The following is a 243,793-nucleotide window of genomic DNA, read 5'->3' as shown; positions in this document are numbered from 1 at the left end:
GATTAGGTAGGTATCTGGCCAAGTGGGTAGGAGAGAGGGCACTGCTAGGCGTGACCCCTTTCCCCTTCTAACCCCGACCAAATTTTGTTCTGATGTCTGTACTCCATGCCATCCTGTGATTCAGAAAAGATGAATTCAACTACCTCAGGAGTTGAATCTAGACCTTTCAGGGATTCCATTGCCTTGCCAGTGCATCCAATTTTAACCAGTAAGATGTGAGGATAAATCTGTTACAAGTAATATGGATACCAAGACACTCAGTTCTAACTTTAGGTGAACAAGAGAAAACAAGGCCTTAAATGTCCTCTGTACCAAAGAGAGCTTCATAATCTCATGTGTTTCATCAGTGCTCTTTACTGTGTGTGTGTGTGTGTGTGTGTGTGTGTGTGTGTGGTATCGGGAGACAGCTGGCCTACTCTCACAAGGGGATATGAATAGGGGTGGGATCAGAATAGGGGTGGGATCCTTAGCACCATTTCCCCCCATTAAGTTCTTTAGTCATAGTACATGGAGTCTTGAGTGTTTCCAGGACACATGCCAATACCTGGGTCTAAAAAACAGTCATCAGCTTAAAAACATCAAAAGAAAACTATAATATTGAGACAGTTATTTAATTAAATATTCATACAACACAACTAATGACAACTCCTTTCATTGCCAATTCTGATGTTTATAAACATGTTAGTGAAAGTGATTTGAAAGGCCTGATTTTCTCACCACACAGGAATTTCTAAACATATACACTGTTTGTAAGGATATCTATGGATAGAGATGTTAGAGTCAATCAAGGAAATGTTTTGCTTGTAGCCACAAAATTTCACTTCCCTGGTGGCTCAGACGGTAAAGAATATGTCTGCAATGCAGGAGACCTGGATTCGATTCCTGGGTCGGGAAGATCCCCTGAAGGGGGAAATGGCAATCCATTCCAGTATTCTTGTCTGGAGAATCCCAAGGACAGAGGAGCCTGGTGGGCTACAGTCCATGGGGTCGCAGAGAGTCAGGCACGACTGAGCGACTTTCACATACATACAAAATTTCAAAGCAAAATCCTTTCCCAAATGATTCCAACATTAAATACCTTCAGCAGAGTGTGAGTGTGTTTTGACATGGAAACTAATGTGGGGTTGGACTTATCAGAAATGTTCGGAGGCAAGGCCAGTTCTGTGGACATGCAGCCAGGGCATTAGCCCAGGGCCCCTATGTTTAGAAGGTGCTTCCCAGGTCGTGCTAGTGGCAAAGAATCCCATCAATGCAGGAGACTCAAGAGACTTGGGTTTGATCCCTGGGTCAGGAAGATCCCTTGGAGTGGGAAATAGCAACCCACTCCAGGATTCTTGCCTGGAAAATCCCATGGACAGAGGAGCCTGGTGGGCTACAATCCATGAGACTGCAAAGAGTCAGACCTGACTGAGCACACCTCTTTAGAAGGGCCCTGAGATTGGTTTAATGATTTGCTGTTGTTATCTTGGAAGTCTTGATAATTTAAAAAAAAGGAACCTAGCATTTTCACTTGTCACTGGGCCCTACAAATTGTATAGCTGGTTCAGTCCAGAACTTAATACGATTTCAAAACAGCCCTGGGTGGAGCTATGCATCATTCTAAAACAATAAGGCTATTGCTTCCTTTGCTTGCTGTTTTTAAGTACTGTGTTTAATTCATTTGAAAAATGTATGAGATTTTATATATTTTAAAAGTTGGGAAAATATTAAACTACATGAAAAGACAAAACTCCCATTAATCAGAGACACAGACCAAGATCAGAAGGCATTACAAACAGTGCCAAGAATTTACAAAAAAAATAACGGGTGCCTCAAAATTAAATTCAGACTAAGCACTTCAAAAGGGATTGGTGGCCAAATTGCATCTAGGCTGCGAACCAAGAGTAAACAAACATTTACCTCCACAGATTAAATTTTAAGTTGGCTGCAGGACATTTTCAGCTAGTTCAGATAAAGTTGTGATATAGTTGTGTTCACAATCCATCAAAGTGCTGTCTAGACAGAGGATGGCATTTTCTGTTTGGGGAAATCAGGGGAGGAAAAACCTCAGGGCCACATCCTGCTGATATTCAAGGGGACTCAATGGCAGGATAAGGCCCTGAGCATTCACTTCACCCTCCCCTTTCCTCCCACGCCCTGGGGAGTCAAGGGCCAGGTGAGGACACTGCCATTGGTAGACATAAAAGGAAACCTCAATCCGGAGACTGTTGAGTGGAGACACACACTCCCTAGGAGTCCCCAGTGCTCTCTGGACAGGATGAGGGGAGGAGAACCAGCGGGAAGGGACTGGTTCATCAGCTTCTTCATCAGTTTTATTCATTACATAAAATTTATATTAATTTGCTGGCCAATTTTTTTTACTCTAAAAATAATATCTTCTCATCATGCAACATTAAAAAACAGAAAAAAATAGAAGAAACCACCTATAATTTTACTTCTTTAAGACAAACTATTACATCATTAATACTTAGATACCTTTCTTTCTGGTCTCCCACAGTAATGTATATTTTTACATTTACTGTTTAAAATATATGTTCATATTGTACATATAAAATTTTGTTTCCTTTTTCCTCTTAAATGGTACAACACAATCAGGATAAATAATGTAAAAACTAAGATGATTCAAATTAAGTCCAAATATATCAGTTTTTATAGTAAGTTAATAATGATTAGTTTTACAAAATAAGAGAAAGAAAATATCATGTTGGAGGAAAACAAAAGCCAGACCTATACTGTTTACCAAAAATGAAACTAAACCAGAAAATCTATCAAGTTGAAAGAAAAAAAAAGAACATTATCAGATACCAGGTAATACTAGCTAAAAGAAAGTGGTAGCCATAGTCATATTATACAAAATATCCTTAATCCATAGCATAAGATCTGAATAAAAATGAAAATATTGCGTATTAAATTTCATAGGATGCAGATAAACTGTACTTATCAAGAGTTACATGTTATCTGTATCCAGGGCACCTGTATTTGGTTATCTGTGTCTATTTTACAACATAGTTGTTCCAAATTCCTTTGTTTTCTTGGCATACAGTTTGTTTTTTTTTTTTACATTTAAAATTTTTAAACATTTTTATTGAAGTATAGTTGATGTACAGTGATATTATATGCTACAGGTATGCAATATACTGATACAGTCTTTAAAGGTTATACTTTATTTACAGTTATCATAAAATATTAATAGGATATAAAATAGGGATAGGATACCCACTCCAGTGTTCTTGGGCTTTCCTGGTGGCTCAGACAGTAAGAATCCACCTGCAGTGTGGGAGACCTGGGTTCGATCCCTGGGTTGGGAAGATCCTCTGAAGGAGGACATGGCAACCCACTCCAGTATTCCTGCCTGGAGAATCCCATGGACAGAGGAGCCTGGGGGGCTACAGTCCACGGGGTTGCAAAGAGTTGGACACAACTGAGCAACTAAGCACAGCATCGCTTATTTTTCACCTGGTAGTTTGTACCTCTTAATTTCTTATTCCTCTGCCCCTGTATTGCCCCCCTTTCCCTCTCACCACTGGTAAACACTAGTTTGTTCTCTGTATCTGTGAATCTGCTTTTTTTGTTGTTGTTATTGTTGTATTCACCAATTTGTTGCATTTTTTTAGGTTCCACATATAGGTGATATCATTCAGTATTTGTCTTTGTCTGACTAATTTCACTTAGCATAATTGGGCATATGTTCTTTTGTAGCGGGGTGTGTGGGGGAGCATATGCTCTTACTGCATCCCATCTCCCCGGCCCCAGATCCCTCCACACACATATTTTTGATACAGATAGGCATGATCAAAATACTTATATTTGGGTAGTTGCTACAAGATGGTTTCAGAAAAACATATTCCCATTTTTTTCTAGATTAAAGAGATTATTCACTTTAGGCCCTTTGTGTGCATCAAGACACTGTTGAAGGAAAGGTAAGTTTCCCAGTCATCCTAGACTCCTTGGTAACCCTCTCCAGAGTGGAAACTATTAAGTATCCACATACATGCAGGGATGATGCATGCTACTGTTTGAGGGTTTCCACAAAGTAAACATATAACAGTATTCTTTTCTGTCCTGTACTTTTCATCTCAGGATATATTTTGGATAATCTTTGATATTAGATAAAGCAGATAGAGCTCTACCTCATTCTTTTTGTTTCCCTGGTATTCCACTGTATTAATATAACCAGTCCTCCACTGATGAGCAGACATATCGTTGTAGCCCTTGCTTTTACAATCAATTTTGTGACAACATCTTTCTTCAGAGATGTCAACACACAGGCTTGATCGTATCTTTAGGATGTGTCCCTGAAATACATGCTGTGTTGAAACACACGTCTGTCAAAATTTTTAGATTTCCTTTTTTCATAAAATGTCACCGAGATGTGTAAAGATGCCTGTTTTGACTCTCTAGCCAACACATTTCTTTATCTTTTGCACTCTGTAAGGTGAAAAATTGCATATTATTGTTTTGAGTTTCCCTAATTCTGAGCAAGATATTGAGCATCTTATCTGTGGTTCATAAGAAATTTGCATTGTTCCCCTATGATCAGCCTTGATCTTTTGTTCAATTTCCAGTTGGGCTGTTAGTATTCTTCTTACTGGTTTATCTGATATCATTGTAAATGAAAGGAAAAATCCCCTTTATCTCCAGCATGCTGCTAAGTCGCTTCAGTCGTGTCCGACTCTGTGCGACCTCGTAGACGGCAGCCCACCAGGCTCCCCTGTCCCTGGGATTCTTCAGGCAAGAACACTGGAGTGGGTTGCCATTTCCTTCTCCAATGCATAAAAGTGAAAAATGAGAGTGAAGTCGCTCAGTCGTGTCCGACTCTTAACGACCCCATGGACTGCAGCCTACCAGGCTCCTCTGTCCATGGGATTTTCCAGGCAAGAGTCCTGGAGTCGGGTGCCATTGCCTTCTCTGTATCTCCAGCATAGTGATTGCAATTATCTTGTTTTCCTAGCTTGTCATTTTCATTTATGTGATTTTCGCCATACAACAACTTCTATTTTTAATAAATCCATTTTAACAGTCTTGTTCTTCATGGTGTCTTGGTGTCTGTGCTTATGACTTTGGTTTCCTAACAAACTATTTTTATTTATTTATTTGGCTGCTCTGGGTCTTAGTTGTGGCATGCAGACTCTTTTAGTTGTAGCTTGTGGGATCTAGTTGCCTGACTAGGGATTGAACCAGGCCCCCTGAGTTGGGAGCATGGATTCTTAACCACTGGACCACCAGGGAAGTCCTTGAGTTTATGACTTTTAAAGAAAGTTTTCTCTGAGTCAAGATTATTAGAAAGAGATCACCTATGTTTATTTCTATAACCTTTATAGATTCTGTTTTTAAAATATCTAAATCTTTGACTCATATATATATGGTGTAAGGTATGACATGTGTACCAAGTTTTATCTTTTCCAAATAACCTATTACTTTAATACCATGTATTATTGCTTCTTTTTTTTCCTTTTTAAAAAATTTGAAAAATATTTTTGGCCTTGCCTTGTGGGATCTTAATTCCCTAACTAGGGATTGAACCCAGATCCTCAGCAGTGAAAGCACTGAGTTCTATCCACTGAACTACCAGGGAATTCCAATTTAATGCTATTTATTCAGTCCAGTCTGTTGTATTTTATTATTGTGCTGGTGCTAAACTTTAATTATTTTGCATGTATTTTCCAAGTTGTCAATTCATGTTTTTTTGTTTGTTTTTTAACATTTATTTATTTATTTGGCTGTGCTGGGTCTTAGGTGTGGCATGTGGGATCTAGTTCCCTGACCAGGGATCGAACCCAGGCCCCCTTCATTGGGAGTGTGGAGTCTTAGCCACTGGACCACCAGGGAAGTCCTTCAACTTGTATTTAGTTCCTTTCTACTACGTTATCCTTCCTTGGTGGCTTCCCTGGTGGCTCAGATGGTAAAGTGTCTGCCTGCGATGCGGGAGACCCGGGTTCAATTCCTGGGTCGGGAAGATCCCCTGGAGAAGGAAATGGCAATCCACTCCAGCACTCTTGCCTGGAAAATCCCATGGACAGAGGAGCCTGATAGGCTACAGTCCATGGGGTCACAAAGAGTCAGACACGACTGAGTGACTTCACGTTATCCTTGTCCTTATGTACATTTATTCCTTATCCTTATCCTTACATACATTTATTCCTTAAGTCCTTAGATTTCTTCTTGGAGCTTTTGTTTCAGACAAGCCATAGTTGCTTTAATGGATTAGTATTTACCCCAAATTTATTTTCGGATTCCTGACATGTGCTGTCAGAGATTTCTGATGGAGACTTGGCTCTGTAGGGCAAGCCTACTGCTTAGGTAAACAGGTAGGCTCCACTGTCCAGGGGGAAAGATTATTTACCTTGGAATTATCTCCACTGTTTGGGGGAGAGTCACAATTATGTCAATGTATGGTGAATAGGCCTCCTATAACATGAGTTGTCTTGCTGTAACCTTAACTGTTCAGTTTGGAGCCATATAAATTGCTATGTAATGTTAGTAGTCCCATGTGAGGGAATAAATTTTAACTGGACCTTCTCTTTTGAGTGGCTGCAGACCTCTATTGTGAAGGAAATGGGGGAAGGTGGGTCTGGTCTGAGAGGCAAGAGATTAGGACATATCAGACATAGCCCTTCAGAAGCTGGACAGTATTATGGAAAGTGATGGGGGACTTTCCTGGTGGTACAGTGGATGGGAATCTGCCTGCCAATGCAGCGGACACTGGTTTGGTCCCTGGCTCAGGAAGATTCCACTTGCTGTGGAGCAACTAAGCCAGTATGCCACAACAACTACTGAGCCCATGAGCTTCAACTACTGAGTCCTCCTGCCTTCAGTCTTTCCCAGAATCAGGGTCCTTTCTAATGAGTCAGTTCTTTGCATCAGGTGGCCAAAGTATTGGAGCTTCAGCAGCAGTCCTTCCGATGAATATTCAGGACTGATTTCCTTTAGAACTGACTAGTTATGATCTCCTTGCAGTCCAAGGGACTCTCAGGAGTCTTCTCCAACACCACAGTTCAAAAACATCAATTCTTCAGTGCTCTGTTTTCCATACATGATAACTGGAAAAACCATAGCTTTGACTAGATGGACCTTTGTCAGCAAAGTAATGTCTCTGCTTTTTAATACACTGTCTAGGTTAGTCATAGCTTTTCTTTCAAGGAGCAAGTGTCTTTTAATTTCATGGCTGCAGTCACCATCTGCAGTGATTTTGGAGCCCAAGAAAGTAAACTCTGTCACTGTTTCCATTGTTTCCCCATCTATTTGCCATGAAGTGATGGGACTGGATGCCATGATCTTTGCTTTTTGAATGTTGAGTTTTAAGCCAGCTTTTTCATTCTCCTCTTTCATTTTCATCAAGAGGCTCTTGAGTTCCTCTTTGCCATAAGTGTGGTGTCATCTGCATATCTGAGGTTATTGATGTTTCTCCCGGCAATGTTGATTCCAGCTTGTGCTTCATCCAGTTCAGCATTTCACATGATGTACTCTTCATATAAGTTACATAAGCAGGGTGACAATATACAGCCTTGTCATAATCCTTTCCCAATTTCGAACCAGTCCATTGTTTCATGTCTAGTTCTAACTGTTGCTTCTTGACCTGCATACAAGTTTCTCAGGAGGCAGGTAAGGTGGTCTGGTAGTCCCATCTCTTAAAGAATTTTCCATAGCTTTGTTGTGATTCGCCACAGTTAAAAGCTTTAGTACAGTCAATGAAGCAGAAATAGATCTTTTTCTGGAACTCTCTTGCTTTTTTTATGATCCAGTGGATGTTGGCAACTCGATCTCTGGTTCCTTTGCCTTTTCTAAATCCAACTCCCAGTAATTTCTCCAATGTATTTAGCTCCCTATAGTTTGCATTTCTGAAAAAAAAAAAAAACCTAATCTCCTTTTCCTTTGTCTTGTAACATCATGAATCTATGTTTCTTTGTTAAGATGCTATACTTACCCTAAGTTCTAAGGACCCATTTGAGTTAACACTGCATTTCTCTCACATGCCTGCATGCTGCACATGTCAATAAAACTGTCTTTCTCTTGTGCATCTGTCTTCTATGAGTTGACCTTCCAGGGCCCCAGTATTTTGGAAGGGTAGAAGAAAAAGCAACTTTCTCCTCCTCTAATTGGTAAAATGTAAATAACATTGAAATTTACCTTACCAGTTTTCAAGTGTGCTGTTCACATTGTTGTACAACTGTCATCAATATCCATCTCCAGAACTTTCTCATCTTCCCAGACTGAAACCCTGTACTGATTAAAACAGCTCCCCACCCATCCCAAACCCCCATCCTCTGGCAAATACCATTCTACTTCCTGTTTCAAATACTGGAATGGGTTGCCATTTCATTTTCCAGGGGATCTTCCCCACCCAGCCATCGAACCCAGGTCTCCCACATTGTAGGCAGATTCTTTACCATCTGAACCACCAGGGAAGTCCATTCATATACATGAAATTATTGCCAAAGGCAAATTCACATGCCCAACGCACAGTGAGGCTAAACAAATGCAAACCAGAGGTTAGAGCAGAGAAAGGTTTACTGCAGGGCCAAGAAACAGGAAGATGGCTTGTGCTGAAAAAACAAAAAGTCCCTGATGCGTGTCAGGGAGTTTTTGTAGGCAAAATCTGAGGTGAGGGCTGCAGGTGGTATGACTTTCTTCTGACTGGTTGGTGGTGAGGTAACAGAAAGGTGCTCCAGGGATCCTGGGTTCAGCCAGAAGCAGCTCCACCTGGATGGGGGCCCTAGTTTCCCTAGAAGAACTCAAAGGTATCGTTAAGTATATTCCTTGAGGAAGAACCGGGCTTCTGCTTTAATCTCTGCACTATAGTTTTTTGATTGTTCCTCCTGTGTCTTTGCATCCCCTTACCCCCTGAATCTTGATTCCAGCTTGTGTTTCTTCCAGTCCAGTGTTTTTCATGATGTACTCTGCATATAAGTTAAATAAGCAGGGTGACAATATACAGCCTTGACGTACTCCCTTTCCTATTTGGAACCAGTCTGTTGTTCCATGTCCAGTTCTAACTGTTGCTTCCTGACCTGCATACAGATTTCTCAAGAGGCAGGTCAGGTGGTCTGATATTCCCATCTCTTTCAGAATTTTCCACAGTTTATTGTGATCCACACAGTCAAAGACAGAGGCAAAGTCAAAGGCAGAAAGTGGAGAGGAACTAAAAAGCCTCTTGATGAAAGTGAAAGTGGAGAGTGAAAAAGTTGGCTTAAAGCTCAACATTCAGAAAACGAAGATCATGGCATCCGGTCTCATCACTTCATGGGAAATAGATGGGGAAACAGTGAAAACAGTGTCAGACTTTATTTTGGGGGGCTCCAAAATCACCACAGATGGTGACTGCAGCCATGAAATTGAAAGACGCTTACTCCTTGGAAGGAAAGTTATGATCAACCTAGATAGCATATTCAAAAGCCCAGACATTACTTTGCCAACAAAGGTCTGTCTAGTCAAGGCTATGGTTTTTCCTGTAGTCATGTATGGATGTGAGAGTTGGACTGTGAAGAAGGCTGAGTGCCTAAGAATTGATGCTTTTGAACTGTGGTGTTGGAGAAGACTCTTGAGAGTCCCTTGGACTGCAAGGAGATCCAACTAGTCCATTCTGAAGGAGATCAGCCCTGGGATTTCTTTGGAAGGAATGATGCTAAAGTTGAAACTCCAGTACTTTGGCCACCTCATGTGAAGAGTTGACTCATTGGAAAAGACTTTGATGCTGGGAGGGATTGGGGACAGGAGGAGAAGGGGACGACAGAGGATGAGATGGCTGGATGGCATCACTGACTCGATGGATATGAGTCTGAGTGAACTCCAGGAGTTGGTGATGGACAGGGAGGCCTGGCGTGCTGTGATTCATGGGGTCGCAGAGAATCGGACACGACTGAGCGACTGAACTGAACTGAACTCCCTGAATAGTAACTGTTGCCACCTTCTCTTTGGTATTGAGGAAAGCCTAGGTGGCTGAAGTCTTTTTCCTGCAAACAAGAAATGAGGGACAGGGAAGGGGCCCCACAGCATCCTGCCCCATTTCAGAATAGTTGTCACTTGGTGACTTTCAATACTTCTGGCCACCAAATGGTACAATTTTTCCCCACACTAACCAGTTCTCCAGAAACCAACATGTTACTTTCTCCACACATCTCACCCTCTCCTCCCTCTCCCCATGTTCGTAAGTCTGTAGTTACTTCTTCTATTTTCTGTTCCTCCTTAGAGCAAAATTTCTCACAGGAGCTGTGTACAACCATTGTGTCCACACTTTTACACACCATTTTCTGCTCAACACATCTTATAGCGTTTCTACCAGTGGTCATGTATGGATGTGAGAGTTGGACTGTGAAGAAAGCTGAGCGCCAAAGAATTGATGCTTCTGAACTGTGGTGTTGGAGAAGACTCCTGAGAGTCCCTTAGACAGCAAGGAGATCCAACCAGTCCATCCTAAAGGAGATCAGTCCTGGGTGTTCTTTGGAGGGACTGATGCTGAAGCTGAAACTCCAATACTTTGGCCACCTCATGTGAAGAGTTGACTCATTGGAAAAGACTCTGATGCTGGCAGGGATTGGGGGCAGGAGAAAGGGACGACAGTTGGATGGCATCACCAACTCGATGGACAAGAGTTTGGGTAAACTCCGGGAGCTGGTGATGGACAGGGAGGCCTGGCGTGCTGAGGTTCATGGGGTCGCAAAGAGTCGGACACGACTGAGTGACTGAACTGACTGAACTGACCACTGTCTTTAAAATACTGCTTTTGCTAAGTCAACAAATACCTCATCTTTGCCAGATGTAATTGTTACTCTTCTGTCTTCAAATTACTAACTTCTCAGAAGCGTCTCTCAAGCCAAAATAAAGATTGCAGAGAGACATATCAACAACCTTAGATATGCAGATAATACACCCAAATGGCAGAAACTGAAGAGGAGCTAAAGAGCCTCTTGATGAGGGTGAAAGAGGAAAGTGAAAAAGCTGGCTCAAAACGCAGTATTAAAAAAATTAAGATCTTGGCATCCAGTTCCATCACTTTATGGAAAAATAGAAGGGGAAAAGTGGAAGCAGTGACAGATTTTATTTTCTTGGGCTCCAAAGTTACTGTGGACGGTGACTGCAGTCATGAAATTAAAAGATGCTTGCTCCTTGGAAGAAAATCTATGACAAACTTAGATAGTGAATTAAAAAGCAGGTATCACTTTGCCAACAACATTTTTTTGTTTTAATACTAGAACACAGTGAACTTTATTTCCATTATTTATATTGTAATGAACGTCTTCACTCAAAGTTTGGACTCTAAGGATGGAAATTGCTCGGTTGTAAGCTCTATGAGAGAGCTGGACTATAAAGAAAGCTAAGCACCAAAGAATTGATGCTTTTCAACTGTGGTGTTGCAGAAGACTCTTGAGAGTCCCTTGGACTGCAAGGAGATCAAGCCAGGCAATCCTAAAGGAGATCAGTCCTGAATATTCATTGGAAGGAATGATGTTGGAAGCTGAAACTTCCACCTGATGCAAAGAGCTGACTCACTGGAAAAGACCCTGATGCTAGGAAAGATTGAAGGCAGGAGGAGAAGGGGGTGACAGAGGATGAGATAGTTGGATGGCATCGCCAACTTGATGGACATGAGTTTGAGCAAGTTCTGAGAGTTGGTGATGGACAAGGAAGACTGCCATGCTGCAATCCATGGGGTAGCAAGACTCAGACACAACTGAACGACTGAACTGACTGACTGAAGCTGTGTGAGGGTATGAGATATACAGTTCTTTTTATTTATTTATTTGGCTGTGGTTGGTCTTAGTTGTGGCACGGGGGATAGTTACCTGACCAGGAATCAACCTTGGTCCCCTGTATTGGGAGCTCAGAGTCCCAGCCACTGGACTACCAGGGAAGCACCAACATACATTTCATTTAGATGCAATTTGCTACTTTTACACCTACAGCTTCCCTGAGAGCTCATATCTAAAAGGAACGAAAGGAAGTCTGTTCAGAAAACAAACAAAAATTGTTAAGTTTATTACGTTTGGGAAGAGTGTTTCTGCTTTTAAATCCCTGAATGTTATATATCTGTGCTGTGCTTAGTCTCTCAGTTGTGTCTGATTCTTTGTGACCCCATGGACTGTAGCTGACCAGGCTCCTCTGTCCATGGGATTCTCCAGGCAAGAATACTGGAGTGGGTTGCCATGCAGTCATCCAAAGGATCTTCCTGACCCAGGGATGGAACCCAGGTCTTCTGCATTGCAGGCAGATTCTTTACTGTCTAAGCCTATCTATGACTATCGAAAACAAAGATTAAACATTAACACTATGCAATACCAGTTAATTTTATAAATATCTTTCTTACCTCAAGTTGTATTTATTTTGGCTTAATATTTAATAAGCCAAATAATTTTTAGTGAAGAAAATATGGAACTGATGATGGTAATTTTAAAGGGATGGAAAGCAGATTATGATGATAACTTTGGTGATGTTATATACTGTATTTTTAAAAGTTGACATGAGAAAAGCTAAGTCTGCCCTTCCAATTTTCTTGATTGGTTTTGGAAAAATATATAATGACATTTTCATCATTATTGAATGATACAAGGTATTTTTGTTGTCCCCAAATCCTCTGTGTGCCACTCTTCATCCCTCATTCCCATCCCCAACCTCTGGCAACCACTGATCTTTTAACTATCTCCGTGGTTTGCTTTTTTGGTCATATAGTTAGCATTACACAGTATGTAGCCTTTTCAGATTGAATTTTCACTTAACAAGTCGCTTCAATCATATCTTACTCTTTTGGCCCTATGGACTGTAGCCCACCAGGTTCCTCTGTTAATGGGATTCTCCAGACAAGAATACTGCAGTGGGTTGCCTTGCTCTCCTCCAGGGGATCTTCCTGATCCAGGGATTGAACCCACATCTCTTATGTCTCCTGCACTGGCAGGTGGGTTATTTGCCACTTGTGCCTCTTTCACTTAGTAGTAAGCATTGTTTCCTCCCTTGCATTCATGGTTTGGTGCATGCGTGTCCTTTTTGTGCCAAATAATATTCCATTGTCTGGCTGGGCCAATTTATTTATCCATTCATTTACTGAAGGGCTTCTTGGTTATTTCCAAATTTGGGGAGTTATGAATAAAGCTGTTATAGACATTTCACAGATTCAAAAAAATTCCTTTTTCGTTTAAAATTAAACATATAATGAACCAGCTCACTTCCAATATGCATCCAAACCAGACTGAAGAGGCATCTCCTTTCTTCTACTTCATGCTCTCTCCATGTTTGTATTAATTGCATTGTTAATGTTAGCATACTATTTTCTCCATTTTCCATTCATTTGTTTTAGACAACGCTGCTGCTGCTAAGTCGCTTCAGTCGTGTCCGACTCTGTGCGACCCCATAGACGGCAGCCTACCAGGCTTTTCCGTCCATGGGATTTTCCAGGCAAGAGTCCTGGAGTGGGGTGCCATTGCCTTCTCCTTAGACAATGCAGGAAAATGCAATAAAACCCCCAAATGGATCAAGAAGTGTCATTAAGGTAGAGATGGTTGTTTTATGAAAATCGAAAAATTGACTTATAGGCAGAGATGGATGGCTCATACTCAAAAACTCCAAACTCCCAGATGGTTTTGGGGTCGACATTTCTATAGGCAAAATTTGGGGTGAGGGCTGAAGGGTGAGTGACTTTCTTCGGATTGGCTGCTGGTGACCTAACAGAGCAGCGCTCCAGGAATCCTGGGCTCAGCCTAAAGTAACCATCTTCCACGTGGGTGGGTGGGGGGCTTAGTTCTTATGCAAGAACTCAAAGATAAGGATTGTTATGTTTATACCTTGAGGAGGAACCAGGATCCTGCTTTAATCACTGCACTTTGGTTTCCTCCTGATTCTATTAGCAACTATTTGAATTTGCTTTTTGGAACAGGGAGGTTAAGAAGTCTGAAGTTTGTATCCAACAAATTAGAAATGGGGGATAAAAAAAGAAAGGCTTTTGTGCTCAGGAGGCCCCTGCAGGGTTTTGCTTGGTTACAAACTTATTCAACCTGAATAACTGAAGCTAAAAGCTGTTTTGTTGTGTTTTTTTTTGTTTTTTTTTTAATTTAAGTATGGGACCCAACTGAAGAGACTTAACACATATGCACACATTGTTGATTTACAAAGTTGTGCTGTCATTATTAATAACAAACATGATTTTAGTCAAGGTACATGGGAAATTATCAAAGTGATCTTGGTATAAGCACCAAGAACTTTGATCTTTCCTCATTTAGGGTGGAAGGGACCAGAAACTGCTGAGCTGGTAAGAAGGCCACACAAATAACTAAACACTTACTGGGAGTCAAAGTTTTTGTTCATTCAGCCCAAGTTACTCATTCAGTGTATTCTAGACACCCGTCCACACACACTGTCCATCCACCAGACCAGGCTGAACTATGCATCCAAATCAGAATTCATCATTTATTGATTTTTAAGACCTTGGACAAGTTCTGTACTTAAGCCTCATCTGTGAAATAGGGACGATTTTAAGTACTTAATTAGGGCATCCTTATAGTTAGAAGTTGGCTTTCCAGGTGACTCAGTGGTAAAGAATGGGCATGCCAATGCAGGAGACCTGGATCCTGACAATCCCCTGAAGGGAACGGCAACTCACTCCAGTAATCTTGCCTGGGTAAAGCCCATTGACAGAGGAGCCTGGAGGGCTGGCTACAGTCTAGGAAGCACAAAGAGTCAGACCCGCCTTTGCGACTAAACCACAACAACATAGTTAAAAGTCAGGTCAGGTCCCCAGAAATGCGAACCAACTTCATGTTTCGTCACATATGTCACTGTTAACCCACTAGGAACTGAGTACATGATGAAAGAAATCATAAGTGAGTCTGTCTCTCTGCAGATTCCCTTTTCCCAATCTAAGTGTATGCTTCAGTCCTGTCCGACCGTGTACCACGTTAAGGACTGTAGCCCCCCCCAGGCTCCTCTGTCCCTGGGGATTCTCCAGGCAAGAATACTGGCGAATTGGAAGCAGCTGGGTTGCTATGCCCTTCTCCAGAGGATCTCCCCCACCCAGGGATCGAACCCCCATCCCCTGCCCGGTCTCTTAGGACTCCTGCTTTGGCAGGCGGGTTCTTTACCAATAGCGCCACCTGGGAATCCCTCCCAATCTAAAAGGGCAGCGAAACGCGCAGAGGTCCCTACACAATGCAGCAACACGAGTGCCAACAGCCTGTCCCCAGTGGCAACATTCACTCATCTTCCAAAATCGTTTTGAGTTCTTCTAATCCTGTTACTTTTCTTTGGCTCTTGACACTCTGCAAACGTAATTTGTGCTAAACCATGCTGTTGTCCGACGTCAAAGGCTTGGCCGCAGGTCGGAGGACTTCTCAGAGGACCATAGTTTGGTACTAAGAGGACAGGGTGCCTGGAGCTCCAACTGTTCACGCCTTCTGTCAGCTTTTTCAGGATATTTGCAAAGTCGCAGCCGAAGGGGCGTTTCCGAGCAGCGGGGGGCGGGCAGATACTGCGCCTCCCCTCTCCACGTTCTGGGCCGGGGGGCGGGTACCCGGCTGGGAGCAATAACTAAGGCCGCGTTCGCAGCCAGGTGCGAGCACGTGGACGCCTAGGCGCTGAGCTCCGTGTTGCCGGGCGGTCCGTTTACCCTCCTCCCTTCGTCTCGTACCATCGCCCGCCTCCGGGCAACCTCAGCCCCGGCCAACGTTAGGCACCTCCGCCGCCCCTGCTCGCGGCCTGTGGCTCTGGGCTCCCGGCGATCCGGCCGCGGAGCTTTGCCGGCGTCCTCCGGGCGGGCCCGGGAGGCGGCGCGGCCTTGGGAGGCGGGGACCCGGCGGGCCGCAGGCGCTTGGCTTCCGGAAGCCAGTGGTTCTCCGGCTCCCGCTGCGCGGACCGGCGCGGCGGCCTGAAGTCCAGCATCCCGGCCAACACCTCCCGGAGCAGCGGGCGGCACCGACGCTTCAGCGGCTGGATCCCAAACCACGCTCGCCCAGGCCGGCAAGATGCAACCGGTGTACCCGGAGGTGAAGCCCAACCCGCTGCGGAACGCGAACCTCTGCTCGCGCATATTCTTCTGGTGAGCGCCCCGCCTGGGCCGTGATACCCCCGCCGCCGTGGGGCGGGTACCTGATGCCGCCTTCGCCTTTCGGGGGCAGAGGCGCTTTCCGTTCTCCCTCAGGCCGCCCGGCTTCTTGCCGCCGGTGGGGCCGCCCCGCGCCGGCCGCGTGGTCCCCGTCGTCTCGCCGGCTTGCGGGGGTGTGGGGAGCAGGCCGAGGAGGGGGACGTGGTCGCGGGGTTGCCGACTATCCCAGTATATTTGCTCGCCGCTCCGGCAGCCTCCGGTTCCCAAAGCAGGGGGAGCAGCTGGAGCCGGAGGCGGAGAACGGAGGCTGCCCATGGGGAGTTACCGCCCCGCCGGAGAATGGACCGGACCCTCCCCCTCACCCCGCTGCCCCCCTCCACCCTACCCTTAGCCGGCTTCTCCAATACTGCTCTGGGAATTTGCTCTTTCGAGCTAGAGCTGCACTTTTTTTTCGTTTTTTACGCCCCCTAAGCAAGCAGCTCATGAGCAGCTTCCTTTATGTAATTAGCGCTCTGGACCAATTGCCGTCTTCCAATAATGTCTCCATCTTTAACCATATTCCTTATGTGACATCTGCCGGCCAGTTGCACCCGGCTGTCTGTCTGTCTGTGACCGTGTCTGTCTCCCTCCCTCTCTGTCTGTGTGCGTCTGGTACCTAATTAAGGCAAATTTGTAATGGGTAAAGAGACAATTTTTATGTAATGAATGGGGACACTGTTCTTGAACATGTTTTGCTTTTGCCTGGGACACAGCGACGACTGGCTTTTGACCAACCGCTTTCCTATTGTGAATATTTATTTACCCTTCCACCTTTGAGGACTACTCTGGGCTTGGGGTCCCTGAAGCCTGTGGGGTCTTGTCCAGATCTCTAGCCTTCAGAGAAGCGATTTGTGGTTGTTCCTATAATTTCAGGCAGGGCAGGCAGGGCAAGGAACTCTCCAAGACAGTTTTTGTGGATTTTAAAAATGTATGTATGGAAATGGAAAGTGAGGACCTCATTGATTGTGGTAGGCACCCATTTCCAGTTTTCCTGTGGGAGCAGATGGAGCTATTATCTTTTACAGCTGAAGGTACTGAAGCATAGAGATTGAGGAAGTTGCCTACATCATATAGTGAGTAAGTAGTGGAGTGGGATCCTGAACTAGGCAGTCTGACTTCTGAGCCTGTGATTCCTGTGTGTAACTCCAGTTCTGTTAACTGTTCTGTTTAACCAACTGTTTCTGTTGGTATGCTTACTTGTTCCTAAATGCACAAAGAAGGTGATTCCAAACACACCTTTGTTCTTGTAGACAATTCAGGTTCTTGCTGTGGGAGATGATGCATGTGAAACACCTATAATCAAGCTTTAGGGCTCAGACCTGCAGCATCCTCCTCACCTGGGAGCCTGTTGTTGTTCAGTCGCTCAGCTGTGTCCGACTCTTTGTGACCCCATGGTGTGGAAGACACCAGGCTTCCCTGTCCATCATCATCTCCCTCAGTTTGCTCAAACTCATGTCCATCGAGTTCCTGATGCCATCCAACCATCTCATCCTCTGTCGTCCCTGTCTCCTCCTGCTTTCCATCTCTCCCAGCATCAGGGTCTTTAATGATGAGTCAGCTCTTCACATCAGGTGGCCAGAGTATTGGAGCTTCAGCTTCACCATCAGTCCTTCCAATGAATATTCAGGATTGATTTCCTTTAGGATGGCCTGGTTTGATCTTCTTGCAGTCCAGGGGACTCTCAAGAGTCAACACCACAGTTCAAAAACATCAGTTCTTCGGTGCTCAACCTTCTTTATGGTCCAGCTCTCATATCCATACATGACTACTGGAAAAACCATAGCTTTGACTATATATGTGGACCTGGGAGCCTGTTAGAAATGCAGTTTTCCTGCACTCATTCTAGATCGGTTCTGTAAAATTAGAAGCTCTTGGGATGAGGTTTAAAGAAGCGTTCCAGGTGATTCTGATGGCAGGTTGATGCTGGCAACTGCTTTTTAAATTTTTTTTTTTCTGGCAGCTGCTTTAAGCCACTCCTTGCACTGGCATTCAATATAATCTTTTAAAAAGGGGTCCAGACTTCCCTGGCAGACCAGTGGTTAAGACTCTGCTCTTGTAGTGCAGGGGGGTGACGATCCAGAGGAGAGGGGTTTCAGAGTTTGCAGACTTAGTTGTTGACCATAATAGCTGTCTTGTATTCAAAGCCTGAAGTACCTTAGTGATTTCCTTCTGTACCCAACTTCACTACCAAGGGAATGATGAACTGAGCCCAGCCAGGAAGTTTTGCCCAGAGAGAAGGCTCACCTTGTAGAGAAAAACCAAGTTTTCATGTTCTCATTGGGTATATACTTTAAATTTCATCTGCAGTTTAGTGTTTCACAGCAGTTTGCAGGTAGGGTATAAGGATATGGATATTGGTGATTTTACCAATATGGGTGTTGGTATTGTTGTGGATTTTATAGAAAAATATACATTTTTTTATATTTTGTAAGAAATTTAAAACTATAAGGCAAGAAAGGAAGAATAAGGATTTGTTTTTATTAGCCAAGTACACTTAATGATATTTTGATTGTTTCTTAGTCTTTCCCCTAGAAATTTTTATGCACACCTGCTCACCCATAAACAGAGTATTCGTCTTTTGTATAAAACAAAATCGTTTTGAGTATTGAAGCTTTCTTAATTTTCTTTGGTTAACATTTAATATAAATCTTCAAAACATGGTATTTAATTGCAATTTGTGCAGTCTTTCACTTTTGTTTAACAGTTTATTGCTGGTTATGATAAAATGACCAGTGAAAGGCCAAATTGTTTTCCATAAGGTTCGGACCAATTTGCCCTCTTCACAGCTGTTTGTGAGCTTATTTAAGTGTCAGCTTTGAATACCAAAATTAATTCTTCTAAGTCTAAGGTTAATATCAAACGGTCTTTGCTTTTTGGCCCCGCCATGAGGCATCCGGGATCTTAGTTCCCTGGCTGGGGATGGAACCTGTGTCCCTTGGCAGTGGAAGAGTAGAGTCTTAACCACTGGACCCCCTGGGAAGTCTGATAATATCAAACATTTTTAATTTCAATTTGTTTGATTTGTAAAAATAGAACCTTTTTTTGGTGCCTACTGACCGCTTATTTATTTTTTTGAATTGTGTATTAATAGATTTTTTTTTCATAGGCATTTATATTTTTGAAATAACTTGTAAAAGCACTTATAATTTTACAGATTTTCATTTCTCTGAATTTAAAGGTTTTAAATGATATGTGATTAAGTATATCAAGCTTTTTGGTTTCTCCTGTTGCTTTTATAATATGTCTTTGTAAAATCCCAGCATCATTTAAATCTCTGTAGGCATTTTATTTTAATCTTATTTCATTTCTAACAATAAAGCCAAGTAGAATTTCATTTTTTCCTGAAACAGCCCATTTTCCTGTCATGGTTTATTGAATAATTCTTGCTCATCCCTGTTATTGAAAATAAAGAGCACAGTTAACGAACTGTCTCCAGCTGGGGAATGGATTCTCCAGTCTGCTAAGACTCTCCCTGGCGATGTCCTTGCTGTCCTGCACTTCAGCCCCCTGGGGTGTGCTCTGCATTTCTCAACCACCTTCGTCCCAGAGGCCAGCAGGTTGAGGGCTAGTACAGGACCTATCCACAGAGATGAGGGTTGAGTAGGGTCTTGGACCAGATGCACTTGTTCCATCAGTCATTCAGTTCAGTCGCTCAGTTGTGTCCAATTCTTTGTGAGCCCATGGACTGCAGCACACCAGGCTTCCCTGTCCATCATCTTCTGCAGTTTGCTCAAACTCATGTCCATTGAGTCTGTGATGCCATCCAACCATCTCATCCTCTGTCATCCCCTTCTCCTCCTGACCTCAATCTGACCTCAATCTTTCCCAGCATCAGGGTCTTTTCTAATGAGTCTGTTCTTCACATCAGGTGGCCAAAGTTTAAGAGCTTCAGCTTCAACATCAGTCCTTTCAATGCATATTTAGGACTGATATCTTTTTGGATTGACTGTTTGATCTCCTTGCACTCCAGGGGACTCTGAAGAGTCTTCAGTAACACCACAGTTCAAAAGCATCAGTTCTTCAGTGCTCAGCTTTCTTTATGGTCCAACTCTCACATCCAAACATGACTACTGAAAAAGCCATAACTTGGACTATGTAGACATTTGTCAGCAAAGTAATGTCTCTGCTTTTTAATATGCTGTGTAGGTTTGTCATAGCTCTTTTTCTAAGGAGTAAGCATCTTTTAATGTCATGGCTACAGTCACTATCTGCAATGATTTTGGAGCCCAAGAAAATAAAGTCTGTCACTGTTTCCATTGTTTCCCCTTCTATTTGCCATGAAGTGATGGGACTGGGTGCCGTGGTCTTTGTTTTTTGAACATAGAGTTTTAAGCCAACTTTTTCACTCTCCTCTTTCACTTTCATCAAGAGGCTCTTGAGTTCCTCTTCCTTTTCTGCTATAAGTGTGGTATCATCTACATATCTGAGGTTGTTGATATTTCTCCCAGCAATCTTGATTCCAGCTTGTGCTTCATCCAGCTTAGCATTTTGCATGATGTACTCTGCACATAAGTTAAATAAGCAAGGTGACAACATACAGGCTTGTTGTAATTCTTTCCCAATTTGGAACCAATTTGGAACCAGTCTGTTATTCCATGTCTGGTTCTAACTATTGCTTCTTGACCTGCATACAGATTTCTCAGGAGGCAGGTAAGGTGGTCTGGTATTCCCATCTCTTGAAGAACTTTCCACAGTTTTTTGTGATCCACACAATCAAAGGCTTTGGCATAGTCAATAAAACAGAAGTAGATGTTCTTCTAGAACTCTCTTGCTTTTTTGATGATCCAACAGATGTTGGCAACTTTATCTCTGGTGCCTCTGTGTTTTCTAAATCCAGCTTGAACACATGGATGTTCTCAGTTCGTGTACTGTTCAAGCCTGGCTTGGAGAATTTTGAGCATTACTTTGCTAGTGGGAGAGATAAGTACAGTTGTGTGGTAGTTTGAACATTCTTTGGCATTGCCTTTCTTTGGGATTGGAATGAAAACTGACTTTTTCCAGTCCTGTGTCCGCTGCTGAGTTTTCCACATTTGTTGGCACATAGAGTGCAGCACTTTCACAGCATCATCTTTTAGGATTTGTAATAGCTTAGCTGGAATTCCATCACATCCACTAGCGTTGTTCATAGTGATGCTTCCTAAGGCCCACTTGACTTCACACTCACGGATGTCTGGCTTTAGGTGAATGATCGCACCATCGTGGTTATCTGGGTCATTAAGATGTTTTTTTGTGTAGTTCTCCTGTGCCACCTCTTTTTAATATCTTCTACTTCTGTAAGGTCCATACTATTTCTGTCCTTTATTGTGCTCATCTTTGCATGAAATGGTCTTTTAGTATCTCTAATTTTCTTGAAGAGATCTCTAGTCTTTCCCAGTCTATTGTTTTTCCTCTTTTTTTTTTTGCATTGATCACTTAGGAAGGTTTTCTTATCTCTGCATGATATTCTGTGGAACTCTGCATTCAGATGGACATATATCTTTCCTTTTCTTCTTTGCCTTTCGCTTCTTTTCTTTTCCCAGCTATTTGTAAGGCATTCTCAGACAACCATTTTGCCTTAAATCGTAATTCCCCTGACACTGACCACATTTCAGTTAGTGAACTGTCCCCTTGCAAAGGGAGTGTGGTTGTGGAAACTGCCATTGATGTCAAGACAGACTCTCTAGAGACTCGTGTCAGAGAATCTGATGACATGAGGGGGATGTGAACTGGCTGAGTGCTGAGATGGTTTAGGGAGGTTGGTTCTGTTAGGTTCTCAGTAACTATCGATGGTGAATACATATAAATGTTTAATTTCAAACTAGGATTCTTGGCACCATTTTCAGAATTCCACTTGTATGAATCTTGTTGTTCTTCATTAACAGTCAGAAATCCACATGTTGTTGATGGAGTCTGGGTGAGCTCTCCGGGGCTCTTTCTCTGGCTTTGTTCTGTTCTGCCTTTTTCGACACATATGTAATTTTTTTAATTAATTAATTTGGCTAAGTTGGATCTTAGTTGGGGCATATAAACTCTTAGTTCGGGTAGGCGGGATCTAATTTCCTGACCAGGGCTCAAACCTGGATCCCCTGCATTGGGAGTGTGGAGTCTTAGCCACTGAACCCCAGGGAAGTCCTCCTAGGCATTTAGTTCGATTATTTTTGGTGATTTTATACAATAACTGCAGCTCCAAGGAAGATGCAGAAGGATCACCCTAAAGGTGTATTAAAGTTTACTACTAAGTCCTTGGGCTTCCTTCATAGCTCAGTCGGTAAAGAATCTGCCTGCCATGCAGGAGACCCAGATTCGATTCCTGGGTTGGAAAGATCCCCTGGAGAAGGAAATGGCAACCCATTCCAGTATTCATGCCTGGAGAATCCCTTGGACAGAGGAGCCTGGCAGGCTACACTCCATGGGGTCGCAAGAGTCGAACATGACTTAGCGACTAAACTACTACTACTGCTACTAAGTCCTTACCGTGAAATAGTGTAACAGATTTAACTCCTGTAGTTTATTCTTGATATTGGGGTTTTATACTCCACATCTGGTCAGCCTGAGAGATGGCAACTAGTGTCCATTCAGATGTGTCAAGTGAGTAATTCGCTTTTCTGAGTCATCCACGGGTCCCCCGGTGTGTTGACTCCCTTCCCTTTGTTGACCTGAAGCAGACTGTCAAGATATTTCTCCCGCAAAGATGGGTTTATGTGGGAACAGCAGAGAATTGCAGTCTGCAGCCATGGGAAGCCATGTGCAAGTCTACAAAGGAGAAGGAAGGAGAACTCTTATAGAGGGAAAGGAGACTTGGCAGAGTTATTGTAGTGAACAGAATCCATGGCTTTTCATTGGCTGAATCCTTGCCAGGAAAGGAAGATTGTTACCTCTTGCCACTGGGCTCTGATATTGTTGCAGTCAGGAGAGCTCCCCTTCCTGGTCTCCCAACTATGTAATTGAGGTTTCTCTGTGTGTTAATTTTTTACACCTGTGTGTCTTTCCCCCCAGACTATGTCTCCTCTGTGATGTGTGGAACATTTTCATCCTAAATCTTGCCTGTAATGTTTCAATGGAGCCAGAGAACACTGTCCTTCTTACCATGAGGCTATTACTATGGGTTTGAGTAAGATAAACCTCTTTGAGTGTTTTCTGTAATGAGTTTGATCTCTGCTCCAGGAAGATCCCCTGGAGAAGAGAATGGCTATCCACTCTAGTAGTCTTGCCTGGAGAATTCCTTGGACAGGGGAGCCTGGCGGGCTATAGTCCATGGGTTACCAAGAATCTGACCCAACTGAGCAACTAACATTATCTGTTAAACTTGCCAGTGCTGTTCTTACTAGTGAGTATACAGCAGTTTCTCAGCCCTCAATATGATTGACTCACCTTGTTGGCCCTAAAGTTTGAATGCCTAATCCCTCCCACTTTATATTATTTATTTTTTAAATCAATAAATTAAGATCTTTTTGTTGGAGTTTTCAATGTCAAACTCAAAAATTAATAGACTGAATAGACAGAAAAATAGAAGGATATAGGAGACCCAAAAAGCACTATGAACCAGTTCAACATGGTTAAGATTTATACAATTTTCACACAACAGCAGGATGCAAATTCTGTTCGCATTCCCATAGATGATAAATCTCTCCAGTGTCGAGGAGACACTGATACATATCCAGGGTCATGAAACAAGGTGCAGAACTTTCATGGTCTAAAGGTGTTGAAATCATACAGAGTCTGTTCCCTTATTACTGTGGAATTATGTTAGAAACCAATATCAAAAGATACTTGAAAATAACCTACATATTTTCAAGATCTGCACCCTGTTTTTAAGTTCCTCTCAAAGCATGAGAACAGCTGGCTTGTTCACTCTTGTGGGGACTCAACAAGGTATTGGGGAGGAAGGGGGCTTCCTGTGTTCGGAGATAAATATACCTGGTCCTTGACTCCTTGGATAGTAAACCCTCGTTGCACCTGGTTTTGTCTTCCTTTTACCAAAGTAGGACATTGAGGAGCTCAGAGTTAAGTCAAGGTGACAAATTCCAGAGTATGGGCTATGACCTCCGTGTTGCTGTGTGTATTTCCTCACCCGGGGCACACAGAATGCCTGGATTGACTGAGCTTATAAGGGTGATTGAGTGGAAATCTCACATTTGTCAACAGAAAGCTCGTGAACATAAAGTTGCTCACCCAATAAATTGCTTTTATTTTTCAGACCCTTGTTGGTGTGTTTTGTTGGTGAGGATGTGACAGATTATGTGATAAACCCATCTGGCTACTACTTTAAACTTCTACTGAAGAGATTTCTCAACTCTGAAGAGATTTCTCAACTCGGCAGTGTACCTTCTTCCCTTTCTGTAAAGAGAGAAAGTTGTCCTGGTTTTTTTTTTTTTTTTTTTCTGTTCAGAGAGGAGGTTTAACAATTCCATTTCTAATTACAGTATTTCCCATCAGTTTTAAAAAGCTATTTACAAGAAGCATTATTACACTGCTGCTACTGCTGCTAAGTCGCTTCAGTCATGTCCGACTCTGTGCGACCCCATAGACGGCAGCCCACCAGGCTCCCTCGTCCCTGGGATTCTCCAGGCAAGAACACTGGAGTGGGTTGCCATTTCCTTCTCCAGTGCATAAGAGTGAAAAGTGAAAGGGAAGTCGCTCAGTCGTGTCCGACTCTTCTCGACCCCATGGACTGTAGCCCACCAGGCTCCTCCATCCATGGGATTTTCCAGGCAAGAGTACTGGAGTGGGGTGCCATTGCCTTCTCTGATTATTACACTACTTCTACTTTTAAATTCATTAAACACTTCTAAATATCTAGAAAGACTAGATATTTCATATATGAACTTACTTATCCACTATGTACACGGTACTGTTAAATAAAATTGCACACACCTAATAATGGTTATAATTTGTGGTATCTTCTAAATATGACCATTTTGGCCTGAACCATTTCCTACCTCACTTCCTTCTCTCTACCACCAATTGTCCTGTTTTTAAACAGAAATTCAGTTCTGTTGCTCAGTCATGTCTGACTCTTTGTGACCCCATGGACTGCAACACGCCAGGCTTCCCTGTCCATTACCAATTCCTAGTTGCTGCTGCTGCTGCTGCTGCTAAGTCACTTCAGTTGTGTCCGACTCTGTGCGACCCCGTAGACGGCAGCCCACCAGGCTCCCCCGTCCCTGGGATTCTCCAGGCAAGAACACTGGAGTGGGTTGCCATTTCCTTTTCCAGTGCATTAAAGTGAAAAGTGAAAGTGAAGTTGCTCAGTCGTCTCTTAGCGACCCCATGGACTGCAGCCTACCAGCTCCTCCATCCATGGGATTTTACAGGCAAGAGTACTGGAGTGGGGTGCCATTGCCTTCTCTGACCAACTCCCAGAGCTTGCTCAAAAACTCTGGGAGCTTGCTTAAATAGAAGGGAGATGGCTTAAACCTTAAGCCTGGGCCTGTAGGGGTTGGTGTATTGGTGCCTCAGATTACACAGGTGGCGTTTATATGAGTTCTGAATGTTCGTTGAGCAACACAGTTTGTTCACTTGTAAAACATAATACATTTTTAATAGCACAGGTAAGTGCCTCCGGCATATCAAGCCCTCAATAAATGGGGACACCGAAGATTATTGCAAGACCCTCCCTCCCTCCCTCTCTCGAGTGGATTTGGTCTTCTCTGCTAGGAGCCACTCAGAAAGTAAGTTGAAGTATTTTGAAGGGAAATTCCGCAGGGCCGCCTTCTCATCAGCCCCGTTCCTCAGGAGGGATTCCTTTCCTGTAAAGGGGGGAGACCTTCTTAGAAATCCTTACAGGAAGGATGAAGTGCCACTGGAAGGAATCCTGCAGAGCCAGCCGCCAGCTCATAGACACAAAGAGGGAATCAGTTGCCTTTGATTTCTGGGAACTGGCCTCTTTAGTGAGGGCAGAGCAAAGTTAGGGAGTAGTACCTAGTGCTGAACATGTGTGGAAAGGTTGGGCTGGGGTTGGGTGAGGTTCCTGTGGGTGAGATTAAACTCCACTTGCAAACTGCGGGTGAACCCGAGGCCAGCCTCGCCATTCTGTGACTCCCAGTCATCTCCGGCTGATTCTTCTGGAAAGTCTTACTCTGAGAGGTTGGTGGCAGGCGAACGGCGGGTGGGGTGTCCACACACAGGTTGAATCCAGCTGGCCCAGAGCCACACAGACAGCCTGTCTGTGGTTTAAAGCCGCACTGTGGTTTCCTCCTGCTCACGTGTTTAGGCTAAATTCTGGCAAGAATGTCAAGGCAGGCAGAGGTGAACATGAGCGCCGCTGCAGCCCTCTGTATGTGGAAGAAGCCACCGGCCCAAGCGTGGTGAAGCGTGTGGGCCTGAGTGAGGTCAGGAGCCCCTCCAGGCTGGCGGCGGCCTCCAGGCAGGAAGGGGTCATCCTCCACACTTCCTGCCTCCTTCGTGCTCACTTCCTCCGGCCTCTTTCTGCTTCCTGCCCCTGCCTTCTGTGTTCTCTGCTTTATTTTGTAGCTCATTTTTAAACTTTTAAATTTATTTTTAAATGTTTTTATCTTTTGGCTGCGCTGTGGGGAATGTGGAATTTTTAGTTCCCCGGCCAGGGATTGAACCCCTGCCCCCTGCACTGGAAGTGTGGCATTTCAACCTCTGGACTTCCAGGGAAAGTCCCTCTGTTTTGTTTTTTATCTCTGCCGTCCCTCCCTCCCTCCTTAGAAAATTAGCCCCACTTGGTAGTCCCACAGAAGTCCGCAGTGAGGTTTGGTGATCTTTGAAGATGTGGGTTGAGGATTATCAGTGGAGGGCCTGGCCTCCCTCCATTTCCTCTCTCAGCTCCCCTCCTGCTGAAGTAAGAGGCAGGGTCTCCTCTCATTGTGGGCACAGCCACGCTGAGCACTCCTGGACTCGCTGAGATATTCAAGAATACCTTGCTACCTTAAGCACATTTCTATACTACCAGGTAGAAGGCTGTCACAACCATGATTAACGTTTGTATCGATAAAAGATTGGCCAAGCACAGCCACTTTCTTTGCCTCCAGCTGAAGAAACTGAGGTGCAGAGAGGTTAAAAAAATTTCATGTCCAAAGCAACACAAATTTGTAAATGGGGAGGAGGCTGTTATTTCAGCTTCAGATGTTGAAAGTCAAGTGCCAGAGACCCTTGGAAGGCAGAGAATGAGTTACATACAGCTCTAAGAGTGGTGTGAGCCAAGAAGACAACAGGTGGTGCTTGTAAAAAAAGCTATATTGTATCTTCGTTTGTGCAGAAATTCTCAAGTCCATTTCCAAAAGCATATTGCACTACAAATGATGCCTTTATTCCTAAACATTTAACAATCTGGTGTTGGTTCAGTCTTAAATTTCTGACGTGTCCCCTGGTTCCTAATGGATGTTAGCATTTGACTTGATTGTAGAGCAAAGCAAAACCTTTGTGTTCCTTATATCCTGGTCTTTTGACAGGCCAGGATCCTAGTATTCTTGCGCTTGCATCTTTTTGTTTTATTTATTTTAAGATTTTTGTTTATTTTGTTTATTTTTGTTTTTTTTGGCTGGGCCATGCAGCTTGTAGGATCTTCGTTCCCTCACCAGAGATCAAACCCCAGCTCTCAGCGGTGAGAGCATGAAGTTGTAACCGTTGGGTAGCTAGGGAATTCCTGCATCTTTTTATTTTGGAAGGAAATTATATGGTATGGCAGCCTCCCTTCTGCTCCTCTCCCCAACAAAAGGGGGGGGGGGAAGAACCTTGATTTGATAGGAAATCAGATTAATAGTAAAATTTTTGATTGCCTGAAGTTGTAGAGCTGTTCTCAGTCTGTTTTCAAAAAGTTGCTCCTTTTGGCCTGCCTCAACTCCTGGTTTGCCCAAGACAGTCCTGATTTACACTCCTTAATCACACTGTAATTATTAACAGCACCCTGTTTTACTCCTAGCAGTATCTTAGTGATAGTGAAGTCACTCAGTCATGTCCAACTCTTTTCGACCCCATAGACTGTAGCCTATCAGGCTCCTCTGTCCGTGGGATTTTCCAGGCAAGAGTACTGGAGTGGATTGCCATTTCCTTCTCCAGGGGATCTTCCCGACCCAGGAATCGAACCCGGGTCTCCTGCGTTGCAGGCAGACGTTTTACCATCTGAGCCACCAGGGAAGCCCAGCAGTATCTTAGGTTGGGTGATAAATAATATGGTCGCTCTAACAGAGCTAAATTCATATTCCATAAAATATGTTCCTCCCTCACCAGTGGGTTCAGTCCCTGCGTGGGGAAGATCCCCTGAAGAAGGGAATGGCAACCCAGTCCAGTATTCTTGCCCGGAGATCCCATGGGCAGAGGATCCTGGCAGGCTACAGTCCATGGGGTCGCAAAATGCTGGACATGACTGAGCAACTAACACACACACACACACACACACCTGTGGAGTATGGGCAGGAACTGTGGACAGAGTTCAGCTAAACTTTGATGTATTTGAGTAATGACAAGTGAAATCCTGTTACTGTCACCACTTGAGCAGGTATCCTTCTAAGATAATCCCTGACCTGTGATTTGTACGTGAGAGTGATGGCTGTGAAAGCTGCAAGGAGAGTGTGTGCTCCTGGAGGTGGCACTTGGGCATCTGGGTTGCTTGGTCCTTCCAGCCATGGGCCCCCGGGGAATGCACAGAGTCACTGGGGCTGGAGGCACAGTGCCTAAGGGGTCTCCTGAAGGTGTATGCAAGTCCAGCCATTGAAGGTGCTTATCTCCAGCTGAACAGAAAGCCAAGACGAGGGCACTTTGAGCAGCCAGGCACCAGGGAAGCCCTGGGTCAGGTGGAGAGGCTGGCAGTTCCCCAGATGACCCGCACCCTCACCGTCTTAGGTAGCTAAGACGATAGACTGGTTACACTGCTTTTGCAGTGGGTTGGAGGAAGAATAGGCCAAGGGTTCTGAGGGGTGTGGGGGCTCCCTTGGGCTCGGCCAAGGCTGAGGACCCCTCTGCCCTGTTGGAAGGACCCCATGTCTGAGATGAGGCTCAGTAAGTGACTCTGAACTCTGTGCTGACTGTCCTGGCTGGTAACCAGCTGTGTGATCTCGATCTTGGTCCAGATCCAATCTGAGCCAGTTTCTTTATTCGCCCAATTGAACATGTTAGCATTAGCCTTGTGGGTGGATGGAAAGGAGATATTAGATGTCAGCCACCTTTGCTGCTTTCCTCGGGGACCTCAAGCCCAGCTACTCTCTCCCAGGTTCCCTGGTTCTCTCCCTCCTACAGGACATTCTTTTATGCTCTCTGTTGCTTAAGAGGCAAACACTTAGCGTCTCAGGATTTTTCTTTAAGTGCTTTAGGCCTTTGGGCTTCTGCCCCACTGTTCCTTTGGCTTGGAACAGGATGAACCACTTGTCCTTCGGGTCTTGGTCCTCACCTGGCCTCCTTGGTGAGCTGTGTTCTTCACCCCGTCTAAAGTGGCCGTCCCCACCCTCAGTTGTGTCTTCCTGTTTTATTTTCTGTCTGGTTATTATCATTGTTCTTGACCTGTCTCTATAATTTGATTATCATCCCTCTTTTCAAGTTTGAACTCTGTAAAAAAAAAAAAAAAAAAGACCCTATCTAAGGTCTCAGAGAAGGCAATGGCACCCCCACTCCAGTACTGTTGCCTGGAAAATCCCATGGATGGAGGAGCCTGGTAGGTTGCAGTCCATGGGGTCTCTAAGGGTTGGACACAACTGAGCGACTTCACTTTCACTTTCCACTTTCATGCATTGGAGAAGGAAATGGCAACCCACTCCAGTGTTCTTACCTGGAGATTCCCATGGACGGAGAAGCCTGGTAGGCTGCAGTCCATGGGGTCGCACAGAGTCGGACACGATTGAAGCGACTTAGTAGTAGTAGTAGTAGTAGTAAGGTCTAGAACCTAGAAAAGTGTCTTACTTAATGGGTGATGAAGATTAATTTGAATTAAAGTTATAATTCTGGTTTCCCTATAGTCCTGTGATTGAGATTCCTAGTGAAAAAAAGCTTGTGGGTTGCATCCTTTTTTATTAATAAAGGGGTCATGCATATCTTATGGTTTGAGGGCTACTTCCCAGGGGATTGAGGGAGAAAGGTCTCATCTGGATATGCCTCTCTTGACCATGGCATTCAGCTCACGGGCTGGTTTAGGGCTGGGAGACAGAACGGCCTGGAGCCAAGGTGACACTTCAGTTCAGGCACTCCGTCGTGTCGACTCTTTGCGACCCCATGGACTGCAGCACACCAGGCCTCCCTGTCCATCACCAACTCCCGGAGTTTACTCAAACTCATGTCCATTGAGTCACAGGGCATCCATAAAGAATCTCCTGCAGAGCATTCTCCCTGCTGACAAAACCTGTTTCTGTTGTTTTTGGTTGCTTTTTTCCCACCTCTGCAAGCTTTTGTGCTTATAGGAAACTTTTTTTTTAAGCAAATGGGAGAATGTACCAAAATTATTAAGGAAGCTGTTTTAGCCTGTCCTCAGATTCACTAGGGAGTTTTCTCTCTCTCTACTTAACTTCCAATCAAATAAGCTCTTTAATAATAGATCACATACAGAGAGGCTTTTCAAAAGATGTTTTTGTTCTTTCTGGATATACAGTTAGCTATTCAAGCTAAGGGTTGTTATGTTCATAATTGACCTATAATACTTCAAAGAATGAACTGGTTTAGCTGGAATTTTCCTAAAGTCAGTCCTGTTGACTTTGTATTGCCCAGATAGAAAGTGTATGATTTATAATTAGCCTTCCCCCTTTAACTCTGAGTAATAGGCAGAAAGGCTATTAGATTTTAAATTGGTGTTAAATTTTGGACAGCTGTTCTCAATATTGTGTAAAGAATTCCACATTGTCTGTCTGGAGTCTCTGCTGAGAGACGAGTTGCCTAGAAGACAGACGGACAGAATAGTCTTAAAGAAGGACTGACCTGTTGCGGAAGAGTGGTTTTATATTCAAAGCCAGTGTGGGCGCTGGGGGTTTTTCCATCACACCCTCTGCCTTAGGGCTGTTGGGCCTTGTCTGTTTTGTTTATGGAGCTTAAGCATCTTTCAGTAGTTCAGTCGCTCAGTCATATCCGATTCTTTGCGACCCCACGAATCGCAGCATGCCAGGCCTCCCTGTCCATCACCAACTCCCAGAGTTTACTCAAATTCATATCCATCGAGTCGGCGATGCCATCTAGCCATCTCATCCTCTGTCGTCCCCTTCTCCTCCTGTCCCCCCAATCCCTCCCAGCATCAGTCTTTTCCAATGAGTCAACTCTTCGCATGAGGTGGCCAAAGTACTGGAGTTTCAGCTTCAGCATCAGTCCTTCCAAAAAACACCCAGGACTGATCTCCTTTAGAATGGACTGGTTGGATCTCTGTGCACTCTCAAGAGGTATCTCCAACACCACAGTTCAAAAACATCAATTCAAAAGCATTAATTCATGACCACTGGAAAAACCATAGCTTTGACTAGATGGACCTTTGTCGGCAAAATAATGTCTCTGCTTTTTAGTATGCTATCTAGGTTGGTCATGACTTTCCTTCCAAGGAGTAAACATCTTTTAATTTCATGTCTGCAGTCACCATCTGCAGTGATTTTGGAGCCCCAAAAAATAAAGTCAGCCACTGTTTCCCTATTTGCCATGAAGTGATGGGACCAGATGCCATGATCTTAGTTTTCTGATTGTTGAGCTTTAAGCCAACTTTTTCACTCTCCAAATATGAACTCAAATCACTGCTTTTTGGAGAAGGAAATGGCAACCCACACCAGTGTTCTTGCCTGGAGAATCCCAGGGACGGGGGAGCCTGGTGGGCTGTGGTCTATGGGGTCGCACAGAGTCGGACACAACTGAAGTGACTTAGCAGCAAGCAAAGAACTATCCTGTATAAATGACTTAACTGCCTCTTTACTGCCCTTCTCAGGGGGATGCCCACACCCTTTCTCTCCAAGTGTGTGTGCATCTCTGCCTTGCTCCTCTCTTAACTGAACAAACTGTTTCTTTGTGTGCTTTCCCTCTTGTTGTAACGCTGTGTCTAATAATAAACTTTGTACCTACATTTACAAAAAAAAAAAATCACTGCCTTTTTTTTTTTTTATAACTGCATTTTCTCCTAATCATGTAGGTTGGTGACATAGAAATTCAGTGAAAAGGTAGGCTCAACTACTTTATTAGTTATTCTGTTTACTTGGAGGAAAATCATAGCTGTGTTATCAGCTGCACTTCTTTTCAAACCTCATACCATTTGCCACAAAATATTTTGGATTGTAGGGCAACATCGGCCAGGGGCTGAAGTCTCTGTCAGTGTTCCTGCCTTAAATATTAAAAATCAGTTGCAAAAAATATAAATAAATAAAAATTAGTTGCTATGCTGTATGGTTCAGTGGTAAAGGATCTGCCTGCCAATGTAAGAGATGCAAGTTCGATCCCTGGGTCTGGAAGATCCCCTGGAGGAGGAAATGGCAAACCACTCTAGTATTCTTGCCTAGGAAATCCCATGAACAGAGGAGCCTGGTGGACTAGTCCACGGGGTGTCAGAGAGTCAGCCATGACTGAGTGAATCACCAGGTCAGGTCATCTTATAGAAGCATCTGATGATCATGCCTGAGGAGAAAGAAGCTTGGGCAAAAACTTGAAGAGCTGAAGTAGGTTGTTAAGAAAACCCTGGAGCCAGTTAGAAGAGGCATTGGACAGAACAAGAAGGTCCATGGCATTGGACAGAACAAGAAGGTCATGGTGCTGCACCAAGAGTCCTCTACCCTCCCAGTGGAACAGAAGGAAATGCATCAGATGCTGCCTCGGTGAACAGGGTGCCTTTTTTGTCAACTTACTGTGTTTTCAGTGTCTTCCTCTGGGGAATTGAAGGCACAATGCGAGTCTGATAGGTGGACCTGAAGAGTCATGACCCCAGGGGAAGGGACTAGGAACAAAAAGAAGCAGTAACAGAGGGTGTTATTCCAGACTTCACACCTGAGCCAAGTTGAAAGCTACCGAAGATCTGCACAAGACAGAATTGCACCCTGAGATTCACTCCTGTGTTGAAGGGGGCCCTTGTTTGTCCCTTCTGAATGAATCATCGGAGAATGAGAATGTCTAAAAATTAGAACTATGCTGTGAGGAGACTTTGGGGGATAAAAGTTTGGAAATTTGGGGGAAGCTCCAAATAAGTGTTCTGAATAAATTGTATTTGAAATAGAGATAATTGGAATTGATGCATCTTTTTTTTTTTTTGATGCATCTTCTTGATTTTTTTTTTTTTTTTTTTTGATGGCAGAGTATCTGTTTTTCTTCTCCTTTTTGGGGACATAAGATCAGTGGGGACACATATGACACATAGGTTTGTTTTTGTGTTAAGTATTTTGTGCAAGAATTTAGTTCTGCCTAGAATAGACTTTGCAATATGTATTAGGGGATTTGGGGAAATGAACACAGTAAAGATAGCTTGTGGCCTCATGGGGCTTGAACCCTCCACTGAAAGTAGAGAGGGTTGATTTAGATTTCTTATTTGGCTGAAATTTGTGGCAATTCCAACAGCGGTTGGCTGGAAGGTGCTTTCTTTCCTGGCTATGGAAGGTTTTTCCTAAGTACACGAACAGTGTGAGATATTGTCTCAGGTCCCTGATATTAAGCAGTCTGCACCTCTTTGAGGTCATCCAATAATTTAGATTTCTCATGCATCCCAATTCGGGCTTCCCAGGTAGCTGAGTGAGTGGTAAAGCATCTCTGCCTGCAAATGCAGGAGACACAGGTTCGATTCCTGGGGTCGGGAAGATCCCCTGGAGGAGGACATGGAAACCGACTCCAGTATTCTTGCCTGGAGAATCCCATGGACAGAGGAGTCTGGTGGGCTACATACAGTCCATGGGGTCGCAAAGAGGTGGACCTGACTAAGTGACTGAGCGTGCGTGTACATACACACCCATGAATGCCAACTCAGATGGCTTTTTGTTAGATTTCGTGGGCAGAGGCTTGCGATGAGAGTTCTTGGGGAAAGCTGAGGGGAAGGGTTGGAGCTTCCTGAATATTACCCAGGCTTTGGTTTAATGGTGATTTTAGGTTGAGGGAACGCTGTCCCTTCTCCTGGTTTCATGCAAAGCCATGTCATGTTCTGTGCCCTGTTTCTCTTAGGCCTAATGTCTGTTGCGCTAAATAGCAAAGGAACATGAAGTTAAGTAAGCTTCACCTTAAACCTCAAAGAAGTTCCATTGCAAACTGGAGCTATCGTGGGAGTTATTGCCAAGTTCTCATCTGCTTCTTGCAAAATTTTGGACAAACAGGTTGATATTTATATGTAGGTCTTATAAACCCTGGACTGCTAGGATGTCCAGGGCTGCAAATATTTGCCCAGGTTTTATACAGACAGTCTGTTAACGATATCTGTGGTCTCAGAGAGTAAACAACTTCCACATGGACTTCTGTGCGAGACTGGCATGGCTGGTGGGGCCTGTGTGTGAACCCAAGGCCCGTGTGTGCCCCTCTTGTCCTCTACTGCTTGGCTAGCTGTCGGTGTTCTGTGCTCTGGAGATTTCACTGTTGACAGCCCTGTGCTCTGACTCAGGGTGGCAGATACTGTTTTTAGTAGAACCCAGCCAACTAGTATCACGTTGCACATACTAAAGCAATCTGTCTGCAGCTGTCTCTGAATTCATTTGCTAGCTGCACTTTGAGACCAGAGTTAATCATAGAGCTGAGTTAAATTCTGTCATGGGTCAGGAGAGAAAGGCCAGCCGGCTATTTCTGGTGGGTCTATTTTGGCATGTCTTCTACTGCTCATCATTGGACTGCCATCTCTGAGGCATCAGAAAGGAGAACCTCTTCGGTGGGTGGCTCTGCAGACCAGCAGTATTGCCGTCACCTGGAGCTTGGGCGAAATGTACTCTCAGGTCCTGCCACAGGCTTAGTGAATCAGAATCTGTATTTGACCAAGGTCTCCAGGTGATTGAAATCCATGGGGCTAGGCCAGGCTCCTCTTGTCTTCTGCTTCGCTGAAGCAGGTTCTGAGGGTGGAAGAGGAGAGCGTGGAGAAGGTGCGCTCATCATGGTTTTAAGGTCTGGGTCCTGTGTGTGAGTCACACACAGCCCTTTTATCTCCCACATCACATGGTCTCACCTAGCTGCAGGAGGCTTGGGAAATAGAGTCAGACCATGTAACAGGAGTAAGAAAAGGAAGGATCAGATTCAGAAATGGGCAAAGCAGTGGATTAGCTGAGCTATGCTGTGGATGGAGTTCAGCTGTAAACTTTATGCCCAGCTTTCTTTTTGTTACTCCTTTTATTTTTTTCTCAACTCATTATACCAAAAGATTTAAAAAAAAATATGCTCATTGCTGATGAGAGGAAAAGATTAATTTTATTGCTAAGCTCATACAACACCAATATTATCATTGGGTGACTCACTTTCACAGAGGAAATAACCCAACATCTACGACTGATGTAAGATGTGGATTTCCCCCTAGTCTTCCCTTCCCTGTCATGATGGAAAATGGCAAGCATATATACAAAGCAGAGGGAGCACCCATCTGTGAGTGTCAGCAAGCGGACCGCCTCATGGCAAATCTTGATTCAACTCACTTCTGACTCACTTCCTGTCCTAAACATGAACTGTCCTTTTTTTTTTTTTTTGCAAGTCTGATGAGTGAAGAATGCTGTTATGGGTTGCATTGTGTCCCTGTAAAACTTATGTGTTGAAACCCTAGTGCCCAGGACCTCAGAAAGTGACTGTTGTTTGGACATTGGGCCTTCAAAGAGATGATTAGGTGAAAATTAAGATGTTAGTGTGGGCACTAATCCAATATGACTGGTGTCCTTGTAAGAAGAGAAATATTGGACACTAGTGATGAATATGCATAGAGGAAAAGGGCCTGTGAAGACGCACAGGAAGTGGCCCTCTGTAAACCAAGGGGAGAGACCTCTGAGGACACCAACTCGGCCAGCACCTTCATCTTGGACTTTTAGCCTCCAGAACTGAGCAGCTTCCATAATTTTAAGTCACATAGTCTGTGGCGTTTTGTTGTAGCAGCTCTAGAAAACAAAGAATAAATGGTATATGGAATACAAATGGTACACCTACCGTTGCTGTGTTTCTTTTCCTTTTTAAAGGAAGAGCACTGTAACCTACTTTTCTTAATAAGTCTCTGCACACATTTGTTTTACAAGTCTTTGCAGGAAAGGGTCAATATGATTATATACACTCATACAGACCTGCTAAATTATCACATTGTATATCATCTCGCTTCATATTTTTGTTTTTGCTCTGTGTCATGCAACAGGCACAGAATATTAGAAAAACAAAGCCATAGCTTTAGAGAATTATTATAAACTTAATACCTTGTAAGTTAACCAGGTCATGAAAGAAGGTTCTGCCAGCTCTGCTTGCTACCCTCCAGTATTCTATTCCAGTCACAAGCCCTTCCCTTTCCTCAAAAAGAAAATTCAGCTTCAAACTCTTCAGGGTCTATATTTAACTTTTCATCAGTGTACCTGTAATGTATTTATTTTTTTAGTTTGAGTTTTAGTTAGTCTGCATACTCTGGGTTCACATTCTGCCTCTTTTTGGAATGCAGTATAATTTACTATAGGCAGCACCTTTTGGTAACTAGCACAGATCCTATATTTTTAAAATAGCTCTAAAATATTCTAGCATGTTAGCATATTTTAGCAATATATCTGTTTTGGGGCACTTGCAATTTGGCTACTTTCTAAGGAAGTATTTCAAGTATAATCATCATATCTGGACTGATTCTTTAATTCCGAACCATATAACCCATTCATCCTGAAACTACAGATGAAAATGCGTATCTCCACCCCAGGTGCTGGTCTGTGCACTGGGGAGAGAAAGTGCTGGCCTTCTCCCCAAAGCTTTAGAGCTTAGCTCTGTGGAGTAATTTCTAAAAGTTAAATTTCTGAGGCAAAGGATACACTGGCTTTGTATTAATAGCTTTAATGAAACCTATCTGGATGGTTTTAAAGAAAAATTGGATCGATTTGAAATATGCCAATGCTGTAATTGGGTCTATGTTGACTTTGGAGGGAAAAATAAAATTGGGTCTGGCATGGTACCTTCGAATTATTCTGATTCCCAACAAGGCTGATGTTTCCCCAACACTGATTACTGTTGGGTTTCCTGAACAGGTTGACTGTTTCTCCCTCTGTCGTGGACCCTTGGGCTTCCCTGTTGGCTCAGTGGTCAAGGATCTGCCTGCCATTACAGGAGATGATCCCTGGGGATTTTATCTCTGGTCAGGAAGATCCCCTGGAGAAGGAAATGACAACCCACTCCAGTGTTCTTGCCTGGGAAATCCCATGGACAGAGGAGCCTGGTGGGCTACAGTCCATGGGGTCACAAGGAGTCGGACATGACTGAGCGACTCAATAACGGGCTCCTTAGCAGTGAGGCAGGGCCGTCTTCTCCTCACAGGTGTGCCTGCCTCAAGTCCTTCTGCTTACTAGTGTGGTCCCTGGTGCTTGGAATTCATCAAGAGCTTTTCTCCTACCTCCTGCCAGTTACGGATCTCCATTTCCACCGCTGTGTGGAGGCTTAGACCTCTTCCACTCCTGAGCTAGTGGTCAGTGGTGGCCGGACCGGTAGACGAGGGGTCACCAGTGATGGAGCCCTGTGCATCCCCTTTCAGGAGCTGGTCTGCTAGGCAGTATTTTGAATTCTTTGCCCATCCTTTCCTCAGGCATCCGCCACAGGTAGATTCTAAGGTGAGGGAGAGATCTTTGACTTAACCCATTGTAAGCTTCCTCAGGCCAGGTACCTCAAAGCATGAGTTTTTGCTTCTAGTCAATCATTTAACTGACCTTGGCGTCTTGGGCCTGTTTTCCTCTCTGGGGCTCTTGGACTGCACTTAGGTTTTTCCAAAGAGGGTTCTAGCTCTCACCTCCTATGATCTAACAATCATTTACCACCGCCCATCTTTCCTAGAAAGACAGTTCTCCGTGTGGTTCGTGACCAAATCCACGAGAAATGCTTGCTTAAAACGCAGATTCTTCGTCTCCACCCCAGTTCTGGGGAGTCGGAACCCCAGTGAATGGGGTCTGTGTCTATTTTGAAGAAGCTTCTCAGGTGATTTCATTGTAGATTAAAATGTGGGAAGTCTATCCTAGAGCGTGTGGCCACCAGGCAAGAGGAGAGAGCTCTTAAAACATTCCTAATCTCTTCCTTCAGAGTTGGCAGAAGTGTTCATAGTGACGGAAATAGGTCTAGGACCTCAGTTGTGTGTCAGCTGAGGGAAGGACAGCAAGGTTGTGGGAGAAAGAGGTGGTCAAAGCAGGGGGAGCCAGTTGGTGAGCAGACCTCTCGGCCAGCAGAACGTTTCCTGAGGTGTGAGCTGATAATGTGTGATCATAAGCTCTAGGGAAGAGTCCCCCTTAACGCTGAAGTCTGGCCCCAACTCCCTGGAGCTGACCCAAGCCTCACAGGTGAAGGGCATGTTCCTCCCCAAGACTGCCCTCTTTTCAGAAACCAGCTCTCAGTCCCGAGGTCCCCAGGCCACCCTCACTTTTGACCAACTGGCTACAAATTTAGCGGTTCCCACCACCCCCTCCTGTTCACTAATTAATCGAAATAACTGAACACTGTTTTGTTCTGGCAAACAGATTCAAACTGGAAGGCTGAGGTTTGAGAGGGTCCTAATCTCTAGGCTTCCTTGTCTTACCCCAGTGGAAACAGGTCGTGTCACCTCCCAGCACATCAGTGTGTCATGATACTCAGAGTATGGCCAACCAGGAAATCACCCCCAAGATTTGGAATCCAGAGTTTCTATTGGGGATTCATTATGTATGCATCACGAAATGGACCGCTGGGTATGTGATTGATCTTATCTTCAGACCCCCCTCTATGAAGATCAGACTGAAAGTATGTGACTCACAGGGGCAGCCTTCTAATTCCATGGTTGGTCTTCCTGGTATGGCGAGCCCCCATCTTGAATCATCTGTTAGCATAACCTTTAGGGGGTCAGGCATGAGTCACCTTGTTAGCAAAAATCATCAGAGTTCACACTAATGTTACTTGGAAAATTCCATGGACTTAGAGGAATGAGGACAAGTAGCAGTCACAGTCTTTTTTTTTTTTAGCTTTATTGAAGTAAATTGACAAAATTGTAAGATATTTGCTTTACAGTTTGAGTTGATAAATGTATGCATTGAGGAAAGATTCCATCAAGTTAACTAATACTGGTATATCGTTCACCCCATGGTTACCTTTTTTGGGTGAAAACATGTTAATTCTACTTTCTTAGCAAATTTCAGTTGTACAATATACTGTTAGCAACTGTATTCACCATGCTTTATATTAGACCGTCAGACCTTATTCATCTTAGAACTTGAAAGTATGTGTACTTTTACCAGCTTTCCCTTCTTATTCCCAGCCTCCTTCCAAGCCCCTGGCAACCACTTTTCTTTTGTTTCTTTAAGTTTGACTTAAAAAAGATTCTGCATGCAGTATTTGTCTTTCCCTGACTTACTTCACAAAGAAAACATAATGCCTTCTAGGTACATCCATGTTGTCACAAATAACAGGATTCCTTTTTTAAAGGCTGAATAATATTCCGTTGTTTTTATGTGTGTTGGGGTGAGTGTGTGTGTGTGTGCGCACGTATGCATGCATGCCTACACGTGTATATTAGTATCAGTTTCTTTATCCATTCCTTTGTCACTGGACGTGTAGGTCGTCTCCTTGCCCTGAGTGCTGTGGTTAGTGCTGCAGTGACCATGGGAGTACAGGTATCTCTTTGAGATAAAGATTTCATTCCTTCGGATGTTTACCCCAAAGTAGGATTGCTGGCCTGTATGGTAGTTCCATTTTTAACTTTTTGCGGAACCTGCATACTGTTTTCCATAGTGGCTACACCAGTTTACATTCCCACCAACAGTGTATGAGGGTTCCCTTTTCTTTATATACTCTCTAACACTTATTTCTCGTCTATTTTGGTGACAGCCATTCTGACCAGTGTGAGGTGATATCTCAAAGTGGTTTTGATTTGTATTTTCCTAGTGATTGGTGATACTAAGCATCTTTTCATGGGTCTGTGGGCCATCTTTTTACTTTCTTTGAAAAAATGTCTATTCAGATCCTTCACCTGTATTTTAATCAAGTTTTTTGTTTGTTTGATATAAGTACAGCTACTCTGCTTTTTTTTGTTTCTGTTTGCATAAAATATCTTTTTCCATTCTCACACTTTTAGGTTGTGTAAGCTGAAGTGACTCATATACAGACAACATAAGATGGGTCTTTTTTTTTTATCCATTCAGATACTCTGTGTCTTTTGGAGAATTTAGTCTGTTTACATTTATAGGAATTACTTATAGATGTGGGCTTACTGTTGCTATTTTGTTAACTGCTTTCTGGTTGTTTATATTTTGTACCTCATTCTCTTGCCCTCTGTGATCTGATGCTTTTCTGTAGTGTGCCTCTGACTGCACGCATAGCTGGTTTATCCGTACAGGCTGTTTCAGGCCCAGGTCCCTGTGTTGTATTTAGTTGTCATATCTCTTTAGTATGCTTCAATATGGAATGACTCCAGTCGCTCATGTCCTTGACATTTTTGAAGAATACAGACCATTATGGTGTAGACTGTTCTTCAATTTGGGTTTGTCTGATATTTCTTCATAGTAGGAATACTGAGAGAATACAGTACTCAGTAAATCTTATGCACCTGCCCTCCACTTGCCTCATTTCTGGATGGTAACTTTTGTCACTTGATTAAGATGGTGTTTGCCAGGTTTCTCCATGTATTAAATAATTTACCAGCTGAAGCCACTCCCCTCTGCAGTGTCATTAGAATACAGTAAAGCAGTTGATTTTTTTGGGGGGAGGGGGGTCTATCCTACAAATCTGATATAATGTGTATTTGTTACTTCTCTACCTGTGTTTTTCCCCTCTTTTGTTAGCTGTTTGCATCATGACTAACAGTTCAATGAGCCATCTATTTCTTACATTTTGTTTTAATGAGAATGAACATAATGTAATGTGTCTTGCTCATGAGCAGAGTTGCTCATAGATATAGTTTTTTATACATTATTATATAGAACATATATTACAGAGTTTTTAATATGTCACTGGCATGCTGATCTTAAGGAATTTAATTAAGAATTAATTTGAGGACTTCTGGTGGTCCAGCAGTTAAGAATCTGTGTGCCAGTGTCAGGGACATGGGTTCGATCCCTGGTCTGGGAAGATTCCACCTACATGCCATGGAGCAACGAAGCTCATGTGCCACAACCCTTGAGCCAGTGTGGCAGCTTCTGAAACGCACGTGCCTGGAGCCTATGCTCTGCCACCAGAGAGGCCCAGGTACACAATGAAAAGTAGCCCCCGCCAGCCACAATTAGGGAAAGCCCTTGTGTAGCAACGAAGACCCACTGCAACCAAACTAATGTTTAAAAAAAGAAATTAATTTGATATAGAGTTACTATTTCAGTTTATATTACATAGGATAATAAAATAAGTTGCAGCATTTTTAAATTGATTTGACTTTCTAGGGTTAACCAGTAATAGGATGTTGAATTTTAAACTGATTGTTGATTCACCTGGGTTATCTCTATGGTAGTCTGGTTCAGTTCAGTCCAGTCACTCAGTTGTGTCTGACTCTTTGCGACCCCATGAATTGCAGCATGCCAGGCCTCCCTGTCCATCACCAACTCCCGGAGTTCAGTCAAACTCATGTCCATCGAGTCGGTGATGCCATCCAGCCATCTCATCCTCTGTCGTCCCCTTCTCCTCCTGCCCCCGATCCTTCCCACCATCAGAGTCTTTTCCAATGAGTCAACTCTTCCCATGAGGTAGCCAAAGTACTGGAGTTTCAGCTTTAGCATCATTCCTTTCAAAGAACACTCAGGGCTGATCTCCTTTAGGATGGACTGGTTGGATCTCCTTGCAGTCCAAGGGACTCTCAAGAGTCTTCTCCAACACCACAGTTCTAAAGCATCAATTCTTCGGCAGAGCTCCAGAATTAGGACCAAGCAGAGGACAACCAAGATTAGTGTTACTAGAGGAAAGCTTCAACATCAAGTTGAATCTAATTTATTTCAGTGAAGCTACATGAATTAATGAAGTAAGTGTATTGGTCACACCTACTTAATATTTCAAAGTCAATGCCTAAGTACTCTCGTTGCCTTCCACAGTCCATTGTCTACAAAATGCCTTAGAAGATTCCACAATTTCCTGTTACTTTTCTTTGTGGCTCAGCTGGTAAAGAATCTGCCTGCAGTGCAGGAGACCTGGGTTGGAAGATCCCCTGGAGAAGGGAAAGGCTACCCTCTCCAGTCTTCTGGCCTGGAGAATTTCATGGACTGTATAGTCCATGGGCAGAGAAGGCAACAGCACCCCACTCCAGTACTCTTGTCTGGAAAATCCCATGGATGGAGGAGCCTGGTAGGCTGGGGTCGCTAAGAGTCAGACACGACTGAGCGACTTCCCTTTCACTTTTCACTTTCATGCATTGGAGAATGAAATGGCAACCCACTCCAGTGTTCATGAGCGACTTCCCTTTCACTTTTCACTTTCATGCATTGGAGAATGAAATGGCAACCCACTCCAGTGTTCTTACCTGGAGAATCCCAGTGACGGGGGAGCCTGGTGGGCTGCCGTCTATGGGGTCGCACAGAGCCGGACATGACTGAAGCAACTTAGCAACAGCAGCAGCAGCATAGTCCATGGGATCGGGAAGAGACGGACATGACTGAGTGACTTTCGCTTCACTTCACTTAAGGATAAGTCAACATTTTTTTTCTTATTTAAATAATTCTTTCAGTATTTTAAGTTGTAGCTTGATCAGTAATATAGACACCACTTTAAGTGTTGACAACAGAACACAGATAATTAGTTAGTGAGGAATGCACAAAAGCTCTCAGAAATTATAGGCTATCACACTTAAGATTTCAGCTGCCCCTGCAATCAGGGAGCAATTTGAAGATTGGCTGAAACTGGTAAAGAATCTGTCTGCAGTGCAGGAGACCTGGGTTCTATTCTTGGGTAGGGAAGATTTCCTGGAGAAGGGCATGGCAGCCCAATCCAGTATTCTTGCCTGGGGAATCCCATAGACAGAGGAGTCTGGCAGGCTACAGTGCATAGAGTCACACAGAATCATAAACAACTGAAGCGATTTAGCATGCATGCACAAAGAGGGGACTTGCGTGGCAGTCCAGTGGTTAAGACTCTAAGCTTCAAATGCAGGGGGCATGGGTTTGTTCTCTGGTCAGGGAACTAAGCTATCCCTGATGCCATGCAGTGTGGTTTAAAAAAAAAAAAAAAACCCAAACCCCACAGAACCTCAGATTTGTTATCGGTTGAAGCCAATTGTCAAAAAAGCAGTAATGACTTCACCTCCCTTCATCCTGTTATACTCCATGGAAATACTTTTTGTTGGTTTTGTTTTTCTGGAAGGCTTCTTTCCTTGTCCTCTAGTCTCCTTAGTGAATGCCAAGTGATTCTTCTGAACTCGACTCAAACTTTGTTCTCCTAGAAATACTCCCTAACCTCCCTCTAGCAAATGGTTCCCAGACCTGGCTGATGATTGGAACTGTCTAGTGGGGTCTTTAAGAAGACCACCCCTTGGGTTCCGTCTTGGTTCACTCTGATTCATTCATTTGGGATGGGGCTCTGGGTACCTGTTGGTCTTTATTTAAAAATAACCCAGTCTGAGCTTGTGATTTTGACTTCACTGTGGTTGGGACTGTTGGTATAAATACCAGAAGTGTGTCAAAGCACACTCTATGGCAGGGTGTCGAACTTGAGCCAGCATCAGAATCACCTGGAAGGCTTGGTATAGTATGGATGGCTGAGCCTTACTCAGCGTTGATCATGGTTGGGACTGAGAATTTGTTTTTCTGATGAGGAGTTACAGGATGCTAATCTTTTTACTCTGGGGACCACAGTTTGAGAACCTGTTCTGTACAGAAGATGCGTAAGCTGGGGGTTTGATCCTTTTATCCCTACTGCAAAAGCCAAGAAGCAGATCCTGTGTGCATAGCTCAAAACCTCACTTGCCACTTCATATCTTAATGATATGTTAACGTTGATCCCTTGTTCCCCAGCCTTAACTGCTGGAGGACAATTGAAAGTGTTAGTTGCTCAGTCGTGTCCGACTCTTTGCAACCCTATGGACTATAGCCCACCAGGCTCCTCCTGTCCATGAAATTTTCCAGGCAAGAATCCCAGAGTGGGTTGCCATTTCCTTTTCCAGAGGATCTTCCCTATCCCAGGATTGAACTCTGGTCTTCTTCATTGCAGGCTGATTCTTTATCATCTGAGCCACCACTAATAGTGATGTGTTTATGTCATCATCCTTGATTTGTTGGCTAAGGGCCTCCTGCCAGTATCCTGTGGCTACTCTCTGGGGCCAACCTTTGAAGAAAAGTTCTACCCCTTTTCCAGAAAGATGGTGGGGCAGTTGTTCTGATCCAGGAGATTTTGCCACCCAGGTATTGTCGCTGTAGGTTGTCACAATTTGGGGTGAGGAGATACTACTGGCATCTGGAGGAAATAGTCCTGGGATAGTGCTCACCCTCCTACAAAGCACAGAAGTGCCTCCCACAGGAAAGAACCATGCAGCCTGAGATGTCAGCATTGCTGAGCTGGAGAACTCCTGCCTAAGAGGAAACGGTTCTAGTGAGGTGGTCGGTTTAGCTGCCTAGTTGTGTTCAACTCTTGCAAACCCATGGACTACTGTAGCCCACCAGACTCCTGTGTCCATGGGATTTGCCAAGCAAGAATACTGGAGTGGGCTGCCATTTCCTCCTCTGGGGATCCTCCTGACACAGGGATCGAACCAGGGTCTCCTGCATTGCTGTTGGATTCTTTACCCCCTGAGCCACCAGGGTCTTACTGTGAGATCTTTCTGCGTGCCTCTCACTTGTCCCTCCCTCCAGCCCCTGCTTTTAGACTCGCTGACCCAGGTCTCCCTATTTCTGTAGCCCCCTTGCCTCACCAGCCCTGCCCAGGCTGGGCCACAAAAGCCTCCAGTAATCAGGGCTGGCAGAAGCTGCAGGGAACATTAACCAGTGGTTAATAATTCGCCACAGCTAAAAGTGCTTTAAAATGCATAATTTATTCAACAATAAATGACTTACTTGAGTGGGTTGAGGGCACTTGAATGATTAAACTGGCCTCAGCAGACCTACACATTCCCCTCTCATCAAGAGACGTAGAGAGCGTGTGTGAGTGCTCTTCGCCGCTGTTTCTCCACCAGACGGTCATCCATTCATTTACTCTGCCGAGTTCTGAATGACTCACTTGGTGCCAGGCCCAGTGAATTGCCAGGGATCGACTGGGTCCTGCCCTCATGGAGCTCTTATTCCAGCGAGGAGAGGGACAAAATACATAAGTGCGTTATTTTTTTCTCTCAACAAATAGATTGCAGTAAAAGGGTAAAAAGAAAGCTGGAAGAAGGAAATAGAAAAGCTGGATCTGCTTTTGTAAACAAGGCAGTCCAGGCCTTTCTGTGGAGGCAGCAATTGGCTTGAGACCTGGGAGAGAAAAGGTGTTAAGTAATCATGGGGGAAATGAGAAAAAATGTCTATTCTCAGGAAGGGGCACAGCAGTCAGGAGCCAGGCGGGCTCTTGGAAACACAACAGGTCAGCATGGCTGGAACACTGCATAAAGGGGCTGGACACTGAGCAAAGGGACTGAGTACTGAGCAAAGTGGGGTGGTGAAAACCTGTAAAGGTCATAGCATGTCTTTGCTAATTTTTCCTTTCATTCAGTATTGATTTTCTTTCTTTTTTAAATTATTTTTAAAAATTTATTTATTTTAATTGGAGGCTAATTACAATATTGTGGTGGTTTTGCCATACACTGACATGAATCAGCCATGGGTGTACATGTGTTCCCCATCCTGAACCCCGCTCCCACCTCCCTCCCCACCCCATCCCTCAGGGTCATCCCATTGCACTAGCCCTGAGCACCCTGTCTGCTTTTCTTTTTTTTTAAATGCTCCACAAGTTACTGTAATTTCTGGGAAGATGTGCCAATGTTTCTGGGGCTTTGTGTACTCCTGGGGCATCCGTGAGCCCTCCTGAGAGTGTGGGCCTGCCCAGAGAGGTATTGCCCTTTATAGCTTAAGTACTTGGCTTCTTTTACATGTCACTTCCTTCTCACTCTGTGGGAAACAGCTGACCCAGAGTGGCCACCTAATGTGAGGGGGGGAGGGACGAAAGCCCTCAGAGGAGGTTATTACCATGCGGCTTAGTGTTCACTGAGCTTCACTGTGTCCCAGGGGCCGTGCTGGTCACGGAGTCTGTGAGGCCGTCTGCCCTCAAGGGAGCCCCAGTCTGTTATGGAGATGGTGGCCCTAAGAGCGTTGCTGTCCACACCAGTGTTGTTCAGACATAACAACCCATTAGTGCAGCTGGGAAATTAATTTAATCAATTTCAGCTGGTATTTCTTTCTTTTTAAAAACAATTTAAAAAGTTTGTGGTAAAATATGCAGCATGATATGTACCACTGTAACCATTTTCAAGTGTACACTTGAGTCGCAGCAATGATGTTTCACCCTGTGCAACTGTCATCAACATCCACAGGATTCTTTTCATTAGTAGCGATGGAATGTACCTATTACTCTGACTACCCATTCCCCTCCCGTGATCCCCTGGTGGTCACCATCCTGCTGTCTCTCTCATTTTGATTCTTTTGGATACAGCATATAAGTTGAATCATACGGTGTTCTCAGTGTGATGGCTTATTTCACTTAGCATAATATCCTCCAGTTTCATCTGCGTTGTAACCTGTGTCAGAATTTCCTTTTTTCAAGGCTTAGAAATATTCCAATGTGGGCTTCCCTGGTGGCTCAGTGGTAAAGAATCCACACCTGCCGATGCAGGTGAGCCGAGTTCGATCCCTGGGTCAGAAAGATCCCCTGGAGAAGGAAATGGCAACCCACTCCAGTATTCTTGCATGGGAAATCCCATGGACAGAGGAGCCTGGCAGGCTGCAGTCCAGGAGGTAGCAAAGGAGTCAGATATGACTTGGCTACTAAACAACAAAACAATACTCTAATGTATGTGCGTGTCACGTACCAGAAAACGTGTACCACATTTTGGTACATTTCATCATTGTCCTCTTGGGTCACTTTCACCTTTTGGATACTGTGAGTAATGCTTCTGTCATTATAGGTATACCGCCTGGCATTTATTTTGTAATGAAGTAGGATAGAATAGAAAATATCAGGGGACATGTGCCCATAGCATGGGCAGACCCAGAGCACTGATGAAGCCCGAGGTGCAGCTTCGCGAGCTCTATGAGCCTACATTAAGCTAAATGCACCAACGTTTATTTCCCACAGACTGATACACTTTGAGCAATCTGTGAAAAGCATCAAGATGACCCTCAGTTCTGTAGCCTTGGGTTAGGCGGGTCCTTTTGACTAAGAAAATGTGACTTCATGTTCATATATATTTAATTCAGCTTCTGGAATTGTTCTTTGACCTAAGTAAGGTAGTTTCTTTCCTATGCTTTGTGGTTTCTCAAATCCCAATGAAGAGCCATCAAAGCCTTGCTTGGGTAGGCAGTCATACTCCCTACTGTCAGCGGGGATACCTGGAACTTGGAACCAAAGCTCTGTCTTTCCTCATGGGGGGAGAACTTGAATAGTTTGGAAGGAAGCGCTTGATTGGAACAGGCCCTGAAAGCCTGATATTCAGAGGCGAGTCAGCACCAGGCACTCAGGAGCTCAGGGGGACTTTGGTGATGACGGAGTCCTGTATCTAGTGGTGGCCTTTCATGCTGCACTAAGTAGATAAGGTTGATCACCTGCTGGATGTGAGGTCCCTTACTTGTTAGTTCCAACAAGCACTGTTTTAATCCCTTCAAAAGCTTGGGAGGTGGCCAGCGTGAGTATTATTTTACTCGTGATTCCTTGTTTTATTCTCATTGTTAACTGAATTGTGTCCAAATGTGTCAAAATAATTTTTTTCTTTTTTTTGAGAAGGGGATTAGGGTAGTTACCATGCACGATAGTTGTAGATTCTCAGTGTTGGTTGTAGTGTGGGAAAAAATGTTGGGAAGGTATGTGGTGATAAGACAAAGGACCCTATGAAGATGAGAAAGGCATGGATTAGCCAGTGGCAAGAAAAGGGAGTCAAGAAGGCCAGGGATGAAATAGAAAAGGCCTGGAAGCTGTGAGGCCGGAAGGTTTTGCCGGCCCCACAGGCTGGGAGGACCCTGGTGGGCCCCAGGACAGAGGATGTGCAGGGAGCTGGAGAACCTTGGGGAGGGAGGGGTACACAGCCTGTACTATCACTTAGCTTAGCACAAGGATGAGAAAATGGATTCTGAGCAAGTTTTAGGAAATGAAGAAAGTTAAAGAAGAAGAAAGTTAAAGAACCTCCTGATGAAAGTGAAAGAGGAGAGGGAAAAAGTTGGTTTAAAGCTCAACATTCAGAAAACTAAGATCATGGCATCTGGTCCCATCACTTCATGGCAAATAAATGGGGAAACAGTGGAAACAGTGACAGAGTTTATTTGGAGAAGGGGGCTCCAAAATCCCCACAGATGGTGACTGCAGCCATGCAATTAAAAGACACTTACTCCTTGGAAGAAAAGTTATGACCAACCTAGATAGCATATTGAAAAGCAGAGACATTACTTTGCCAACAAAGGTCTGGCTAGTCAAGGCTATGGTTTTTCCTGTGGTCATGTATGGATGTGAGAGTTGGACTGTGAAGAAGGCTGAATGATGAAGAATTGATGATTTTGAACTGTGATGTTGGAGAAGACCCTTGAGAGTCCCTTGGACTGCAAGGAGATCCAAGCAGTCCATCCTAAAGGAAATCAGTCCTGAATATTCATTGGAAGGACTGATGTTGAAACTGAAACTCCAATACTTGGTCACCTTATGTGAAGAGCTGACACATTTGAAAAGACCCTGATGCTGGTAAGGATTGAAGGCAGGAGGAGAAGGGGATGACAGAGGATGAGATGGTTGGATGGCATCGCTGACTCAATGGACATGAGTTTGAGTAAACTCCGGGGGTTGGTGATGGACAGGGAGGCCTGAAGTGCTGTGGTCCATGGGGTCACAAAGTGAGACACGACTGAGGAACTGAACTGAACTGAAGAAAGGAGAGAAGGTTCTAGCTTGAGCATTGCCAGTCAAGTATGGCTAATTGGATTTGGCCGAGGGCCACTTGGGGAAAGCCAGGGTGATGACATGTTTTGAAGATAGCTCACCAGCAGCGTGGGTATTCTGATGTCATTCTGGATGGATTCCAGTGTTGTCTGTGCCAGGCACCGTGGCACGCGAGGCTCATGGATAGTCCATGCAGTGTGTGAGTAGTCATTGCCACGAAGGAGGTGTGCTCTCTGGGACAGTGAGGAGGAGATGCTGCTGCTGGGTAGAGATACTGGTGGGAGGGGAGGAACGGGTATCCTTGGTGGGGAGGACCACTCTTGGAGGAACTGGATTGGAGGGAGGGCTTACTTGGCAGAGATGGAATTGTTGAGCAAACGCTGTCAGTGACAAATTGGAGTCAGGGTGTGAATTGACTCAAGTCTCCCTGTCTAGCTCTTTTGTTCAGGTGGGGAGACACACTTTAGCCTCCAGTCAGTCAGCCATGTGATGGGAGTGAAAACCTTCACCCCTTGATGGTACCCAGAGGGCTCGGCTTGGCTTTTTGAGATATGATATGGTGAAGGGCTTGGTGAGGGTCCTTAAATCAAGAACCGTGGGGAAATAAATCTGCCTAGTTGAGCACCGTCATCTCTTTTTTGCTGGGGCTTACATGGGAATTAGTCAAGAGCGTTGCCGTGGCGATGGCTGTTCTTTGTCTGACCAGACTTGGTTGTGTTCAGAGCATCACTGACCGTTTCAGTTGATCTCTCAGCAGCCCAGGTGAGTGTTGTTATCTCCAGGTGTTATCCCCATTTGCTGGAGGCCATTGTCGAGAAGTTCTATGGCAAGTTGAAGTTCCTGCAACGAGAACATCATTACATTAAAAAAAATTGTGATAAAGGCATGCAACAAAGAATTTTGCCACCTTGACCATTTTAAAGCATACGGTTCAGTAGTGTGAAATACATTCACATTGTTGTACAGTCAGTTTCCAGTACTCTCTTCATCCTACATTCATGTGTAATTAAACAATAACTACCCACTCCCATCCTGCCCCTGGCAGCCTTCGGGCCACTTGGTTTCTCCCTGAATTTAAGTTCTTCCTGTCAGTGGAATCCCGCCGTATTTGTCCTTTGTGACCACATTACTTTACACTCCCACCAGCAGTGTGCAAGAGTTCCAGTTTCTCCACATCCTTCCCAACACTTATTATTTTCTTCCACTCTCCTCCCTGCCTTCCCTCCTTTCCTTCTTCTAATAGCCATCCTAATATATGTGAGATAGCATCTCATTGTAGTTTTCATTTGCATTTCCCTGATGAAGCGATGTTGAGACTCTTACCCCGAGACTCTTACCCCGGGGCAAGCAGAGTTTTAAAGAGGGCCTTTCAGGGTTACGTCCCAGTGCTAATTCCCTGAGCATTTTCTGTAGGGAATGCTGCTGCTGCTGCTGCTAAGTCGCTTCAGTCGTGTCCGACTCTGTGCGACCCCATAGATGGCAGCCCACCAGGCTCCCCCGTCCCTGGGATTCTCCAGGCAAGAACACTGGAGTGGGTTGCCATTTCCTTCTCCAGTGCACGAAAGTGAAAAGTGAAAGTGAAGTCGCTCAGCCATGTCCAACTCTTTGAGACCCCATGGACTGCAGCCTCCTAGGCTCCTCCATCCATGGGATTTTCCAGGCAAAAGAGTACTGGAGTGGGGTGCTATCACCTTCTCCGTGTAGGCAATGACTGTAGGATGAAGGGCCAAGCATGTTTCAAACTTGTGTAGTGGTTATGCTTACAGATCTATACTTTTGTTTTGGAAGGAAATTGAGACCTAGAGATATTAAGGGTCATGGAGATGCTGAACTGGAGGGGATGAAGTGGAGGGAGGCCATAGTTGAGACCTGGGGTCTTCAGGACCATTCATTGCTGGGACTGGAATCCTGGACTGGGGTTCTTTAGAGATGCCAGGAGGCCAGGGTGAGCAATACCTGAAGCTCAGTCTCTCTTATGGCTTCTTTGATAATTGAAAGACATTTCATTTATTCAACAAAGAATTCTTGAGCATCTCTTTACCTATATTATGCTGCTGCTGCTAAGTCACTTCAGTCGTGTCTGACTCTGTGCGACCCCATAGACAGCAGCCCACCAGGCCTCCCTGTCCCTGGGATTCTCCAGGCAAGAACACTGGAGTGGGTTGCCATTTCCTTCTCCAATGCATGAAAGTGAAAAGTGAAAGTGAAGTTGCTCAGTCGTGTCCTACTCTTAGCAACCCCATGGACTGCAGCCCACCAGGCTCCTCCATCCATGGGATTTTCCAGGCAAGAGTACTGGAGTGGGGTGCCATTGCCTTCTCTGTGTTTTATGCTAGGAATAACGCAATAAATAAGAGAAATGTGGTCTCTGCTTTCATGGGTGATTATCATCTGGCTTTGGAAATTTCCTTACCCTGTCAAAATCAGTAGATGATATTCATCTTTGGGCTGTCTTTGCATATTAATCATCATTTAAATGATACATAATTGGTTTGAATAAGGTCTTTTAGTCTTTTGTACAGTTACTGTTTTTTCCATCAATAATAAGTAATTTGTAGAGGGATAATTTGAGACTATGTAAATATCATGATTCACATTAAACTTTCACACTAGTTTTAACTTCTACTGATCATTTTCTGACTCTATTGTTCCCTCTATATTTGTTTCTGTTGTAGAATGCAGGCTTTCCCTTCTCCTATTTATGAAGCAGTAAAGAGTCATGGATTTTTTCATTATTATTGGGTTATCACTTATTGACACTTACTTAATATCCTAGTATCCCAGATTTGGCTAGCATGAGTACCTCAAGCTGGCTTCTTTGTCCTCTGGACACATGTTTATGATTCCTTGAGCTGTTTATTTTATGAGGCAAGTTGTCCCTGGCTTATCTTACACTTCCCATGCCTGTTGGTCTCAGCCTATCAATAGTGATGCTGTTGCTGGGAATGCCTGGGGCTCTGCTCACCTGGGCCCATTCTTGTTACAGCAGCCCCCACAGACATTTTCCCCATTGGAGCCCATGCTGTGGCTGGACTTGTCCTTGTGGTTCTTGACTATGACCATCAGGGAACTTTGAAATGGCAAAGTTTATTATGCACATGTCCTGGAGGGTACAAGGCATGCCTAGGGCCACACAGCAAGGTCCTAGGCAGAGAGCGAGATGGATCATGAACGAACCTGGACCTGTGCTTCTGTCTTGTTGGGGTCAATGGCTGGGTACCTGGGGTTTCCAGTCAGTATCTGTTGGTAACTAAAGACATGAGTGAGAATTAAAGTATAGGAACGGAGAAATAAGAAGTCTGTTATCAGAAATCAGATGGTCTATTAGCAGGTCAATTAGAGCTTTCTGAAAAAGGGAACTTCAGGAGTGGAGTGGCCTGGCTCCTTATCTAGTTGTGTAGGTGGCCTGTGTTTATTCTAGCTGAAGTCTCCAAAGTGAGTGTCTCCAAAACATAATGTCAGGCGCTTGCATTATGACCAAAAAAAGCTAATTGTCAGCTGCTAATACATATTGTCAGCTGCTTTTAGTACTTTCCTGGTGGCTCAGTGGTAAAGAATCCACCTGCCAATGCAAGAGACTCAGGTTTGATCCCTGGGTTGGGAAGATTCCCTGGAGAACTGAACGGCAACCCACTCCAGTATTCCCCTGGAGAATCCCATGGACAAAGGAGCCTGGTAGACTACAGTCTATGGGGTCACAAAGATTCAGATATGACTGAGTGACTTACAGTACATATGGCAGCAACATTGGAATCAGCCATTGCTTCAGGGAACCCTGGCTCCTCTTAGAAAGAATATTAAAAAGCAAAGGTCTGGGTGAAGGGGGCCAAGAGGCAGAAACTTCAGGTACAAATAAGTCAGGGAGACATTCAGCATGGTGACTATTGTTGCTAATAATGTGTCACATATTTGAAAGTTGCTGAGAGTTGTCCTTAGAAGTTCTTCTCAGAAACGAACAAGTTGTAATAATGTATGTTAAAAAACCGAAACACCAAGGTCTGGGGGCTTGAATGATCTTTGGTACCAGTGTGTCATTGCTTCGAGGGTGTCTCACCATGTAGAGTTAGGGACTACGTGTATATGTGTCTGTGTTTTTCCCATATTTCTATATATTTAAAACTGAAAGTGAAAGTGTTAGTCTCTCAGTTGTGTTCAACTTTTTGTGACCCCGCCGTGGACTGTAGCCCATCAGACTCCCCTGTCCATGGAATTCTCTAGGCAAGAATACTGGAGTGGGTATTCTGTCAGGATTCCCTTCTCCAGGGGATCTTCCCGACCTGGGAATCAAACCTGAGTCTTCCGCATTGCAGGTGGATTCTGAGCCACCTGGGAACCTATTTCTGTAGACCTCTTTTTAAAAACAAACAAACAACAAAGCCTGTCAGAGTCGGAATCTGATTAGACAAAGATGTGTACTTTGGATATATGTCATTCTCCGTTTCTCTTAATTTTTCACAGGTGGCTAAACCCCTTGTTTAAAATTGGTCACAAACGGAGATTAGAAGAAGATGACATGTACTCAGTGCTTCCAGAAGATCGCTCCCAGCACCTTGGAGAAGAGCTGCAAGGGTGAGCACAGACAGCAGGGAGAAGGGGAAGGACAGTGAGAATTTTCACGTGTGGCTGAAGGTGTGGGGTGGAGGTGGGGGTTGCGGTTTGCCTTCCTCTGGGTTCTTCTGAGCCTCCTCTCCTGACCCTGCACACTCACCCCCTCAGGCTGACCCTGGGCTCAGCCCACTTTGGAGGGCTGAGCCCTGTACGTTTGTGGACGTGGAGGGAGCCCGCAGTCATGGCCCTGCAGGCCGATCTCTGTCCCTGGAGGTGGGGTCCCTGGAGGAGGGAGTCTGCCCTCTGAGCTGCTCATGGTGCTGAGAATCCAGCAAAACTTGGCAGGGGCTCTCCCCTCAAGGTGCGTTTTTCTGGTGCTTCAGTCTGCACCGCTCATCTTTCAGGAGCCCTGTGAGCAGCTTGCCCGCACCTGTGGGGCAGCCACAGAGCGCCCTGTGGTAAAGGCTTATCTCCCACCCCGCCCCTCCCCTGCGTTCCCTGTGGTGGACACCTGTTGTTTATTGTGTTTTGTTTCTCATCGCAGGTACTGGGATCAAGAGGTTTTGAGAGCCGAGAAAGATGCACGGGAGCCTTCTTTAACAAAAGCAATCATAAAGTGTTACTGGAAATCCTATGTAGTTTTGGGAATTTTTACATTAATTGAGGTAAAAGCTTTTACATACAGTGCATTGCTTTTCAGTGTATGTGGTTCAGTACTGAGATGGATGAGACCTGTGGGAGAGAGGTCACAGGATACAATGTGTCTGAAAACTTGTCTGTGATGTAGTCAGTGGTTGATGTATCTTTAGAATAGACAGATGCTTAAAGTACTGGACCTCCGGGGATTATTATTTTCCTTTTAACTGATTAAAACAGTGTTATGGAAAGATGACACTGAAAAGGAGAATTTTATGCCATGTTAGAGTGTTCTTGGTGTTCAGTATGAATGCTAAGAGTGGTCCTTGATCAAAAGAAGATCCTACAACCTCAAAGAATGTGTACCCTGTGGTTTTGAGGAAGTAAACTTGGATCCGAGCCCAGAATGCATGCGTGTGCACTCAGTTGCTGAGTCATGTCTGACTCTTTGGGAAACTTTGGCCTAGTAGCCCTCCCGGCTCCTGTGTCCATGGAATTCTCCAGGCAAGAATACTAGAGTGAGTTCCCATTTCCTTCTCCAGGGGATCTTCCTGACCCAGGAGTTGAACCCACATCTCTTGCATTACAGGCAGATTCTTTACCACTGAGCCACTTGGGAAGCCTTGATCCTAGAAGACATTTTACAGGCACTCAGCAAATGATTGTTAACTTGCCCAGGTCACATCTGATAAATGGTTTCCTAAGAAGGGATTGTCGCTTCTCCTCTTCTTGTGGAACAGAACCCAGGGCCCTGCATCTGGGCAGGAGCTGCTAGAACTTCCAAGAGCACACTTTTCCCCAGGAGGGTGCCCCCTCCCCACGGGCCCGGTCACCCAGGTCAGATCCCTGCTGTGGGGAGGAGCTCCAGCTTCACCATGACTTCTGTGCACCCTCCATGCTCTTTTCTTTTCTTTTTTTCCCATGCTGTTTTCTATCCCTGACTGTGGGGCTGGTCTGCTGGTTGAAGGGGGATCCTGGTAGCCTGGCATTGGCAGAGGGTAGAGGAAGGAATGTACAGGGCAAACCAGAGTAGAAAGCCATTAGGTCAGTGACCTCCATGACCCTGAAGATCCTGGGTCAAGATCCCCCAGAGGACAGTCTACCTGGGGACACAGTGCCGTCAGCCCCCTGTTCTGGCTGAGCCTGCTGGGGGTCTGCTGCAGACCCCCCTGGGTGGCTCGTGCTTTCCGTGGTTCCTTAGTGCTGCCTTAGGGACACGGGCGGCCTGTGAGTGTGTGAGGGCTGGAGGGATGGAAGATGCAGTTGCTGTGAAAGGGGTGTTTTAGGTGGAGAAGGTGTGAGTTGTCCTCAGTCCATCATGTTGGGGTGAGGTGATAGGCCAGGTGGCAGGTGGGCGGCGTGGCTCTTGTTTAAAGGCTGAGCTGAACTGAAGGGCACTGCGGGCAGTGGGCAACTGGGCAGGTAAAGTCCACCCCACACAACTGGAGAGACAGAGAATCTGTCAGCTCCCAGGTGACTGAGTGGTCCTGGGAGGTTTAATTCTTGATGACCAAAGGTGGGTTGGCCTTTGCTACAAGTGAATGAGCTTGTGACTATTCTGATGACTTTAAGTTCTAAACATCCATCCACGCTGTTATGAAACCATTCCAGATCAGCTCCTTGAGATGGACCAGGGAAAAGGTGGAGGTCATAGATAGTGGCTGTGTTAGGACGTTGATAATCTGCACAGAGGTGGAATCTTCTTTGTTGTTTTTTTAGTACATGTGCTAAGTTGCTTGCTAAAAGCTGATATCCCAGTGAATCTGGGAATGCATCTGTTCAGTGAGAGTGAGAACCCCAGGTCAGTTACCAGAGTGTGGAGAAGTTTTCCTGTTCTGGTGTCTGAATACACTTTCCCACATGCAGGGTGTGTTCCAGGCCTGAGGTCTTAGGGTGGGAACCAGACAATCTCTGGGAGGGTAGCAGATTAATCAGGTGAAACTGGGCTTCCTCCCAGGAGGGAGATTTCTTGATCTTGCTGTGTTGCGACCTTGGTGGTTTAAAGCATAAAACTAGACAGTGGCCTGTATTCCCTTGGTGACTGTTCCTATATTCCTAGGTGACTGGCATACAGTGCTAACTCGAAATTTGTGTCCTTGGGACACTGGTAGAACTGGTAAACTCTTAGTTCTGATGCATTGGAATTCAGGGAGTTCAGGACCATTGAAGCTTAAGAAATTTGTCGTTGTTGGCAGTCAAAAGAAGTTTGAAATCCAGCACAAACATTCCTCTTTTCCTTGACTTGCCTTTTGACACACTGCTGTTTTGGAGAAATTAGAAATCATTTCTTATGACGAAGCTAGTAAGGATCTGATTTTAGAACTCATTTTCAGGTACTCTTTTGTGTTTTCAGTGATTAAAGCTACTGAGAAAAGTGCAATGAACGTTAGTTAAATAATTGATTTTATGAAGCAGCTTTCCGGTTTTTGATCTTCTATCTATGCTGCTTGCTGATCTATGTTAGATACTGGAAGATCTAAACTCAACCCAGGATTTTATAAAATGCAAACATGTTTTCTGTGTGACCTGCAGCCCTGTTTTGGTTCATCTGGTGCACAGAATGCTGCATGGATCATCCATGATTCCCACGCAGTGTGCTCTGATCAGCCACAACACAGGCAGGGCCTTCCCTTGAACTACTGGCAGCAGCACCAGTGGGAAGAGGCAGGGTGATGCCAGTCCAGGGCGAGGCATTTAGGGTTCGGATTTCAAAACCATGAAAACCTCTCTCCTATGAGTATTAGGAGTGACTTTAAGGGTTCGAGGAGCTCTTGCAGGCTGATGCTAATTAGAACAGAACAGAACAGCCAATGAGTTCCCAGCACGCCTGGCCTCTGTGTGTGCCTTCATGGGGACCGCAGGTGGGGAGGACAGGTCTCTGCCTGCCCAGGGCCCTCAGGGTGGAAAGGAGGGGCCTGAAACCTCTGCCTAGACCAGAGACACAGAGACCACCTCCCCAGGTCATCAGGGCTTCGCACTGACAGGTGAGGTCTCCACTGCTGGTGTGTAAGTGGGGTGACCTCAGAGAGCCAGAGTGGGTTCACGCAGTCCCTTCCCCTGAGAGGGGAGGAGTGGCCAGGGTTTATGTACTCTTTCTGGGAACCTTAGAAATGGCCTGGCCTTGTCCTGTCACTTGGTCTTTGTTCAAGGCCGTTTTTGCTGGTTGTCTCTGTTTTAGGTGGAAGCTGTAGGAACACGCACATATTTGTGTACGTTTTCACTTTGGAGCTCAGCTGATGGGCAGGAAGTAAACAGAATGTTCTGCGTCCCACAGTGGGCTTTGTGCCTCAACTCAGGGCTGGTTTCCCAAGAGCTGAGTGGTCTTTGCATTTATTTCCCAACCCTCCTTCCATGTGTCCCTCACTTCTGCTCCACCCAGGAGGCTGAGGAGTGGCTGCTGGTGGCAAAGAAACTTTGGGGCTGGAGTAACCCCTGAGGACTACACTGCAAGAGAGAGGAGGAGGGAGCATTGAGCAAAGCAAGACAGGAACCTGCAGAGCAGACTTGCTGTGTGCACCCTGCGGGTTCTTAAGAGCATCATGAAAGTCGCACAGTCGTGTCCGACTCTTCAACCCCATGGACTATACAGTCCATGGAATTCTCCAGGCCAGAATACTGGAGTGGATAGCCTTTCCATTCTCCAGGGGATCTTCCCAACCTAGGGATCAAACGCAGGTCTCCCACACTGCAGGTGGATTCTTTACCAGCTTAGCCACAGGGGGAGCCCATTAATACTGGAGTGGGTAGCCTATCCCTTCTCCAGTGGATCTTCCCAACCCAGAAGTTGAACCAGGGTCTCCTGCATTGCATGCAGATTCTTTACCAACTGAGCTATCAGGGAAGCCCCTCTTAAGAGCATAGCACTAGCCATTAGGTGTTATTAATATCCACAGTGATGACCTTGAGGCCTAAATGAGGGGAATGCTTTTCAATCGTTTTTGTTTTTAAAAACATACGTTGATTTTTATTATAACAATTTTTTTTCAATTTCAGAATGGTAGACTTACAATATTAGTTTCACATATATAACATAGTGATTAAACATTTCTGTACGTTACAGAATGCTCACCCTATTAAGTCTAGTTACCCTCTATCACCATACAGAGCTCTTCCAATATTATTGACTATATTTCCTATGCTGTACATTACATTCTCTTGCCTTTTTAATTTTACACCTGTAAGACTGTACCTTTTAATCTCCATCACCTATTCTACGCATCCCTTCAACCTGTTTTCTTTTTGAAGTCAGGAAGTAGGTAACTTATTTTTACAAGACTGCATTTATAATGGATCAGATTCCAAAAATCTGGCTAGAACTGATACTTTTCATTACTGTCCATAAGAGTGAGCTTTTATGAATGACTTTTCTCAAGAGTTCTTGTTCTGCTATGATCGCCTGTGAGCAGTGAAGAGTTGTCCAAGCTGTTTGCGAAACCAGCCTCTGCCAAAACCAGCCTCTGCCATTAAGAATACAATAGGTCTCTTCCTGGAAGTTATGTATAGTAAAGTGATCGGAGTTTACATTTGTTTTGATTCTAGTTTAAGAGCACTCTGAGCTGTTGTAACTCATTTAGTTGTCCCAGGATTTCTCCGAGGGAGGCAAGGCAGGTATTTCCAACGATGAGGACCTGGGGGTGCAGGAGGGCCCAAGAGGGGCCTGGGTCATGTGATTCGCAGGTGGCCAACCTGGTTTCTGAAGCACAGTGTTTTGATTCCTAGACCAGTGTTCTTTGTGTTCTGTCCTGAGATTTCCTCTCCTTCCACAGCCTCCACTGAAGAGTCACAGGTTTAGTTGCTAAGTCGTGTTGTACTCTTGCAACCGCATAGACTGTAGCCCACTAGGCTCCTCTGTCAATTGGATTTCCCAGGCAAGACTGGAGGGATTGCCATTTCCTTCTCCAGAGGATTGAACCCAGGTCTCCTGCATGACAGGTGGATTCTTTACCGATTGAGCCACTGGATCACAGAGCCAAGACTTTTTTCTGACAACAGCTTTGTACTCCTCTTTCTGTTGCTTCCTGCAGTGTGGGGTTTTCTTTTTCCCTGGAGATTTTAAGGAACATTTCAAAAAATAGAAGAATAGAACAAGGTCGCAGAATGCGTTACCCTAGAATCTGCCTTTTTGGAGTAAAGACTATTTTGAGCTGACTTTTTTGAGACGTAGACACAGGAAAGAAATCTCCATTTGTAAGGGCTTCTTCTGCTCTGTACCTGAAAGAGAGTGTTGGCCCTGAAACACAAAAGCATTTTGTCAGTGGAGAATGGATTTGCATAATGAATCCAACTCTATCTTTCTGCTTTGTTTATTCTGGGTTGCCTATTAACTTCTCATGAGCCCCCCCCTCCTGCGCCGTACCCTTTAGCTGGAATGTCAAGACCTGGGTTCATATGGGTTTTTCTTTGAAAGTATGATAGATCTCATGGAATTCTGATTAAAACCCTTTGTGGTTCTTGTAAATCATTCACGATAGGTCTGTTATCCCCCCAGGCTCAGCTGCCTTGACACTGTAGGACAGGAGGATCGCAGATGCTTATGTGGGGTTAGTTTCTGCATCCAGAATCTTCCAGGGAGAGAGGGGACTTCAGTCTCCATTCCTAATTTGTTGTGAGTTTTGGGGGTCTTCCCTGAAAGCTCAATTGGTAAAGAATCAGCCTGCAATTCAGGAGACCCCGGTTCAATTCCTGGGTTGGGAAAATCTGCTGGAGAAGGGATTAGGTACCCACTCCAGTATTCTGGCCTTGTGACTCAGCTGATAAAGAATCTGCCTGCAATGTGGGAGACCTGGGTTTGATCCCTAGGTTGGGAAGATCCCCTGGAGAAGGGAACAGCTATCCCAGTCCAGTGTTCTGGCCTGAAGAATTCCATGGACTCTATAGTCCATGGGGTCGAAAGGAGGTGGACACAACTGAGCAACTTTGACTCACTCACTCAAACCAGTTTCTGGGGGCTGGGCTACAGGCATCGGAGCTCTCAGCTCCTCTTGGGTGATGCACTCAGGATGAAGTCCACTGTGTAACGGAGGAGTGAAAACTGATAGAATGGAAGACTGATGGTTTAATTTCCCCAGATTCACTGCTTTCCCTCTTAGCTCTGGATCTTTCTCAAGTCCAGCATTGTTATCTCCTCAGTTTCTAAAGATTAGCTGCCTGTTCATTTTCCCATAAGCTCACCCACTTACTTCCTTCTGTGTTAGATGGTTTCTAGTTCCTGTGTTTTCTTTTTTTTCTCATGAATCAGAGATAACAGACTTGGGCAAGAAATGTTTAAAGCAGCACATGTGGAATCATAGATGAGGAACTGTACCCACTGGGGAGTTTCTAGCATCAAGCTGTGTAAGAAGTTCCCCTAAAAACAAGAGATAGGGTCACATGGGAGGTGCTCTCCGGAGGCTGAATACCAAGGACTCCACCAAGCAGTGTCTGCCTCAGAGACTCGAACCTCGAACCATGCGGTGTTGTGGTATTATATTGGGATCTTGTAAAAATCCTTTTTGGCTTTGCAGTTGTGAATAATTCTTGTGAAGGAATAAAAACTGTCCTCTCAGTTGGTTTGTGGAGTTGTAGTTTGGGTATCAAATATGAAGGGATTATAGGAGTAATTTTGACCTTGTTCCTGTTTATCTGGAAAGTTTTCATTTGGCTACTTAAAACTTTGATACTGAATGTTTTCTCAGTTTTATTTCTCACTCAGTTGAGGGTTACGGTCAAGAACAGACAGAAGTGTGGACACTTTGGGTCATGGACCAGATATACTCCTTAATGAGACTGTTTGATCAACTGGGTTATTCAAGTTGGCCTCAGTGGAAAAAATCAAGATGCTAAGGCAGTAGTGATCCTTATTTTACAAAAACTAATTTTTCCTGAATTTGTTACTTCTGTTGGTATTCTCTTTGGTGGGTTTTCAATGTTAGGCCCAAGTGGAGAGCTGAGTCACAGACAATAGTGATTCCAGAGATAATCTTAAGTTTTAGGAAAGTTTGGGTTGGCGGCTGTTACCACTGGGCTTCTGGTGCAGAGCCCCAGGTCTGTAGGCTGCAGCTCTGGACTGCTCTGGGTCACACCTGGGCTGGGACTGCCTTTGTGTACAGTTTGACATTCTTGCTTCTCTGTGTAAGACTTCTTCAGACTTCTCTCTCAGTGAAGTCTATAAACAGTGTGTTTTGCAATATACTATGTGAGGGGCTTTTTAAATAAGCTCTTCATGCCCCTTGGGATGAATCATGGGGCTTGCTGGAAATGTAACAACGAGCCTTTGTGTTCTTGGGAAAACTTACTCTCATATGATCATCTTACTCATAAATATTCAGCTAAACAGTGTTCACCTTCTTTTCCCTACTAGATGAAACCTTCCATGACCTTGTGGAAGGCAAGGCCGTCAGTGAATGTGTGGGTTTGTGTGTGCAGAGCAAGACATGAGTGTTGGGCTTCCGTGTTGCATTCCTGTGAAGGACGGAGACAGCATTCTGTGAATAATCTGATCAGGCATTAGTTGACTGAGCAGAAAATATGTGTTAGTTTTGTTTGCTGATTGAAGTTTTTGATTCTCCTTCCCTTTGTCCTGCATGTGGCTTCTTTGGCTTTGGACAGACAGAGCTATCAAAAGCAAACCCATCAATTATATACCTTGTCTGTATTATTAAGGAGGGACTGCTTAAAAGGAAAAACCGAATTCTGGAACAATCTCCAAACTTTCTGGCATTTTGTCCTTTGAGAATTCTGGAGGAAATGATGTCGAGGGCCAAGGTGTTTACTTTTGGTGACTTGGATTTCATGAGTGTTTGGTTTTCCTTGGTGAGAGAGAAAGGGACCTTCAAGGAGCGACAAGTGGGCAGAAGTAGATTGTGGGGTGGAGTGTCCGTTTGGCAGAGTGGGCAAGTGTTGCAGTTTTTTTGACATTAGTTTTGTGAAAGAAAATTGTTTTCCCTATGCCATACTTAAGATATAAGTCCCAATGCTTCCCAACTCATTGGTTTAGAATTGTAATTTTTGCCTTGGGGAAAAGAAGATTGGTAATATGTATTCTAAACCAGTACCTGTAGTGTTTGGCAGATGAAGAAACATGGATGACATCATTTTTTTTAGCTTGGCTTCTGCTGTATTTAATTTTTGGCTCCAAGGAATATCGCAACTTCTGGGCTGGAGAGACAGTGATACAGTGTACCCTGGGCCTGGGATCCTGGGAATCTCCCAAGCCTGATTTCTTCGAGAAACTCCAGCAGAAGCTGGACTCCATTCTCTTGATCCCTGTATGTGTAGAGTTCAGGGTTGGAAAGAGGGTATCTTATGTTTGTGCCAATGTCTCAGTTTATAAAGGCTCCTGATTAGGTTGTTTTTGTTTGTTTGTTTTTTTAATATTTATTTATTTGGCTTCTGCAGCAGGTCTCAGTTGTGGTATATAGGATCTTTAGTTGCTCAAACTCTTAGTTGTTACATGTGGGATCTTTTTCTTTGACCAGGGATTGAACCTGAGCCCCCTGCATTGGGAACATGGGGTCTTAGCCACTGGACCACCAGGGTAGTCCCTCTTAATGAGTTTCTGATGTATTTGTGGGGAGGCTGACGATCTCCCTGTCTTACTCCTGTGCTGTCGTCTTCAGCTTCCCCTCCATAAAGCCTCTTAAAGCTGACAGAGATGGCAAGAGTGGTCCTCTTGTATGTGAATGACCTTGAATTTCTGTTGGGCTGGGACACTGAGAATACAGGGGATCAGGAGCAGGCTGCCAAAAGGGCTTGTTCATATGCAAACAAATTTCTTACCTTTCTTATGCTCATCTGAAGCCAGGAGTCACTTGGTATTTTGCCAAATGGGTTCTAAAGCACTGGTTGTAGTATTTACTGAGCATCCACAATGTACTAACCACAAGCATCCACAATGTACTAACCGCAGTGCACTAAGGCTTTATTGTTTTTACCACATTTTTGCCTAGGTTAAAACTGTTGTCTGCTTGTCTTATAGAAGATAGTGTACCTGTGGATTTTTTCTTTAGATTAACTAGGAATGTTGTATTTTGTCAAGATGCCTTTTTAACAAGTAATAATAAAAGTAAAGCATGTGTTAAGAAAACCTGGTTTGGGGCTTCCCAGGTGGTGCTAGTGGTGAAGAACCCGCCTGCCAATGCAGGAGACCTAAGAGACCTGGGTTCGATACCCGGGTAGGGAAAATCCCCTGGAAAAGGACATTGCAACCCGTAGCCTGGAGAATCCCATGCACAGAGGAGCCTGGCGGGCTACAGTACGTGGGGTCGCAAAGAGTCGGACATGACTGAAGTGACTTAGCACCCACGAATCCAATTAGGTTCAATCGTCCAACTAGATTTTATGATTTAAGGTTTGAGGGCTGAATAAAGTCTTTACTCTGTTGAGTGGGAAAAAAAACAAAACACCAACAAACCAAAGCCTAAAAGAAAACCTGATTCGGCTTGTATGTCTAATGAAGATTTTTTAAAATTTGTTTTTAGGAAAGTACCAGAGTAGTTCAGCCCATAATTCTGGGGAAAATTATTGGTTATTTTGAAAACTACGATCCCTCTGACTCTGCTGCTTTGTACGAAGCCCACGGCTATGCCGGGGTGCTGAGCGCCTGCACGCTTGTCTTGGCCATTCTACACCACTTGTATTTCTACCACGTCCAGTGTGCGGGGATGAGGCTGAGAGTAGCCATGTGCCACATGATTTACCGCAAGGTAAGTGTCACTCGGTACCAAAGTGTGTACCTCTCATGAAGTACCAGAAGCATTTTGGGAAAGTTCTCTGTCAATTAAAATTTTATAACTAGTGAAAATCGTGAGTCACTATTGTACACGTGTAATATATAACATTGCACATCAAGTATACTTCAGTAAAAAAGTAAGACACATTATACCCAAGAAGAACAATTTCCTTTAATGATTATGCTCATTTACACCATGCTATGGAATTTTGCTCTTTGCATCCAGCCCATTTTGTTGTTTAAGAAAATGTTACGAAAACATAATGAAGAGATTTGTATTGAGATCAGGTCAGGACAGCTTTTGATAATGTTTATTCACAGGCTCTTGTATAATATTCAGTAAATTTATAAAGAAGTCTATAAGCATCAGAGATATGAAGTTGATTTTTAATGTTTTCATGCCAAAATCACATAGTGGTATTAATGGAAATTTTGTTGTTCATGAAAACCTTTATTTACACAAAGTTGTATTTACTAGAAAGCTTCTGTAATTGGATCTATAAAATTAAATCTAGGAGAAAGGAATGTATTTGAGAAAAGGAATGCTTATTTTTTTTCAAACATTGCATCTAATCATGTTCATTATAATTATGTTTACTAAAAAAATGTAAATGGAATCCATGCCACATATAGGCTCACTCATCGTGTTATATAGTTGTGATCGTTAATAACAGTAGTAAAGACAGTAGATGTTTGGATAAAACTGGAAATTTTTCATTGTTTTTAGTAATTTTGAAGAGAATTTGTTGGCTGCCATTCATTTAGTTTTTTTCATAATAGATTTCCTTTTTTTCTTTAGTAAGCAATATAGCAGTTTTAGTATGACCTGGTTTGATGATTTTAGTGCTTTTGTGCTGAGAAATACCCATAAAATTATTCCATAGGTTACCCTGGTCTTAACAAGTGTAAAGAGAGTGAGGATTTCTGGGGGATTTACAGAGAAATTGCCACTGTCAGGAGCTGAAGTGCCCTTTATAAACTTGATCCTGGGTATCTCTGCCCTGTTTACTTTTTAAAGAATTTTCATTTGACTGTATTAGATAATTTGAAATTTACTGAGATAGCAGACACACACAAAAAGGACAACAACATTGTCAATGTGTTCAATGGCTTTACTATAGTAATTTTTGCCATTGTATCTAAGCCTCACATTGTACACCTTATATATATACAATTTTTATTACAAAACAATTAAAATTGTCATTGAAGTCTAAAGCCAAACAGTTTAAACTGAAATTATCACTTCTTCATCTAGTTGCTACTTATTTAGACTTCTGCTTCCTGAGGGTACATTTGTTGGCAAAATGTGACTTGTCTCCTCATTTTCTCTTGAGCGGAGTCTTGTTAATCTCAGGGCTGGGTCATCCCCGGGGGCCTGGCATCTCACTGTCTGTGTTTGGCTGCAGCATCTGAGCCAGTTTCCTCCTGGGTGATGTGGAAATGGCCGTGGTGCCCCTACACTCTGGTCAGGGGTCTTCCTTGTCGTTCATCACGTTCTTTGATATTCTATGATACCATCTACTATTTAGGAGATAGACACTCTGACTCCCCAAATTTAGCTAGATGTTTGTCTTTCCAGATCATGCTTAGCTCCCATAAATAAAGAGGAAATTTCACCAGATCCACATTGTAAAAATCTTTTGTTAGGTCTGATGGTTCAGTGAAATAAAGCTTTCTCTTTGCTGCACAGGTGAGCCAGGGTCCACCTGTTTTTCTTCCTCTTCGCACTAACACTTTGGAACATTGCCTTTGGGAAATCCGATCTGGCCCTGGCACTTTTGCTTGGATGAATGTAAACATCTCCCAAAGCCATTAATTTGCTGACTTGATTAGGCTAAGAGAATTGTCCCTTTATGAAGTCAGGTATTATTGGGGTAAATCACAGACGTAACCAGGAATTCCAGAAACATGAGAAAGAACTTTTTCCAGCCTTGCATCTAAGATCCCGCTGGGGTGGAGAAATTCAACACTTCTATGCAGGTTACCGGCAGACTGATTCATTAGGGCAAAAGCTGGTGCTGCTGAACAGCTCTGAAAGGCCCCTCAGAACGATTGTGGTTCATGCTCAGGCCCCACCTCCTGATCTCTGGTCCTGGAAAGAAATCAGCTTGGGTGTTATAAATGGCTGCTAAGGCACAGTTGTAACTTTGAATGATCCTTTGGAATATATCATATATACAGGTGACTTATTTAATTTACCTTTTGACTGCTTTGGTAAAATTACTTTTGGTCATTGCTTTTTATTTATTTATTTATTTATTTTTTTTGTTTTTGTTTTTTCTTTTGGTCATTGCTTTTTTAAAAAAAAAATTGTAGTAAAATATACACAACATCAAGTTTACCACTTTAACTTCTTTTTTAAAAATTAATATATTTGTTTGGCTGCACCAGGTGTTAGTTGCAGCATGTGGGATCTGTTTCCTAACCAGGGCTCAAACCCGGGCCCCCTGCATTGGGAGCGCATAGTTTTAGCTACTGCACCGCCAGGGAAGCCCCCCTTTTAACTCTTTTTAAGTGCAGCGTTTAGTGACATTAGGTTCGTTCACATTGTTGTTGCAGCCATCAGTGCTATTCATCTTCAGAACTTTTTCGCCATCCCAGACTGAAACTCTATACCCATTAAACACTGACTCCCCAGCGCCTCACCACCATTCTACTGCTCTGAATTTAATGACTCTAGATGACTCAGGTGTCAGAATTCAATTCCTTTTAAAGGCTGGATAACATTCCATTGCAGGTCTATGCAACATTCTGTGCATCCTTTCATCTGTTGTTGGACATTTTGGCTGTTCCTACATTTTGGCTGTTGTGAATAATGCTGCTGTGAACATGGGTGCACCAGTATTGGCTCAAGTCTGTGCTTTCAGTTCTTTTGAGTGCATCCCCAGGAAGCTGAATTTCTATACTATATGCTAATTTTATCTTTAGTATTTTAAGGAACTTCCAGACTCTGTTTTATTGTGATAACATTATTTTACATCCACACTTGATCACTGATCTTTCTGTTTGACTTGAGGACTAAATGAAAAGTTTTTATAGACATGACATTTCATTTGGATTAGTGACTCCAATTGGTGGTCTATTGAAGCAGCTCAGGATGTCTATTCAGATTCCTCAGATCTCTAGGGCAATTTTTTTTCGAACTTCTTATCAAATATCGGGATTATGCAACATGGGCTGTGTTTTTCTGTGAAGTCAGCTAACTGGCATTAAGAACACAGATCCGTCAAAGGAATAGTGTTTTAAACCTTGTTGTTGTTCAGTCGCCTAGTCGTGTCTAACTCTTTGCGACCCCTTAGACTGAAGCACACCAGGCCTCCCTGTCCCTCACTATCTTCTGAAGTTTGCCCAAGTTCATGTCCATTGTATCAGTGATGCCATCCAGCCATCTCATCCTGTGATGCCCTCTTCTCCTTCTGCCCTCAGTCTTTTCCAGCATCAGAGACTTTTCCAAGGAGTCAGTTCTTCGCATCAGGTGGCCAAAGTGTTGGAGTTTTCAGCTTCAGCATCAGTCCTTCCAATGAATATTCAGGGTTGATTTCCCTTAAGATTGACTGGTTTGATCTCCTTGCTGTCCAAGGGACTTTTAGGAGTTTTCTCCAGCACCACAGTTCAAAGGCATCAATTCTTCGGCACTGAGCTTTCTTCACAGTCGAACTCTCACATCCATACATGACCACTGGAAAGACCATAGCCTTGACTATACAGACCGTTGTCGGCAGAGTAACGTCTCTGCTTTTCAACACACTGACTAGGTTTGTCATCGCTTTCCTTCCAAGAAGCAATCGTCTTCTGATTTCATGGGTGCAGTCCCATGAAATAAAATCACATCCGTAGTGATTTTAGAGCCCAAGAAGAGGAAATCTGTCACTACTTTGACCTTTTTCCCCTTCTATTTGCCATGAAGTAATGGGGCTGGATGCCATGATCTTAGTTTTTTTTAGTGTTTAGTCTTAAGCTGGCTCTTTCCCTCTCCTCCTTCACCTTCATGAAGAGGCTGTTTACTTTCTCTTCACTTTCTGCCATTAGAGTGGTATCATCTGCATGTCTGAGATTGTTGATGTTTCTCCCTCCTATCTTGATTCCAGCTTGTAACTCATCCAGCTCAGTGTTTCTCATGGTGTGCTCCACATATAGGTTAAATAAACAGGGTTTAAGCCTTATACTGTCTCCTTTTAGAAAATCGCCAGGAGTCCCTGGTGATATTCCCAGCATGAGTCACCTATCACCTTTACAGTGAGACCAGTGTGTTAATTCCTGTCTGTTTATGGTTGGAGCACAGAAGAAGGAGTACTCTGCCAGCTTCAAATCTCAAAGGGTAATAACTCCCCCAGCTTAGAGCATGGGAGGTGGACCTGGAATAGGGAAAGATGAAAACTTAAAGCAAGCTGAGCCTGCATTGAAGATAGTTGTCAATCTCCAGCCCAAGTCAGTAGTGAGAATGTCTCTCCCGTTTGCCAGTCCTGTCCTTGTCTTCATGCCTGAATGCTATGGATGTTCAGATGCAGGACAGGCAGCATGAGAGTATCACTAATCAGGATGGTCTTGTCATATGGCACAGAGATTTTAAGAAGCATGGTCTCCCACGGTGAGTCCTGATAATGGGATGGTGTGCTCCCAATGCCAGGTAAAGCCAGAGCAGATAGTCAGGGAAGTCACTGAGTGTTCTCTGCTGCCTGTTACCCAGGGCAGATTTACCTGCAGAATCTGATCAGTTTGCCAGACTTCTTAATGTGACTGATATCTCATCCTAATTCTCTTTAGTGTTTGTTACCCAAAGGGTGGTTTGCAGGAGAGATTTCGTCATTTGTTGTTTCAGCTTCTAAGATGACTTGATTCCCTGCAAACATCCCAATTTGCCTTTATCTTTTGTTGTAGATCTGTAGGGATTTCCCGGTGGCTCCATGGTAAAGAACCCACTGCCAGTACAGGAGACATGGGTTCAGTTCCTGGGTAGGGAAGATTCCCTGAAGAAGAAATGACAACCCACTCCAGTATTCTTGCCTGGGAAATCCCATGGACAGAGAAGCCTGGCAGGCTACAGTCCTTGGGGTACAGTCCATGGGGGTACTTGATGTAGTGTTTGAAAAACAAGAGTATTCCTGAATACTCATAGGTTCTGTATTTGGAAATTTGCCTACTTGCTAAAATTTATGTGTAATTCTAAAAATCATTCTAAAATTTACTTAAAATTCTAAAAATCATTAAAAAAATTGGGATACTTTCCTGGTCTTCTGCCCATGTTCATACAGTCCCTTAAGTTTCTTGTCATCTGACGTGCATACTCCCAGTGGGGTGGAATGTATTTCTGCTTTCATACTGTGGAACAGATGGCTTTTTTGTGGTCTGCTTGGTGCCTTGCTTTTCGTGTTTTTGTTCTTTTCAGAGGAGTTTGCAGCTTAAGAGTGCTGAAGTGTTGTCTCTTGTTCCTAAGCAGAAGACTGTGATGTGTCTTTCGGGGAAATATGTGTGTAGGTGAGCTTGGTTCTGGTAGTGTTTTAGTGCTGCTGGCTGTGTTTGTGTGAGGCCAGTGTTTGTGAATTACCAATGGCAATTAAATAAGGTTAAATAGAAACATACATAAAAGAAGGTCATTTAAGTGTTGAGGTTGATGAAGATGCTTTTACCAAAGGCTGGCCAGAACCCTAGCCCTGTAGTTCCCTTAGGAACAATTAGTATTCACTTAGGTTCATGTTGTTGCTTAGTTGCTAAGACTCTTTATGACCCCATGGACTGTAGCCCACCAGGCTCCTCTGTCTGTGTGATTTCCCAGGTAAGAATACTGCAGTGGGTTGCCATTTCTTTCTCCAGGGGATCTTCCTGACCCACGGATCGAAATCTCCTGCATTGACAGGTGGATTCTTGACCGCTGATCCACCAACGAAGCCCTAATTCACCTTCGTAGTGACCATAGAGTATGACTACTGATATTCATACAGTACAACTCAGAGAGGTTGTTTCTATACATTAGCATCTTAAAGAAATATTCTTACTTACCTTAGATCTGTTTTCAGTTTTCATCTAAGCAATGTAGTTCTAGTTTCAGAAGTTTGTAATTTGGGGGAACTTACATGCTCCTTGTATCCACACCATTTCTATTTCATGGTTTCAGGTAACCATCATCTGTCTGAGTGAAGGACTCTTTCTCTTTCCTTTAATCCTGTCTCTTAAGACCCCTTCCTTCTCCGGATCATTTCCCATCTCTTTTGCAGACACTTGTTCAGTTAAGTTATGTTTTAAGATCAGTGATCAGGACAGCAGGCATCCTTTCTCCTGGAGCCTGAACTGGAAGTAGGAGCCCTTCCAGGGTGCCAGGAGTGGTCAAACTTGCAAACTCCTCTGGATAAATGGAGCCTGACTTTAAAAACAACCTGTGTACCAAGTGTGCTCCAGAGGAGCCTGGAGGCCTACAGTCCATGGGATCATAAAGAGTTGGACACGACTGAATGACTAATGTTTATTTTACACAGGGAATGACAGATATTCAACTGATTTGGGGTAATGAAACAGTGATTTCTTATGGTCAATCTAATATCTTGCTTACGAGTTTGCAGTTATATTTCTAAGAGACCAGGATGTTGAGTATTGTTCAAGTGAGACAGTGTGGTATTAATGAAAATAAAATGACTCTCTTACAGCATCTGATACCTTGTTTGGACTTTATCTTCTAATGGTATTTTCTAACTTCCAGATAAAATTAGAATGTGTTAGTAATGTTTCTTGCACTGTTTAGCAGTTTAAAAAATATTTTCCGCCTTTGTTGCTGATATAAAATCGCATTTTGTGAAGAGTTAATCTCATCAAGGATCCTCTGGGTGAGGATTTACTTTTCTGTGGGCAGGAGATTGAGCAAAGCAGGTTAAGCAAGGAGAGGCTGTTTGGTTTAAACTGCTTTGTTCAAAGGATATGTTTCTGATGCTTGAGAATAAAAGGTGTCAATTGCATACTACCTGGTAACTTGCTATGTGGGGTGCGCTGCAAACTGGAAGGGAACACTTAGCTCCGTGGTTCCCAAACTGCTGCACTACAGATTCATGAAAATTTAAAAAACACGGATACCTGAGCCCTCTCTGTGGAAATTCATTCTAATGGCTTGGCGGTGGAGTGGGGAGCAGATTTATTTCTCACCACATGAACTGTTGGATCTTAGTTAATCATGGAGGCTTAACCACTGGGATAGCAGTGTTGTTTTTTTTTTGCATGGGGGAGTTTTAAAAGGTGCCAGGTGATAGTGATAGGCCTCAAATGCATTTTTAGCTTAATTTCTTTCTTGTATCTTATAACCAAGATCTTCTAGTACATTGCAGTAGCATGTGGATTAGATGTTTAACATTTCTCAGTGGAGATGCCCTTTTGAAATTGCAGCTATAAACCTGACCAATGGTGGCCATTCTGTAGTTCTCCCGTGGCTCAGATTCTAAGCTGGGAATCTCCTGTGCACTGAGTGATCAGGTTCTTATCAGGTGCACAAGTACTTGCTAGATGACAGTGTGGCAGGTCAGATGGGAGAGAGACTGGGAGCGCAGACTGAGCGCAGTCAGACCCGAGATCCAGGCTTGATTTCGCTGTCTGCTGAACTGTGAGTGAGTGAACCCACTTCTCAGAGCCTCAGTGTCCTGAGTTTAAACACTGAAGGAGACAATATATGCTTCATTGGGGTTTTTGTGAGCACTGATTTTGCAGGGCACCTGTTACAGAATCATGTATTCAGTTTAGGAGGGTGGAGGGTCATACACACAATAGGACTCTGTAGTTTGAGTGCTTTTGTATGAATCACAGTTTTCCCTCTTTGTAGACATTAGCCTTAGGCTAACTGCTCTATGCCTACATTTCCTCATTTGTAATAGTACCCAACTCTTAAGGTTGTAGAGAAGATTAAATGAGCCAGTCTGTGTAAAGCGTTTAACGTAGTGCCTGGCATTTAGCTAGTGTTCACACGTTCCTGTCATCTTCATTACTGGCACTCGGTTACAGAAGGCTAGAATACCTACAATTAGATGAAATAGAAATATGGGTGTTAAGTGGTACTCAAGTGTACAGACTTAATGGTTTAGGAGAGGACCCCTTCGAAGGGTGGGTGATGTGTGCGTGTCTGTTATTCTGTGTCAGTGTGTATGCCTGCAGCGGGCCAGTCCATGCATGGAGCAGTGTTGCAGTAGAAAGCCAAAATGATTTATTCAGGGAATTGTGGAAGCACAGTTGGCATAGCACAAGGCTCCAACATACATCTAGAAAGGAATATTGGGACCAGGGTCTTGATCATGAGCTTAAGGCTGTTGGAGTTACTGAGCTGGTAAAGGGGAACCCTTGGAAATTTTGATTAAGGTAGTAAATGATCAGAGTAGTGATTTAGGAAAATGCAATGAAGGCTATTGTGTGTGGGTACATGTGAAATTGTGAGTCAGCTGAAAAAATGATTGGAAAGGACATCACGTCTGGCTATTCATTCCTTCATTTCATTCTTACTATTTTGCCCATTTAGTGAAGAGTTTAGTGAGAGTGGTGGGTCATTGAAAGAAAAAAATAATGTCTTATTTAATCTCATATGTGAACTGATGTAGTACAGTACATGTTAGACAAAATAGTAAAATAAATTAGGTGTGGACTTTCTAATGCATTATAATATTCATGAGAGATGGAGAAAAGAAAGGATTCAGCTCGCAGGGGTTTATTATAGAAGGGGAGAAAAGTGTTCGTTAGGAAATCCTGGTTCTGTTAGGAATCCGCAAAGGCAGTCTGCCTTGAAACTTCGGCTGTTTCATAAGCATCGCTGGTTTGCTTACCATTATTGCAAAATTTGGGAGGAGAAACCCCAAACACCACCATCCTATAAGGGCAGACATCATTTTTGTAGATTCTTTCCCAGTCTTTATCCAGTCACACATATTAATATAGTTACTGTGTTTATATATACGGCTTGTGTTCAGTTTCTGAGTCACTGTATTGACTGCCCTTTACCTCCTCACTAGCTGTATTCATGGTCGAGTGGACTCACTGTGTTCACTAGTCTTAGGGTGACAGGTGTTTGTGTTCATGGCCTTACAGGGAATGTCTTTTTGATCCATGTTTTTTTCTTGGCTGCATATGCCAAAGTCATCTTCAGACAGGATTTATTTTGTTGCAGTTGTTTGCAAGACCGAGTTTGGTGGCACACTGTTCCACTTGAGCTGTGCCAGTCCCATAGTGACAATATGTGTACCCCTGGAGGTGGGCTGTGCGTAATGGGGAGTAATAGGTTTTTACTAGGTAACCATCTGGAAAGCTAATTGGTAATCCCTGCTTTCTTTGAAAAATTCCTCAGCAACAACCAAACTCCTATACCCTTCCATCAAAAGTCAATGTAAACAAACTCCTAAGTTTTGGGTATGTGCTGTGCTGTGTGTACTCAGCTGTGTTTGACTGTTTGCAACCCCGTGGGCTATAGCTGGCCGGGCTTCTCTATCCATGGGATTCTCCAGACAAGAATACTGGAGTGGCTTGACATTTCCTATTCCAGGTGGGGATCTTCCCTACCCAGGGATCAAACCCAGGTCTCCTGCATCTCCCTTCATTGTAGGCAGATTCTTCACCATATGAACCATCAGGGAAGCCCTCTTAGGCTTTGAAAGTCAAAGTCAAAGTCAAAGTCGCTCAGTCATGTCCGACTCTTTGTGACCCCATGGACTGTACAGTCCATGGACTTCTACAGGCCAGAATACTGGAGTGGGTAGCCTTTCCTTTCTCCAGGGGATCTTCCCAACCCAGGGATCGAACTCAGGTCTCCCACATTGCAGGCAGATTCTTTACCACCCGAGCCTCTAGGGAAGCCCAAGAATACTGGAGTGGCTAGCCTATCCCTTCTCCAGCAGATCTTCCCAACCCAGGAATTGAACTGGGGTCTCCTGCATTGCAGGTGGATTCTTTACCAACTGAGCTATTCGTCTTTTCCAAGACAAGTCTAGAGTATCTCTGTTTTAAGAGGCGGGTTTCTAAATCTCAGGCTTCCCTGGTGGCTCAAATTGTAAAGAGTCTGTCTGTGGTGTGAGTGACCCAGGTTTGATCCCTGGGTTGGGAAGATCCCCTGGAGAAGGAAATGGCAACCCACTCCAGTATCCTTGTCTGGAAAATTCCATGGAAGAAGGAGCCTGGCAGGCTACAGTCAGACACAACTGAAGTGACTTAGCAACGCACCTCCCACTTGAACATATCTCCCACCTCCCTCCCTATCCCACCCCTCTAGGTTTGAATTCCCCAAGTCACAAAAGCATTGGTTACCTTTACATATGGTAATGTAAGTTTCCATGCTACTCTTTCCATATAGCCCGCCTACTCCTTCTCCCTCCAGCCTGCATCTTATGGCGATTGGGATTTTAGTTCCCTGACCAGGGATTGAACCCAGGCCCCCTGCATTGGGAGCATGGAGTCTTAGCCACTGGAGCAGGGAAGTCCCTCCCTTAGCATTTTTTAAGGAGGGGGCCTGGAAATCTGTATTGTTTAATCTGTGCCCCAGGGATTCTTAACCATGGAGAAAGTTTTGGAAACTCTGTACTGGGGAATGGTGAAGGGAACAGCAGGCCAGATCAGGCTGGTGGAGATGTGGTATCTCCCTGGAAAGGGAACGAACAGCATGTATATTCTTCTGCCTTTCCCTGGGGCTTGTGCTGCAATCATGACTCATACCTATTTTTAAACATTCTAATTTTTTTGTCTACCTGTGTTTTCATGTCTCCATTCTTTTAAATATTTCACTGCGTTTACAGTTTTTGTTTGGTGGTTATTTTCATTTTGGTCTTCAAAGGTCATTGTTTTTTAAATTGTTTCAAACAGTCAAAACATAAAATTGACTAGGTTTGCCGTTTTAAAGTCTACAATTGAGTCACTGGTGTTAAATCCATTCACATTGTTATGCAGGCATCACCACCATGCATCATCAGGTCTCTGCCTCGTGAGTGGCAGCTTTCCATTTTAAAAGGAACCTCACATAATGTGGAATCATATAGGAGTCATCCTTGGGTGGCTGGCTTATCACTTTGTCCTCAAAGCTAGGTTAGCTGTACTCAGTATTCATTGGAAACAATTTACTGTTCACCCAGGCCCTCAGCTGTGGTGATGACTTTGAGTTAGTTATGGAGGAAAAGGAAGGCATTTCAGAGAGAACTGCATCCTCTCTGGGTGCTTTTCTGAGCAATCGGCTCTGCCTTGGTTCTGTTTTGAAGCCTTCATCCCCTGCTTCCTCTGGGACTCATTAGCTGAACTAACCGGGCCGTTTTCTTCGCTTGTGACCTCTGGGAATTCACAACTCTGGGTAACGCCTGATATTTTATATGCTCCACTCCAGTGAGTGGGAGAACGTGGGATTTAGGGATATGGAACTGGGTAAAGAGTGTGCAAAGATGGCTTTCTGGGAGGAGCTTGTGCTCTTGGCTCTGTGCATTTTTCTCCTAATTCCTTCATTTGCATCAGTAAGAGAAATTAAGGCATGGCTGGGTATGTTTGGTTGTAAAACTGTATATTGAAAACATTTAGGGAGCATCTCCTACTTTGTCATTCTGTTTTTCTTTTCTGCTGCACAGATTTCATTTTCTGAAAGCTTCCAAGGTGATGTCTAAGGGAAGGGTAATGCAACTAGTTCTGTGACGTTATAAAAGTGAGCACCATTGGTTACTTTAGGTTTGTTGCTTGTCCTCCTCAATCAAATTCAACACTTTGCTACGTAGAAAACATTAGGAAAAAGGAAAAACCCTTAGAAAATATTATCATTTTGATAAATTCTCAGTGAAATGATTTACCCTCAGTGAGTTTAGACTGGGTATGTTGTTTTCCCCTTGTATTCTTTTGATCTGAAGGGAAGCATACTAACAATAAAATAATTGGAAAAATGGTTCTCAGTTTAGTTGCTGTAAAAGACAGCATATGGCCTCATGTATAAGTTCTTACCACTGAGCATTCCATTTGAGAAGATAGATTATTACTTTTTAGATGTAGGAAAACATTCATTAAAGAAAAATGCTGATAGAAGTCTCCCCTTCCTTCTTTTGGGGTCACAGTTGATTTGTATTCTCATTAAGATTCTTCTCTTGCTGAGCCATAAATGTATATTTATGCATGTTCTTGGATCTCCTTTCGCTTCATTGTGGAGTTTTCCACCCTTTCTGTGGTTTTCCTCCTTTCTGTTGTTGATCTGACCAGGGTTCTTGGTCTTTCCCAACTAGAGGGAAATTGCCTAGAGAACCCAAAAAAATTCAGGCAAGGTTGTACTGGGGCTCCTGCACTGGTTGTAGGAGGTAAAACGGGCTCTCCTGTTGTCTCCCCAGGTGAGGAGGCCAAGCTCCTTCCTTACGTGGGTGAGGGTTGTGGTGGGGTAGTTCAGGTGGTCTGCCTTTCCTTTTGTGGTGTTGAGTGTGGGGGAGGGGGCACTCTGTTTTTGCCACACCTTTGGTTTAGGTCCCAGCTCTTCAGAAATGGCACTTGGTTCTTTTTGTCTTTTTTGTATCTTTTGGTCCAGAATTTGCCCCAACTGCACATGAGCACAGTTATTTTTAGTCCCATATAGTTTCTTTGTATTTTGTAGCTCTAGGAGGGGTGTGTCCAGGTGTGAGCTTTGCCCCATTGCGACAAAAGTTCCCTGATCCCAGGCCGGGGGCAGGGCAGTTCCAAGGGTATCATCTCAGTGACTCAAAGCCCTTGGAGAGGATGAGGTCTGAGAATATGCACAAACTCCTCCTGAGGGTTCACGTCCTTAGCCTGACCCCATGGTGGCTATCAGGGGCTTCCACCCACCAGTGGTGCTTAAAGTAAAGTGTTAGTTGCCCAGTTGTGTCCAACTCTTTGCGACCCCATGGACTGTAGCCCACCAGGCTCCTCTGTCCATGGGATTTTCCAGGCAGGAATACTGGAGTGGGTTGCCATTCCCTTCCACCAGGAGATCTTCCCAGCTCTGGAATGGAACCTGCATCTCCTGCATTGCAGGATTACTTTTTGAGCCACCAGGAGAGCCTGGATTGCTTGGAGTCCACATTTTGGTTCTCAAACTCAGAGGGTCACTTGTCAGCTCTGTATACGTGGCGTTCTGGTGCCTCCAGTAGGTGCTGTGGATTTAGACGAAAGCTAATGGTACTTGCAGAAGCTAACTGCTACATCCTTCAAAGCTTGTAGAGAGCTGAGTAGGTTGTGCTGGCTTGGGTGCCAGCCATGGAAAATCAGGCCAGCAACAAGAAAAAGGCAGTGGAGTTGTCAGGTGAGAGAACAGCAGGTGGTTGATCTTGTATTGACTTTGTTTTTTATTTCCTGCAGTGAGTTTTTTTCTCCACAACCATAGAGGCAATGTGATTAGTTTTATGGCAGTTTCATTAGTTTAATAGTCAGCCATTATGTTCATGCTGGGGGAAGATATTAGGCAGTTTCTGCGTCCTCTCCGCAAAAGCAGAGATGAATGGCTTTATATTATGTAATCATGTAAGCAGGTATGACAGCATTACTAAGCAACTCTAGGCAACACTCTGGGAAAAATACAGCAGTATTCTGTTTCAGGTGAGCTAAACATACGCTTACCCTAGTTGCCTGTTGGAATAATTCCCATTATCAATTCTGGGGGGCAGGGCCATGAACCAGGAAATAAGCCAAATGCAAAATAAGTGGTGAGAGCCTGAGTCTGCTTTCTGTTCTGAGTCCTTTAGGTTCTTATTCGGGGTCTGCTACTCTGATTCACTTATGATATTACGATGCCAGAACCTAGTTTAGAAATAGCAGTAGGTAATGGTGAGCTAGTCAGTTGAAGGGATAACCTGATGGCAGGGGAAAAGATAGAATTATAATGTATGAAAAACCCAAAAAGCATGGCCATTTGGAGCATTCCGTGGGACAGAAGCGCTTCTATGCACTGAGGGTCATCGGCACTGGATATAAGTCTTGCTGGTGATGAGGAGAGTGCAGCATTAAGACGGTGAACTGAGTTCTCGTCTTTGGTTTTAAAGGCCGACTGCAGCAGGGTTTGGGGGAAGATGCTGTTCAAATGAACATTGGATTCTTAAAGGATTAATACTTCTCATTAGTCTGGAAAACTCAATTCATGTGCAGAGAACATTTTTTTCTCTGCTCCTTTGATGACATTTGTGTGTCCATATGTGGGTTATGGAGTGTCACATCTGATTCAAAACAGTTGAGAAAGGAGACATTGTTTATTTTTCAAATGGAATGACTAATATTTTTTTACACTATATTTTTTAAAAAGTTGAACAAAATTTATGTTTTGGCCTAGATTATCAGTTCAGTTCAGTCGCTCAGTCGTGTCTGACTCTGCGACCCCATGAACCTCAGCACACCAGGCCTCCCTATCCATCACCAACTCCCAGAGTTCGCCCAAACCCATGTGTATTGAGTTGGTGATGCCAACCATTTCATCCTCTGTTGTCCCCTTCTCCCACCTTCACTCTTTGCAAACATCAGGGTCTTTTCAAATGAGTCAGCTCTTCGCATCAGGTGGCCAAAATAACATCAGTCCTACCAATGAACACCCAAGTCTGATCTCCTTTAGGATGGACCGGTTAGATCTCTTTGCAGTCCAAGGGACTCTCAAGAGTCTTCTCCAGCACCACAGTTCAAAAGCATCAATTCTTCCGCGCTCAGCCTTCTTCACAGTCTGACTCTCACATCCATACATGACCACTGGAAAAACCATAGCCTTGACTAGACGGACCTTTGTTGACAAAGTAATGTCTCTGCTTTTTAATATGGTATCTAGGTTGGTCATAGCTTTCCTTCCAAGGAGTAAGGGTCTTTTAATTTGGCTGCAAATCACCATCTGCAGTGATTTTGGAGCCCAGAAAGATAAAGTCAGCCACTGTTTCCACTGTTTCCCCATCTATTTGCCATGAAGTGATGGGACCGGATGCCATGATTTTAGTTTTCTGAATGTTTTCAGAAAAGCCAACTTTTTCACTCTCCTCTTTCACTTTCATCATGGAGTTCTCTTAATTGTCCCATAGGTAATTTCTCTACTGCCTATCCTCCACCTCCCCATAAATGGATCCCTGCTTTGATGGAATGAATACTCCACAATTCGTAGTATTGTTCTTAATGGCCATGCAGATTCTAGCATAATCAGTAATTAGATATTTAGATTGTTTTCTAATTTTTAGTAATTTGACATGTAGATCGTTTCCAGATTTATATATTAACAAATAGCAGTGCAAATGAACCTGATTAAAGCCAAATCTTTCTAGACATGTTTAATTTCTCAGGGTGTGTGCATTGGAAAACTTTTGATATGCTAGGTTTCCTTCAAGAGTTAACTGCTTATATGCTCTTTGATGATATGAGATGTTCTTACACCGCTGCCAAACTTAGATGTCATATTTTGAGTATATTTGATTATTAGTAAATTTTCATTAACATTCTGTGTTTCTTTTGTAGTGTATTTCCTGTACATGTTCTTTGTCCCTTAAAAAAATTGGTAGGCTTTTATAATTGTTAATCAATATTTAGTTCTTGATTTATTAAAAGTTAATAACTTATTAATTAACTTAACTAATTTAGGGTCTGACTTATAGAGCAGATTTGATCCAGTTTATTTTCCTTTTATTGTTCTCATGGTAGAACTATTTTGCTTTCACAAGGAAAACAAATTTAACCAAATATTGATAATATCCCATTGTAACATGTTAAGTAAATATAGAACTAAAATAATAGCATTAATTTGTATGTTGTTTTCTCTAAACTGGATGTGAACTGTTTTTACTATAACCTGTAGATGCTAGTTCGATCCCTGGGGTCGATCCCTGGGTCGGAAAGACCCCTGGAGAAGGGAATGGCAACCCTCTTCAGTATTCTTGTCTGGAGAATTCCTTGGAAAGAGGAGCCTGACAGGCTACAGTCCATAGGGTTGCAAAGAGTCGGACACGAGTGCAACTGAGCACACACGAACACACTTTATTAGAACTGAAGATTAATTTTCTATAATTAATGGGCAGCAGCGTGTGGACCGAAGAAAAAACAGTACCTAGAAGTTGAGAATTATGTTTTATTTGGTGGGCCTGGAAAATCCCATGGACAGAGGTCGCAAAGAGTTGGGCACAGCAGAGTGACTAAAAAACAGCAAGCCTTGAATTAGATGATAACTGAGTTTTGTTCTGATATGGAATTCCTGTTAGATTGGTTCTGTTAGTCTGTCTGGGGCAGTTATTTCCATTTTGAACTTAGTCCAAGTACATGGTTCTTACTCTAGTTTGTAAGTCATGTCCTTCCTGACAGCTGAACTGGATGTCTGAGCTGTTTATTAGGAAGATCTCTTTCTTGTCGTTGGGTAGAATCTGCAGTCTCCTGGCACTGAGTGACCTCAGCGAGGCCCCGTGGAATCTGCCTCTGTTCACATACAGTGATGTTCAGGCAAAGTCCTTTGGGAAATCCCCACAAGATGTTCTGGGCTTAACCTCTGCTCTTCCTGCCCAAATTGCAGCCATTTCTGCAACTTACAACATCCATTTCTTCCTCTTCAGTTCAGTGACACTTTAACTCTGCTTGGGCACAATATACCCCCAGGTAGAAAACAGGTCAGCCACAGGGCACACTTCTTCTCGGGGGTCACAGTCCTGCACTGCTGGTCTTTTACTGCCTGAAAACAGGTGCTTCGTATATTTTGTCCAACTTTATAGTTTTGCAGTGGAGGGCAAGTCCAGTACCTATTATTATTTCATGGTTGGAAGCATAAATCTGGCAGATTTGCTTGTAAGTCATGTCTTCCTCATTAATAATACTATTGTCGCATCATGTTCTGTTTTTTTTAATCCGGTGTAGCATCTGAGTGATTCGCTTGTGACCAGTTCTTGATTTCTGTGTTGGCTGCAGTGTTATAATTGCTTCATGTTAACTTTTGTTCCAAAACCAGCCTTTTGGTCCGTCAATTCCAATTAGGTGGATTTTTTTTTTTTCCCCTTTGATATTCAGTTTAAAGTCAGAGTTGGTGTGCACTTCTGCCTTCTTTTAGTTGTTAAAATTAGGGATCAAATATCTACTTCTTCAAAATATGTGTTTTCTGCATGAAAAATTACCATTTATTTGTATATAAAATTGCCTTTAAAAAGTAAATAGGAACCTTTTAATATATCTGTTTATATTTTGCCCATGTCCAAATTCATCCAAACAAAAACAAAAACAAGACAGGGTTGGGGACTTTGCTGTTTGCTATCCTTGTGGACATGTCTGTCACCACATTGAGGGGTGAAGGACAAACGTGGGTCCCTAGAGCCCCACTGCCAGGGGTCACGCTCCTCATCCTGACATAGCTCAAGATCCCATCAAAACGGGCTCTGTTGTGTTATATTCCAAGAGTGACTTGGTGTCACCACAGGAATCCAATTCTGTCTCTCTTTCATTTCAGGCCCTCCGCTTGAGTAACTCGGCCATGGGGAAGACCACCACAGGCCAGATAGTCAACCTGCTATCCAACGATGTGAACAAGTTTGATCAGGTGAGCTGCCCAAGGGATCCTCTTCCATTTTCCATCCTTCTCACTGCATTCAGCTTATTGGGATGCCAGGTTCTAGGGTTTGGTGTCAGCCAGGGTTCTGTTGAGGACATAAGACAAGGGTTCTCTTTATCCAACTCATTTCGTCTGTGTGCAACTTAGATGTAATCATGTGTATTGCCCTGTAGATGAGAATTTTGTTTTTCTGACATTGTGTACAACATGCTTCAGTAATAGATAGGCAGCAGAGTTCTTGCCCAGCTTGGTTGGTGTCTCCCTTGGTTAGGGGTCCTTCTGGCATGGCCCTTCTTGGCACATGATGTTAGTTTGCTGCCTGATCTGTTTTCCTCCTTTCGAGGTGATGAAGGCCTGGTGGGCAGGAATTGTTCTTTCCCCTGTGCCCTGTTCAGGGCCTGCTGCATAGGGAGCCTGTGAGGAATAATGCCAACTGGGTGGTCCCTAGCCAGAAGCAACCTACTCTCCACTGTCCCATTACAATCTTTTTTTACACTTTATGAATAGATCACATTACCCAGGGCATTATAGCTTCTAGACAAATCTATATTGCATTAGACACCTCTCTTTCAGTTATTCATTCATCAAACATGAACAGAGGCCCCTATCAGTTTCAGGGATGCATAAGATTTAGTTTTTGCCCTGGAGAAGCCACAACCTGTTAGGGAGGTACATACACAAAGAATTACTGGAGAGTGAGGGGGAATTAGACTTTTCTGGGGTGCCGGGCAGCTGGAGGGGACACAAGTACTGAATTCTGAAGTAGACGGAGTTTGGGGAAACCCCGAGCTCACCTCTAGGGTAGACAAGATTGAAATCTTCCCAGGGCTGCCAGTCAGCTTCTCCCTGGACATTCCTGCAGCTGACCTTGTGCTGCCCTAGAACAGCATCATCTCGGGCAGATGCTTAGATTTCTGCTTTAGCAGGTTTAAAACCCACTGTGATCATTTCTGTTTAGGTTCCCATCTGTTCTTTGACAGGAGATTGTTTTAAATTGTGTCCTTATGGGTTTTGTTTTTGTATAGTCCTAAGAAGGCTTTGTCTTTTTCTTTTAAGGTAACGATATTCTTGCACTTTCTGTGGGCAGGGCCACTGCAGGCTATCGTAGTGACCGCCCTGCTCTGGATGGAAATAGGAATATCATGTCTTGCTGGGATGGCGGTTCTCATTATTCTTCTGCCTTTGCAAAGCTGCATCGGGAAGTTGTTTTCGTCACTCCGGTAAGACAAACACTGGTTTAAAAAATTGCTAACATGTAATTGATTAACATCTACCATCTGCTTGAAGTCATTTGCTGGCTCCTCGAGGCACCATACCTGAATAAGTAGAGTGTCCTTAAGCAGAATGTACCTTAAATGATGTTATTTAAGCTTTATTAAATAGTAATAACCTTAGAGGCCCAGTGTCAGATGCATACATTTTTGTTATGCTTGTATTAGAGCCATTTTCAGGTGTGTATATGTCTGTATCTTGTTTTTAATACGTTATAAGCACCCAAAGAGCAAGATCAGTCTTAAATATGACTTTGTAAAGTAACACAGTCCCAGCAGCGTTTGTGATAGAAAAGAGACAGGTGATGTAGAAAAGAGACAGGTGATGTAGGACCTAATGGTGATAAATTAGAGCTGAAACAGGTCCCAGAGTGTTGGAGGTGGGTCATTGTCCAGGTTGTCAGGTGATGGAGATCTTGTGCTATTTGAAGCCCATTTAAGTTTTTTTGTGTGTATACTTTTTCATGTGGTTTTTTTCTCTCCTTGGAATTTCATTTCCTACCTTTGCTGTGAAAAGCTGTTCCTTATCCTTCGAGACCCTGTTCTATTGCTACCAGTTCTCTGAAGCTTTTCTTGCTCTCCTTTCCCAGTGCCATTAACAACCCCATCTTTTCTGCTCCCCAGCACTTTACTCCTATTTTATTACATCACCGACACTGTCTTCCTGTTAGATTTGGGTGTCTTTCTGACTTCTCTACCCAACCACGACCTCCTTGGGCAGGTGGTTTGTATCTGACTCATTTCAGGTCTTCCTTAGCCAATACTGTAAGTTCTCCAGGTTACTTCTTGAAGTGGGCTGAATGGTTGACTCCCTAATTGAAGTCTTCCTCCGTTTGTACTCTGAGTAGGACCTGCCTGTGCTGTCAGCTCAGGAGAGCTGTAGGGAATCATTTGATCCCTGGTGCTTGGCTGTGCCCCTGCTGCTGTCGGTAAGGAAATTCTTGCTGTGGTCACTAAGGCTCGTCTCTCACGTCTGTCCCCTTAGGAGTAAGACTGCAGCCTTCACAGACACCAGGATCAGGACAATGAATGAAGTTATAACGGGCATCAGAATAATAAAAATGTATGCTTGGGAAAAGTCTTTTGCAGACCTTATCACCAATTTGAGAAGGTAAGTTTTTGTACACACACCTATTTTCTGGTTTATTTCATATTTACTGAGTGGTTTAGAAGTCTTACCAAGTTTTCAGATTAAGGTGAATTTAAAGTTCACCCTTTATACACATGGCAGGAAGGTTAAATAGAATAGGAGAGACGTCATTTGAGTAAAGGAACAGATATATATGCTTCTTACTTATACAGAAATTAAGTAACAAGTGTTTCTTAATACCATGCATCCCAAATGAGCAATGATTTAAGATTTTAGCATTTAAAATGATATTTAAACTGAAACTATAACTTATATAGCACGAATGGGAAGATTATAGAGGTTGAGTGTACATGTATCAGGCCAGACTTTATGAATCAGTATTGTTCCAAACAGAGCCATAAAAATATTTTTTATGCTTTGCTTTATGTTTATAGAATGTTTTCTTCTGTCTTTCATTTAAATATCTGATGAGTGTTTGTACTCCAGCACTGGGTGCCTAGAATTCTCTGGCTGCTCCCGTCACCTCTCACTTTGCACCTTTATGGGTGCCCCTCCCTCTGCTGGGGATGCACTCCCATCTTCCTTCTTCTCTGGCCTCCGCCAGCCCTGACTGACTCCAGCTCATCTTCTCAAGTTCCTCGTCCCTGTGACCTGCCCTGACGCCACTGCTCCGAGTTAACACGACTTTGCTCTTTGTTTCTCTGCTCCCTGCTTCTATCTGTTGTCTTCGTGTCTCTCAGTTTTGGGGTTGCTTATTCTCTTTCCTCTGATTTCATGAGCTCCTGGCAGGGACGGGCTCTGTCTTTTTGTCATCAGCGAAGAACTTAGCCCAGGACTTGTTACAAATGCTGGTTGAATGAAAGTTCAAACCTTGTCTAATTGACCCAAAATAGTGTGATATCAAGACTCCATTTAGTTGGAAGAGTGAAGTGGTGATGAAGTGTGTGGTCCTTATCTCGGCGCAGAGCCCCTGGGCATGCAGTGTCTCCAGGACGTGAGGGATGGATTATCTTAATCTGTGTCCACTCTCTAGAAAGGGACCACTCACACAGGGCACTGAATGCATGTCTTGGATGCGGATGCTTCTTTTAAAACCTATTTCCTATGCTTTTTTCCCCCAGAAAGGAAATTTCCAAGATTCTGAGAAGTTCCTACCTTAGAGGAATGAATTTGGCATCATTTTTTGTTGCGAGCAAAATCATCGTTTTCGTCACCTTCACCACCTATGTGTTCCTTGGCAACGTGATCACAGCCAGCCGTGTGTTTGTGGCGGTGTCGCTGTACGGGGCTGTGCGGTTGACAGTCACCCTCTTCTTCCCTTCGGCCGTCGAGAAGGTGTCAGAGGCATTCGTCAGCATCCGAAGAATCAAGGTTTGCTGACATATAAATTTATTATGTTGTAGGTGGATTTTGTGTCTTTTTTTTTTTTTTGCCTCTTTTTATTTGGTGTCAATGTGTTCCAGTTAGCTGAGGTTTAGTTTTCTTAGTGCCAAGGCTGGCAGTCATTCCAAAATGTCTCAGTACTCCCCTGCCTTCTGATACAGCTGCTGTCGCCACTAAGTCGCTTCAGTCGTGTCCGACTCTGTGCGACCCCATAGACCGCAGCCCATGAGACTCCTCTGTCCCTGGGATTCTCCAGGCAAGAATACTGGAGTGGGTTGCCATTTCCTTCTCGAATGCATGCGTACATGCTAAGTCACTTCAGTCGTGTCTGACTCTGTGCGACCCCATGGACAGTAGCCCACCAGGCTCCTCTGTCCACGGAATTCTCCAGGCAAGAATACTGGAGTGGGTTGCCATTTAGAGTGCATTGTTAATATCATATGATCCCTGCTTACTTAATAGGTGGTAGTAGGAGTCGCAGGGGTACAGGCTCTTGATGACTGCAGGATGATTAAGTTGTTTGAAAGTAGGAAAAGCAAACAGATTGCATCTCCTGTGCTACCTTGAATGACTAGGTAATGACTGTGCTCAGTCCTGGCGTGAATAGGATTCCTCTCTAGGCCAGGAGGGGAGGAACTTACTGAGAGGTCCCTGCTCACTAAGTGGCCTCAGATTCACTAAGTTCTTTGTATCTAAAATAGATTCTTTCCTCCATAGTTGTTTCACTTGATTTCTGAGCTTCCCCTTTTGATTTGCCTCTTTTTGTTTCTGCCCTTTTTCTGTTATTGCTTAATCCTCTCTAGCTGCCGTCTTCCTTTCGAACTTGTGATTCCAACATACCCACAGTCTGTCCTGCTCTCTTTTTAAAAAGTGTCTTTAAATTGCCAGAGATAAATAATTTCCATCACCAAGATAAGACCCTGTAGATATTTAAGGATTTGTGTTTTTATGAATCAGTCAAAAACGAAGATGAATTGGCTCTGTGAGGCGGCCTGGGCATGAAGTGTTTGGGCTTTATAAAACTTCTAACTTGTTTTGTTCCCATGTCTCCACAGTGATGGTTGGCCAATAATAGATTTCTAGTGAAATTAGCTTTGGCTGTGGTTTTGATTTTATTTTTTGGTCTTGCCATAAAATCTGAGGTATTTTATGAAGTTTCTGTAGTATAAAAAAACCATTGCACCTAAAACAAATCAGTCTTATGAGGTCAGTTTGGTCCCCTGAGTTTATCTTTATTTCTGATGGGGCTTCTAACAACACTGTTAAGGAATGGTCCATGTAGTTCAATAAAATTTCTTTGTGCTTTCACATCTTGAAGCAGAACATTTAGGAATGGATTTGGACCATAGTAATGTTCTCAGTGACACGGTGACCTGTCCAGATGGAAGCTTCACATGTGTGTTGTGTTGCTGTGGTTTTGTTATCGCTGCTGCCAGGGCTCCCTGTGTGGTCCAGAATCTCTGAAACCCTGTACACATCATCTAATTTTATCTCCACAGCAATTGAATGAGATAAACATTAGTGTCCCTACTTTACAGATAAGGAAACAAGTTCCTGTGTAACAGGTGAAATAGCTCACCCATCCTCACGCAGCTTTCAAATGACAGAACTAGGATTCTGCCGAAAGCCTGATTTTTTTTTTTTTTTTAAAACCACTGTTAACAGAACCTTGTTCGTACCTTCTGGCATGTGGAATGGTGGAATCTCTTGACTCACTCTTTTGGGCCCCCTGGGTCACCTTCTCCTCTGTCCTTGATTTAAGTAAATGCTGCTGAACCTCCAGCAGCCCTGTGACCCTCTCCCAGCACTTTCGTTCACCTGGATCTAGGGCTACATCTATATGCATGGCCAGCCCTGCACTGCCCAGCATCATGTCCAGTAGAGTGATGCTGACTCCCTGGGAGTGTTCAAAGTTCCCGGGCTGCTTTGAGTTTTAGGGCTGGCAAGTCACGTGGAAGGAGAAGAGCAAGAACTTGGTTCCTTCTCTTCCTTGTCTTTCACCTGGATGTGTTCATGCCCAATTAGAAGGTCAAAAGGACAGCTGGAGTGGAAGAAAAGGTCAGCTGAGTTTACTGACCCAAGTGGTCAGAGCTGGGCAGGGTTTGATCACAGATGGGCTGGAGGCGTGGTGGCCATGTAGAGTTTAGAACAAGGTGTGGTATTGAGTCCTGCTGCCCCAGTGCCTCCTGCAGGCTGGGACTCAGTAGACTGGGTGGTCGTCTCCCAGGATTTCCACTCAGGTCATGTCTGGGAGCCCTAGGAAGGAAACCCACCACCCCTGCGCACCTTAGAGCGGGTGCAGTGGTGCCTTTATTTTTCTCTTAGTAATAAAAGGGGACTGAAGGCCTTGGCATTGTGCTACTGCAATAGGATTATAAATATCTTGTCTTAACTTAAAAGTACCAAAAGTCTTCAGTGTCTTTTACATCCAATGAAATGTGTCTCGGAGGTTAATATTATTCAGAGAGCTGTGTAGGTTTTCCCTTTCCAGCCACTGGGAAGTCAATCTTTTTGGCTGCAGTTCTGACGTTGATACTTTCCTGCATGACCTGTTCTGGGTCTGCACTTCATGGCTCTAATGGCCATTTAATTCCAGCTTTATCATCAGCCTGAGCCCTGGGGAAAAAAATGCAGCCAGCACTTTTGGCTCCTTTACAAGCTGGTCGTGTGTTGGAATCTCATTTAACCTCTGGAAGATTATACTGTCTTTCCCCACTCAGACCTATTATTTGTGGACAAATGCTCAATAAATTTAATTCTTCATTTAAGGCATAATTTTTCCTTTTTTTGAGTCCGTTTTATTTTTGAAAGTGATGAATTTCTAGTTGACTATACACACACTGAATATTGAGTTTTTTGGTAACACTCTTAAGCTAAAATTTTAATTTCTGCCTAGACAAGTTGGATAATATACACGTACAACCTTTTGCTTGTTGCTATGTGAACTCAGACTGTGTAAGGCTGTAGCCATGCAGTCAGTGAACAGTCAAATCCATGCAGCCACTACATGGTACAGTCTCTTCCTTTAGCTAATTCCCATGATGGGCTGACTTTGTGCAGGGCTCAGTCTTAGTTGAAGTTGGACAGTGTAAGTGAATGAATGACATAGTGTCTCCTCTCTATATGATTTGCTATCCCTCTGGGGATTCAAAGGTGGGGAGGATGGTGGCAGCCTCAAGGGTTTTGAGCTGGCTCCCACGAGGGTTAGCGTTTGAGTTGGGCTGGAAGGATGGATGAGATTAGTACTCAGGGTGTCTAGGCAGAGGCCACTTGGGGATTGTGGGCTTAGGTGCTGGTGGGACATTGTGGGTATTTAAATGTGGTGGACACGTTCAGTCGTGCTGTAAAGAGATCAAGAGGGAATGATGTTGAAGTAGGGTCAGTGGTGGTGGGGAGGGCTGGGGAAAGAACCAGCAAAGAAATATTTATGTATATCAGTATTTGAAATAATTAATAGTGAGTGAGATGCTGAAATTATGTTGTTTCAAGAGGAATGGAGAATTGGCAGAGAGATAAGCTGTGTCAGAACAGGCAAGAGCTGGTACATGGCTGACGATGGGACAGGTGGTATGGAGAGAGAACTCAGGCTGCAGTGGTTGAGAGTCTGCAGAGGACTGCTCAGACAACTGTCCGTCCGTCCTTCCTCCTGCTGGACACAGGCTCAGGGCAGGGAGGATTATCCGCGCCCCGTGTCCAGGTTCTCGGTGAACCTGGATGGGAGGAGGAGGGAACAAGTGGATTGTGACTCCCACCAGCTGGTCTCTGGAGAGATGCAGGGATCTCTTCTTCCTTTTCCTGCACAGAAGCAGGTTTTTATGTTGTTTTTACCAGTTATTCTTTTGAAGTTGAAGGTGCAAACACATGTGTCGCTGTGTGGCATGATAGATGAGGATGTCGAAGACTTGAAGGCTGTTCATGATGTTTAGCAGAGAAGGTCCCTGCTCATGTGTTTTTCCGTTTCTCAGACGTCCTCATGTGTTGTGTCAGTCGCCACCTGTGTTGGTGGGGATTCGGTTTGCCTCTTGGACCTAGAATTACCCGCCCTGCTTACAAGTTGCTTACAATTAACGAAGTTGCTTACAAGGATATTTTGTTTTTCTCTCATGCAAGAGTCCCTTTAAGTTGCTGTATGGATTTCCTGGGGCTGCCATAAAAAGTACCCCAAACTTGGTGGCGTAAAGCCACAGAATTATGTTGTTTCACAGCCTTGGAGCCTAAAAGTCTGAAATCAAGGTGTCAGCAGAGTCAGGATCCCCCTGAATCCTTCAAGGGTAACTCATTTCCTCTCCTCTATTGGCTTCGGAGTTTGCAGGCAAACCTTGGAGCTCCTTGACTTGTAACTGCCATCACTCCAGCCTCTGTCTCTATAATCACATGGTTATTTTCTGTCTCTGTGTCTCTCTTCTTATAAGGACACCAGTCTTATTGGGTCCAGTGCCCACCCTATGCACTGTGAGCTCACCTTAATTGATTACATCTGCAACAACTCTATTTCCAAATAAAGTTGTGTTTTGAAGTATTTAGGCTTAGGACCTTATGATATTTTTTGAGTGAGGGGTTACAATCCTCCCCAGAACAACTTCCGTGTGTGTGTGTGTGTGTGTGTGTGTGTGTGTGTGTGTGTGTGTATATATATATATATATATATATATATATATATAATATACTTTATTGTATGTTATTATAATAATGTATATATATAATATACTTTATTATATGTTATAATGTGCATATATGTGTGTGTGTATATATATATACATATACTTCATTGTATGTTATTATAATAGTATATAATATTGTATATATTATCTAGTTTGTTCTAGTGTAAACTACACATTACATACAGTTGGCATAGCAGTATATAGGCTGCATAAAGTTTTTTTTATTGCAAATTCCAAGGAAGCAATTCTTTTTGTTTATTCATTGTTCCTACAGTTTAAATAATCTGATCTGTGTGTTTCCTTTTTTTGTAGAACTTCCTGTTACTTGATGAGATAACACAGCTCCACTCTCAACTGCCATCAGATGGTAAAATGATCGTGAATGTGCAGGATTTCACTGCTTTTTGGGATAAGGTAGCAAACCTTCTGTTATAAGATCTTGACTGCTGAAAGATTTATTGGAGACTATTAAGGTTTTATATATGGCATAAATGTGATTTATTCATTTACTGAAAGTATGTTATAAAAATTCTCAATGAGGAATAAGGTTTGCATGTGATGGAGATTCAGTGTAAAGTCAGCCTAAGACATTTGGCATGTTGCTCTCAAGAGAACTATTAACCCATTTGGAACTTAAAGTACATGTGTTTGTAATGGTAGAATTTGCAGCATTGGAGAGAAAATGCCTCAGTGTGATATGGGTTAACCAACAAATACACAACCAGTTATTAAAGACAGCAGGTTTTTGGGAATCAGTGTATGTTTTTTGCCTTGATGTTGTCAGACCATCACTGCAGCCTAGTAAGACCATGCTTGCGTGCTCTGCCCTGTCTGACTCTTTGCAACCACATGGACTGTAGCCCTCCAGGCTCTTTTGTCCATGGGATTTCCTAGACAAGAATACTGGAGTGGGTTGCCATTTCCTACTCCAGAAGATCTTCCTGACTCAGGGTTTGAACCCTTGTCTCCTGTATTGCAGGCAGATCTCTTTACTGCTGAGTTAGGTTTTTTGCTGTGAGTTAGGGTGGGGACTCCCCCAGCGTAAGCTTCTGCATGGTTCTGGCTACTTTGTTGGCAGCCAGGGACTGGGAGGAGACAGCAGGTGGGCATAGTGAGCACCAGTGATTGCCAGTTGAAGGGTTGCAGTGTGTGGACACTGACAGGGAGAACTGGAAATTTTCCAGCACTTGTTTTATTTATGAAATAAAGGGCTTCCCTTGTGGCTCAGCTGGTAAAGAGTACGCCTGCAGTGAGAGAGACCAGGGTTCAGTCCCTGGGTTGGGAAGATCCCCTGGAGAAGGGAACGGCTACCCACTCCTGTATTGTGGCCTGGAGAATTCCATGGACTGTATAGTCCATGGGGTCGCAAAGAGTCGGACACGACTGAGCGACTTTCACTTTAACTTAAAAAAAAAAACAAAACAAAAAAACAATAGGGACCACTCTCAGACTTGTACATGCAGCGCTTCTCCCTTTACCAGGGACTGAAAGTTTCCCGCCTCCCTGGTTCCATGGTTTTCTGTGCACATCCTCCTGCACTGGTTTGGCAGATTCTTTACCAACTGAGCTATCAGGGAATTAATCAGAGTGCGGAAGAGTAGGGTAAATAGAACCCATGGTCCAGGAGAGGGAGTTCCATGCAGGGAATTACTTGTGCAGACAGTGGAAGAGCCTCTCTGCTGGTGGCATTGGGGACCACAGTGCAAGTGTCTAGACCCTGTAGACTCGTGTGTTTTCCTGCCTGTGACACTACATATCGTGCCACTTGAGTGTGTGACATGACTTACTGTGCCACTACTTCAGATTCAGTACCTGCCTCTGCACCTACAAAAGAGTAGTATATTTCCAAATAAATAATAATATACCCCTACAGCTTTTGCACATGGAAATTCAAACAAGGTGACTTTTCCAACCTGGTAGTTGCTCCTAGCTTAGTATTACAGATTTTCCCTCCTATTTTTGTATTTCTCATCATAATACAGTTGAAACATTTATGGAAAGCAGCATTAAAATTCCGTTATAAGGGCTACTATGTAAATGCTAACATTACCAAATTTATCTTGTTCCAAACTATGCAGCATTTTAAAGTGAACTCTTTTGCTCTTAGTCCAAAGAAGTTAATAGCATGTTCTGATACTTCTGTGCAGTTTGCATTACAGTACATCTCAGCCTTCTGGCCTTGCCTAGGGAAGGAACATGTCCCTTGCTGGGCTCATTAGTAATTAGGAGCTGTCAGATTAGGTCATAGGTGAGAGAGCCCGTGGGTAGGGGGAGGGACATAGACATTGGAGATTTAGAGAGAAGTTGAGTCTGAATGAAACCCCTGCTGGGCTGGGAGGCCGGAGGAAGACATGAGCTTTGTAACCTGCTCCCCTCCATAACCAGCTGGGCAGGTGGGGGAATATGTCAGGATCCAGGTCTCATTCATGAAACCGGAGTGTGGGGCTCAGCTGATGATGCTTATCGACCCAGCATCTCCTGTGCCAGGATAACCAAGAGGGGAGGGGACCCAGCAGCAGTGAGCAGTCCAGTGCTGCCCCCTTCTGGGCGCAACAGAGCAGTGCCCAATCCTGAAGCCTGAGCAGGGAGTGAATTCAGTGTCTGGCCCTGACAAACTGTGAGGGTTGGTGACAGGGAGCTGATGTTTGTAGGTGGCTCACTATTTTTAGTCTTAGCTGAGTGAAAAGTAGTAAAATAGAAGCCCTAAATGTTAGAGACGAATAAAGAATTGGAGGGTGCTTTAAAAATGTTTCTTATGTATTAAAATGTAGCCTCTTATTGATAGCTTTGTAATTGCTATGAAACCTGGGGCTAGTATTTTAGTAATGAAAAGCCTCAAGCCCCAACGGGAAGGGAAGTCCATGATTTTTGCCCTGCCCAACTGAAGGGCTGCAACAGGAAGCTATGCTTGTGTATTTTGTCCACAGAATCACGAACCGTTGTGAGAGGAAAATAATGAAGTATTTCTGAGTGAAAAATAATTATGGAATCCAGGGGTCAATTAAAAAAAAGGAGTGAAAAGATATTTCTCTTAAAATCTAGGGATAGTTATTTTGATGATTATAAATAATTATTTTTGTTTTTAGTAAGTGACTGTATCTATAATCGGTTCAGTTTTTTCCAGAGAAATTTTTCATATAGAACATCTTTTATTAGTCTTTTGGGCATTTTATGTAATGACATTTAACTACTTTAAAAAAAATTAGCAGTTAAGAATACAGTATACGTAATGACGCACATATACACCCTTAAGTTTGTTCATGAACGTGACCTGTATTGGCATGATGAATACTTTGTTCTTCTTTGTGGATGAATACTTTGTTCTTCTTTGTGTTGGATTGTTGACCATCACAGGTAACTCCCTGGTTTGTTTTTGCTTTTACAGTAGAAGTACTTTATTCTCTCTGTTTGGCATGTAAGAGGTATAAAATTGAGGCATTATCACTGACCCACGATGTTATACTTAATCCTCTCCCCTTTTTTTGATTTTGTTTTGTTTTTGGTGTGAAACTATAGCTCTGGTTAAATTGGAGCCTTGACTACCATTTATGCAACTTTATTTACCAAGAGCAACTATATCATATAAAATTCTCTGCTGCTTGCTGAGCATTAGTAAGACTCATTCTTTACCAAGAGAAAATACAGAGGTGAGAGGAGGTATCAAATTATTAGTAGAGGAGCAGGCATGATATGTTTGTATTCTGCCACCTTGTGGACAATACTGAAGTTGACATAACCAAGGGGTATAATGAAAATTCACAGTTGATTTAAAAACCTCCCATACTGGATAGTCAATTAAGTATATTATTATAGTAAGTTAGTGTGCAACGTGTAGGTACATGTTGAACACATGACTTGTTATTTCAGTCCTTAAATCCTGAGAGTGTCTGGAACAGTGTCGTATTGAAATCTGGTAAAAAGTAGGAGCCTCCCTAAAGGCAAATTAAAGCTGTTTCAAAGATATTTCGGGATAAAAGGCCCCCAGGGCTCAGTATCTTAAAACAGGACGGAGGAAAATATGGGTTATATTAGCATATCAATGATATATTATTTTTTACACTTTTCAGAGTTCCTTGTGTTATTTTAATGAGATGAACAAAGTTTTCTAAACGTATATTTGCAGGCATCAGACACCCCAACCCTACAAAGCCTTTCCTTTACTGTCAGACCCGGTGAACTGTTAGCTGTGGTTGGACCTGTGGGAGCAGGAAAGGTAAGTTGTGACGCCTTTTGTCAGCCTGATGCGAAGCCACAGCCCCTGTTAAATTCTCAGAAAGAGCCCAGAGCTGTGTATAATTCACTTTGAATCGAGGGTGTCTAGAACAGTGTTTCTCTAGGTGTGTTCCATGGAACATTAGTTTTTCAAGAAGGTTTCATGGCCAGATGAATCTGGATAAATGCACACTGTGCTTTCCTTCTTGGGGCTTCACGTTGCACGTTTGGAAACTGCTTGTCAGGCTTTTGACCTGTCAGTGAAGGAAATTATTGTTCTGACAGCTGTTCAGGACAGAGTGAGATAGAGGGGTCTTCTTTTTGTGACGGTTGTCCCTCCAGGGAGTCTGGAGGTTGGAAAGGCTCTTCTGGGAATTTTGAGCATTTCCTCACATGACGTGACTTGGTCCCGTCAGTGCCCAGGGTAGTGAGCGTACAGGTGAGAGCAAGACTCCAACGTCTCTGCCCTCCAGAGGCAACCAGGTTCCAGGGCAGACAGATTATTTCAGCCCAGTGTGGTAGAGTTGTGATGTGTGGACACGGACACACCACTTCTGTGTGGTAGACAAGATTTGAACGACATGCACATGAACCTCGTCTGAAAGAACAAAACACAGAGCTCTAAGTGAGGGGTATGTACACGAGAGGGTGATGAGTTCCTATATGATGGACTTTTTTGAAACATGACTCCAGAGGTTTTTTTTAAAAAATAATCATCTTTGGATATGTTTAGTCACAGAAAGCTTGTTAAGAACAAATATTTGATAAGTAAAGGATGCCTGGGATGCAGGGACAGCTGAATTAAACATCAGATACATGAACCATGCACCCTGCTGGGCTGTTTTATTGGTTAAGGATGTTAAACATTCTTAATTAGTCTTTGCTGAGTTTAGCATTTCATTTGGGAGAAACTATTTAGTTTCTCCAGTTTAGGTTGTTATCTGTGCTTAGTCACTCAGTCATGTCCGACTCTTTGTGATCCCATGGACGGTATCCCGCCAGATTCCTCTGTCCATGGGGATTCTCCAGGCAAGAACACTGGAGTGGGTTGCCATGCCCTCCTCCAGGGGATCTTCCCCACCCAGGCATGGAACCCAGGTCTTCTGCATTGCAGGTGGATTCTTTACTGTCTGAGCCACCAGGGAAGCCTGTTTAGGTTGTTTCAGTATTATATTAATAATAATGTGACTTATCAACTGAATATATTCATTCATTAGTTTATATTGACCAATAGTGTTATTTCTTCTTTTTTTTTTTCCCCTGCAACTGCTGTTCTAAATGAAAGGATTCTATCATTTATCAAGCACCAGGGTGGGGTCGGTTGTGCTGCGGGGCGTGTGCTGTCCTGAGTGCTCCCTGTTCACACGTGTGGGTTCCTGTCTGTTTCAGTCGTCACTGTTAAGCGCTGTGCTGGGGGAGCTGCCCCCGAACCAGGGACAGGTCAGCGTGCACGGGAGGATCGCGTATGTTTCTCAGCAGCCCTGGGTGTTCTCAGGAACTGTGAGGAGTAACATTTTATTTGGGAAGAAATATGAAAAGGAACGATATGAAAAAGTAATAAAGGCTTGTGCTTTGAAAAAGGTGAGTAATGACTTTTGAGTTGCATATGCTCAGATTTCAAATGACGATCATGTTGGTTTAAGCTACAAGATCTGTTAGAAGGTCTTTTAATGTTTAATATTTGAAGCTGGTTTTCTCACAAACATTCACACACATTGCTACTGTTTGAATTCTGATGTTGTAACACAGAATGCCTTTTTGGAGGTGGGGATTGTTTCGTCTTTTGCAGTTTCATTCACTTTTACTTCTCTTTTAGTGCACAGTTACAAAACTTTATAAAAATAGCACCATGTAATGAACCCTCATGTACCCACCCCAGGTTCACCCCAGTTCAGATGGTGGCCAGTCTTGCTGCATCTCCACTCCTGCCTTCTGCCTGCCCCACCCCCACCCCAGACTATCCTGGAGCAGATTCTAGACTTCAGATTAGTTTATCAGTAAATATTTCATTACTTTTTCTCTCAGAGACTGAAAAGAGACCACAATATTTCAACTGAAAAATAACTCAAATTCCTGACTATCATTGGCTTTCTCATCAGTGCTTACATGCAGTTGATCATCTCACTGAGAAACCTCCTTCACCGTTTTTGGAATCCACATGAGATCTGCCTCCTGCACTTGGTTGATGCCTCCTTGGTCCCTTTCTATCTCTAGGTTTTCCTCTCCACTTCGCTTTTCCTTAGTAATTAAAGAAAAATGACTCCTTTAACATTTCTTCTGAATTACAGCCTATTTTCACTGGAGGAGAGATTGTTTTCAGAAACGGTATTGGGTTTCACAGAAAATGGAAATGGAAACATTTTACTGTACATGGAGATTTAGTAAATAAAATTAGGGAATCAGTTATGCAAACTGGGCTTACCTAGTAGGAGAATATATTGATAATTTGATGGAAGGAAAGGAAAGAAGGTAAATACTGATTAGATGCTATGTTATTTTCTTTGGTTATAAAAACCAGGGAATAATAGCATTAAAGGGCACCCCCTGGGTCAGTTCAGTGCAGTCTGGACATCTGACTGTTCTTTTATACTGTGAGGAAAAAGGCTGGACAGCCTTTCAAAGGTGTGGGGGTGAAGACCTGTGAGGAAATAGTTATTCGGCTTGGACAGTGGCTTGAACATCATAGAGTAGCATTTGATGATTTTGTGAACATAAGAGAATTTTTTGCTTGTTCTTTTTTTTTCTCTTTCTTTCTCCTGAGTTGTTTTAAATAGACTTTTCATTTGCAGAAATGATGTAGGGTTGGCAGGATTGAGGTAGCTTTTTAAAAAAATATTATAAGGAAAGGGTAAGTGCAAATGTAAAGTAGTAAGAATGCCTCTGTGCGTGCTAACTCTACTCAGTCATGCCTGACTCTAACCCAGTGAACTGTACCCACGAGGCTCCTCTGTCCATGGGGTTCTCTAGGCAAGAGTACTGGAGCAGGTTTTCATTTCCTCCTCCAGGAGATCTTCCTGACCTAGGGGTCAAACCCGCATATCTTGAGTCTCCTGCCTTGGCAGGCGGATTCTTTACCACTGAGACACCTGGAAAGTCCCAGTAAGAACAATAGCTCCCATTTATTCAGAGTTGATGTCCAGATCATCTTTGTCATTCCCATGCAAGCATACATAAAAAGGCGTATGAGTTATTAATGTTTTACCAGTGTTTTCTATGTTGTTGATAAAACTGAAGCTTAGAGAGATGAAATACCCCATCTCTACGTTTGCGGTTCAGGTTCGGATCCACGACGGTCAGTGCTTTGCTGCAGCCTTTTGGGGTGATTGGACCAGTAATGTGGGGGACTGTCCTGGGGCTTCACACACCCTCAGGGCTGCATGTGTAACAGACTCTGGTGGGAAGGAGCCCTGCAGAACTGGGCTGCCCAGTGATGTATGTGGTGTGACGTTTATAAACATCAGCTGCCCTCCTGTTCTCTGCGTGGTCAGAGCATAGAGGCAGGGCCCCTCGTGCCCATTCCCTCCTTGGCAGGAAAGGAGCCGAGTCCCTCCCCCGATTTTGTGACTTGGCTGCTGTCCCTTTGGACACGTCCTGTTACCTGTCTGGGCATCTCACATTTCTGCTGCAAAACGAGGACGTTGGGTCAGAGTGTTTCCAAGAGGTTTTGTTGCTGCTCTGAAATGTCAGCTATGACTCTGATTACCAAGGGGTCAGCCAGGTCTGCACGACACCTGGGAACCACTTAATGCATTTTTGCAGCCTCTGCTTATCTCCTTTTGGAATCCATGTTTCAATGGATGGACATAAGACAGTCACAAACAGTAGAGGTGCCATGGGGGTATTTTTACTCGTAGAGACAGATTGCATGTGTAGTAGGGAAAAAAAAAAAGTGTGTCCTCTGGAGAGCATCATCTTGGATTGTAATTTGAGGAGTCTGTTTCCTTGCTTGTAAAATGAGGAGGGGTACGGGTTTATTGCAGTAAACGTGGCAACTTTTGTAAAATGGAAACCTACCAGGTTTTCAGTAAATACATGCATACAAACTAAATACATACAGACAAAAAAATATTTCTAACAGGTGACCCCCCCCACACCTGGAAGATAAAACAGGAAAAAGGAGCATTTCGTGTATCACATGCATTAATAACAACTAGACACATGATAACTAGATCTAATTGAAGCAAGCGTTTTAAGTTCATTGAGCTGCAAACATTTCTGTAATAAAACATGAAGTAATCACATTTGGCAACATGGAATTAAGCTGATGCCTTATTCAAGGTGACAGTATAGTGAGTTACACAACACAGTTCAGGGAACAAGCCAAAATGTTTGGTCAGCTGGAGGGGTCGAGCTTAAACGACGAGGCTTAGGAGTCATGAGGCTCAGGGATTGAGTTTGTTTCTCTGTGATTTTTGGCTTCTTTTCTGAACCTAACAAGGCCCCAGTTTCATCGTCTTTAAAGGAAATCGTAGTGCTCTGCCATCGGCGAAATGGAGTTACAGGTGTGATAAAAGTCAGGGTCCTCCTGCTTTGACTCAGGAATCCAGCCTTCCTCTGACAGAAACTCAACAGTCTGCTCTGTGCTGTTTCTACACCAAGAAGCCAGCGTCCCTGAAGGGCCCTCCATGTGCTCCTGGCTGATGGCATCAAACCAGCGAGCCATTTCCTAGTTTCCCTGTAGTTTGTGTGTCTGCTCTTCATTGGGAATTGGTTTTAAAAAATAAATAAATAAAAACTTTCTTGTCCATGGGAGGCATTGTATTATATGCTGAACTCAGACTTTTTCCGCTTTTACCTAATCAGAAAATGGTGGCTGGAAAATTAGGCTGACTTGGATTTTTACTTCAAATCCTGTGAAATGCTTTTCCCATTTGTGGCTGGCCCATAAATAGTTTGCAGAGTCAACAGCATACTTGGAGTCCTGGTACCGGACTCAGAGAGAGCCTGTTTCTTGGAGCCCAGCTGTGCTAAATGGAAGAGTGGACTTAAGTGCCTTTTCCAGAGCATAGCTGAGATTGCCATGCTACAGTATGGTGCTGTTTTGTGAAGGAAACCAAAGCAACATAAAATCTAGGCATTAAAAACTGAAAGAGTTTGCAGGGGCTGTCACCAGTAAAACAGAGACCAAGTAAACTGTGTGTGTGTGTGTTTAGGGTTGGGAATATATCTTAAACCGGCTTATTGTATCTCCAGAAAATCAAAAGCAAGAATTAAAGTAAAATAATGATGAATTTTCACAACAGAGCAATTGCTGCCTTTCACTGGATGCACCCCTGTTAAGCTTCCAGCGAGCAGGGAAGCTGTGTGTGTGTGTGTGTTTGTGTGTGCGCGCCTGTGGCTTTCAGGGAGGGTGATGATGGAGACAGTCTCTTTCTTCTCCTTATGGTCATGTGCCTTACATGCTGTGATCCACACGGTGAATGGGGTCCCAGTGTTGGTTTGATGAGATAGTAAGGCTCATTCACCAGTAGCAAGTTATAATCAGTCCGTGTCCTTTTTCCATTTATGGAGGGTGTTTATACACTTTGGGTTCTCATCGCATCCTTGAGTTTAGTGACTCTTGTTTCTGCAGCACATTTTGTAGAAGAAGAAGTTGAGACTTAGAAGGTGAGAAAGCTGCTTATCCTGGGGGCTTCACTGTGCTGTTTCTGTTCTTCCCAAATTTGCTAAAGTACAGAGAAGCTCCAGCTTCATTTGCAGAAAAGTGCTGCTGTGCATCCTAGGATGATGCCTGAGGGTTTAGTGGATAACAAACTCTATGAACTCTGCTCGCCATGGCAGCATCACTTGAGTTACAGGCAGTCTACGGAAGCCCCCCTCCCCGCCTCCCACTGATCTGCTCACACCCAGTCTGTGAGCCGTGCCCTCCTGACCGCAGTGTGGACTCGCTTCCCTTCTTTACTCTCTGTTGCCCTGAGCTGGCTTCCTTTTCTTTCTCATCCTCAGTACTTGCACGCAGGTTCATTTTCCATATCGTCTGTCTCATACCATGGAAAGAAACTCTAGGGACTTTGTTTCCTCATCCCTGAATTCACTGTGCCGAGAATAATGCCTGGAGTATAATCAATCCTCAATAAATACTTCCTTGTTATCATGGTCAAATTCATAAATGCAGTGAAAACCTATGGAATCAGAACAAATGAGGTTTTTTTGATATTCAAGATTACAATTCAGTCATTATGAAATATACTCATTGCTGTTCATAAAATACTTATATGTAGAGCTAAGGCTAAAAGGTTAGGATGGCAGGAGGAGAACACATTTTAAATCTTTTTCTTTTTTCCCTTTTCTGTCTCCATGTAGGATTTACAGCTTCTGGAGGATGGAGATCTAACTATGATAGGAGACCGGGGAACCACACTGAGTGGAGGGCAGAAAGCCCGGGTCAACCTTGCCAGGTAAATGGGGTTTCAGTTGCCATCCTGCCCCTCCTCCTCTGCCACTCCTAGTGGACGTGAGCACACAGACCCCACTCACCAGGTGGGCCTGTGTGAAGCAGGGTCTTGGTCCCTTCCCTGGGCTCCTGGAATGAACATGGAGTTGTTAGATACCATTGTGATTCGGAGATGAGACCCAGGGAGTGTGAAGTGTTTTATCCTAACGTCTCTCTACGTTTTCTAGAGCCGTGTATCAGGATGCAGACATCTACCTCCTAGACGATCCACTCAGCGCAGTGGACGCAGAAGTTAGCAGGCACTTGTTTGAACTGTGAGTTTGCTCCTGTTTCCTATTATTTCTGCTTTCCAAGAACCGATTAAAAGATCAGGGAAAAGAGCTCAGGAAAGCCTTTGTGCTTCAAGAGACTCAGCTGGCTCTGCCCTGGTATCCCTCTCTCCCTTCCCTTCATTCTACAGAAGATCCATTGTAGAGAAATTTTGATCATGATGAGGTCAAGATAGGAAAATACAGAAGGTGCTTCCAGGGTGTGGAGGAGAGTGGAGTCTGTCCTTAGGGAGTGAGGAATAGATGGCTGATTTCCTCCTGCTACTTGCAGTTGATAACCAGACACTGTGGATGGATCCAGACCCCAGAAATAAGCAGGAAGATTTACAGTTTTTAAATCGGAGAGTGGGACTCAGTAATCTGGTACTTGGCTGCCAATCCTTTTCCTTCATCTTTTTTTTTTTTTTTAAGCCATGTTAAAAGTGATGTTTTCAGGACTGACATAGGGCTTCTATGGAAAGACCTTGATGATGCTTATTATTCTGTAGGTTCAGAAATTCTGAATAAGGTATAGAATCTGAGAATGATTTGTTGCACCTCAGAATGTCTTCAGTCATTGCTCATTGCTTCATGGATTCTTACTAGAGTTTTTGCTTAAATCCACAATGTATGTGTAACTTGATTGTGAAACTAGGTATCTAGAATCTGGCTGAACTCCTGACTCTCACGTTGTGTTTCTGAAATTTGTTCTTGTTTGTTGTTGAGTTTGTTGCTCTTGTCTGGCCACTGAACCTCTGAAGAAGAACAACTCTGATGTTTTTCTGTGTATAATGTGTCTAAGTCACGCTAACCGTGGCCTCTGGTGGAGTTTAGACTGACCTCTTTGAAAGCCTCATGAACTCTGTCTTTCTGAAACAGTATCTGCATCTCCCCCACGGTTGGTTAGTTCCCTTGCTGCTGTTCACCTTGTTAAAGCCAATGAGCCTTCCAGCTGCACTTATTAACACCCTGCTGTGTGCACGGAGATCAGTGCCCTTACAGATGTTACTGCACAAAACCTCTTAGTTTACCAGGAGGACAGTGTGCCAGGAGAGGGAAAGGACCCACACTGGGCAGAACAAGGAGACTTGGATGCTCAGCTCTCATTCCTGCCTCTAAGGAACCTGTCTCCTTGGCCTCTGATAGCATCCACCTTCCGGTTTCCTCATGTGGGCTTTCTTCTGTTCACGTGCCCTGCCCTTCTGTGTTAGGCTCCTTTGCTTCTGTAGATACAAGTCAGATTGGATTAGACCTAATGTCGTTAGGGGTAACAATTATGTATTTAAAGGCCTTATCACCAAATTCTCAGGTGTCTGCATTTGAATTGGAGGGGAAATGATTGATTTACAGCAGAGCCGCAACTGCAAAGTAGAGAGGCTTCAGCAGAGTCTGCAGATGTGTGAGAGAGAGAGAGACGTGTGAGGAGCGCTGAGCTCTGGATACGAGGACCTGGGATACCACATCCACTAAGCAGGGTCATGGGGCGGGTTCTACCAAAGTCTGTGTGTAACTTGTGCTTAGTTTGGGGTGATGAAAACACTCTGGAGACAGATGGTGGTGATGGTTACAGAGCAGTGTGAATGGGCTTAATACCACTGAGCTGTATGCTTAAACATAGGCAAAGTGGTAAATTTCATGTTATGTAATGATATGTTTTATTAACCACAATAAAAAGGGACTTCCCTTGTAGTCAGTAGAGAATCCACCTGCAATGCAGGAGGCCCAGGTTCGATCCGTGGCTTGGGAAGATCCCTTGGAGAAGGAAACGTCAACCCACTCCAGTATTCTTGCCTGAAGAATCCCGTGAACAGAGGAGCCTGGCAGTCTACAGTCCATGGGGTCGCAAGAGTCAAACATGACTTAGCGACTAAACCACCACCACCACCACGATAACAAGTGCAAAGAAGCATTAAATTGTTCAGAACAGGAGAGCAGGGCATGTGGCATTGCTTCCAGCTGTGTGGTTTCATCCAGCTTTCCCACCCTCTCCTGATTGTGACCTGATAGAAAAGTGCCTTGTCATGGGTTTGGTAACAGGGTGTGAGCGCTGTAAGCTTCATTTGCCATTCCTCACTCCTGGAATCATTGGCAGTTCAGCCTGTTCGTTTCTCTTGTACTTATCACAGAAGTTCTCAAAAGTTCTCCTTCAAACAGAGAAGTTTTTTTTATAGCTCTTGGGTTTAATGACCTTGGATGTAAACTTGATAGAAGCAAGCTTGTTTGGATTGTTGTTTGCCAATCAGAACCACATTCTCTGGGGAAACTTAGGGCAGGGAGCACGAATGCAATTTAGGAAATCACTCAGCAGCAACTGAGGATGTTCTCAACGAGTTAGAAAATTGGATGGAACAACATGCTATGAGAGATGGTGGTCGTGTCAGAGCTTAGTAATGGGGAGTGTTTTCTATTAAAAGTGAGTGACTCACACTTCTACTTGCCATTAACAGTTTCCTCTAGTCTTGAATCTATATCCAAGGTGATTCAGGTTCATGAGTGTTACAACTTTATGCTGTGAGCATAGTGGGTTCTATAAGCTACAGAAGGTGAGGGGCCTTAGATGAGCTGATTAAGTCCTAGCTGTGTCCGCTGTGGATCCTGATGTGTTTCAACTCCACATTGCCAGACCCCTGCCTCCTGTGTCATCAGATCTTCATGTCTGTCTTGATCGGATTCTCATGCTGCTGTCTACACAGCTCACCCTCCCGCTCCAGCCATTCTCAGACAACCGCACCCCCACCCCAGCCCGTTCAGGAAGCAGCTCCAGGTCCTCAAACAGAGAACAGGCTTCTTTGCCGTCTGCCCACCTCAGCCTTTCCAGCTCTTCCGCACACCCACTCGGTGTCCAGCTGTGCTGGCTCTGTGGGGTCCTTTCTCACCCCTGTCTGTCTGTTCACACTGGTCCCTCTGTCCCAGAGCCAGGAGCAGTGCCCCAGAACAAAGAAGGAAGGTGGGCCCTGCCGTTCCCTCCCGCTCCTCTAGGGGGCGCCTGTGCCCTCTGGCTTCCCACAGCCCTCAGTGGGTGCCCTTGACCATTTATGAGTCCCCCCACCCTCCATACGCTGTGAATGCAGGAAGGTGCCTCAGCCCTGCGTGTTCAGTCCCAGGACCCCTGCACCTGCTGTGTCTTCTTCCAGGATGTTTCCCCAGACAGTCTCAGGGCTCCCTTGTTTCCCTGTCTAAGACAGCAGCCCCTCTTGCTTTCCCTCAGAGCACACATCACAGCCCCATAGGCATGTCCTGTACTCGTTCAGTGTCCCCCTGTGCGCAGTGCAGAGAATTCTTTGCTGTCTTGACCTGTGGGTGTATCCATGGCTTTTGGGACAGTGCCTGGTACCTCACCAAAGTTTGTTGATTGAATGAATGAAGATAGGGACTCTTATTTTGTTCATATTTGATGTATTCTATGGGATTTATCCCTTCTTAACACAGCTCTCGTATAGGAATAATTTTAAAGAATTCATCGCTGAGTCAATTTTTATGGTATGTCTTAGAAATCTTTACTCTTCAAAACTTGGAAGATTATTTTTCTAGAGATTCAGAATAAAAGTCTTACTTAGGAATACATTCCTAGCCATCAAAAGTGATCACTTTATTGTGCTTATTTATATTACCTTATCTGTGGTGGAATGTCAGGAAGGAAACCTTTAAAAAACTTGTGGGTTAGTGCCATCTTGGACCTACCAGCCCATCTGCCTTCAGTGGTTAATAGCAGGTAAATTTTGAATGTAGCAAAAAATTCCATTGAAAACTGAAAAGGTATGCTTGGTCAAGAAATTTAGCACACACACACAAAAAAAGAAATTTAGCACAAAAGCTGAACTAAGACTTGTCAGAAGGTATAAATGAATCTTTTTGAACTTGATGAAGCGATGGCATATGTGTCTACATCCCCGGTCTTCTGACCACAGACACAGTGTCCCCTTAGGACTTTTCTGTCCTGTGTCCGAAGCACATGACAGCTTGTGGTTAGGAGTAGGGAAGGGGGCTGACATTTACTGAGCGGATTGGTGGTTTGATTTTTTAGAACATATGAATGGGTTGTCATTGGCGTTATTTTGAGATGAAGAAAGTGAGGTTTAGTCGTCAGGCTCATGAGAGGGACTGAGCTGCAGTCTGCGGCCTCCAGACTCCCCATCTGACTCACTCACAGGCTGAGCTCTGGCCCAGCTTCCTGAGATTTGCTCTGCAAGGGCCTCAGGCTCCCAGAGTACCTGTCTGGACCTCTGCCCGTGGTCACCGGGGCCCTGTAATTTTTCATATTCACATTGAGAGAGTTTTCAGTGCAAATGAAGTAAGATTTACTTCCTGGATGCGACTGGGAATGTTATAGAGACTAATAAAGGCCACACTTGCATTCATTTTCCATCTAATGTTACTTAGGAAGAAATGTCTATGGAAGGGAGTATGGCTAAGGTTATCGAGAAAATATGACTCTTTTAGGGTGGTTAATATGTACATCATAAAGCAACATTTAAGAAACTAAGGAAAATGTATGTATATTTCTGTGACATCAATCACTGTTCTCATTCTCAACATAACAATAAAATAATTAGTATTTTAATTTAGTCAACTTTTGAAATGTCAGTATTGCTCCATTGTTTTTCATCATGAAATATGTAAATAATTAAGATCAGTTTTAGGAAAAACAGCAGCGGATGCATGTTTCGCTAGACTGGTTTTTAGAATTTTTCCTTTTTTTAGTGGAGCTTGATTCAGACTTGTTGCTAAATAATTTGAGGTCCTAGCTGAATTAATCAATTTGTATGTAATTTGTATTTTTATTCATATTGGTATTTGAACTACACGTCTTTGCTGTCTTGTCTTTGTCTCATTGTGTTTTCAAAATGTATGCTTGCAGTTTGGCTGACTTCCACTAATGTGTGTTTGCATACTGTCCCTTTTCCATCTGTAGGTGTATTTGTCAAGCCTTGCACGAGAAGATCAGAATCTTAGTGACTCATCAGTTGCAGTACCTAAAAGCTGCAAGTCAGATTCTGATATTAAAAGATGTAAGTAATTTCTAGAAGTCTCTGGAATTGCTAACACTGTGGTGTGTTGAAGGCCAGGCTGCCCTGCAGGGCAGTCGGCTTGGATTTGTGACAAAGCCCTCTTTCTTAGCTTTCAGTTTTTTGCCTTCTTCTTCTTACGACCCATATCTCTTTCTGTGTCTGATACGTGTGGGAGCCTGTGCAGAAGGAGAATAAGGCCCTGCCTACGTGGGGCTTGTTTTGAGAAGACAACCTCAGGTTTAGTATTGAGTTGGCCAAAAAGTTTGATCAATTTTAAGCAACAAGAAAAGACTTACTTTTCATTGTCACCAAGAACTTTATTGAAGAATATGCTCACTCACCAAGTGAACTTTCTGGCCAACTCAGTACTGTCAGAATGACCAGTTGTCTCCTGGTGAGCACACCTGGATGAGTTGGGGACCATCCTTGCAGTTGTTCTGGTTCCTCCCTCACAGCAGAGCGGGGACGGCTGCCCCCTGGAATGGTTAATACTTGGTTGTTGAGTAAAATTGCTGTCTTTGTGCCACTAGTGGTTTCTGAGTGCATCTTACTAAGTAGAACGTTGTATGCAACTTTCCTTAAATAAGGTAAATGCACTTGTCTCCCAGGTGAGGACAAGATGTACAGTATATCCTCAATCATTTCCTTGTTCTGCAGTATCAAATGGTCCCCAAAGGCTTCATTGGGTTTCTCCCGGAGAGGGGCGTCCTAGCCAGCATGCGGGGCCACCTGACTTGCCTTAACCAGAGCTGTCTTCTTTGTTTCGTTTGCATCCTGGGATTTTTCCTCATATTTTGTTCACCACTGAGTGAATCAGCTGAGTCTTGTTTCATATGGTGAAAAAGTAGAAATCTTCTGCAGCTTATTTTATGTAACTTTGTAAATGAGGGACGCTGCAATGATGTGTCGCACAGTTTTCGAAGAAGATGAGTCGACTGGCTGTAGCTTAAGCAGTTGCCTAATTTGGGGAAGACCAGCCGCTGGTGATGGGTTGTGCCTATGTTATCCTCGGATTTAAGTGCTTTGCTTCTGGCTTAGGTTTTTGATTGTGGCATACCAAGGCATTAGAGCATCCCGGTCTTATGACCTCCTTGCTGAGGTAGTTTTTCCGGGGGAATACTGAATTTTCAGTCGAGAATTTCCTGAGTTTGTGGGGAGGTGTTAAAGACTATGAAGTCATATCTCTTGAGTTCTCTGTGCAGGGTCAGTTTCTTCAGGCCCTGTCCTAGTCAGACATGTGGTACTGTGGCAGTGGTCAGCAAAGACTTGTCTAATGACCCTTACCTACACAGGTGTGCCAGTCAGTGCCCACCTCTGTGTCAACAAATTTCTTTTACGGAATATCCTCCCTAGTGGACTTTTTAAAAATTTCTGCTTGTCTCATGAGGCTTCTCTAACTTTCCATGTTGTCTTAAGAGATTGTGCTGATCCTCCCACCAAACTGTTATTTCTTGCTTTCCTAAGTGCCCAACGGACTCCATCTTTAACACATGAGCACACATTTCTTTCTCGTCCCCAAACCTTACACAGGGTTTGGCAGAGAGCACAGTGCTCACTTCTGTTCTAGTTGAACTGAACTAGATTTGTCCACCAGAAATTCAGACCTCAAGATCATTTTCTTACAAACATCATGATTTAATATCAGTTTACTTCTCTTGATTAGTGTTTACCATTAGCTTCCTAGGTGGCGCTAGTCGTAAAGAACCTGCCTTCCAATGCAGGAGACATAAGAGATGCAGGTTTGATTCCTGGGTGGGAAAGATCCCCTGGAGGAGGAAACAGTAGCCCACTCCAGTATTCTTGCCTGGAGAATCCCATGGACAGAGGAGCCTGGCAGGCTATACAGTTCATAGGGTAGCAAAGAGTTGGACACGATTAAAGTGCTTTAGCATGTATAACATGCATGTATGCACGATTGGTTAGTATTATCAAATGAAAATCCATTTGGCTCAAATTTTTTTTTAATTATTTGTTTGAAATGAAACAAAGATGAATATTTTTAATGATAGAAGGTACAATTCACAAAGAAGATAGATATCATAAATGATTAGACACCTTAACAAACTCTCAAATTCTTTATTGCTGTTTTAGGGCCAAATGGTGCAAAAGGGGACTTACACTGAGTTCCTGAAATCCGGGATAGATTTTGGTTCCCTTTTAAAGAAGGAGAATGAGGAGGCTGAACCATCTCCGGTTCCAGGAAGTCCTACCCTGAGGAACCGCACCTTTTCCGAGTCTTCGGTTTGGTCTCAACAGTCTTCCAGACCCTCCTTGAAAGAGGCCACTCCAGAGGGCCAAGACGTGAGTTTCTCGTCCTGCAGCATGCGCGGGTCTGTCGTTCTTGGTGGCCTCATGGACCTTCAGTCTGCTCTGTTTATGACATCTCTGTGTTCCAAAGAAGACACCAAATTTCCACGGCCTTGTTCCATGAAATTGGTAGAACTAAAACAGCATGCGGGGAGCCAGCCTGATTCGGCTTCTCCTTTTGGCGTAGGACGGAGACAAGTCCTGGTTGTACTGCTATGACTTGCACGATGTATGTGGTATTGACAGTGGAACTCTTGTTACCATAGTTAATTGTATGTGCTCTGGTGGACCCCGGCTTCCCTTATTCATCCAGATGGTTAATTTGAAGAATCCCTCATTCCTAGCCTGCTATGACTTCCATTAAGTCAGCTGCTTTTGCTTTGTGTTGGAATATTCTGACATTGCAGGTGACTGATGGTATTGTTTTGCTTCAGCATCAGATGGTCTGTGACAGGACACCTCTGTCACCAAGGTGCAAAGCACCCAACACACAGCAGACACTTTGGAATGTGTTCCCATCTTCCTTTCTTATTTTTCAAGATGTGGAACCATATGTTGTCATCTCGCATATACAGTAGGCAGCAAACCTTTGGCCCATGTGACTGTGTAATATATTCTAAATCCTATAGACAAAAATGGACAAATGCACTAGGTTTCCTTTAAAATCATCTAGCAGTTTTCTCAGTGTCCAGACTCTCATTGTCCATACCCGGGATTCTGGGATGATTCTGATGAGTATTCAGATTAGTCCCTCAACTTCCACATTCAGGAACCACTCTGTCGTCACTGAGGGGCACAAATAAATTACATGGATACTTTGGTTATATATCATTTCGTGTATTATTTTGGAGAAAGCATCTACATTTATGCTTTAATCAGGTACTTTGTACGTGTGTGGTTAATCATGCTGTTTATTTAAGCAAAGGCACCTGAAAATGAGTAACATTTTGCAGATGACATTTCCTTATTTCTGATAGATTTCTAGAATTGGCATGGCCGGGTAAATGCATACATGGTTTGGCTCAGAGTTTCCACATTCTTTTCTCTCTGTAGGATCTTGCCCTCCTACCAGCATATGAGTTGTGTCTATTTCACTGCAGCTTTGGAGTGGAGGTTATTGTTGATTTAGGGTTCATTATTTAAATTTTTGTCTCTCTCTGCCTTTCCTTCCAAGACCGAAAATATACAGGTTACCCTAACTGAGGAGTCCCGTTCGGAAGGAAAAGTTGGTTTTAAGGCTTATAAGAATTACTTCACAGCCGGTGCTCACTGGTTTATCATCATTTTCCTCATTCTAGTAAACCTCGCAGCTCAGGTAAGTAAGGATTTTTATTTTTATTTTTTCCATGGAAAAAAACCCTCTTGTTTATTTGATTAAACAAAAATAAAATAAGCTGTAAAGGAACAATTTTTATTTTGATTTGTGCCCTAATGTTGATATTTTTAATACTATTTATACTGTGTTTACCTTACTGTATTATTATTATTTTTTAATATGTGAATTAAGAGATTTCTTTCAAATAACTGGCTCATGAGGTTGTGGGATCTGTCTGAGTGATTCTGAAATCAGAAAGGCAGGCCTGCAAGCTGGAACCTCAGGCAGGAGCTGAACCTGCTGTCTTGAGGCAGAATTTCTTCCTCCTCCAAGAAGCCTCAGGGTTTGCTCTTAAGACCTTCGTCCGACTGGACGAGGCCACCACAGTGTTGAGGGTGATCTCCTGTAAGTTCTGATGATGGATGTGAACCACACCCACAAAATACCTTCACAGTAACATCTGGAGTAGTGTTTTGTTGAATCAGTGAGACTGGTATGGCCAAAATAACACAGAAAACTAGCTATCACAGTACCTATCAAGCTTTTATCCTATGAAAAATCCCGACATGTATATAAACACTGTGTTTTGAAGTCCACTGGAATTTGCATTGTAAAGTATCATATGTGCATAGCAAAATAAGTGAAGCTTCGTGGTGGTGTGTGTACATGACAGAGAGGTTCTAGAAATAAACAGCGTCTTTTAGAGATATTAAAATGTAGCATGCCCTCCTCTGACCTTTGGTCATCTGGGGTGTGGGGCTTGGCACAGACCTGAGCTGGAAGGACTGTCTCCGTGTTCTGGAGCCTTTCCGTCCCCCATCCTAGTGAGCGGGGTGTGAGGCTCAGTGATGTCCGTGTGTGAGTGACTGTTGTTTCCTGCTCCAGGTTTCCTACATCCTGCAGGATTGGTGGCTTTCATACTGGTAAGTGATTTCTGGTCTGACCCAAAGTGCTGTGAAATCTACATGAACCTCACCTTTCCACAGAGTCGGTGGGGGAGGCGGGCTTGTTCAGCCTCCTCTTCTGACTGACCCTCTTGCAGTTTCCCTGAAGAAAAAGTAAAGATCCTGCTGGTGGCGTGTGACCTCCCATGGTCCTTAGCAGCTTCCTCACAGACAGTTCAGAGAGCTGAAAGTCGTGATTCAAATTGAAATTTTTTTTACAGTAGAGAAACAAAGGGCCCTGTGAGCTGGGAAACATTTTGCAGCATAAATCATGTCTCCTAAATCAAGGATTTGCCTGGAATGCGGGAGACCCAGGTTCGATCCCTGGGTCGGAAGATCCCCTGGAGAAGGAAATGGCAACCCACTCCAGTACTCTTGCCTGGAGAATCCCATGGAGGGAGGAGCCTGGTAGGCTACAATCCATGGGGTCGCAGAGTCGGACATGACTGACGCGTGTGACTTCACAAATCAAGGATGATTTCTTTTTTTAATATTTACCTAATTGTATCTATCGTGTAATCTTTTTTTCTTCCCTGTTCCCTAGGGCCAATCAACAGAGTGCCCTAAATGTCACTGTTAATGGACAAGGAAATGTAACCGAGAAGCTCGATCTGAACTGGTACTTAGGAATTTACTCAGGTAAAGTTGAGTCATCTGGTCTATTATCCGAGAGTCTGAGTCGCTTACAATGAGCCCATGTGAGCAACTAGGGCTTCCAGGAGTAATTCAGTAATGTCTTAACAGATTAAGTTTCTGAGCCAGCCGCATTTATTCTGTGAATTAATTAGAATAATTATTTTAAAAATCTGCTAGAAGAAAAGAGGTTGAATGAAGACTCTTAATTTGCTCTGTACTGGATTTTGGAAGTTAAACCAGCATTGCATATTGAGAAAATCAGCCACTGGAAATATGTGACTATTGTCTATTCTAATAGGTTGCTTTAGCTAAATCTTATATTATTTTATGGATGTGTGAGGGGATTAGAAACAGATCCCCACCTTATGGTTCAGATTGTTCCAATTCTTTCTGAATGAAACTTGGCTTTTATTGACCTTGGTTGAAATCCTCTGGCAGCCAGGGTCCCAAATAAAAGCATTACTGCCTCGCAGGTGTGCAAACTCTCCTTCGCCACACTGCTCATCTCTTGGGCTTTACTAATTTCTTAAGGCAGAAGCTAAGCAGGGAGAAATCCAGTGTCTGGGCATTAGGGTTCCTTCTCCTCCTTTCCTGAGATCACAGTGTTATTATGTCCATAACTGTGTGATTAATTTAACATCTGGCTTGCCTACTAATATCAACACAGCTCTTTGTTTTCACACCAGTGCCTAGAATATATGTGGCATTGCATACTTTTGAGAGGAAATCCTCATCTAAAATTTTAAATATTCGCACAGGAAATATACAAGCTTTCTGCAAAGATAGAGTGAGTTATCTTTGTAAGAACCCACTCATTGAAATTTTCTATGTATTTTGTTGATCTCTTGCTAAGAACTCTAAATCCATTAGCTATTTACCTTCTGAATTGGACTATGGGGGCTTGAAGGAGGAAGGGTGGGTTTATGTTACATATTCATATAGGATGGTGGTCTAAGGCAAATGCCTGTTGATGGAACCCAGAAATTTGAATAGCTTTAAGAATTTAAATACTGAAATTTAAATTTCAGAATTTAAGTGTCTCATCAGAAGGGAATAAAGTACTTAATGGAATATTTATTACAGAAGTTATCCCCTCTCTGTTTAGCATTGTGAATTCAAAAAATGTTGGGAGGGTATTCTAATTTTTATATGCACAGTGGTACTCATTTCTGTCATTAACAAAATGTAATTTAAATGCTGATGTTCATTTACATTTATAGTTTGTATTTTCCTACAGTTCAGTTAGATTTTTTGCTTGCAGATTTATGTGGTATTTTTATACTCTTTAAAGATACTTGGGTTTGTCTATAAGGACATGATAGTAAATCATTTCTTGTGTTTCCTATTCATTAACATGCCGATACCAAAGCCTTTCACCGTTTTAGATTATGAGACATTGTAATTATTAAGAATTGAAATGTGAAGGGAAGACCAACAACTTTAAAAAATTTTTCTGGGTTTTATTGAAACTTATAATTGAATTAGAAAATACTGGAATGAAATTTTATTTTACACTTCATTTCCTTCCCCCTCATGAAGTTTATATTTAATGAGAGGAAAACGGTGTATTTTGTCTTCTTCTTTTTAAAATGTCTGTTGTGAATGACTTAAACTCTTCTAGAATCCAGATACTTGATGGGATAAGGATATAATATCTTTATAAGCTGCTTGGCATGGCTTAGCATTCTTGTATCAAAGGCAGAGATCTTGGGCTTATGATGTCTCTTTATTTCAGGGTTAACTGCATCCACTGTCCTGTTTGGCATCGTCAGATCTCTCTTGGTATTCTTTGTCCTTGTTAGTTCTTCACAAACTTTGCACAATCAAATGTTCGAGTCCATTTTGAGAGCTCCGGTATTGTTCTTCGATAGAAATCCAATAGGTAGGTCAGACACCAGACTTTTCAGTAAGTGTGTCCTGTTATTGTACTTAATTAACGCCTGATTCCTTTTTTTAAAATTTAATTCTTTTTAATACCAAAAACATTTTGTATTGGGAAATAGCCAATTAACAATGTTGTGATGATTTCAAGTGAATAGTGAAGGAACTTGTAAATATGTCTTGTTATCGTACTTAATGCCTGATTACTTTTTTTAATTTTATTTTTTTTAACATCAAAAACATTTTGTATTGGGATATAGCCAATTAACAGTGTTGTGATAATTTCAGGTGAACAGTGAAGGAATTCAGCCACACGCATACACGTATCCATTCCCTGCCAATGCCTGATTACTTTTGATATTTGAATTGCTTGGAAGAAAATCTCTGTGCATATCGATCCATTTTGTGCAAAAAACTTTACTGATATTTTTCTTCTACCAGGGTATATCTGAATATAATTTTATTCCAATTTTGTATGAGTGTGGAAATGTATGCTTACTTTGCAGAATGATTCAATAGCTGATTTGTGTGGCAAATGAACCTCTCTACATTTAATGCAAACATTTACATATTTTGTGCTTGTTGCTAAAACATAGGCTGTGTTACATACTTTAGGTAGGTCTCTATTCAAACCTTGTTACACTGAATCTCTACTCAAGACCAGCTATGTGGTTTTTTCTTTCATTGCCCATGCATATCTAGGATCCCTTTGGCTTGTGCCCTGAGTATGAGATCTATCTAAAATGGTAATGAATAATTAATTAACATTCAAGATGAATTTAATGTAGATATCCTCTTCAAATAAAACAACTGTATAGCTTATAGTGGAGTTTTGGTAACACGTAAGAGGCTTTGTGGTACATACGTAGCAGGTGGATGCTCAGTAGTAAGTTTCTCAGTATGAGTGTCCTGGGAGGTTTCCCAGTGTTTGGTTACTCCACCTTGAGGCCTTCAATCTGTCTTACTTCAGAATGTAGCCTCCTGAGCTATGTTTCCATGAAGTTCATCAGTGGATGTGTCCATACTGTCTAGTTGACTACACTTGTGCTGAGGCCCAGGGTAACTTTGTTTTTGCAGGTGATGATTGAGAGGACCTGTTGAGGCAGGGAGGTGGGCTGCAGGGAGGACAGAAGTAGCCTTGGCCTGGCCATCAGCTAGCCATGTGACCAAGGCCAATGCAAGGTAGATCTATTGGGCAGGCAGATCTCAAGGCAGGATGTTGTCTGTCTTGGTTTTGAAGTGTGGTCTGTGGAGCCAACTGCCTGGGTTCAATCATGGTGCTAGTTACTAATGGTCAAATTTTAATTAATACTTATGTGTTGTTACTCTGCATCTCAGTTTTATTTGGAAAGTGGGGTGCTATTCCCACACTTGCCAGAATGTCGATACTGTTAGAATTCAGCAGGTGAGTATATTCACAGCATTTAGATCGAAGTCAGGGCCTTATGACTCTTCGAGTCAATGACCACGTGCTATGTGGGCACTTCATCTCCTGTGAAATGGGAATAACTGCCGCCCTTCCTATATCACTGTGTGAGGATTAAATGAGGCTCTTCGTGCAGCATCTTGTGTACATTTATCCAGCACGTGTTTCATCCAAGCACTGGGTGGACCACAGGATGGTAAGTTGCAGGGGCCCATACAGATCTCATCTTATTAAAAAGCTGTGGACACAAACTAATTGGAGGGGTTCGTGCTGTTATGGTTGTGGTGTTGCTCCACTTTTCAGTTAATGTGAAAAATACAGTCATAACGTTGGAAGCATCAACAACCCCTGTAGGCTTCTCCAGATGCTGGTTAATTAATTATTTCGGGATTTGGGCCCAAGCGTAAATCTTCAAAATCACTCATCTTACTGCAGCCGGCACACTAGGGTGTATCTTGTCTCCCTGTCCTGTGACTATTAATAGGACCTGATTCCTTCAAGAAAATAGAAGCCCAAATAGTACTGCAAAGACAGGCCTGCCTTGCCCAAATTAGGAGCCACAGTTGATTTATTTACTCTTTTGTTAATAGAGTAAAACTTTTTTTTAATGAAAAATTTTAAGTGATGACTTTTAAATTTGTATTCATTTTTTGTACTTTTAGTACTTGTTTTATCTTGTTCTTCTTTGGAAAAGCAAGTAATGTGTAAGAATTATACCTCATAGTTGAGATTATTGATTATGTGTATCCTAATAGTTACAATATTTTTTTAAAAATCCCCTTCTACAGCAGAGAGACTGACTTGCTCAACTTTTTGCTTCTGTGTTGATTTTTTTTCTTGGCATGTGGGATCTTGGCTCCCTAATCTGGGATCAAACCCACAACCCTTGTGTTGGAAGATGAAGTTTCAACCCCTGGACTGCCAGGAAGTCCTTCAACTTCTAAGTTACCTTAAATATCTGGGTTTAATTCAACAAAGTTCCCAGCATAAAATTGTGGGTGATTTGATTTCCAGAGTCTGTTTCCCCTGTAGCATGTAGTGATCATGAAGGGTGTCTCTCTCCAGGATATCATAGGGGGTCAGTACATTTCCTATGATTTCAGGATCCTGACAACCTCGCAGAGTTAGAAAAGTAATGAAAGGAAGGACTTTGGGCTTGGGATGGTGAAGTTGGGAAACACAGGCCCATCGGGTCTGCACCTTCCCCAGTCTGACTGGATTTGCACTCATCTCACCAGAGTTCCCTTGTTTCTACTTGTCTCCAAGCCCACTTGTGCCAGTGGGTTCTCAGTGACCCTGAACTGGATGGTCACAAGGCCTTACACATTCATTCATTGGTGGACCCACTCTAAATGTTCTATTTCCATTCTGATGCTTCATCCCAGATCTTCATGAATTTTGTTAGACACTGGGGGAGTAACTGGTTGTAACTGCACTGGTTGTGCTAAGAACCAGGGTTCCATGGGAAGTTGCTGAAAACACCAGTTGCTCTACCAAATTTGCAAGTTCCCTTACTTTCATTGTATTTATCATATTCTATGAAGGAAGCGTCAGCCTAGAAAGTGCCTGGTTTCTCTGCGTACAGTTTAACATTCCAGCAGTGCTCCTGTGGCTACTCTCTATTTTGAACCTGTGTTTCGATGCACGTGCTTTACTTTGTTGATATAATGTGATGCTTCATTGCCTACTGGTGTTTTATAATCTGTGTGTGGCCTTAGAATGGCAAAACTAGGTTTCATTTTTTCCTTTTCTCTTCCTTTTACCTCCCGTTATCTCCCCCATCTCTCTGTTTCACTTTCTTCCTTTGATGTATTTTCGTAATGGTGTGTGAGGGCTAAGTTGCTTCAGTCCTGTCCAACTCTGTGCAACCCTATGAATTGTAACCCGCCAGGCTCCCATGTTCATGGGATTCTCCAGGCAGGAATACTGGAGTTGGTTGTCATGCTCTTCTCCAGGGGATTCCCCTGACCCAGGGATCAAAACCTACTTCTCCTAAGTCTTCTGGTACCACCTGGGACACCCCTCGGTAATGGTATTATATGTTGAGTTATTTAGTTCTTAATTTTAAAAAAAAACTAATTCTATTTATTTAGTTATTTTTTTTGGCTGTGCTGGGTCTTTGTTACTGCTTGTGGGCTTTCTCTAGTTACGGCTTGTGGGGGCTCCTCTTCCTTGTGTTGCACAGGCTTCTTTTTGCAGTGGCTTCTGTTGTTGTGGAGCATAGACTATTAAGCCTGGGCTCACGAGTCGCAGCCCACGGCTTGGTTGCTCTGAGGCATGTGGGATCTTCCTGGACCAGGGATCAAACCAGTGTCCCCTGCATTGCAAGGCGGACTCTTAACCTCTGGACCACCAAGAAAACCTCATTAAGTTTTTTTTGAGGTCGTATTTTTAATGAATGGATTGTATTTGTTTATTTTTAATGTGTACTTATTTATAAATATTTTTTTGCTGCACCACGTGGCATGTGGGATCTTAGTTCCCTGATCAGGCATCGAAGCCATGCCCCCCTGCATTGGAAGGTGGGTTCTTAACCACTTGGCTCCCAGGGAAGTCCCACTTCCTTTGTGTGTTTAATAAAGAGCTACAAGTTTTCAGGAGCCAGAGCAGGCATCTCTTGCATGTTTTGATTGCAGCTGGGTTTGACTAGTACCTTTTGGGCATGTGGGCCGGGTTCGTGTGCTGTTTGTCATGTCCACATCTTCCTAGCCAACCTTTTGTCTTCTGTCTCTGAAGTCAACTTTCACTTGCATCAGATCTTCATACTCGGGTAACACAAATCGCAAGTCAACAGTAAGTCATTTAGAAATTCAGAGATGATTTCTGTTAAAAACCCAGATTTTGTTTCCCTTGTGAGGACAAAATTTGTTTTATTTTCTACATCGGGCACAAGAGGGCAGCATGATCTGCATTATTTCAGGGATGTACTGTAAGGGGCACCTTGCTGCAAAATCTGGTTGTTCTTATACTAAAGCTTTCTTGGAAATTCTATTTTTATGGCCTGAGGCTCTGTATTCTGTAGTGTTAGTTTTTAAAGCATTGTTGAGGTTCGTTATGTCTGAAACATTAAACTCTTTTGCTGTCCTTAAATAACTAGCAATTCAAAGATGGTATTTGGATTTCTTAATTTATTTGGTTTACCCTAGTAACTGAAATAGGCCACTGCTGACATGTTTACTGGATTTTATTTTCATTCCTAAAGAGTAGAATATGATCAGTTGTAGGACCCGAGTCGAACATGAGCTTTGGAAGATATTATGATCAAGCACTTATCATCCACGCAGTCAGAGTTAGTAGAAACATTTTATCTTTATCAAGTGTCTAAAGTTTCACGCTTTGATTTGGAGAGAAGATGAGAAGATAGTTGTCCTGTTTGTTCCTGCCTAATTATTATGGCAAAACACTTGGCTTAGAGCTTTGCGTGTAATGGATTCCAGATAAGTATTTGTTGATTTCCTTTCAATTGGCTAATTTGGCTTTAAGATACTGAGCCACGGTGTGAGTAGATGTGTATCTTCTCTGAGGAAAATGCAGGCAGCTGGGTTGTGGCTGGTATGTTTGTTTCACACGACTGATTTTTGTGCTCTGTGTGTGTGTGTGTGTTCGTTATTCAGTGTTTAAAAACTACAAATTTATATCTCTTTTTTTAATAGATCAAGTTAAGTTAGAACTAATGCACTGTAAAAAATTTACTAATTTATTTTGTTATTTTTATTCTTCTGGTAGTACTACAGTTTTGGAGAAGGCAATGGCAACCCACTGCAGTACTCTTTCCTGGAAAATCCCATGGACAGAGGAGCCTGGTAGGCTGCAGTCCATGGGGTTGCGAAGAGTCGAGCACGACTGAGCTACTTCACTTTCACTTTTCACTTTCATGCACTGGAGAAGGAAATGGCAACCCACTCCAGTATTCTTGCCTGGAGAATCCCAGGGACAGAGGAGCCTAGTGGGCTGCCATCTGTGGGGTCACACAGAGTCGGACATGACTGAAGCAACTTAGCAGCAGCAGCAGTACTATAGTTTAAGAGAAGACATATTCTTTTATCTTCCATAATGAAAAATCTGGAATTGCCCTAAGTATTAATATTTCCTACTTGACTGCGTGGGAGGTGAGGCTGTGTAAATTTCACGCATGTAAAATACCAAAAACGAGGAATTTAGTTTGGGACAAGGAGGAGGAGGGGTGGTAGAGATTTGAATGATTGCTCTTTCTTAAATCTGGAAAGGGACTCATTAGCCTCCACTTCAAGTTGCTGATGAACTCATGAAGTAGTGGAAAGTAAATTGAAAGCAACGTGCTGAGCTTTTTGTACTACTGAGAGTAACTATCTTGCTATAGTATTTATAAACTCAGTTGTCAACGGACTGCTGCCTTGCTAGGAAAGAGAGTCATTGGTAGAAAAGAAGAATAATTGTAGGGATCCATGTCTGTTTATTCAGTGCAAATGACCACTGAGGTTTGTGCTAAATGCATATTCTTAACAAGGATAATATTTCAGCACTGTCAAAATTACCTTGACGATAATAGGCCTGTTAAATTATAGCTCTATAAGTTAGGCGGTAAGATGGCTCTGCTTAGCGCACATTAATCTATGCCTGTTCGCACAAGTGATTCTGCTGAGCAGGTAGCGTGTTAGAACAAGAAATACTGGTCCTAAAACCTCTGATTTATGGTAGGTGTTGTTTTGACACAACATCATTCAGACGATTTACAAGGCAAGGCTTCGTGTTAAAATATTTCACCAGTGTCATCATTCGTCACGACATAAATATTCAGTAGTGATGCTGGAAAATTGGTAATACACCCATTCATGCCAAATCACTCGCTATGTTTCCTTTCAAGTGAGATCTGTTGTGGGTATGGTTTTAAAGAAACTACGAGTTTTCTTCCTTGAGAGCAGTGAGCTGTAAGAAATTGAGAATAAGAATAACAACTTTCCAGACAGCTTTCATGGACTCAATCTTGCCCACGTTGCTTTGAATTCTGGCTTCAGTCCTTCAGCTCCCCTCTCCCCCTCTTTTTCTTTCCTTTCTTTGCTTAATGCACATAGTAAAGAACATATTTGTATGTACATTAGTTACAGAGGCTTTTTTGTCTTCAAAGGAAGAGGTTAGTCACCATCTGAAAAGCTTTGTTGCAAAACAAAAACACACATTTCCCCTTTCATTTTTCCTTGTTATTTTTTAACAAATGTGAGTGACTATAAAGGGAATAACACAAAAGATCGCATCAATCATAGTGAATCTCAATGGCCACATAAATATTATTTCATCAGGTTTCAATGAAATAGCTAATAGTCTGAAGTAGGTGTGGTAATTAAATCCTGTTGGCTTGTGACATATTGAAAATATGTTTTTCACATAACAATGGCTATATGTACTTAAACTCTTATCAGGGTGATATTAAGTCATATTTTATGGGAGTTGCAGTGTTACTGCTAATAGTATCATAAAAGCCTTTGTTAGGAGTTTAAATAGTTACATAGTTACATATATTTGATTGCTATTGTTATTTTGTCAGTAATCTTTATAAAGGTAATTGTTAGAGTGCTTGTCTACTCCTGGTAAATATTGCACCATTTTGGTGTACATTTTTAATCTGTTAGTGTTCTGGTTACTCATTCATTTTTTTGTCTGTAATAATCATACATGGAAGTATTGATAACTTAGTAACAGAGAAAGCACTGTAGTTCTCCAACAAAATGTTAAAAAAATAAGATTTGAGAAGCTCATACCATGTTCAGAGTGCTGGTCCTAATTATTGTTGTTTATTCACTAAGTGCTGGCTGACTCTTTGCAACCCCATGGACTGTAGCCCTCTGCCCATGGAATTCTCCAGGCAAGAAGACTGGAGTGTGGAGCCATTTCCTTCTCTAGGGGATCTTCCTGACCTAGGGATTGAACCCTCATCTCCTCCACTGCAGGCCAGTTTTTTTAACCACTGCACCACTTCAGGGGATCATAAGGATGACATTTTATTTGATTGCACTAATACTTCCTAGTATTATAGTATACATAGATTGTATGTATACATACATTCTTCATTTTAATATCTGTATTGTCTCAGCCTTCAGCTAAATCAGAGCCAGGCAATGTATGGCCCCAGGACTTCACTTTTATATTCCAGTTTCTGGCATAAGTGTTCTTAGTTATTTGCCATTACAGTTACCCCTTGGCATCTTTGTTGGTTGGTTCCACGACCCCTGTGGATACCAAAGTCTGAAAATGCCCAGTGTTCCTTATATAATCTATGTACATTCTCCCATATACTTCAGATCCCTTCTAGATTGCTCATGCTTTATACAAGCAAATTCAAGTTTTCCTTTCAGGAATTTTTTTTCCAAATATTTTTGACCAATGGTTGGTTGAATTCAAGAACCCATTGGTAGGAAGTGTCATTCAAATAGTGCTATCTATTGCCACCCCCCACATCTCTCTCTCTCACACACACACACGCACACAATTACTTCAACCTTTAGCTGTTTGTAACCAAAAATACCTCAAAGTAGCCTTATGACATAGTTCATCTTTGTAGTTCATCATTTCAAGAGAAATTGGCATAGTTCTTTGAGGTCAGAGTCAACATCAATAAACATTGAGAAGCATATCAATTTGTTGTATTGAAAATTCTGAGTGGTTCTGCTTTATGACCCAAGTCCTTCCCCTCAAAGATTTAATATAAGATTAATATGTGGCTGCAGCTGCTGCTAAGTCGCTTCAGTCATGTCCTACTCTGTGCAATCCCATAGATGGCAGCCCACCAGGCTCCCCCGTCCCTGGGATTCTCCAGACAAGAACACTGGAGTGGGCTCTCATTTCCTTCTCCAATGCATGAAAGTGAAAAATGAAAGGGAAGTCACTCAGTCAACTTAGCGACCCCATGGACCCCATGGACTGCAGCCTACCAGGCTCCTCTATCCATGGGATTTCCCGGCAAGAATACTGGAGTGGGGTGCCATTGCCTTGTCCATGATATGTGGCACCCTAAGGCAAAGTTTGATTTTCATTTTCTGTTTAAAAAAAAAAAAATTATTTACTTATCTTTATTTTTGGCCATGCTCGGTCTTCATTTCTGCACGGGCTTTTCTCCAGTTGAGGTTCACGGGCATCTCATTGTGGTGGCTTCTCTTGTTGCAGAGCATGGACTAAGGTTGTACGGGCTCAATAGTTGTGGCGCCAGGGCTGGAGAGCCCAAGTTCAGTGGTTGGGCCACACCCATCAGGTTGCTTGCTCTGACTTAGTTCCTCTGAGCCATGTGGGATCTTCCCAGATCAGGGGTCGAACCTGTGTTTCCTGCATTGGCAAGTGGCTTCTTTACCATTCAGCCACCAGGGAATCCCTGATTTTCATTTTCTAACTGAAGACTTCATGTTCTGTTACCATTTCTTCCCTGCTCCCCACCAACCTCACCTTTAGTTTAAACGTTATTATTATTATTTGACATCAAGAAAATGGGAAAAAATCCAAATATTAATAATATTGATGCTTATTTCACAGTTGTGTTTTCAGTCTCATTTTTATAATGCTTATCACAAAGTAAAGTATTATTTAGGTGATTTTGTATTGACTGTCTCTTATCGTAGCCTTGTGTGCTATGCCCTCCTAGAGTATATGATGTTTCTGTGAAAGCCTCCACTTCCAGGATTGGGCAACTTTAGCTGCTTAGTAAGTATTTGTTGAGTGGATAGAAGAAAGGGTGTTCAGGAATGTGTTTGAATGTCTCCATGCTGTGATCTCATACAACAGTGGAACTTCAGTTTTTCAAGTGAATTAGAGCTATTTTTTCCTTCATACTTGTTGTTTATATAAATTTAATTTTTATAGTTTATTTTCAAAGGTTGAGTTTGTAATATATTTTTATATGGTGGACTTTGTTTCTGTTATTTGGTGGCGTAAAGAATAAACCGTGTTTCTTTGGAAAGTGCAGTTCATGAAACCAGACTATGCAAGTTTCCAAGTTCTCCTAATGCCAGATAGTCATGGAAATGAAGCTGTCCAACACTTAATATGTTTGGTGGTGCTTTAAAAATGAATCTTGGGACTTATATGGGTTAAATATTTGATGCCTGGTCGTTTTTACCTTATAAATTACAGTCCCTTAAGAAGTAAAGAGGAAGAATTCATCCATTATTAAAAAAAAATCAGTAGGCATTATTAAACTGAAGCTGAGATGTCATGATGTCCCAGTTCTGCTGGAAACATAGCTTTGCAAGAGCTGGGCCAGTCACTTAACTTTTCACTGGGGCTTTTTCACTCATCAAGCATTTATTGCTCATTTACTGGTTATCAGGTGTCGTCCCAAACATTGGAAGAAAAAGTCCTGTCTTCTAGGCCTTTTTCTCATTTAAATAATTGTTGACAGTGAATTGTTGTTGTTTTTTCTTTTAGATCTAGTACCAATATTCTATTATTCCCTATAGAAAAGATTCAGATTCAGAATTTAATACAACTGTAGATTGGAGCTCAATCCATGTATAAACAAAACATGCATATGGTAATCACATAAGAGGTTGCCCTTGATTTCATAAAACTTCCAAAACCTGTTTTCCTGGAACTTTAAACAAGCATTGTTTTCAAAATGAAATCGCACCATTGGGAATGTGAGGAAATTAGGAAATAAAAGTAAGTGATTCTTTATTTAAGGTGACTAACTAACTCATAGCAGACTCATCCTGGCTTCTAAAGAGACTCTTTGACAATATGGAAATGATTCTTTAGGGACTGATTGGGTGGTATGCACATCGCTGAAAGTATTTTAGGGAAAAAAGAGGGAAGCCGGCACTTCAGGTGTTGCCTTTTACAAATATGTACGCACAGCTCTCTTTGGGCTTCTTACAAGTATGTTACAAATGCTTTGACAGTAGGTGGAACATGAGCAATGATATTTTCTCCATAAGTAGTGTTACTTTGAAATCAACTATCATCTGTTGAGTGTTCTTTTCATTCTCAGTAGACAGGATGATTCTGTTAAAAACTTTCCCATCATTTAGATAGAAAGTCTCTCTGACAAGCTTCAAAGTACACATTGAGTGGAAGTTTATTAAAATACTCCAGTTAAATGGAAAGCTATCATAAAATTAAGTTCTCTGTTCTGGAAATATTTTCCTTTCATTTTTGCAAGTGTATTTTAATAGATTGTATCACACAGGGAAATGCTTCAATCTCTTGAACACCTGGAAAGTCTATTTTAGACTTGTTGTGTGTTTAAGAGCCTTTATCCCTGATGTTACTCCAAATACAGTCATGCTTCCGCTGATGGGAAAGTCCTGCCTCCAGGTCTGCTGTTGGGGGAGAACAGGGCTAGAGTGGCGTGTTGATAACATCAGTGAAAACCAGAGTGTCTGCCCTGGGTGCTTTTCAGCCTCAGTTCCTGGTTTGGGGATGTTTAAGTCAATAATTAGTTAAGGATTACTCTCTGAACTTCAAGTGGATATTTCACTGAAGTGTTCTTTTGACTCAGTCCCTGATCTTATTCTTTACTCTGTGTGAGGCATTAAATGAAAATGTATAGAGATTTTTAAGGGTGTGGTAAGAAAAACAGAGCATCCATGTCTTTGGTTCTACACAAAGATACTTAAACAGTGTGTGTGGATTTGTCCTTAAATATATTTTTGTACATGAATAATTCCATCCATCTAGGTCAGCAATGCTGCGTCAAGATCATGGAATAATTTTTTTTTTTCCATTAGCTTCAAATATTTAAAAAGAGAATAAGAAGAAATAGTTGCTTTCCTCTATGTAGTCATTATTTTTAGAATTTTTTTCACTTTTTAGTTCATCAGACTGATCTGGGCTCATAAAATTTATTTCCTATGGTAGAACTATAAATCTATTATTCTTCCTTTTTGGGGAATAAAGTGGCAATAACATCTTAAAATTATATCTCATGCTAATATAAATCTTCACGCTATTTTCCTTTTTACTTAGCATAAAAATGAGAAAGTTGTCAAATATGGCTTAATGAGTTTCACCAATGGGTTATACTGTAGACAGACGTATTTCTTATTGGTGCCAACTTTTAAATGTTAGTCGTGACATAATCCTGTAAACAGAAGGGAAACAAGCACATAATTCAAGATGATGATTAATCAGTATTGCTAGAAAATTGTTCTTCCTTGACTTCAAGATTAAATAAATAGTTGTTGACACAAATGGCTGTGGTAATAAAATGTAGCACCTCTGTAATCCAGACAGTCAGTGGTTTATCAGATAAGCTGCTGTTTTTTGTTTTTTTTTCTTAAATAAATTGTCAAGCCTTTAGACCAGGTGAGTAGATTTCACTCATACATTAGGGAGTTCTAAAATTTGAGTGATGGTGGTTTAATACCCCTTGATATCTAATTTTCTAACCATTCAAATCTCCTTTACTAGTTAATCTCCTATACTAGCCTCCAGGTGTATCTTTTGCTTCTTGTTATAACCAAGTTGCTAACTAACCTAAGGTTAGGGTTTGAAATTTTGGGTGACACAGTGAGTACCTTATAGGTTTTAGATAAATATTGAGTATTTTTTAAAAATATATAGGTCATCTTTCGGAGAAGGCAGTGGCACCCCACTCCAGTACTCTTGCCTGGAAAATCCTGTGGATGGAGGAGCCTGGTAGGGTTAGGGTTAGAGTCGGACATGACTGAAGCGACTTAGCAGCCCCAGCAGCAGCAGGTCATCTTTTTTCTCCCTGTTAATTCTTATGTCCATTTTTCATTTGATGTCAGGTGAGAAAACTGTGTCATCAGTAGAAAATTTAAAGCTATTAATGGACAGGGAGTTGGGATGTAGGTGGAAATGTTAGAGCTTTCAGAGAGCTGTGCTAGTCATTTAGCTGGCACAGTCAAGTTCCTTTGGATTGGACCATAATTGTCTTAAGCAGCATTGATGTGTGTGTGTGTGTGTGTGTGTGAGAGAGAGAGAGAGAGAGTGTGTGAGAGAGAGAGAGAGAGGAGGACTTCTTTGAGTTAGATTGCTATACCAGCATAAGATCCATATTATTAGATTCTATTAAAGAGATGTGAAATTTAAGATTTGAAAATTAATCTAGTGAATAAAGTGATCTTGGACATACCAACACCACACTGAGTTGTTTTCTTTTATTTTCCAATAGTGGTTTTGACCACTATAATTTGGGACCCAAAGTGCCCAGTGGTAAAGAGAACAGACTTTGGAATCAACCGATCTGAATGAATGTGAATACAGCCTGACTGCAGATAGACCTTTGTCCAGTGATTTAATCTTTTTTGTTATATACTGGGGATGATTATATGGGTATAATAATAGTCACAAGGTTTTTTTATATGTGTGAGAATTAAGAGACTTAGTATATGTAGAGCATTCATTTTATAGGGATGAACCATAGGACTAAGTCATGCAAGTTTGTGATTTTTCTTTTTGTCTTTTTCTTCCTCCTACAAAATCCAAGGAAATATGTTAATTGTGATAAAATGGTGGATAAGGATGTATGTATCTTCCCAGATACAAGGAAAAATATATAAATGATCAAACTAACAACCTGGAAAATAGAATCAATAGCATGTTTTTTTTTGTTTGTTTGCTTGTTTTGTTTTTGTTTTCATAGGGCCTAAGTTTCATTTCTCAGTTCATTTTAATTTGGTTTCACAGCAGGAGCTGAGTTTACATATAAATGCCAAACATCTGGATTTTTTTGTGTGTTTGAAAATGATACGGCTGAAGTTTATTACAGAAGTCTATTGTGTAATTAGAAATACAGTTTGAAGTTTTATAAAGTAAGTTCTATTTAAATGGAACATTGTAATTCTTCCAGGGAATAGCTATACTTCTTAGGAGCAGCAGGAACTTACTTTTTATTTTTTTACGAAAATGCAGTAACTGGTCAAAATGTATTCACCTTTTTTAAAAAGCATGAAAAATGACAAATTTCACATGTGAAAGTTAAAGTTGACCTAAGGCAGTTTTAGATTGTCAGGCCTTCAAATTTTATTCATGGGATGTTTTTAGAGACATTTCGTGGTTTGTTTACTCCAGTTAATTCCAGGCAGTCTTCCTGCATTTCTATCAGATGGACATTTTGATACTTCACAACTTCTTCTTGCACAATATAATGATGAAAGTAGCTTGGGATGCAAACGAGAATTGCCTGTTAGATCTTTAAAAATGTAGATTATATTTTTAATGCAGATAAAAGTATAACAAATGCAATAGAACAAACACAACTTTCTTATAAATGGGCTTCCCTTGTGGCACAGCTGGTAAAAAAAAAATCAGCCTGCAATGCGGGAATCCTGGGTTCGATCCCTGGGTTGGGAAGATCCTCTGGAGAAGGAAAAGGCTACCCACTCCAGTATTCTGGCCTGGAGTATTCCCTGGACTGTATAGTCTATGGTGTCACAAAGACTTGGACACAACTGAGCGACTTTCACTTTCAGTTCTTATAAATACTTCCCAATTATTGTTAATAAACTAACCATGTAAATACCACAAATTACTGGCTGGGTATAGTGGCATTGAAGGAGTTGAAGAAATAGCATAGTTTTGAGTGGAGAGACCTTAGTGAAAACAGTTGCACTTACTTGATTAACACCTGGATGCCAGGTAGCTGTGAGCACCTACCTTTCCTGAGTCTTGGCATTCAGCCTCAATCACGTCTGAAAGGCTTTGCAGCTCTGAAATTCAACTGTTCTTTCATTTTGCAGAATTTGCTAGGAAATAATTTGATGAAAAAGAAAACCAAAAATAAGTTGTAAGAAGTTCAGAGTCTTTGTGATACACCGCCTAATGTTTCAGAGATCTGTTGCATGACAGAATTTTCATCTGTTGGCAGGTATAATCTTGTTCCCTATCATATTGAACATCAGCCTGGAGTATGATAAATTTGAACCATCGCTCTTTGTCTTGTCAATTCAGGGCAATGTTGTAAATTTATATGACAATTTAAACTTGTTAAAATACTCTACTTCCATTGTTTCATTTTTAATAGCAACCAAACACAAGAAATCTTTTGCAGTCTCTTCTGCTTCTAGAGCCATGTTTTTTTTTACCTTCTTGCCGAATCCTCTAGTTACTGTTCCCATTGGTTTTTATGTGGAAACCATAGAGCTCTGGTGCCTAGAATTGAAAATGAAGAACCAGTTTGACCCAAATCATTAATCATCATACAGTTACATAACCCAACATTTTAAAAGCATCTTTATATGCCAGCATGCTGGAAATTTCACATGAAGTAACCAGATAATGTATTCCGAAATCTCCATGGGCATTTTCGAAAGATTCAGCACCCATACCTACATATTATATATTACACAATAATGGCCGCTCTCTCATGGAGGTAAAATTACGTTTAGCACAGTATTTCCTATGAAATGAATATGGACATTATCAGAAACTGTTTAAAACATTTGCACGATCTGGACAATCCACACAAACAGGTACTTCAGTGTGTGTGAAAGATCGATATGTGTGTCTGAATGTGTCTGTGTGTCTGTACTTCTTTGACCTTCATCTTCCTCATTTTGTTTATCTAGCTTTTACATGAGCTTCTTGCTTTGGCCAATTTTCAAAAGGATTTAGCATTTGAAGATGAATTAGCCCAGCATGGGGATGGGAGGTGGATGTTTCATCTTCAAGGAAGATCACTATTTCTGAAAACTGGATGATCATTTTTTTGCCTGTTCTCTTGGCCCTAATTTTTAAGACTTCTCCTAGTGCCTTGTCATGACTTTTAAAAAAAGTTATATTTGTGGTACAACGTGGTATAAGTTTGAAGTATTGATTTGATTGATGCATTGATTTGATACATTTATATTGCTGTATGATTGCTCTGATTGTATTAGGTAACTAACACCTATGGCATCACATAATTATTCTCATGTTGGGAATGAGTAAGATCTAATCTTAGCAGATTTCATGTTTATAGTACACTTTTGTCTCTTCTCACCGTACTGTATGCTATGTCTCCAGGGCTTATTTATTGACCAATTGCAAATATAAACCTTTAGACATCTCATTTTACTGTCTGGTTTTAAGAATTATAGATTCCACATGTAAGAGCTATCACACCGTGTTTGTTTTTCCATGTCTGACTTCACTTAGCATGATTTCCTCAAAGTCCATCCATGTTCTTGGAAATGGCACAATTTTCTTTTTTCCTGGCTGAATAATATTCCACTGTGTGTGTGTGTGTGTGTGTGTGTGTGTGTGTTTATCTATACACACATTCATCTGTTGATAGACTCTTCAGTTGTTACTGTATCTTTATTACTGTGAATAATGCTGCAGTAGAAACAGGAGTGCACATATCTCTTCTGTATCTATTCCATTTCTGTCTTATTAAAGTTTTTGTGATTTTATAACTGCTTATAAGTTAAGAAAATGTCAGCTCTGCAATTCATATTATTTGCTATTATAGGAGAATATGTGGGATGTTGGTATCATAGTAAGCTCTTCTTTGACATTTAACCCCCTCCTAGGAGTAAAAACAACTTCATGTGTGGTTTTTGTTTTTTTTAACGTACCTTAAATAGGGAGGAAAAGAGTTCTCTAATCCTATCATATTAGAAATGCTGTTAAACATCCCATGATGTCTTTTATAACTTGCATAAAGATAAAACTACCTTTACGGAGGGTATTTTGGAAATGTAGTATTATTTTTAATTGGGCTCATGTTGATTTTAAATGGGAGAATAATATGGTTAGAGGACTTAGTAAGTGGAGTAGAAAGAATGGAGATCTGAGAAGGTTTCTATAGGGAGAGCCACAGAACATGACTCCCTATGTTTCAGAAGCTCTTCTGTAGATGTAAAGACTTCAGGGCTATTGATGGCTGGGTGACTTCTCACATTGGTTTAATATATTTAGTTAAACCCCGTTACTAACATGCCTCAGTACCAGGAGCTTAGAGTTTATGATAACAGCAACTGGGAGCCATAGATGTATCAATCGAGATGAAATCCCACTAAAAACACCATTTTATTCTTTCTTTTATTCTGGCTTTGGCACCTGGTTCAATCATGCCCCCACCCACCAAATTTATGGTGACTGGAAAGACAGAGATTCTTCTATTGTCTGTTTTACTGTCTGTATCATCATATTTTTGCAGTGATGTTAGTGTTTTGCTTTCTTACTTGTTTGACTGCCTGATACAGAAGTGAAAAAATATTTGGAAAGTTTCAGAAAAATAGTGTCTAGGAATTTCTTTTTGTCTCTATAAGGCTCAGTATTTTACAGTGAGAGTTTTATTTCTGCTAATTCAACTTTTGCTTATTCTCGTTATCTCAAGTAGTAAAACTATAGGACCTAATCCTAATTTTAGTCATCTTTTTGTTTTTTTGCTATAAGCTTAGGTTTATAACCTGTAAGTATCACTGTGTCCTCTGTTCCTAGGAAGCCTGTTTCTAGTATCATTTGTGTTTTGCAAAAATAGGATTTTTGAACTCTTGGGGGCTTGGCAGGCTCCCTGGGTGTTACTTGGACCAGTGTCTTCTTTGTTAAAGGTCTAAAGAGACTCAGTGGCCTGGGCCCAGTCCCTGGTCATTGGTTCCCCCAGTCGCTGCTCAGACACAGAAACATACTAAGATTTATTGATCAAAAAATGTCATTAATTCCACGGCGCCCCCCCCCCCCCCCCCCCCATGATATGCAGTTCAGTGAAAGATTGAGTCGGGGGCTTTCTGTTCTTGTAATAATCTGTGTTCTCTGTCTTCACGTGTTCACGTTGCACTTCAGGGCAGTCTTGCACTTTCAAAACTTTTTCTTTCCTTTAGTGAGGACGCAGACAAGTTAGGGAAAAACAATTGGCTGGTGAACACTGCTTTTAGAAAAAAGACCTGGATAAAAAGTGAATTTTTTTTTTTTTTAATTATCCTAGAAAATACAAGGATAAGGAATGATGTGTTTTGATCTGAGAAAAGTGAAATGTTCTATTGGCCTCTTCTCCATACACGTTCTGATGACTATTTCACAGCATCTGAAGGAGAGATCCATTTGGCCTTGGGCCTCCTGGCAGCTTCCAAGTTGTAACGTCGTGTTGAATTAAATCTCTCTTAGTCCTTTCTGGTGAAAATATTAGCAGTTTCGGAATTGAGACTAGTGGATCTATACAGCACTGAGGAGGCCTGTCAGCAGTGGGCAATGGGACTTTTCATCTGAGGCCTTTGACCCCACGAGATGAGGCTCCCGCAGTGATTTCTCTTCATTATGAACACACGCCAGCATTATTTAATGCAGCCAAGTTTCGAATGCTGGTTAAGGAACACGGTTAAGGTCTTGGTCTCAAAGGACTTTGATGTCCTGTGGAAGCCTGATTTTCCCCTAATATCCATGAACAGCTTGTGCAGTATAGCTCTTGGGAGATGAGTATTCGTTCACGTAGGTTACAATAGCAGACATATCCTGAGAGTTATGGGGATGTCAGGCAGAATATGTATTTTGATGGAAAAGAAGGACTAGTATGGGAAAATTAGCCGTGGAAATCCATAAATACCAAGCCAAGAATATTCCAGCCGATCTGTCAGTTGGGTTTTACTAGAAATGACAGACTGCTACTTTTGCAGGTTTTCCTAATAGAGAATTTTTTTTAAAAGTTCAGCAGAATGATGCCTTTATAGATTTTAAACCTTTTCCCCCTTACACAGAAATTTCTCCTTTCCTTAGTTTCTAGAGTTTTCTGTTGAAAGAATGCATGAGAGACCTTTGTTCTATGGACTGTCCCTTAAGAAATGAAGGGTCTTCCTAGGTGGCTCAGTGGTAATAAAAGGATCTATTTGACCCAAGAGATGCAGCTTCGATCCCTGGGTTGGAAAGATCCCCAGGGAAGAGGGAATGGCAACCCATACCATAATTCGTGCCTGGGAAATCCTATGGGCAGAGGAGCCTGGCAGGCTGCAGTACATGGGGTCATAGAATCAGACACCACTTAGTGACTGACCAGTAGCATGAATAAATGTATACCGACTTTAGTGACCGGTACTCTGTGGCAGTCTTTGGTAGCCTGAATTACTGAGAGGGTTTGCTTTTCATATTGTTCACTTGTGCAGCGAGAAAAGGTTCAGTTTCTGATCAGGTTTTACTACACCTGCAAATTCTTTGGCCATCTGTAGCCTGTCCTTAGACTAGCTTTGTTGCCTCTCCTTTGAGTCTGTAGAAGATCTGTAGCCTGCCCTTTCTTCTGAAGGAGATCAGAGAATGGAGACACCCACTCCCCACAGTTGAGGAAAGGCAGAGCCTAAGGGTGTATCCATCCTGAGGGCTGGGCAGAGCACCCCGAGCTGGTGAGAGGGCACTGGGCTGGTTTTGATGTCTCAGTTTTTTAGTGGCTGACTTCACCATGAGGAGAGTCTTTGAAAGTAGAGCCCGAGGCAGGCTGAGGTAGCAGAATCATTCTGAGTGGCATCAGGAAAGAGGGGGAGTGGGGATAATTGAGGCAACAGAGAATTCAGCTTTGCTGGTGGATTGTAGAACAGATCAGAATGAGTGCTAGGGGCTAGGATGTCAGCATGGAGTTGACAGAGTTTTCCATCTGGGTTGCTGCCAGCTTCACGCCAGGGGATGCTGTGCCAATTGTGGAAGCACATGTTTGTATAGATGTGATTAACCACTCAGAGGGTTGGCACCAAAATCTTTCCCTTTTAGAACAGCTACCGAGATGAGAAGTTGGCTACGATCTAAGTGGGGAATCACAATTGAATGCAACCTTGGAACTTTAAATATCTTGAAGCTGCTAGGAAGGAACTTAGAATGACAGGCATGATGAAGTCCTCTTTTCTTTGTTGAGTTTACACAATTTCCATAGATCCTACTCTCCTTGAGATGGAAGCAGACAGGCACCATATACATGTGACTGTTGTTTCTGGGAGCACATGGCCTCATTTAGCATGAGCAATGGAGGTGCCCAGGCAGTCCTTAGACTAGTTTTGTTGTTCAGGCAGTGTTGGGGGAGGGAGCGGCTAGGGAGGCAGGGGGCGGGATTCCTGGAGCTGGAGGTATCTCTCTCTGCCTAGCCATCATGTTTTTGTCACAGGGACAAGTTGCTGTCTGTGTTGCAGTGCAACGTAAAGAAGGTGCAGCATTCCTCTTCTTTTGAATTTGACCAATGACTGTCCCTGTGTCCCCAAACCCACCTTTCACATCCTTTTTCATCAGTCCTTTGGGTGGTCAGTGTCAACCTGGCTCAACATTGCCCTCAGTTCTCATAACAAGATTCACATAATATCTCTTCTCTAGTGCCAGTCTATAAGCACTATGCATCTTTTTTTTTTAATCCATCTGCTGGGGTAAGGGCTCCATACGTATTTCTCAAATCATGCATGGCGTCATCCAAACTTGTGTGTTTTCTGCTGAATACAGTAGTGATTGTGGAAGAAGCTGTGATTGGCTGTATAGGGCCAAAGATGCTCAGTGTGTGCCAAGAGACCTGAGCAGATTTCAGGAGAGGCTGCTGTTGGATGACAGGATGGTCCAGAGAATGAGTCTGGATTACCCAGGACATGGGACCTGCAAACCAGGGAGGGAAGGCTGCTTGTCTGGAGTGGCATCACTGTGGGCAGGATGGAGGGAGCAGACCCAGGCCAGGATGGGAAGGCTTTCAACTCTGTCCTGAGATCAGTAGCATCTGCTTGGTGAGAGGACTGATCATACACTTTTCTGGCTTTCCAAAGGTCTGTCACGTTGTGGAACCTCGTAGTGGGGTAGATTGGGAATTTGGGGCATTTTCGTTTTTTAAATGGCACTTCCCTGGGGGTTCAGTGGCAAAGAATCCACCTGCCAGCGCAGGAGACCTGGGTTCGATCCCTGGGTTGGAGAGATCTGGAGGAGGAAATGGCAACCCACTGTAGTATTCTTGCCTGAATATTCAACGGACAGAGGAGCCTGGCTACAGTCGGGCTACAGTCCACGGGTCACAAAGAGTCGAACATGACTGAGCACGCATGCTTGTACACACACAGTTCTTTTTTTTAAACTTTCCCAACTCTTACTCTTAATTCACACTTAACCACATGGTTTGTGGTCATTTGATTCTTTGTTTTTAATTTAATTTTATCAGGCATAACCATGGCAAATTCTATATTCTCACTGTTTATTATTGTTCAGAGGACCTCATAAAGAGGAAAAAAAACAATGTATTTTAGCATCCTTTTAACACGGAAAATTGTTGTATAATGAGTAATTTGTAAAATCTGTGCAAACTTCACATCAAACTCAAGTGAGATTACCGTATTGTCTGGATTTATTTTTGTAGTTCTAGGTAATGACTGTTATTTTATACCATTCCACGATGAGTTATTAAAAAAGTGAATTTTGGTCCCATCTTTTTTCTGGGCTAGTACTGAAGTTCCTTCTTTTGTAGCTATAGAACATCAGAAACTCTCCTTTCCCCATGACATACAGACTTCAGCTTTCTGAAACTTTTGTCATGTCAGAGGGGGGTTTATCGTACAGAAAGAATAGGACATTTTTCCATAAAAATAAAAATGCTGTTCAGTGGGGGTTTCTTCTCTGCTACCCACACCCCTCATCCCTGAAAAAAAAAAACTTTGGTGCTTAATCAGGGTTCCAGATGTTTGTATGTATTTATTTATTTCGATATTTATAGTGTTTGCTGTCAAGCCATTTGCCTCCCTGGGTGCATTCCAGAAATTTTAAAAACATACATGGCAAAGCCACAAAGATCAAAGACCTGTGTCTTAGGAACTCTTTGTAGCACTTCAGGCCTGTCCCTAAGACGATTTCTGTGAAAGGAGCCGCAGAAGAGCTCTTACTGTCCAGGTCACATCTTGAGGAATGTTCTGGATGCGGACCAAGCACCTGGTGAAGAATCCATCCAGGGTGGGGTTCTTCCTCTGCTCAGTGAGGGGCCTTTGCTTGAAACCTCCCTGCAGCGCACAGCCTTCCATCGCTCATTAGGACACCTCCTGCCTCTTCTATTTTCACATTTTATCACTGGTCTTTCTGTTATTTCTTCCTTTAAAACATAGGGAATAACTGTTTCTCCACCCTCCTGTGAAAGTATGGTTTTCATTTTCTGTATTACTTTTAAAACACATAATATCTACCATCTCAGTGGGAAACAACAGGAGTTTTGTAGTAACCATACTTCCTTCGTGACTAATACCTCTGAGAGAGAAGGTGCCTTCAGGAGTTGAGAACCTCTGAGAGAGAAGGTGCCTTCAGGAGTTGAGACCGGAGAGAGAAGCAGCCGAGCTTCCCAGGTGGTGCTAGTGGTAAAGAACCCACCTGCCAGTGCGGGAGACGTGAGACATGGATTCATCCCCTGGGTCGGGAAGACCCCCTGGAGGAGGGTGTGGCAACCCCCTCCAGTATCCTTGCCTGGAGAATCCCATGGAAAAAGGAGCCTGGTGGGCTACAGTCCATGGGGTCGCAAAGAGTCAGACATGACTGCAGCGACTGAGCACAGTCATGTGCTCTTGTGTTCTGCGTAACAGAGTCTCAGACATTGAAGGCCTCCTTTGAAGTTCTTTTCTGAATGTTTTAAAAGATCATGGATTTAGCTTATGGAGTTATTGATCAATAGATATTTTCCTGCTTAGGCCTGCTTACTGCTGATGTCTTCCGGGTGGTAGTTGAGGTGGAAAGAGAAGTGGGAGGATGAGGCAGGCCGTCTTGTGACGCGACAGCCTTGAAAAGAAACCTCTCGTACCTTTATACCTACTCTGAGGATGCAGCAAGCGCTACAGAGCAAACCAGCCAAGGTATAAACTTGACCTTAAAATCAAACTCTGGGTTTTACCCATCTAGAAATCTGTGGTGCTTTCCTCACTAACCCGGGAAGCTTCTGCCAATAGCAGCATGTGACTTGCCAAGCAGATAAGGAGCTGGCAGGTTGGGCCTCACGCCTCTTGCTCTTGGGCATTCCGTGTGCCTCCTTACCTTTTCAGGTGTTTGACTCTGCCCGCCCTTTTTCTCTCCAGCATGTCCACCTCCTTTAGGTGAGAGAGTTGAAAGGAATTGCCTTCAAGCGTAGTAAGCTTAGCACAAATTGTGTGGAATTCTATATCTTCTCCAGGTTGCCCTGTTTGGAGAGGAACCTTTTGCCTTTACTTAGGGGCTGGATCTCCTCTTAGAAATCCAGCCTTGTCAACAGTGACTTCAAGAATGTAACTTGGCTTAGGTTCCCCACACTGCCAGTTCATGCTGAGTATGCCCTCAGTAACTGGCTGTCTGCTCAATCCGGTTATCCAGCCCTTTTGGTCAGATTTCAATTTGAGACCTTTCCTGATAATAAAAGCCTTGTTGTTTAGTCACTTCAGTCATGTCCAACTCTTTGAAACCCCAAATACCGTAGCCCACCAGGCTCCTATGGTTCTCCAAGCAAGAATACTGGAGTGGTTTGCCATTTCCTTCTCCAGGGAATCTTCCCGACCCAGGGATTGAACCTGCATCTCTTACATTGGTAGGTGGATTCTTCACCACCAGAGAACCTTAATAATAAAACCCTTAAATATTTGTTAAAATCATTAGTTCACTTTTTCTATTTAATGAGTTTCACATTAAATTTTGTCTGAAAAGTCACAATTTAGCAATGTTTTATAAAATCCTTTGTTTCAGTTTTGCTAAATGTATTTTGAAGCCCAGGTTGAAATTTAGCTACAGATGCTTTCATACTTAGTGTTCTTTCACCCATGGGAACTGGTGGTTTTGTTTTTCAACAGAATTTTTATATTTTATGTATGTGAGACCAGTAATGGCTTCAGATCACTGTTTACTATTAGATCTCCACAATTGCATGCTGTAGGTATGGGTAGTTTTATGCCTAATGACCGAAAAGGCTAAATTAAAAATAACTGTTAAAATATTTTCTCTTTCTAATTGAATGCTGGCAACATCTTGATTTTTCCGACAAGAGTGATGGGTATTATTAGAAGTTTATCTTATCCTGAATGATAAGAGTTCAGGGGAGAAACTTTTGTGTTGAGTTTGTGGAATTCTATTCCCATGCTCCTCATTTAATTTTCTTTGGTTCTGACATCATTGTTCCCTTTTACTTTGTCTAAGGGTCTATATTAAATGTCATGTGAGCAAAATAGAAACTTTTTAAAATGGCATCACGTTTAGAACGATGTCGGCTAAGTCATCATGTCTGCTAAGTTCTACTGAGGCTTATTCAGAGGTTTTCAGTTTTTGCATAAGGGCAAAGATATTGACAGTTCTGTATATGTGTGGTATCCAGAGTTTAGAAACAAGCAGACCTGTATTCTAAAAGAGAGGCCCCACATTCTAGGAGTCTTCCCTGCATGGCATTCTCTTCTGCATTTGTAGCTTTCTTTTTGGTCCCTTCCTTCAACTCCCCCCAAACATTTAAGCTTCAAGGCTCCTTTCCATCATTTAAATGGATCCCCGGTCATCCTTCCTTTAATACAAGTTCTTAGATGCTCACTTCTAGCATATTCTGTGGGATTTTGTCTTCTTTAAACTCCAGGCTCGCCCATCCTTGCCTCCTTTGATCTAATGATACATCTTTTGTTATTCTTGTTGTTATTCAGTTTATAAGTCGCCTCTGACTCTTTGCTACACAGTGGACTGTAGCACGCCAGGCTCCTCTGCCCTCTACCATCTCCCAGAATTTGCTCAAATTCATATTCATTTGGTCAGTGATGCTATTAACCATCTCATCCTCTGCTGCCTTCTTCTCCTTTTGCCTTCAGTCTTTCCCAGCGTCAGAATCTTTTCTCCAGTGAGTTGTCTCTTTACATCAAGTGGCCAGAGTATTGGAGCTTCAGTCGTAGTCCTTCCAGTGAATATTCAGGATTGATTTCCTTTAGGATTGGCTGGTTTGATCTCCTTACAGTCCCAGGATATATCTACCTTTGCTTTTAATTCCAGGAGAAACATGCCCTGGAAGGATAGGGAATGTAAACACTAACTGTCATCTTCTATTCAGATCCACTTTGGATTTATTTTGGTGTTTTCCCCCTTAGCCTTCTGTTCTTTTTATAACCTCCTCTACCTTCTTTCTGAATGTTGAGCTTTAAGCCAACTTTTTCACTCTCCTCTTTCACTTTTATCAAGAGGCTTTTTAGTTCCTCTTCACTTTCTGCCTTAAGGGTGATGGTGTCATCTGCATATCTGCAGATGACACCACCACCCTTAAGGTTATTGATGTTTTTCCCAGCAATCTTGATTCCAGCTTGTGCTTCTTCCAGCCCAGCGTTTCTCATGATGTACTCTGCATATAAGTTAAATAAGCAGGGTGACAATATACAGCCTTGACGTACTCCTTTTCCTATTTGGAACCAGTCTGTTGTTCCATGTCCAGTTCTAACTGTTGCTTCCTGACCTGCATATAGATGGGGAAACAGTGGAAACAGTGTCAGATTTTATTTTTGGGGGCTCCAAAATCACTGCAGATGGTGATTGCAGCCATGAAATTAAAAGACGTTTACTCCTTGGAAGGAAAGTTAGATAGCATATTCAAAAGCAGAGACATTACTTTGCCAACAAAGGTCCGTCTGTCTAGTCAAGGCTATCCAGTGGTCATTATGGATATTAAAGTTGGACTGTGAAGAAAGCTGAGCGCCGTAGAATTGATGCTTTTGAACTGTAGTGTTGGAGAAGACTCTTGAGAATCCCTTGGACTGCAAGGAGATCCAACCAGTCCATTCTAAAGAAGATCAGTCCTGGGTGTTCTTTGGAAGGACTGATGCTGAAGCTGAAACTCCAATACTTTGGCCACCTCATGTGAAGAGTTGACTCATTGAAAAAGACTCTGATGCTGGGAGGGATTGGGGGCAGGAGGAGAAGGGGACGACAGAGGATGAGATGGCTGGAAGGCATCACCGACTTAATGGACATGAGTTTGAGTGAACTCAGAGTTGGTGATGGACAGGGAGGCCTGGCATGCTGTAGTCCATGGGGTTGCAAAGAGTCAGACAAGACTGAGCGACTGAACTGACTGACTGACTTTCCTGAGTAAATCATAGGAGGTGGATTGCGATATCATTCCTCTGTGGCAGCAAGCCTGTGTCCCACCTCGCAAAACAGTTGGACAACAGGTCCCTGAAAAGAGGGTGCCCTGGTCGATCAAGTGCAGGTTTCTTTGGTTTAATCCAACACTTGAAAATTAGATAAAATGAAAACCGTGTTTAGATTTATTTACAGTTTTTTGGGGGCTTCCCTCATGGCTCAGAAGGTAAAGAACCTACCTGCAGTGCAGCGTTCAATCCCTAGGTTGGAAAGATCCTCTGGAGAAGGGAATGGCTGTGCACTCCAGTATTCTTGTCTGGAGAATCCCACGAACAGAAGAGCCTGGTGGGCTGTAGTCCACAGGGTCACAAAAGAGTCAGACATGATCGAGTGACTAACACTTTCACTTTTAACAATTTTGTTAAAAACCCCTCCTGACAGACTTGGTGTAAGAAATCTGTTTAAGTAGTAAATTAATTTAGGTGGCAAGCACCCCACCTGAATGTTGTTATATGCTGACAGTTTAGATGAATGGATATTATAATCTCAGCACATTTCTGCCCTTTGATAGTGTGTCTGTTTGTAAGAGTCTACAAACGTGGTAATATTTCATCAGTTTGCAGCATAGAAGAAGAAGAAGAAAAATGGCATAGTTTCTTATTTGTATTTATAGGATGCCGATATGAAGCTGAAAATGCTGCCTGGCAGGTTACATGGCTAAATACACATGAAGAAAGATAAGAAGCCTGCAGACTTTTGGCACGGGGTAGGGGGAAGACAGGGTCCATACCAGTAACTGTCAGCTGTGTTGGAGGGACATTCTCCATGGCGACCAAATATTTTTTAACCTTCAACTCACCATTTCCTTGAGGAATGTAGCATATTTTAATGACTTTATTGATTTGATGATTGGGTTACAGTGTACTTTATTTAGTGCTGGAACGTTTCTCTCCTGTCAGCACTTTAATACAAAAAAATCTACTTTTTTTGGCACCACTTTGATAGGCTGTAAAATTGGTTATATTTGCAGGAAAATTTGTTTTCCTATGGTATGGTATGTTTATATGCAGACAGTGTGACCTTCCCCCCTCACACCCCTGTTACAAAATCATTATCTGTCGTAGTTTACATGGAAATAAACACATGAAGGGCTGTTACTGCTGTGTCCTGTTAAAGCAACATAAATAAAAATGTGGGTTTTATGTCTGAGGGATCACAAAAATAGATTTAATAATTTAATTATCAGTCAAATTTTTAATGCTTTAATCACTTATTTTTTGCTAATGTGTTACAACTTTGCAGTTGTAGACTCAGTTATGTATTTTTTAAAATAATAAGCATGCAGTATATCCTTCATTCATTGTAATGGTGTACAAGTGAATTTGATATTTTATATGCAATGAGACCCAGTAAAAGTGCATCTTTATTTTGTTTGTATCACTCAATTTATGAGCAGAATTAGAATACATTCTGCTAATAAGTTAAAGTTTCTTATGAAAAACAATGTCACATATATTTGTCTTTGGTCAGTTGTCATAAATTCAATCTGGGGGTTCAGATAATATATATATGTGTGTGTGTGTGTGTGTGTGTATATATATATATATATATATAATCTTTCAAAATAGTTTTTATGAGACTTTACTTCCCCTTCTAAGAATACTATCTAGTACATATTTTGTTATTAAATAAAAATATAATTAATTTTATTCATTCAGTTTCAAAAGATTTTTTAAATTATTTATTATTTATTTTTGTTTGCACTGGGTCTTTGTTGCTGCACATGGGCTTTCTCTAGTTGCGATAAGCAGGCTTGTCATTGAGGTGTCTTCTCTTGTGGAGCACGATCTGAGGGTACACGGCCTCAGTAATTTCGCTGCATGGGCTTTGTTGTTGCATAACATGTGGGTTCTTCCTGGACCTGGGATTGAACCCATATCCCCTGCATTGACAGGCAGATGCTTAACCACCAGGGAAGTCCTGCTTATTTTTAAAGCATGATAAAACATTTAATAAAGCTGCCCTAAGAACCCCTCTCTAAAGAGGCAAGTAGAATTTTACAGCATTATAAAAGCTCTTTTCACCCCACTTTCAAATAATTTTGAAGGGCAGAAATTATGCATTTAATAAATAGCGGCGTTACTGAAACTATGGAATGCTTATAGTGCTAGTGTAGGCAAAACCCCCAGCAAATATGGACCAATGTCCATTTCTTTGATATTTTCTCCATGGGAAGAAAGGAACTTGCAGAAAGGTGATAGAGTCCACTTAAGAAACCCAGGGAAAAGTCAAACTTAAAATGGCTGTCTGAGTTTAATGAGTGGTTGTTTTCTGAAGGGACAAGTAATTTAAAGGAAGCAAATTGATAAGGTAGGTGCAGAAAACGCAAATATTTTTCCTGGACAGTTATGTGTATCCAGGGTTTTTTTTTTTTTTAATGGTGGGCAGTATGATGCCAAGGGAGAAAAAGATCATAGCTTGCTTTTGCTTGCTGGAAGGTAGGGTCTTTTAGTCCTTTCCTTGCTTAGAGTGAACAGACATTTTCAGAATTTGGTCAGCTGTCCAGTTCTTTTCCTTGAAGAAGAAGGGAGTTGCCTCGCCTTGGTACTGAGCACAGAACCCAAGGAAGACTCACAGATGCCTTGCTGCCCAGGAGCAGCCCAACACATCCGGAATCATGCAAATTGAGCTGCCTGCTAAGTGAGGAAGGGAAGAATATCGTGCACAGGCATTTGATGTCTTTTTATGGGAGAACAAAAGAGTTTCGATTCTTTCACTTGGAGTTCAGCCTGGCCATTGTGTGGCAGAGGAGGCTTAATGAATCATTGTTTAACTAAGATCCTGCCAAGTATTTGACCATTAAATAGCCTGCATGTGTATAGAGTTCTTCTCTGACAGACTCTTATTTGACTGTGATTAATTGGCATTGAATTGGTATTTAATTACCTCCCCAGAAATCTAAGAACAGTTTGTGTTCTGATTAAGTTATTTGATGTATAAACCTGCCTGGCGCTGGGAAAGTCGGCTCTGTCCTTGCTGTGTACCTGTTTCAGTGCTGCCGGCCTGACCTCTGGTTGCTCAAAGCCGAGGGGCTGTCTCAAAGTATCAAAACGCGATATGGATTGGGATTTCAGTTTCTCTTTTAATGTGCAAAAGTTTTAGGAGTCAAAATACAGCCTGTAAAGGTTTTCTTTTATGTTGAAGTTCTTTAATATATTCATCGGGCTCTGTTAAACATTTTATGCAAATGTATCAGCTTCCTCACTGCATAATGTATTACTGTGTGCATGCACGTGAGATGTCCAAGGGTAGAGATTCCACCGGCTGGACACAGCAACAATGAAAGGACTCTTTGCGACCCCATGGACTGCAGCCTTCCAGGCTCCTTTGTCCATGGGGGTTCTCCAGGCTAGAATACTGAAATGGGATGCCATGCTGTCCTCCATGGATCGAACCCAGGTCTCCCTTGTTGCAAACAGATTCTTTACCATCTGAGCTACCAGGGAAGCCTGATGAAGAGACACTCGGGGCCAGTTCTGGTTCAGGTGTCACTGTCCTTAGAGAACAGATGATAGCGGAACCAGTGGGAAATGACCATTTTGGGGAATAGAGTTCCAAATATAAGGGGGGCAGGTGGAAGCCAGGTCACGGGAATGAAGAGAGGGATTAAAAAATAGTTATATCCCGGAAACCACCTAGGATGATTTTCTTTTTTAAAAGTCATTACAGGGATTAGCTATCACAGAAGAAGTCAAGATGAATGAGCATGGAGGGAAAGATACTGGTTTTACAAACCAGATGATGTGTGAAGAGGGTGGCAGCTGGACTGGAAGAAGGGTTTGTGAGATATCTGAATAGCCCACAATTTAATGTGAGGAATGTTTGACCAAGAGGGAATGTGTCTCCTATGCTCCCTCCTGCCTCCTTTTCTTTTTTGGCCTCTACACGACTTGCAGGATCTTAGTTCCCTGAGTAAGGATTGAACCTGTGCCCTTGGCTGTGAAAGCCTAGAGTTCTAACCAGTAGACCACCAGAGAATTCCCATCCAAAAGCTTTTTATAACTCATAGTACACAATATAGAATTATAACTCTTTGAGCAGTGTTTCCACTTCTTACAGCTTGTATCTAATTTTTAAAGGAAGGAATACAGTACTGAAAATGATTTTTCCCTTCCCCCTCTTTTTTAAAAAGAAAATTGAAGTGCAATCGATGTACAATGTTGTATTAATTTTAGATGTACAGCAAAGCGATTCAGTTATTCATATATACGTATATCCATAGTTTTCCACATTCTTTCCCATTACAGGTTATTACAGGATATCAAATGTAGCTCCTTCTGCTATACAGTAGTTCTTTATTGTTTATTTTCTATATAGTATGTATCTGTTAACCCCAAACTCCTAGTCTATCCCTTTTCCCCCTTCCCTATGTCTGTGGGGCTACTTCTTTTTTATAAATAAGTTTCTTTGTATAATTTTTATCCCCTTGTTTTTAATGGTGTTCTCCATTTGTGTGTTTCATTTTCCTTCCCAACAAAGGCCCATGCTCTCACACTTAATACAACCCAACCACATTTGTGTAACAACTGTCGGGGGTTCCCAGAAATTAAAATGATGTACTATAGATACACCAAGATCAGATCTGGGTGTTGGTTGATCCCACTCCAGTTCACCTTCTGTCACTTTACATGGGATGGGTTGTGGGAGGAAGCATTGTCTTCAAGTTTAGTCATGTTCTCACACCAAATGTTCTGCTGTCCCATTTCTGAGCACTACAAGCTCTTGTACGCATATTGGAGAGGGAAGGGTTGATTTTGCATTCTGAATGGCAACTTCCTCATACTTGCCTTTGAAGAAGTGGGATGTCCCTGGTCAGATGACTTTATTAACAGATCTTTTAACCTTTGTTTCTGTGGGTGCATGTTTCCCAGGCGAGACTGCTCCGTGTTTTAACTCCCCAGTTCTCATTCTTCGGGAAGTATGAGATGAAAACTGTGCATTTTGTCCTGAAACTTGGTCAAGGTGCAGTGTGCCGGGAAAAAAGACCTTGGAGGCAAAGTGGTGTGTTTCTGTGATTGGAGGAGTCCTGTGATGATGTGTGGTGTCCTGTCCCCTCAGAATTGACATTTCTTAATTGCCTAAGAAGAAATGTGGCCACCCCACTTGCTATGGTTCATAGTTTATGTATGTATGTATGTAAAGGTTGCTCAGTCCTATCCGACTCTGCAACCACATGGACTGTAGCCCGCCAAGCTCCTCTATCCGTTGGTTTTTCCAGGCAAGAATACTAGAGTGGGTTGTCATTTCCTCCCAAGGGGATCTTCCCAACTTAGGGATGAAACCTGGGTCTCCTGCATTGCAGGCAAACTCTTTACCATCTAAGCCACCAGGGAAGCCCGGTTCATGGTTTAAGAATCCCCAGAAATCATGAAAGCTGTAGGCATTTTCCAGTGGGTATGCTCCATTGTTTTTATCAGGCTCACAGTGTTTCAGAGCCATCGTCTTTTTACTGTCTGTTGCTGTGCGCTAGTCTGTCCAGTCCTGACCTTCTATGAGCCGTGAGCCAGACTCCTCACATGACATGTGCACAAGATCCAGGGGTAAAGGAACTAGCCTGATCTAGCTTCCTGACCTCTTTCCCCCCCACCGTGCTTAGGCGATGTAAAAAACTACTCTCTGTAGAAAGACATTTATGGCGACTGCTACAGGTGGTTTCCTGGGGCAATATGCAAGGTGTATCTACTTCTTCAAGGTCAGTGCATGCCATAGTTAACAGTAGGTGATGGGTCTTGCCCTGTGTCACCAGATAGCATGAGGCTTGGAGAGGGTTCTCGAGCCCTGAATTTTCTTAATCAGTTATACTTTTCTTAGACTGTCTGGTTCATTCATTCTTTCACGCGCTTATTCACTTCTTACTCCATTCATTGAATCTTCAGTAACTTGTTCAGTTTAATTTAGAGGTGGAGATATTAACCATTAATTATGGTTAGCCAGGAGAGAATTCCGAGGAACTCGTCTATTTTAATGTTCAAAGCATTCAGCAGCCAGTGGAGCATGTATTAGCCAGTCAGAAGGGGCCGGGCTGACAGAGGCCAGTTTGGCCTTAACACCAGCCCTGCCTGTAATTTTATTGACTCATTCTCTCTCTCTCTTTTTTTTTTTTTTTTAATTTATTTATTTTTAACTGGAGGATAATTGCTTTACAATGTTGTGTTTGTTTCCATTATACATCAACATGAATCAGCCATTCTTATTAGTAGATACCTAATAGAGTTTTTAGATGTGTCTGCTAAAGTAGCTCTATGTCGTAGATGTGATGGCATGAATTTTCTCGGTCTCTGTAACCCTGGATGCAAGTCTTGACCTGTTTTATAGCCGAATGTCAGTGAGTTAATTTCCTCCTGCCTCTAAGCCTAAACTGCCTCTTCTGTAAAATGGGGACAACATTGCTCTCAAGAGTTTTGATGAGATGATTCATCCGTGGTTTCTGGCACTTTTCGGTGCTCATGTGGTGGTGGTGGTGTTCTGTAACCAAGCAGGGGTGACCACAAGGCACGACCTCAAGGAAAAAATGCCGCCCAAGCTGTGGTGTGTACCACAGGCACGGTGATGAGTCTGTGCAGGGTTGGTCTGTGAGAACAGTGGCCGAGACAGAACTGGTCCTCAGCCACCTTCTGGGAGCACTCAGACTGTCACTCCCCTGGGTCACTCGTGTAAGTTGGTCCTCCTTCCTCTCTGCACCCAGCCTTCTCCTCAGGATGTCCTTCTCACAACCATGGCTTTGAAAAGAGAAGTCAGGCTTCTTTCTGACTGAAGGGAATTTTTCAGCTCAGGCCCCCTAAGACTGGACTCGTCCTCCACTCCTGTTCACACTCAGCTCTCTCCTATCTTAGCACTCCTGAGGTCATGCCCTTTCCATCAAAGAGGCAAATATTTGCCCTGCTTTTGCCCTTTCTCACCCCTCAGTCCGCACACATGTCATTCCTCCCACCTGGACAAACTCCTCTCTCCATCAGTCCATCCCCTGCCCTCCTCCCAAGCGCTCAGGCTGTGTTTCCTCCATGAAAAGTTGTTAGCCTAACCCTGCAGTTCACCCGCTCTGGTGTCACCCGCCACACTGTGACTCCATCATCGCTGCTTGTCTTCTGCTTGCTCCCGCTGTCACGCGTCCCTCTAACTGCTGTGTCCCCTCCTGTGTATCCCACGAGCCTGCACAGCATCAGATGACAAAGTGCCTCCACAGACACCAAACAAAAAGCTGGGTCAAGTTTTTAAATCCAAATAGCAAACTCTCTTGTTTCCAGATTCTGCCTACATTAAAAAGCTGTGTTTTTCCAATGAAAAAGTCATAAAATTTAAACTGTATCTTTTAACTTTTTTTTTGATGTGTATATTCCTGAGTTTGGCATTGATACTTTGAGAAGTTTAAAAATAGCTAGGTGGGCCACAAAACAAGTAAGAATGTGTGGGAAAATTGCCCATCTGATGTTAATGGTCCTTAAGCAGAACTGATAGAGAGCCCATCGAAGTGTGGCCTGGGAAACAGCAGGAAGGGCCGCTTGGAGGAAATGCAGACCCTCTAGCTCCCCCAGCACTCCTGAATCAGAGTCTGCATTTTACCAAGTGGGCCCTCCTGCAGCACCTGCTGGGCTTTGCCAGGTCACATGATGTCTCACCTTATTGGTTGGGCACCTGTTAACTCACCCGGCGCTGTGACTTAATTCTTTCAACAGCAGGAGCCCATTTAATCCTGAGACTCACCTTCTATGAAAGCAGGCATTCATAGAGGCTCAGAAAAGTTGTTACTGGGGCATACAAAGGTATCACGAAAAGACAGTTTCTGGGTCTGTGTTTCCTAAGGGTGAGATAGGAAAGTTGAGGCCCAGCCTGTGAAGGTCTGGCCTGGCCAAGTGCAGTAGCCTCCAGCTCCTGGTGTGGGCACACTTGTGCTTCCGGTGAGCCAGGCTCCTTGAGGAGGACAGTGGAGCAGGCTCATCCCGGCAGTGGAACCCCGGCCCCGGCTCATTTATTGTCCAGCTGTGGCTGGTGTGAAGGGCCTCAGGAGAAAGTCACCTGTGACTGAGATCAGGAAGTGTAGGTAGAGGTCCCTCATCTTACCTACAGGCTGGCTTCCTGGAGTCTTTATTACAAAAGAAATTTAGGGGCATAGAGAAACGCACTTCTCGAGCTACTATCCCAGAATAGGGTCTGCGTGTGTGTGTGTGCACGCATGCATACCTCTGTGCATTGTGTGTGAGTGCGCAAGTGCATGTATGTGTGTGCATGCATACCTCTGTGTATTACTTCAATTTCTTTGACTGTAATCATTAAAAAGACCAGAAATCAGTTCTCCTCTTCCAATCCTGCAGCCTTTAGGATATCCTGTTTGGGTGGATTCTGAGAAGGGAAATAGAAGCAATGATAGGAAGTGGTCATTAGGCATCAAGTAATATTTCTGTTTTCTGCCTCTATCCCTCTGATCATCTTGGATGGTGAAACGTGAGCTGTGTGTTTGTCACATCTGGTATACCTCTGAAAGCAACAGCTTATCACCCCAATAGTAAATGCTCAGCTTGAAAGAACCCCAAATTTCCCAAAATGTAAAGTGCTTTTGCACCATCCTGGAGGCTAAAAAGTTGAGGAAAGGTTGTAATTACTTTTTTTAAAAAAACAGTATCACTTAGCAAAATTAATTCTGGTAGCATAGTTAGTGTAACAATTAGGATTATTAGTTTATGTACTTTGTAATTTACCAAGCTAGCATTTGAATCCTTAAATAGTATGAACAGAAAAGGAGGGAATATTCTACAATCCTTCAACTCTTCCTGATATTCTCTTTTGGTAATATCGTATATTTTTTCTTCATCACTGACACTGCCTTATTTCATGTGAATCCCTAATATATTAAATACATATGCATTTAAAATGCTATTTTGATTTGTCCATGAATTGTTTCTGTTAAAGGGCTTGCCTGGGGAAATAAGTAATTTCTTGTGTCCTGTTCTTGCAGGAAGAATTTTAAATCGTTTCTCCAAAGACATTGGGCATATGGATGACTTGCTGCCGCTGACATATCTTGATTTCATCCAGGTAATGTTTAAGAGTCCTGTTAGAGTTCTCCCAGGGAAGAGCAGAGTACCTTTTTCTCAAGGCATTTTCTCAGGGGCTGAGGGTGGGTATTTTAGCCTGATGTGTCCTGTTATCTTAAATAAATGCTATGTTTGTGAGAGAAAGGTGCGGCTGTGACTGGGAGACTAAGTAAGTTAACATGAGTAACACCTGGGACAGGAGTGGCTACACAGTCACGTCAAGGTTGGTCTGCAGCAGCAACATGCAGGGTAAGTGGTTCTCCTTCTGCCTTCCAGGTGTCTGGCGTGGATTCCCTTTACTGTGTGCATTTCATAATATAGAAATAATCATCTCTCACGGAAAGATAGCCTAGATTAACTAAATTATGCATTGTATTACCACAAAGGACAAATATTTACTGCACTTTTTTTTTTAATATAAAGCTAGGTGTGGTTACTTACAAAGAAAAGATTAGTAATAATAAGGTGAAAATAATACTTTAACAAGGACAATAGAGAGCAGTTATGGAAGATACAAAGCCTTTAAAAGCAAGTACCTTTAAGCCAATAATTTGAGTATGGGATCAAAGTCATCTCAGAAAATGTATTTTTTTGTTTGTGTAGGCAGCTTTTCTTTTAACATGTTGATTGCTGTATCTTAAGGTGTCTTTTTTTTTTTTTTTAAATCCTATAATCCCACAGAAATACCTTCTCTCCAGCCTTTGTTTTGTCTGTCAACTTGGAGGTTCTAAAGAATGGTGTTAGGTCATCTCAGTTCTCATCTGCTTATTCAGTACGGTTGCTATTTGGGATTTTTTCCCTGTTGTTTTTTCCCTGTCTGCTTTTCACTTATTCAGGCTATACAGAGACCTTGTCAAGTGTTTATTTTGGATTCATCAAATATATAGCATTTATAAAAAGCTGTATATTTTCTAAAATCCCAGCTGCTACTGCTACTGCTGCTGCTGCTGCTAATAACTCCTGGATTTAAACCCTTCTCACTTTCTCTAAGTGCCAGTTAACATGATCCCATTTAAGGCCAGGAAGGAGAGAATTGTGGTGGTGAGGATGTGCAATTATGGCCTGGTGCTGATGCTCCCAACTCCCCAGTTTTATTTCAGTGTTCAAATGCTCTCTAAATCAAAACTTAGGGTCTCTTCAGGAGCCATTGCTATAAAAGGAGTCCGAAGTACATAATTTAGAAAGCTAGCTATGTCAGGAAAATCAGTACTTGGTCTGAAATTATTCTAGGCATTCCTGTAAGTCACAAACAATGTGTCAGTGAATATCTGGCTGTAAAGGTGTAGCCTATGGGAGAAAGCTGCCACTGTCAACCAATGTGAAATAGGCTGTGATTTAGAGGCAAACTAGTTTTTTCTGCAAAGATGTCTGATTCTGCTCCCCACGCGCCTGCCCCCCGCCCACTGCTTTTGCAGACTTATATGTTTGAGTCCTACCGGGCTACATAAGTTATCCTCAGAAACAATTTTTTACCAAAAGAGTCCTGTGTTGTGAGGGTGATTGTTAATTACTTTGAGAAGATTTTGTGGAAGTTTCTGTGTCTTGGCTACTGCTAGCCGGGCCAAGATTGGGTTTCCAGATCCGATTGGCCCACTCTGTGCTTAGCACATGGTTGATTAGTCCTCATAAAGATAATGCACCACATATATTAGTGTGACCTAGAGAGGAACAGGGATAGATGCCACCTGCTGTCAGCGTCCAACATTCTCAGTGGTGTGAGGAGAAAATTCTAGTCTCACCGTTCTTCTTTTTAACCTGAGAGACAAGGGTCTCAGTTAATCTTGATGGAACACACCATTGTTAAATACCAGTAGTCCCAATTAGCTGATTTCTTGAATCTAACAGCAATGGTAAATCTCTGTATTATTGTCTCTAAGAAAGCAGTGTTTGTATAAAAGATGACTCAGTTATCAATTATGATAAAGATCTGTTGTCACTTGCTTTGTTTGCAGGTGTCTTTAATAAGGCAGCCATAATCCCTTCAGGAAGAAATATTTTCTCCTTTTAAAAATAGTATTAGCTAAATATAAAAGCCCTGATCCCTGCCATTGTTGTTGATTCTTTGAGGGACATTTCCCAACATTCATTGTTTAAATGGTTGTCAGGAGGAATCAAGTGAAACTTAATAAACAATGCAGTAACTGGTTCATCGTACTTTATGTGCCGAAGCCTTTCTGCAGAGGATTTGCATTCGATGAGTGGGCTTTTGACGAGGTATCACTGGGATCATTTTGAAGTATTTGGGCCTGTTGCTGTATTAGCAAGAGAAGATTTTTATTAAAGCCAGAAAAATGAAGTTAACCTGACCTCAATGAAAGGCCAACAACAAAAAAAAATGTAAATTGATTTTTTTTTTTTAAAGTTGGGTAGGACTCTGTAATGATGAAAAGAACTCCGAGGTGTGATCTGGGACTCTTAATGGAATCATGTAAACTTAAAATAAACACTATTATGGTAAGCACATAGAATGAAAACTAATTTTCCAAATCAAATACATTATATTCAATTCATTTTCCCCAATCAACCAAATGTTTAAAACCTGTTAGTTATAACAGCAATCTTCTGGAAATTAATTAGAACCCTATTAGCTCTGCTAGCTGAGCCGAATGAAGAGGGTTACTCGTTACATTTCTAAATAGGCTCCTGAATTAAAGCAAAGGAAGGTCAAAATGACAATCAGCTTGACTCACCTTATGACTTTTCTTAAGTTGATCTACTTTTTTTTTTTTTTTTAAGGAATTGTTTGATTTTTTGAATGGACATTTTATCCACTTTGACTTATCCTCAGTATTGTCTCAGTGACCAGTAACATCCTCTCAAGTGCATGGGAATCTGAAATGGAAGGTCTCTTGTCTGGCCCATCAGCTTGTCTAAAGAGTTTTGTCATCCCCCTTCTTAACTGAGATTGAAAATTTCCTGTCTGCCTTTGATTTTAATGTCCTTAGCAAAACCTGCTGCCGACCTCAGGAGAAGCTGGGTTTTAATACCTCTCATCGGATTCTTAGGGTAAGGATCTTAGTGACTAGCAGCTGCCCCTGTGCTCAGGGAAACTCACACAACGCCAGTCCTCTTAAGCCCATCAGCTGAGTTTAGAAAGGGTTGGGAATTTCCATATCAAGAAGTTAACCTTGGTTTTATCTTGTGCTCCTTCCTGATCTACATGTCATCTCTGAGGCTTGAGCCAGAAAGAACTTGGTAGGATGTATAGCAAGAAATAGAATGCAAATCAAAATTCAAAGCTCAGATATCTTTCCACTTTTGAAATATTCAAACCAACACTGACATGTTTAACATTTGTTTCTTACTGATAAGCATGTGATAATACCTTACAGGAGAATTAAAATCAAATAGATATAGAAATAATGTAATTACACTTATCCATGGGAATTTTTTAATCCAGAGCATGTGTGCTTCATCAGTTTTTCTGTAAGACAATGACAGTTTTGTTGGTCTTGAAAGTAAGAGTTCAGAAAATGGCCCATTGGGTTGTAGTATAATTGAGTCTGCTGCTGGTGAATTGGGGAAAGGAAACAGAGAACAGGATCCTCATCAAGGGTTAGGAAAGGTAATTCTCCAGTGAGGAAGTCAGAAGTCAGATTTTATCATTCATTTCACTATCAAAGGGACTAAGATGAGAAAATGCTATTTAAAGTGTGAACCAGTTTGCTGGGCAGATAGAAACTATTTCCTTAACTTTGTCCCTTGGACTTCAGTTTGAATTTGTGTGAACATTTATGGGTTTTGGTTTATTTTTTGTTTCATTTTTAGTTTTAGTGAGTGATCCATATCCATGCTGATGAGTGACACAGCTCATTTTAAAACGAGTGTGCTTCACAACTGTCTGGCATTCCCATGAGAATTCCAGAGGCCCTGTGGGCTAACGTGTGGGATTTAGGAACCTGAGTTGACACAGGTACAGAACAAGAGTGAATGAACAGAAATTTTTGGCTGCCAAGGCCTTCTGGAAGGGAAGGCCAGAAGTGAGGGAAGTTTTTGGATGTATCATAGGAAATAAATAATTTATACAAAATGACAACAGTCTGTAGGTTACCTCAGGGTTGCCGTGGGCTTATCAGATAAGTTAGCCAGTGGTTGGCAGCACGAATCTGGTTTATCAAGGTGTTGTTGAAACTCATTTGTTTGTTTGCTTTTTCAAAAATCATAACAGCTTTGAGTACTAACAGTATTTTTAAAAAACCAAGTCATTTATGAAGCCACAACTTGGTGTTCTTCCCTCATTAAAACTAAATATCTTACATGTGAGAGATTTCAACATGGAAGGAATTCTTTGAAGAAGGGTTTGACTTTCAGTATATACTGAATTTGAATAAATACAAACAAGCAAAATACTGGTCCATTAAAATTCACATTCTTAGTGTATGACTGATATTTTTAATAGCACAACATAAATACAAGCAACATAAATATAGCCACTCATTTTCTTAACAGTGATTAATTTAATTAATGGTACATACATACATAATATTTACAATGTTTCTTTCGTATTTAATTTTAAATTTTAATTTTATTTAGGATTAAATAATTCTTAGTGATTAATCATTCCAATAATGCTTAATCATTCCAATAATGCTTAATCATTCCAATAATGCTTAATCATTCCAATAATACAGTATATGTATAACATTTGATGGGCAGTTATAGTCTTCAGTTTGCACTGAACAGTATTTGTACTGTTCTGTTTGCAACTAGATATATAATAATGGAAAACATTGAAGTTTTTTTTCATAAAATGAGTTCTTCCTATTTCATATCTCACATCATATCTATATATCTTCCATTTTGGTTTGTTTTCAGCAGTCTTTTATTGGACTTCTATGTCCTAGGGATGTGGGATGGAAAAAGTAAAGCCCTTGTCTTCATTCACTGAATGTGTTCCATGTAGTAGGCACAGGCAGGGCTTGGAATGTGGACGAAGTGAAGTGAAAGTCGCTCAGTCATTTCTGACTGTTTGTAACCCCATGGACTATACAGTCTATGGAATTATCCAGGCCGGAGTACTGGAATGGGTAGCCTCTCCCTTCTCCAGGGGATCTTCCCAACCTTGGGATCAAACCCAGGTCTCCCGCATTGCAGGCGGATTCTTTACCAGCTGAGCCATGGAGGTGAATGAAACTAATTCCCGTCTTCCATGGTGAGACAGTCATCAAGTACATCAAATACAAATACAAACGTATTTGATGTATTACTGTGAGAGTGTACTATTTAGGAGAATGGATAAGGCTTTATTTCCGTGTGAGCCAAATGTGATTTACACACTCAGATCTTCCTTGATGTTTCTGGACCTCCACGTGGAGGTATCCTGTGCTTAACTGGAAGTAACACAGAGAAACCTGGAATGAGCATGGCACCTGCATATCTGTCACTGAGCAGATAGTCACTGAGTCTGTGAAGGAGGACAAGTTTTCCCAGAGAGAGTGAATGATTTTCAGGGCTGAACCTCAGAAGCTTATGGAAGTATTGATGGGGTGGGGATTGGGGTTGTGCTGGGTGATATTTTCCCCTTTCCCTTCAACAAACAAGGGTTAGAGTTGAGTCCTTGAGGTACAAAGCCCTCCCCTCTTGAGTCTTCTCCAGCCCCCCAAGGAGAGGGAGCCCTCCAAGAATTCATCACTTTCAGAAGGAAGTCCTGGAAGGCAAACTAGATGAGGCGGGGGCGGGGAGGGGAGGTGCAGCTGGAGGCAGCTCCTTGTCCTGGGTCAGGAGGTGGGTGGAGCTTCAAGGAGGTACCTTTGATCCCAAATGAGACCCCTGTGGATGGTGGGGTTGGAGGTGTGGCTGGAAGCCAAGTGCCCAATGGGAAGCAGTCTTTTCTTTCAGTCACCAGCTGAGAGTAGGTATGGCAAGGGGTGTTTAGCGGGTTGTTCAGTTTTCTTTTTAAAGGATGTAGTTAGTGCCAAGTGTGTTCAAGCTCATTTTTGATGATTCTGCTCATCCTTGGGTATATTTGGTAAACCTTGAAAGATACTTGATAATTTTCATTTTTATTACTTCTAAAGTGTATATTCTACATACTTTTTCTTGTCCTATTCCTTCTCACTCCCTAAAGAGAATTTATTTACTATTTTGTAGTTATATGAAAGACCTGCTTTGTTTTATTTCTTTGTTTCTTGTGTCTTTGCTTCTTGAACACTGTGTTGAATAGATTACCCTGCCCACAATTCTCTAAGACCAGCAGACACCTTTGTTTTTTTCCTTCAAATGCCCGAATGTTTGCTTATTTAGGAATCAAGTGTACTTTCTTCAGTGAAATACAGACTAATATATCATAGAAAGGTGTTAGAATTTCATAGATGACAGTACTTACTGGAACTGTTAAATTGTGAATTCCAAGTGCAAGAGTTGTTTGTCTGGCAAGTTGGATATTCTGGGTGGTCTTAATAAATAAAGGCTTTGCTTGAATAGAAAATATGTTAATGAGACAGCAGATGTGTGGGAGTGAGGGATGAATTGGAGAAATAAAGGAGAATTCTGTGCTGAGAGTTTCACAATTGTCGTAGATGTTCTCGATGACGCATTACAGATGGGATTTATACAGAGAAACTCTGAACTGATACCTATGCTGCTGCTGCTGCTGCTAAGTCGCTTCAGTCGTGTCCGACTCTGTGCGACCCCATAGATGGAAGCCCACCAGGCTCCCCCGTCCCTGGGAATCTCCAGGAAAGAACACTGGAGTAGGTTTCCATTTCCCTCTCCAATGTGTGAAAGTGAAAAGTGAAAGTGAAGTCACTCAGTCGTGTCCGACTCTTAGCGACCCCATGGACTGCAGCCCACCAGGCTCCTCCGTCCATGGGATTTTCCAGGCAAGAGTACTGGAGTGGCGTGCCATTGCCTTCTCCGAAATTATACCAAAACATTAAGATTCTGAATTACTCTAGCGTTGGCCAGCTATTTAGATTGCAGCAGTTAAGGGAGCATCTTCCGAAACCCTGCCTGGGGAGTTGGGAATGGCTTCCAGAACTTTATTTAGGGATGGATGAGGCACAAAGGGTAGGGAGCCCAGGAGAGTGTAGAATGTTGGTGTGGCTGGCATAGTGTAAATAGTTGGATTGTGAAGTTGGAGATCAGTCATTGGAGGAGACAGAGATGGAGAGGCCCAGTGGGGGTCAGAACATAGGATGACTTGTGTCATCAACACAGGAATTTGGTTTGGAATGTTTGTAGAATGTTGGGGTTTTGACAAGGTAGGGAAGACAGGAAGAGGCACTGGTTTGTCCAAGTTCATCTTTGGAACAGCCAGATCATGATGTCAGGTGTGGCTAATGAAAACCCTCCGTTCTTAATCGGGATTCTACCCTGCAATACAGTCTGTTCCCTCAGGTGATGGCATTGTTATCCTCATATCCTAACAGAGGGGCAGTCACAAGTTTGTACACTGCTAATTTGATTCTTCAGTTGCCTGTCCAGTGAAATTATAGTTACTGACTGTTCATTATAGAGCATGAAAAAATGCAGTTGCCGAAGTCTATTTAGTGTGATTCTGATGATGTGAGAACCCTGAAAATGTTTTTTTTTTTTTTTGCAGAGTTCTTCAGTCTCTAGGACAAACTTGATGTTTTCATGGTCTGAGGGTATATTGAAGCATATACAGATTTTATGTTAACTGGTAATCATTCATGATACCAAGAGCTTTAAGTGCTGGAGTGGGGAACCCTAAGGTCTGCCTTTCCAGTCTTGAATCCTAGGTCTCTCCCTTTGTCCCAAAAAGCTGTACTTTCCTTCTCCATAAAATAGAGATAATATGACCAATATCAGAAAACTTGTTCTGTAGACATAATGGAGTCAATAAAATTCTTGGTGTAACATCTAACTACATGTTAAATGATAAATAATGGCTGCTGCTAAGTTGCTAAATCACTTCAGTCGTGTCCAACTCTGTGCGACCTCAGAGACAGCAGCCCAACCAGGCTTCCTGGTCCCTGGGATTCTCAAGGCAAGAACACTGGAGTGGGTTGCCATTGCCTTCTCCAGTGCGTGAAAGTGAAGTTGCTCAGTCATGTCCAACTCTTAGCGACCCTATGGACTGTAGCCCACCAGGCTCCTCCATCCATGGGATTTTCCAGGTAAGAGTACTGGAGTGGGTTTCCATTGCCTTCTCTGAAATAATGGCTAGTTTTTTTAAATGCCACATATATTTTTTAATTAGGAAAAATAATCCAATAATGCATTATGTTGCACTAAAGTAATTGTCACAGTTTCCAGGCCCATGTGTATCACCACGTGAATGTGTATCACAGTGTTTCTAGGTTTGTAATCCCTGAAGATTTTAATGGATTTTTAAACTTTTTGGCTGCACTCTGAAGCCTATGGGATCTTAATGCCCTGATCAGGAATCAAACCCATACCCCCTGAACTGGAATCGAGGAATCTTAACCACTAGAACACCAAAGTGAAAGGTAGTGTTAATTGCTCAATCGTGTCCAACTCTTTGCGATCCCAAAGATTGTATCATCTCTCAGGTTCCTCTGTCTATGGAATTCTCCAGGCAAGAATACAGGAGTGGATAGCCATTCCCTTCTGCAGGTCGTCTTCTTGACCCAGGGAATGAACCCAGGTCTCTTGCGTGGCAGGCAGATTCTTTACTGTCTGAGCCACTAGGAAAGCCCCACTGGACTACCAGGGAAGGCCCTAATGGACACTTTCTAATGTAGGCTCATTGGGTTGGAGGGCAGTGGAGAATAGAGCTAAGTATTTCCATAGAATTTCTGAATCTTCAGGATCTCAGGTAACATGTAACAAGGAATCTCAATTATTCCTGAACTCTTTCCATTAAAGACCTGGGTTCGATCCCTGGGTTGGGAAGATCCCCTGGAGAAGGGAAAGGCTACCCACTCCAGTATTCTGGCCTGGAGAATTCCATGGACTGTATAGTCTATGGGGTCGCAAAGAGTCGGACACTACTGAGCGACTTTCACACACACTCACTTCCATTAAAAGGATGGAACACACACATACTTTCAAGAAGTCCTCCAATAGCAAAATATGTGGAAATGAGCAGTAAGAACTTATGCATATTAATAAAGTTTGAATTTATCCAGACTAAAAAATTGGGAGACTGCTCTGAGCATGCAAACTTGCATGCTACAAAATGCTGTAATTTATTGAGGAAAGCTGGATTGCCAAACCTGTCCTCCTCACACTCCTTATTCTCTCCCCGCCGCTCCCCGCCCTGCCTAGAAAACACCATAACAACAGCTCGGCTGGGCTCAAATAACTGACTCTTCAGGTCCTTTCATGGACACAAAGGGCTTATCCTGAGGCCTCTTGAGCCACCAATGCTGGCCATGGTGAGACCACCAGGGACCTTGTCATTCCCTCAGCACACACACAAGGCACTGACTGCAGTTTTATGAAGTGAAAATGCCCCCAAAAAGAAAAAGTGAAGGAGGTGTCCTCAGTCATTTCTTTCCAGAGAGGGGAGCGCAGAGGAACAGGCTATTGCATCTGGATATTGAGAACAAAGCCTGAGACTCAGCATAATAGGCTGGGTCACTTGCTTTTATAAAAGCAAAGAGTGGAACTGCCTTTACTTGTCTCGGTACCACTGACCCTTGCATTTCATTGTGTAGAGATGTCAGGGAAAGTGTGTAGAAAGCATTCCAGCCTCTTTCACTGAACAATGACTTTGTCATTTTGAGCTTTTCTGTGGTGTGTTGACCCCTTCCCCCAACCCCTCCCTCAAATCCTGGTTGGACAAAAGAGATTGTTAGTTAGGCAGCCTTGCCCTGTTTGAAAGATCTCTGTTTTACGGACTCTTTAAAAGTAAACTAATTCATTTGAACTGAGTCACAGCATTTTCACGCTTTTAAAATCAACAAAAGCGTTTTAGTTAGGAATTTGCAGGGATCGAATATTCCCTGGAAATGCTAGTCCCAGAGATTTATGCACACTGCAGAGTTAAAGTGGGTTTCCTTGTTAATAGAAGGGAGAATCAATGATATTGGTTACTGGAAATATTTACAAACACTTGACCCTTGGGTTTCTGATATCAAGGTAATATACTTCACATAAGCCCACTCATATGCTCTGTTTACCTTTCTTTTTAACGAAAGATGAGATGGTTGGGTTTTTTCCCAGCATAATAGCACACTAGAAATCAGCCCCGTCAGCGTCAGCCTGGTGACAGTTAATCAGCGGGGACCTTCTCAGGCTGGCAACCAAGTGTTGCTTTTTGTATGTGCCAGCACGTGTGCTCCAGTGATAATGTTTATAGTTTAACAAGAAGCTATTTAAGACCTAAGGAAAAAAATAAGGACCCCATTTTTATCAAACCTCCTGGTGGTGTTTAGAGCATAAAATTTTACATTGTAGCATCATTGGATGACGTCCATTCGAAAACTACAGCTGTCATTCACAATACTTTTCCTTCCTTGCCATCTTTATATTTAGAAATGATCAAACATCAAATAACTTACTCATGTTGAGGGCCATGTGCTGTTTGTTTTTTTTTTTTAATTATTTTTGTTTGAAGTGGTTCTTCATTGCTATGCATGGGCTTTCTTTAGGCGCGTCGAGCAGAGTCTGCTCTTTAGTTGGGGTGCGCAGGTTTATCATGCTGTAGAGCACTCGGGCTTCAGTAGTTGTGGCACTTGGACTTAGTTGCTCCTTAGCATGTGGTATCTTCCCCGACCAGGGATTGAACCTCTGCATTGGCAGGCTGATTCTTATCCACTACACCAGGGAAGTCCTCCATATTCTATTCTTGGGCACATTTCTTCAATTCTGTCTACCAATGAGTTTTCTTAACAAAATGAAGAGCGTGTGTGCTGAAGAACTTCCTTGATTTTTGTTAAAACCCTGTACTTAGCATTTTACGTGTGGATATATTGCTTCAGTCTATTGTGGAACATCATTTATTGTAATGTATTTATCTTGTGGTGGTTCTCCCCTTGTGAGTTTCAGGATGCATTTGTGTCTTGCAACTCTTGCTTTGGGTCTGTTGATTTAGTCTTCCTTTGATTAGCACACAAACCCAGATTCAGAGTATTCTCCTCACCTCAGAAAATCTCTCCTGGCCCTCTGGAGTAAATGTCCACAGACCAATGGTTGTGATAGATTGCTGTCAGCGTGTGTCAGTTTTCCTGCTTTTGTGCTCCTAAAATAAATGGAGTCAACACAGTACAGGTTTTTCTGCGCTGCCTTCTTTTGCTTAACATGTTTTCAAGATTTTCAAGACCTACCCGTGTTGTGGCATGTTTCAGTGGTTCTTTTCTTTCTTACTCCTTTCTGAGTCATTCTATTGTATGAAGATGCCACAATTTATGTATCCATTCTCTAGTTGATGGACATTTGTGTTGTTTGTAGCTTTTAGCAGGGAAACTTCTCTAAGAAGTGTTTATATGGCCATAGGTTATCATTCCTCTCCATCGAATGCGTATGTACGGGTGGAATTGCTCAGTCATAAGGTAAGCATTTGTTAACTTAAAATTACCATAAAAGTTTTCAAGATTGTTGCACCATCTTACACACCCGCCAGCAATATATGGGAGTTCTGGTTGTTCCACACCTTTGCAATTTTTGCAACACATATTATCAGGCTTTGTGTCTAGTCTTTTTGTGGATGACTACTCTCATTGTGGTATCAATTTGCATTTTCCTGATGATTAATGATAGAGTTCTTTTTCATGCATGCTTACTGGTCATTTTTTTCTCCAGTTATGCTAGCCACATTTATTTACAACACCATTATGGATTGAATTGGCACCTGATTCAAAATCATTTGACTCTATGTAGTCAAGTCTGAGTTTGTATACTTTATTTATTTGGCATATTTTATTTTGTTCCACTGATTTGTTTATCCTTCTACTGATACCGCGGTCTTAGTTATCGTATGTATAATGGTTTAATTCCTCTAATTCATTACGTCTTCAAGATTATTTTGATCATTCTAGATCACTTACGTTTCTGTATAAATTTTAGAAACCTTTTAATTTGTTTTCAAAGAAAGCCTTCTGGAATTTTGATTAATATTTCCTTTTATCTATAGATCAGTTTGAGGAGTGTCTGAGGTCAGTTATATATTTGACTTACTGAGGTTATCTTTAATTTTAGAAGTGTTTTTTAGTCTTTATAAAAGTCTTATAATGCTTTGATTGACTTCATTCCTGAATATTTGATGTCTTTCAATTGTATTTATGGAATTGTTTTTAAGATCCACTTAAATTGTCTAAAGATCCACTTTCTTGTTGCTAATATATAGAAATATAATGATTTGTTTGTGAATCTACTTTCCATTTCTTGGACTTGATTTTTCTTTTTTAATTATATAGAATTTTCTATATCCACAATCATGTCAGTTTTCCTTCTTCACTTACAATATTTATTAGTTTTATTTCCTTGTTGTGGCAGAGGTTTGAGTAAAATGTTGAAAAGAGTGATAAATTCTTGTACTATTAAGGCAAAACTGTTTCAATATTTTTCCATCAAGAATGATGTTAACTACAGTTTTTTAGGTAGACTGAATATTTCCGTTAATTTCTAAATTCCAGAGAATTTTACTGTTTTTAAAAATCAAGACTAGGTCTTGAAATTTGGCCAATATTTTTTCTACATTTGTTGAGATAATCATATGATTATTCACCATTAGTCTTTAAGTGTGATGAATTATACCAAGTGATATTTGCAGGTTAAATTAACCTTATATTGCTTAAATAAACTACAGCTGATCATAATGTGTAACGTATTTTTTTCTGTACATATCACTGTATGCAATTTGTTAGTATTTTGTCAAGTATATTTTCATTTCTTCATGAATTATATTGGTTTATACTTTTCTTGGAATGTTTTGCCAGTTTTTGGCATCAAAGGTATGCAGACCTCATAAAAATACATGAGAAATGTATCTTTTTGTTAATGTATTTTCTTTTTTTCATTTTTTGCCTTACCTCAAGCTTGTGGGAATCTCAGTTCCCTGACCCGGGATTGAACCCCAGGCCATGGCAGTGAAAGCTTGGAATCCTAACCACCAAGCTACCAGGGTCAGTTTATGTGTCGGTTTGGCCAGGCAGCATTCCACAGTTACTCAGTAAAAAAGTAGTCAAGCTGTTACTGTGTAGATATTTTGTAAAAATGATTAAAGTGCATAATCAGTTCACTTAAGTAAGGAATCCTATCTTAGATAGTCTTGGTGGGCCTAATTCAGTCTGTTGAAAGGGCTTAAGAGCTAAGGCTTCTGTGAATAGAAAGAAATTCTGCCTATGTGAATAGTATTGGCTCCTGCCCAAAAGTTCCAGCCTATCGCTTGTAACAGCCAGCCCTGTGGGTTTCTGACTTACCTAGCCAAGTTTGATTGTGAAATATTACTTTTTTGTGTTGTTAGATTCAGTTTATTGGTGTGTCCCTTAGTGTTAAGACAGTTTGGATTATGATTTTTGTTTCTTTTAATGTCTTTGGTTTTTATATTATGATAATGTTGGACTCAAATTCCCTGGATGAATTTGGTAAAACTTTCTTCACAAGCTACTCGTGAAGCTCTCTGGGCCTATCGTCTTTTTGTGTGTGGAGCGGGGGAAATACACAGCATCTAAGCACAGCCTTAGTTGCGGCCTTCAAATTTTAATATCTGTAGATTTTTATTTTCTTTTATGTCAGAATACTTTAATTTTATTTCAATTTTGAATTAGATGATACTTCCAATGTGTTACTGAACTTCCAAGTATTTGATGATACAGTAGTTACCTTTTTGTTACTGATTTCTTATTAAATACACTTAGGTCAGAATATATTCTGTACTCTTTCTGTCCATTAAAGTTTGTTGATAACTTGCTTTATAGAATAGGATATATAATTGAAAAGAACATCTAATGACTACCTTATCGTGTATTTCTTGATTAGGTCATGTTTGTTAATGATGTTTTAAAAAGATTTTATATCTCCATTGATTTTTTTTTTTTTAACTTGTTTATCCTATTAGTTTTTGAGGTAGGTAAGTTTAAATCTCCTATGGGTATGGCATTGTGTATTTCTACTAAGCTTTGTCAGATTTTGCCTTACACACTATTTAGCTATGTTATTAGGTGCATATAAATTCGGGTTTAGAAAAAAATCTATTGGATAAAATTGGCCCTTTATAATTTTTTAAAATTTATTTATATTTTAATTGAAGGAGAATTGCTTTACAAAATTTTGTTGTTTTGACCCTTTATTCTTATGAAATGTGTTCCTTTATTTCTAGCAGTCCATCCTAACTTCAAGTTAGATACTCCAGCTTTCTTTTATTTAATTTTTTTATGAGGTACCTTGTTCAACATTTTATTTCCACTTTTATGTGGATTATTTTTAAGGTGTGCCTTTTAATTTTTTAGTTATCTTATTTATTTTAAATAAATTTATTTATTTTTTAATTGAAGGATAATTGCTTTACAGAATTTTGTTTTCTGTCAAACCTCACATGAATCAGCCATAGATATACATGTATCCCTTCCCTTTTGAACCTTCCTCCCCTCTCCTGCCCCATCCCACCCCTCGAGGTTGATACAGAGTCCCTGTTTGAGTTCCCTGAGACACAGCAAATTCCTGTTGTCTGTCTGTTTTACATATGGTAATGTAAGTTTCCATGTTACTTTCTCCATACATCTCACCCTCTCCTTCCCTCTCCCCATGTCCATAAGTCTGTTCTCCATGTCTGTTTCTCCACTGCTACCCTGCAAAAAATTCTTCAGTACCATTTTTCTAGATTCCATATATATATGTTTGTATATGATATTTATCTTTCTCTTTATGACTTACTTCACTCAGTATAATAGGCTCTAGGTTTTTCCACCTCATTAGAACTGACTCAGATTTTTGAATTATTTCATTTTTAGCTGTGCTGAGTCTTCATTGCTGTGCTGTCTTTTGTCTGGTTGCAATGAGCAGGGGCTACTCTGTTAATTGCCGTGCACAGGCTTCCTGTTGTCGTGGTTTTTCTTTTTGTGGAGCTCAGGCTTCAGGGCATATGGGCATGTAGTTGTGTTAAGGTGGCCCTTTTTAAAATAGCAAATAGATGGACTCTGTGTCTTGAATTTCATAATGAGCTCAGACCCTGAGAAAGGTTAGACAGGAAGTATTGATCATTGAGATTTGCTGAACACAAAGGAAGGGAAAAGTGCACTATGTTTTCCTAATGGTTTCTGTTGTGTTGGGTCAGGAACTGTAAACCAAATCTCACCATTTACTCTTTAGTGGAGCAAAGTGTGACTCAGGATTAAGGGCTAACTGAAGAATTACACAGGTTTCGCAGCCAGGGTGGATGCCTCAGAAAAGATCTGAGGCAGTCAAATTAGGGATGAAAGGGATGGGTAATGAATCCTAAGGACAGCACACGTTTAGAAAACTTAATTCATACTAGAATGTGTATGGATCTCATCATACAGATAAGACACACTAACTTCCCATCATTTTCTGATTTAACAGAATTAATTGGGTTAGGTGAGGTGAAGAGAAACAGGTGATAAACGAAGGGTCTGGAACCAAACCAGAGCTGGTCTCTAAACTCCCGTGAGCATTCAAGATACCATCTTTGCTTAACACCTGCAGACTCAATAATATTAACTCTAGGTCAGTATTAGATTTAGGACCTTACACCGAAGAGCTTTCCTTGTTTTTCTCTTTACTAATATTTATCCTGTGTTTGAAGGTTACTGAATATTGATTCATAGAAATTACATTTTATTTCTTAATACTTGGAGAGTTTTGTGTAACCTGTTCAAGATTTTAAAACAAGTACCTTGTATTATCCTAGCAGTACAATTGATGAGATAGTCATTTCATTGAAAGGTAATTTTTTTTATCTCACATGTTTCCAGAATAAATAGAATCACTCCTACACCCACATCAGCAGACACCTTACTGATCAAAACTCGGCAGCATTTGTTTCTTTCCCTAAATCAGAAGAAACTTGTGCCAAGAGATGAATCTTGTTTATGGCATTTAAGTCATATCTTCCATATAAATCAGTAGAAGTTTAAGGCAGTCAGGATGATTTGTACTTATTACAACTTCGAACAAAATTCTTAAAGAGTCTGACAGGAAAATTCAAAGGTTTGAGAGTCTTCTGAGGTGTTAGCAGTCTTAATGTCCCTGATTTTATTTTTTAATACTGTACACAGATAATAAAAGTAATGTCTACTTATTACGTGACTTTATGATTAAATACATATTTCACATTGTGCCTAATATGAGCATGAGCGAGAGAGAGTTCAAATAAGCATGGAGTGAGCCAAAAGTATGGATTGCATATTTATTTGCATAAAATAAGAAGAATACATTTTTACTGCTGTTTATAGAAAACATGTTCTTTGGCACAAGCTTCACAAAGACTAGCAGGAATAGAATCCTGTGGAATTAAGTTGAAAGTAAAATGTGGGTAGATACCTAGGAATTCCTACAGGACTGTAAGCAATTTGGAATTTAAATACTAAACAGGCAAACAGGCCCTCATATTTAAAACTGTGTTTGTGAAAGGAATACGTTAAATCTGCAATATTAGAATATAGTGTTAATTGTAGACTTAGAGAATTCCTGGGGAAACTTTAACCCAAATGTATATATTGAACTTATAAAACTTAGTCTCATTTTGTGTTCTTGGGGTTTATGTATTTATGACAATTAAATTGGGTTGTTTTTTAATTTTTTTTTTACGCTTATGAAACTTTTCTTATTTAAACAGTATTTATTAAAATATGTAAGTGTCTATTAAACAGTGTTTATTAAAATGTGTAGCATTCAATTTTTTAAGACCTTTTCCTGATCTGTCTGCTTTTTGAGGTGAGCAGGCTCTTATGCCCTAATTAAGTAGTAAACACGGAATGGTCCCTGCATGGAAGAGACCCGTGTAACCCTAAGAAAGTCAACAGAAATAGAAAATGCAGATAAATGGGCGAAAATATAATAGGGGATGATATTTAGATCTTAACTTTTTTATTATGAATTTTATGTGTATATGGGATACCATAGCAGGCAGAAATTAAAAGGACAGGCTTGGAGTCAAAATGAATGAATTATCTGACTTTGAGCAAATTACTAAACCTCACTGAGCTTTTAAAAGAGAAATCTCCTATTCAGATTTGATATGAGAATGAAATTATATAATGCCTGTAAAATACTGGAGAGGTGGCACCCATAGGGAGCCTTATGAATTATCTATTATTGGTAATTTGAGGGTGAGGTAGTCACCACCACTTACTTGGTTGTCAACTTAATCTAGGAAATGGTGGAATTTCTTCAGTGATAGAGAATTTGCTGTGTGCAGTAGGAATAAAGCAGTTATTTTAGTTTTCACATTTTTCGAATGGTTTTTACACAAAGCCATTAACATTTTTTCAGAAAGCATTTCTTTTTCCCTTTCTCTGCCATGTTTGTATACTTAGCTTATTTAGATGCCACTGTGTTTTTGTCAGAAACAGCTGCTGTCCCGAGACGGCATCTGTTCAGAGGTGCTCATCAGATTTCCCTTCCACACGTGGTGGTGACAGGGTCCTCAGTCTTAGTCATCTTGATGTCCTAACCAGGCTGCTTGCTCCAAGAAGGCTGACCTGAGGGAGGACACAGTTGAATTTCCGGGGATTCACAAGTTTGCAAATTCTAGCTTTTTTCCTTACTATCAACTACCAATTCATACTGCATGGAATAGAAAATATCATTCACTTGGATTGATAAGCACACCACTTTTTCCCTTGGTCTCCCAAATGCTTAACATTTTTATAACAGTTAAATATTCACACAAAAGCTGAGTTTTTGCTCAGATTAAGAGTATTGGAGTGTCTTACCCTTCCTGGTAGTATTTGAGAAGGTTAGCCCCAAGCTCTGTCTGAGATGGCACGATACCTGGGTAATGGATTTTGCTTTCCGGGTGTAGGTTGTCTTTGGCTGCAAAGAAAATAATCACTCCTCATTGTCCATAATGACCATATTCTCTCAGGTGAAAAACTGGATCGAATAATTGTTTGAAATGCACACTTTGAATCTTTAGCATAATGACAGAAAGTTGGCTGTAGGTTTGGGGGAAGATTAAATTTATCACAGTGACTCACGCCCAGACTACCCCTGGCTCTGTGACTTATGCTTTGCATTCGACATCAAGTTGATTTTGCTCTCCATCTACAAAATGAGATAATTATGCTGTTACTCAGTAGGGTTACTGTGATGAATAATGAGTTAATACATGTGATACTTTGAATGTGCAGACCTATGTACAGTCAGCACTCATAAACAGTCACTACAGACAGAAAACCACGAAAGAAGAATTCCAACTTTCAAAGGTCAATATTTGAGTGTTTCTTCCTTTTCTGAACTCAGAATTTGTAACCAACCACTTCTTTATCCCTCCATGTATAGCTGAGGCTTCTGGTTTCCTCATCTGTGATAGGATGACAGCTGACTATCTCATAGTTTCTGTTTTCTGAGCCTCAGATATTCTCATCTTTTCCAAATGGTACTGCCTGCGCTTTAAGGCTACTTAGTCGATCAAAAGAGCTTATACCTAGAAACTTCGTACTTAGCCCAGTGTTTCACACATGGTAAGTGTACAGTAAACACCACGAGGACCACCTTTTTCCAACATATCCTTTGAGGAAAAGGAGTTTAATCCTAACAAAACAACCCAATAAATTTTATTTTTTAGGAGAATGCTGGATAAACAGGCCCTTGTTTCTATATTTTCTCTTTCAGACATTTCTACAAGTGATTGGTGTGGTGGGCGTGGCAGTGGCAGTGATTCCTTGGATTGCCATACCCCTGGTTCCCCTTGGCATTGTTTTCTTTGTTCTCCGGCGATATTTCTTAGAAACATCACGTGATGTCAAACGCCTAGAATCTACAAGTGAGTACCGGGGCTCTCAGGTTGGGATGTCAGTGCAGACTGACTTCCATTTATGATAATTAACCAGAACCCTGAAATCCTGCAGACTCCGTTTTGGAATTTCTCACCAAGTCTACATTTGGTAATGGCATATTAGGGGCCTTATGAGTCAGTGTGGCCTGTAAGGCACACGGAGCGGGTAGTGTGTTAATGGCAGCTTTGCATTATAGCACAAGGAGAACGAATGTGAGCACCGTGAGGATCGGACCGATTTTGTCTTGCTCATCACATGCTTCCTAACATAGACCAGCCACTCAGGAAAAGGAAATATTGCATCATTTTTCTAAAAAGGAAAATAGTGCATCATGTTAGAAGTAATGATCTTTTTCAGGAGATGCACAGGTAGCAAAGTGATGTCCTGATGATATTAATACAACACAGGTTATCACTCGTCCCTGACAGAGGTCACAGGTTACAGTCTACCTATGGAAAAAACAGCTTACAGCCCTGTTAACAATGGAAATGAGAACCATATGTGGTCCTCACTGCCTGGCAGCCCGCAGCCTGTTCCCTGATGATCAGGATCCTGACCCTGGTGCTTGTGGTCTCTGGGTTCTTTGAAAAGATGGCAGGAAGCAAGTGGCCAGTCATGTGCCACCAGGCCCAAACCCACATGAAATCACTCAAAAGAGAATGACCACTCTGAGGCCATGCCAGATTCTACAAGGGTGATGTGAGTGTCACATGCCACAGTGACCTGCAAATTCCTCAGGTATTCAGCAGGGCAGTTATAAGAACATCCGTCAGTTTGCCAGAGAAGAAGACGCCTTAATTGCCCGGGTCCTGCGGTCACAAGGGCGGTATAGTGCCAGGTTCTCTGTGACCCGCCCAGAGACTCCTGGTGCAGGGGCAGGGATGATGCTGTGAGACGGCAGACTGTCCGCTCACCTCACTTATCGCACCCTGTCCTCTGCCAGCCCTTAAGTTTCTAATCTTTTGGTGGTGACAGCACAAAGTTCATCAAAATTCAGTGCAGTGAGGACTCTTTATGGAGGATTAAGTTTAAAAATGATAATCAAAAATTAGAGAATTATAACTTCTTACCTGGAGGGATGTCAGGGAAGAATAGGGAGGGAGGCAAGATTGAGGAGGACCTTGATGAATGAGTTAGTACAGAAATGTGTTATCTAAATACAGGTCCAAATTGAATTTGATCAAAGATGACTTTGAAGGGAATCTGTTATATGCAGGTCGTGAAAGTGAAGCTTGGGATGAGGAATTATTTGAGGGTCACAGTAGGTACTTTGCCAGGCAGTTGCCAAGAAGCCCTGGGTGTGCCCCTGGGGAAGATGAATGACCAGCCAAGCTCAGGAAACAGTTGACTTCCTTGCGTGCAGCCTCCCTGACGTTCTCTGTCGTGTGTCTGTCTCTGCTTTCCCAGCTCGGAGCCCGGTGTTTTCCCACTTATCATCTTCTCTCCAGGGACTCTGGACCATCCGGGCATACAAAGCCGAACAGAGGTTTCAGGAACTGTTCGACTCACACCAGGACTTGCACTCAGGTCTGTAGAATTCTGGAAATGATTTCAAAGGATGGGATATGCTGCCTTCTGAGGCCTGACCTCCCTCTCAGGTGGCCCTGCTGGCCGCACCTCTATGCCACCCCGTGTTCCCCTCTGTAAACCTGCCTCCCCCAGCCCTTCCTCTCAGAACCCTGTGTGCTCCCCTCTTCCCCGGTCACCCCCTGCTTTTCCTCCTCTTACTACCTTGCATTGTCCAACTGTCACCACATCCTATGGCTTTGGCCCTTTAAGAAGGATGTCCACAAACTTATAAAAAAACACACACAGTCTTTGTTGCAGCTACTCAGCTTTGCTATTATAGCACTAAGGCAGGCAAAAAGAATACATCAACAAATGGCTGTGATTATCTCCGAATAAAACTTTATTTAAAAAAGCAAGCTGTGTCCATTATTGGCCCACAGGCTGTTAGTTTGCCGACTCTTCTGAGCATGCTGTAGTTGGTCATTCGTGTCTGACTCTTTGCGACCCCATGGACTACAGCACGCCAGGCTTCCCTGTCCTCCACTGTCTCCAGGAGTTTGCTCAAACTCATGTCCATTAAGTCAGTGATGCTATCTAAACATCTCATCCTTTCAGAGCATTAAGGAAAATAATTTCTCCATTATCAGATATGGCATCCAGAATTTCCTCTACATTAAAAAACTCCTGGTCCAACTGATGAAATGACATTTGGAAAGCCACATGCAGATACTGTTATCTAATGGTCCTTCAAATACTGGCTCCTAAGAATTAACACAATGTGGGGCCCTGTAGTAAGTGCAGGCAGTGCTGGAAACAGTGCCAGGTATGCTGTGCCAGCATAGACTTGGGAACAGTCAACTTTATGAGAGGATAAGCCTCACGTGGAGCCCAGTACCACGAGACACACAATGATGAGACCATTTTTGTATGTTAATCATTAGGATCATATTTCTCTTTATAACCTGTGGCTTGAAGTTTCCAGTGTCTGCTTCCCACAAGGCTCCTGGAGTGATTCCTATGTTCCCATACACTGTCATGTCAGAACCTAGCTTGTTGCAATCCTCAAGGTGCTTGAGCCTATAACTTTGCTGTCCTAACTTGTGTAAAAATCTTCTGTGGTTCACCTGTGCAGAAGACCCCATCCCAAATCAAAGCAGCCTACGTGATACCTCTGCTTATTCATTCTGCTTATTTCTGTCCTCAAATCCAGAGGCTTGGTTCTTGTTTCTGACGACGTCCCGATGGTTCGCTGTGCGTCTGGATGCCATCTGTGCTGTGTTTGTCATTGTTGTTGCCTTTGGGTCCCTGATTCTGGCAAAAAGTAAGTGCATCACTGTAGTTTGATTACAGTTACAGCTTCATTTGCAGTTATTAATTTACCTTATTGCCCCTTTGTCTAATATACGGTTTCGTTCTAATGAATTGTGTTAAAGTGTTTGCACCATGTGATTCTGCCGTGTGGCCCCTGTAGAGGAGTCATTTGTGTCTTGATGAGGCTTTTGGTGAGACTTCTTGATGTGTTCTTTGGTCCCTTTAATCTGTCTTCAGTGGGATGAATTCAGCCTAGCAACTGACCTTCTGAACATTACTGATAGCATTTTAGGTTGGGAGGAGAGAAACAAGTTTGCTGTTAAGCTTTTTGTCCAGCTTGTGGCTTTAGGACTGCTCGGAGGGTGTACTGCGGTGAGAAACATTGTCTGTAGGAAAGAACACCATCCTCACTGCTGTGTGGGTACCAGATGAGCGGGTGGTGTTGGTGTGCATGGCATGCATTCACCATCCCTATTGTGAATTACTATTCCATAGTAATAACACTGAATCATTGGGTTTAATAATGGAACAACAAGAGCAGTATTCTAGATTTAAAAGCAGTGGCTCTTAGAACCAATTGACTTGTTTTTCGTGGTTTTCAACTGTGGCTGCGTTGCACGTAAAAAGTGGAATTACATGATGATCCTTGAAACCATAGTGACGAAAGTCTGCCTGATGACGTGTTTCTTTCCCTACATCGTAACTGTCAAGAGTATGTCAACCCTGTCAGGATTAATATGCTCTTTTAATAGTTTTCTGTGTTCATAGTGGTTGTTTTATTTCTTCTTCTTCTTTTTTTACTTTCATGGTCTCTATCAGTAGTTAGTAAAAGTAACACTATCTGTGTGCCAGTGATCTAGGCACAGTGACAGATGGAGTCCAGTTCAGGGTTAACAGTGGGACTGAAATGTTTCCTTTCTTCTTCCTCATTTAGCTTTGGACGCTGGTCAGGTTGGTCTGGCGCTATCCTACGCCCTCACGCTCATGGGGATGTTCCAGTGGTGCGTCAGGCAAAGTGCTGAAGTTGAAAATATGGTGATGTTACCTTTTAGCCTTTTCCTTAACCTTAAATGACATAAAGGCAATTATTATGTAAAAAAAACTCTTAAAACTTTTTTACATCATAGCTAACAGGGTTTGTTAGATCCTTCCAGCATCTGTTTAACATTTATTTAAAATAAAATATATACATCTTTTGTCAGTGTTATGTATGCCACGTCAGCTGGTTTTATATTCATCACAAGCTGTCTTCAAATTTAATCCATGTCTCTGTAGGAGGGAGTTTCTGACATCCTGCAGAAGATACAGCTTATTTCTTAGAGGCTTGTTTACATTTGTTATTTAATAGTTTAAGAATTTAGTATTTTTGAGGTTTATTTGTTCAATTAATTTAATTATTCCCCACCATCTCCATTTTAGAATGTCTCCTTGTATGTGTTGAATGCCTGAACTTACCGATGGCCCTTCTTTTGGAAGGTGCTATCAAAGGTGTCAAGTTCGGTTTGTGTAGGAGGCCTTGGAGAAGGAAATGGCAACCCACTCCAGTGTTCTTGCCTGGAGAATCCCAGGGACACAGAGCCTGGTGGGCTACCGTCTCTGGGGTCACACAGAGTCGGACACGACTGAAACGACTTAGCAGCAGCAGCAGTCAATATGTAAATTGCTTCCTTTTTTGAATATTTTCATTTTCTCCTAAAGAGAGAAAAATGATGAAACTGAAATTTGTCTGTTTCACTCTCTAATAGAATAGAAAGTAGCTAATTATTAAAATGAGATGTAGTGACCATCCAGTTCTATTCATCTACAACAGATGATCCTTCTCTAGCAAAATATTAGTAATGATTTCTGTCCATACATACTGTTTTCATTGACAAGTATGTCAATGCAAATAAGTTTTAAAAACATATATGAAAATTGGGTCACATAGAGTATTCAATTTCTCTAGGTCATTTAGTCTTTATATAACGTTGAACATGGTAGCCATGATAAATGTGCTACAAGACAATGAAAAGGTTACACATCATCGTAGTACTTCTGTCTTTTGTAGATGCTAAGACCTGAGGTATTGTTAACTATAGAAATGCAGATATAAAGATACAAAAGCAGAAGTTTCATTTATAACCTGGTATCCGTTACAAAGACCCTCTGTTCCTAACTCGTGTGATGTCCTATGTTTCAGATGATTTCAGTAGAAAGGGTGATCGAGTATACAGATCTGGAAAAGGAAGCGCCCTGGGAATACCAAAAACGCCCGCTGCCGTCCTGGCCCCATGAAGGCGTGATCATCTTTGACAACGTGAACTTCTCATATAGCCTAGATGGGCCTCTGGTATTGAAGCACCTGACAGCACTCATTAAATCAAAAGAAAAGGTTTGCTTCAGCCACTTTGTTCTGTAATAGTTTCCCTGTGAACATTTAGCCCTGCATCTGCTATTGGCTTCCTGAGCGGTGTGTCGGGGGGAAGTCTTTTCATCCTATGTGCGTGAAGATTCGATCAGTCTGTCGGTGGGAACCAGGGCAGGCTCTTGGAAAAGAGACTTAGTGAGAGTCGACAAGGTGGTAGGAACCTCTTCCCTGCCTACCTCGTGCCCCACCTCCCCTCTAGCTTCAGGTTCTGATGTTCACATACTCCCAGCACTCAGGTCGTCTGTAGGCTCTCCCAAAGCTTGCTGTCCTCCCGGCTCCCACTGCACATGCTGCCCTCCTCCTCAGAGACCCTTCCCCTCGGCACCTGCCCGATGAACGGCTCCTCATTTTCTGAGCTGACTCTAGCGCATCTGCTTCTGCAAGACACTCAGTTCTTCCTCAGTGTCTTACGTCTAAAGAAAGTGACAGGCGAATGGATAAACAAATGTGGTGTATCCTCACAGTGAAACATTCAGCCTGAAAAAGGAAGAAAATCCCGATCTCGGGACATCAGGTTAAATGATAATATGGCAGACACAAAAGACACCAGTACTGTGGGATTCCACTTACTTGGGATTTCCTAGAGTACTCAGATCCATACAGAAAGAAAATCGGATGGTGGTTGCCATGACCTGAGCGAGGGGGATTGGTTGTTGTTGTATAATGTATACAGAGTTTCAGTTTTACAAGGAAAATATTCTGGAGGGACAACAAAGTGAACGCGCTTAACACTAAACGTAAAAATGGCTAAGTTGGTAAGTGTTACGTTATCTGTACTTTACCACAGTTAATTGATGGCATCTTTGACACACTTTGTAATTTGGGGTCTGTATCTCACAGATCCCTAATGCTTCTTAAAGATCAGAGAGCATCTTATTTTTATCTCTGTTCCCCCACAAAATTGTATTTTTCAGGGCACACAGAGTGTGCTGAGAGACTCCTCGCTGGGAAAGTGAATGAGTAACACATAGCTGTGAACAACCAAGTAACCAAAACACACACACAGCACAACTGCGTAAATAACCTATTACCTACCGTGTTAAATACTTGGTATTTAACTGCTCTTTAAAACTCTTCCCACCACAGACCCATCTAGTGGACGGGAGCTGTAATTTAATGAATGATACCCTTGTGACGCGAAAGAGTATTCAATTTAACGCCCAAATGATATGCACGGAGAAGCTTCAGTTAGTCACACAGCAAAAGCTGGCTCGTAGGTTGGGAAGGAAGTGAGGTTTGCTTGCTCGCAGACATTGTGTCCACCATATTTCCTGTTGTATACATATTTTCTGTTAATTTACCCATCTTAACTTCCCCCAAATGCCATAAAATATGAATTATCTAAGAAACTGCAATACAGCTACATGCATTCTTCCATCTTAAAATCCCCAAGTCATAGGTCTATCCGAGCTTCTAAAATGTATGTAGGAAAACTGAGTCTGGAGAGTGAATTAAAAACTGCAATAATGTGACTTTTGATCGGTGTCTCAGTCCATTGTCAGTGTCACTGTTAGCGTCATTTCTGTGTTTGGAGATGACACTCGGGCAGTGTGCTCATGAAGTCCTTACACTCTACCTGCGTGCATCCCTGGTTTGCCCACCTGCTCACCTGGCCCAGCCCCCGTCACGCCAGGATGCCCCTTTCGTGCTGGATTTGATTGAGAGCTGGGAATGGGGGGGATGTGGGAATGAGCCAGCCCAGCACAACTGGGGCTTTAATTCTCTTTCTCTCATTTTCTTTGCTGCCCCGATTCCCAGAAGTAAATGGGAAAGATTAATAAAAATTAATTATGCTGCTTTCTAATTCATAGAAGAAATAGTAAGTAAAAATAAAGAACCAAAATGAGGTAAATAGCACCGTAGACTTCCTGAGTAGATTCTGAACACGGGCTGCATTTTTCATTTAGATGATTTTGTGGTTGATTTGATCATTTTAGAAAGTACTGGGCCATTTTAAAGCATTTTCCAGCTCTAGAGGTAGATTGATTTTGGTTTGTTATTTTTTTCTCGCTCGGAGCTATTACTTGGATAATACATTTTTACAGATGCTTACTAGACCTTGCTATAATGTGCAAAAATATTAGTTTCCTACCTTTCTCCTTTTTACATAATATATCCTCAGCAAACCCTCCCCTCACTCCCAGATTGTCCCAGCTTCCTAATTCCTTGCAACTCAGACTGTGTTGCCAGGGCCAGCAGCACCTACAACACCTGGGAGCCTCTCAGAAATGCAGAGTCTCAGGCCCAAAGAGCCCTCTTTTCTCAGCATTGCATTTGAGCAAGACCTCTGTAAAGAGTTTCTCTGAATGTCTTTGGTTTCATGAATGTAAATTTCAGTGACACTGGTGGCACTCTCCATGGGCAATTCGGAAAACCCATTGGTGACCTGGGAAAGACTTTCAGATGATAGTTTTGATAAGTGAACGGTAGAGATAGCCTGGTCTGGGTTTTATTTGAGTTGTTCTTTTCTTACTTCTCCTCACTAGAGTGTTGAAGTTGCATTCCTATAGCCCTGCACAGCCCTCAGTGTCCCCTGCCACATCTTGGCTATTTACCCAAAGTCTACAAATATCCCAGTTTACACAGATGCATCAGTTTCAGTATAGCGGATAGATATTAATAGCATGGGCTTCCCTGGTGACTCAGTAAAGAACCTGCCTGCAACGCAGGAGACCCAGGTTCAATTCCTGATTTGGGAAAATCCCCTGGAGAATGAAATGGCAACCCACTCCAGTATTCTTGCCTGGAGAATCCCATGGTCAGAGGAATCTGGCAGGCTGCAGCCCATGAGGTCACAACAGGCGAACACAGCTTAGCGACTAAACCACCACCAATATGAGTAGCATAGTAGTCAAGTAGTCAAAATCACTCAGTTGTGTCCGACTCTTGCGACCCTAGGACCTGCCTAGATGCAGAAAGTGTCCCATCTATATTATATAACTCGGGATTTATCATATCGTACAAAATAGGTACAAAGAAAAGCCACTTTTCTTTCTGTTAATGTGTCTAAAGTTAAATTTTTGAAATTGAATTATTGTCTTTACAGACTTAAGGTTTGAAACTTTGGAAGTATTTAATGAGAAACTAAGTCAAGTTACCATAGTATAATCAGTGCTCAAAGTGGTTTGGTTCTTCCCTGTTTTTAAAATTTATTTACAAGTGAGTGAAAAGCACGTCCCCCTCTGTGTGAGTGCGAGCTTGGTGGTGAGGGAGATGATGATGAAGACAAAACACAAACGTCAATAAAGCCAACTTCAGAAGCCCGCAGAGGGGGCACTGCTGGTCACAAGTTGCCAGTGCTGGCTATGCCCTCTGGGCTTGGCTAATATCGTGGACTTCCCAGGTGGCGCTAGTTGTAAAGAATCCACCTGTCAGTGATAGAAATGAAGAGATGCTGGTTTGATCCCTGAGTTGGGAAGATCCCCTGGAGGAGGAAATGGCAATCCACTCCAGTATTCTTGCCTGGAGAATCCCACGGACAGAGGAGCCTGGCGAGCTACAGAGTGTCAGATACGACTGCAGTGACTTAGCACACGTGAAAGCATATAATATGCCCCACCAGGGAATATGTAGTCTGCCATCTAATTGGTAAAAAAGATGGATTTCTGCATACATGTTTGAATTCGGACAACTAACCAGTTTTTACAGTGAAGTTTTACTCCCGATCTGCATTTTACATGCATTATATTGAATCTTTGATCTTATTGTTAATGCACTTAATTTCTCTTTGCTTAGATTTTAATAACTTGGCTGATACTTGACACGTATCTTTCCAGGGTTTAATTATAAGTATTAATTGGTTTGTAAAATGTCTTTTGAAGTCCTGAGATGAAAGGTCCCATATAAATAGAAAGTGTTGTTTGTGTTGTTGTTTTTGTTGACCTCATTATGTGTGTTTTGTCTACCTGGCTACTGCCTTTTAAGACACTGAGACTTGGGTTTTAAAATTTTAAGATGTTTCCTTTCAAGACTAGTCATTAGTAAGGTATTTATTATCTGGAAGTGATTTAGTTTGTCTACGAAAGAATACTTCTCTTAACTGAAAGAAATCTGGAAATCTGAATATTTGTTTGTATGTAAGACTTCTGACTTGACTTGTTGACATATCTGCAAAATTGCTCACATAATTCTCAATGTTTAAAATATCTAGACACTAGGAATACAACTAATGTAAAAGTTGAATTCTGATGGAACACTTGGAAAGCTTCTGACTTTTTGCTGATAGTGAGTGGACTGATTCTGTTCTTCGAACCAGGGGTCTTAACCATGGCACATTTGTCATTGTCTGTAATTTTTGGTTTCCACCATCTGGCGCATGCTCCTGTCATCAAGTGGGTAGACTCCATGGCTACTGGTCATCCTACAATTCTCAGGACAGCCTCCCTTCCCCAGCAAAGAATTACCTGACCCCGAATCTCAACAGTGCCACAGTTGAGGAACTAGAGAGACTACACTCAGTAGAACTTTTAAAATTCATCTTCAGCAACTAGGGTTTTTCCTAGGTTTGTTGCATATTGTTAGTTCTTAATCCCTCCTGGATCTCTTTACAGGTTGGCATTGTGGGAAGAACAGGAGCTGGAAAAAGTTCCCTCATCGCTGCCCTTTTTAGATTGTCGGAGCCTGAAGGTAAAATCTGGATTGATAAGATCTTGACAACTGAAATTGGTCTTCATGATTTAAGGAAGAAAATGTCAATTATACCTCAGGTATGCACATCAGAGCATTTTCACATGTTCTTTTTATACACCATCTAAAGTTTAATTTCTTTTGATTTCTTGTTTTGTAGTTGGATGAAAGTGTTGATTCTTTTTCCCCCGGTAGAGCATATTTTTAAGTACAGGTATTTTCACAGATACTTTTTCAGGTATCAGGTTTTTTTGTGTTGTTAGTTTGTTTCTTGTGTGTGTGTATGGTTTAATAACTTTTCCTGATAAGATTTCTGGATTTAAGCTTCTTCAGGTACTACTATTTTGCCCACTGATAAGCACATAATTCTGGGAACACAATTATAAACGGTTTGTTTAACATATGAAAGGTTTCTGTCGGGAAAAACAGGCATCTTAAATGTCTTAATGATGGAATTTTGCTATAGGAAATAAGCTGCGTCTTTAGAGTTGAAGGCTTTCTGTGAAAGTGTAGGACTTTGAGAATTACAGTGTGTATAGATGGACAGGGCAAAGTTTTAGAAATTAGCCGTTAGTAAATGGTTTTAACCAGGTATGCAGTACAGAATAGTGAGGAAAAGCACAGGGCATGGAATTCCATGTCCTGTCCCTTACAAGGCAGCTAACAGTACCACCTCCTCGAGCTGCTGTGAGGACTAAATAGGTAAGTTCGTGTGGATCGATTCACTTAGGCCCAGTACATGGCTTCTGTGTTGGTGGAACATTGAATTAACCATCTCTTCCTGGTTTCTGATTCTTCCTTTTTTTTAACGTCTTAAATATGTATGCTTTTTAAGGAGTGCTTGATTATTTGCATAGTAGACGCTCTTGTCATTCCTTATGTTTCATCCACTTAAAATAATGCAGAGGATGTCTATTGATCAGTTACTGTCCTCCATGTATATAGCCAAGGACAGCATAGACCCTGTGCCTTCATCTTTAATCTGCCCTCTGCTATGATAAACCTGCTGGTTTATTTTTTTATCTTCGGTGTTTTAAAAAAATTCTCTACAATCAGCTGACCATCAAGGAATGCTGAGAAAAATAGCTACCTTTAAGAGAACCATAGAAAAGAGAGATGAAGAGCCAGGCAAATGTGCTTCCTGGAATGCGGGTATAATAAGCTCTGAAATGTTATTAGGAAGCATATAGAACATGGCACCCAAAGGAAGGAGAACATGGACTTGTGTCTTATGACTGTACAACTGTTGCTCCCTGTCCTCTAAAATACCTGGAATTAGTATAAGTCCTTTTGGAATCAAGATATTCTTTTTAGACCACAATGAAATGCCACCTCATACCTCTAAAGATGTCAACAATTTTTAAGAAAAAAAAAAAAAGAACCGAGTGTTCACAAGGATGTGCAGAAATTAGAATCCTTGTGCATTGCTGGTGTGTGTGCGTGCTGAGTCACTTCAGTCATGTCCAATTCTGTGCGATGCTATGGACTGCAGCCTGCCAGGCTTCTCTGTCCATGGGATTCTGGACAGGAATACTGGAGTGGGTTGCCATGTCTACCTCCAAGGGATCTTCCCAACCCAGGGATCCAACCTGCATCTCTTAAGTCTCCTGCATTGGCAGGTGGATTCTTACCTGAAGTACTTAGAGCAGTCAGTTCTTGGTGGCTGACTTGGTGATTAATGTAGAAAATAAATGTTTCTAGATTCCCACTTTTAAGTTTTGATTTTACCCATCTCTGAAATGGGCCAAATGAGATTAGTTCTAAGACATAATGGGTGTGTCTGTTAAGTACTTTTATGTCCTTGGATAAAAGGATTCAGAAACGTGCCATGTATTACTTTTAATGCTTCTTAATAAGAAAAGGTTGTATGCTTGTGTACATAAAAGAACTCTATAAATAAAGAAATAACGTTAGATGATTCTTGACTCTGCCAATCATGTTTTGGAAGCACATCTGAGCAAAGACTAAACATCCCTTGACATCACCACGTTTTGGTTCTGTTCCATCAGTTTCCACCCTACGTTTGAGCATGCTCTGTGTACACACTCCAGGGAGCGTGCTTACAAAACAGTGCTAAGCTTTGTATCCATGTAGATAATGATCACTAACCATTGTAAACACAGAACTTTATTTTTTCACTCTCTATGTCTTTGTTTTTGAGGCGCAATGCTATTTGATAAAAGAGAATGTTTGTGTAAAGTGTCCCAGGAGATTATTCAGGAGGCAGCCATGGATAGAGCATAGACTGAGTGTCAACAGGAGCCACCTTTTAATTCCTGCTCTGTCTCATAGGACTGTAGAGCCTTGAGGAAGTCACTTGTCTGGAGGTCCAGCGTCCTGGTCCTTGAACCAGGTCTAGAAACTAATGTGACACAGATTTGTTGTGAGATATGACTAAGGACTTCCCTGGTGCTTCAGTGGCTAAGACTCTGCTCTCAGTGCAGGGGGCTCAGGTTCAGTCCCCGTTCAGGAAACTAGGTGTCACATGCCATAACAAAGACCAGGTGCAGCCAAACAAATAAATTAAACAAATACTTTTTTAAAATATGTGGGGTTCCCTGGTGGCTCAGATAGTAAAGAATCTTCCAGCAATGTGGGAGACCTGGGTATAATCCCTGGGTTGGAAAGATCCCCTGGAGAAGGAAATGGCTACCCACCCCAGTACCCTTGCCTGGAGAATTGCATGGACAGAGGAGCCTGATGGTCCATGAGGTCACAGAGAGTTGGACATGACTGAGTGACTAACACTAAAAATGTAACTTAGATTAGAAAATGTTTGTGGCCCATGGCTGATTCTTGGCACCAGTCAGTCAATAGTAATTATACGTATTCTTAAGAATGAAGGCACTGACCTTTCAGGTGTTATTTCTAAAAGACTAACACATTTTGGAAAGGCTTTGCTCTTTCTTTTCATGTTTTTGTAGTCCTTGGTGATTTGCATTACTTTTATTGCTTATAATGTAAACCACATTGTTTATAGAAATTTAAAGAGCGAAGCAAAATTAAAAAGCAATGCAGTAGAGTTTTAGTGAAAAGCCTAACTGAAAAATCTATGAAATGTCTTTTCTCCAAGGAGCAAGAGGAAAGAATATCACTTTTTCTCTTAGTTATTGGCTCCCCTCCCACCAGGTTCTTTCCTGACGATCACCCTGTACCCCAGTCATACTTTTCAGTCCCCCACGAAGACTTCTGGCATTTTTCTCAATGCTTTCAACATTCTTGACAGCTGTCTTGCTCTCCTTGAAGACATGACTTCTGTCTCTTATTTCTATTGCTCTAGTTTTTATTGCAGCCCCTGACAAGTTACACAGTATTAATAATAATTCCTAACACTTGTGGAATTCTTAACACACGTTGGCCTCTTTCCTACCCTCTCCTCCTTAATCCTCATAATTCTCTTGTTTTCCTTATCTGAAAGATTTGATAACTGAGGCACTATGAGCTTAACCCACTTAGCAAGTAAGCACCAGAGCCTGAATTTCATATGTATTTTATGGTGATTCCCAACTCCAGAGCCTGAGCAGCTGATCACCCTGTGAGGACTTCAATACCCTGTTGACTGTCATCCACAGTAGAACTGCTTTGTATTATGATTTCATGTCCACACACACACACACACACAAAAATTTAAAAGAACATTATTACCCTTTATGCTGCTTTTCACTCCCCATTCTTCTAATTAGCTTTGCTCTTTTTTTAAATGGATTTTAAAACCATCTAGGATATCCATTCTGTTCCAGCTAATATAAAAGATAAAATGACAGTCACAAGGCACAAAATTGACTTTCTGATCCGTGGACTGAGCTTGCAGTTGGATAGATCCTGCCCCTCCCTGTCCCCTGTTGGGCTGGGCTCCTGGTCAGTGTTAATCACTGTTGTTCCAGCTTCACACATCAGCCTTGCACCAGTAGCCCCTTTTGCCAGTAAGGAAACTTGGGTCTTGGGAAGAATAATAAGTTACCCCGAGTCTAATCGCTAATATGAGCCTCTTTGGATGGTTCTTTGTACCTACAGAAAATGGCACAAGGAAATGTTTTCTGTTGAAGAGGGATTCCATGTCAATTCAGTGTTTATGATTGTAGCCCAGAGGTCAGCACAGATCAGCAGCCATCATCTTAATTATGATTAGATTCATTTCCTATATTTAATAGTTTTTCTCTCTGTCAAAGCAAAAGCTTGGTATTTTCTAAACAGCCCCCTCTGCTCTTTTGGTATTTCTGTTCCTTGCGTTTTCTTCAGTAAAGTTGAAGAAGGTGAACCAGAGCTATCTCTTTGACTTCTCCGTGGTTTTCTGGTTTTCTTTCCCTTTTTATCTTGTTGAGAATTAAACTGAAAGAGAAGAGTAGGATATGCTGTTACTAGTAAAGAAATACAACTGGATTCTAGCCTAAAGTAGTCACCCTTTGTTCCTGACACTGAAGTCTTCTTCTTGGAACTGCTCCCTGGAGCTCCTGAAAGAGGACTTTACATGACTTAAATTCTTCTGTCTTTGTTGGCAAACAATGTCCTTTTCTTCTGAATATGGATGATGATTAATTCATTCAGAGGCTCCAGGATCTAAAAAAAAAAAAAAGATGAGGGTACCAAAATTTAAAGTGACTTCAGGTGCTTCTCTTATTCTTGAAACAGGGAGATGAGTTTCCACTTATGAAAAGTCCTCAGATTCGAAAAGAGAACAGAGCTTTAGGACACCAGTAAACAGCAGCAGTAGATACTTTTTAAAAAAAAATTAAATCATAGTTGATTTATGAAGCTTCCCTGGTGGCTCAGTGGTAAAGAATCCGCCTGCCAATGTAGGAGATGCGGGTTCAATCGCTAGGTTGCAAAGATCCCCGGGAGAGGGAGGTGTCAACCCACTCCAGTATTCTTGCCTAGAGAGTTCCATGGACAGGGCAGCCTGGCAAGTTTACAGTCTGTGAGGTCGTGAAAGAGTCAGACACGATTTAGTGATTAAACCACAACAATTGTTAATTTACAGTGTTGTGTTAATTTCTTAGTAGTAGCCACTCATGATAGTCTTAGTTTGGGACTGAAATGATTGTGCTTTATTTTGTCTTGTTTGTTACCGTTTGTACATTTTTTGTCTTGGTCCTGGGTCATTTTAAGCGTTAGAAGTTTAGTAGGTAGGGTTTCTTTGTAGGATTGTTATCCTACAAAGGTGACAATCCTTTCTTCCAGCAGCCTATACTAAGACTGCCGTTTTTTAGTCTTTCTGTTGTGTCAAGGGTATCACTAAACTAAATGGTGTGATTCAGCGTGGCCATTTTTGGGTCACACACCTAATATGAACTCGTGTCATATTCATAACGAAGGAAAAAGTTACTGTTGAATATGGCACAAAGGATTACATCTGACTTTAAACCTTGATGAAAAACAGATTGGAAACCGATGCTTCATTTAAAATACTACGTTGTACAAGAGTGTTTGTTCTTCAACTGTACTGTGCCAGCTACTTTTTATTAAGTGAGGTTTAATTCTGTGCCTTCAGAAAAGAAGATTCTTAGCCTAATAAATTTAGTGTATATTTTCATGAAGCTTGTAGGTCCTACCATAAATCTCTGCACTGAAGTGTTCTGCCTGCAGAATAGTTTTACAACACTTATTTATATGATTATTAACTCTGTTGGTTATAAGTGGGTACTTTAATAATAATATCTGTCAGAAATGATCATTAATCTGACCATTGTCTGCCCTCGGAGTATGTGTCTACTGTGAGCACTTTTGTTACCTTTTGAAGATAATATAATGGTTTCGTATTTGTCAAGTGGATGAAAGTAGAGTGAGTAGAAACCAAAATGATCACCACACATAAAATACATTGACATATTTAAACAGACACTGTTCACAAATTGCCTGTTGTCTTTATAGCTTCAATCATTCTTTTCATTCCACAAGTTTTGATTGAAATTTTACTGATTTTGAAATATGTTTTTGACATGTCATAGCAAACAGAAATATTCTTAGGTACAAAGCAATTGTTTCTCCTCCATTGCTGCTAAATAAACAATAGATGCTGCCAACTATATCCTCTGAGAGCAACAATATAGACTTAGGTGAGCACCCTTATAGCATTTTGAGATGTTAATTTCTTTTCTTTTTGTGACAGTCAACAGTGAATTGGTGACAATTAGCAGAATCCCCCTGAAGCCTATAGAGTGTCTGAGGGGTCCATTTAACACTTAGCATAAATCAACTACAGGCCTTGGTCAAGGGTTCAGAAGTGAAGGATCCTTCTTTCTGCAAAGAATCTCGTTTTAGTCCCCTAGTATTTGGAGAGACTCATTCACTCCAACAAGATTTCCAAAGAGAAGAAGTTGAAGGAAATGACAATGGAGCGAGGCCCTTATTATGAAATCTGTGATTGAACTTCAAATGGGGTCCCCGTTCCTTTTCTCTGGAACCACCCAAACACCGTTCCCAAACATGTTGATCCTGTGGAACCTTTTATTGCTCAAGGAAGGAAGGAAGGTCTATCTTTTTTTAAAAAATAGTATTTATTTAGTCTATTTGGCTGTGCGCTTGCTTTGTTGCAGCACATAGGATCCTTAGTTGCAGCAGGTGAGACTCTAGTACCCTGACCAGGGACTGAACCCTGGCCCCCTGCATTGGGAGCACTGAGTCTTGGCCACTGGACCACTAGGCACATCCAAAAAGTCTTGCCTTTCAAAACCAATTTATTCCATAGATTAGCTTAAGTTATGACTCTAGAGTATAATATGAAAAGCAGATCACTTCATCAAAACAAACACCTCTTGGGACTGCCCTGGTGGGCCCAGCTTAAGAATCTGCCTTATAATTCAGGGGATGTGGTTTCGATCTGCAATTTAGCACCTAGGATCCCATATGGCGTGGAGCAGCTAAGCCCTCATGCCACGTGACACAGCGAAGGTCCCGTAACCTTGTTATTAATGATTATAATGAATGTTGGGTAATTTTTGAATTTAAGTTATTTTCTGTAAGCATTTGTGTAAGACAAAAGTAGTTTACTGAAATAACATTTCCTATTTTGGGGTATATAGGAACCTGTTTTATTCACTGGAACAATGAGGAAGAATCTGGACCCCTTCAATGAGCATTCAGATGAGGAACTGTGGAATGCCTTAGAAGAGGTAATTTATGTAGTGTAATTAACATGTTAACATCAGTTCCTGTGTGTGTACCTTTGTAGCATTGCAGGTAATTAATGGGAGCCTATCAGTTTAACAGGCTTTGTTTACCTCCTAGAAGAATGTTGATGACATTGGTGCACTTAAAATATGTGTACTGATGATAATGAAAACCAGCAGTATAATGCTTCACATTTTTTGGCTTTTTCCCTAGAACCCAAAGCAACTAGATAACATGGTTTTGTCCTTAGCAGAGCACTGAACTAGAAGTTAACATTAAGGGTTCAAATTCTACTAGTGACCTAGTGAATTAATATCCTAACTACCCTGCAGTATGGTACTGGAGATCAGTGGAGAAATAACTCCAGAAAGAATGAAGAGACTGAGCCGAAGCAAAAATAGCACCCAGTTGTGGATATGACTGGTGATAGAAGCAGGTTCCGATGCTATAAAGAGCAATATTGCGTAGGAACCTGGAATGTTAGGTCCATGAATCAAGGCAAATTGGAAGTGGTCAAACAGGAGATGGCAAGAGTGAACGTCAACGTTTTAGGAATCAGTGAACTAAAATGGATTGGAATGGGTAAATTTAACCCTGATGACCATTATATCTACTACTGTGGGCAAGAATCCCTTAGAAGAAATGGAGTAGCCATCATAGTCAACCAAAGAGTCCAAAATGCAGTACTTGGATGCAATCTTAAAAATGACAGAATGATCTCTCTTCATCTCCAAGGCAAACCATTCAATATCACAGCAATCCAAATCTATGCCCTGACCTGTAACACTGAAGAAGCTGAACGCTTCTATGAAGACCTACATGGCCTTCTAGAACTAATATCCAAAAAAGATGTCCTTTTCATTATAGGGGACTGGAATGCAAATGTAGAAAGTCAAGAAACACCTGGAGTAACAGGCTAATTTAGCCTTGGAGGACAGAATGAAGTAAGGTAAAGGCTAATAGAGTTTTGCCAAGAGAACGCTCTGGTCATAGCAAACACCCTCTTCTGACAACACAAGAGAAGATTCTACACATGGACATCACCAGATGGCCAACACTGAAATCAGATTGATTATATTCTTTGCAGCCGGAGATGGAGAAGCCTATATGATCAGCAGGAGCTGACTGTGGCTCAGATCATGAACTCCTTATTGTCAAATTGAGATTGAAATTGAAGAAAGTAGGGAAAACCACTAGACCATTGAGTTGTGACCTAAATCAACTCCCTTACGATTGTACAGTGGAAGTGAGAAATAGATTTAAGGGACTAGATCTGATAGACTGAGTGCCTGATGAACTATGGACAGAGGTTCGTGACATTGTACAGGAGACAGGGATCAAGACCATTCCCAAGAAAAAGGAATGTAAAAAAGCATAATGGCTGTCTGAGGAGGCCTTACAAATAGCTATAAAAAGAAGAGAAGCAAAAAGCAAAGGAGAAAAAGAAAGATATACACATTTGAATGCAGAGTTCCAAAAAATAGCAAGGAGAGATGAGAAAGCCTTCCTCAGTGATCAGTTCAAAGAAAGACTAGAGATCTCTTCAAGAAAATTAGAGATACCAAGGGAACATTTCATTCAAAGATGGGCTTAATAAAGGACAGAAATGATATGGACCTAACAGAAGCAGAAGATATTAAGAAGAGGGGGCAAGAATACACAGAAGAACTGTACAAAAAAGATCTTCACAACCCAGATAATCACGATGGTGTGATCACTCACCTAGAGCCAGACATCCTGGAATGTGAAGTCAAGTGAGTCTTGGGAAGCATCACTATGAACAAAGCTACTGGAGGTGATGGAATTCCAGTTGAGCTATTTCAAATACTAAAAGATGATGCTGTGAAAGTGCTGCATTCAATATACTAGCAAATTTGGAAAACTCAGCAGTGGCCACAGGACTGGAAAAGGTCAGTTTTCATTCCAATCCCAAAGAAAGGCAATGCCAAAGAATTCTCAAACTACCATGCAGTTGCACTCATCTCACACACTAGTAAAGTAATGCTTAAAATTCTTCAAGCCAGCCTTCAGCAGTACATGAACTGTGAAGTTCCAGATGTTCAAGCTGGATTTAGAAAAGGCAGAGGAATGAGAGATCAAATTGCCAACATCCGCTGGATCATTGAAAAAGCAAGAGTTCTAGAAAACTATCTATTACTGCTTTATTAACTATGCCTATGCCAAAGCCTTTGACTGTGTGGCTCACAACAAACTATGGAAAATTCTGAAGGAGATAGGAATACCAGCCCACCTTACCTGCCTCCTGAGAAATCTATATGCAGATCAAGAAGCAGCAGTTAGAACTGGACATGGAATAACAGACTGGTTCCAAATAGGAAAAGGAGTACATCAAGGCTGTATATTGTCACCCTGCTTATTTAACTTATATACAGAGTACATCATGGGAAACACTGGGCTGGAAGAAGCACAAGCTGGAATCAAGATTGCTGGGAGAAATATCAATAACCTCAGATATGCAGATGACACCACTCTTATGGCAGAAAGTGAAGAACTAAAGAGCCTCTTGATGAAAGTGAAAGAGGAGTGTGAAAAAGTTGGCTTAAAGCTCAACATTCAGAAAACTAAAATCATGGCATCCAGTCCCATCACTTCATGGCAAATGGATGGGGAAACAGTGGAAACAGTGGCTGACTTTATTTTGGGTTCCAGAATCACTGCAGATAGTTATTTTGGGTTCCAGTATCACTGCAGATAGTGACTGCAGCCATGAAATTAAAAGACCCTTACTCCTTGGAAGGATAGTTATGACCAACCTAGACAGCATGTTAAAAAGCAGAGACATTACTTTGCTAACAAAGGTCCATCCAGTCAAGGCTATGGTTTTTCCAGTGATCATGTATGGATGTGAGAGTTGGACTGTGAAGAAAGCTGAGTGGCAAAGAATTGATTCTTTTGAACTGTGGTGTTGGAGAAGACTCTTGAGAGTCCCTTGGACTGCAGGGAGATCCAACCAGTCCATCCTAAAGAGGATCAGTCCTGAGTGTTCATTGGAAGGACTGATGTTGAAGCTGAAACTCCAATACTTTGGCCACCTGATGCGAAGAACTGACTCATTTGAAAAGACCCTGATGATGGGAAAGATTGAAGGCAGGAGGAGAAGGGGACGACAGAGGATGAGATGGCTGCATGGTATCACCAACTAAATGGACGTGAGTTTGAGTAAACTCCGGGAGTTCGTGATGAACAGGGAGGCCCGGCATGCTATAGTCCATGGGGTCGCAAAGGGTTGGACACGACTGAGTGACTGCACTGAATTGAACTGAAACCTGTAGCATCATTGTATTCCTCTGTTCAGGTAATATCTACTCAGTGTGGGCAATAGTAATTTTTCATTATTAACTGAAAGATAAACGAAATTCTGGTAATAAAATGCTGTGAAGTTTCAGAAAACTTTTTTCAGAATGGTAAATCACACATTTGGATTGTGATAATAATTATTTATTAGGAGTCATGTTATTTTAATGCTGTAACATGAATACAGGTAACAGAAGAAGCCTGGTGCTTCTGCTCAGTTTTTATATGGATAGGTTCATTTCTAGAGGATTTTCTATTATTTGTGTTTGAGTTTCTACCACTTCCTTGAATTTCCTTACCCTTGCATGAAATAGATTTTGACTGTTAGCGTGCTAATGGTTTGTATATTTTAATACTAATTATTTTGTATATTTGCCCTAGTTCTAAAATTGATTCTAAGCTACTTATGGCAGAAACTCTTTCTAGGTTCCTAAACCATACAGAGGTTCTTAAATATTCCTCCTGTGACCCAGCCTCAGTTTTTTGCTTTTAAAAAGTCAGCACTTAATAGTTACTGAATAATTGCTTGATCTCTTCATTTCAGAAAAGTGTGGCTTATTTCCTTTAAAACAGTCATATTTTTGTCATTGTTGTACAAATCCCAGTGACCAATTGCTCACATTGTTGTTTTGAATTTGTACCTTTTGTCATTTAGTGTCAGTCTTCCAGGCTCTGAAATCTGCAATTTATATGGAATTCGACTCTGAGCATTTTGATTCTGAGGTGTCACAATTTCCTGACAGTAATTCTAGTTTCTGAAAGCAGATTATCTTTGGCAGTCAAAGTTTTTTTTATTTCTTTTTAATTTTGTAATACTGGTTAATCTTGTAACAATAGATTAAACACTATCCACTCCCATAGGCGGGGGAAATAAAACATTATGTTGTGTCTTGTGTTTCACAAGATTTTCATTCATTATGAAACTTTCATGATGTTGAAGTTAAACAGCCTTGAGTGGCCTAGTAGTATAGTGTTAAACTTGGGAAAGAAGCCCCCTGAATAGGCTTAAGGGTTACAGCTGTACAGTTAGTCATTGTTTTGAGTTTTTTTTTTTTAAACTTTCAGACCTTCCAAAATGAATTCTTTGTAGGATTATGTCTTTAGAGAACCATACTTCCTGTAGGAATTAAAAACATCTTTTTTCTCTATAAAGTACTGACTCCACTGCAGGATGTAGTTTGGGAAACTTGAGTCAGCCATAAAGATCCCGTTTAAATCACACTGAGAGAAAAAGCTTCATTTTTTGAGAGACTTTCTGAACCAGTCCCTAGGTGAGGTCCCCAGTAGGTGTCCTGTGGCAGGATAGGTCACTGAGACCTTTCTGTCCTTCACTGACTCCACTGTCTTCCTTGCTGATATGAAGGAGCTCTCCCTATCACCTGGCTGTACATGTAGGACATGTAAGAAGTCCTGATGACCTCAAAGCACTAAGTCTAAGAGGCTTGTCCCCTTTAGTAGTAGTTCCTTTAGGAAAATGTCCTTCTTTCTTATCCACAGGTGCAACTGAAGGAAGCCATCGAAGATCTTCCTGGTAAAATGGATACTGAATTAGCAGAATCTGGATCAAACTTTAGTGTTGGACAGAGACAACTGGTGTGCCTTGCCAGGGCTATCCTCAGGAAAAATCGGATATTGATTATTGACGAAGCCACGGCCAATGTGGATCCAAGGTACAGAGCTTTGGCCCATGAAATTGAAATGTGAAGTTTAAATGTGGTAAAAGGAAAATAAAGGAATATTGCTGAGAAATGTTCTAAGTGCTCTCTTTTGCCCACATTTATCTCTTGATCACATTAATTTTAGAAAACAGAGAAAGATACCAAAATGTGTTAATGTTGTTATGAGGCATCCTAAGGGAGTTTGATTTCTAGTCCAGCTCCTGATAGTTTCAGGAAATTTCTAAGGAAGACTGTTTTACATTGTTTTATAAAAAGTCTTTTAAAGAGACTTTTTTCTACTCAGTTTTTGACGAGCAAGATTATGTCTTAAAGTATTGATTTTTAAAAGTCTTATGAAAATATTATGTGGTAATTTTTTCTGAAGTCTGCTCTTTCTGTCTTTACCAAACTAATAACTTCAACTTCTTTGTTTCTAGAACTGATGAGTTAATACAAAAAAAAATCCGTGAGAAATTTGCCCACTGCACTGTGCTAACCATAGCACACAGATTGAATACTATTATTGATAGCGACAAGATAATGGTAAGACGCTCTCCTGTGTTATTTCAGTTATTTCCATTTATTTTCCATTTTTCAATGTATCTTTCCATGTAAAACATGATAGTAATGTCCAGTTAGTTAGTTTTTCCTCTTATTCTTGACAGTAACTCCAGTATGGACCCACACTTTTAGAATGTGCTATTAAATAACATATATAGTAATTTTATATTTTCATATTAAAAGTTTGTTTGAATTGTTATTTTTCATTAAGATGAAAAACCAGAAAAATAACTCAGATGCTAGGCAAGGCTTCAAATTTCACTGTTCAAGAACACAGTCATTTTCCCTATGTCACAGATTTTTTTTCTTGGATTTTTGGATTCCCTTAATCATAAAATCAGCCTTTCATTTAGACTGCCTAGAAGTTGTCAGGTTAGGTTGCAGAATTTCTCAGCTTTTGGAATATTGACAAGATTTCCTGAGGGGAATCTTTGAGAAAAGGCCTAGTGAGAAAAACGAAGCATTTCAACAAATAGCATTTAATTTAGGAAATCTTATTACATAGGAATTGGAGGCATGGAAAAATAAAAGATACACTGTGCTAATTGTGTTAGTTAGCAACTATCTAGGTTAGATCTCCAGACATCGCTCTCATAATTTTGCCCTCTGGTGGCTTAGGCTAAGGTGGTAGCAGTGGAAATGGTAAGATGGTTGGATTTGGGATCGAGAAGAACATGGAGCCAAGTGGACTGTGTGATGGATTGAACGTGGGATCTGAGGGAAGAGAGAGAAGTCAATGCTAGTGTCCGGGTGTGGAGACTGAGCATGTGGGTGAATGGGGAAGATGGAGAGAGAAGGGAAACGCAAGGATTCTCTTTGAAGCCTCTCCCCTTTGCAGTGACTGGACTTTTTTCCGTGGTTGACCTTGCCCTTCACTGTGGAGCTCCCCTTCCCACTCCTGTGTTGGCTGACCTTCAGTTTAGGGCTCCCTGGTTGGGTCATCAGTGATGTGACGGGGAGGTCCTATGGGGAAGTATAAACTTGGCCACTTGCTTACATCTTGGTCTGAGCTGATGGCAGTTGCTGACTCCTTTGGTAGGCAGGACAGGATTAGACTTGATGGGACCTAAGAGATGCGCATACTGCAGCTTCAGAGGTGGGGTATTGTCCTCTGTGCTCCACCCACCCCAGATTTAAACCTTGTGTTTTGTTCTAAAACTTCTGATTACCAGTTAACTTTTCAATTCGGCAAAAAAAAAAAAAAAAAATAATGTTCTTTCTCAAAGCTTTCATTTTTGAGACAGTTTTTTTCTTGTGTGATTTAGAAATATAGACATACTTGGTTTAACTGTGCTTTGCAGGTGTTGTAGTTTTTACAAATGGATGGTCTGTGGCAACCCTAAGTCGAGAAAGTCTATCAAGTCCATTTTCCAATTGCATGTGCTTATTGCTCTATGTCTCTGTGTCACCTTTTGGTAACTCTCAGCTCTATTCCACATTCACTGCTTTCACTATCATATTTGTTATGGTGATCTGTGATCTTTGATCTGTGATCACTGATCTTTGATGTTATTAGTCTGCCTTGCTGAAGGCCCTGATGATGGTTAGCAGGTTTTTGGCAATGAAGTATTTTTAAATTAAGGCAGACTTAATGCTGTTGCAGGCTTGCTAGGCTACAATGTAGTGTGAACATAACTTCAATACACCCTGGGAAATCAGAATATTTGAGTGCTTCACTTTATCGTGATATTCACATCTTCATGGTGTTCTAGAAATGAATCCCATAATTCTCTGAGGGATGCCCCCACTTGTATCCTTTGCAGAAAGTATTCCTTTTCAGAAAGTATTCCTACTTTCTGGAAATTTTTCCAGGAAGTGTTCCTAAAGCTTTAATGTGGACATAAAGACAAGTCAATTTGCTACAAAGCCCAATGCTCCAGAAAGCGGGCGGCCAGCCTCAGTTGGGGAGGGGCTGGGGAAGTGACAGATGCTGATGAAGGGCAGGGCCAACAGTGTTGTCACCATAAGGTCGTGTAATTACAAGCGCTTACGGTGTAATAATCACATTTTGTTGCACTGATGAATACTTCTGCACAAAGACGGATGGATATGGTTTTGTTTACTGTAAGTACATCAAGCAGAAGGCTTGTTGGGAAACAACTGTGACCTAATTAATAGCTTTGTTTATGTGTTGACTCTCCAAAGGGATTTACCCAGTTTTGGTTCATTAAGCACCATTAATGTGTTAGGCTAAGAATTCTATTTTACAAAGATGTTCTCTCAATTTTAAGTTTATTAAACATGATGGAGTCATAATGACAGCTAATGTAATCTTCCTTACTTTCTCTCTTGTCAAAAAACAGTGGAGCAAGACAGACAAATGAGAAATCCTCTTTCTTCTACGACTCAGCACTATCTCTACATTAAATGCTCCTTCGTATACCGTTTAGAATTAGCTGGTTGCTTGTGTCCTGTTTTGTCTTCAGCCAGTAGCACAGCTTTTCCCTCCAATCCTTGCATACTCCAGTCTTCAGATCACCCCAGATTCTCCTTGGTAATATGAGCAAAGTTGGCCTATGAAAATCTACTATTGGCCTAACAGTATTGTTGCCCATATTTTCAGTGTCTGCAGTTAGAGAATTTTTTGGAAATCTATGATGTAAAAAACAAGAGGCGAGAAACTCAGATCCCACCTCTTCTGTTTGTAGGCAATCTTATGGTTTTTATATTCTTTGCTTTTCTTATCAATTCAAACCTTGTTTTAGTAAGGTTTTCCTGGTAACCGAAAACCAGGAACTATTGTCGCGTGTCCACCTGGATTTGTCTCCACCCACAAAAAAAAAAAAACTGCCTTTATGCACAATCATTACATTGCTAATACTTTTAAGGGTCAAACAGATCTTTCTGCCTTTTATATTGTTAATCTTATTACTTTTTGAGAGCGTTACTTTTTTCCTGCCTTTCCCTTTATTAGGTATTGAGTAGTGCTGAGAACTACTATGTCCGTGACATCGTGTGTTTTAGACAATATGAAAGAAAATGGAAAGAGTTAGTGTTCATTCAAATTTGAATAAAGTAGAACGTTGGAAAAATATTAATGTTACTGCTTTCTATTGAAAAATATATAGTTTTTATAGTCAGAGAACTCAGAGGTGATTTTTAAAAGTTGTGGCTTTTGAAGAATGTGAAGCTCTTCATTGTATAAAGTAATTTAGTCTCTGGCATGAGAGAGACCTATGTTTTGAAATTGCATTTTTTTTCTTCAACATCAGGAAGAATGGTTATGCTGTATAATGCTATACTTAAGTAAAATTACACATTCAGGGCAAAGAAATTGGCATGTCAAATTATAGGACATTTTAATAATTATGTAGATGTAACAGATTCATTTATTTTTGAACTCTTTTGTGAGGCCTCCTCTTAGCAGGGATTCCCAGTAGTAAACAAAAGTTTAACAGGAAAATGGCCTTTATGAGACTTAATAAAATGTTTGCGATTAAATACCCTGGGACAGAGTTAACTATAATACCTAGATGTGGAAAAACAACCTGTGTCCTGCTTAGCGTCTCAGCGTATTCTCCAAAGATGCATTTACTCTAAATATGACCTAAATGAAGAACTAAGTACCACTTAACATCAGAACTGTTTTCCTAGGTACGTCATTTGGGCCAATGGCTTCAGACTCTTCCTTCCCTCTGAAACCATTAAGCAAAGCCACTAATAAGCAGAAAGGCAGAGTTAAGAGCCCCTTCCTCTACCTTTCAGTTTCTAATTAGTGGACATATTAATGAGCAATGAAATGCCCAAAAGGCCGGCAGCTGAAGAAAGAACAAGAAGCAAGGAAAGATAATTTGCGACAACAAATTCAGATGCTCGGGAATTCAGATTGGGTTGTCCTCGTGTGCTGTGCACGCAGGGATCGCTGGAATTTAGAGCTCAGTTTTTTAATTGCTTCTTTAGTCTCATCCAAAGAGAAAATTGGATTTCTAGAGATTTGTTTCTGTGCTGAGCAGTTCAGCTAAAGCTGTTGACGTAGCAGCTCTTTTTGTCAGCCTTTCACTCAGAGCAATAAGCTACAGCCAAAGTCAGCACCTGAAATATTCCAGGAACCCAAAGAAATTCCAGAAGCGTTTACTTTTTGTCCCCCCAGTGTTGCTCAGATTCTGTGAAACCAACGTGGAGTTAATTAATTTGGTGTCAGGTTACTGCCATCAGTTTATATGACATCAACCTACTTTGTAGCTAGATTGAGTTTGATTTTCTTGAATCAAAAAATTTCCCAACTCTGTGTATCTGTATAAACAGCCTTCAAAGCTCAGAGTCTGAGAGCTAAAAGCACTTACTAATGATAACAACCCCATGGGGCAGAATATAATATGGCGAGTGCAAGTAATCATAGTCTGAAACTTTCATTTTCTTCCTTTAACATTATAATAATAAAAGGTCGGGTTAGGCCTTTGTCTGCCTGGTAAAACAGGGTAATCAAACCCTTTAAACACCAGCCAGTGCTACCACCCAAATAGATTCTCTGTTCTCCCTGTCCTACCCCTTTCCGAAATATTGTCTGCATTATAATACGTTACTGCAAAACATTGTGTGCTAATGCTTTCTTTCTGCTGATCTACAGGTTTTGGATTCAGGGAGACTGAAAGAATATGATGAGCCATATGTTTTGCTGCAAAATAGAGACAGCCTATTTTATAAGATGGTGCAACAACTGGGCAAGGCCGAGGCCGCTGCCCTCACTGAAACAGCAAAACAGGTGAGCCCACTGTGGGGAGTTGTAATTAAAGTTCGTCTCCATGGTTCACTCCTCAAATGCTCTGGCACCAGGGGTCTGGTAACAAGCACTCTGTGCCCTTTTCAATTACAAGCCTTCAGAGACAAAGCTTCATGACTAGGTCTTAAGAATACTTTTGAGGTGGAAGACAGGGCTGCTGAGGATCTACAGCAGAGGTGGGGGAGGGGTCAGGATGTGCTCACACAAGTGAGATTTCGGATTGAACTGGCCACACGTTGGGACTCTGGGTTCAGATTCTCAGGGAACACAGAATAGTCTCATTTTGCAGACCCTTTACATTCATTCTGATTGGTGCTCAGCACATTTGTGATGCAAGTGCTGTTGAGGAATATCCTGGAAATTTGAGTGTTGGAAGAGAAAAAAAATGGAATGTTGTTTATCAGTCTAGAAAGATTTAGCACGGAAATGTGTGGATCACTTCTGTTTTCTAATCTGTAAGGGAATCTCCTCCATGGTATGTCACTTTCCTCCTGATTCTTCAGTGTTTAGAATTAGGTCCATTTGCCCCCCCACCCCCCCACCCCCTACCTCCCCCCACCCCCCCATGCTTCCTTTGCCTTCTAGAAGATGAAACTGTCATCAGGATAAGTCAGGATTCACAATGCCTTCACACTGTGGACTGAATTCTCTGTCATTGTTTTATCTCATTCATCCTCTTTGAAATGAAGACCAGTACCTGGGCAGGGTCACCAAGCTGGCTAAAAGAGTTTGGAGACAACAGAGACTGTGTTCTGAACTTTTCCTAATCACTTATATTGTATGCAAATATAGAGAAGCTGTACTCAGAGCGCTATATTTTCTTATCCCTGAAATTTCACATCACGAAACACTTTCATCCACTAGAGTGTCTCCCGGTTAGAACTTCCTGCTAAGATCCCATCATCCTTCTGGGATTCCCTGTGTAATCTCGTCACAAAACAGCCAGGAATCTCACTTTCTTTCACTTTCTACAGAAAGACATAAATACATATCCTGATTCCCATCCCAGTTGAGTATTTTCTTAACATCATTTCTGCATATATACCTGGTCCTCGTAAGAGAACAGGCTGTCAGATTGTCAACTTTTAATATGTAAAAACATCAGAAATCAATGTACACTTCAGAGCTGTAACACCAAGAGGATTAGCCTGAGTCAACAAGCTTTTCACTCTAACAGAATTCAATCATTTGAAAACAAAACTCAACATCTGCAAAAGGGTTCTTCCAAGTCACGTTTTCTTGACTTCGTTGTTGATATCTGAAAATGTTGGTACAGGCGAGCTGAATCACTGTCTGATTGACCCTTTTAAATGATCCATGAAATAGTAAAGAAAAGTACCTGCTAGCTACATAAAGAGAACCACAGAGTAGGCTACTTAACAGAAACATTTCTCACAGTGCTGGGGGCTGGAAGTCTGAGGTCAAGGTGTCGGCAGGGGAGGCTTCCTCTGGGGTCTCTCCTTGGTTTGGAGGCACCGTCTTCTGTCTCACATGGCCTTCCTTCTGTGTGCGTGTGTCCTGCTCTCCTCTTATAAGGACTGCAGTCTGTTAGATTAGGACCCACCTTTATGACTTCATTATAACTGAATCATCCCTTTAAAGACCCTGTCTCCAAAAAAAATGACATTCTGGGGGACTGGTGGATTTAGGACTTCAATATGTAAAATTGGAGGGGACCCAGTTCATCATGTAACAAAGGATTATTGCCTGTCATTCATTTTCTTCTGTGATGAAGCAGACCTGATTGAGGGTTTTTTTTTCCTTTCTTTTTCTCGTTTTGTTTTTTGAAGTTTCTGTGTTCCCAGTATGTAACAGAAATTTCATTTTATCTATTCATGTTATCACCAGATACAACCCAAAAGTTATGAAATGTCATATCCTAGATCTAGGAGCCTGGACCAGTCTGAACAGATAGAGTTGGCACTTAGCATCCATGTAGCCTTGTGTCCCCCAAGGCCTCTGAACCTCAGGTCCTCACCTGTGTGTAGGGCAGGGATTACAGCCCTGCCGGCTTCTTCCCTTATTACAGGGATCAAATGAGAGAGCAGGTGCTTAAGCGCTTTGAAAATATAGAGTGTTTTGTAATATAAAAGTGGGATCACTTTTTAAAAGGGTGTATATTGAACCCTTAGCTCCCAACAATAAGAAAATGTGCCCACAGTTCTTCTGAGTAGCATCAGAAAATAATTAAATTTTATTTTTAATAATCAGTTTTTAAAGAAATGATATAATGCTACAAAATTCAAAAATCTTACATTTTAAAATCTTAAAGTTTTAAAATTTTATTTATAAAATTACTTAATAAATTAAAAACTCACTTTACCATTCCTGTCATTACAGGGCTCCTCTCCCAGGGTGGAGCCCCAGTACCATTTTTGACTGTTCTGTTGACTTGTTCTGTGTACCAGTAAGAACTTGTGCATATTTGGCCTTCCTGTTTTTAAGCACAATGATAGCTGTTCCTTTTTTCATTATTACTATCTATGTGTATAGTTATCTCATTATTTAATGGCTAAAAAGTATTTATCATTTTTCTTTTTCTTTTGTTTTTTTTGCTTTCTCTTTTCTAAACTTATTTTTAATTAAAGGATAATTGCGTTCCAGTATTGTGTTGGTTTCTCCAAAACATCAACGTGAATAAGCCATAGGCATACGTAGGTCTCCTCCCTCTTGAGCCTCCCTCCTACCTCCCCGCCATCCCACCCCTCTAGGTTGTTTCAGAGCCCCGATTTTCCATTCACTACTTTTATCTTCCCTTTCACTTTGTCATGTTTCATCTTTTGTTACTATTGCATGTTTCAATGTACTCAGATCTCTGTTGTTTACCGGTTGATTATCCTACTACATTTTCTTTCAATACATTATTTTTTTCATAATATTTGTCTGTTCAGTGAGTATTTCTTTCATCCATCATGTGCTTATCCTGTTCCTTTTCCTTTTTTTTTTTTTACAAACTGTATTACCTTTTATTTATTATTATTGCTACTACTCACTTTTTAATTCTGTTATTTTAAGACCATATATTTGCTGGATAGTTGTGGCTAGCGCATCATTTCAGACTTAAGGGAATTCCCTCTGCTTTTAACATAGAAGCGCTCCCCATGACCCAGATTAAGACAGTGAGCATGTGTGTGCTAGAGAGAAACTGAGAATACATACTCATTTAGCCTGAACTTTTCCCTAACCTATAGAGCTGGGCAGCTACAATGCTGATTGTATTTCAGAATCTCTCTTGTCCTAGGACCTCACCTAGGACATGCTTTAGGCAAAGACAGCAATTCTCTATGATTCCTCATTGGCACCTTGGAATTCACCAGGTGGTTGGAGACCTGCTCTCCCATTGTTTCTCAGATCTGTTCTCTTTAGGTACCTTCTGTCTGGCTGGCTGCAGCCCATTGGATCCAGTTGCATAAGGCAGTTCATTCAGATATTTTGTCATTTGTGATTTCAAATCATTCCTGATTTCATCATATATTGGGCTTACTTTTTAATCTCCAGTGTCCTTGCTTCTGAGAGGATAAGAGAGGAAATCCAAAATTCTGTTAAATGAAAAGAAGAAATCCTCTCTAATTCTCCAGATAACTTTGATAATACACCTGCCAGGATGTGTACTAACATTATACCTGACTTAAAGATGAGGAGTTAGAGGGTGGCTGAGGTTAAACTAGGGCCAAGTGGTTCAGTGAGAATGAATGGACAGAGTCTTGACTCCTAACTCTATATTTTTGAACCATCCATTGCTGACCTTTAGCCATGCATGAGAGAGTTTATAGCTTTGTTTCCATGTTGGAGTTGAAACACTGTTTCAACCTACATTGGAGGATGTCTAATGAACCAAACCTGAGTAGGACATGAAAAGTCTCAAGAAACCCAGCACTCACTGGCCTTAAGGTTTTGCTTGCCCTGAATTTGAACTTCTTTGGCATTGTGTCTTTTTAATCTTCATTAAAACCATTTTGATCTGGTAGTATTTTTCCTCAGATCAAGAAATTGAGGCAGAAGGGCCTAGGTAACTTCTCAAAGTCACAGGTTAGAAAGTGTTAAGTCTTTTAATTACCTTTCTGCCTCCTGAAAGTGAAAGTCGTTCAGTCGTGTCCAACTCTTTGCGACCCAATGGACTATACAGTCCATGGAATTCTCCAGGTCAGAATACTGGAGTGGGTAGCCTTTCTCTTTCCCAGGGGATCTTCAAAACCCAGGAATTGAACCAGGATCTCCTGCATTGCAGGAGGATCCTTTATCAACTGAACTATGAGGGAAGCCCTGGATTACTGCCTCTTGGGTTACTATATTTATTGATTCAACTGTGTTTCAACTGCAAGCCTGCCCTACTGTGACGATAAAATCAGAAGATTCACCAAGGGACTCCTAGATGTTTTGTTTTCATTGTTCAAACCAGATGATGCTGCTACTTTCCGTGGGCTAAGGGGCCATGTCTCTGAGCGCCATCGTAATCACACCCAACATTTAGCTTACCCTGTTTTCATCCTGCAGTTTGTAGCCATCAATTAGTTCATATGAGGTAGGTCATTGTCTCATTTCACAAAGTAGGCAGCCGATGTGGAGAGAGCTTAAGTGATTTTTCCAGGGTCAGCAGTGGTCCCAGGAGAGAGAGGTGAGACTGGGCTTTTCCATCCCAGGCTCAGCCCATCCACAAGGACTCTGCTTGACAAGCGTTCAGTCATCTCAACTCCCTTCATAACCCACCCTGAAAAGGATGCCTTCTCTCACTCCTGCTGTCAGAGTGTGGGCTCCACCAGGGTAACAGATGAGACAAAGATCAAATCAAGGAGCTTATGCACACAGGAAGCTTGTTTTCATTTGGTTTCAAGTATTTTAGACCATTTTGGTTAAAAATTGCTAATAAAATTTTTTAATAAAAAGTGACATTGACAAGTGGTTTGGAGAAAGAACCAGTTGATGGGGGTGGTGTGTCAAGCATTAGAAATTGAAACTAATTTCCTTTGAGGGAGTGCTGTTTTTAGTTTCACTAACAGTATTGTACATAAATATATAACAACTCAAGTATGGCAATTTTTGTAAAAATTGCAGAGGAAGATGAAGTGCAGTTAGGCCCCCCCAAGACCCTTACTTTTAGATACTTATATTATAATGGAAATAGGTTCAGATTTTACCCAGTGGGGTCCAAGCATTCTTGGAGAATTTCTTCTTTTTCTCAAGTGATATTTTAATATACAGCATTTCATATGCAGTGTGGTTTTGAGATTAGCAAGTATGCAGGCAATAAGAGAAAAGGTACACCTAATAAGAAAGTAGGTGTCTCAGAGCTTTTCTGTTTCAAATATGAAGCCCACCATCTCTCGTGATAACTTTGTTGACAGCATCCACAAATGGACTTAGAGTGAGGTTTAGTAAGAATCGTGTGTCTAAGCGACCCAGCATGTGACACAAGTCAGCCTCAGCTAGATGGTGCATTTTCTGTTTTAAAGACTTAAACAAAACTTTTCACATTCTTCGTTGGAGGAAAAAAATTACTTTTGAAGCCCTTTTTCACCTAAACACATTTGGAGATAAGAGCTCACAAGTCTTGACATTATTTCATTTTGTTATGTGTATCCGTCAAGGAACCAAGATACGATACAGCTACTAAAAAGTGATGATTGTGGAACAGAGAAACTTGACAGCATTTCATTTCCTTTGTGTTCTGATTATACATTTATCAGAAAACCTGTATCTCTTCCAGTTCAGCCAGAAATTGGTAGAATTCAAGAACTCAAAGGCCTGGCAAAGAACTGTCGTATTATTTGGTATCATCTTGCATTTTAGAGAAGTTGCTTGGTTGAGTCATTGTTAAAGCTTTTGATTCTCTTTTCATTCTTGGGACCCACTATCCACAGATCACATTTCTATAGGCTCTATAACTGCTTTGCCGCACAAATTAAACGCCAGGATATTTCATACATATACGCCAGCGTTTCAATGCTTGTCAATCAGAGTTTATAAAATATAGGGATTACAACCTGATATTAACATCCAAATCGATTGTGCTCATTTTATGTGTGAAAATGAGAAAGCCTCATGCAGACGCTAGATTCCCAGCCTCTTTGTCACGTTTTTAATTTCTCTCCAGGCTTTGAGTCAGTAAGATGATTTTGCTTATCAATTTAATGTACTGATAAAGCATATCTGTGGATCAGAATAATCAGAACTGTAGTGGACCTACAGGTTGTTTGGCATTAAGCCCAGCCCCACTGAGGGTTTTAATGGGGCTACTTCCTCCATAGAATAAATACATCCCTGGTTTTTAATATTGTGTCTCCGCTAGTGATTGCTTCATATGAAAAGTGGACAGAGAAATGCACTGCCCTAGGCAGGAGGACTTGAAAACTTTTAAACATGTTTTTATACCTGTCTTTTTTTTCAGGTGTACTTCAAGAGGAATTATCCAGATATTACTCACAATGGCCATGTGGTTATGAACGCTTCCAGTGGACAGCCCTCAGCCTTTACGATTTTTGAGACAGCACTGTGATTCTACCATGACGTCAAGTCTGTTCCAGAGGCAATTTTCCAATAGTTTTTGCACTGTGTAAACTACATTTTACTTATTTTTATATCAGCAGCAGATATTTACACATAGAATATTGTTAGTCTATTTGGATTTTTTTCCTGCAACTTCACCCAGTGGTTTCAGGCTCCTAACAAAATTATTATTGTTATTTATATGTTAATAGTATTTTTGTCTTATCTAAATCAGAGGTACGGGCCACCAATAAAAACTGTCTACCAGGTTTCGTGCCTTAAAGAGACTCCAGAGCCAAAGCACATTTTCTAAGGTGTAAGACAAAGTTGTCATAGATGTTTTTTACTGTCCCCAAATTACATATTCCTTTCTAGTTATATCAGGGATTCTGTTTACTTGAAGACTCTGTGAAAGTTGCCATTTTGCCTTACCACTTTCTTTAACATAAGTAGGATCCACTATTCCCCACCAAAGACCTCTAATTAAGCTAGTACAAAATAGGGAAAACAAAAAATACACTTTAGTTGAAATTACAATAGGACGCGTTACCTAGGAGAGCCCCTCCTCCCCACCCCCCAAGATAAATGGTTAAAATACATGAAGGTCAGTATTTCATTATATCTTCTAAAAGAGATGGAAGAGAAAGGAATGCTTTCAGAAAATTGCCACTCTATGGGAATTTGATAATGATAGACACATGAGTGATCATTGATCAGCTTCTAGAGTCCATGGCTCTGACTTGATATACCTGTTGCAGTTTTAGATTCAGCTTGGTGATATTTCAAAAAGGCCATGCTGCTAACTGAAATTCCTGAGTATGTGGTGGTGATTTCATCTGGATTTCTCATGACGATTGACCCTCTACTGACATAAGCCTTTTGGTTTAGCCATCATTGAAATCCTGTCTAAATAGAAAGAGAAAAGTAGAAAGTGAGAAAATAGAAAGCCGTTGCCTACATTGACTGCGTTTATGCCCTGTGTTCTCAGGATGCATCAGGAAGGTTCACTTTCATGAGCCTGCCCAGGTTAGTTTACTTCTGACCACTAATTGCACTTTGTCTAGATCTTTCAGATCAGTAGATCAACAAACCACAATACTTCTGGGGCCTACAGTACTTGATTTGAGCTGTAGGTCCTTAGCTTTTCTTCATGGTGGTGGCTATGGTGTATTGATTTCAAGTTACTAAAGTTACTGCCCTGGTTTTAAGTGTACTCTCATGACCTCTCAATAAGGCATAACCACCCTCAAATTGCATATGTTTATATATATATGTGCCTTCTGATAGCTGGTATTTGGACTCTTTACCAGAGAGAAACAGATATTTCATAGAATCAAGCCTTAAAAACCACATACTCAGCAAACTTCCCAAATACATTGAGTGTAGTTTGTATTTAGAAAGAATACGGTTAATGTTTAGTCCAAAAATTATGTAGTAGTCATCGTTCTTATTTCAGGAGACTGAAATGACAACAAGGATAATATTGAGGTTTGTTAAAACAGTGGAAATATTTGAAATGTATATGTATGTGTTTATTTGGCCTTAAGAGGTTTGTTTGGGTGTTTGTTTTTTTTTTATCTTTAAAGGCAGTTAAATGTTTCTATTTTATTTCTTCTTCAATGGCATTATAGACTTTTTAAATGGAACAAAATTTAGTTGAAATAAATTTTTTCATCTCCAACGATCTGTGTTTTCATTTTTAGAGGTCTGACTCATGTCCTTCCTATTGAAAGCTTGTGTGTTTCCTTGAGATCCGTTCCCATCTCTTCTTGGTTAAACGTACACCAGATGCTCTATGCCGAGAGGTGGGTGGCACTGATTTAAACAGTTGCTACTGAAGTAAGCCCAGCTGTATCCCTTCCATTAAGGGAAAATCATAGCTTATGTCCCAGGATTGCTGCTGCTGCTGCTAAGTCACTTCAGTCATGTCTGACTCTATGTGACCCCATAGACCACAGCCCACTAGGCTCCCCCGTCCCTGGGATTCTCCAGGCAAGAATACTGGAGTGGGTTGCCATTTCCTTCTCCAATGCATGAAAGTGAAAAGTGAAAATGAAGTTGCTCAGTCGTGTCCGAGTCTTAGCGACCCCATGGACTACAGCCTACCAGGCTCCTCCGTCCATGGGATTTTCTAGGCAAGAGTACTGGAGTGGGGTGCCATTGCCTTCTCCGGTCCCAAGATTGAATCAAGTATTAAATTGTTGGAGTTTGGGGGTTTTTATTTTTGCACCAAACTAACAAGAAACCTACTGCTGCTACATTTAAATTGCCTACAGGATATATGTTCTCAAAGTGTAGTCATTAGGCCAGCAGCAGCAGCATCACCTGGAAACTTGTTAGAAATGCTGATTCTTGTGTCCCGTATCTACTGAATCAGAAACACTGGTGGTGGGGACCAGTGGTCCCCAGTTGCCTTAACAAGGCCTAAGGGTGATTGTGATGCAGTCCAACGTCTGAGAACCAGTAACACAGGAAATAAAGAACTCCTAAAACTCATTAAGAAAAACACAGAAAGCCCAATTAGAGAAATGGACAAGAGACTCAAATAGGCCCTTCACAGAAGAGAATATCCAAATGGCCAAAAACTGCAAAAGGGCTCAGTCTCATTAGTTACCAAGGAAATGCAAATTAAAACCTCAACAAGATACCACTAAACACCCAGTAGAGTAGCTAAAATTAAAAAGGTTGAGAATAAGAATTGAGTGCCGATGAAGCAGTGGGAACTCTTGTGCACTGCTGCGTGTGCAAAAAAGTATATGTTGACATAAACTTTGGAAAACAACTTGACAGCATTTACTCATACTGTGCGCCCTCAGATCCATTAATTCTGCTCCAAACATATACACTTGTTCAAGGATGTTCTTAGAAACCTAATTCCTAGTAGCCACAAACTAGACATTATCCATATGCTCTTCAACAGCAGAAGGAAAATGGGCTGTGATGTAATAGAATATCACCCAGCAATGATAGCAGTTGAACATCAACCACACAGGTGCAACACAAACTTAAGCCTGACCCCAAAGAAAATGTATGATTCCCTTTACACAAAGTTCAGACATAGTTACAATCGAATCATAGTGTTCAAAGTCAGCTTCTGAGTTACTTAAAATCTCTTGTTGGGGGGAGTGGGGTTAGGTGGATATTGGTTGGGCTCTTCATTTCTTTTCCTCACTTCTTTGTTGCATGTCATAAATCACAATTGAGTTAACTAAAAAGAAAGTTCTCGGCCTCATTTTTCTTGTAGAATCACATTCAAATGCAGCGGTCCGGTCATCTAAAGGTGAATAATCTATACCTGAGGAGTTATTTTTGCTGAGTTGTTAAAATATGAACTCTGCACAACGGTTGTCTTCTAGCCCATAGCAAATGGCTTCATGTGAAGCTCTTGGTATAATAGAGTTCAAGGTCTGCATCTTGTCTGAACAACCAAAGTAAATCCTACTTCGTCTCTCCAATTCTGTCCAAGTGGTTCTAGATTTTATTTTTTTTAACCACTTTATTGAGGTATGATTGACATACCAAAAGTTGTACATAGTTAATGGAAACAACTTTAAAAGTTTGAAGATAGTACACACTCAATGAAATCAACCTCACCATCTATGCCATAAACATATCAATCACCTCCAAAAGTTTCCTCCCACCCTCCTTTTTAATCTCCACTAGTAGGAAAGATACAAGCACGTCAGTCTAATGCTAACTGCTTTCAATAACAGCATAAATGTGTTTTCTGAAGAAACAATTGAAGTCAATTCCACAAGGCAGTGATTTAGACTAAGTATGATGATTTGGTGAGTTAAATATTAATATGTACCTTTACATAAGGTACATATGACCTTATGTAAATTGATGAAAATCTGGGTTTTTCTTTCGGATAGTTTGTCTAGAGATAAATAGAAGCCTCTCTTCTCAAATCTGAGTATTTATTTCATATCGAATTCTGAGAAATTTAAAGATGTTCAGATTCTTAGGGCTTGAGTGTGTTAGATTGAGCACCTGTGTTTGTAAGTCAGGCTTTCACTATGATTCTATTTTGTAGTGTTTTCTCAATAGGTCTTTACCTAGAAATGTGTATGACATTCTGGATACCACATCTCAAGAGAAAATTTCTTTGTAATTTCACTAATGTATTTCAGGGAACGGATGAACTTTTATTAAAAGCAAGGAAATCTTTCACATGGAATGAGGAAAACAGAGACAGTTCAAATTCAAAACAAAACTCCAAAATCCATGTTCGTATAATCAACCCAGTTTAGTCTCCAAATGACCTAATTCTCCGAAGTTCATTTATTGAAACTGAATAAGTACAGTATGTGTCACTAAAGGAAATCGGTTCAGTTCAGTTGCTCAGTTGTGTCTGACTCTGCAACCCCATGGACTGCAGCACACCAGGCTTCTCTGTCCATCACCAACTCCCAGAGTTTACTCAAACTCATGTCCATCAAGTCGGTGATGCCATCCAACCATCTCATCCTCTGTTGTCCCCTTCTCCTTCTGCCTTCAATCTTTCCCAGCATCAGGGTCTTTTCCAATGAGTCAGTTCTTCACATCAGGTGGCCAAAGTATTGGAGTTTCAGCTTCAGCATCAGTCCTTCCGATGAATATTTAGGACTGATTTCCTTGAGGATTGACTGGTTTGATCTCCTAGCAGTCCAAGGGACTCTCAATAGTCTTCACCAAAACCACAGTTCAAAAGCATCAATTCTTCAGTGCTCAGCTTTCTTTATAGTCCAACTCTCACATCCATATGTGACTACTGGAAAAACCAGAGCTTTGACTAGACAGACTGTTGTTGCAAAGTAATGTCTCTGCTTTTTAGTATGCTGTCTAGGTTGGTCATAGCTTTTCTTCCAAGGAGCAAGTGTCTTTTTAATTTCGTGGCTGCAGTCACCATCCGCAGTGATTCTGGAGCACCCCCAAATAAAGTCTCCCACTGTTTCCATTGTTTCCCCTTCTATTTGCCATGAAATGATGGGACCATATCCTCTGATCTTAGTTTTCTGAATGTTGAGTTTTAACCCAACTTTTTCACTCTCCTCTTTCACTTTAGTCAAAGAGGCTCTTTAGTTCTTCACTTTCTGCCATAAGGGTGGTGTCATCTGCATATCTGAGATTATTGATATTTCTCCTGGCAGTCTTGATTCCAGCTTGTGCTTCTTCCAGCCCAGCATTCAGTATGATCTATTCTGCATATAAGTTAAATAAGCAGGGTCACAATATACAGCCTTGACATACTCCTTTCCCGATTTGGAACCAGTCTGTTGTTCCATGTCCAGTTCTAACTGTTGCTTCTTGACCTGCATACAGATTTCTCAGGAGGCAGATCCGCTGGTCTGGTATTCCATCTCTTTAAGAATTTGCCACAATTTGTTGTGATCCACAGAGTCAAAGGCTTTGACGTAGTCAATAAAGCAGAAGTAGATGTTTTTCTGGAACTCTTGCTTTTTTGATGATCCAGTGGATGTTTGTAATTTGATCTCTGGTTCCTCTGCCTTTTCTAAATCCAGCTTGAACATCTGAAAGTTCATGGGTCACGTACTGTTGAAGCCTGGCTTGCAGAAGCCTGGCTAGCATTACTTTGCTAGCGTGTGAGATGAGTGCAATTGTGCGGTAGTTTGAACATTCTTTGGCATTGCCTTTTTTGGGGATCGGAATGAAAACTGACATTTTCCAGTCCTGTGGCCACTGCTGAGTTTTCCAAATTTGCTGGCATATTGAATGCAGCAGTTTTACAGCATCATCTTTTAGGATTTGAAATAGCTCAATTGGAATTCCATCACTTTGTTCATAGTGATGCTTCCTAAGGCCTCAATTGGAATTCCATCACTTTGTCCAGTAGCTTTGTTCATAGTGATGCTTCCTTTTTTTTTTTCATAGTGATGCTTCCTAAGGCCCACTTGACTTCTCATTCCAGGATGTCTGGCTCTAGGTGAGTGACCACACCATTGTGATTATCTGGGTCGTGAAGATCTTTTTTATAGTTCTGTGTATTCTTGCCACCTGTTCTTAATATCTTCTGCTTCTGTTAGGTCCATACCATTTCTGTCTTTTATTGTGCCCATTTTTGCATGAAATGTTCCCTCGGTATCTCTTATTTTCTTGAAGAAATCTCTAGTCTATCCCGTTTATATTCTCCATTAAAAAGTTACAGACTTCATCATCCCTCAAAAACAAATTTTTTTTAAAAAGGTTAGCATGTTGCCTCAAATTTCAGTAAATTCATAGATTAATATTCACGAACTATGTGGCATATGTGCTTTCATCCTTATCAAATTAAGAATTTTGAGCCAAAGAGGGACCACATAACACACAAAGTCCTTGTTTCCACCACTCTGTATTCTATTTTGGGATTTTAAAGTGTTACAAGTATGTAAATATCCAATAATTGTCAAATAAAAATCCTCCCCAAATACTGGGATTTTTTTGGATACTGGTTGCAGATTGGTTCTCTGGGATGTACTAGATAGAGTTTAGTGCTGGAATGTTTATTAGGGGCACCCCTAATATCACCACTGGTGGAATCAGAAGGGACAGAGCAGAGGAAAAAATTGAGCTGGAACACCGGCCAGGTGACCTTAGATGTCCCCATGGGGGCTCTGAAGAGAAGATGGCTCTTCAGGGTTATCCTGACACGTCCATCGGCCAGGCCTTTTTACCTTCACCTGGATGGGTCATTGCACAGAAGCTGCCCCCATAGGGGCTGGTGGTTTAAGGTTGCCCACTGGCAGCACTTCCAGCAGCTGGACAACAAGTCCTTGAAGGGAGGTCAGGGCAGCATGTTTCCATGTCCCCCCACAGCATGTGTCACAGCTCCAGTGGTTGGTGATTAGGATGTACAGTCACAGAAAACTGCTGGTGACTTAACATTTAAGTCAAAATGATGACTTAGTCATTCTCCTCAATACTATATGGTCTAAAAAACAGAGAAGCTCCATCTAGGGGAGATATCCTCATTCTCTAGGGTCAGCCCAGTTGTCACATCTTCTAGGAAGTCAACTTAAGGTCAATCATCATCCTAGGTAACTCAGATTTCTGTAATATCCTGAGCACCTCTCATTAAACTGAACCATGCTTGGCTAGTGTCCTGTTGTCCTGAGAAAACTTATTTTTTGAACAAGGGACTCTGTTCTTTTCATTTTGATCTTGTCCTATAAATTATGTAGCCTTCGCTGACTATGAGTATTCATATGTGGTCTGTTTTCTCACTAAACCACATGAGAAAAAGTCTTGGAACTGTGCCCTATTCATGTTTTTAATTACATCTTTCAGCACCGTGTCTGTCACATAGAGGGTGTGGTGCCTAGTAAATGTTTGGTGGATGAATAGACAACTGAGAATAAATCTTCTCAACTTCATAATTTCGAAATTCTAAGGTAGCCTAGGATAACAGAAAAGCCCTGGCTTTGAAATCAGTCACACTGATCTGTCAGTTCTTTCTCTACTGCTCACTAGCAGCGTGGGTGTCCAGAGAATGTACTGTCCAGAGAATGTACTGTCCAGAGTGGAACACTTGAGAGTTAAAGGAAAGCAGTAACCAGCAAAGGTACCAGGATAATAAACTGGCATCATCCTTGACAAAATGGGCTCTGGTCACCTTATATCCATATAGCCATAGTTACATGCTTGGCTAAGTGTTTCAACCTCTTTGAATCTCACTTCCTTCATCTGGGAAATGAATACAGTTCCTGCCCTTGGACCATTGCTTTGGTTGGGGTGATGGAGGAACCAAGAGCATCCAAAGACATGGTGGACTCACTGACCTTGGTGATTCCTAACCACCAGGAGAGGAGAACAAGATGAGTGTGGATGAAGGAGGTGTGTAGACTGTAGAAGGTGTATTTGAGGAGGTCCTCATCTGATGGCCTAAACCAGACTGTTCCTCCTTCACATGTAATTAAAATGATACAAGCACACGGGGAGGAGCACAAGCTCTGGAGTCAGTCTTCCAGGGGCACATACCAGCTCCTCTGGACCCTAACTGGATTTGGATTCAAGTTCTGTTAACTGATATTCACTGGGTCTTAAGGTTCGGAACCCCACTGTGCCTCAGTTTCTTTGTAACGTTGAGAGGAGAGTAGTATGTTTCTCAGAGGGTTATTGCCAAGATTAAATACGACAGTGACACTCACAGTGTGGCCTGTGGGCTAATGTTAGTCCACAGCCTGTTTGTAACCAGGTTAGAAGTAAGTACAGGAATTTTAAGAAAGTAGTGACAGCCATACTTCGGATGGGTCGGATCTTGAACAGGCCATAGACCAGCGTGTCACACTTGCAGGGGAGGTGCACGTGGCTGAGCCGCACACCAGCCATGCACAGTGGGGTCATTGATTAGTTTGCAATGTAATGAAAATATAAATAAAACTGATTCTTAACCCCAGACAGTTTAGAAACTCTCTATAACACTAGTGTCTTTATTCATTGTTTCATGATATTTACGTTTAAAATTAGACCATATAAACTTTCAAAAGGCCCCACTATACATTAACAATTCTTTTTTTAAGTTTTTGTTTTGTGTTGGCACATAGCCTGTTAACAATGTTGTGATAGTTTCACAATGAAGGGACTCAGCAGTACATATACATGTATCCATTCTCCCCCAAACCCCGCTCCCATCCCTCCTGCCACAAAACATCGAGCAATTCCATAAGCTGTGGTGTTGGAAAAGACTCTTGAGAGTCCCTTGGACTGCAAGGAGATCCAACCAGTCCATTCTGAAGGAGATCAGCCCTGGGATTTCTTTGGAGGGAATGACGCTAAAGTGGAAACTCCAGTACTTTGGCCACCTCATGCGAAGAGTTGACTCACTGGAAAAGACTCTGATGCTGGGAGGGATTGGGGGCAGGAGGAGAAGGGGACAACAGAGGATGAGATGGCTGGATGGCATCACTGACTCGATGGATGTGAGTCTGAGTGAACTCCAGGAGTTGGTGATGGACAGGGAGGCCTGGCGTGCTGCGATTCATGGGGTCGCAAAGAGTCGGACACAACTGAGCGACTGAACTGAACTGAACTGATACAGTAGGTCCTTGTTGGTTATCCATTTTAAATATAGCAGAGTGTACATATCTAGCCCAAACTCCTTAACTATCTCTTCCCTCTATCCTTCCCCCACCCTGGCAATCAGTTTGTTTTCTAAGTCTGTGAGTCTCTGTTTTGTAAGTTCATTTGTATCATTTCTTTTTGGATTCCACATATAAGGGTCATATGATATTTCACCTTCTCTGTCTGACTTACTTCACTCAATGTGACAATCTCTAGGTCATCCATGTTGCACATTAGCAATGTTTTTAATAGCATTAAAAAGTTAAATTCCTGCTCAACATTAGGAGGGCTTTTTTCTTAAGTGTGTTTGTTGGGTGTGTTTGTTGGGTGTGTTTGTACCCACTCTATTCGTGAATGAGTAGCATGCTCCTGATGAAGATAGTACTTGGAAACACAGCAGGCCCCTTTAAAAGCCTTTCGGAGAACACAGGACTTTATGTGTAAGCTGTTGATTTTTCTTTAAAAACAGAATATGGATTAAAAAGCTCCCGCTTTTTAAATCTAATGTTCTAAAGGAAATTCACCTCACTTTTCTTTCAAAAAACTGAAACAGCAGTCTATGTGTTGAAAAATCTGAGAGAAATATATATTTATTTGAATTTAGAACTGAAAATAGAACATTAATAGAAGAAATAACATGCCCCAGCCCTGTAAGACCTCAATCTATACTCCAGGCCCATCTAACTCGCCTCAGGGGTCAACACTGGAATTTGTATAATTTTTCAAGAAGCAAGATCAAGACTTAGATACACCAAGAATGCTTTATGGAAAGCTTACTTTGGACGGTTCTGACTTAATTTACTTTTTCACTCAGCAACTAAATTCTTGCTCCTAAAACTAGCCAACTTACAATTATCCATCCCAATAGGTAGAAGCTTTGAGTATTCCAAAACAGTGTTTGATCCAAAAGCTATTTAATTTTGGAGTACATTATGTGAAAAACATTTTTTTAATTAAATTTTTCAGACTACCTAAACAAAAATTAATATGTCTCTGAGACAAAGTTTATATCATGTTAGAAGTGTTGTAAGTAAGAAAGAAACAGTCAACAGAGGATTGAGAATTTTAAAACTTTACATTTTATGACAATGAATTTTTTTTTTTTTTTTTTTAGCATGAACCCATGCCCCCTATGGTAGAAGTTCAGAGTCTTAACAATTGGACCACCAGGGAATTCCCTAACAATGATTTTTTTTTTTAATCCAAGAGTTTATAATACTTTTACTAAAATATAAGATAGGTAGAGAGATAGAAAAATGTGAATGGAAAGGTCTTTTTTCCAGTAGAATGCCAACTAACAAATGTAGAAAAGTGTTTGACAGATAAAGTACCATATAGCAGTCATTGCTGTCATAAGTAATTCTGATAAAATTCAGCAGTTGGCTGATAAATGAATACAGAGTGATGTTTGAGGGATGGAAGAGATAGGGAATTTTCATGGACTGATTTCCCAGAGTAATTAGTTAATAAAAGAGTTGCTATATCGTTAAAGTGGAAAAATCGGGCAGACAGCACCCTAACCAAGTAATCAGAGTTATTTTCATCAGTAAGGGACCAACAGACACCCTTGACTCTTGATGTGTAAAGTAATGAATCATTACTTTACATAGAATCATTGCTATGGTATTCCTACACCCACCTCCAATATAAAAAACAAAGCTTAAATTAAATAAGGGTTCAGTTCAATTCAGTTCAGTCACTCAGTCATGTCTGACTCTTTGCAACCCCATGAACCGCAGCATCCCAGGCCTCCCTGTCCATCACCTTCTCCCGGAGTTCACCCAAACTCACGGCCATGGAGTCGATGATGCCATCCAACCATCTCATCCTCTGTCATCCCCTTCTCCTGCCCTCAATCTTTCCCAGCATCAGGGTCTTTTCAAATGAGTCAGCTCTTCGCATCAGGTGACCAAAGTATTGGAGTTTCAGCTTCAACATCATTCCTTCCAAAGAACACCCAGGACTGATCTCCTTTAGGATGAACTGGTGGAATCTTCTTGCAGTCCAAGGGACTCTCAAGAGTCTTCTCCAACACCACAGTTCAAACGCATCAATTCCTTGGCGCTCAGCTTTCTTTATAGTCCAGCTCTCACATCCATACATGACTACTGGAAAAACCGTAGCCTTGACTAGATGGACCTTTGTTGACAAGGTAATGTCTCTGCTTTTGAATATGCTATCTAGGTTGGTCATAACTTGCCTTCCAAGGAGTAAGCATCTTTTAATTTCATGGCTGCAATCACCATCTGCAGTGATTTTGGAGCCCCCCAAAATAAAGTCTGACACTGTTTCCACTGTTTCCCCATCTATTTTCCATGAAGTGATGGGACCAGATGCCATGATCTTCGTTTTCTGAATGTTGAGCTTTAAGCCAACTTTTTCACTCTCCTCTTTCACATTCATCAAGAGGCTCTTTAGTTCTTCTTCACTTTCTGCCATAAGGGTGGTGTTATCTGCATATCTGAGGTTATTGATATTTTTCCCAGCAATCTTGACTCCAGCTTGTGCTTCATCCAGCCCAGCGTTTCTCATGATGTACTCTGCATATAAGTTAAATAAGCAGGGTCACAATATATAGCTTTGACATACTCCTTTTCCTATTTGGAACCACTCTATTGTTCCACGTCCAGTTCTAACTGTTGCTTCCTGACCTGCATACAGATGTCTCAAGAGGCAGGTCCGGCAGTCTAGTATTCCCATCTCTTACAGAATTTTCCACAGTTAATTGTGATCCACACAGTCAAAGGCTTTGGCATAGTCAATAAAGCAGAAATAGATGTTTTTCTGGAACTCTCTTGCTTTTTCGATGATCCAGCAGATGTTGGCAATTTGATCTCTGGTTCCTCTGACTTTTCTAAATCAAGCTTGAACATGTGGAAGTTCACAGTTCACATATTGCTTTTTGAGCATTACTTTACTACCACGTGAGATGTGTGCAATTGTGTGGTAGTTTGAACATTCTTTGGCATTACCTTTCTTTGGAATTGGAATGAAAACTGACCTTTTCCGGTCCTGTGGCTACTGCTGAGTTTTCCAAATTTGCTGGCATATTGAGTGCAACACTTTCACAGCATCATCTTTTAGGATTTGAAATAGCTCAACTGGAATTCCATCACCTCCAGTAGCTTTGTTCGTAGTGATGCTTCCTAAGGCCCACTTGACTTCACATTCCAGGATGTCTGGCTCTAGGTGAGAGATCACACTGTTGTGATTATCTGGCTCATGAAGCTCTTTTTTATATAATTCTTCTGTGTTTTATGTATGAACAATATCTTATCCACCTTCACAGAAGCTCCTGGCTTCAATATCCCCACACCATCAGGACACGCTTAGGACAGATAATCATTCATTTCTAAAACTTTGAAAACTTATTTAATAAATACATACATATCACTGTGAAAGTGTTAAGAAAACCCAGTGATACACACAAACTACTTTGTCATTGCAGCTCCGGAACAGCCACATAATGGTCCTATATGATCTAGTTTTCACTGATAATTTTGGCTTCCAAATAACACAATGGGTCTAGATATGCTGACACATGTCTCTTGGGGAGGCACCTAAGATCAGTCATCAGGCAACAAGAAGAGTTAGGCAAATTTCCCTGAAAAAGTTGGTGGTTTTCCATATTGTATGAATGTTCCAGCTTCTGATTTACATGTGTAGGGGTAAAAATGCAGATGACAATTGGGAATCTGAGACAATTACTTCTTTGGGTGGAATTGGACTTTCAGGTGTTTCTACAGCAGCTGGGCGCCAAGGTGAGGACTGGCGGGTAAACTGTATCAACAAGCCAGCCCAGCCCTGATGTCTATGGCTGGACCTCAGTAGCCAATCCACAAAGGAGGACTAGCTACTTGTAGACGGCTGTTTGTCCTCTTTCTTGCTTTCTCATCTTGGTTTCCTCCCCTTCTATTTGGAACTCCTGACTATTAGTCTTTTGGATGGAGGCAGTAGAGTCTTTTTGAGAACAAGTTCTATGTTGGAGTCAGCAGTAGTTAACCCTACCTGATAAAGATATCACTATGTTGATTTCATCAGAGCCAGGAGCTTCTCTTCAAGGCTAGTTTTTGAAGAGATAGACCAGGTAGCTGCCCAAGCATTGTGATTTAAGGAGCTCTGGGGAAGATCTTCTATACAAACTATGTTTTCCACTGATGCTTAAAAGGCTGTCATTGTTGATTCATTCAGGTGGCTATCTTTCCTTGAGGTTCTTTTAGAACTGAGATCCCATAGTCTCATGAAAGTACAAAACATTAAGTCTTTGACACTTTAACTCAAGTGAGTTTGCCATATCACTTTCTCTCTAATAGAAGAAGCAGTGGATACCACCCACAGTTTGTAAGGGTGGGTGTTAGTGATCTACCTGGAAGGGAAGAACTCATCCTCATTAAGTATGACAGGAAACTTGACCAGTAAATATATTTCAACAACCAGGTTGCCCAGTAATATCAAATCACAATAAGGAAATTGTCAATACCCTGGATAACACATAGGCAATTGAATTCAGCTTCATTTTGGGGATCCAGATAGAAAAATTTGAGCACCACCCACTCTTTGTGCACACATGCATGTGTGCTAAGATGCTTCAGTCGTGTAGAACTCTTTGCCACCCTATGGACTGTAGCCTTCCAAGCTCCACTGTCCATGGGATTCTCCAGACAAGAATATTGGAGTGGGTTTCCATGCCCTCCTCCAGGTAATCTTGACGTAGGGATCAAACCTGAGTCTCTTACATCTCCTGCATTGGGAGGTGGGTTCTTTACCATTACTGCCATATAAGAAGCCCTTCAGCCTTGCCTATTTAACCAAATTATCACTCAAATTTGCCCTGGGGCAGAATTGGTTGAAGGATCTTGTAGGCTTTGGCTTTGAGTTCATCATTCTGGGAAGAAGGAAGTTGAAGAACCAGACCTGCTTAGTATGGAGAGGGCTGGCCAGCTTAGGCGGAGAAGGCAATGGCACCCCACTCCAGTACTCTTGCCTGGAAAACCCCATGGATGGAGGAGCCTGGAAGGCTGCAGTCCATGGGGTCGCTGAGGGTTGGACACGACTGAGCAACTTCACTTTCACCTTTCACTTTCATGCATTGGAGAAGGAAATGGCAACCCACTCCAGTGTTCTTGCCTGGAGAATCCCAGGGACGGGGGAGCCTGGTGGGCTGCCGTCTATGGGGTTGCACAGAGTCAGACACGACTGAGGTGACTTAGCAGCAGCAGCAGCAGCAGCCAGCTTAGGTACCAAAGGAGTTACTGAGAGCAGCTGGGTCTCATTCATCAGAGCCTGGCTAAATATGGCATCTGGGCCATAGAAGAATAACCAATGTTGGTGAGGAAAATGAATGGCTTTCATACTGAGCGTTAATTGAACAAGCTGATACTTGTTTCAGGCAAACAAATGTCACCTACATCTCAATAACAAAAAATTCAGATGTAGTTTAAACTTTTAGAAAAACTGAATAGAGACAATGTATTTCTGGGCCAATGTGCTATGTTATACCAACACTTTTTCTGTTTGTTTTTTTCCCTCTACTTTACTATAGGAAATTTCTATTGCTGGCAGGGCTTGCTCCTGATATTTTCTAGCCCAGAACAGGCGCACAAATGGAGGCCCACATATGTCTAAATAGGTAGAATCAACCTAACAGAGTGTTCAATAATGTGTTATCCTCCCACCTTGATAATCCTTCCCAACTACCTGGAAGGCTCGATTCGAATTGGCTCGATTCGAATTAGAATTCTTGGATTCTCAGAGTTCTTGCTGAAACGTGGAGGTGTGGGGCAAGCAGGCCCATGCCCACAGCCCACACCTAAAAGAGCCTCCCTCACAGTAGTAGAGACACCCCAGCTGGTACAGGCAAGTTCTGTCCACCGCTCCCTACCCTGAAAAATGGGCCCTTCCAGGCCCAGGACTACTCACACCTGCGGTGTTGCATGGTGCTATCAACCTTGGGAGGATGGACTTGGGCAACAGGCCCATGCATGTTCTTCATGTGGGCTGGAGCCATTTGAGACAGCCATTCTGGGTCCTGAGTACCCTGAGTGTCTACATTAGTCCTTCTGGATCTTTAAGGTGCCAGTAATCCCCCCAGGGATCTTGTTAGAATGCAGACTCTTATTAACATGGGAGCCTGCATGTCTCACCAGTGTCCAGGTGATGCTGATGCTGCTGGTCTGTGGACCACACTCTTGTCAAGCGAGCATCTGGAGGAGAGGGCTCTGGACACGTGTGTCCTCTTGGTTCTCAGAGGTTTCACCCCATGTATACTGGGGAGGGGTGTTAGAGGAGGGTTAGACTGGGGTCCTCTAAACTGAGTCTCAGGGCAGAGGCCTCTTGCCCTGCTCTAAGGGAGGTCTGGTCCCTTCTTTGCCCACGTCCTGATGCATCCGTGGGCTCTGTTCCCACACTGCAGGCCCTCGTCCTCCCCTACCAGCTCTGCCACCGCAACCCTTTGATCTCCCACCCACTCTTCCCAAGTCATGTTTCTTTTGGCTCCTTTTTCTGCGGTGTTCCCACTCCCTCCCCTGATTTTCTCTTACGCCAAGAAACAAATGTAAAAATAACATTTCAAAAATATTGAAAATTAATGCTGATGAAATCATGGTTTTGTTTTCTTGGGATGTAAGCAGGCAGTAACAACAACCAGAGATACAACCTCTCCAGCGCCTGGCTGTTTTCCTGAACAGAATCCTACTGCTCACCCATTACCTGAAATCAGGATTTCCAAACACAAATGTTTGCTGGATCAGAGCAGACTGGATTTTTCTCCGGTATTTTTATTTTGACAAGGCTAAGAAAGCTGCTTTCTCATCATCTGATGGAATCAAATAGGCTGCTAAAAATAACCCCTGCAAGTTTCTATTACAAACAGGGAAACACCTCTCCCGCTCCTTGCCTGTTAGTTACCCTGCTGATGAAGCTTAATCCTTCGACTTGTATTCAAGTATTTGCACTGGTTTTGGGTTCCTTTATTCTTTCTAAGGCTGTTTTTCACTATTGATCTGAGTTATTTGAACAGGTGGCTTTGCACCACCTACGCTAATGGCAGGCTTTTGTCTGCTTTGAGATTGCACAGGGAGGCGTTTAAGAAACGCAGAAACGTCTCTTTCTTGCTAAACTATTCACACCTGTCCTGATAACCACCTGTGGCGAGCTAAGACACCATTCCAGAGAGGTCTTCCCCGAAGTGGACACACGCTCAGCCAGGCAGAGGCCCAGAGGACGGCGAGCAGGCAGGAGTCCACCTTCTCTCTCCTGCAGCTCATGTGACAAGCAGCTCGGGCTCTGTGTCCTGTGTCCGGATGCGCCCCGACCCCCGCTCTGTCCGGAAGCGAGTGGACATTAAGGACCCCTGCGGGGCAAGTTTGGGGGTCTTCGCTGGATCTGGTCGGTGGCCCGGTGCAGGTGGGCGCACGAAGCCTCTGGGGGCCACAGCAGACCACGGCCGCCGGCCTGAGCCGGGTTTCCCGATTCCTTGGTCCGGGGCGCTTCGGGCGGCAGCCTGGGGCGCGGGCCCGAGCTGCGCTTCTGCGTTTGGCGGGCGATCACAGGTTGGCGCCCGGGACTCTGCGCGCGCTCCCTGGCCGCACATCACAGGCGCCCGCGCTCCGCCGGGCGGCAGGGAGCCCGCCTGCTGCCTGGAACGCGATCAGAGGCCGGGCCTCCGAGCCCCGCGGGCGGGGCGGGGCGCGCACGGGCCGCAGGGGACAGCGATCGCGGGCGGGTTCCCACGGGGATGTCCGGGGCTGAGCGAGGGCTTCTCTCGGCTTCCCGCAGGGTGTCCTCCTGGTGGGAAGGCGGCGTGGGGAAAGGAGGTTAGTCCTCGGCTCTCCGGAGAAAGGGAGGCCGGGGCTCACTGGCCCCAGGAGGGGCCGTGTAGACGCTGCATAGGTAGTCACCGAGTGATAGGCTTTTCTAGAACATTGTTTTTGGCGGGGGAGTTGGGGGAGAGGAGGGGCGTCTACACTATTAGTTACCTGGTCAAAAGAAAAGAAAGAATAAAATGCACATGGAATAGACAAGGCCGGCTTGGATGTAGTTTAAAGGGAGCTGGTCCTGACCACAAAGGTGCCTGTGTTGGTGCCCAGTGGTTCTCACCTGGAGCTACTCCTCATCTGCGCGCTGTAGGTGGGCTCCCGAGCTGCCTCCCCTTCTGTTACCCGCAGGCACTCAGGGCAGCGGTGTGTGTGTGTGTGTGTGTGTGTGGTGCATATGTGCTCTCACACGTGTGCACGTGAGTGTGCCTGGCCTGTGTAGACACACTCACTCTCTCTCACACACACACACAATTACAGGTAATCTTCTGAGTGGCAAGGAAGAGGGAGTGCCTAGTGCTCTTCACCTCTATAGACGGCCCTGTACCTACCACGACAATCCAGTACCTTATCATCTCTAGGGGAGGCGGAGGTCAACTGGCAGCTCCCGTGGGAATACAAGGGTTCCCATCCAGTGGACCACCCATAAGAGGACCCTCATCCTCTGACCATAGTGACTGTTTCAGAGACTAGCATTGGCCTGAGGCCTGAACCAATCAGCATATGATGAGGTGAGTGGCAGGGAGGGCATTTAGGAGACCAGAAAGAATGAAAGCAAAACCATGAGTATGAGATGCACTGTCTGTAAGAAACATGAGACATTCTGAACCCAGAAACACAGGGTACGCTGTTGAAGGTGGTAGTGATGAGGCTGGAAGACAGGTTTAAGAGTGTATTATTAAGAGTCCTAACTGGCACTGCACAAGAATTCCTCTGACAGGGGGAAAATTTGGGGTGTCACTATGGAGAAGGGACTGAAATAGAGAAGAACACCAGAAGCTGATTAAGAGGTGGATGTAGCGGCTAGGGAAGAAACTCTGTAGGTCTGGGGAGTTCCAAGACATTCTAGAAACTGAAAGTCCTTCCATGTCTCTTGGACAAATGTGGTCTTGCGATAGAATTCGTTTTACTTATCTTCTTCACAGTGGCTGAAAATGTATTCCAGAGCGGAGAGACAGGAAGGAAGGAGGTTTCTAAACTTTTCTTAAACCACAGGATAATGAAAAATTATATCATATTGAGGGGTTTGCCTGGTGGCTCAGATGGTAAAGAATCTGCCTGCAATGCAGGAGACCCTGGTTCAATCCCTGGGTGGAGGACATCCCCTGGAGGAGGGCATGGCAACCCACTCCAGTATTCTTGCCAGGAGAATCCCCATGGACAGAGGAGCGTGGCAGACTACAGTCCATGGAGTTGCAAAGAGTTGGACATGACTAAGCGACTAAGCACATACCATATGGAAAGAATATTTTCAGGAGCTCAAAGATGTCTCAGATTAAACACATGAAATTATCAAAATTTGATTGATATGCTAGTTTAAAAGTGGGTTTATTGAGGTATGCAGTGCTGTGCTAAGTCACTTCAGTTGTGTACGACTCTGTGCAACCCTATGGACTGCAGCCTTCCAGGGCTCCTCTCTCTGTGGGACTCTTCAGGCCAGAATACTGGAGTGGGTTGCCACACCCTCCTCCAGGGGAATCTTCCCAAACCAGAGATTGAACTGCACAAGAACTGCAGAGTTCTTGTGCTTCCTGCACTGCAGGCAGATTCTTTACTGCTGAGCCACCAGGGAAGCCCTTATTGAGGTATACTTTATGAAAAAGGGCTTCCCTGGTGGCTCAGCTGATAGAGAATCTGCCTGCAATGAGGGAGACCTGGGTTTGATCCCTGGGTTGGGAAGATCCCTGGTGAAGGGAAAGGCTACCCACTCCAGTATTCTGGCCTGGAGAATTCCACGGACTATATGGTGTTGCAAGGAGTGGAACATGACTGAGTGACTTTCACTTTCACTTTCTTTTATGAAAAAGAAAAATTTTCAATTTTAAGTGTGCGGTTTGATGAGTTTTAAAGTGTATAAAGTCACACGTGCTGTGTCCTGTGAGTTGTGTCCGACTCTTTGTGACCCCATGGACTGTAGCCCGCCAGGCTCCTCTGTCCATGGAGATTCTCCAGGTAAGAATACTGCTGTGGGTTGCCATGTCCTTCTTCAGGGGATCTTCCTAACCCAGGGATTGAACCCAGGTCTCCCACATTACAGGCAGATTCTTTACCATCTGAACCACAAGGGAAGCCCAAGAATACTCGAATGCGTCGTCTATCTCTTCTCCAGGGGATCTTCCTGGAATTGAACCAGGGTCTCCTGCATTGCAGGTAGATTTTTTACCAGCTAAGCTACAAGGGAAGCCCATATAGTCACATAACCAATATATGTAACATTTCCATCACCCTACAATTCCCGTATGTCCCTTTGAAGTCAGTCTCCTTGCACCTCCAGCCCTTGGCCACCACTGGTAAGGTTTCTGTCTCTATGGTGTTTCCTTTCTGGTATATCATACACATGAAATCATACAGTCTGTAGTTTTTTGAATCCTGCTTCTTTCACTTAGCAAAGTGCTGTTGAAGTGCATCTGTGCTGTTCCATTTATCAGTAGCTAGTTCTTTGTTATGCCCATGTGGTATTGCACTGTATGGATATATCACAATTTGTTTTTCCATTCACTCATTGATAGACATTTGGATTGTGTAAGGGGCTAAAAATACATCTGTATTCTAATCCTTTGATACTGTGAAAATTAATGTGGCAAAAGATGTGATTAAGTAAGACTCTCCAGAAGAGTAATTCATCCGGGATTATCCAGGTGGATCCTAAGTACCGTCACATGTATCCTTGTAAGAGAGACTCAGAGACTTTAGAGATAGACAAATGGAGGAGAGGTGACATGATGGTGGAGCAGAGAGAGATGCAGCCAGGAGCCAAGGAAAGCCAACAGCCACTGGAAGATGGAAGAGGAAAGATTCTTTGCTAGAGCCTCCAGAGGGGATGTGATTCTGCCTGCACCCTGAATCTGGACTTCAGGGCTCAAGAACTGTAAGAGAATAAATTTCTTCTGTGCTAAGAAATGAATGAGAAGTCCGTATTCCTCACATCATCACCAACACTTGGTACTGTCAGTCTTTTTAGTTTTCGCCATTCTAGTGGGTGTGTCATGGTATCTCATTTGGTTTTAATTTCATATCCTTAATGACTAGTAATGTTCCACATCTTTTTATCTATTCATTTGCCATACAGATTTTCTTTCAGTGAGATACTTTTTCAAATATTTTGCTCAATTTTTAATGAATTGTCTTTCATTACAGATAACTTAGATACTTTTAACATATACTATGGCTTCCCTGGTGGCTCAGAAGGTAAAGAATCTGCCTGCAATGTGGGAGACCTGGGTTTGATCTCTGGGTTGGGAGGATCCCCTGGAGAAGGGAATGGCTGCCCACTCCAGTACTCTGGCCTGGAGAATTCCATGGACACAGAAGCCTGGTAGGCTACAGTTCATGGGGTCACAAAGAGTTGGACACGACTAAGCGACTTTCTCTTCACTTTACTTCACATATACTATAACTTATACAAATATGACTTTATTTTATTGAGAACAAGATCCCCAGGGATCAAACCCATGTCTCTTACATCTCCTGCACTGGCAGACAGGTTCTTTACCACTAATGCCACCTGGAAAGCCCGTATAAAGAACAAAACATCTTTCAGTTTATACTTTGCATTATAACTCAACATACTGAATACATCTTTAACAAACTCTATTTTATATCTTTCCCTTTATCAGATATTAACATTTGGAACAATAGGGCTGAGTCAGACTTCATATCGGGTGCAACATCAAGTCTCTTCATTTATTCTGTTTTTGTTGGAGCACAGAGGGTGTTGTGGCAAAGAGGTGAAGAACACAAACGGCATGTTTTGCAATATTTGGGCATCTTTGCAATAAGCTGCTCCAAAAATCATTAATGATTTCATCTTAGATAGCTCTCCTTCCAGTTTTTCAGGATCTGAAGGCTGAAATTATTCATCTTCATTCTGAATTATTCAACTTTTTGTTTGTTCAGAGCTACAAGATTGACTTTTTGTTTCAAACTGCCATCTTTCTTGCCAGTCCAGGTTTGATGCATGAGACAGGGTGCTTAGGGCTTGTGCACTGGGATGACCCAGAGGGATGGGATGGGGAGGGAGGTGGGAGGGGGGTTCAGAATGGGAAACACATGTACACCCATGGCTGATTCATGTCAATGTGTGGCAAAAACCACTACAATATTGTAAAGTAATTAGCCTCCAATTAAAATAAATTAATTAATTAAAAAAATAAAACTGCCATCTTTTAGGTTCATCCATGAGAGAAGTAGAATAGAATGTTGTAGAATAGATGTAGAATAGAATTATTCAAGTAGAATAAATGTTGCAATATACAAGGAACATTGATACTCTCAGAAATGTGTGCTGAGGTTATAGGACTAATGACAGGCAGGTGACTGGTGAGTAAACATCATGCTGCTTACCTGTCCACAGGCATTGTACATGATGCTTCAGGTGCCTTTCCTCCTGGTCTCCCTGGTCTTCACTTTCACTTTAACTTTCCCCTTTCTCTAGTAAGTAGCATTTAGCCGCAAATTTGTCAACATCTAGGATAATCTGGTTTGGCTATTCAGTTGTACACTGTGTATTACTTCAACTACTGTGGAAAAGAATAAGTGACCATGAAATGTGGTGAAGTGTTTCCAGTGGTCAGCAAACTATGGGGAGTAATTTACAAGCTGCTTTAAAGGAAAAAGTTTTAAATGAGAAACAACATGGCAGAGAGTCGAGAATGAGCTGTGATCTTGATTAAAACTATTGTCAACAAGGACATACCTGTTCTTTGTTTTCTTTGGTAGCACTGTGGGGCATGTGGGATCTTAGATCCCTGGGCAGTGAACGTACTGGAGTCTTAACCTCTGAACCACCAGGGAATTCCCTAGACACCCCTGTTTTGTACTGCAGTTGTTTGAAAACTGGTCATGGTAATAGAACCGGGCTCCTTGGAGATACGGCTAATTCTCTGGTCGGGACATAGTATATACAGGATGAGCCTGGAGTGCCTCGAAGTAACTGAAAGAAAGACAGTACACAGAAACAAAACAAGGGGGCCACAGAGATGGACACATGAGCCAACCTGAAAGATCTCTCAGTGGCCAAACCTGCAACAATTTGAATGACAAAATCAATGTTGGGTTATATCTTAAGTATAAAGTACAAAATAAAAATCCATGGGTCCACAGTGAATGAAATGAATGGCTGAATAAAAAGTAAGGGAGGAAGAGAGAAATATACTACAGAAGAATTCAAAATTGTTTATGTAGATAATCCCCCCTAAAGGAGATGGAGCTTAACTCCCACTCCTTGAGTATGGGCTGTGCCTAGGGACCTCCTTCCAAAGAGATTATGGAAAGGAGACTGGAGAAAAAGTGGGAAACACTACTTCTGCCATGTGATTAAGATGAGCATTATCAGTGGTAAGTCATGTTTCTGGCGTATACTCTACCTGATGTGATGACAATGGCTCTTCACCTCTGTGGTCTTCATCCCCAACACATACAATCCCAGTATAACCAAAACATCAGACAAACTAGCATTCAGTTCAGTTCAGTCAATCAGTCATGTCCGACTCTTGACGACCCCATGAATTGCAGCACGCCAGGCCTCCCTGTCCATCACCAACTCCTGGATTTCACTCAAACTCATGTCCATAGAGTCGGTGATACCATCCAGCCATCTCATCCTCTGTCGTCCCCTTTTCCTCCTGCCCCAATCCCTCCCAGCATCAGGGTCTTTTCCAATGAGTCAACTCTTCGCATGATGTGGCCAAAGTACTGGGGTTTCAGCTTTAGCATCATTCCTTCCAAAGAACACCCAGGGCTGATCTCCTTTAGAATGGACTGGTTGGATCTCCTTGCAGTCCAAGGCACTCTCAAGAGTCTTCTCCAACACCACAGTTCAAAAGCATCAATTCTTCGGTGCTTAGCTTTCTTCACAGTCCAACTCTCACATCCATACATGACCACTGGAAAAACCATAGAACGTTATATAAACTACCTGACCAGTACGTCTCTAAGTGGTCAAAGTCATCAAAAACAAGTGAAGCTTGAGAAACTGTTGGAGGCCAAAGAAACCTAGGGAAACATGACTTCTAAATGTAACGTGGTGTCCTGGATGGGTCCTGGAACAGAAGAGGGGAGTTGGGGGGAAAATACAGTTAAATTCAAATGAAGTATGGAGTTTACTTAATTGTAATGTACTCATGTCGGTTCCTTAGTTGTAACTAGTGTATATCATGGTAAGGTAAGAGGTTAACAACAGGGAAAACTAAATCTGTGAAATTTTTTCTATACATCTAAAACTATTCAATAATAAGTGTTTTATTTAAAAAGCAAAAAATATAAAACAACTGGTCATGAAAATGGATATGTTTATTATAGAGCCTGAGGTTCTATAAACCTGAGGTTCTAAAAAACTATAGCTACCATGAATAAAATGAAGTGGTGGTCAATTAAATTTTAGCATGGATTAGATCTAAAATAAAGATTATTTTATTATCTTGTTATTAAAAGCTCTGTTATTTAAAAAACACAGTGAGATTGTTTATTTTTCTTTCACAGAAATTAGTTAAATTTATCAAGAAATATTTGCTAATTTTCACCAATATTCATTACCCAATTTCTGGGCCTATCATTGTTACCAGTCTCACTCCATTACCTGAACTTTATTTTCCTTATTGTAAAGAACTTTACTTACATTCTTTTATTGAGGTTAGAGGGATAGAGTTATGAACTGAATGTTTGTGTCCCCCTCAAAATTCATATCTTGATGCCCCAAACCCAATTTTGGGGGAGTCCTTTGGGAAGTGATTAGAGCATGAGGGTGGGGTCCTCAAGCTGAGATTAGTGCCCTTATAAGAAGAGATACCAGAGATTGCCTATCACCTCCCTCCCCTTCCCCTTCTTCCCTCCCATTATTCTTTCTCTTTCCCTGGATCTCCCAATACCTGCCTTCTGAGGACACAGCAAGAAGACAGTCATCTGACTTACTGTGTTTAGTATGATAATCTCTAAGTCCATCCATGTTTCTGCAAATGGCATTATTTCACATTTTGTTCTTTATTCACGGTCCATCAATGCACTAACAGTGTGCTGTTTATAGAGACAGTAAAATCCCCTTAAGCAAAGGCCACATTTTATGAATATTCATTGCTCCCTGGAAGCAGTGTGTTTCCCCAGATTAAGTGCTCAAGATTTCTTTGGAAGGAATGATGCTAAAGCTGAAACTCCAGTACTTTGGCCACCTCATGCGAAGAGTTGACTCATTGGAAAAGACTCTGATGCTGGGAGGGATTGGGGGCAGGAGGAGAAGGGGACGACAGAGGATGAGATGGCTGGATGGCATCACTGACTCGATGGACCTGAGTCTGAGTGAACTCCGGGAGCTGGTGATAGACAGGGAGGCCTGGAGCGCTGTGATTCATGGGGTCGCAAAGAGTCGGACATGACTGAGCGACTGAACTGAACTGAGACATTGGCTAGCACTTTTTGACAAAGTGGAAAGATACACATAGTTTGTGATCAATTATGAACGTAACTGGGCTTCCCTGGTGGCTCAGACAGTAAAGAGTCTGCCTACAATGCAGGAGATTCTGGTTCTATCCCTGGGTTGGGAAGATCCCCTGGAGAAGGAAATGCCTCCCACTCCAGTATTCTTTCCTCGAGAATTCCATGGACTGTAGCCTGCCAGGCTCCTCAGTTACACTCCTCATGAGTTATACTCGTCATGAGTATAACTATGCTAATTTACCTAGTTGATCAGTGGTGCTCAACATTATGAAGTCTGATGCCCGGAGAGTCACCTTAACCCTCCCCAGAAATTGATTGAGTCATCGATTTGGCCCCTAAATCACTGATCTCTGAAATGGTAGTTTCTCTTGCTTTCTGCCTTCATAACAAAATCAGACCGAATATGTGGCATTTGCATCAGTTCAGCAATGGCCCAAACAATCCAAATCAGCCGACTGTGGGAACTGTACTTATTATGATGACAGCAGGGAAAATTGGTATGTGTCAGCTTTTTTTCAAGGCCACACCTTCCACCCACTGGGCATTTGAGGACAGAGTTATAGTGCAGACTCTCTTGGCAAGCCTTTGTTCAAACTTTCTAGAGCTCATTTTCCTAACCATTCAGGCAAGTGAGGGCTCAACACATTCAGAGGGGAAATTTTAAGAAATTTTCCTTCTGAGTCCTTTCTGGAAAATACCAAGTTATACAATTCTTTCAGAAAATATTTCCCTAGGGAGCCATTGTTTTTGCGTACCTGCTCAAATTCCCTGGAACTGCACTAGAGGATAAGTTTGTATGAAATCATGCAGGACCCCTCAGCCCATTTTTCTGTGCATCTTGCCAGAGAACAGATCCATGACATGTTCTTAACTTGGGGACTTTTTATATTCCACAGAAGGGCCCTCTCGGGGACCATTTCTTCCACTTGTTGTTGCTGTTGTTGCTCAGTTGCTAAGTTATGTATGATTCTTTGCAACCCCGTGGACTACAGCATTCCAGGTTTCCCTGTCCTTCACTATCTCCTGGAGTTTGCTCAGATTCATCTCCACTGAGTCAGGGATGCTATCCAATTATCTCATCCTCTGCTGCCCCCTTCTCTTTTTGCCTTCAATCTTTCCCAACATCAGGGTCTTTTCCAATGAGTCGATTCTTCGCATCAGGTGGCCAAAGTATTGGAGCTTCAGCTTCAGCATCAGTCCTTCTAATGAATATTCAGGGTTTATTTCCTTTAGGATTGACTGATTTGATCTCCTTGCAGTCCAAGGGACTCAAGAGTCTTCTCCAACACCACAGTTCAAAAGCATCAATTCTTCAGTGCTCTGCTTTCTTTATGGTCCAACTCTCACATCTGTACATGACTACTGGAAAAACCACAGCTTTGACGATATGGACATTTGTCAGCAAAGTGATGTCTCTGTTTTTTAACACACTGTCCTGGTTTGTCATATGTTTGTCAAATGTTTCTTCCATTTGGTAAGACCTAAATGCAGGCATTTGATTATGACTTATTATCAGCAAAAGAGACGTCAATGTGGAAGAAACTCAGAGATTACTTGGCAACCACACTAAATTTATCTTTCTGTGTCTTCCTAAAGAGTGTAGATTACACAGGAAAAAAAAAAGGTAAATCCAAGAACAGGCTTGAGTAGCCTCTAGTTCCCTATGGAAAACATGCAAACAGACTCTAGTATAATACGAAAGAGCAAAACAAATAACGTTGTACACAGTAAGTTTTTCACAGACAAACCTGAAAACTGGAAATTCCTCAGCCAAATTGTGGCAGGTGGGAGAAATTGTAGTGAAACATCAAGCACCACAAAGTCCCAAAGACTCATATTCAAAAGCACATGGTCTGTGGGAAAGGCAAATACAGAGTGGTGAATAAGATATTCCGAGTGAACACTTGAAGTATATCAGCATGTGTATCTAAATTCCTTAATTACTGTGTTCAAAGGAGCAAATATTAAGGTGCCATAACTGTCTCCCAAATATTTACTTTAGGGATAAATCTTTCTATGCTTACTTTTAATCCTTAGGCAGTTTTCAGAGAGAAAAAAAATCAGATGAAATCCATCCAGCCATGTCTAATTATGTGAAAGAAGGAAATAATACACTTTTCTTAATACAAAGAAAAAAAATTATGATTGTTCCTTTGATGAATATGATGTCTTTCATTTTGCCTCTGTGTGTGAAGTTTTTGCTGATGTATTTCTGATATGTAACTTTCTACAGATAAAGGTCCAGAAGATCTCTTTCTTCAGCAAGCTCCTGGGGGGTGACTAACCAGAGAAGGCGGATAGAGCTGTAGAATAAGCTCACTCATTCATTCATTTATCCCTATATATAACACTTTGAATGGATGAGCACTTTAAGTGGTGACACTCTAAGTCACCTCTCCTGCAGTGTCCAGAGACTTGGTGGGTAAGTGTAAAATAGGACTTAGACTTTGACAAGGGAAGATCTTGAGGGTCATTGCTGATCATTAAATTAACCTACTATAGAGGACTTCCCAGGAAAATGGAATACAGCGGGTAAGTCACAGGTTCAATTGAGAATCCCGGGATTCTTCAATTCTAGCTGTACAAAAGGATTACCTGAGAAGATTTTTCAAAAGCTGGACATTCCCCGCACCGACCCCCACCTCACACCCCTCCCCCCAAATCTGGCTCAAAGTTTCAGGGGTGAACTGGGCTGAGTCACTTTTTAAAAGCTCTCAGTGATTCATGCTGATGTATAGCAGAAATGAAACCAATGTTGTAAAACAATTATCCTTCAGTTAAAAATAAATAAATAAAAGCTCTTGGTGAATCTGATATGTCACCAGGGTTAAGAATCACCAACCCAAAGACCAATTATAACGTTCAATAATGAAGCAAAGTTGGTAGATTTAAGTTTAAGAAATTACTCAGTAAACATGTTTCTGGTGAGACTGTCAGTATTCTGGCGGTTTCAGAATTTCTGGGACAAGCAAAGGGTGACACAGGAGACAGGAAATGCTGTAGGATTCCGCCTGATTCTACCTCTCACTGGCACCTGCCTTTGACAAGATATTTCTTTTTTTGTTTAATGTTTTTTCACTTTGTTTTGCAACTCTCAGCACCATCCATCTCCTGAATTTTTCACCTTCCTAAACTGAAACTCTTCCCCCATCAAACACTAACTCCCCATCCCTTCTGCCCACCCCTCTGTCCCCCTGCCCCCAGCAGCGACCCATGTACTTTCTGACTCTGTGGATTTCACCACTCTCGGTACCTCGTATAAGGGGAATCAAAGTGTTTGTCTGCACCTAATGCATATCAGAATGCATTTGTAATAAGGTTAACTTGATACATGTCCTACAAACAGATTGTGCCTTCTTTTTTACCCCTCGTACTATAGAGTAGGTTCCCATTAGTTACCTATTTAATACATGGTGGTGTGTATGTCAGTCCCAATCTCTCCACTTATCCCACCCCCTCTTCCCACCTTGGTGTATGTACATTTGTTCTTCAGGTCTTTGCCTCCATTTTTGCTTTGCAAATAGGTTCATCTGTCCAAGGCACTTCCTTACGCCCATAATACCCCCAAACAAGAAAAACAGCTCACAAGGTTTTATGAGGAAATGATATGGTCAACACAGTGTTTAGCATTGTGCCTCCTTCTTACCGAGTGTGGGACATTGAAAAATGACTCCCCACCCCCGGCAAATGTATTCAAGGCACATCCCTGGAGTCTGTGAACATTATCTTGTCTGCAAAAAGGGTCTTTGCCATTCTGATTCAGGATCTTGAGATGGACAGATCATCATGGGTTATCCAGGTAAGCCCTAAATTGTATAAGTGTCCTTATAAGAGAGACGACAGGGGTGGGGGGGCACTGAGAGAGGACTCGCAGAGGAGAAGGTGCACGCAGAGGGCAGTGCATGTGACGACAGAGGCCTGACTGGAGTGCCGTGGCTCCAAGCCCTGGAACCCCCTCAGAGAGCGGACTCCCCCGGAGCCCACAGAACCCACCCTGCCAGCACCTTTGTTTTGGACTCTGACCTCCTGACCTGCAAGAGAATACATTTCTGTCTTTTTAAGCCCCCAAGTTGGCCGTAATTTTTTCCAGCAGCCCTAGCAAATGAACACAGCAAGAATTCAGTGAATGTGGCCTTGTTTCACAGTCAGGATGGGATAGAAAGCTCTGGAAAGGAAGTGGTGAGGATCATTTCCAGGCAGAAGCAAAGCCTCTTGATGGTGTGTCTAAAGATGTTTCTGGAGCAGAACGAAGACTCAGATACAGAGAACAAACCATGCAGAGAGAAGGAAGCTGGAAGTTCTTCTCCAGGCTTTCTGCCACAAGGCGACGGGGAAGCGATGCAGAGGCGTGACCCACAGCGAGCTATGTGTATATGACATACTCACCAGAGGGGCTAAACGCCGAACGTGCCAAGTGACGGTGAGGATCCTGGGCTACTGAAACAGCTGTGGGTACTAAAACTGGAAACTGTATGCTCTTATAAAGGTAAACATACATCTAACATGTAAGCTAGCCATTCCACTCCTAGATATTTACCCACAAGAAATGAAAATACATGTTCACACAAAGACTTTTCCTGAATTTACATAGCAACTTAATTGTAATACCCTCTGCATGAAAACAACCTCGATGTCCATCAGCAGATGCAGAGATAAACAAAATGATACCCATTCACACAATAAAATACTGATTATCAGTAAAAATCAGTATTTTTTATACTGACGGGGCTTCCCTTGTGGTTCAGCTGGTAAAGAATTTGCCTGCAATGTGGGAGACTTGGGTTTGATCCCTGGGTTGGGAAGATCCCCTGGAGAAGGGAAAGGCTACCCACTCTAGTATTCTGGCCTGAAGAATTCCATGGACTGTATAGTCCATGGGGTTACAAAGAGTCGGACACAGCTGAGCAACTTTCACTTCACTTCATTTCATCAATAAAAGAGGAGACAGCTACTACCCTTAATAACCTGAATGAATATCAAAGCCTTTGCCTGCGAGCTAAACCACTTCATTTGTGTCCAACTTTTTGCGACCCTATGTACTGTAGCCCACCAGACTCCTCTGTCCATAGGATTGCCCAGGCAAGAATACTGGAGTAGGTTGCCATGCCATCCTCCAGGGGATCTTCCTGACCCAGGGATTGAATTCGCATCTCTTATATCTCCTGCATTGGCAGGCGGCTTCTTTACCACTAGTGCCACCTGGGAAGCCCATCAAAGCCATTATGCTGAGTTAAAAAGACAAGATACAAAAGAGTGTATATACACTGTATTATCCCATTTATATCAGTGTTTAGAAAATGAAAACATTTTTTATGAATGAAAAATCTATAATGACAGAAAGCAGATGGATGGTTGCATGAGGATATGGTGAAAGATTTAGAGGGAGCTGGGAGGGATCACATGCAAAGGGGCACAAAGAAACTTTGGGAGTGATATTTACCCATAAAATCTAAAATATGGCACGAATAAACTTGTCTACAAAACAGAAACAGACTCACAGACATAGATAACAGCCTGTGGTTGCCAAGGAAGGGAAGGGAGAGGGATTGACTGGGAGTTTGGGGTTAGTTGATGCAAATGATTACATTTAGACTGGATAAACAACAAAGTCCTATTGTATAGCACAGGGAAATATATCCAGTCTGCTGGGATAAACCATAATGGAAAAGAATATAAAAGAAGAATGTATATATGTATATAACTGAATCACTTGCTATATAGAAGATTTGCCCAACATTGTAAATCAACTGTACTTCAATTTAAAAAAAATAAAAAACTTTGGGAGGGATGGAAATGTTGATGTCTTAGAAGTGGTTGTGATTTCTTGGTTGTATAAATCTGTCAAAACTGTTCCGAATGCATATTTTTAAAATGTGCACTTCATTTCTTATTAACTCAGGCTCAGTAACGATACTACAAAAGAAATTTCAACCCCCATCTCTAGGAGAGCAAGTAGACCAATGGGAAAGCTATTGGGAATCCAAAACTTGAGAGAATTTAGAATTGACTGACAGGAGTGATGGAAGGACAGGAGTTCTGGGTCAGCATCATCAGAGCATTAATGAAAGTTGATGTTTCGTAGTGTTTCACAGTAATGATCTGAAAGAGTGACTGAGCAGTGCAGTGATACACAGGATTACCCCATTTCAATCAGGCGCTCATTTCTCAGGTCGGGAGCCTTCCTGGGTATTGTTCACATCTGCTCTCCGGTGCTTGCAGAGGATCCTTGTTATTGGTTTGTCTGATCTGGGAGATGCTCTGGGATGTTCCTGTTAATTGCTCCTCTCTTCCAGGGCTCAAGCTGCATGCAGGTAGGGAGAGTTCTCCTGACTCCCTGACCTGGGTTCCCCATGAAAGCAAGCTGAGAAGAGAGCAAACTGCACCCTCACTCCAATTTCTTCAGGGGATTGCTTGCTCTTCTCTGTGTCTGAGGTATCTTCTGCTCCAAAAATGTCTTCAGACCCACTGCAGAAAGCCTTACCTATCTTTGAATATGGCAGAGCAGTTGTCACATTTCCACTTTAAAATGAGATATGCTGAAAAAGAAGTTGAGAAGTATTGGAAAGTGGGAATAAAGGAAAATATTTCTTGCCTTTGTTGTTGTTCAGTTGCCCAGTCGTGTCCTACTCTTTGTGACCCCATGAACTGCAGCACGCCAGGGTTCCCTGTCCTTCACCATCTCCCGGAGTTTGCTCAAACTCGTGTTCATTGAGTCAGTGATGCCATCCAACCACTTTATCCTCTGTCACCCCTTTCTCCTGCCCTCAATCTTTCCCACCATCAGGGTCTTTTCCAATGAATCGGCTCATCACATCAGGTGGCCAAAGTATTAGAGCTTCAGCTTCAGCATCAGTCCTTCCAATGAATATTCAGGGTTGATTTCCTCTGGGATTGACTGGTTTGATCTCCTTGCAGTCCAAGGGCCCCTCAAGAGTCTTCTTCAGCACCACAGATGGAAAGCATCAGTTCTTTGGTGCTCAGCCTTCCTTATGGTCCAACTCTCACATCTGTACTTGCTACTACCACCGGTCAAATATACGCCCAAAATAACTTTCATTATTTCTAACTTTTTTCTATTTAAAGACTTTTTAAGAAAGCAATTGTCATTTTGCTACATACACAGCCTTACTTTCTGCTTCTTCCTTTATCATTACTTCTTGGTCACTTTTCTTACTCATCTTATTAACATCTGCAATTAAAACTTCAGGCTTGGAAGGGCTCCTCTGAATTACATGGAGATCACTGGATTTGTTCCATATGTAACAACTTTAAATTTGCAAGATTGTACGCCTCCAAAAATAATAGGAGAGACTCCTGCCTGGCTGTCTGGAGCCCGATAAACAACTCCATTAATTAAAAGGTGCAAGTCATTAGCATATGTTACTGCTATTACTCTGTACTTTAATGTAATTTACATTTGCTTCGTTATGCCAGGTTAAACTTTCTGCTGCTTCTGAGCCTTCTTTCTTTTTTTAACCAGCAGCTTCTCTTTTATGTTTACTGAATAGTGTTATGAGCAGGATTAATCTCTTTATTTCTATACGAGAGCAAACCCAACCTTAATAATTTAATCACTACTTATAGAAATTTAAGATGCAGAGTAAAATAATACTTCAAAAGAAAAGTATTAGTATCTAGAAATATAAAATCAATACAGGCAGATAACTACTTTGCTAATATGCCCAAATGATGTTGCTACATAGTGTTCAAAAACTTCATCTAAAATATCACATCATGGCTAGAACAATAACAACAAAAAAGAATATAAGAAAATATAAAAGTATAACTTACAAAACAATGATGTTTGTGGTGTTCCTCAACAGAAAAAAAAATAGGAAGAAAGGGGAAACAAAATAAAAATACATTTTCTCAAAATGTTTTGTAATTTTTAATTATCTCTTGCTAAATTAATTCTAGTTTGCTAAAAATGTAGCCTATTTTCCTAAAATGGAATTAAAACTAGAAGAAAAATATGATCATCTCATTTCCCTTTAGTCTTCAGTTTGCTTTTTATGAAAGGTAGAAGTTTTGGAAAACTGAACTCTTTAAATTACTATGAAAGTCTATACACTTCTTTCACTTGGAAAAATTTTGTTAGTTAGCAGAATCTTAAGATTACCAATTTATATTTTATATAAGTTCAGTAAACTTTAAATAAAAATCCTCTAAACTTTGCCAATGGAGTTCTAATCTATAAAGAAAATTATATTTGAGATGATTTAAATGACCGAAACTATATAAGTCTATTGATTTTTCAAGATGTTAAGAAAAAATGAAATATTCCTGTCATTCTGTGGATTTGTTAATGTCTTTATTTGCTGCAAAAATGCAGGCTATGTCTCATTCAATTACTGACAGTACCTTAGGGTAGGAATTCATTCAATCAAGAGAGCCACCGATCAATAGAAAGTGGGAACCCCATTCATTTAGTTTATCCATTCAACATCCTACTGAGTGCTCCCTATGTGCCCGCACACAGGAGGAAAATGCTTAATTACAAAATCTTAGATCACAATCAGATGCTCCTGAAAATCACCACAAAGCCTTCCTAGACACACTTGCTCCTAGTCCCTACATCTCAGAAACAATCCTGGCAATTGCTTTCACAAACGTAACATATCCCTCCATATAAGTCATCAATAATTATTTATGAAAGTGAAAATGAAAGTTAGTCACACAGTCATGTCAGATTCTCTGTCATCCCATGGACTGAAGCCTTCCCTGCTCCTCTGTCCATGGAATTCTCTAGGGAAGAGTACTGGAGTGGGTTGCCATTTCCTTCTCCAGGGGATCTTCCCGACCTGGGGACCAAACCCAGGTCTTCTGCATTGCAGGCAGATTCTTTACCGAGAAGGAAATGGTAACTCACTCCAGTATCTTTGCCTGGAAAATCCCATGGATGGAGGAACCTGGTAGGTTACAGTCCAAGGGGTCACAAAGAGTCAGACACGACTGAGCGACTTCACTTTCACTTTCTTTACCAACTGAGCCACTACGGAAGCCCCAAGGACTACCCTTCTCCAGAAGATCTGCCTGACTCAGGGATCAAACCCAAGTCTCCCACATTGCAGGCAGATTCTTTATCGTCTGAGTCACCCGGGAAGTTTTTTCATTATTTATGGAGAGCCCCTTGAGTGAGTGAAAGTCGCTCAGTCGTGTCTGACTCTTTGCGACCCCATGGACTATAACAGTCTATGGAATCCTCCAGGCCAGAATGCTGGAGTGGGGAGCCTTTCCCTTCTCCAGGGGATCTTCCCAACCCAGGGATGCAACCCAGGTCTCCTGCCTTGCAGGCAGATTCTTTACCAGCTGAGCTACAAGGGAAGCCCATGAGAGTCTTTTATGTACAGACAATGCATAGATAAATATGGTAAATTCACCACCATCAGACAGGTTACACCTACTGAGAAAAGAGGCAGTGTTCCAAAACATTAGTGAGAGTCGGACTGTGAAGAAAGCTGAGCACTGAAGAATTGATGCTTTTGAACTGTGGTGTTGGAGAAGACTCTTGAGAGTCCCTTGGACTGCAAGGAGATCCAACCAGTCCATTCTAAAGATTAGCCCCGGCTGTTCTTTGGAAGGAATGATGCTAAAGCGGAAACTCCAGTACTTTGGCTACCTCATGTGAAGAGTAGACTCATTGGAAAAGACTCTGATGCTGGGAGGGATTGGGGGCAGGAGGAAAAGGGGACAACAGAGGATGAGATGGCTGGATGGCATCACTGACTCGATGGACCTGAGTCTGAGTGAACTCCGGGAGCTGGTGATGGACAGGGAGGCCTGGAGTGCTGTGATTCATGGGGTCGCAAAGAGTCGGACTCGACTGAGAGACTGAACTGAACTGAACTGAACTACTTGTTTCTGGAAAAGGAAATGGCAACCCACTCCAATATTCTTGCCTGAAGAATCCCAAGGACAGAAGAGCCTGAAGGGCTATAGTCCATAGGGCCACAGAGAGTCAGACACGACTGAGTGACTAACAGTTTCACTTTGACACTACTAATTACAGCAGTCCCGGGAGTGGAAGGGCTTCTCTTGTGGCTCAGCTGGTAAAGAATCTGCCTGCAATACAGGTAGACCTGGAAAGATCCCCCGGAGAAGGGAAAGGCTACCCACTCTAGTATTCTAGCCTGGAGAATTCCATGGGCTGTGTAGTCCTTGGGGTCACAAAGAGTTGGACATGATTGAACGACTTTCACTTTCATTTTGGGAGTGGAAGACCTAAGTGTGTACAGACCCCACCGGAGCTCAGAAGGGGAAGAAATTACTTCTGTTTGGTGGCTGGCTCAGAGTTGTTAGATTTTCTTTCTTTTCTTCTGCAATGTAAGGGCAGGTGTGTGTGTCTTAGTTGAATCCTTGGTAGGTGCTCAAGAATATTTATCTAATGAATGAATGACTCAATATTTGACTTAAAGATTAGGATTTGGTCCCATCACTGATGAAGCAGGTGGCTGGAGAGGAAGTCCAGGTGCAAATCAACTTCAGGTTTCCAGGTTGAATTCAAAAGGGTATGTAACGCTAGGTGCTACAATAGAAAAGTCCCTAAATCACAAAGGCTTAGTACGATAGTGTTTGATTTCTCTCTCGGGTCAGCACTTATGTGAGTTGGGCAGTCCTCCTTCCTGGTTTTGTAGCTTCCTTGTTTGGAATATGAGCTTCCCAGGTGACTCAGTGGTAAAATAATCCTCTTGCCAATGCAGGAGACACGCGTTAGGTCCCTGGGTTGGGAAGATGCCCTGGAGAAGGAAATGGCAACCAGCTCCAGTATTCTTGCCTGGAGCATCCCATGGACAGTGGAGCCTGATGGGCTACAGTCACAAAGAGTCAGACCGACTGAGCATGCAGGTTTGAAATACACTCCAAGGTGGCCAGAGAAGAGGAAGAGAGGAATGGAAGAACCACCTGAGTCTTAACTGCCTTGGTCTTCATGCTCAGTTAATTAGGATTAATCATGTGTCTGGAAGAGAGGCTGGCAAAGTGGAGAAGGACCCAGAGTATTCGGGAGCACGACCTCCTTGCCACTCAAGTCTACGTATATTTGAATATCACGTCTTGTGCATGTGTGTGTGTACATGTGTGTATGTCTGTGGGCGTGTCTGTGTATGGGTAATTTTCATTTGCTCCCAATTCCTCTGCATTTGTGCTAAGTCACTTCATTCAGGTCCAACTCTTTGAGACCCTGTGAACTATAGCCCACAAGACTCCTCTGTTCATGGGGATTCTCCAGGCAAGAACACTGAAGTGGGTTGCCATGCCTTCCTCCAGGGGATCTTCCCAACCCAGGGATTGAACCCTCAACTCCTACATCTCCTGCATTGGCAGGCGGGTTCTTTACCACTAGTGCAATCTGGGAAGCCCCCATTTCCTCTAGCTGTTTCCAAATCATAGGTCAAAACCCTTACCTCGTTTGTCACTCCCACAAAGTAAAATGCTTTATCCTATCCAGCTGCTTATGAAGTGCAGGTGTTAACAAGGATTATGTTCAGATTGAATTTTATTCATAAATAGAAGGGAGATTTTCTGTTATAATTTATTTGATTAAAATATCTTTGAGTTGGAAATCTGATTTAAAGGGATTTGCATTTGGAGCTGATTATCAGAGAATTCTGGCTAATATCCAATCAACCTTTCTATGCCTCAGTTAACTCATCTGAGAAATGGAGTTGTGATATTCGTTTATGAGATTTTTGGTTTCTTCAAATAATCCTGATGCTTTCTTCCAGATTGAACCAGTTCAGTTCAGTTCAGTTCAGTCACTCAGTTGTGTCCGACTCTTTGTGACCCCATGAATTGCAGCACGCCAGGCCTTCCTGTCCATCACCAACTCCCAGAGTTCACTCAAACTCATGTCCATTGAGTCGGTGATGCCATCCAGCCATCTCATCCTCTGTCGTCCCCTTCTCCTCCTGCCCTCAATCCCTCCCAGCATCAGAGTCTTTTCCAATGAGTCAACTCTTTGCATGAGGTGGCCAAAGTATTGGAGTTTCAGCTTTAGCATCAGTTCTTCCAAGAACACAAAGATCAGGACTGATCTCCTTTAGAATGGACTGGTTGGATCTCCTTGCAGTCCAGGGGACTCTCAAGAGTCTTCTCCAACACCACATTTCAAAAGTATCAATTCTTCAGCACTCAGCTTTCTTCACAGTCCAACTCTAACAGCCATATATGACTACTGGAAAAACCATAGTCTTGACTAGATGGACCTTTGTTGGCAAAGTAATGTCTCTGCTTTTCAATATGCTATCCAGGTTGATCATAACTTTCCTTCCAAGAAGTAAGTATCTTTTAATTTCATGGCTGCAATCACCATCTGCAGTGATTTTGGAGACCCAAAAAATAAAGTCTGACACTGTTTGCACTGTTTCCCCATCTATTTGCCATGAAGTGATGGGCCCAGATGTCATGATCTTAGTTTTCTGAATGTTGAGCTTTAAGCCAACTTTTTCACTCTCCTCTTTCACTTTCATCAAGAGGCTCTTTAGTTCCTCTTCACTTTCTGCCATAAGGGTGGTGTCATCTGCATATCTGAGGTTATTGATATTTCTCCTGGCAATCTTGATTCCAGCTTGTGCTTCTTCCAGCCCAGGGTTTCTCATGATGTACTCTGCATAGAAGTTAAATAAGCAGGGTGACAATATACAGCCTTGACATACTCCTTTTCCTATTTGGAACAAGTCTGTTGTTCCATGTCCAGTTCTAACTGTTGCTTCCTGACCTGCATATAGGTTTCTCAAGAGGCAGGTCAGGTGGTCTGGTATTCCCATCTCTTTCAGAATTTTCCACAGTTTATTGTGATCCACACAGTCAAAGGCGTTGGCGTAGTCAATAAAACAGAAATAGATGTTTTTCTGGAACCCTCTTGCTTTTTCGATGATTCAGTGGATGTTGGCAATTTGATCTCTGGTTCCTCTGCCTTTTCTAAAACCATCTTGAACATCTGGAAGTTCACGGTTCACGTATTGCTGAAGCCTGACTTGGAGAATATTGAGCATTACTTTACTAGCGTGTGAGATGAGTACAATTGTGCGGTAGTTTGAGCATTCTTTGGCATTGCCTTTCTTTGGGATTGGAATGAAAACTGACCTTTTCCAGTCCTGTGGCCACTGCTGACTTTTCCAAATTTGCTGGCATATTGAGTGCAGCACTTTCACAGCATCATCTGCCAGGATTTGAAATAGCTCAACTGGAATTTCATCACCTCCTTTAGTGATGCTTTCTAAGGCGCACTTGACTTCACATTCCAGGATGTCTGGCTCTAGGTGAGTGATCACATCATTGTGATTATCTGGGTCATGAAGCTCTTTTTTGTACAGTTCTTCTGTGTATTCTTGTCACCTCTTCTTAATATCTTCTGCTTCTATTAGGTTCATATAATTTCTGTCCTTTATCGAGCCCATCTTTGCATGAAATGTTCCCTTGGTATCTCTGATTTTCTTGAACAGGTCTCTAGTCTTTCCCATTCTGTTGTTTTCCTCAGTTTCTTTGCATTGATCACTGAGGAAGGCTTTCTTATCTCTCCTTGCTAATCTTTGAAACTGCATTCGGATGCTTATATCTTTCCTTTTCTCCTTTGCTTTTTGCTTCTCTTCTGTTCACAGCTATTTGTAAGGCCTCCCCACACAGCCATTTTGCTTTTTTGCATTTCTTTTCCATGGGGATGGTCTTGATCCCTGTCTCCTGTACAACGTCACAAACCTCATTCCATAGTTCATCAGGCACTCTATCTATCAGATCTAGGCCCTTAAATCTATTTCTCACTTCCACTGTATGATCATAAGGAATTTGATTTAGGTCATACCTGAATGGTCTAGTGGTTTTCCCTACTTTCTTCAATTTAAGTCTGAATTTGGCAATAAGGAGTTCATGATCTGAGCCACAGTCAGCTCCTGGTCTTGTTTTTGCTGACTGTATAGAGCTTCTCCGCCTTTGGCTGCAAAGAATGTAATCAATCTGATTTCGGTGTTGACCTTCTGGTGATGTCCATGTGTACAGCCTTCTCTTGTGTTGTTGGAAGAGGGTGTTTGCTATGACCAGTGCGTTCTCTTGGCAAAACTCTATTAGCCTTTGTCCTCCTCCTTCATTCCGTATTCCAAGGCCAAATTTGCCTGTTTACCCCAGGTGTACAGGGGTAAACTTGACTTCCTACTTTTTGCATTCCAGTCCCCTGTAATGAAAAGGACATCTTTTTTGAGCGTTAGTTCTAAAAGGTCTTATAGGTCTTCATAGAACCGTTCAACTTCAGCTTCTTCAGCGTTACTGGTTGGGGCATAGACTTGGATTACTGTGATAGTGAATGGTTTGCCTTGGAAACGAACAGAGATCATTCTGTCATTTTTGAGATTGCATCCAAGTACTGCATTTCGGACCCTTTTGTTGACCATGATGGCTACTCCATTTCTCCTAAGGGATTCCTGCCCACAGTAGTAGATATAATGGTCATCTGAGTTAAATTCATCCATTCCAGTCCATTTTAGTTCGCTGATTCCTAGAATGTCGACATTCACTCTTGCCATCTCTTGTTTGACCACTTCCAATTTGCCTTGATTCATGGACCTGACATTCCAGGTTCCTATGCAATATTGCTCTTTACAGCATCGGATCTTGCTTCTATCACCAGTCACATCCACAACTGGGTATTGTTTTTGCTTTGGCTCCATTCCTTCATTCTTTCTGGAGTTATTTCTCCACTAATCTCCAGTAGCATATTGAGCAACTACCGACCTGGGGAGTTCCTCTTTCAGTATCCTATCATTTTGCCTTTTCATACTGTTCATGGGGTTCTCAAGGCAAGAATACTGAAGTGGTTTGCCATGTAATGACTAAATATTTGATTTTTATGCTGCTGAAATAAAAAACAGAGACCAGTCTTGAAAATTCCCTGGGCAGACAAAACCAGTTCAGTCAAGTAAATAAAGCTTCATTTAACTTATTTAACTTGAACGAGATCATTTTTTCACGTATGCCTCTGGAAATTATAAGCAAAATTTGAACTGTTTCCCAAGTTGATATGAGGTAACCACTGAAAATTCTAATATTCGAACCAATCACATAGAAGAATAAGCAGTCCCTGTTTTCTGACTATATAAGCTGCTTGATAACGACATGTTTTATCACACTGAGACTCATTTCATGTTTTGATTTGAGTGCTTTGGCTTGCAAACTGTCTTTTTGGTGTATACACATAAACTTTTACTAATTACTACTCTGGCAATTCACTGGCTTTACTTCAGCTTTTTCTGAACGTTTGGTAATACATGACTCCTAACCATGTAAAACAACTGGCAAGATGATACGGAATTCATGGGACAGTACAGATAAATGTGGCAGATACTTTGAGTGGTGTGTGGGAGGTACAAGGTCTTTGACAGTTTCCTCTGTTTTTTAAACATTGATTCTGTTTTCTTATTTCCTCTGAGTTGTGTTAGTAAGAGGAATAATGGGTGAATGCTTAATTGTTTGAAAAGAAAAAAAGGATTAGGTAACAATTTATCTGGAATTTAAACTCAAAACACAGGAATTGGCCGAGCTGAATTCCCTCCAAATTTGAATTAGGCATGATTAGCCAAGTATCAGAAAAAAGATGTACAAATGAACAAAATCTCATTTAATTTTTTTGAAAATCCTAGAATCTCAGTTTTGGATACAGGGTTAGTATGCAGATAACATGAAATTTTGGTGGCAAAGCGCTCCCTTATCAAGAGAAGCTATCAGAAAAAGCCCAGACAACTGAGAGACTTGCTTCCAGTCCCTGCACACGTGCATTCGTCTCAACCAGTAGTTCTCCATATGCTAGTAGTCTGGGCTTCCCTGGTGGCTCAGTGGTAAAAGAATCCACCTGGAATGCAGGAGATGCAGAAGACTCAGGCTCGATCCCTGGATCAGGAAGATCCCCTGGAGGAGGAAATGGCAACCCACTGTGGTATTTTTGCCTGAAGAGTCCCATGGACAGAGGAGCCTGGCGAGCTACAGGCCATGGGGTCGCAAAGAGTCGGACATGACCAAGTGACTGAGCACATCTAAGTTGTTTTCCAACTTCAGGGTGAATCTTAATCACACAGGTGCTGGGGTGGGAGACCCCAACCCTCAGAATTCTGATTCTGCAAATCTGGGGTGAGACCTGAGGATCTGCATTTCTAACACATGATGCCAATGCTGCTGGTCTGAGGACTAAACCTTGAGAACCAGAGTTTTAGATCTTTTCTGCCAAAGAGATTTAATGAGAGTAACAATAAGAAACTGTGCAAGAGATAAATGTTTTTGGAAATCATATCCAGGGTGTACCTGGCCCTGGTCACTCGCCTGGCCATAGTAGAGCCCACTCAATATTTCTTGCTAATTTAATATCTCCAGTGAAAATGGGCAAAAGGGAAGGGTGGCAATTGTATTGCTTGTGGATAGAGTCAAATGAGGAGATGGCTTCACTTTCTACTTATTTCATGGAATTTGGGGTCTGAGAGGAATGTTAAAAATTCTTTGAAGGAACACAAAGCTTTGGAAGGATGCACCATGAGAGAGACAACCCAAGCTCAGCTTGATCCGTTTGGTTTATTAATGGGGAGAGAGAGAGAGCTGCTGACATGGTTCCAACAGTCAACACATTTGCATTGACTGGTCAGCCTTCTGTAGGATGATTTTCAAACATATCTGGATCCAAACCTGTGAGACTTGTATAGAGACTCATGTGTCCAAGACAAAAATACCTGGTTTGAAATTTCCCTGACGGTACAGTGGATAAGAATCCATCTGCCAATGCAGGGGACACAGGTTTGATTCCTGGTCCAGGAAGATTCCACATGCCACGGACAACTAAGCCTGTGTACCTAGAGCCCATGCTCGACTGCACTGAGAAGCACTGCACTGAGAAGCCTGTGCACCACAATGAAGGATACCCATGCTCGCTAAAACTAGAGAAAAGCAACAGACCCAGAGAAGCCAAAAATAAATAAAAAATAGAAGCAATATTGTAACAAATTCAATAAAGACTTACATATACACCTGATCTGGGAGTGAAAGATGAATAATTGAGATAAGTTTGTCCAAGGAATTTTGTAGCAATAAGTCACTTAGATAGCGAAACAAGAGAGACTATCTTCCAGGTTGCTAATTAAGTCTTTATGCCTAGAGGAATCTTCGATCTGGTTTATAAGCGAGTCTCCTTTTACTGTAAACAAATAGAGCTACTTAGTAATTTTTAATAATAGAGTTTCTGTATATACAATACCACTTTTAAGTTGGATATTGCGTTACACAAATGCCTTGTAAAGTGTGTCATAAATGCCCAAATTATAAGGAATGTGGAAGTCCTAACACAGCCTTGCAAATCAGGATGAAAATAAATCAGGCCATAGAAAGTTTAAATCACCCTGCCACCCACTAGGAGGTGCACATATAATAAAATGATGAAAACTTTATTATTTTCTATCTGCCTGACCTAAGTTGTTACTCTCCAAAGGCTCAGTGGGCACATATTAAGAAGCTAGGCAAGAGTATACCCACAAATTACTTTTTTTAGGAAAGAACTAAAGAGATGAGAAGGGGATGACAGAGGACGAGATGGTTGGACAGCATCACTGACTCAATGGACATGAGTTTGAGCAAACCCCAGGAGATGGTGAAGGACAGGGAAGACTGGTGTGCTGCAGTCCATGGGGTCACAAAGAGTCAGGCACAACTGAGTGACTGAACAACAAAAGAGATGAGCACATGCTATTTTCTACCCAGAGTCATTCTAGATATCAACTGGCCTAAAAACTGTACCTCTGAATTCCTTCTCAGGGCTTGTAAGAGAAACCTCACTGACAAGGAGGATATTTCAATAGAGTCCTGAGAAATATTCAGGGCAAGATTCCAAACTCCACACATGGTTGGGCTTTTAAAAGTACTACTTATTGGTGAAGAATCTTAAGTGCAATACCTCTGACCTTCTCTCTTTGTTCTATTTTCTGCATGTAATTAGAGGAAGCACACACACACATTTATTCATTCACTCAATCTAGGCATATATTTGAATTAGGCAAAGACTTCTTACTCTTAGTATAAGGGAATCATAGTTCATAATTCATCTGTGCGTGCCAAGTTGCTCAATCGTGTCCAACTCTTTGCGGGCCCAAGGACTGTAGCCCATCAGGTTCCTCTGTCCATGGGATTCTCCAGGCAAGAATACTGAAGTGGGTTGCCATTCCCTTCTCTAGGGGATCTTCCCAGCTTAGGGATCGAACCTGTGTCTCTTATGTCTCCTGCACTGGCAGGTGGGTTCTTTACCACTAGCGCCATCTGGGAAGCCCCATAATTCATGCAAGTGTTTCTTTTTCAGAAATTCTGTGAGATTCTTGGCATTTAGCTCCTTAACTATACTTTCCATTTACTGAATTCATTCCCAGATCTGCCACTAATCACCTTTAACAGTCTTACAGATTTGATTGAACTGCCGAATCCTGCCATACTTTGCTTTCAGCCCCATAACCCTATAATTCCTATTAAAAAGTTTGGCAACCATGCCCCACTTCTCAGCAAGACTTAATAACAGTGATCTTCAGTAAGGTCTCATAATACAAGGCCATCATTATTTGGATAATATATGCTATTAAGAATTATCACAAATAATTGAAACTAAACCACACTTGTAAAAATAAAGGAACAAAGTATATATTGTGGTGTGGCCATGCAGGATGATCTTAGGAGATATGGGTGAATTAGGAAAGGGTTACATGGTCTTCTCAGGTGGCACAGTGGTAAAGAATCCACCTGTCAATGCAGGAGATGCAGAAGCAAGTCCAATCCTTGGGCCAGGAAGGTCCCCTGGAGGAGGGCAAGGCAACTCACTCCAATATTCTTGCCTGGATAATTCCATGGACAGAAGAGCCTGGTGCTGTCCAGTCCACGGGGTTGCAAACAGTCAAACATGACTGAGAGACTGTGCACACGCATACACATGCATAAGTAAAGGGAATAAGAGACAGCTCCTCTTTAATAGCAGAATGCTGACTAATAAGTATGAAAGGAATGATGAATGGAAATAGAAAATTACCGTTTGGCAAACACCACAGTAATAATTGTTATAGGCAAGAATCATGGGTTGATGATAAAATTAGTGGGCAAAGCATAATAAGAAACAGGATGTTACATGGTCTCTATCTTCCCATGAGAAAAATATCTTCCCATGAGAAATTCATTAATTGCAAAAGGAAACCAGTAACGTTCTGGTAGAGAAACCCGTCAGATACCACCATTACCAAATGGTCACAACTAACATCACCTATTGGAGAAGGCAGTGGCAGCCCACTCCAGTACTCTTGCCTGGAAAATCCTATGGATGGAGGAGCCTGGTAGGCTGCAGTCCATGGGGTCGCTAGGAGTCGGACACGACTGAGTGACTTCCCTTTCACTTTTCACTTTCATGCATTGGAGAAGGAAATGGCAACCCACTCCATTGTTCTTGCCTGGAGAATCCCAGGGACGGGGGAGCCTGGTGGGTTGCCATCTCTGGGGTCACACAGAGTCGGACACGACTGAAGTGACTTAGCAGCAGCAACACCACCTATGGGCTTCCCTGGTGGCTTAGATGGTAAAGAATCTGCCT

General features: G+C 42.1%; 1 protein-coding gene across 3 annotated transcripts; it reads left to right on the top strand.

Moving 5' to 3' along the window:
• The first annotated feature begins 15,480 nt into the window (after positions 1 to 15,480).
• On the top strand, positions 15,481 to 201,395 carry LOC113902481 (multidrug resistance-associated protein 4). Of its 3 annotated transcripts, none has more exons than XM_027557813.1 (31): positions 15,481 to 16,015; positions 53,486 to 53,596; positions 54,120 to 54,240; positions 63,670 to 63,894; positions 81,274 to 81,363; positions 82,463 to 82,595; positions 83,632 to 83,757; positions 84,858 to 85,107; positions 90,093 to 90,194; positions 93,904 to 93,993; positions 95,382 to 95,573; positions 100,296 to 100,390; positions 100,614 to 100,700; positions 105,607 to 105,703; positions 107,795 to 108,004; positions 109,185 to 109,325; positions 110,211 to 110,248; positions 110,814 to 110,908; positions 112,641 to 112,787; positions 147,109 to 147,188; positions 165,854 to 166,004; positions 167,425 to 167,544; positions 168,737 to 168,847; positions 169,772 to 169,872; positions 171,017 to 171,208; positions 175,795 to 175,950; positions 182,890 to 182,979; positions 187,790 to 187,962; positions 188,388 to 188,493; positions 193,079 to 193,213; positions 199,617 to 201,395. In XM_027557813.1, the coding sequence occupies exons 6-31, from the start codon at positions 82,501 to 82,503 to the stop codon at positions 199,722 to 199,724; spliced, it is 3,288 nt and encodes a 1,095-aa protein (XP_027413614.1). In that variant the 5' UTR covers positions 15,481 to 16,015; positions 53,486 to 53,596; positions 54,120 to 54,240; positions 63,670 to 63,894; positions 81,274 to 81,363; positions 82,463 to 82,500; the 3' UTR covers positions 199,725 to 201,395. The 3 variants fall into 3 exon arrangements, with proteins under 3 accessions (XP_027413614.1, XP_027413613.1, XP_027413612.1); XM_027557811.1 differs by having other exon boundaries at positions 15,802 to 16,015; positions 82,432 to 82,595; XM_027557812.1 differs by lacking the exon at positions 63,670 to 63,894 and having other exon boundaries at positions 15,484 to 16,015; positions 82,432 to 82,595.
• The last annotated feature ends 42,398 nt before the right edge of the window (positions 201,396 to 243,793 follow it).

The sequence above is a fragment of the Bos indicus x Bos taurus genome, chromosome 12 (genome assembly GCF_003369695.1).
Source record: "Bos indicus x Bos taurus breed Angus x Brahman F1 hybrid chromosome 12, Bos_hybrid_MaternalHap_v2.0, whole genome shotgun sequence".
NCBI lineage: Eukaryota > Metazoa > Chordata > Mammalia > Artiodactyla > Bovidae > Bos > Bos indicus x Bos taurus.
This window is presented reverse-complemented; position numbering and strand designations above follow the sequence as displayed.

Coding starts and splice junctions, on each gene's coding strand:
- LOC113902481 (XM_027557811.1), top strand. CDS start 15,942: ATGCAACCGGTGTACCCGGAGGTGAAGCCCAACCCGCTGCGGAACGCG. Junction 100,391..100,613: donor GCCCGGGTCAACCTTGCCAG/GTAAATGGGGTT, acceptor TACGTTTTCTAG/AGCCGTGTATCAGGATGCAG. Junction 187,963..188,387: donor ACGGCCAATGTGGATCCAAG/GTACAGAGCTTT, acceptor CTTTGTTTCTAG/AACTGATGAGTTAATACAAA.